The sequence below is a fragment of the Chaetodon trifascialis genome, chromosome 2 (genome assembly GCF_039877785.1).
Source record: "Chaetodon trifascialis isolate fChaTrf1 chromosome 2, fChaTrf1.hap1, whole genome shotgun sequence".
In the NCBI taxonomy this organism is placed as follows: Eukaryota; Metazoa; Chordata; class Actinopteri; order Chaetodontiformes; family Chaetodontidae; genus Chaetodon; species Chaetodon trifascialis.
Genome location: NC_092057.1, coordinates 5994491 through 6209661, shown reverse-complemented (window position 1 = coordinate 6209661; position 215171 = coordinate 5994491). Strand labels below are relative to the sequence as shown.

General features: G+C 43.8%; 4 protein-coding genes across 7 annotated transcripts; 2 read left to right on the top strand and 2 right to left on the bottom strand.

Moving 5' to 3' along the window:
- Positions 1–5276: 5276 nt before the first annotated feature.
- On the bottom strand, positions 5277–20893 carry rnf150a (ring finger protein 150a). Its single transcript, XM_070988201.1, has 7 exons — positions 20237–20893; positions 11288–11538; positions 10030–10101; positions 9763–9845; positions 9493–9589; positions 9165–9375; positions 5277–5527 (listed from the first exon to the last, which is right to left on the bottom strand). Exons 1-7 carry the CDS (start codon positions 20838–20840, stop codon positions 5412–5414), a joined length of 1434 nt encoding a protein of 477 aa, XP_070844302.1. The 5' UTR covers positions 20841–20893; the 3' UTR covers positions 5277–5411.
- Positions 20894–22245: 1352 nt separating this feature from the next.
- Positions 22246–29827, top strand: znf330 (zinc finger protein 330). Of its 2 annotated transcripts, none has more exons than XM_070990309.1 (9): positions 22246–22310; positions 22729–22920; positions 23113–23183; positions 24560–24636; positions 25380–25506; positions 25600–25704; positions 25860–25906; positions 27329–27446; positions 28146–29827. In XM_070990309.1, the coding sequence occupies exons 2-9, from the start codon at positions 22868–22870 to the stop codon at positions 28427–28429; spliced, it is 882 nt and encodes a 293-aa protein (XP_070846410.1). In that variant the 5' UTR covers positions 22246–22310; positions 22729–22867; the 3' UTR covers positions 28430–29827. The 2 variants fall into 2 exon arrangements, with proteins under 2 accessions (XP_070846410.1, XP_070846400.1); XM_070990299.1 differs by lacking the exon at positions 22246–22310 and adding an exon at positions 22996–23015 and having other exon boundaries at positions 22749–22905.
- Positions 29828–29969: 142 nt separating this feature from the next.
- Positions 29970–40834, top strand: LOC139349235 (interleukin-15-like). Its single transcript, XM_070989836.1, has 6 exons — positions 29970–30193; positions 37922–38004; positions 38355–38442; positions 38724–38768; positions 39702–39836; positions 40342–40834. Exons 1-6 carry the CDS (start codon positions 30125–30127, stop codon positions 40441–40443), a joined length of 522 nt encoding a protein of 173 aa, XP_070845937.1. The 5' UTR covers positions 29970–30124; the 3' UTR covers positions 40444–40834.
- A 2564-nt stretch (positions 40835–43398) lies between these two features.
- On the bottom strand, positions 43399–166425 carry inpp4b (inositol polyphosphate-4-phosphatase type II B). Of its 3 annotated transcripts, none has more exons than XM_070980405.1 (22): positions 165848–165960; positions 159492–159536; positions 148873–148991; positions 143000–143116; positions 122235–122314; positions 101167–101278; positions 96468–96537; positions 92408–92555; positions 86298–86428; positions 78836–78940; positions 74557–74665; positions 66519–66702; positions 61769–62104; positions 60816–60954; positions 56482–56654; positions 55734–55857; positions 55049–55175; positions 53065–53205; positions 51618–51715; positions 51220–51332; positions 49834–49988; positions 43399–43541 (listed from the first exon to the last, which is right to left on the bottom strand). In XM_070980405.1, the coding sequence occupies exons 1-22, from the start codon at positions 165930–165932 to the stop codon at positions 43409–43411; spliced, it is 2844 nt and encodes a 947-aa protein (XP_070836506.1). In that variant the 5' UTR covers positions 165933–165960; the 3' UTR covers positions 43399–43408. The 3 variants fall into 3 exon arrangements, with proteins under 3 accessions (XP_070836506.1, XP_070836499.1, XP_070836516.1); XM_070980398.1 differs by lacking the exon at positions 43399–43541 and adding an exon at positions 46733–46962 and having other exon boundaries at positions 165848–166425; XM_070980415.1 differs by lacking the exons at positions 43399–43541; positions 143000–143116; positions 148873–148991; positions 159492–159536; positions 165848–165960 and adding exons at positions 46733–46962; positions 125478–125906.
- Between the last annotated feature and the right edge of the window lie 48746 nt (positions 166426–215171).

The window sequence follows — 215171 nt, the reverse complement described above, 5'->3', positions numbered from 1 at the left end:
TTCTCAGTCAGGAAACACCTCTGATTCTTTCCATTAAAAAAAAAAAAAAGACCCTCAAAACCAATGAAGACGTTAAAATAAAGCCTGACGTGTGTCCACACAGAGCTCAAAGCACGTTGCAACACAACAGAAGAATCAGAAAAACCTGATTCAAATTTACTGTAAATCTCAATCAAAGATATTCCTGCATGGACATCACGATACAAGAAGAGGACACAGACGCCACTAACCAGACTTACAACTCTTTTATATCACAAAATAGCAATGCTGTTATTTCTGCTGGGTATAGTGTACAATATATTGATACCCCCCCCCCATACACAACAGTACAGATAAAAGATCACAACATTATACAACAAGCAACAGCTTAGTCGTGTGCCATGTTCAATACTGTAGCCCTCTTCCTCAAAAGCTTTACATTAAAAAAGACTTTCTGGAGTCGTTCAGCTCAGCCGCTCCCCATCACTGCAGGGATAAAGTGCAAGAGAGGAAAGTTTACACCAACTGAAGGAAACACATGTGACTAGAGCACAAAGTGAAACACATGAGAGGTTTGATTCACTATAAAACTGTTGGCTAGCACTTTAATTTACAGGTCCAGAATTTCAGAGTACATTTTAAAAACTTCCAAAAAATTTCCTTTGACTAAAAACATAATTTGGTTCTAATTTTAAGGAAACAGAGACAGTGTCAAGTTGGCACATTCAATTCATTCATTTAACATTTCGTAATTACTCTTTAGTAAGGACTGTAGATAACTACCATGTGTTATACTGTGATGCTTTTTACTGGATGTGCTGTTTTGTGCTTATTCAGTATGTTGTTTTAATCCGTTCTTAAGGTGCATCTTTAACAACTGACCACAAACTCTGGCTCATTTGTTGATTAATGAAGACAATCCCTGACAGATAAACAAATAAAATGACTAAAGCTTGATGGAAACTTGATGCAAATTAAAAATCAAAGCTGCAGTAGGTAACTTGTATAAAATTATTATTATTTTTTTTTTTTGTCATAAAACTGTCCCTATACCCAGACAGCAGTACGCGAAACATGCAATCTGTGAAAAAAAAACAAAAAACAGCTCCATTGATCCCACCTACTGCTTCTACTGTGATTGGCAAGAATCCACCGCGCCTGCGCCTGACTCAAAACAACCAATCAGAGCTAGAGGAGCGTCTGAGAGTGTCTGACATCTGTCAATCACTACTCACACGCTGCGAACCGCCCCCTCCTCCGCTCATGCTGCTAACTGCCGCTCAGGCGAACAGCTATTTGAGTGGCGTCAGGAGGCGGGTGGAAGCTAAGGCGGAGCAATAGCCAATCACAAAGGAGAAACTGCCCATAACGCCGCCGCCAACAACAGCATATATGGCTAAGACAACAAATAACCAGAAAGCTAATATGGTGATTGTTACAGTAACACTCAGCAGCGCGTACGGTATGTTAGCGACTGTGATGTAGCGGCTGGGCAGAGTTAGCTTGTTTCCAATGCTAAGGCTAACGTTACTGGTTGTCATGGCAGCCGCACACACTCCGCAGGGAGGAGGGGCTTGGAGGCAGGACATGAGTGCAGCAGAGAGGGAGGGGGAGTGACGTGAACTTGTATTGGTTCAAATTTTCAGGCTAAGTCTGCTCTCTTCTCCATCTTACCTACTGCAGCTTCAAGGACACATAAAATCAAGTGTTACCATCAGGACAGCAATCTTGTGTTACTTCATAAGGATTTTGAATGCCTTTACATGTAGTACACCAAAACTCCTCTAAACTCTATTCCTACCAAAGAGCTGCTGTTGAAACACTGTAAACAGACAAAACAGAGACGTCCTCACAGCATTGTCACATCATTTTTAGGTCGCTGTGTAGAAAAAAGGCCTTAATCCACCTTTAGACACACTCACTCCGTTGGGCAGTATCCAGCCAGAAAACAGGTGTGCTTTGCTTTATCTTGGTGCTACGTCGACCAAACAAACGGTCGGTTGGACACACAGTCGCTGTGAAGTTTGTGTGTAAATGTGAGCAGGAATCGGGATGACAGAGGACTCGTGAAGTCAAAGCGAGGGCCGGCAAGAACGAACAAGTCGGACGGGGAGAGCAGCAGACGATGGTGCTGTTTGGTGTTTCTGGGTTATTTATGTATTGTGCTGTCGTTGTTCCTGTGAGCTGATGAAACATAAAGAGGCTTAAAGGTCCAGATTAGGCTGGATGATACTTCATCATCTGTGTCTGTAACGTGCTGGCAGGAATCACAATCATCCTCCACCTTCATCTCCACAACACAAAGCTAGAGGTAAACCAGGCCACTACCTCCATATTCTCTAAAAGACAGTATATGAAAATGTACATTCATGAATGCTTCCACACATTTCAGTCATGTTGAAATTGTCTGTTACGTGTAAAAACAGTCAGTGTGTGCTAATAGTTGAATATAAAGTGAGGTAATGTGAAAACTGTGGAGCTTTTTCCCAGCTGCAGGCAGTATTTCACTATTAAACACTGCTGTCAGAACCAAAATATTCCAACTTCTTCAGCAACTTATCTGGAAAGTGTTGTGAGCGGACATGAAGCTGCTTCAGCCAAGAGCATACAGTCTCACAAGAGAAGAGAAAGACATGAAGCGTCCCCCCAAACACAAACACTTTCATGAAACCCCGAAACATTCGCCCCTGCACCTACATTCAAAGCTCCTTCAATGATTGACCCAAACAGGGGAGTGTGCACATGTGCGTGTTACATAACACAGTCCAAGTGGCTGCAGGTCAGAATGGAAACAATGACTGGAAGTGAAAAGGCCCAGTTAAATTCCACTGGCTCCATGGAGTCAGTCGGCGGGTCTGCACTTCATCAGTGTGCAAGTCTAAAGAATGTGCGAGTAAACAGATCCAAGCGAGCGTTGGATCCCGGCGCTCTCGCTCAGTGTGACGTTACTGAAAAGTGTTTCGGAGGATGAGTGACAGGACAACGGGGGAAAGTAGAGAATGAATTCTACTACGAACTGTAAGAGGTGAGGAGTGTGAGTTAACAGTCAGCACCACCACAGGAGTCGAAAAGCACGTCCGCACCACGCCGGCTAAATCTAAAAAACGCGTCTTTGTTTGGGCCCTGGTCTGCGCTGAGCTGCTGCTCTTCTCACCCAAGGACAGAGTTCTTCAAGTGCTTCCTGTTTGCTGAGTTACTCGCTGCTGTTCTTGGTGGCTGTGGTGGCGAGAAAAGTTTAAACTCAAACTCCAAAAAAAAGGCTGATCAAGATGACTCCACGTTTGCAATTTCTACATTCAATTCACTGTTGAAAGCTATTAAAAAACCTGAGTGGCAACCTTCTTTATTCTTGGGCTTTTAATTAAGATTAAGGTTAAACCACCAGATGATGTTGCTCCCTTGAACGTGCACTGTGTTTAAAATAAGAGAAATGGCTCCAACAGGTGCTTCACCTCAGCAGAGTAACCAGCAATTCATTTCTTAGCATGCGTTAGCTGTGATGCAGTTCTGCCGTTTGTGACCGAGGATGAAGAATAAGAAATGATTTTTGCGGGGATCTTTGCGAAAACGCAGCACGGTGGAGCAGCAGGTAGTGTGCGTGCCTCAGAGCAAGAAGGTCGCCGGTTCGATCCCCGGGTGGGGCGGGGCCTTTCTGTGTGAAGTTTGCATGTTCTTCTCGTGCATGTGTGGGTTCTCTCCAAGCACTCCGGCTTCCTCCCACAGACCAAAAACATGCTCATTACTGTAGCTTAATTGGTAACTCTAAATTGCCCTTAGGTGTGAGTGTGAGCGTGAATGATTGTGTGTCTATGTATATGTTGCCCTGCGATCGGCTGGCGACTGGTCCAGGGTGTACCCCACCTCTCGCCCAATGACAGCTGGGATAGGCTCCAGCCCCCCCGCAACCCCGAAAGGGATAGTCAGGCATAGCCAATGGATGGATGGATCTTTGCGAAACCCCTAACCCAGAACACACTGGGCCTGCATGCATGTCATTTTCTAAAATTAGCCGGCTCGATGTGGACACGGTCCAAACAAAACTTCTCAAGAATTTCCACAACTGTAAACATCTTCATCCTGTAAGCTTTCCTTCAGATTCCTCAAATGAAAACCACGACCATTTCAAATGCGTTGCATTTGTCGGGAAATCCATAGCTCCGTCTTTTCCTCCGCAGCAAACAGTTTAAACCATCCAAGTCCTCGTGTTGCTTCCACGCTTTGATATCATGAACAGATTCAGTCTGTTTGACAGCCACAGGAATCATGAGAAACAACTACATTGTTTAAAATGCCACTGATAATCTTGGCACAGAGACTTTTTGACATATTGGCTGGTTTGACAAGTGTAGGAAGTTTGTGAACGCTGCCAGCTGACAACTGCTGCTGCCAGCTGTGTTCAGCAGCGGCGTGAACACAGACACGAGCGCTTCCCTCCCAACAGACAGCAGGACGGACACCCAGCGTCACGCGTTGTGATAACCTGCGGCTCTGCGGCAGCCTCGCACGGCAGTGGATGACATCACTTCAAACTGCTTGGTGGCGAGCTTTGATTGTCAAACGTGAGGCCAGAAAAATCTGCGTTGTGTTTGCTTATTTCCTCTCGACGGCAGGAATATTCAGTTGGTAAGACAGAAGTGAAGGTGTCACAAAACAGTAACAGAAACAGATTTAAAATTCAGAAATTGCAGCAAAACATGTGCATAAATATTCCTCAAACGTCACATGACCACACAAGCTTAAAGACATACGCTTCAGGTCAAAGGGATAACAACATGTACCCACGTCTGAAGCTGAAAAACTGCTGGTGGGCGTTCACACCAGCTGTTAGGGACTGCTGATACAGGCTCTGTACGTGCTATATATCCATCACAACAGTAAAACTTTTGTTGGCAGTGATCTCGTACCAAGAAATCAATCAATCTGCACTTGTTTTTGGAAAAATTAAAGCTGCACGCTGGCATTAAGGAGGCCCTGCTGCTCCTCTGCTGATGTGTCCAGCAGCAGGTTTTTAGGTTGCCAGAGCGAGGAGAAACTAATTCAGCCTCCTCGGTGCCGTGAAGGGCTACAACACTGTGTGTGCATTTCAGATGCCGGAGTTTAAGGATGTGAAAAGACTACGTGGACAAAAACTGGGCCACCACAAGGAGAGAGCTGCGATTGGCTGTCTGGTCACCGCGGCAGTCAAACCAACAAAACGAGGAGACGTGACTGCTAGAAAACGAGCAGGCAACATGTCCGCAGGTGCAGGAGACACAGCTGGGTGTTTTTGTGCTGCTGTGTTTGTGTTGCTCATTCGCCCGTCTTCTGAGAAGTCACATCCTCCGGGGGGGGGTCGAAGATGCGGCAAACTTGTGGGGGCCCCCGGTCACTCAGTCCTGCTCTCGTCCTCTTTTTCGTGGTGATTCATGTTTTTTTTCTCAGTGTCAACTGGGTCAAGATTTGTCCACCTCGCATTCCGGCTCGGTGGACAGCTCGACCTCGGACATGCCCACCTCCACGGCCATGATGGAAGTGTCTGAATCACTGCTGAGCGGAGGGTGGTGTTCACCTGAGGGGAGGAAACAGGGAAGTAATTCATTATGACAGGTTACAGTTACGGCAGTGTCTCTGAACGGGGACAATGTTCCACAGTCAAGTCCTTTAAAGAAGGCGGAACAGCATCATCACCTTTAAGCTGATATGTGGCCGAAAGTGACGCCATGAGAGCAGGAGAGTGAACCAGAACGGTGAAGCTGTGGATGTCCTGTGTGCAGATTAGAGCTGCTTTAAAGAATACGTTAACTTTGATTCCGGTCTGTCTTGGTAAAACACTCACATACTCACTGAACTGTAGGTGACAAAATGCAGGCTGCAAATAAGCTAAAGCGAATCTGACACTAATTCAAGGCTTCTGCAGCCAAACCAAGTGCATATTTTTGAAAGTTATTTTTTTTTTAGTAGAAAATCACGAGAGGGAATTTTGACCTCCGGACTGTAACTCTGGAAAAAACCCACTTAATCTGGATAATTTAAGGCTTCAATATGCTTCAACCACGGTGTTTGTCTGGTGGTCTAACAGCGTCTGTGTCAGCTTTCACTGTTACTGTTTCTGAGACTCGTGTCTGCAACACCATGAAAATCTTGAGTAAAGACTGTCTCAAGGTGTGTTCTGTTAATTACATCTTCTTCTTCTTCTGCAGTGGTTCAATGGCATCTGACTAAAGAATTAGTCACCAGCTGTTTGTCCTGATGCGCTGCACTCCTAATATTCACTTGTGAATGGAAACCTGGATTAATTAGCATTTGGTTTTGCAGCATTTGGAAATTCATTTTCAGTTCGCTCAACATTTGGATGGCGGGCTTTTGAATGTGGCTGTTAAGCAAAGCAACATCATACGAACTGATTCGCTTTGATCATACTGACACCTTTAGACTTCTGCAGCCTCCTATTTGCTTCAGCTGAAGCTTTAAAGTCCTCTCCATCTCTTGGAAAAGGAATCTTCTCATGGGGGAGGAATTACTCCAAAGACCAATAACTCACTGTCAGTGCACATACAGGCATGTGAACAATGTGTTCAAAAAAAAAAAAACCCAGACAGCAACAAGCAAGTCCCACTTTCCTTCTACAAAATCAGCTCTTTTTCTGGGAGCCTGATTGCAGCACACACACAGCAAATGGCTGACTCTGGAAAGAATGATTGCTGCAATACCGTTGACGACAGCGCTCATTATTCAGGCTAAGGATGCCACACGATCTGCCCTCCATCACTGCCAAAGCGCAGCAGCCGAAATCCTGACAGATCGGCTTGTTCATCTCATGCTAACTGCCTGTCAGTGACATCGTCTCCGTTAGCTCAATAGCGCTGTGACATGCAACACATTGCTTCTAATTTAGATACTAATTAGCCTTGAGGAGAATATCTTGTGACAAGCAGATCTACTGCCTGTCGAGCACACAGACGTAAACACATCTCTTTTCACTTCTGAGTGCCCTGAAGAAAAGTCCCTTTGCTGGAGAGTACTACATCACAATGATGTATTTTTTTAATGTTCACTATTTAGCAGAACAAATATCAGCCTTATATTTTTGCCTCCATCACATAAACATCGAATCCATTCCTGTGGAAGCAGAACTGAGACAGGAAAGGGGGAGCGAGTGGGAATGACATGCAGCAAAGGGCTTCGAGCTCTGTGAGACTCTTGGGCCGTCTTGCTTGCACTGCTCTTTTCAGGTCCATCCACAGATTTCTGATGATGTTTAGGTTGTGGGACTGTGAGGACCATGGCAAAACCTTCAGCTTCTGCCTCTTGAGGTGGTCCATTGTGGATTTTGAGGTGTGTGTAGCATCACCATCAACCTGTCCAAACATAGCTTTGCTTATTGTGGTCAAAAAGTTCTGTTTTATCTTCATCAGGACTTCAGGCTTATTTTGCATACCTTTGCAAACACCTGACGCTGAATTTTGTGGTGAGGACGAAGGACAGGTTTCTTCTGATGGCTCTTACATGAAGCTCACATTTGTGCAGGTGTTGCTGCACAGCAGAACAGAGCACCACCACCGAGGGGGGGTTTGATTTGCCTTTCTATCAATCCTACAAGCAGCTCTTTCTGAAAGCTTTCCTGGTCTTGAAAACACTTTGCTACCTTCTTGTAGCCTTCTCATCAGTTATTTTAATTTTCAGAGTGGTGGGCAGCTGCTTGGAGGAGCTCATGGCTGCTGACTGTTGTGACAAGCTTTGAGGAGTCGCAGCATTTATAAAGCTCTTATGTTAGCATCACTTGGTCTTGGTCCTAATGATGACTGCCAACACGCCACAGCGCCATCAAGCTAATTTATGTCACAGACCTTTATAAAAGTTACGAGAGCTCAAATCTCTTGGGGTGCCCAAACTTTTGCATGGTACTTCCTTTGCTTTTTCCACGTGTAACAAACAAACCATATTACACTTATCTTGCTTAAAATATTGAAGAGAAAGTTTCATCTTCTCCAGTATAATATGAATAACATCCATTACTCCCCAAAAGTTCCACTATCTTGCTTTCATCAGGATTGTGTCTGACTTTGTTTCTGGTTTCTTCATATATACTTTTTAGGAATAATCAGTCACATCACTTCTAAACACAAACAACACCACATCCATCTTATCAAAGTTGTTTTTACAAATTACAGTGTTTAATCTTGGATGTGAGCGTGTGGACAGTGTTTGTGCCTGGAGTCAGTCTGACGTGCCGAGCAGCAGCACTTCAGCACACTTTAATCAGACGTCTTTGCTTTACGTTCCACTCTGTTCCTCCTGGTCTTCAAACACATTAAAAGTTTAATTATAAACCCCACGCTGATCATAACCAGACTTGAGTGCTCAAAAAATAGCAGGAACAACAATAAAACCATTTGAAGTGTACTTACATCAAGCCGGACTGACCAGAGGCAATTTGCAAAAATTTCCACTGTCATTAAACCCATGCACCATAACTGGCCTGTCGAATTTATTATTTCCTGTTTAATGGATTTACTGTTTTGGCATAAAAATGAGAGCTTTATCTTTTAAGCCCAACATCAGCTAAATGTTTCTTTCTCTTCTTCTTAGTTGTTCTTTAGTAATCTTACCTTTAGTAAACCTTTAGTAATCTTACTTAAATCTTCCAGTTATTTCCTCCATCCACTCGCAGCAGATGTGACTCAAAAGCTTTAAAGCTCCGGCTCCGTCCCTCTTCTTTGGAAATGCTCTGGCTTCAGATGCTAAATGGCTGAAGAAGCACGTGTATGAGCACGTGCATGGAGGGACGCTAGCGCTGATAGCTAGCAGATGTTCAACAGTCATCAGTCAAAGGAACAGGTGCTGAAATGTGCAACGAATTTTAACATAACAACTATTTTGGTTGTATGTGGGTTAGGTTGTCAGTTTCTGCACAGGGAACATTGTTCTTTCCCGCCCAGGAGGATCTGTGGCTGCTGGCCTGAATGAGACCGCAGAATAAACTAACTAAGGGTTATACGCTCTCTGGGGGATGGGAGACAGAAAGACAGAAAATCCTGTTTCATGTTTCTTTTGCAGGATGTTATATTGCCCCAAACTACTTTCAAGCAGAGCACACACGCTGCAGAGCAGGTGGTGTTAACTTTGGATAAAAAACTGAACTTCCCATCTTAGCTATACGTCAAACAGTTGGCTCATTAGCTCGGTGTTGTGAATGAGTGACTTACTGCTGGCGACGGTGTGGCTCTCCTCCCCTGCCTGAGGTTCTGTCTCTGCATTAGGATGGAGCTGCTGCAGGCCTATCACTCTTCCGGCTGGATCCAGAACCACCGAGCTCTCGTTAACGGTGATTTCGCTCGCCCCGCTGATGGGGTTGGTGGGTGGACCCCCGACAGACTCGTAGTCTGGAGGAATATCGTCTGTGCAGTCTGCGTTGAGCTGGAACACAAAAATTACTCTTAGAGGCACTCTGCTGCATGCTGTAGTCATTTAATGTTTTGCACTTCACAGTTTAGCCTAAGATTTTTTAATATGCACGGATGTAAAGGACCTTACTGGGATTCCCAAAGCTTTGAGGATGTTCATTTTACACATGGGGCACGTCCGGTGGTCTTGTAGCCACGGGTCTACACAGTGCTTATGGAAGACATGCCTGACAAAACAAGGAGGCAAGTAAAACATCTGAAAGATGAGAGCTGAAACACAGTGAAGTGTGTAGGCATCGGCAGCTACGGTGCATGTGCTGACTTTCTGCCTTCGTGTCAACAGACACACCGAACTTTGAAGTTCCAGTGTGTCCAGCAAAGATCAAACAAACAAACTTACCTGCATGGTAATATCCTGACAACGTCATTAGGCTTATAACCTTCGATGCAAACTGCACAGTTGTCAAAGTCTGACTCTGTCTCCTAAAACACAGAACACAGAAACAGTAAAGACACTAAATTTCCATTTAGGTACCAAATAAAATAAGTATAATTCAAATGTTTCCTGTCCGTAAACGCATGCATACTTTTGGACTCACTGTGTAACTAAACACGCTTTAAAGTTTATGTGAAATGTTCTTGTTGCAGCGCAGGAACCATCATTTACCTTGTCTCCTTTCTTAATGGTGCGTACTTGCAGCTTACTGATGGCCTTTTTGGCAGCATCTCCCAAACGTCTCTGCAGACATAAAAACTTTATTACTGACACCAGCAGGTTTTTAACAGTGGACACCCCCCCCCCCCCAAAAAAAAACAAACATCACTGACTCAGCAGCAGGTATCTCATTGGTCTGTTCGTGTACAGTAAATACACATGTTCAAACATCACGCTGTAGGCTTTGGATTCGACATCTACCGCGTGTTAGGCAAATAGATGAGAGTATAAAACACTGGGCTGTAGGTAGAAAACCAGTTAACTGACATGACGAGGATCTGGACAAACTGTAGACCAGTCACTTTTAACACAATGTGACTTTCAAAATAAGAGTTGTGACACAAAGCAACCAGCTCCAACTCTTGGAAGTCGTTACTGCATGGACGGTTGAAGCGTGTAAAGGGAGCTGGCTGCTGCGGTGGTGTGTGCAACAATGAGGCCAAATGTGTCTTAAACTGTTTTTTAGAGGCACTGATTTCCTGGAGACTAACAAACTGTCTCTTTAATGCCTATAAATCTTTTACTCAAGCAGCAGTTAATTGGACAAATGGATGGCTGCCTGGTGATTACAGGTAAATCAAGGGGAAATCTGTGAACGTGGAATCTCTTTCTGGTTGATTTTTGGACCGACAGGGATACGATCCTTTGATCTGTTTCAGAAACATGATTAAACAAGGTTTCTTGGCTGTTTCTTAGCATAAAGAAACACTGGAAGAACAGCTGGCGACAGAGCCACAGAACTGACTGCTAAGTGGTAATTATCAGACTTTAACTGTTGTACCTTAAAATTAAATTGAGAGCAGAATTGTTCAATATGGCTGAATTCTTTGTACAACTTAAATCAACATAATTGAAAGTGAGAACGCAAACAGTGGTTGTCACGGCACCGGCCCCTATCATAACAGGCGCGCTGAGGAGTTGCCATTACAGACGTCACATGAGCGTCAGAGGCGGCCATTCGTCATAAAGAGACGGCAATAGTAAGTATTTGCATTGTCGGCTCAAAGGGCCAAAAAGCTGAGCGGGTTGATGGTTCACTGGTTTGCCACGTCTCTGTTCGAACAGCTGTCTGCTCTCGGCAGATGGAAAAATGCAAGTGTCAATGTCACGAGCGAGGCCACGGCACCACGGCACCGTCAGTGTCTCTGTAAGGCACATAAACATCAGCTCAGAGTTCTGCTTTGGTTACACAAAGTGCACACAGTCATACCTGGTTGCGGTCTCGTGCATTAGCGTAGCGGAACCTCTGGATATAGTAGAAGACGAGCCAGGCGAGGGAGATGATCATGAGAACGATGAAGGAGATGGAGACAAACACTACCGACGTTCTGCTCACGTACTTCTGCAGGTTACGGGTTCCTATGGTGATGTGCAACGTGATGACGACGTGCTGCTCCAGCAAGGCCACGATCTCACGACCTTTAGGCTCTGGGATCATAATGGCCACGATGTCGCCTGTACCTACGCACACACAGGAAGTACCAGGTTAGACGCTTGTGAATCAAAGTCACCGCTGTCTCTGAAGACACCGGAGTCACTCAGCACGGCAGTTTGAGCAGTTTAAAGTCTACTAGTACACACATGTCTCACAAGGTGGATCATGAACGTTCCTTTAGACTTATTTTAGACATCTTCAAAGATGTTTTTCAGACAAAATCATTAAATCAAAATGAAATAGATGAAGAGAATATAGTATTTTTCTATGAGATAGCACTCAGTGAGCTAAAATTTACAGAAAATACAACATAATAATAATAATAATAATAATAATAATCATGATAAACTTTACTTGTATGGCACCTTTCATACAGGAATTGCAAAGTGCTTTACAAGAAAGAGCACCAAACACCAAAATGCTGTTCCTGCATACAGCTTTGGTTGCTTAATAATAACAGCAATGTGCAAATGCTCTGAAATCTTCTTTACACGGTAAGCAGCCGGACGTCCAGCCTCCAGCCCTGAGATGTAAAGAATTGTGCTTTAAAGCAGAGCAGCTGTTAAAACTCAGGTCCTGGGAGCTTAGACCAGACAGACCAACTAAAGCCTTGCTGTCTATGTAAGAGGCTTCCTGCGAGCAACCTTCTGTTGCTTTGCATGTCGTGCACGATGAAAGCTTTTGCACTGCAGAGTCATCGAGCGTCTTTTAACTCCTGCACCTCGAGGATGTCAAGGAGGAACGATGCGTTTATGGGACAGGACTTCTATGGGATTGCATGACAGAAAGCACTCCCATCAGGGGCTCCTAGCATTAGCATTAGCTAACACGGTGCTTCTTCTCACCCTCTGAACTGTTCAGTGTCCTGTGGTGACAGATAAGCTTTGCCTTCGGCCTCTACGGCTAACACTCTTAAGAAATGTTACTGTTGCTGCTGGCCTGATTTTGACCACTGAGAGCTTAAAAAATATAATTTTAGCTTTAATATCTTTTTACAAAGTGACATAATGTGATAAATCTGTTTATTTAATTAATCAATTAATTTCTATTTAATGTTTTTGTCTGAGCAAAGCATCACATTTCAGAAGCTGGAAGACTTGCATAATCGTTGCCTTATTAGATTTGATTTTAACAGTTAATAGATTATTGAAATAGCTAACAATTAATTTTCTGCTAATCAACTGATCAACTGGCTAATTATTTCAGCTCTGATGTAGACAAACATAAAAAAAAGTCCGGCTGATGCCGCTTGATATTCTCTATCAAGAAATGATGGTATCAGTAACAAATCTGGGGATAAATAACCAAAAACTGCAGTACATAGACGTGTTCAGGTAATTTCTAAATGGTTTCTGACATGTCATCATCAGATTTCTAACTCTCAGATATCATTATCAGTACTCGTCTCCCAAAATCCTGTTTCCTTCAGGCTCTGTTCCATTTTATCTGCAGATGTCTATAATGAACAAAGGACACTTACAGCTTCAACAACTCTGTAGTTTTTAGACACAATGAGGGAATAAAAAGGCTCTTCTGCTCAGCTGGCAGGTTGGTGCTTCCAGGAACGAGCATCAAAAGCCTGAAACTGTTACATCATTTTCCTTCTGCCGCCTGTTCGAGTCACACTGGCTCTCTGTGGTGCTTCTCTCCTTCTATCAGTCGCCATGAACAGAAGCTTTATTCAACCTGCCATCACCAGCCGCACCTCCTGTGCAGCCTGACAGATCCAAACACCAGAACAAACCCTCATGCACTGCACAGAGACCTGCACAGAGCTATTTTAGCATTACTTTCTAGGCTGAAGTAAGAAAATAGGATGTTTGTGTTTTTTCAGAGGAGCTAAAGGCTTTGAATACAACAGATATGCTACATGTTCAGGATGTGGCTGCAGAGCACTATTGCTGTCATGCTAACAAATCCATTTATGTAACAGGTTTGTTGCAGCTGCTGCATTTTATATGACCAGGACTGAGAAGTCAGACTGAAATCATATCTTTTGGACCATTTTGTTTTCATGCATATGCAAGAATTAGCATCATCCATGAGTTTCTTGGCTCAAAAGTGAAATTCTTGAAGAAATGGTTATAGCACAATACAGTTTACATATTTGGCTGCAGAATTCTTAACAATTAAACAAATGCTTCAAGTAACAATGTGTTATGTATATGGAGGAACTGGCTACAAAGCACTTTGTGTGCTCTGCTCTGCAGAAACAGCCAGATCCTTACCGACCTGCAGCCACACAGTAATCCAGCTGCGACTATCTCCACTGTTAACACAAAGGTTTATCCTTGTGTTTATGGTGGCTGCTCCCTCGAAATGAGTGCATGTATGTTTGAGCTTACGAAGCAAATCCTGCGACAAACAGTGACAGAGAAAACAAAGGCTTGTGTTTGGAGAGCAAACAGATGGCAACGCGCTGCAGAACAACGGCGTCTACACAGAATCTCAGCTCACGAGCTGCCGCACTTCACTGAACTGTGCACCTATGTCTTTCTCACTGGTGTAAAATATGTAAATAAGATGAGCATGAGGCTTTGAAATAGGTGGATTAAGAAGTATACAGCCCATATTGACATGATGTTAGGCTCAGGGTGGGAAGCTCAAATGCTCAAATGTATTCAACCATTGCTAAAATGACTATTAATCGTGTTACACAAACGTATTTAAGGCTGGAAGTAAAACAAACTGGATAAAATCAAGTTTGCACCAGTAGCTATCAGTTCATCAAATATACTGTTTGACCCAAAAATATGGGCTGATGTCCATCCAGATTTTCACTACCTGTTATCTTTTCAGCAGCTGATCAATCAGGAAGCGGTGAGATGATAACGACTTGTCTGATTCCTCACATTTATACAACCTGGAGCGCAGCAGTACATTATCCTCTTAACCACAGCGGAGGAACTTGGCCACCACGTGAAGATGCTCTTTTATCTGCCTTCCCTAATAACACAAGCTAATTCTAAAGACTTACTGACAAAATCAAAGTCTGAATCCTAGTTTTTATTAATTTAATTCAATACTGATCACAAAGGAATGGTTTAATCTGTGTTTTGAGCCTCAAACTTCTTCACACTTTGCTGTTTTATTGTTGCCTGGAGGTAAAGATAAGACGACCTCAGAGGAGTACCAGTCCCCCCGACAGCAGTGCTGGGGACTGTGGTGTGATCCCTGGTTGCTTTATGAAGACGTATGATGTGCTGAGATGTTTCAGCCTTTGGTAGATGACTGCGTCTGTTTTGTATTAAAATTACAAGTGCAAGTGAGGACAACTGAGGCTCACTGAGTTATTTCTCTGTTTGTCAACACAAGATAAACCACATTAACGCAAATGATTTCAGCCCGTTGACTCTAAAACACGCCTGTGTATTGCCAACTTTAGCTTCATAGCCTGCAGAAATAAGGAAAGGCATAACAAGTCATGTAAGATTTCCCTAAGCCTCGACTCTTATCTCCTTCCTCTGTTCACTGTGACGCAGTCAGAGCGGACAAAAATAGCTGCTGCTAAAACAGGAGGGCAATGTCTGAGACTGAGGCTGAACTGGTGAAGTGATGTGGAAGCAAAGAGGAATAAACGCTGAATGGGTTAATTGTTCTGTTCGTTTCATCAGCAGGCCTTTGGTTTGCTAACACTGAGGCACAGGCTACTTTAGAATGAACAGCCATGTGCTAACCCGAGCCGCGGCTTCATCATCTGAGGTCATACAAAAAGCTTTAGAGTCGCTGGTGAAAGGCCTAGCATTTTTGGAAATACGCTTATAAGCTTCCTTGAGAAGTTTGATTCCGCTCTTATAGCTGAAACCAACAGGTGGTTAGCTTAGCTTAGCATGACCTGGCCTGGTGATTCTGTGACAGCTTAAACATTAGCACGCTGCATCTTTGATTCACCCGTACAAGATCTGAAGCAGTTGCCAGGCAACCAGCAGAGACTCCAGGAAGTTACTGCTCTGATGAAACAGTCTGGACCGTCGGCAACCATAAAACAGCAAGAAGTTGTTTTCTAAATTTTGCACAGCTTGAAAACACAAAAAACAACAAGAGGTGCTTGTTGGGTTTTTTCACCTTTGACCACTGCCAGGTTCTCTGTTTGCCCTTGTTTCCAGTCTTTATGCTAAGCTATGCTAATCCACTGCTGGCCTCAGCTGCCTGTTTACCGTACAGATATGAGCGGTATCAGCATCAATCCTCTCTTCTACTGTAATTATCAGCAAGAAAACAAATAAGCACCTCTGGATGATTGAATACGCTCTATTATTCAAGCGGTAAAGTTTCCTGGAGCTTTCACAGGAAAAGGCTGCAGAGTTTAAAACAGTGATGTGAGATAATATCTGACCTGGCTTTATGGTCCAAGGTTGAACATGACTTTGACACAGCTCGGGCTTCAATAATGAAGCCAGGCCACGAGCGGTTTCTGGCTCTGGTGACTGTGGATGTTACAGCCCAGCTGTGTTGGCTCTGGACAGGAAAGCCCTCCGCTCTGTCTCTGGCAGCCTCAGTCAAACACATTCAGACCTGTTCCTTTGTCACTGTACTCTTCATCATCACACCTCTCCTGGCCGCCGTTTCTGCCTCTTACAGCGCCTCAGTTTATATTAACGTCATGGCTCAAAGCAGGGCAGTTCTTTGAAATAGGCTGCTGCCTTTTCTGCTTTCCTGCAGATAATGTGATGCACTGGAGCTGTTTGCTACTCCAAGAACAGAGGAGAAAAAGAGGATGTTCAGCGGTCAAACACTCAAGGAATAACAGCAAAACATGAGTGGAAAGTATTCAATCACAAGTGAGCGACCTGCTAAACAGCAAACATGCATTTGAAACTGCATCACCTGACTTCTTCTTCTTCTTGTAACGAGACACTGGGGGAGGCTGTAAACACAACACTCGCATACAGTATCATCATGTTGTGAGCCAAACGTGTTCGCAAACAGCTGCCTGTTTACACAGCTAGCAGACGCAGAGCAGCATTAGCATTCGTGTGAGGCTGTGTGTCTGGCCACCTGGTGAATTCACTCTATTTTTAGCTTCGCTTTGGTCTCCACCAACCCTTGAGACAAATATCTGGCACTTAAGCAGCTAAATCCTCCTTTCTGATCACTCTCTGACTTCCTGTCTGTCTGCTGCTACGTGTTTGTTTGGTGGAAACAGGTGTCTGCTGCAGGTGGAAAGAAGACCAGCGAGAGTGGCGACAGCAGACCAAATCAGAAAAACTGCTGCTCCTAAAAGAAAAACAATGAGCTGAAAGCTGAACTGGTGCAGCTTTGGTTATAAACTGCATGAAGAGAGTAAAGTTGTTGATGCTTATCAGCTTGTCCCGGTGGTGCTACCAGACAAGCTAGTGAATTTGAGTGAAAGCTTTCAGAGTTTAAATTACCAGCTTATCATGAGCTGTGACACTGCGCTACAAAGAGACCATTTGGTTAAAAGCATCTCACAATCAACTGGCCACCACGCCAGCAGGCGCTTTGTGTTTGAACATCTGTTTCTGTGCAGATCCTTCTGTCAAACAGCCGCCCGCACATTGTGCTGTTGTCCGGCACAGGTGCAGTCGTCTGGTCAGCCACACCTTTATGGAAACTATCACCAAGCTGAGAGCCCATTTCCAATGGAAATACGAGTCAAGTGGAAAACAAGGCTCTGCTCACAGCGACGGTGGAAGGCCTCAAAGTCAAGCTCCACTCTCACAAATAATAATCTAATGTGTTAAAAATGGCGTTCCTATAATAGAATTGAGGGCTGACATCAAGAGTTAAAGTCTAAAACTAAAAAAAATCATATTAACTGCTTAGCAAGCTTGGAAAAAAAAGGTTTTTTCCACCTCAAGGAGAGCTGCAGAGTTACTACTGAAGGGGATGAAAGGATAAACGTGCTGTATCTACACAACAACAAACAAACAACAAAATAAGAAGAAAAGAATCCAAAGTATAAGAGCACAGCGGCAAGACAAGACACCACTATACCGATCAGAACGAGCATCCGAGCCCCCGTGTCTGCAGGTGTGTGTGCTGATGAGCCAAAAACGGATTATCTAGCACTTCCAGGATCATTGAACCAACAGAAAAAATCCCAAAGAAGATCAATAAGGTGTCACAACATTCATAAAAGCACGAGGAGAGCTTGTGGAAAGAGGTTGTTTTTGACACAGCAGTAGTAATACACATGCTGAGTAAACCTGTGTTGTTAATGCGGTAATCCTTCATGAATACCTGATGCTTTACGATAGATAATGTCGTATTTGCATCTTTAGCGGACAGAGCTCAGTGCGTTACCGTCTTATCGCTGCTGTTCAATTCAATTAGTTTTAATGAGCCTCGTGACCACGTGAAAACACAGAGAGCTTCAAATTATGCTCTTAGGTTTGTTTTGTTGTGCTGCACTGACTTCTTCTGCACGGAGGCAGGTAGGAAATTTGCATGAAGGCAACAAAAACAAAGATGGAGGACAGTGAACGCAACACAGAGCGGCGTAATTCAGAGGAGGAGGAGGAGATGTGTTTAGGTATGAAAAGTCTGCCACAGACTGGTCCTCCCAACAGACTGAGACACCATTTCCACCTCCAGTATGTTGAGAGTCTGTGGATGAAGGGCATGAAGGTACTCTGAATGTACAAAAAAGTGTTATACCATAATGAGTACTGCTTGCATTACCTGATCTTCAGCCCTGAGTAGTGCCTGCAGGTTTTCCTTTCAGGCTGCATACAGACCAGACAACCTTTACCAACAAGGATGGAGACAAAACTAAAGGTCGCAGTCACACCTGAGGCAGCCTCAGGTGAGCATTTTCATCAACTCAGATCTGGTCTCATCTGTTCTGGAGCAGAAAACTGTTCAGGTAAGAAAATCAACCTAAAACAATAAAAGTGGGGGTGACAAAAACTGAATGTTGAAAAATGAGCATGCACACTGAAGAGGAATCTCCCCAGTGACGCCATGAGCCTCCCAGTTCAACTAAACTTCGTCTTCCTCTAAGGTACGTTTTAAATGTAATTTTGCAGAGTAAGCACATGAAAACGTCAGCATATTCTTTGTGAGCTGCAAAATTTCTGGTCAAACGTCATGAACAGGTAGCAAACATATGACTCCACCTGGAGCTCTTTAAATGTGACTCCTGAATGTGAGGCCTGGGTTTTCAGGACATTTTGACATGGATCGTGTCCAAGGGTGCGCTGGAAGTGTTGACTTTACAGTGTTCATTTACATTTTTCACCTCTTAAATGTATGCGGTGGTGGTGAGCGTTCAGTCCACAGGTGGGCTTTGATGTTCTTACGCTCTGTCTTCAGGAGCCACTCGGCTGCAGCCTGTGCTTGTCGGCAAAGTTTTAAATTGTATGTTTCCACGTTGATTACAGTGGTTCTTTTCTTAATTCATATTCATGTAGACAGCCGTGAAGGGCAGACTCTGGGCTTCACGAGGACTTCAGTCTGTAGTTACATGTTTGCCGTCTGTGAGCTTCTTGGCACGTTTCATGGTAAATGCTTTTTCAGGAATCTGCACAGTAAAGCAGCCAAACTAGACACACGCTTGTGCTGCAGCGAAGTGACGAATATCTGATATTCTTATTCATCAGCTCAACTGTCAGCATTTATGAATGTCCCGATTTACATCCAGCAAAAAAGACGAACTCATTTCATATTCTGTGCTGCTGTCTTTGGGCTCCATGTTTGTGGTTTTTCCTCTTCTTCACATGAAGTTTATTATCTCATGAGCCCATTTCCAAAAATGTTGGGACGATGTACAAAACATAATATAAAACAGCATGTGATAACTCGCTAGTCCTTGAAAGCAGCACAAAGACGATATGTCTGATGTTGGACCTCAGCAGCTTCACTGATTTTTGTAAATATCTGCTTATTGTGAATCTGATGCAGCAACATGTTTGAGTATGAAAGGGGCATCCTGGAAAGGCTCAGTCGCTCATAAAGGACGGAGCGAAGTTCACCACTTTGTGAACACATGAGTGGGTACAGGAGATTAACACATGGACTCGGGAGCACTGTTGTCATAAACACAGATTGTTTGCAGATGATTGTGTTCTGTTTTTATCTACGTTTCACGCAGCGTCTCAACTTTTTTTGCCGTTGGGATTGTTAGTGCATAAAGTTTATTTCTCCTGGAAGAGAAAATAAGCAGAGTGGAAGAAACCTGAGTGGAAAAGGGAAGTTGTGTGCAGTTTAAAGTCAGTGTTAGAGACTGCACCCTCTGGTAAAATGTTGGGTATTGATCCTCAGGACTGTTTTGGCACCAGCTGATGTGTGTCTGTGGCGCTGAATATCGAGCACTGTCGTGAACCAAAAGCTGGCATCAAATCAGATCTGTGCTCTGTCTGACTGTCTGCATTTAGACGGCTGAGGATTCGTTTGTGATTTGTGATTTGTGGTAACGCAGGAATCTGAAATTCAGGTATAAAAAACAGGTGTTACTATATCATCACATGGCCTTCAAAGGCTGCACCCACGCTTGAGATCAGACTTGTCATCAAACAGTGGATCAGCCCATCTGCTTGCAGAGCCAGAGCACTTTTTTACTTTATCGGGAAACAAATTGATTATTTAGCTGATTACAGGGATGCAGAAGAGCCCCGGGACCTCAGCAGGGGGGATGAAAACCATTAATCTCGGTCAGAGCAGATCAACACTTCAGAAGCAGCTCACTCTCAGGCCTCCGTCGGGCAGGCATCATGACAGGGAAACACTGTCTGAGGAGGACTCCTGCAGCTCGACACTTACCTGGATGGGGCATCGTTATAGTGTCGTTGGCACTGCCGGAGCCCACGTTGTATATGACCACCGCAGAGGCGTTGTGGTGCGCAGCGTTCCGGATTTTCTCTCGGTATGTACAATTCCCCGCAGCCACCAACGCCACCCAGGCGGTGCTGGGAGGGACGGGGGGGAACCTGACGTTCGGGTCGCACGCCTGTCTGTCCTGCAGGAGGGACGGCACCAGGACCAGACCTCTGGCTTCTTTCTTGGGCGAGTGCTCGCCATACCGACCGCACTCGGTTTTCTCCGTCCTGACCTCGGAAGTGACGGGGTCCAGGTAGGTGATGTTGACAAAAGCCGTGTACCACTCCTCTTTCTCTGCCACCGTGAAGTCCAGGCACAGCAAGTGGACGAAACAGAACGACAGCAGCCACGTCGAGAGCGCCAGACTGCGGCACGCTCGGATGAGGGACGCTGCCATTGTGAGTGTGCGGCCGGTTCGGGATGGATGACGCGCTCCGGGTCTCCTCCTCACTGGGAGGCTCGCAACGCGTCCCTCGGTCTTTTTACAGGAGGTGCGCGCTAAAACCTCCGCCTTGCACACGAGCCAGAGCCGGACAGCAACCCTCATGGACGGGGTGTCCTGAGAGTTTGTGAGCTCCGTGCAGGAGTGCGCCGCACACCACCGCCTGCAGGAGAGGACGACGCCGTGTGTTGTTGTTCACCGTGAGCTGTCTGCCGTCCTCGCTCTGGATTGGCTCAGCGCTCATGAGCACGTGACCCGGGCGTGGCCAAAGCTCCTCGGACGCTCCGTGGCATGTGGAGCCATAAATATCATAAATATGTAAACTATCACCCAAGAGAGATATTCATATGAACACGACAGCTTCGCAGTAAACAGCGTGCACTGTTATTGCTGTACATTTCAGGATGTGACACGTGAGGCAGACCAGTGGGAAAAGCTGGATTTGTTTACTGGATTTGTTTCTTCTAATTTTATTACTGGGTATATTTAGGCCACATCTACGGAGCCTGGACTGTGCCACTGGAGTAATTACAGACTTTTATAGCCTTACAAAAAAATGTGAATTTATATTGCGTGATATTCTATTCAATTACGTGCCTACCCTGACAGTTAACTTCTGTTTCCATGTGTTAAAAAAAAACAAAACAAAACAAAACAAAAAAAAAAAAAACAGTCTGCAGGACAAATTTGATGCAACATCCCATGAAATGGTTCATCTGCCTTCACAGACAGACACTGGAAAACCAGCAGAGGTTGGGATGAGCCCAGTGAACACCTGGTTCATTAGTAATCTGTTTTCAATGTCTATGAATAAATAACTATATAAGAGTAATTTTGGTTTATGGCACGTTTAATATACACAGTGATACAATAACCATCACTCAATAATCAGTGTTAACGTCTCGTGTATAATGTGCAGGTATTTAACTGGGAAAATGGATGGTCAACTTACCCACAACAGTCTAGAAAGTTAAATTCGCAGGTAGAATAAATTGGTTTATTAGTTAACTGAATTGTAAAGAATAGGGGAAAACATATTGAGCATAAATAAAAACTATTTTGTAGAGTTAATTCTCAGAAAGGTAGGAAACTCTTAGGTGGTCACAGTCTACTTAGATTAGTATGGTTTCACTAATGACTTTACTTAATGAACAAATTATTACTGCTTTTGTCAGTAATGAGCTGTTATTTCAATAAGGAGACTTTTTGTCGGGCTGTGAGCCCACATTCAATTAATCTGTAACAGGACCCTATTTATCCAGCACATTTACTGGTGAGATACAACTTGCTAGCCCAAAAGGTGTTTTACTAAGGTATTATTACCGATCTATAAACATTGGTAAATTAATTATCGACTATCAACCAGGTCATTAGTGATTAAACCTTACTGTGGTGTTGTGAACTACACATCCACACGTGAAATGTACAAAGTTTTGACTCTTTGCAGAAGTCTAGATGACAGCAAACGTTTGCGCTCATCTAAAACACAAGCAGGAACAAATGTTTCGGCAGTTTGTTTCAGCCGAACAGATTTGCAGACCGGACCAGAGGGAAGCTGGAGTGCTGATCATTTCGGTAAAATAATTTCAAATCACACTCGTATATTTAAATGACACTTAGATGTATTATTCAGTACCATTCATATAACTGCTGGGCGACCTAAATCTTCTAAACTAACGGCTTTAATTAAAGTTAATTTAATTCTTACCATGTGACTCTACATGTTAGCTTCAGAACTGACTGCAGGCTCAACAGCTAGCCAACATTAACAAAAACGTTATAAACTAGCTAACTGGTTATTTAGCGACTGGCTGGGGAGTTAGCCACATAGCACTACCCTACCGACTAAATTCCGCCTGTATTTATTGACAACAGAGGTTAAATAAAACAATTGAAGTCATTTGAAGTTGTCCTCGGCGGTCTTAGTTGCTCTCAGATAAACTAGCTAGCCCTCACTGAGCTCTAAAGCGTGTCTAAATGTTCGCGTTTGCAGGGAACCGCACGTCAAACCAGCCGTTAGCTCTGTGGACATCGGCCTGTCGAAGCAGAAATGCCCAAAAAGAAAACCGGTGCCCGGAAAAAGGCTGAGAGTCGTAAGGAGAGAGAGAAACAGAGTCGAGCCAACCGGGAACATGTCGAAGTGGCCAAACACCCCTGCAACTCTACCATGGTTTGTACTGCAGCTGCTTGAAGCCCTGATTTAAATATTATACCTTAAGTACTGTTACTTACAGATACTTCACTGTCTTCTGTTTTGTAGGAATGTGACAAATGTCAGAGGTGAGTGACTGCATCCCATCATATCTTTGTTCAGGTGTAGACTGTCACAGGCACAGACAGTTTAACACGTTTCTCTGTTTGTCGTGTCACCTGGTAGAAAACAGAAGAACAGAGCTTTCTGCTACTTCTGCAGCGTGGTCCAGAAGCTGCCGGTGTGCGCTCAGTGCGGTGAGTCGACCGCAGTGTCACGTTTAGTGCTGTGCGATATGGACAAAAATTTATATCCCGATATAGGTAATTTTATATCCCGATAAAGATTTATATCCCGATATAGTATTTTTACTTAAAATTATATATATACACACACATGAAATGAATGCCAATTCCTCTGATCTATTCTCCCTTTATTTCTAAAACACATATTTTATATACAAAGAGACAAGAAAATTAAAAAACAATAAAAAGTCTTTTTAGTGCCAGAGTCCCTCTTTTTGTTACTACTTTATATTTTGTTACTAGACAATTAAAAAACAATTAAAAATAAAATAAATAACACACAAATATCAAATGGACAAATACCATTCAAAAATATCTGGTAGCGCAATCAGTTTCATCACTTCGTGGTTTAACTTTAGTAGTTCATGCCGTGTCTTTAAGTGATAGAAAAGATTAGACGTGTTCGAGTCGCTAGTGACGACTTGTAGGCGGCATGTTTTGCAGATGACCGTTTTTTGGTCGGTGTCTGCCTTTTTAAATCCAAACCAGTGCCAAACAATGGAGTTCCTGTTCCCTCTTTTCGGCACCAATTCCTCTATGGGTTCTGTTGGTTCAGCGTCCACTGTGCTCTCCATCTCTGCTACGTTGTTTACGTCTATGCTCCCGCCGGCTCTCGCGCACATTGGCTGAAAATGTTAGCGGTGCCGTAACGGAGTTCTTGCAGGTGACGTAAACTGCTACCGCAAAGCAGTAGCGTTGCTACAGTTACATTCGCCGAGCTAACCACAGCCCACACGTTAAAATTACGATATAAACAATAGAGGATTATATCGTACGGTAGACATTTTTCTGTCGCACTACGACATATATCGTAATATCGCACAGCACTAGTCACGTTTGTCATTTAAATCATCCAGCAAAAAAAGTTCATCTGTCAAAATTCACCAACAGCTGCTCACTGTAGTTTTTAGCAGTCCTTACTCAAACTGGGGTGAAAGTGCATTTGTTGGGCAATATTTTATGCTGAGTGTTTACAGCAGTGAGTTGACATAAGTCATGTCAAAATGAAGTTCACCGAGTGCATCAGTGTGACTCAGTGATGCATTTTATGAACATGCATTTTATGGCCTGTGGCACTGAGTAATAAGATGCAGGTATATCAGCCTTTGGCTGCACAGACGTTACATGTCAGTAGGATCAGGTTGTTGTTGGTTTTTGGCTCTTCATGTAGTTTGATAACAGTAAGAAAAACGTAGGATGTCACCCGCCACTACATTTAGGAGTGTATAGAGAGATGCTATAATCACTTCAGGTTCTGTGCATTGTGGCATTAAAATGTTCTGTCACACTATATTAATCTGTGAAATGTTTAATGCTCATGTTGTCAGGCAAAACCAAGTGCATGAAGTCATCAGACTGTGTGATCAAACATCCTGGGATCCACAGCACTGGGATGGCCATGGTGGTAAGTTAGCAGTGCCTCTGAACTGATGCCATCACACGGCAAGAGTGAGGGTTTGTGCGAACCATCCGCACTTATCAGTCCTAACAGGGACACTTGGTTATTGCAGCAATGTATAATCCTGATTCCAAAAAGTTGGGACGCTGTCTGAAACATGAATTAAACAGAATGTGATCACTTGCTGATCCTTTTTGACACACACGCAATTAAAAACAGCACAAAGACAATATATCTAATGTCTGACCTCATCGGCTTCATTGATTTTTGTAAATATCTGCTTATTCTGAATGTAATGCAGCGACACGTTTTAAACAAGTTGGGACAGGAGCAGCTAAAGACTGCGAGAGTAATATGCACAAACGACGACACTGTTGAAGGTGTGAAATTTGTGCAAACAGTACTGGGTAATAATGAAGTTGTTCATCACAATAGTGGACTTTGATCAAGTGTTGCAATAGGGGCCTGATAGTTATGGTCATAGTGATGACCATCAGTGATGTCGAAGAAGATAGTGCTGTAATAGTGCACCAGACTAATGATATAAACAAAGTTCAAAGTACAAGTACCCACAATATTGTACCAGTGTAATGATAAGTGATGAATGACATCCCAGTGTTCAGTAATCAGTGAGTACCACTGAAATAAGCAGCAACGTGTGAGATTATTTTTGTTTCAGCTCAAGTTTAAGAAAAATGAATCATTGCAAAGTCTTTGATTTTTTAAATCATTTTCTTCTTGACCACAAGGGGGCGGTGTGTGACTTCTGTGAAGCTTGGGTGTGCCACAGCAGGAAATGTCTGAGCACACACGCCTGTGCGTGTCCTCTGACTGATGCAGACTGCATTGAGTGTGAACGCAGTGTGTGGGATCATGGTAAGACCCCCCCCCCCCCTTTGATTGAAACTGTTCCAGTCTCATCAGTGTCACAATAAAAATCACCACTGACTGCTTCAACTTCCTGAACAGGGGGGCGAATCTTCCGCTGCTCCTTTTGTCAGAACTTCTTGTGTGAGGACGATCAGTTTGAGCACCAGGCAAGCTGCCAGGTCCTTCAGGCAGAAACTTACAAATGTGAGTCACTCTCTTTTTCCTTTCATAATATCATTTTTGTGGTTGATGAAGAATGTAAAGAGTATTTTACCTTTGCCAGACAGTAACACCCAGAGGGGATGTGTGCAGAAGAGCAAACTGATTTTTGTTTTTTCTTTTTTCACGTTCCAATTCAGGTGTTTCCTGTAATCGACTGGGGCAGCACTCCTGCCTGCGCTGTAAGGTGAGGGGAACATCTGTCTTCTGCATCTGCATTTTCAGGGAAAACTACACCCATCGAATCTCACATCACAAACTGTTTCTGCAACAATGAAGAACAACCCACATCTCCGAACTGATAAGATCGAGTCAAATGAATCTCCCTCTCCTTTGATTTTGCAGGAAATGCTTCTGGCATGCAGGAAATGTGTAATTGAAGCCAAAGATTAAAAATAGAAAGTCTCCTACCAAACAGCAGCAAGAGAGCGCTCCAGTCAGATTAAACTGGACTCTCCGAATGAAGCCGCTGCGAGGAGATCATTTTTCATTTCGACCCCTCTTCCTTTGGGTCAGAGCAGTGTGCGCTTTGTTTGCATCAGACTACGTGATCTCTAAACCTCAGAGAGAAATTGATGATGTCACTGGTACCGAAAAAGGAAAAGTTAGCTCACCGCAGCTTTATCTGCAAAGTGCACAAGTGGTTGAAATGAGCAGGCAGCTTGTGATGATGTTCGCTGATAGCACCATTAATTACAGGGTGCTTTACCAAGAATGTGTACAACAAAAGGTAACTTAGAGAAGAGCACAATAAATAAAACAAAAGAGAAAAACCAGCAAGCAAACCACACACACACACACACACACACACACACACACACACACACACAGTAACACAGTAACACAGACTGGCAGACTGCCAGTTCAATATAAATAGAAGACATTCACACGTTCACAGCACAGAATAATGAGCTGTAAAATAAGAGTCCAATGCAGCACAAACAAGTCGTCCTCTGTAGATTTCATTAAATTCACATTTTGTTCATTCCGTCTTAAAACAACACTCACATGCCCGCATGTGTGTGTGACCGAAGACTTTATTGACTCAGTGGCTTCAGCTGAGCTTTAGCTTGCACAAAATGAAGGCTGTGGACTATTTTCCCTCGTCTTTTAATGTGAGCTCGGGTTGTATTGAGACAGCCTCGAACATTTCCTCTGAAGCCTGTGGATCATGGAGGTCACATCAGGGATCGTTTAAACCTACTGTGTATTGACTGAGCCCTGACACGTGTGCGGCTGCCGTGTCGTAATATCGGTGCAACAAGCTAACACTTAAAAAAAGTCTGTGAGTGATGAGAATAATTCAGCCTTTGTGAGAAAACAGACATGAACTGGAAGTAGGACTGGTCAGAAGAGCTTTATCGAAGTGCAGAGAGCTGGTAAATCCTGAACATGGCAGGCGAGAAGCTCCACTGGAGGCGAGAGAAGAGGAAGACGTGATGATGATGATGATGATGATGATGAATGAACTTGCTTGTCCAAACAAGCCTCAGCAGTCGTCGGATTTCAGTCTCACAGTTCGAGCCTGAGTTAAAACTACATGTCAAAATGATGTGAGTGAATGTTTCCACGTGATGGTTTTAACGCTTGTTCAACTGTGTCCTCTCAGGCCTGCTACTGCGACGACCACGCCAAGAGCAAGGTCTTCAAACAGGAGAAAGGAAAAGCTCCACCCTGCCCCAAGTGCGGCCACGAGACCCAGGAGACCAAAGACCTCAGCATGTCCAGTGAGTGTCACACAGAACCGTTACAACCGCTTTCCAGTAAATCTGCTGTTTGGAGGAAGTTGCAGCAGCTTCCCTGCTGAATCGTGACTTTAGAAAACGAAACTTAAAGAGCGTTTTCAAGAAATGGACTTTTATTTCCAATGAAAACGTGGATCAGAGTTGTTTGTCCGCTCTGAGATGACGTATGCTCAGAAAAGGTCTCTTATTGGCCTCCTGTTCTTCCTCATTTCACCTTTTATTCCACTCAGAATTTATTGTGATCTTGCCACATTTTTTCTGAACAAAAAAAAAAGATGCATCTGACCACTTAAACCACGTTTTATTGCTCCGGTGCGACAGTGTAACCAGAGTGTAATCTGAAATAACAGATCGATTGAGCTTGAAGGCTCTTCTCTGACCGTGGGAACAGTCATTTGAACTTGCATTAAGGCGTTATCACAGGCCGGACCTCTCTCACCTTCGCTGCTGTCATCTGACTCTTATCTCTCTGGACGTGTTGGCTATGGAGCGAGACACAGGATGTGAGGTCAGACGAGTCGAGCAGCTTTGTTTAGCTTAAAGCTGTCGGCATGCAGTCAGATGATCTTCTGCGTGAGCACTTCCTGTTTCGTGTTTTTAAAATGAACACACAGGTGCAAGTAATGCACATGCAGCGCACAGTGGGATTAAAACAAACACACGTCTGTCTGTTCTCTGCAGCTCGCACGTTGAAGTTCGGCCGCCAGGCTGGCGGCGACGACGACGACTACGATTACTCCGACGGCGCCTCGGGGTACGACTCCTACTGGAAGAACTTAGCGTCCGGAGGCAGAGACCAACAGGACGACTACGGAGAGGATGACGACGACGATGAGGAGGATGAGTATGAGGAGGAGGATGAGGAGGAGGACGAGGAGGAGGAGGACGAAGAGGAAGGAGAAGAAGGCGAAGAGGATAAGGCTGCTGATTCCGTGGCTGGTCTTAGACTGGACGGGACGGCCTAAGCGAGGACAGAGACTGGAGAGACCTGCACAGGCCGAGCCCCATAGATCCAACAGATCCTCAGCGGATCGTCTCATGTTACAAGTCAGCGATGATCAGGGTCACACAGAAGAAGAAGAAGAAGACTCAAGAACACGGTCGGTGTGACGAGGGCTGGATACTAGTGCCAATACGATGCCCACGTTTCTGTACTGGTACTTTTTCCAGTTCCTTATTCTGAGGAATTAAAATATGCAGCAATACAAGAACCAGAAGAATAAAAGAACGAGTTCAAACAGTAAAAAGGTTTGATTTTAATCTGATATTAAAGAAAAAGTCAACAGGATTCTGAATCTGTCCTGACATTTAATGCAGATTTTTATGACCTGACAGTTTTTGCTGTCATGGGGACGACCTGTTTTCAGCTTCCCGCCATGCGTTCAAGGCTGGGTTGATGCACCAGGAGGCCCCCGGGAACCAGAATTAGCTGCGAAGCCCCTTTGACTCCTTTGTTGTGGTGACAGTTTTATTTAGGGAATATGCACAGTGTACATTTTGACACAGGCAGGTAACTGAGCAGCTGCTCGCTCCTCAATATTCCTCCAACAGGAAATTCTAAAGATTCAATGAATGTGCCTCGATATAGAAACAGAAATCTCTTTAGGTTTCTGTTTTGATCACCAGTTTAAATTATTTCAGCTTTGTTTCAGTTTGGCTTTGAGACCAGGACCCTCAGGTACTGCAGCCACTGCGAAGAACAGCTGCAGGCAGGCAGGATAGCACGCTGGCTTAGATGATGCAAGTTGCAAGCAGGATGTTTTTTGAAATACTGCATTTGACAGCAGCTTGACAACAAAAATGGTAGAGTTGACCCAGTTAAGATGTAGTTTGGTCATCATTTTTTAAAAAAGTTGAGTCATTTTGTTATCAGCAGCAGGAAACAGGTTTACAGTCAGAGATTTGTGATTTTTCCAGAGATGCACCCTGAGACGCAAACCGCTTCCCTGCTTGTGTTTTTTGTGTTTACACACTTGTCCTCGTGGTATTTTGTTTTGTGATAATGTGGAGCATTATAAAAATCCTTGAGACCCTCCTGGTTTGAGTCCGCGTTGTGCTTGAGTAGTGGGCATCAGCACAGACGCTCTGGCCCACTGACTTCTGCAGCTCCTGGTCATTTGTCTGTGGTTGGTGATCCAGCCTGAAAACAAAGGTTATAATTATGATGTCTTTACTGTGTATTAAGTGTTAAACTGCAGCCATTCATCGGGTTTAGGTGCTTCAGTGCAGCACAAACACTGTCCAAACAGCCTGACATGTTTGCCCTGATCCTTGAAATCAGCTGCATTTGTTGAGACTTGTAGGAGCTAAACGTGCCAATAAATGCCAAAATGCTCTTTGACGGAGCATTTGGAAATGAAATGAGTTGTGTCCCATGTGCTTTGATGACTGACTGATAGCCCTGCTCACCGCTGCCCTGACACGTATTGGTTTGTAACAAAGTGACGAAGCGGAGGAGGCGTGCGCGCAACATGACGCCAGCAGGGCGTGTGACTGGCCGGGAGCGAGATCTGGACCGCGCGCCCGCTCCTGTGAGGTGTTATTAAAACTGGACTGACATCAATGAGACACGAGAGCTTTGGAGTAACAAGTGAAATGCAAAAATGTGAGCTTGGCCTGCTGCTCCGCCGGGAAGGAGAGCGACCGCTGCAGCTGCGCAGATGACAGACTTCATGACGGCGCCCCCGCTGATCCTCGTCCAGCCCACATGCCCCAGAGACCCGCGAACGGTAAGCTGAAGTCCCCTGTGTGTGTTTGGTGGAGGTGTAGGCAGCCTGAGGCTTGACGAAACCTCAAGTCGGAAGTTGTAGCAGGAGCACAAGTAGCGTTTTGACTTGATAAGTTGAAAAGGTGGAAAAATTGCCCCCGGCAGGACGTAAATAGTGCGTAATGACCGGAGGTGTGTCAACCCGGTGATCCACGTGCGTCCACGGGAGACATTTGGGCTGCGTGGGTGAACTTGCATCATTCTGGTTATTCGATTAAAAGCAAACACAACAAGTCATCGTTTAAGTTTCACTTTCAGTTTGTGCGGGGCGGACAAGAAGCTCCCGCAGCTCAAAGCTCCTGCGTTAACAAAAGAGTCACCGTCGACCACAAACAGCTGCTTCAAGGCGTGGAAGGACGCGCGAGGCATTTAACTGCTGTTCATTCACACGCGTCAAATCATGTGGAAACATTTGGGAAAGTGACGGAGAGTTATGATTGAAAATCTGAGGTGGAGTTCATATCCTGGAGTAAAAGCGGAGAAGAAATACTCCCTCAGCAGCGTTATCAGCAAAATGTACGGTGCACCATCAAAAGCAAAAGCATGCTGCTCGTGCAGAGTGTCACATCTTCTTAACACATTCTGTCTTTGGATAATTACCTGTAATTAGTTTACACACGACTGGTTAGTTTAGTAATGAACATTATTGGCTCCTGCTGTGTTTTGATTGTAAACGGTTTACCTGAAAAGTAAATAGGAAACAAAGCTGTAACGTGAATGTGGTGGAGTAGACTTTAAAGAAGCACAAAGTGAAAGAAGATCTTTTTAATTTTTCTTGATTTTGTTATTGGATCATTCTCACTGACGCTTCAAAGCAGCATTTTAAAGACTCCCTGTGTTTGAACTCATATAGAAAGTACTGCGCTTGGCATGATCATGTAAGTACAGTGTAGTTTTAACAAAAAATCTTCCTTTTCCATTTAAAGTTGTAAAATTACATCCCGTGCTTCACTGAAAAATCCAGAATATTGTTTATTTCAAAAGCTGAATTGGACGCAGGACGACGTGAAGCCTCCTCTCAGCTTGTTTGCACCGCAGGTTTCAGGTTTTAACATCACGCTGCCCAAAGCTGCGTGTTGGCCAACGATCGGCCTCCACGCTGGCTGTCACGCCACCACGTTCGCCTCCAAACAGTGAGGAGTCTGAGGGTCTGAGGGTCTGAGGCTTCTGGAGGAGTCAGCAGGTCACAGGTGGATTCAGGAGCTGGACCGTTCAGTGATCTTTGAAATCAGTTTTGAAATCCGAATCCAGTTCCGAATCTGGGTTTCAGAGACCAGTTTGCAGTGGATCTCTGACCTCCAGCCTCCCTCAAGGATCTCAGTCTTATCATTGTTTCACCGCAGGGAGTTTTGCATCATCCAGTCTGTAATGTCACTGGTACAGTTGACGAGGTCATTAGTGAGTAACAGCTCAGTAAACTGGTTTGTATCTGGATTACTGGGATTATCAGTGTTTATCGTTTTGAACAGTAGCTCACTGAATTCCTCTAAGAAGCCGTGTTTGAGTTCAGGGCGGCGATGCAGTGCAGTTAATGGTGCTGGAGATCCAGATGTAAAAACAACTGCATCATGTTTAAGATGAGATTTTGCTTTAAAAGATAAGAAATTCCTAAAGAGGTACCGAATCTTAAACCAGCCACTCCCACGCCTTTAATTCCTCTTGCATCTTGCGCAACGTATAAGGCTGAAACTCTTACATGGCGCTTCTGTCAGCTCTTTGTTAGCGGCCTCACTCAGCCAGCTCTCAGCGAGCACAAGAAAACATGTTTGTTGTTCCGTCTTTAACCTGCCAGCAGCTGATACGACAGAGCAGGTTCAGCGTGAAGCACAGTGTCTGAGCGAGCAGCGCGATGGCTGGCTGGTCCAGGTGAGACATCTGACTGGAGGAGTTGGTGCAGTGAAAGCTTTCCGGGGACGTAGTGTGAGTCCAGTGGTCATGGATAAAAGAGGTGAACCTGTGCCGTCAGACTCTGCAGGTTGTGTTTCACAGCTGCTCTCCTCAGCAGCTGGAGGTCCTGTCCAGTTTCTGCGTCTCCTGCCGCGTCAGTCCTCCTTTAAAACTCAATTTAAAACTTGCGTGTATCGACGTGGCCTGCCACAAACGTACTGCTCGATATCTCTTTATGTTTCAGACTCTCACTCACTGGCTGCATCGCTTACTGTCTTTCAGTGGTTTATGTAAAACACTTTGTAACATTGTCTTTGAGATATAAATATATAATATAAATATCTTTATCATTAATGTGCAGAATGCCACCTTGCAGAGTGGCCAGAGTAGTTTCCAGCCCTGATTCCAAAAAAGTGAGGCCGCTGTGTAAAACGTAAATATGAACAGAATGCAACTTTCTGAAGTGTTCCTGAGCACGAAGCATAAATAAAACCCGATCCAGTCATTAACAAACAACCTGTGTTTACTGACGAGGTCAACAAAGTGTCCATGCATTCACCTCCTCCATCCACTCATGTGTCCACAAAGTGGTGAACCTCTCTCCATCCTCGCTGTGAACGACTTTCATACCCAACCATGATCCTCTCACCTGTTACCACTGAGCCTGTTTACCTGTGGAATGATCCAAACAGGTGTTTTTGGAGCGTTCCACATCTTTCACAGTCTGTGAAACGTGTTGTTGCATCAGATTCACAATAAGCAGATATTTACAGAAATCAATGAAGCTGATGAGGAAGAACATGAAATATATTGTCTTTGTGCTGTTTTCCGTTGAGTTTATGTCAGAGAGGATTAAAAAATGGTCACATTTCTATGTTGGAATCTGCTTGTATTATTATAATGACTTCATTACTGGATTGTAAAAGTGAACTCACAACACAATTCATTATCATTAACTTAACATCAGCACTTTGAAGTAGCTTTCACAGTGGAGCAAATTCTAGTAAATTTATTGTATTAAACAGTAAATGTGTTTGTTCAGCAGATGGAGTTAAAAGTTACTCTGTAGATCCTGATTTTACACACAAAATGCATCATTATTGTCTAAAAAAGATGCATTGTTGCAGAATAAATTACGCAGCTGCACGTCGTTCAGGCCTCCTCCACTTCAAACACCATCCATCCATCCATTTTCTACACCCGACTATCCCTTTTTGGGGTTGTGGGGGGGCTGGAGCCTATCCCAGCTGTCAACGGGCGAGAGGTGGGGTACACCCTGGACCGGTCGCCAGTCGATTGCAGGGCAACACATACAGACAGACAACCTTTCATGCTCACACTCACACTTACGGGAAGAGCATGCAAACCTCACACAGGAAGGCCCCGCCCGACCCAGGGATCAAACCGGCGACCTTCTTGCTGTGAGGCATGCGCACTACCTGCTGCTCCGCCGTGGATGTTTGATCTTCACTGCGCAGACTTTGACATTGTAGAAGCCTGTTTTCACATTCGCCTGCTGGAGGAGGAAAGTTTCTCATGCACGTTAAATCTGAGGTGTGCACGTGTGCAGTAAGAGCGGGGTTTTAAAGGCAAGCTCAGTCCAGTATGCATCTTAGAGAGGCGGGAGGCCAGAGCAGAAGCACTGAGAGGACGTCTTCAGAGAAGGAGGACATCTCGTGTCCAGCAGTTAAACTTTTCAACAGTGTGTGGATATCGATGGATTCTGGATTTTTGTCTGCAGGGGATTTTTAAAAGGATCACAAGCAGCTGCATTTACACACGAACGCATCGTTAATCCACTTTTTCTCCATCAGTTTAGTGCAATGATCAAAACCTCAGAAGAGAAATCTGATGCTTGTCACTCAGTCCTCGTCACCTTTCAGCCCTCCGCCAAGTAGAAAGTTTGCAGAACTTTCATCTGACGAGCAGAAAGAGCAGGAGGCCGAGTGATCCAGAGGTGTGTGTGTGTGTGTGTGTGTGTGTGTGAAGGAGGGCGGGCGTCCATCTTTGCTACGGTGTCACGCTGGACGCTGTGACCTCTGATCAGGCTGCAGTGAAGCGCTTCAGGAAGCTGTAAACAAGCTTCACTTCCTGTTTAGTTTATTACATCAGTGACTGCAGGTTCAAACTCACGATGTGATGAAGAACCGTTCTGCTGACTTAAGCTGTTCTGGTGTTTTCTTTTCAGACATCAGTCTGTCATCATGTTGGCTGCATGTTGAGATTTAAGAATAAAACGCTCTTTAGAGTATTCTTTCAGTAGAAAATGAGTCAGCAGCTATTTTAAGCATCTAGTTTTTAAAACAAAAAAGGCACCAACAGACTGTTCCAGCTTCTCAAATGTGAATATTTCTGCTGTTTTTCATCTTCTGAGATAGTAAATAGACAGTTTTGGATAGACCTTTGAAGACATCATTGCTGCCTCTGCGAGCTTGTGAATCGGATTTGTAAAATAAAAGAAAGTAAATAATCAGTAATAAATCTGATGGGGGGCTGCACGGTGGGGCAGCAGGTAGTGGGCGTGCCTCACAGCAAGAAGGTCGCCGGTTCGATCCCCGGGTGGGGCGGGGCCCTTGTGTGAAGTTTGCATGTTCTTCCCGTGCATGCGTGGCTTCTCTCCGGGCACTCCGGCTTCCTCCCACAGACCAAAAACATGCTCATTAGGTTAATTGGTGACTCTAAATTGTCCATAGGTGTGAGTGTGAGTGTGAATGTGTGTTTGTCCTTGCATGTGGCCCTGCAATCGGCTGGCGACCGGCTCAGGGTGTACCCCGCCTCTCGCCCATTGTAGCTGGGATAGGCTCCAGCCCCCCGCAACCCCGAAAGGGATAGGCGGTATAGATAATGGATGGATGGAAATCTGATGGGGTTTCATGTCACTGTAGTAAAGGCAGTGCTTCATGTTACATTCAGTGAGTGCTGCGTCTCTTTAGGATGAGATGAGAGGCTGTACTGTCACTGCACAGAGAAGATCAAGTTTAGTTTACTGAAAAGCAGTGAAGTGCAGTGATGAGCGTGCTGTCTGTCTGTGGTGATATGTGGTAGATATGAACATGTTCATTTATTTATATGGTACGAAACGTGAAAAAACAAGCTGATTAACAGAGACAATTGTTTTAAAAGATCGTTTTAAGCCATTTATAAAGCCAAAATGTCAAATATTTGCTGGGTTCAGCATCTTAAAAGTGAGAATGTGCGACGCTTCATATTGTTTATTATCTTTGATCTTTGCTGAATTTGAATTTGAAGCTTTCAGCTTGGTAAAAAATCTGATGCCGGTTTTTTTTCCTTTGTATAGTTTTCTGATGTTTAAACTAAAAGATTAATCGAATAATTGAAAAAAAACCCCATAATAATCATATAATAAACAATGGAAATAACATTAATTGCAGCTCTGCATTTTCTAACATTCAACATTGACTGAACAGAACCCAACGGAAGGTGTTCTTTATTTTGCAAGCTGTCACCTGATTGAACAGGAGGGATACACCTGGCCAAACGTGTACCACACTGCTGTCAGCTGAACAGACACATCACCAGAACAGAAACACTATAAAACACAACTGCACAAAGGCACAATGATGTGAACAGTACACACCTTGATGTTATGCATCGTGCACACAAATGGCTGTCACTGCTGTCAATCAGGATTCTCAGAACAATCTCAAGACTGTTTCAACCTGCCGACATCGTGCTCGGCAGAGGCGGGGCCAGAGTGGTGGCCAGCCCCCTGTTTGAGTCTCAGAGTGATAGGTACTGTTAGTATCGCAAAGTGACCACAAAGAGACATAAAACTGCCACAAAGAGACGCAAAATAACCACAAAGAGACATAAAACTGCCACAGAGAGACGCAAAATGACCACAAAGAGACATAAAACTGCCACAAAGAGACGCAAAATGACCACAAAGAGACATAAAACTGCCACAAAAAGACGCAAAATGACCACAGAGACATAATACTGCCACAGAGACGCAAAATGACCACAGACATAAAATTGCCACAAAGAGACGCAAAGTGACCACAAAGAGACATAAAACTGCCACAAAAAGACGCAAAATGACCACAAAGAGACATAAAACTACCAAAAAAGACGCAAAATGACCACAGAGACATAAAACTGCCACAGAGAGACGTAAAATGACTACAAAGAGACATAATACTGCCACAGAGACGTAAAATGACCACAAAGAAACATTAAACTAACACAAAAAGACACAAAGTGACCACAAAGAGACATAAAACTGCCACAAAGAGACGCAAAATGACCACAAAGAGACATAAAACTACCAAAAAAGACGCAAAATGACCACAAAGAGACATAAAACTGCCACAAAAAGACGCAAAATGACCACAGAGACATAAAACTACCAAAAAAGACGCAAAATGACCACAAAGAGACATAAAACTGCCACAAAAAGACGCAAAATGACCACAAAGAGACATAAAACTACCACAAAGAAACGCAAAATGACCACAGAGACATAAAACTACCACAAAGAAACGCAAAATGACCAGACATAAAACTGCCACAAAAAGACGCAAAATGACCACAAAGAGACATAAAACTGCCACAGAGACGCAAAATTACCACAAAGAGACGCAAAATGACCACAAAGAGACATAAAACTGCCACAAAAAGACGCAAAATGACCACAAAGAGACATAAAACTACCAAAAAAGACGCAAAATGACCACAGACATAAAACTACCAAAAAAGATGCAAAATGACCACAAAGAGACATAAAACTACCAAAAAAGACGCAAAATGACCACAAAGAGACATAAAACTACCAAAAAAGACGCAAAATGACCACAAAGAGACATAAAACTACCAAAAAAGATGCAAAATGACCACAAAGAGACATAAAACTACCAAAAAAGATGCAATATGACCCAGTGTCCGGGTCAATGCATTTATTCTTATATCTGTCTGCGAGGAATGCAGAGGAGCAGCAACAGGTTCAGCAGTGCAACAGAAAAATGCTGAGTCATGCTCTCTAAAAACATCATACAGTTCATTTGTTCACAGAAGCAGGCTGGTCCTCGGGTTCGTCGTCCCTGTCGAGACTAAACTTTATGGACTGTAAGTTATCAGCAGATGCATATTTAGCTTTGCAGTGCAAAGTGAATTCCTTTGCTCTGAGTGAGTCCTCGATGAAGTCCAGATGGAAATTTGGCTCTTTAAAGGGTCAAACTGCAGGTTGGTGCCAGGACCGATCTGTGCGAGTAGGTCATAAACTAAGGAACAGGATTACGCTCTCCCCAGTTAGTACTGAGCATTCCTACGTTAATCCTCTGTGAATCTTTCAGGCTGGTTCCTCCACCCAGAGGCCCTGTGGAGGACAACCTGAGGGGGCGCGCATTCGTTTATCATGTTGACAAACCAGAGAAGTCGGTAAATGACGGAGAGCTCAGACAGAAGCTCCCAAGTGAAGCGAGATGGAGTCTAGATTTGTGGACGGCAGCAAATAGCAGCAAAAGCTCAATGTGACCAGAAGCAGGGACGGAGTGCAAAGGTTTGTCAGAGGAAAATCTGAGGCCTCGAGATGAGCAATCAACATCCAGATGATGAGGAGAAAAAAACACCTGGTGCAGGGTGATTGTCCAGGAGACAGCAGCAGCATCAGAAAGTCACATTTCTCTCACGCTGAAAAAAAGGATGGCGAATTTAAAATGAGCTGAAATATTGAATTAAGGTAAAACTGACCTCATTAACCAGCTCATCTTCTCTCAACATCTCGCTCAAGCTGGACAAAACAACCCGAGGGATGACGCTGATGCTTCCTTGTTTTTGTTTGCAGAACGGCGTCCAGCTCCAGTCGACCTGTAACCTGTGCCGAGAGAGCCTCAAAACTCAGGTCTGGCTTTGTTTCTTAGTTCTGAGGTAGGCATACGGTGTTTGTCTCAGTTGAATTGTGGTTATCAAATGGCAGAGGAAATGTTTCTATCAGCAGTGTAGCCGGAAAAAACAACACTTCAGATATTTTCTGTTATTCAGGAGAAAATATTCAAATATTAACAGTAAAGCTCGCCTAAAGTCATTTTCCTTCATCAAATAAAAAAGCTGAATGAATCATGGGAAAGCTTCCTCAGAGGCGGATCACTGTATCTGCATGTCACCTGAACACACCTGTGAACTCACCTGTCCTCCTCCACAGCCTCAGTGTGAAGAAGCCAGATCATGTGATCAGTGAACCGTACTGTTGTAACCGTCGTCTCTTCACTCTCTTAAAGCTTCGTGAGTACGTTTGCGTGTGCCGCGTCTGTTCCTGGAACAGCAGACGTGCAGACCTGCTTGGACGAGCTGAAAAGCGCCATTCAGGTGAGCGAAGGTACCCAATGAAACGACGTTTTGCATCTGTTTTCCTGCTTCTGCTGAAAGGATTCAGATTTGTAGAAAGCATCTTAATTCTTTACCTCCTGTAGTTTGACACATACAGTTAAACATTTGAAAACTGTATCTAGCTTTTCCTTTTTCTCTTCTGTCATTTTACTTGTGTGATTTTCTTTTGTACATTTTGTTTGCTGTAACTGCTGTGCCAGTGACCGATAAGATTAGTTTGTCTAATTTTATGGCTTTTCACTCCTCTTACCCCTTTTCAGAAATCTGACGCCATGCTGTATGCTCCGTCAGTCAATGACGTTGAAGTAAGTACATTTATTTTTTTGAAGATGAAAAGATCTGAGTCAAAAAAACTGAAAGGATAAAGTAAGCGATGTGCTGAATTTTTATGTGTTTTTATTTCTAATGTCCAGGTGTTTTAAACACTATAAAAACTCTCAGTTGGAGCCGCGAGACGTTCTGTCATTACAATGAACACGAGCTTTACTGAGTCAGTGTTGCATTAACAGTCCTGCTGTCGGTAATAAAAAGTGCATCAATGTGTATTAATCCGCAGCTGAAAATAGTCCCAAACAAAAGCACCATGTGCACCAAATGCAACGTGGCTTTGAGCTGAATGTCTCGACTAAATAATGGATTGCCATAAAATTTGAGACACAGGTTCATGTCCCCAACAGGATGAACCGTATTCACTCTGCTGATCCCGACTTTGTGTAAAATGTAATAAAACTTGTCACTGTGCGCCTGTTAGCATGCTAACATTAGCATTTAGCTCAAAGCACCACTGTGTCTAAGTGCGACCTCACCGGGCTGTAGACGCTTAATCTTGTTTTAAAATAACCATTAACAATATATTTGTGACCATTTTTCACCGTTTCCAGGAATAAATGGGCAAAGTATCACAGACAGGGCAAAGAAATCATGAAGAAACAGACTGAGGCATGATTCATTTATTCATTTCTGTCTTTTTGTTGCGTTTGTTGATAAGAAAACCAGAAAATGAAGACAAACTCATCTGTTTAGGCTGAAACACCACATTAGCCAACACATTCTTTAACACAAAGCACAATGCTTGTCTAGCTAGGAGAGAAGCGGTGTTGTTAAAAAGCTCGATCGGTTTGTGAGTGTGAAGTCGCTGCCTCGACGCGGCGACGAGACAAGAAACCTCATTAGCAGCTGCTCACGTCGTTAACCTGAACCTGCACGTGTCCACACTGAGGCTCCTCTCTCTCTCCTAGGAGAAGTGCAAAGTTATGTCGCTCAGATGTTACATGTTGGAGTTGATAATGGTCCTCGACGAAGAAGAGATTTTTGATAATAATGCAGATTGCCTCATGGATTTCAATGACGAGCTGCCTCCTGAAGCCAACTCTGTAAGTCCTGATTACAGCTCACGTTTTTAACCACGAGCCTGATTCCAAAAGAGCTGAGACGCTGCGTCAAACATGAACCTTACAGCACTACGATGATAGATTTAATGTTTCAACGCTCCAAAAACGCCTGTTTGGATCATTCTACAGGTTAACACGCTCATTGGTAACAGGTAAGAGGATCGTGATTGGGTATGAAAGGGGCATCCTGGTCATTCACAAACGAGGTTCACCACTTTGTGAACACATGATTGGATGGACACTTCAGTTTGTTTGCAGATGATTGCGTCTCAGCTGTTTTGGAGTCCGGTTGTTCTTTTCATTCTCGCGTAACCTCTGCTGAAGCCGATGTCAGTGTGTGTGAAACCGCTCGTGCTGCTTCTTCTTCTTCACGGCTCATCGTTGGTTGTCAGCGCTGACACGTTTTGCTTCGGTCGCTTTAGCTTTTCTATTTTCTTTACTGAATATGTGTAAAACTGTCTTTTCTTGTGTCTCTCTTGATTCTCAGGTTGGCTGCCCCCCATGTGAAGCATACTCCCTTAAAAATATCACAACATTCCTGGAAAGACTAGAAAGCCTTTTGCAAGAAATGACGTCGGCGAACACGTGATGTGGTGTGACTACTGTGAGCTGCCAGTGTGCATCTGTATATATTTATAAAGAACTGTGGGTTTTTATCTTGTAAATATCACACTGCAGCTACGTTGACCTGTGATACTGTAAACCTTGCCGTCCTGTATTTTATGAGATAGGCCGACGACACTAAATCTGATGTGTAGAACAGTTTAAACGTACAGGACGACAGCACTGCGCTCATTGTTTAACTGTACAAATGAAGTCCCTCCGTCACTGTGCCACAACCTGCATTTCACTGAAAGAAGTAGCATACAGTAGCAGCATGGACTGTACATACTGAATGTATATTATTAAGCTCACTGCTACACACTACTGAATGTTATACCTGTTATACTGTATATGCCCAATGAACTCCTGAAAATATCCAAACTGTACAGTCTTCACTTCTTTTATCTGGTGTTTTCGTAGCTTTCTCAGCTGTTTGTTAAAGGTGCTTTTTAGAGGTTTTTTCTTGTTAAACGGTTACGTTTAAATTCAGTGTTGGCTGTGTTAAAACAACACCGGCGGCGGTGAAATACGATGCAGAAAGGCCAGTTTGAGGAACAGATCTGTGAATCAGTGATCAGATTAAGAGACTCCAGGATTTGTTTTTTATTTTTGTTTTTTTTTTGCTGAAGTCTGAACGCCAGCGCTGCTTCACTCAAAAGAATAAGACAGCTTTGGCTTTTCACGCGAGGGCCGAGACTGAATACCTTGAAACCGCCCTCAGGACATGAATGGCTCCACGTGGTCCTGATACAAACAAACTGGGGACCCTTTCTGCAAAGTGTTGCTCCACAGCGCCCCTAGAGGTTGAACACACCAGAGGTTACCTCTAAATAAGCAGAACAAGCCGAGAATATGATGATCCGTCTGTGCGCTTCACTTGTTTTTACTGGTCTCGTCACCTCGACGCTCGAGAATTTAAATAAAAGTCTGTGTGTCGCCGGCTGCTGATACAGATGTTCTCGCCATCTTCACGCCGGTGTTCGTCTGTTCACGTGACCGGCTCTGACTCTCTCTCCTGCACTGCAGCATCGATGAAGATGACTCAGACGATGCTGACAACGATGGAGGTTGTGGACTTTTTTCTGACGGTAATTTAGGCGAAGACTTCTCAACATTCTATCATTTCATGAGGAACGTGGACACGATTGGCTGCGATGAGGCTCCTAATCCATCCATGACAATTAGAATCCATGACAGAAAATCAGCATCCAGGCTTTGAGCCTGTGTTGGCTTCAGGTCTGTCCATGGGCATCATGTGTTAACTGTAAGCTTAGTCAATGCATGGCGCTAGCCTGTGAGCTAACAGTCAATACTCGATGAAATAAAGAGAAATCTACAATACTTTATGGACACAACCAGCATAGATGAAACATTTGTGCCGATGGCCGGCGGAGGGATGGGTCAAAGCAGTCATCGGTCCAAAGGACCAGTCGAGGCCTTGATCCTGAGAGTCTGCTGAAAGGTAAACGTCATGTATGCCAACTTTAAACTGCACTCTGATAATCTTTAACACAAGCATCAAACCCTTGAGTGGAAAGTTCAAAACACTCCTGCAGCACATACACGCCAAACGTTCCTACTTCACTTTAAACAAACTAAGCTCTGCAGGACGCGGTGCGTTCAATGACTGCCTGGTTAATGGAGGATTCTTTGAACAGCCTGAGAGTACAGAACAACGGCAGCAGTGATCGGTTGTTTTTTCATGTTTTAATGCTGAACACATTTTAGTGCTTGAAGCAGCAAACTTCAGAGCCTCTTTTTAAGACTGCAGGCTGCATTTGAGGCCTTTGCTCGAACATGTTTTTAATGCAACACATGGAAGAAATCATGACTCATTTCACTGTAGTACTTTCGTTTACTGGTTCGATTAAACACCCTTGAAATTCAACATGAACGGCGTCTAAAACATTACAGAGCCATGAATACGCGTCTTAAACCATTCTTTTATTTAATTTCAAATAGCCAATTATATATGTGTAACACAACAAATACATTTCAAACATGCATAATAAAAGTCCAAGGTGTCAACCCTTAGAATATAAAGTCATTTCAGAATACAAAAATAAATAATGGAATTTGTTTTAATGGCACTCAGAAATGATGGTCCGATATTCTCGTCCTGTTTTAACTTCAGCTGTGCTTCCTGCTGGCCTGTACCTTCAGATATAAAAGTATTATGGAAAAGAATGATCAACAGGATTCAACACACGCTCTGAAATACTTACGAGAAGAGTTCAAATGAATGAAAACGTGTCTGCAACCAGACGGGGAACGAAATGTGACACCATAAAAATGTTCAGCTCAAACGTTCCTGAACGGCAGAAAGTCCTTTAAAGCAGGACACGCGTTCAGTTTTCAGCCCGTGGCGCTCCAAACATGGAAGGAGGCTACAAACAGCTCGTTTCCATGACACTGTGGAAAGCAGTACATTTCAGTGAGGCTCAGCTCAAAAGCTGAACGTTGACCTTTGACTTTCTGCTGGAGGGGAATTCTTCATGCAAACAGATGCAGGTTGAGCTGCTCGAGGTCTTAAAAAAAGTCATTCTCACACACACACACACACACACACACACACACACACACACACACACACACACACACACACACACACACACACACACCGTGGTTTGCATACACAGCTGTACTGTTTATCGCTGCTTAGGCCGTGAAAGAGACACAAGGCAGAAAAGGAAAGTGCTTTAACTTTACAGATAACAGAAATGGTCAAATCCAGCTCTGGATTCACTGAACACATCACCCCCCCCCCCCCCCCCCCCCCCCCCCCCACCCCCCCCACCCCCTCACACAGCAGAGCGACCAAAAACTAAACAGCAAAACATAACATCCAGCAAGTGTTTGTGGTTCCAAACATTTTACATTTTCATCTTTGTTTCATGTCTACTCGCCGGGTGAAACACGCCGGCGGCTGTCACAGATCGCGGCGTCCGTCCTCAGGAGTCCACTTTGCCGTACGTCCCCTCCGGCGGTCGGTAGCACTTGGGAAAAGCCATCAGCTGCAACATGTTGAAGGCATATTTCCTGCATCTAATATTCTTTTGAACGTTTTCAATCCGACATCCTTCTCTGGTGGTCAAATAAAGAGGGAGGAAAAGAAAGGAAACCAAAAAATGAACATGAATGACGTTTTAACGTGATGTTTGCAGTGCAGCCTGAAAAGCCTTAAAGAAACAAAACGTAGCAGAAAAAAGGCTTCCCACCACCAAACACACCACTTTAATAACATGACTTCACAAAATACTCATTTGGGTTTGACTGATTGACGTAATCGGTTGTTAAAATGCTAAATAATAATAAAACAAGATACAAACATGACACATTTAGATGGTCTGTAACAAAAGTCCTGCATTCAAAATGTTACTTCAGGAACAGTAAGTAGTAGTATTAGCATCAAAAGTGAAAGTAGTGTTCAAAGTATAAAGATCACATTACTGGATTAATCACTTAGTAAAGGTGAAGCTTATCTTAATTTCCTTCTCAGAGATCAATGAAGTTTGATCTCAGCCTGTAATAAAACATCAACTTTGCATAACTCGTCTGCAAAACAAGCAGCAACTAACGTTATCAGACGCATGTCGTGTTGGAAAAAATACAGTATCTGCCTCTGAAACGTGGAGTGGAAGTACGCGGCGGCGGAAAATAGAAACGGTCAAGTACAAATACCTCAAAACTGTACTTGAGTACCTCGAGTTTTCTGTGCTCCATGGCTAACGGATGACCAGCGTGCACTGTAACGTGTGCATTTGGAGGGTTTATCATCCTGCTGCTAACACGGTCAGCTGACAGCAACGAGCCACTCGAAATTAAAAATGATCCTACAACTAATTCTGACCTCGTTTTCCGTCTTAAACATCATGAAGTATGTTCAGTATTTGTCTCCTGTGAGTATTCCCTCCAGCGTGAGGTCAACAACTTCCTCTCATCTCATTTTAACGGTCATAAATCACATTTTCACGGCTCTCTTTAAAGCGATGGAGCGATCTCCGCCAACAGGCGAACGCATTTCCCATGTTTGGACTCCGAGGTCGGCTGGGACCAGACGTTTCCGGAGACAAACAGATAAACGTTTATTTATATCCTTCCGGCTCGTTCTGTGTGCTGCATTTTTCGAGGTCGAGTCGAGGTCCTCAGCTTCATCCTCGTTAATTTAACTGTCTGACCCCGGAGTCGCTCGGCGGTTACTGTCATCACGGCAAACACTAATTGCAGGTGGGAGCGCTCAGCTGATGTGTTAATTACACCTTCTCCCACTTCTCCCACTCCTCATCCTCCTTCAGCTGCTTCTTCAGACACAGTTAAGACAGTCATGGAGTTTCCTGTCAGCTTTTGGTTTTTCTTCACGGAGTCTTCAGTGTCTGCCTGCTCTGGTTGATGTGTGATTAGCTGGCTGTACACCTGTGCACCTGTACACCTGTGCACCTGTACACCTGTGCACCTGTACACCTGTGCACCTGTACACCTGTGCACCTGTACACCTGTGCACCTGTACACCTGTGCACCTGTACACCTGTGCACCTGTACTCCTGGCTGTACCGGCCGTGTCTCTCAGCCCGCTTCCCCCAAACGCTGAATAACTGGGAGGAAAGAAGCTGTTCAAATATAATAAGCTGCTGTATTTTAGCACTTTGCAGCAGATCGGCTCCTGATCCAAACTCTGAGGGAGTGAAGTCAGAACCAGACGACGGACAGGTGAGAATATATTTCTACATTTGATCTGACAAACTCTGCACAGATTCTGAACAGCCAAATGTAAAGGGAGTAAAATATTTCCTTTGGTCAGAGCGAGATAAGCATCTTTACAGGTTTCAGGATGAGAGCGTGAGCTGGTTTTACTGCACATGAGTACGAGGACGGGATTGTCAGCTGAAGAAGACATGTTCAACTGTGACACAACACGTGCTGCATTTATGGAAAAAAAGAAACCACATGTTTTTAATTATTAGCATGTTCAGCAGTTTTCAGTGGAGACTTCTGTTGTTGTGTTTGATTTGCTGTTTGGTTTGTTGTATTTGGAGTTCATTTCTTTGTACCACGCACGTGCTGTCAGGCGTTTCTCAGCTTGCTTGTGTAAAATTACGTCTTTTCAGCGTTTCTGAAAGGCTTCGTGTGTGTTCTCAAAGTGGCGAGTCTGCTCATTCGTGCTTGCAGCGTGTCGGCTCTCTCTGAGAAGAGCATCGTCACACGAAGGACGCAATGAAGAAATGAACATTAGTGCAGTTAATGAGCGGAGTCAGAGGCGGAAAAGAGGACGAAGAGAGAGCTGACGTCAGAAGCAGCAAAGGATTAGAGAGAAGAAATTAGTTCTGCAACAGCAACACGCAATACCAAACGAGCTTCACTCCTAAAATATGTTTGAAATCGACGTTTCATCCGCAAAGCCTGGTTTCACAGTTCCATCTGATCTTCACGGCTGCTTCGTGCCGGACGGACTCATTTGCAGAGAGTTGAGGATGACTCGTGACTACGCGAATTCAGATACAGGGAGTGGTCCACGAACGCGCCACGCCCATCACGGAGCGCTTGGCTGGATCTCCTGCTGAACTGACACATCTGGCATCATTCAATGTTTCCATTCCAACCAATCACATGAAAGTCAAACAGCAGTGATGAATCGATGCTATTAACGAGTCGTGTTTGTGTGTCCAAACTGAGCTTATTCCTTTCATCAGAGGCACTGCAGTTTATTTTGAGTCGCTCCCACAGACATCATCCCGCTGCTGTAAATACTCACCACAGCACCAGATGTGTATTACTCCGCAGCTGAAAGTAGTCCCCAACTAATGCACGATGATTGTTTGAGTAACGTCAGCGCCTGTTTTAAGAAGCTGCTGAGCCTTTTTTTTTTTAATTTTAGAAATGGCCTTTCTGTTTTTAGATATTTACATGTTTAGTAGGAATTGATGGATCTGGGGGCTGCGTGACAAAGACGGGGGGCAAGTCATTTGGTAATGATAGAAGTATTCATGCTGTTGACAATTAGAAAACCATAGATTGATGCCAGGTTTATATAAAGAGTCAGATTAAGCTTCATGGATATCATGTGTGCAGTTAGTGCAAACTTTTGTTTGTTATTGTCTGAAACGTTTCGGGTGTATCAGGAAAGACTGAACATTCAATTGCCAGTTCTTTAACTTAATACCATCTGACTGATATCAGTTTTCTCTAATCCTGTACTACTGCTCAGGGATTAACACCCTGTGGCTCACATTAAACCACTCGCGCTAATTAGCCTCGCATGAGAAAACCAGGTTAGAAAAGAATAACCAGCAAACACAGAAGAGAGGAGTGAGTAGAGATGGCATTGTCAGCAATTTATTGATATTTTGCAAGCAGAAAAACAAGACTTAAAATGAGCCACACAACCAGTAAGTGGGAGCTAACGAGCAGCAGGGCAATGGGGTAAAAGTGTCGTGACGCTGGTTTGTTCTCTGTCACGGCGCCAGCCTCAGGGTCCTCCCACTGCCCAATGTCTCCCTGGGTCGGCCGACTGCAGGGGCGCCGATCAGGGTGAAACAGAACGAAGAGACAGATCAAAACGCTGCCGTGTTAGTACAGTCTAGATGGCGCCTAAGTGGGACTTCAGGCACAGATTGAACACTCGAGAGCCGGTGCAGGCCGGCGCCAGAAGGCCCACTTAGACACAGAGCCATTAGCACAGACTTCGCCACCAACAAGCCAAAGACAAGAGCAGAAATGTGAGGTCAGGCTCACAAGAAGCTGAGATGGCGGCGGATGAGGAGAGGAGGCATGCGGTGTGATGCGACAAAGGTTTAGGTAGAAGGCGTTTTCATCACATCTGATCCAGCTGATTTGCATTCACTGAAGTCTCGAGCGTGAGAGTCACGCTGCAGCTGTTCAACAGGTTTGTTATGAAAGGTAACACTTGTTTTTCTGTTTGCTTTAATCCGCTGATTTCACTTCACCCACAGCAGGCTCAATGAGGGCAAACAGCTTCTTCCTCGCAGTTACAGAAGAAGAAACAGACAAACGCACGCCTGGAGGCTGTAGTTCATGATGGCTCGCCTGCCTGCCTGCCTGCCTACCTGCCGACATGAACAGTAACTAAATGGTACGCTCTAAATCTGCAGGTGCTGTTTCACGGACAGACCAGCAGGTGATGTAAACGACAGACTTCACAATATCAAACTTCGGATTTGAAATGCATTCGAGTCACTGACTGCAGATCGCTTTTGGGTGAAAAAATGTCGCCTCAGTGTGACAAAGAGTCTCATCTCACGTCTCCTCAGGCCTCTGTGCTTCTATTCAAAACAACAAATCAATTCACAGACAAATACGAGATTCAGATTCGTTTCACTGCGACCGGCACAGTCAGCTCAAACGCCCACTTTCAGCTGCTTAAACCAAAGCAAATAAGCGCCTTTCTTCAACATCACTGACTCAGCAGGGAGCAGGAAAGCAAAGACGGTTCACTGGAGGATGACGTCAGAGAGGCAGTCAACCACGCGTGAGGCCCGACAAACCCAACCGATAACGTCCTGATGTGATCAATGCTCGGATGTTTTTAAAGCACAATTCAACATGAAGAAAGATAAAGTGACGCTTTCTGTAAATGAAATCCAAAGTGGTTCCTATCAAAGCGTCTCTGCAGCTGATCAAACACACACGTCTCAGGAGAAAGGTAAAAACGTTTTCCTCCTTTCAGTCAGAAGTCCTCGATCATCCTCGACCAGCTCACTTCATCACTGAGTTCATGTTAAAATCTTCCTCTTCCTCATCAGACCCACGGCCTTCGTTTGGACAACTCAGACCTGCTTTTAAGAGTTTCATCTGACTTTCAGATGCTCGCTGTTCTCAGTGGGTGAAGACAAACGTCGTTTCATGTGACTTTCTCAGCTAAACTGCAGCGTCCTTTTATCCTTTGCTCAGCATCACTAACCTGCCTCCGACGTGCATTTCTAAAAACCACAGCACAGATTTTTACTCAGCCTGATCGCGAACACGACAAGAGAAAAGCGACATGGTGCCGCTGCGCCGCTGTCTCAATGCGCTGCGGCAGCTGTGTGGCATATGCCCAAATGTTCCAGACATCAGGAAGTGATAATAATAATAGTCTACGGCACATAAATTAAGAGGAACATTCAGCTGTAAATGTCTTATCAAATGAAGCCATGCAGACATGAAACATGAGCGGCTCAGGGTCCTCTGTTATTAAGAAGATCTGCAATATTCTACAGATTGATTATGCAGACTAATGTATGTGAGAGGATCTGATGAAGCTGTCACAGGATTTAGATATTGTTCAGGGTCCAGCTGCATTGCACCTGGATTGTTTTTAAAACAACGCGCTCTTTTTAGGAAATAATCACGACGACAGAAGAGACGAGGACGAGCTCGTATGTGGTGGACTGAAGGTGGTGCTGAAAGGCGGGTCAGTGGGTGGAGGGTTCATCTTTTCAGGATTATTTTATTTCATGGCTTTGTGTTTGAAGAAGCTGATCTTCATGAAGGTTTTTTGTGGTTTGCTTAGATATTATATGTATATATGAGGTATATCTTTACTGTAGATTATTACAGGTCACCCAGCTGACCCTGATCAGCTGCAGAATGTGGAGTGACTGAGCCATCCATCCACACAGCTGCCATCAGCCACAGCTGCCATCAGCTGGCCTCCACGGTCACTACCGCAGACATTTCAGGTGTGCGCCTCAGCAAAGATCAGAACTTATCAGATTCAGACAGATGCAGATGTAGATGCTCAAAACACAAACACAAAATGCAGCGGCGTGCCTGCAGCGCTGATGGGAACATGCATGGTTGCCTCTGAGCGTGTGAGGGACGGTGGTGATGGTGGAGGGGACGCGTGACGATGTTGACGATGGCACGTCCAAACGGTGACACGCCGGGAGGAGGACGTGCAGACAAAACGTACTCTGATGTGTGATGAACAGCAGCTGTGGCTCACGCTACATGTGCTGTGGGTGCAGGTTATTCATTTAACCAGATGTTTTTAATGACGTGTCTGTTTAGAGATTACAAGACGCCACTGAGAAATCTCCAGAAACGTCTGTCAAAGGGTCAGTTCGTCCACAGTTTTCTCAATGACTCCTGGCAGCATCTAGCTATGCTGATAGTTTTGGTTTGATGAGCTCAGACTGTGAGACGCAGAGGAGGTGAAAGGTATTCCTTTGTGTTGTGTTTGTTGGTTTCTCTCACAGTAAAGAGCATCCAGAGTAACCGGACGCTGTCCCTGGAAAGCTGCTACTTCCGTCTCTGAGCAAATAAAACCGAAGCTACCTGCACGGCTGCATTCTGCTGAATCTAAGCAGAAAACATGTCGGGCATCGGGTGGAACAATAACCTGCACCCAGAACTGACTTCTCTTCTGCCGGCGTCTTACCTGCGCATACAGTCCAGAGCACGGATGAAGAAATCCTTGCTGAGCTGGTGTTCATCACGTAGGAGGGCACACTGCTCTAATGTGACAGACATGGACGTCCGGTCTTTGGCACTTTTACAGCTGGTGAACCTGATGCCATTTAACCTCCGGCAGATCTGGAGGGAAGTGGAGAAACGCAGCGATTAGGTGCATCGTTAAAGCAAACTGTCACAGTTTCTCACACAAGTATTATTATCATTGGTTACAATGACCCATAACAGACTGACAACCACTTGATCGTACTTTCACAAAATATTCTGTCCTGACAGACTTGATATAACTGAGACTTTTTTGACTAACTAATCCAGAATTCATTACCATAGACAAGCAAACGTATGTTGTATAATAACGACCTATTTTCAAAGCAGTGAAGTCAGAACATCACTGAAACCCTAATCCGTTCAATACATCTGTTTATGACCAAAAACATGTAAAACTACTACTACGACGACCAAGCCTGATTACAAGAAAGTTGGGACGTCGTGTAAAACGTGAAGAAAAACTGAATGCTATTATTCACAATCTGTTTTTACAGGTTTACAAAGTCTTCCTGAGTCCATGTGTTCATCTCCTTCATCCAGTCATGTGTTCACAAAGAGGTGAACCTCTCTCCATCCTCGCTGTGAACCACTGAGCCTTTCACTCATGATCCTCTCACCTGTTACCAATGAGCCTGTTTACCTGTGGAACGATCCAAACAGGCGTTTTTGGAGCGTTCCACATCCTTTCCAGTCTGTGAAACGTGTCGCTGCATCAGATTCACAATAAGCAGATATTTACAGGAATCAGTGAAGGTGATGAGCTCAGACATTTGATATTGTCTTTGTGCTGTTTTCAGTTTAGTTTATGTCAAAAAGGATCAGCAAATGATCACATTCAGCTTTATTTACATCTTACACTGCGTCCCAGCTCCTCTGGACTTCGTGTTTACAGCTTAGTAACAAATGCTAACATGCTAATTTGCTAAGCTAAGACGATGAACTGAGTAAACGTTATTCCGGCTTGGCCTCGGCACAGCGGCCCCAGCTAGCACGGCGTGTCTTGTTTTAACAGATTCTCGAGTGACATCCGTGAGAACGTGTATAACAACTCACTGATGCTGAATATCAGGTAAAAGGTCAGCGTTTACACGGCGTCCTCTTCCAAAGTCAATCCATCATGCTCAGGCAGTTGCATTTTGTTCAGCTCAGTGCTCCCATTAAAGCCCATTAAATACCAATCTGTCAAAGATGTAACACTAGAGTACATCTGCGTGTTTACAGATCGCAGCGACACAAGAGAGGAAGTTCATTTATTCGGTTCAGAGAAAACAGAAGAGCAGAAAGTCACAGTAACAGCTCTGCTCACCGTTCCAGCAATCCACAGTATCTCCACATTCTTCCTCTTCTTTGTAACTACATTCTGGCCCAGGGTTTCAAGTAATTCCTTTATGTCAGTCTGCGTCTGAAAACACGGTAGACCTGTTCATAGAAAACACAGAACACACTGCCGGTAAGCGCCTCTGTTTCCTGTTCTGTTCTGCTAAAAAAGGACAGCTGAGCGCAGGCTGTCACTGCAGGCTGAATCCATAGTTCACACCTCTCACACATTGTTTTACAAGACTGAATTCCTCACTAACCGCTAAAGTGACAGTGAATACTCACTGCACGTAATACTGTAACTGCACACAGCAGCTGCTCTGCTGCAGCAGTAAACCTGCAGAGACTCGGTCTTTGGTAAAAGAAAGGAAAACGTCGTGCACTTACATTCTAGTGGCACCTTTTCACTTAATGATTTGTAATAGGCTTCTAACATCTCAAAGTTCTTCTGGTTTATTCTTTCTTGGAGGGAGATATCTCCAAACCTGAGAGGAGGACAGAGAGAGCAAAGGCAGTCATGGTGGAGCGTCACAAACACTGAAACAATCAGTCCAAGCCACAGTAACAAAGAGCTTTTTAAACCGTACTTTGACCACATTTGCCCTGTATACTATATACATACTGTATATGAGCAAAGGGGCAAAGTGGGAAAGTGTGTTTGTGCAGGGCGACTGAAGGCGGCACGCCGTATAAACATCTGCGTCCGATGATGGGCACGGCGTTCTTTTGATGGAAACGTGTTTATTTTTCTCTCAATCACGTCGGTTTCTATTTGTTTTGCCGAGATGCCGGATGGTAGATTCATTAAATGAACTGTTGCTGGTGAAATCGATCTTGGTTTTCACTCAGTATGTCACCAGCTGTTATGCATCCAGGAAACAATCATTGTGAGAATCATAAGAGAGTAAATATGAGCGGACATCTGACGCAAAAGTCTCACCCACTTCATTCAGCACGGGGCTACTCCTGTGCTATACCCTTATTTATGCTGTAAATAACCTTCATGTCAAGGCAGGTGATTCACAGGTGGCTGCATGGCCACATCAAGATAAGAGCAGACAGAAGAGTAACAGGCTGGGCAGCTGGCAAATACAACATCTTAAAGTGACCTTAAATACTTTTATGAAGATGAAAAAATCTATAGAACTGTATCAAACAGAAACAGCTGAAGTGGAAATAATCAACGTGCAAAGCAAAGTGCATTCCTAGAAACAACCACGTTGCACAGAGGCTGTTTCTAACCTGACGCACAGCAGGTGTCACACTGATCGTCCCACAAACACACTCGAGGCTCACACTCTTGGCCAAAGACTCGAGACTTGGACCTGCATGAAATGACTCGTGAAGATCTCCGGCCCGCACACGCTAAGCAATACTAAAACACAAAGTAATTGTACTCTGAGTAGTTTTCTGACAAAGTACTTCTATACTTGTACTTGAGCCATATTCTACAGGAATTGTACTGTACCTGTATTCTACCCACCACTGGATAAAACATGAAAATAGCAGCTTTGGTGGGACTAAACTAAACACCTTGAACCAATTAACGTACATGAAAGCAATACAGTTACATGTTAAACAATTTGTTGCCTATGAGGGAAAGCGAGTATGTCGTTAGCGTGCTGCACAGACGGATTATTTTAATTGAATTGAATTACATTTCTGGGTACAGATGCACTTTGTAAGACTGAGGAAGAAAGAATAAGCCACGCATGACTTCAGATCTTTGTGTGATACTGATCACTGCACGGCCACGCTGGCCTCGGCTGACGTGTCCTCACCTGGAGTGCAACAGACTGGGAAGTCTTCAGAGTGAACAGAGTGTCTGCGGTACCTTTCTGCTATAGTTTGCTGTTCATTGATGCCCACGTTAAACAGCACCGGGAATACTCGTAGAGGCTTGCCCTCCTTGATCTCCTCTGGCAGGGTCTGGAAAACCAGTCGTGGTAATGGCACTTCGACAATGAAGTGGTCTCTGAATGCAGGGAGAGAAAAAAAGACACTGACAGTAAGAGAGATAAAACGATCAGACAGCTACTCAATACGCTTTGCAGTTTTGGAATCTGATAAGTTTGGGAAGTTGTACAATTTGACACTGACGACAGGCCTGAGCAAGCCATAAAACAGAGACTGATGTGTGTGCACGCATGAGTGAAAGAGACTGTAAGTGTGTGAGACAGATTGCCTCACAGATTGACGTGGGGGGGGGGGGCTGGAGGAGAGTATCATCTTATCACGACTGGCATAAAGCACTCAGCAGCCAGCTCGAACGCTCCGGCTCCACCTGGCTGTGGAAACGTCTGACAAGTCAGCTACTGCTCTGCAGCAGGGAGGCGGAGGGGATTCATGACGGTGGCTCCAGCGCTCCACCCTGCTGCTGACATTACTTCAATCACAGGTGGACTAAAGTTCAATGAGCCTCAGAAGTCAGAGCTGCTTCCTCATTACCGGCTGCGCCGCGTGGCTCGGTACCACACAGCCATTTCTCCATTTTGCTGCTCACTCGGGGCTCGGCTTGGCTCAAACAGCGGACACCACGAAGCCCCTCAGCACCAAGCTTTGCTATAATTTTTAAGCCCAAACAAACACATCCACTGTTTGCTCCCCAAGAGCCCGATAAATCACGTACACCTACAATAATTATGGTCACAGGGCGGATAATAAATACTCTATAAGAAGACAATATGCAAATCTCTGCCCTGCGGTCTGGACTTGATTCACTGACTGTATGTGGAAACAAACAGCACAAAACAGAGCAGACAAACACTTCTGATTGGAGCAGATTAATCAGTGTCAGCTCCAGTGCTTTTACAGTGACCACTGAGCTCTGAGCTGTCCTTATCTTTGCTGATCATTACACACTATAAATAAATAAATAATGATTTATCACGCTGCTCATGAACTAAGAGAACTCAATCTCAGTTCACCATAATAAACGGCGTTTCTGTCCGTGTGAAGGTCCGGACGTGGAAGAGGAGGCGCCGAGCGTCGGCACGATGAACAGAGTCTTGTCAAAGAGGAGACCGCTGCTGCTCTGCTGTTATTCATTAATGTTTGACTAAAACCTTTGCACAGTAAAGCTCGGGTATACAGTACGGCACTGTGATGTCACGCAGTGTTACACACTCCTTAATGCATCACTACACTGATTAACACTCAGCCAGGTGAGATTTGAAGTTATTAATCAATAGAACCAACTGCGACAAACACATATTAGCCTTTATTTTACGGGTCCGGTCGTTTCTAAATAGTTTCTTGGGGTGTGTTTTGGACATAAAACAGTGACAATATTCTGACAAACTACACACAGTTGGCGGTCAGTGATTTGAGAGCTTAAGAACCAGCATGCATCATGTCTGCGACCGCAACGGATAATTGTCCAAATTGGGATCAATAAAAAAACAGTCTGTCATTATTTGAACTTTAATAACAACATCAGACCTTCACGGGGTAAAATTAAATAAAGTGACACAGTAGTAAAATAGTTGTGTTCACAAGTGGATTTTGACTAAAACAGGATTATCTGGCAGTCTAACAAATGAACACTGATGAACAATGATCAGTACCAAATAACGAGGTCCTCCTCCCTGAAACTGCAGTGACAGGCCCTTTCTGACACTACAGGACACCTGAAATACAGTCAATTTAAGTAGCTGCTTATTTTAATGCTCATCAGGAGACCTGCTGCCAGCCCACAGCTGGCGTGTATCTCACTGCTGCAGCAGGCTGTGCTGCTGAAAAGCCTTTTCCATGTGCCGTTATCAGAGAGACTACCTGAACACGCTGAAGCAAATAAAAAAGAAATGATGAGGTCTCACCGTCGGCCACACACTAAAGGCTGGAGGTCACTGAGGTCATCTGTCGTGGCCTCTGTGATCTGGAACACGACTCTCTGCAGGTCTGAGATTCCCACCTCCATGTCCTCCAGCATCCCGATCTCCTCACCTTCAACAGTTTGATAAAACAACATCAGCGGAGCTTTGATCCTCGCTGGTCACGCATCCCGTCAGTCACTGAAAACCAGGCGAGCGCGGCTCACATTTTAAAATGTCAGAGGGATGATGAAACATGGGAAACGAGGACGGTAAAAAAATGGAGGTTTTCTGACCGGTCTATTCTTCGAGAGCTGCATCGTGAGCTTCGATAAACCAGCTTGAATGAGAGCTTTGATCGTGGTGGTGCAGGTAACTAGAACAGGTGTGCTCTTATCTCACAAGGGCCTCACCCTTAATTCGGTCTACATTTAAACTACACCAGGAACATGTATAAAGCCTACAGAGATAAAGACGCCTGTAATAAAGGCATTAAGCCAAAAAACGAAACAAAACAGTGCACTGACTCATGCTACGTGTTGTGATTTGTTCCAGCCCCACAATCACTAATTACATGAGCCAGGTTCAGCTAAACCAAAGCACTAGACTAGATTTCTTCCTTTCTAGAAAGCAAATAAAAGCCAGCAGCTGTGTTTCCACTTCTGATTTCATTTTTTACAGATTTACTCACTGTAGGTGCTGAGGAGGCTCTCAAACTGGGCCACCAGGCCGACCAGGTGGAGCTGCCTCAGGAAGCCTTTGTCCTGCATTCCTGCGTACAGCCTCATGACAAACCCACAGGCTAAGGCTGCCAGCTGAAAAGAACAGGAGAAAACACACACACACACACACATTTGAACAGAATGTCTTGTATGTTGCCCTTGGCACAAACAGCTAATCACCCTCAAAAAGCATGTATATTAAACAGGAAAGCCAGACTATGCAGGTATGAAATGATTCAGCTTGATCGAACAGTGTTACACACACCGCACGTCTGAGCTGTGATTCTTCACTCATGAAGAATGCAAATACTGTCGGACAGCTGGCGTTTGTTTAGGTTTGTAGGTAAACTGCAGGATGTATGGAAGCTGTGGGAGTAAACATCCGCAGAAAAACGACGCTTCTAGAGGTATTTGGAGTTTTAGTACATGTGAGCATTCAGTGATGTGTTAAGTGCTGTTGGGAGAAGCTGGGTGCGCGTTTGGACTCTGGACCACAAACATGGATAAGAGTGCTTCACAGTTCAGCCGGCAAAACATGTCCCAGTGTTTCTTTGACATTTGCATTTACAAACAGGGCACATACAATCAAACATGGAGGTGCTTTCCACGCCTGTTGTAAATGTGTTAAAACAAGAACAAAGGAGAAAAACCTCCACCTCAGGTGAAGTAAGACAAGTGAACTGAGGAGCTGTTTGTCGCCTCAGTGTGGCCACCTACTGCCTGACTGAAGACCACGTCTCGCCTCTGTTGGAGGAGGAGGCCCTGTGGAATGCTGCATGCTGCCTCCTGCAGGAGCACGAAGGTCATGGCTCTCTTGGCCTTCTCCACCACCTCCATCACACACTCCTTTAGCCTGGTCACCGCAGGACGCAGCTGCTCCCTCCAGTCGCCTGCGCAGAAAGAAAGGAGGGCGGCGGCGTAGACACAGATGAAACGAGAGTTAGGATGGATTAAGATGTGACTCCACACTTGAGTTCTCAGCCAGACACAACACACTGCTTATCTGCGACGTGAAACCGGTTCAGCCATTCGTGCTTCCTGGAATACAGCGAGGAATTACAGGAAAGAAAATCTGAAAACGCAGATTTCATGCTGCTTAAAGGAAGCTGTGAAGAAACTCTCTTAAAAAAACAAACAAACAGATGCAGTGTACGGGCTGGTCATGACAGGCACACGGCCGCAGTGTTACTTAATGCTGGTACAGCAAAAAATGGCAAATGACTGTTAAAAGCACGATCCCACTTTTGACTTTTGACTCAGTAGCTGTACTCCTCTTACTTTAATATACTACATGTAATATACTGTGGTTCATGTATGTGCAGCAGTGCAAAGTGGAAAGGCCCTGTGTGAAGCACACATCAGAGGGTGTGGCGATTCTAATAAATAATAAGAATAAATCCACTCTGGAGCCGTCACATCGCTGCTCTCGATGCTCTGAAGCAGCTGTGCCAGCCAGTGAAGTATGACAACAATAACTCTGAGCTCCTCCAGGAAATCATAACGTTGTCTGGATAATGGCACGACGTGAACACACGGCACCACGAGTCTGCAGGCTCACACAGATGGCGTGGCTTTTTCAACAGTTAATTAGTGCGACGATGAAAGAAATAAATAACTTGCAAAAATAGTTTGCTGAAGCCGCAGCTATTACCATCCCGTCAATCTGGCGCTAATTCAGTTATGATTCTTCACCACGGCACATCCTAAATGATCACATCACACTACAATTAATGAGACGCCAGCATGATAACGTGTTTCAAGAGTGAAACAAACACCATGTTTGTTAAGAAAGCAGAAAGGAGGCGATGATGCGCAGAATTAATGAGCCTCTGTAATCTGACGTCTCCCACGTGAACACGCAAAACGTCTGGAGCGGTCAGTCTGAAGCGTGCGGAGGTGTGTCTGTCGTTTGGATGTGATGTAAAGGAGGCAAACACGGTGAACAGCTGTGTGTGACGGCACGGCACCCGTCGAGTCGGTCAGGATCAGCCGTCCATTTACAGGGAAACGCAGACGGAGTTCCTGCTATAACCACATTAATAAGTGATGACGATTTAAACGAGTCACCACAGAGATCAAGAGCGTTAACGTTACCTCCTCACAGACACCTCACACTGTACGGGTCATTCAAACGTTAACATACGGCCTCTCGACTTGTTCGCTGTGGCGTTATTCCTTTAGAAACAGGATGCCGGAGAGGAACACAACGTGGAAAACAGTCAGTCTAAAGTGAAAGTCAATGGCTGTGCTCCACTGGACAGTGAAGGTCTGCCAACTGTTCGACTGTGGCAAGACGAGAGAAACTCTTAATTCATTCCTTTTAACCAACAACTTCAGCTGCTCAGTTGTTCCACTTAGCTACTGATTTCGACTGTTTACACATTAACTTTAGCTTCTTATTCCAGCTTCTCTCAGCGCTCGCTAACTCCTTTTCACACAGTCGACCTCAACACGTGCTGCTGATGTGTTGCTCCTTACTCAGGTTGATGGGTAGCTTACAGCTCTTATAATTTGTGATCCTATTTGCATATTTTCTCATTTATAATCAAATCACAAGTAGTTGAGTTAGAGATTAACGGAGTTCATTAGTTGAGCTTTCCGTGTATGACCTGACACCTGCAGAGGTACTGCCTATTTTTGGGAATCAAAAGTACACACGATAGATATATAACAGTCATAGTACACTGATTTGATATTTATCTAACATTTATCATTATTTGCAGCCGTGTTTAGCTGCTCTATGCCACTGGAAAACAATGCTGCAAAGCGATGAAACAGATTCAATCAACACACTAACTGAGATACTTCATTTTATGACACAAAACCTGTCTGGAACCAGAATGTGGGGACTGGCACAGAGCGGCACACTGTGTGATTTCATGGTGTCTTTCATGCATCTCCTCCAATAAACACCCTTACGTCTCCTCACTCACCAACAGGGGGCAGTGTTGGCTAAGCAATGGCCAAAATGAGTTTTTCCATCATGCATTCTGTTCAGCTTCAACATATTGAAAAGTTCTTGAGGCGGAAGCAGACATCAGTGTGGAGATGCGCACACACACACACACACACACACACACACACACACACACACACACACACACACACACACACACACACACACACACACACACACACACACACACACACACAGAACGTATAGCGCATCAGCCTTGCCCTTGCCTTGTCAAAGAAATCATGTCTTATCTTGTTGTGCAAATACCACCTCTGCACAGAGAAGGAGGAAACAGAACTCCAGCTGTCATCGCTCCGCCGGCCCACCTGTCCAAACATCCAAACCCCCACAACACCTTGTCATCAAAAGCCCGGGCCTCACCGGTCTCCACGAGGAGATAACGCTTCTCTCATTATTCCGTCCGTGTTTGTGTTTAGACAAGCAGATGACCACTTGCTCTGAGCCTGTTCGCCGTCTTAATAAAGGTGCTCGGGGGGGTTGAGCTTATCTTTCAGGCTGAACTCCGGGCGGACGGCCTTGTTCTTACCTGCCAGCTCACTTGGACAGACAGACGCACACACACACACAAAATCATACAAATGCAACAACACTCAGCCACAGATGTCTGAGCGTGCATTTGCCTGTGACACACACGCACGCGCACGCACACGCACGCACACACACACACACACACACAGGCTCTCCTTGTCGCCTGGTCAGACTAATGCTGCTGCCCGTGTGCCAGTTGGCAGTCGCGGCAGGCTGAGCACTTGTCTGGACACAAGCTTGAGGCAGGGTTTCAGTGGGCGCAGGGGAGGACTGGGCAGCTTGCAGTCAACAGTAGATGGCTCTGCATATCAAATATTGCTTTCATCCACGTCTCTGGCAACAATTTAAGTTTTTCTTTTGCTAATGCTTAAACAACAGGGGGCCTCTAAGTTGGACCGGTCTCACCTCGCTGCCTTCAGCAGACGCACTGAAAAGCTGACTGTCTGTGTTACTTCCCCTCACAGTGATATTTTATTTGATTTTAACTATTTTCAAGCCTGATTCTGTGCAAAACGTAAATCAAATGTCAGTGGGACTCCACAGCAGTCGGTCAGAGCTGATGAAGCCTCACGGTTCAGAGCTCCAGCTGCCTCTTAATAGCGGATCCTCTGGGTCGAACCTCGATCGGTCCCGAGGTCAGAACTAAAAGGCGCAGAGAGGCAGACTTTGTTAATTACACCCAAAAACTGTGGAACAGCCTCCCTGAAGGTCCGAGGGCTCAACGAATGTTTAACACACATCTTTTTAACATCGATCTCTCCTGAAGGGTCTTTTCTTTTCACCTGATGGCTGTTTTGTCTTGTCCTTTGTCTTATCCTGTTGTTTACTTCAGCTTATTTACTTGTTTATATTGTTTAGTCACACATGTTATTATGATCTGAAAGTTTGATTGTGAATGACTGTGTTCTGCAGTTTGTTGAGAAATCTCAGATTAAGTCAAAATACCATCAGCGTACGCAGCCAATGACAATGCTTGGATGAGTTAAAGCAACATCATCACAGTGTCTGTTTGACTGTAGAGACACTACAACCTCTACAATGGAAAGACATGTTTTCAGCAGCAGTAATCAATCCTAAACTGCATTTATTTACTGTATTTATAGAAGAGTTTTGTATATTTGAGGCATATTGACAAATGAGAACATAATCCAAATGTATTATGTTCAATTCTGGATAACTGATTCATCATCAGCATCCGTTTGGCTTTGAGTCTGATGCTGAAGAGATCGACCACAACAAGAACAGCAAAAGAAAACTGAACCAGACAACAATGTTTATACTGAAATCAACATCACAAGGAATGTATGTGTGGACGTCCATTATAGTAAAATACAGCCTTGGTGTTGTTGGGCTACAATCAAAACAGGTGACTAATGTTTTGGGCTCAGCGGCCGGAGAGGATTGCACATTTAGAGCAGCCGACACGACAGAAGTGGACTAATAATATGACGGGCTTCACTGTGATGGTCAGTTACCTGCCAGTGTGTTTCCAGCACAAACACCCTCATTTAACAGAGACGATTACACTGAGAAAGCAGAGATTTACCGGGGTTGTGTGAGGTGATGACATCGGCGAGCTGCTGCTCAGGGACGGCCTCCTGCTTGCTGTTGTCTTCCTCCTGAAGCTTATCCACCATGGCGATCACACAGTTGAGACATTTGGCCACGTTGGCCCACAGCCTGTCCTGAAAGAGCCGAATAGACAATCAGCAGTCAGATCGGCGTCCCTGATGAGATCTCTGTCTCTCTTTCTCTGTTTGAGACAATGAAAAAAAAAAAAAGGGGAAACCAAAATGTGTCCCAGAGACTGAAAGAGAAACTGTGGAAGCGGATAAAGCCATAACAGAAAACATGCCCTTCTGTCTGAAGAACAAAGCAAAAAGGTGTTTCCCTTCACAGCCCAAACTGGCTTCATGTCCAAAAGGTCAAAAGGAAACTGCTGTCTGGATATTCTGAGATAACTCTCAAAGAATCTGGACTGTTTCCAGCTTTCTCGCTCTTTTCCTGAGCTCCAGCTGTTAGCGCACAAACAGATCCTCTCACGTTCGTGTGCATCGGTCCAGGTGTGCGTGCGGCACATGCTGGCGTATACTTCTGTCTTTGCTGCTTCAACAGTGTGGTTTGAGGAATATGCTGAGAGTTAATTAGGCACTGGTGAGCAGGAATCATGATAAATTCCTGCTGTCGGCGTGCAGACGCAAACAAACCAACAGTCAAACACACTTCAGTGAGGAGAAGCAGGATGCTCAGATTGGGTGCAAACGGCAGAGTCAGTCTGTCATGATGAAGTGTTTCAACTCCTTAGAGAAAACCTCTCGTTAGAAAGAAAGAGTAACGCTCGGGATGCATCTAATTTTGCAAGAAACTGAAATTATTTGCCATAAAAATAGTTTATCTGTAATACGGTGATTGTTAATCTCCCTCTGTGTGCGCTGCGCTGAGGTCCAGCAGTGAAAATGTTTCTCACATTGTGCTTTGGAAGATTTCTTAACGGCTCACCCATTCCTCCTCGTCGTACTCCTTATGGTGCGGTATGGAGTCCTGGTGCTTCGGCGGCAAAGGCCCGGCCTCTCCTCTGGTCGTGGTTTGTGATCCCTCCACATTGTTGCACATCGCTGAGCCCTCAGTGACCGACGAGGCTGGACTGTGGCCTGGGAGCCCCTGGACCGGGCTCTGGTTCTGCTCACTGGCCTGATGGACGTGGCCTTGATGTTGGCCTCCCGGCGCCGGCGTCTGCTTCTGGCTCTTGGAGACGTACCCGGGCTGTGCGGCGTGCAGCGCCAGCAGCGCGCTCTTGACCAATTCATCCTTAAGTGTGTGAACAAATTGTTCTGTCTGTAGCAAAGACAGAAAGAGAGATTGGAAAAAGAAAGATACTGAAAGTTATTGTGGGATGGCAAAACAAATGAAAATTTAAGCACCGAGAAAGCAAAAGAGACAGAGTAAGTGAGAGAGATGGAGACTGGCGGGGTGAGTGGGTGGAAGAAAATAGTGGTGGAAGTGAGCTTGGAAGCGGGTAACTATTTACAGAGGAAGTGAAAAGAAACAAGGAAAATGAACACTCTCCTTCACATAAAGTAGCTGCTCTCCATTACCGCCGTACAGCCGGTGAGCAACAAAAACAGCAACAAACAACAAACAATTCAATTACTCCTCCTCCAGCCTGCTCCTCCGAGGAGCGCACACGGCTTTGATCTCAAATTCACCAGCTACTGTAAGTTGATGATGATCCCGGTGCCAAGGAGCCCCTCGCTCGCTGCCGCCACTGCGTGAAAAATGATAAGGGCCCTCAAGAGTAATTGAGTTAGCACTGCAATAAGCAATTTTATTACCACAGCAAAATGCAGTCCGAGAAAACACAAGCCCCCCATGAGAAGAAACCTGCGAGGTCATTATGTACATATATTTGTCGTGCAAACACCCCCCTCCTGCTCCTGCCTCCCGGATGTGGGCTGAATAGTGAGCTTGTTGAGACGCCTTAGTCAGCAAAGGAGCAGATAACTGCAGAAGAACCCCAGGCCAGTCCTGTCCCGCTGGAGACGCTCTGTGTGGACGTCATGAGGAGGTGATTCTGGGCTGTTTTTTTGGCTTGTGACCCCTTAAAGCGAAGCGCTGTCGACCATGACCTGTTTTAACGGGCTGCATGTGTGTCAGCGGCTGCATAAAGGAGAGATTTTCACTTCTCTAATGATCCATTTCTCATTGCAAACATCCACGACAAGGTGAGAAAAAAGCATAAATAGAGGATAAGAAACCTGGATGTGTGTCGCAGAATTTTCCATCGCTCATATAATCATATCTTGACACCTATGAGGGGAGTCACAATCAATAGCATTAGCATTAGCATTAGCATTTATTCCTCTGTGGGTCCGTTTCTGCTCTTTCTTCCTGCTTCTACCTGCTCTACTGGAGGATCACCAGTTCTTACCTTCACATGGATCTGTGCTTAGAGATGCTTCATATCCATGAGGTCTATGGTCACACGCTTCACTGATCTCTCCTGATTAAACTGCAGCTCCAAACGCTGCCATGTCCCTCCCGTTATTTTCACAAATATGACTCATTATAGCTTTTATTGAAGAAACTGCTGACTTGCTTTAAGAGCTTTCGCAGAGTTGCTCTTCTTTCAGTCATTAAGGAAACCACACTGTTCCATCTGAGCCTGCTCCTGATTTAAAAAAAATAAAATTAAGTGTTTTGTCCACATGAAATAGCCCATTTGACAAATGTATGAGAAGAGGAAGCAAATTATGACGACTGGAAACACCACTGATGTAATTCATAATATCCATTTTAATTGCCTTTCGTGGATCCAAATGAGTTCCATTCCTTTAAGTCGATGGTGTGAGAGCTGAAGTCTATGGATAAGACTTCATGCGCCTGAGAATGAGCATTTCTGCTGGATACCTTTCTGTGACGCACACTGTGACTGTGCACACAGTAAACATCATTTTAAAGGATGGAAATGTCCAAATGGCTGAAAAATGAGCTTGCTTGGATCAGAAACCAAAAATACTTAACAGGAATGGGGAATTCAAAATGGAAATTCATATTCAAATTGAACTCTGCTTATCTGACCTCAATGTTAATTTGCAATCTATGAGAACATGTATTATTCATTATCTTTGCTGAGATGAGCGAACAAAGACACACTGTATTTAAAACAATCTGGACCGATCTGTGTTTGCACTTCTCACCCGCAGGGTCACGGACCTCCTGTGTTTGACTATGGTCTGTCACCTACGGACTATGGAGATTGCTTAAGTTAGAAATGCAGCATGTCACTCAGGATCGTTCAGTCGGATTCCTAAATGCTGAGCCAGAAGCAGAGCTCGTATCCTCTCCGAGCAGGACCTACAGCTCGGAGCAGAAAACATTTTAATGACACGCCATACCGCAGGATCCATATAGACTCAAAGTGAAATATCAGAGGTGCACTCCTCTGGGCAAAGCAGAAAAGCACAGCACTTTCATTTTCTTACCCAGGCTAGACCAAAGCAACTCTGCTCCTCCACGTGCAAAATCTATTCCTCCGTGTGGTGTAGCTCATCCACACCTACCTGTTTTAGAGATCTGAGACGCTTAAAATCCCTCTGGAGAAATTCTGGTGCTCGTCTTTATTCAGTATATCTGCTGATATGATCTTGACTGAGCAGAAGTGCAAGTCAGGAAAGGCCTCTGCGGACCGCAATTGCGAAAAAATAAGCCACGTTTGATCTAAGAAGAAGAAAACTGTAGGAATCTATTCACCCGGAATCGTTTCACCCTGAAGGATGAGCGGGTTCGAGTTAAAAATGGAGCTTTTTCTCTCAATGTAACTTCACTAGAGAGTTGAGGGGGGCTGAATGGCCGGAGCTGGTCAGATTCCAGCAGCGCCTGCGTGTGAGGACACTTAGCCACTATAGCATGTATGACCTCTACACACCGTGTCATTTAACATAATCATGCACAGACGATCGAACCCACAGCTCCTCTCAGGTAACCGCTACAGCGGAGACGCATCACTTGTCCGAGGACACGGCTGGAGGGACGGGGGATGCAGTGCCGCTGCCTTTTCACTGTGATTATCACCAGAGTGAAATTATTATTATCATCATCAACAGAATCACCGCCTTCCACAGAAAAGCAACAGTGCATCTTTTATGTCCAGCACCATCAGAGTGAGGCCAGGAAACGTATTCAGGAGCGAAATATTGCATTAGGCCTCAGGTCAGGTGGTCTGAACTGAGGAGGGAAAGAGTCAGAGGCAGTGAGCACCTGATGAAACGGCTCTTACATTCCCTTCATTTTCTCTGCAGGTGTCTTATCTTTGCCAGGTCCTCTGAAGGAGTGACTCACCGTCTTTACTGAAGAGTGTTCACACACTGCAGAGACACACTGCAACCTTTATTTATATGTCTGTCAGGAGGATATCAAACATCCCTCTGACAGTAAGTGTGAGTATGGAGGGTTTTTCTCAGGTGTGCATGTGTGTCTTTTCTCCATTTTTGTCCTGCTTTACATGTTTTTCTTGAGATTTTCCTTATCTGAATCAGGCGCCCACAGAGGGTGCTGTGGGCTGCAGCTAATGATCATTTTCATCATCGATTCATTTTCCAAGTCCTTTGATTTTGTCTACAGGATGGTGAAAAACACCCAGCCAGAGATGATGTATTCAAAAAGCTATATAAAACTGACTAGTCCTGATTTACGTGTGCACAGGTGTGTACATGCGTGAACAGGTGAGCGCCAATCTGTTTGCGAACACATCGATATTTGTGTGACTATAAAAAGGCAGATTTCTGTGGTAGACGCCCAGATGTGGAGGAGGAAACATAAAACATGCGCAGTGATTCATGTTTGGTGGTTTTGGGACTTGAAGAGAGTGCGGCCACTCCAGCGTCAGCTTTTTAACACACAGAAACACGTAGTTTCACACTTCTGCTGGCCTCGAGCGCACACACACGAACACACAAACGCAGCTTGAGATTTTAATCAGAGAGCAGCCCTGCTCACGCTGACCAGGCCAGGGGTTTACTTGGCCAATGTGTGCGTGTCTAATCAAGGATGAGAGGAAGTGGTGACAGAGCGAATGTACCAATTAAGCAGGCTGATTGGGCTCTATTCCACTGTGGCAAAAACAATCTCTCCCACAACAGATTGCAATCTGACAGCACCAGATGTAATTCATTAATTATCCTGATAAAAACGCCTCAACTCCATAAACCTCCATGCTGCTATTCACTTTTGTTAGTTTGGCGTTTTTATGATGAGTTATGGATTTTTCCTGAGGTTGGCTGTTTAGTGTGTTCATGCGTGTGCGCAACTGTGCCGCAACAACTGCCGGATTTAAAGTTTTAAGGATATTTTGATTGTTTATCAGTTTTGCAGTTATGTGTGCGATGAATCCAGCAGGGCAACATCACCTGGACTGGTAAACATTTAAGAGTGTTGCAGTCATTTCAGGCCAATACTGCATCCACCTGAACAGTCCTCAGATTGCAACTCAAGGTTATATGCTTTGAGGCAGAACTCCTGACAAAATAATGAAGCTGTTTTTACAGGTGTTTGGCTTTAAATGAACTTATCGCCACAGTTAAAGATTAATCTGAAGGGCTTCTCGGGCTGGGCTATTACCCGACAATGTTTGGTGATACGTCCAAGAATAAAGGAGGCGGTCTGAGTATTGCAGCAGTTTGAGGTCAAGCAGGACAAAAGGGATTGTTTGGATGGAAGTGAGGGTGGGTGGGGGGTTTGGGGGCTGCCTCACCTTGTCAGAAAGGTTCTTGAGTGCATCCCTCAGTCCAGGGGAGGAGTGCTCCTGGGCGGCCTGGAGGAGCTGGTCCGCTAAGCTTGTGATGAGGGGCTGGAGGAGGCTCATGGTGCTGAGTACCTCCTGAGCTTTGGCTGTGTGCTCTGGAGAGTAGTAGATACATTGGTAGGCAGTGCTGAAGCTGTGGTGGAGGAAAAGAAAACCACATCAGTTCAGATTTGACGGATCTCACTACAGTTGCAGGGTCAAAAACACAGTTTGGAGATTACGCGTGAAAGTGGCCACAATCTGATCCAAAGAACTCGTTGTTGTAACGAGATGAAGCCGTAGTGGACTGAGGCTCATCCCCTGTTTGTTTAGATCAGAGCTGCTGGTTCTCTCAGTGTCTACTCGCCGCTGCGTCTGCCAAAACTAGCAGAGGAGGAAGAGACAGTGTTTGATATCAAACAAGCTCCAAGATACACTGCAGAATGCGCTCGCTTCAACCGGTGGCAAAAATCAACGCCGACTCACAAAATCCAGACAGAACACAACAGATCAAGAGCAGATCTGTCATTTTCCTGCACGGCCAGATTGACGTGAATGTTGATGCTTTTCTAGACGTGCAGAAATGTTCTGTTTGACGACGCATGCATCTCTAATGAGCATTTTAAAACAGCATCACTGATACTGAATACATCAAAGGTATTAGAAAATGGCTTCTCTCAGTGCCTTTGGTCATTGTGGAACATGTAATTCACCACACTTATCTTCTTTGTGCACTAAACTGTAGCAGATCTGAACTCCACCTCTGACTATGAACGCCCCGCTGTGAATAACAGGCACAACCTTTCCTAACTGCTAGCAATTGCGCCTAATTGTATTTACCTTGCATCACAGGTATAAATCGGTCCCTGACATCAGAGATGGAATGTAACACAGCGCGGCTCTGAATCGTGACGAAGGGCACTGAAGAAACGAGCATAACCCGAGTCGTTACGCAGAAACAGCAGAAAAACTCCACGACTCTTTTCTCATTTGATCCAATGTGTTCCAGAGTCGCTGATCATCACTTTATGATGTCAAACACAGATTCACTGAGTCGAGGTCGAGTAATGACAGACAGACAAGTAACCATCGCGGCCATAAACATTACATTACGGCGCACTCGTTTTCTGAGCTCATTTCATTATGTGTTACATCTTCTGCTGCCTTGAAAACGTACAGCGGCAACACTATCCAGGTACTCAGCCTGAACTGTCAAAACGGACCTGCAGTCCAATGTCAACCCATTTTCCCTTTATGAATAATTAATCCCCTCCTCATTTCTAGGGAGCTATTTAATCTCAGACAAAAACACCTTTTGTCAGTTCTAGATTCAGGGCAAATCGCTCCAATCAAACATTCTCCTCGGGTAAAGTTCCAGTGACTTTCAATGAGTTTCCGCTGACTTCCTGCCATCAGACGTAGCGTGGAGCGAGGCAGTCATTTGCAACCCTCCCAGCTAGTTTAGAGTCAGCTCTGCAAGCCTCTATGTAGGCCAGACCCCAGAGCCAGATCCTAAGGCATAATTGACATAAGAGAGGGAGAGAGAGGGGAAGGGAGGGGCACATACAAAGGGCTGGCTTAATACAGTATTCGCTGCAGTGCTCCTGATTTTTTGCAGCGAGGCGAAGACGGCGCTTCTTCAGAAGCCGCCCTGTGTGGAGCAGCACTACCTGATGTATCAATAAGCGTGAAAATCTCAGGGCCTTAAGAAATTAGGCGTGCTGTAGCAGGTACTAGCCATTAACTACGTCTTTGACTGGCTAACTTTAAAATCTTGGCCTTGTCATTACAGCTAATGAGTCCCCTGGAGAACAACCACCCACAAGCTCAAAGCTAATCAAAGGAATCACTAAGTGAGAGAGAGACACAGGGCAAACAGTGCAAAACCCTCAACCGCACAGAACAGCAACGTTTCTCTGCTGCGAACTCCCGTAATGTCCACTTCCACAAGCATACCTTCAAATGCTCAGCTTTCAGCCACGGAGAAGACCATAATTGAATAATCTACTGCAACAAAGTAAAGTCTGTAAAAGCCTTTCATCCCCTGCGAGCTTACATTCGTCTTATTACATTATGCAGAACTAAAGAGAAAAAATCCTGCAGGACTGCAACAATACAGATACTCCAGAAAAGAGGCAGAGGAGAAAGTTGTTGGAAGAGGACAATTGCTTCAGCGACTGCGATTCAATAACAGCCATGTTGACTCATAAGTACAAATCCAATCCCATTAGGGAGCCTATGCAGGCAATAATGAATGTTGGGACCTGCCACCTGATGCTAGAGGACAGAATTGATCCCCTCTAAGGCTGGCTAAGGCAAGGAACTTTAATTGCCTTATCAGCATTGCTGTCAGTCCAAACGGGTCTACCAAGACAGCAAACCACACGAAGGTAAAACAGCATAAATCTGAGAATGGAAACTTGATGAGAGGCCAAAGGGGATGGAGCACATGAGGATCCGATTGCCATTAGCCTTGCGTATGTCTACCATCCCTGATGTAATTTGGGAGTTTTGTGTGCCAAGTTTTTAAAACACAGAGGTGGATGAAAAAATACACAATATAATCTGACAAAACAGCCAAAAAGAAGTACCTGTGTGGAGCTTATGCTTATCCTTTGCTGAGAACGTGTCAGAGAGGTGGCGACTGAACCTTCGGGTAATGTCTGAAGCCAAACTCTGTGGTGTCACTGGGGTGCACCATATATTAATAAATAAATACAAGAACAGAACATCCACCCACCTGTCTCGTCTTACGTTGGCGAGACTTAGCCTCAAGCTGACTCACAGCACACCTGAGCTCATAAAAGGCTTCCTTCTTCCCAAACCCCAAATTAAAGGAGCTCCCAGAGAGGAACTCGTTGTTTACTGTTTGTTTGTTTGATGGTAGACTCACCTCACGCCAAAATGTGGATGAATTTCTTTTAAGTTAAGCGTTTTGTTCTCACCCAGGTGCCATCTGATCAGACCATTATGAGAGCTTGATATCAGTGACATTTTTTTTTGCTGTATATTATCAGTAATGATCCCAAAGAAAGTGGAAAATCCTTTGAGGAGAATAAAGTGTACTTAGAAAATAAGTTTACAGAGTTTGAGCCAATTCCTTAAACAGCACTGGAAACAGCGCTGGGAGACTTTCCACCAGGCGTTGTTCTGATTGTGTTCAACCACTGTACACCAAGTATGAATATTTAGTGATATTTATGATGTGCGTGTGACTCATTTGTCCAGCAACCATGCAGACATTTAGGTCTACATGCAATTCATGAATATTTACGTGTATGTCCACAGAACTAATGGACACATTAGATTCCCATACATGAAGAATAGTGTCAGCTACTTTTCTTGCTTTTTTTCCAACCACACGCACAAATTAAGGACTAACACATCCTTCTAAAAGCTTGCCTTTTGAGCATTTTAATTATAGTGATGCACAAGTTCAATTTCAATGAATTTCAATAAAACTCAGATTTTTTGCAAGTTAAAAAATCCCATCATGTGTGCAAAAACACAGCATGAGTAGCTTCTTCTGCGTATTTTACTTAACTTATCTCAAACTGGAAATACGACAGATGAGAGAGCTTCGGTTGTGCATATTCCATTACGCAGTAATATAGTAATTATATATTTGAGGATTATCTCAATAGTTACTCAGAGTCAACAGCGCAGCAGATGGTGCACCCACACTGTGATATTTTTGTCACTTGTAGATCTCTCTGAAATCCCTCAAACCGCCTTTATTGATGTTTCACATGTCTACCTGCAGACAAATCTAATTACACAGAAATATACATACAGTACACTCCAAACTCTAGGAGGCAGAACGTGAAGGCCTTCGCTTTTAGCTGACTGACCTCCTGTAAAGCTGTGTGAAGGGTTCAGCTTTGCTTTTTATCTGATCTCTTGAATTTCAGCTGTCAGATCTGCACAGCAGGGCTCTGCACAGCGGTGCATATGAGCTACCTGAATGCAACCATTTCCCATCCCAAATGAAACAACGGAGGCGTCTGATCGTTTCATATGTTTTATATGTATTTATCAATCTGTCTGTGCTCTGAGGCAGACGCAGGCTGGACATACAACTCTTCTCCTGTGAGAGAATATTAGTTTCCTCGTTGGTGAAGCTCCACCAGACTCCATTACATGATGTCCGTACGTCATTGCAGGGAGGGAACTGCTGTCAGACCCCAACACACTCAGTAATAATGTATGATAATGGATTCTTCTTAATCCCACCTAATTTCCATGTGCACCCTGGGTACACCACGCGCCTGCAGCCATGAAAATACCGAAGTTGTGCTGCCACTCCCTATGCACAACATGCACAGTGCCCTTTGACTCATGAAATTATCATCTCTCATCTTTGTATAATTCAAGTGTCACACAAACAAACAGCACCGGTTCTCCAGGAAAAAGACCCCCGTCCACGTGCTCACACGTTTTTGGCTTGACATTTCATCAGGTAAACTCGAGCCTGCTAACAGATCATGAGAACCAGCAGCCTTGTCCAGGACGAACCCCCTGCTTGCTTGTCCTAAAAGATCAATAGGAATTGGTTATAACAGTAATGAGTGGGAGAAAACCGCTGGGCCCCGCAGCCTAATTAAACCAGCATCTCCAGCACATGGCTAATTAATAGTGGAGAGGAAATTAATGAAGAGCTTGTGGCCTGCTGCTGACAGCCAGCAGGAGTAAAATGCAGCTACGTCAGCAGAGAGCCCTGCAGCACTCCAGGTGACTGCCAAAGCCTCCTTCGTCATTCAGTCAGCACGCTGTAATCACGTTCTTACACCAGGCCACGGCCACACGGCCACAGTCAAATGCTGTCTGCTATAAATACACTCTGGAAGATCTGATCTCACACAGATTCTTTTAACCGCCGAACTCCATCTGCTGTCGAATCCCTCACTGGGCACTGATCTCGCATCAGTTCTCAGAATAACAGCCAACGTTTTCCTCAGTGATTCAGACGAGCTAGAAACCCTGATCTGAGACCAGATAAGCCTCAAGGCTACTGCCAGCATCTCTCTCCATCACAAACAGAACCTGGAGCAGGCTGACTCCAGAACAGGCGAAGAACTAACAAGCTGCTGTCCATCAGTATGGAGTCCCAGCCGCAGCCAATGTCCTGTCTCTGAACACGAGCGCAGCGATCCTGGGAGGAAGTTATTTTGTTGGACAACATGCTGCTAGTCACATTAAATCTGAACATCGGCCCCAAGAGACTCTATTAAGTGTGTGCGATGTAGCTTCAACCACTCTCTGTGTCCCAGAAATGTGTCATCCGGCAGTTCTGCTTGGCCAGGAGGCCTGGCGAGATGACAGCGCTTCCTTCCTCTGCGTGACGGTGGTCCACTGCACGGCTTCTGCACCAACTCTTGACAGATGACCTTCTGAACGGGCTCCGTCTAACATTCTGCTGAAAAACTGTACACAACTCAAACCCAAGACCTACTGTTCATCTCCTGCCCCCCCCCAACACACACACAGACACATACACACCATCAGTCCAGGTAGGACAAAAATGGCAACACTCAGTTCAGCAAAACCTGTGTCCAAATAAAGTGGGTTGCATCACTATGCAGATGAGCTGAATAATTCAGAAGAGGCTGTTAATGAAAGATTAGACCACCTCAGCAAATCCACAGCTCTGTCTACTGGGTTCAATTAAAAATGGATAAAAATCCAGTGACTTTTAAAACAGCCATTTAAGTAGGACTGCATGCATTAATGAAAGATAAATGCTCTTGCCCTGTGTGTACATGTGCAGGGTTTCTGGAGGAATACTAAGTGTAGCTATTGATTAAACTCCTTCCTGGCCCATCCTGAGAGACAAACTGCATTGCATACTCCAGTCATTGCCAAGTTTGGCAAATGCAGGTTTTTAATGGGTCTGGAAAGAACCCTCCCCCCTCCCTCTTTTTCAAGTGTCCAGGGAACAAAGACAAATAGCTCTTTTATTGCCCTCCTGGTAACACCTCTGTGCTCAGGTTTTCCTTTTTTTACCCTTCCTCAATCCTTTTCCATCTTCTCTTTGATGAATTAATATCACAATGAATAGCCAAGTCTCACATCTCGCCGATTGTTCCCTTTTTAATCAAATGTGATTACAAAAGGCTGCTTCTGAAAGGCGAGGAGACACACCGGGAGAAGCATAATGGCCGAGTGTCAGCGCGCACACGCGCACTCCCATTCGTCTTTGCTCTGCTCAGATAGGCTGGCTTTCCGTGCAATTAAGAGACTCTTGACTGGACGTGTGTGCTTCACATTCACAGAGAACAACAAAAAAAACATCAGTGTTTCTTTCTAGGCTTAATATTTGGTCAGATGTTCGGTGCATGAATAATAAAAGCATATTAAGTCATGAAATAATAACTGTTTCTCATTTAAAGCGAGCGTGCGCCTTCATTAAAATGGCCAGCGCAAACACTGCAAAATCCAAGAGAAACAGACTTTATTCCCATTTCTGACACTGACTGACAAATGACTGCATTCCAGGTCAAACATGGATAAGGCTCAGTGCGGGCCGCAGTCAGTTAGTCAGGCGGAAAATTGGAAAATTTAAGCTACAGTGAGTCATTAGCTAAGTCAAATATGAAACAAAAAGCTCCGTCTCCCTGGAGAATTCTTTCTCAGGTCTAATCTCATTCAAAGGAAATGATTTCACTTCAGCGGATTCTCCAAAATATGCTAACCTTATCAGAGTTCATGCTAGCAGATAAAACTGACCATCTTCAGCAAAGTCGCTTGCGCACTTTAGCGGAAAGAAGCCCTTTCTTTATTTTTTTTTATCAGCGAAGACCCCCAACTATTTTCCCATCAACTTATCCATTTCATACCCACACCTCACCCCTCTCCATCTTGCCTCTCTCCCCCTCTTTCTTGAGCTGCAAACTCTGTAACTAATTGGATCTGGCATGGTCTGTAATGACTTTGCACTCTATGGGGAGCTTTGGGAAAAATCACCCTTCATTTCTTCTGGCATCACTCAAGTGACCACATACTGAACTCCAGCGACATACACCTCCACCGTGCATCCAAAGGGCAAAGACAGCAAAATTTACAGAATAGTGCTGATCTCAGGTTTGAGGAACTTGTATGGATAAGTTGCCCCCGTGCACTTTCAGGCAGTGCATGTGCATGGACATTTATCTTTGTGTCCGTGTGCGTAAAATACAATCACAGCAGCGTGGTCTCATCTTATTCGGTCAGCCATGAGTGTCTGTGCAGCTGGCGGTTTAGGTCAGCGAAGGAAACACACAAATCGAGATTTTTCTCATCGAGCAACGGGTTCACATCCACAGACTGAACTCACTCCGACATCAAACTCTATCTGAGAGGCTCCCATAGTGTCAAAAAAAACAAAACTGATCTGAGCAAAGCCAGAATATTACTCAGTTTTCACCATAAGAACTCACTCCTTGTGAAACATTACAGCAGTAATGATGATTGATTATTGCAGTAGTGCGGACTCATCTGGCAGTCACTGATTAAGGATTGATGTACATGTCACACTTTTTGTAGAAACAATTTTGATGAAAAATTTCCTCGTTCTTTACAAAAAACTTGGTTTTGACTTCAGGTGCATGTTAAGAGCGCGCTCCAGCCAGCAGCTGGGAAGTTAGAGCAAACTGTGTGGTTCTTCAGTGACGAGCTAACGTACAACTTCAGGAGAGAGGAAAAACGCTTGCCAGGGAAAAGAAGCAGTGCAGAGGAACTTCTGACTCCACAAACCTTTTCCATCATGCCTGTTGCCTCCAGTCAAATTGGGCTGTCAGCGGCAGCAGAGCTCCAGTCTAGATGCAGCATTGCTTGGCTGTTAAGTAACTGTATGGGGCTTGGAAAATCCAGTCCACAGGCCAGGGACAAATTTGTTTGTCACTATCAATTATGCCCGAGTTAAATTCTTTTGTCAATACAAGCCTGTTTCCACCGCAGCATGTGTCCTGTATTAAATCAGCCATGCTCCCTCCAAACCCCACGGAGTGCCTGCAAGGTCTTTTTCTCATACCTCTTTTTCTCTGCTTCATATCTGCTGAGGAGACGCTGCAGACCACCGCACTTGAAGCCCTGGAAGTGGGCTGCAGGGGCACCGACAGTGACAATGTCATAGAAAGCATCTGTGAAGAGAGGAGACAGATTTGATTGGATTTAAAACCATGAGATGTATAATACAGCACCTGACAAACACCGGCACTGAAAGACCTCAAGGCAAGAAAAAGGAGAAAGAAAAGTGTGTTTTTCCAATTTGAAAAATTCTTTTGCTTAATTTTGAGTTAGAATTTTGCAAAACATCCTCTACAGGGATACCTCCAATAAGCTTCATATCATCAGTTAACGGTACCTGACATGAGGATTAATTCAGTATTTATGAATTTGCCAAGCGGCTGGGCTTCAGTTCACATTAAAGTCTCAAAGTTGCACAGTGAGGTTCGTGCAAGGTGTTACCTTTTGTAACCTGCGCACAGTATTTTTAAGCCCAGACTATATTTATGCACACAAAAGAAGCACGACATTTCTCTGGACTCTGCCAGTAAATTTGCTTTTAGGCATACATATTTCAGGTTGATTTACATTGCGTCCACGCCGCTCCGTTACTCGTCCTCTCTCTCCAGCTATCTTCGGGTCTTAATGTAGCTTCGGTCCCGTGTTGAACCGGAAGGACGGCCAATGTCACAGCGCTTCATTCCAATTTGCACACCGTCGTCAAAAGTAAATAAACACTTCACAGACGGCTGGGCGGGCGCAGGGGTGCTTACAACAGGCCTCGTTTTGAATGAGTAATGGACGAGGCTGACAATTAAATGAGAGAAAAAAACAGGGAGGAGGACGAGGGGGTGGGCCGGGTTTACGGGGGTGAATATTTTGGTGTGGTTGAGTTCCAGGTCAGTTAATGAACACCCCCGGGAAAGCGTGTGCGCGGCTCTGACCATGGGAAAACACTGGCTGAAAAACAGTTGAAAATAGAAATTAATGACACAACACAGCTCCGAGTGGTGCCACAGAGACGTGAGTGACGGTGTGGCCAATAGCCTCACGTCCCCTAATAACACAACAGACCAGCAGCGGTTTGATGTGGGGGATTCGCTGCTACCCACCGCTTCCTTCATTAATTATCCCTGTGCCTGGCCACGAGGCTCCCTGTCCACCACACGTTTGGCCCATGGACTTTTCAGATGTCCAAGCTCCCTTAATTAGTTTTCCCACAACAGAAATACACTGAAATACAATGGCGGGTTTCAGAACATCAAGCACAATAACCCATTCATGCTTGATTTGCCTGCTCTCCCTCTCCCCGTCCTTTTCTCAATAAATCAACAACAGAACAAACTGTTGAAGTACTGAGAGGACAGTCGCTGCCTCAAACAGGAAATTTGCTGTGGCAGTCAGGATTGGTTATAATTCATACTTAACCCATTCTCCAATCCTGCTCAACAACGACAAAACATCCTTTTACTTGACCAAAATGAGTCTGAACAATGCTCTCTGTTCAGCTTCGCCAAGCTGAGCTTTTCAGGATAGAAACATTTTGCAGTTGTCATGTTGCAGACATAAAACATTCCCAGCAAAACAAATGAATACAGTGCCGAGCTCAAAGTGTTTTTCCCCCAATTTCCTCTTCTTGCCGGATGATAAATAGACAAAATGAAAATGAATGGTTTAGCGACGTCGAGTGGATCGCGTACACAAGCTCAGTGAAATGCTTCACTTCAGCAAATCAAAAGGAACAATAGAGCAATTGACAACAGTTTGAAAATGAGACTCGGGACCATTAAGGAGCAGGTTCCAGTGCTTCCTGAGCCTGACTGATTGCAATCATTTACTCAATGCGTTTTCCCTTTTAAATGGAAGAAAATGTACAATGTGACAGTAACTCACCATCAAACGAGGATGAAGAATGTAATGTTCCTTTGTGTTGTTTCAGAGAGGAGCTGATTCAAACCGTGTGGTCGTTTGTTGAACTGTGCTCCACCAAACAGAGAGGTGTGTCTGTCATTTAGCCTTCGCTCAAACAAATGTTTTTTTAGTATGTCGTGTTTGCAATCGAGAGACAATTGAGGCATCATCCTTTTGTCTGCACTCGAGACGTCATGTGCCTGCATGGAGAGGACGGGATCGGGGGAACAGAGCGCTGCAGGAAAGAGTTACAGAACCCGCAAACGGGGGAGCACTGCTGCACTTCCTGTTCTGTTTTGAAGCTTTCATGAGAACACAGAGGTTGTCGGGGACGTCAGACATCACCACGCTGAACGTGGAATTCATCCACTCGTTCGACCGCCTCTACATCCTTGTATGTTTATACTCACGCCCTTGCAAACGATCCTCACTCACACTTCGCAGCTTGCAGATTTAGCATTTTATTGCAAAGTGTGTTCAGTTTAATGCAGTATGAAGCTTAACGGTGGTGCTGCTGAAGTCAACTGTGCTGTGGTTGATTTACAACGATGGTTTTTTTATTCTGATTTCATTCACGCTTCAGAAGAGTTTATTTTCTGCAATAATCCAAAATCCAAAGGAAAAACTCAATGCTAATGGACAATGCTAACCTGCGAACACATGTCACTCCTGCACCACTCTACACTCTGATCTTCAGGCTGCGCTGCGTCGCTTCATGAGGAAGAGTTGGTGTTGACCTCGACACTTTCTGTAAAGCTCAAAAACACCTTGAATCCAACAGATAAACTGCTAAAACTCTGAGTGCATTCAAGGCAATGAGTGCATTTCATCTGTGCATGTGTGTGTTTAATCTTATTGATATTGATATTTAAAAAAATCTGAATGTCTCTCTGCCGCAGCGCTGCCTTTAAACACCACGCGCCATTAATTTAGATTACCCAGATTTCTTAATTAACATCGTGAAGCCAATGGGAGGCGAGTGTGTCCTGCAGGACAGTGTAAGTCCAGGTCCTGCTGCAGCATACGCAGCGGAGTGTACACACATAAACACATTAGCTGAAGCCTCACCGCCTGGAACTGAGTCAAGGTGTGAATTTGGCTCAGGGAGGGTAATTATCACAGTGTCCATCAATCAATTGACAAACTCCTCTAAGGCTCGTTTTATCTTGATTTCCCCCCTTTTTCTGCCTCGACAGTGCACGACCATTGCAGGGCTGTATGATGACTTGATTTCACTTATTTTATCTGTCTTCCCTGATGTCTTCACTCAGAGAACCACGGTTTATGTCGAGGTTCGTCTCTCTTCAACCTTCCATCAATCATTGAGTGTATGGCTGAAATGGAGCCCACTCACACGCAGTGAGGCAGCAGTTAGTCGCCTTAATATACTGAGACAGTTCCAGGCCAGAAACAGGCTTTGCCAGCTCGAGAGCAGCGGCGGAGACAGCCAGTCTCTCTCTCCGGAGAAACGCAAAGGGCTTAATTAGTGTTTTGTCTATCTTTTTCTGGCCAAGTTAATTCTCACCTTTCAGCCTGGGCAATGACCTAGAACCACCCTGTCTGAGCCCTCTGAGTATCGCGGACAGATGGAGAAGTCAGGCACAGAGAGACAACAGAGGGCGACATCCACAGCAGCTTATGGCGTCATATGAAACCACTCTTCTACCATAGCTGCTTCTTCTGCTCAGGAGTTTCAGCTCAAGCAGTTGTCGAACTTTACGTTACTTTGAGCAGGTTCGGTTTAAAGTGGCTTTAGTCAATATTTTTATATTAACAATGTGTGAAGTGACAACAGAGAACAATGAGATGTGAAAGGAGCCGCTCATCGTGATGCACCATCGCCTGAATCTGCAGCTTCCCTCAGCTTTACGGTGTTCATGGAGTTTCACTGTAACCTTCAGCTGTCTGACCCACAACTTTATAGTTTCTGTTTCACTCTCTCTGCTCTCATATTGTTGTTTTCAGCCGCAGCAGGCAGCTGTTTTCAGAGACAAAGCTCCACTGTGCAACGCCAGACGAACACAGTTAGCAACTAGCTGGTGAACATAGTGGAGCATTTAGGAGCTGAAGAGCCGAACACCTCCCTCAGGAGCTGGCGGAGACCAAAAACAGAGCAGAAAGTATTTCATATGGTATTTCATTTATCGTTGTTACCATTGGTCTGACATCTGGTCACATGGTCTGAAACACTGAATGACAGTGACTGATAAAGCTGCTCAGTACCTGCTGGAAGCAACTTTTTCACCACATCAACTGAAAAGCTGCTGATATGTCAATGCTGTGTACTTGTGTCCACCGCCCTCAAGTGGTCACGATAAATCACTTACTGCAGGTTGAAGTATTAGGCGTAATGACAGGCCAAGCAAAGGTTTAAATACCTGTCTCTGTCATACCTGTCTTCCTGGGGCACGTCACCCTCATCCTCTGGGTGTGCAAGTTAATTGGGATGAACTCCAGAGATTTCTGGGCTTTGCAGCAGCTTGGCTTGAACGAGCGACCTGAAAAAAGCACAAGTACATGTCACATAGTCATTTGACATAATGGAGGTTTCAAAGATAAAACCGTCCCTATGAAAGGCTTCACCATCTGATAGTTATGCTAAGAGCTTTCCAACATGGCTGCTTTATATGGCCTTTCACTTTATTACCTTGTTTATGTGCTTATGAAGAGACGGACAGAGAAACAGATGAGCCAACGTTCAACAATAAACTGGATTGCTGCTTAAACGTTCTCTTTGATTTTTCAATGAAAAGTAAAACCTTATGCAACTGAATGACTTGATATATTTAACTGACACGAGGGAATACATGGCATACAAATTAAAATCCATTTAAATTGGAGGTTGCAAAACAGCAGAATCGAAGCTTCAATTCAATAAAACCCAATTTTCCCAAAGAAACCTTAATGTTAACATAAAAGGTCACAAATTACACAAACACCATCAAAACATGAAGATGCACTTTATCCTCTGTTTGGCTGAGTTATGATTAAACTTATGTGAAACCTCCAAAAACGATTCAACACACATCCACATATATCAGACGGAGAATACATCAATTAGAGATTTTTTTACGATCATCTGGTTAAGACATCCTCTAAAGTGCAGTGTGATCCTTTAAGAACAGATTTTATGCCCTTTGCTCATAACGTCCAATTAAAACTTTGTGCCAAACGATTCTTTGTTCGTGGCTTAAAGTTAAGCTCGACGTCACAATCTGACACCCCACGCTGGCTGCTCAAACCTCACATATGTAAATAGGGATGATGAGCCTCTTTGAGACGAGGCTAAGCTTTCAAGAACAATCACGCAACAATCAAAACAGAGGCAATTTGGAAGTGTTGTGATGTTTGCCAGCAGAGCTCAAGTCACTAAAAATGAAGCTATTTGGAACAGGTGCAGAGGACCACACACAGGAAGAGAAATGCTCATATCACAATGTTTCAGAATCTAGTTTGGCATCACAACTTTGAACTGAATCCTCTTTTATGACACGTGACTTTGAAATTTCTATCTGAGGCGTCGAGCGCGCGTTACGAACCAGTAAAAAGTGCTCCAGTGCACGCTGCCTGTTCTCCAGCTGCAGAGGTCACAGAGGACGCTGACAGAACGACCACGTCGGTGTAATTCATCCATCCAAACTGTCACTAGTGTTGCTTTTGTCAACGAAAATTATGACGAAATATCATCGTCAACGAACCTTTATCACGTGACGAAAACGAGACGAGATGCAACGTAAATGCTAGTCATGTGACGATAACTATAATTAAATATACAATGCAATATTGTTGACGAATAAAAACGAGACTAAATGTGGTTTACGACATAAAGACTCTCCTAAAATGTCTCAAAAAATTCATTTCCGTTGATTAAAACGAGACGAAATGTAATAATGTTATTTCGTCTCGTTTAGTCGCCTTGTTATTTTTATTTTGCAGTATTTCTGTTTCCTGTGTCTCAGTGCAGGGGCTCCCCACTCACGGCATTACTTAGAGGATGCAGCTGCAGCAGGTTAGCGTTAACGACAGACAGCTGACACAGAGAACGGGACCGATGGCCGGCCAGTCGGGGTTCGTCTTTGGGAGAAAAAGAAAAAACGACATTTGGACACACTTTCTATACTACTAGGTACTTACACTATGTTGACTGGGTTAAATAGAACTGCATTACTAAAAAGAGACTAAAACACAATTTTCATTGACTAAAATGTCATCAGTTTTTGTCTGACTTGAGGAAAATAGTCACGGATAATTCTGACTAAAATAAGACTAAAATGCTCAGACTTTTAGTCGACGGAAACTTGACTAGACTAAAAAGAGTATAAACGTGACTAAAACTAATAAAAACTAAATGACAACTTGACACAAAGATTAGACTAAGACTAAAATTAAAACAGGCCGACAAAAACAACACTGTCACCTTACAATTACTGCAAATAAATGTCACGGAAGTGAAGTAAATGAACAAATACGTGTGTGTGAGGAACTGCCTTCGTCCATTTTCATTAGAGGAGATCTATTTTTAGAACTGACTGTTGTATTTGGCCTATGGAGATATCTGAGTGACTCGTGAAGCATGCACAAGACTTTTGCATTCTTTGGTGTTTTCATAATGTTTAATGACCTCAGTGTTTCATTCTGATCTGTTTACAGCATCGCAGTCGAGGTCTGCAAGCCTTTCTTTGTTCTTCACAGTATCTCTTGTGATGTCTTGTGGCTGTGCTGTGATCACAGAGGTCGTTTGACACACATCACTGTTACCGTCAGTGTGACCTTGAACTTATCTGTTGATAAAGTTCAAATATTTCGTTGGTAATAGTCTTCTGTCATCTGTCTTAAAATAACATCCACCCAGTTTTTCTCTTTTTGCCTCAGACATGCATCTGCTGATGTGGGAAACACATGATAACATTACTTTGAGCCATGATCCAAGAATATCAACATACATGAATAGATATTTATTATATGCAGAATGCACGGCTGTAATTTTTGGTGACCACATTTTGGTTCTATATATCTTAAAGTGAGTAATGAAATTGTGGCATGTGAACATCTGAGAGCAAAATTAACAAAGCGGTTCATTAAATACTCAAATTTCTCAAAGACACGAACTGATCTGCAATTTCTTGTCAGCAATGATTCGTTTCTGATCCACAGCAACAACTAAAAGGCCAAAGATTCCAAATATTGTGATTGGCAATGTTGTAATGATTAACGTATCTAACGTGGCCCAGAATGGTCACGAGTGTGTTCCTCGTACTGTGGCTCATAACGCATGCTGACTGCAGCATAAAGACAAAAAAGACGGAGCAACTTCGCAGGTCTTTGATTTGACATGTGCCATAACTCTGCCTTGTGTTGAGAGGAGCTAAACTGAGCTGTACACACTCTTTTCAGCCTGTTCTTTAATTAGCCGCCAGGCAACAGACCCGTGTGCTCCAATCAAAGCCTCAACACTACAGAAGGTTTATTTTCGTGTTGAATGTAGGTGAGGAAACCTGTTACCTGCCACAGGTTTTCAACACCATTTGGCGGGTTGGCCAAACATAAAAACAAATCCTCTGCAGCTCCACGGCTGTGCTTAATGCCGAACCCGCTGGCCTACTCGAGCTGAAATGTGTTACCTCAGGAACGGATAACACTTCTGACAGTGATGTGGCTTATTATTTTCAAGCTCTGAAAATCAAATCACGTCTTCTTCCCGAGGTGCTAACAGATTTGCTGCTACTTATCAAGGTGTAAATGTAAACAGATGCCGTTTCTAACCACTGAATATACAATCTGTGTGTCTGGAGGTTCAGTCGACGGTGCGGTCCAGGAGCCGAGTGCTTGATAAACCAGACCCAGACGCTGACTGTGGCCTCAAACTCAATGAAAACTGCTGTGCACATTAAATCTGACCCTGAATGCACTCAGCATTAGGAACCAGACAAACAGTTGGATTGACCTTTGTGCTATTAGCACATCTGATTTCCACAAGCCGAGACCTGCACACTGTGAGCGGGTCCACAGGCAAAGGATCTGATCATTTGCTCAGCAAGACGAAGAGTCTACAAGCAAGAGCATGCTGTGAGGCCGGACTCAGACACAGTGCTGCTGAGCTACATGCTAACATGCTCACAGTGATAGTGCTAACATGTTAATGTTTGGCAGGTGATATTTACCAGGTTCACCATCTTAGCTGAGCATGTTAGCCTGCTAACGTTTGCTAATCACCACTAAACAAAGCACAGCTGAGACGGAGGGGAATGCATCAGTTTTGGTAAACGGGCAAATTGAGATTCTGACGACGATTCAGACAAATGAGGATCACCAAGAAAAGTGTCAGTGTCCTTGTGAGGCTAAGAGTAAAGGTCAGTATGCTTCATCCTCTGGGGACCACGAATGTCTGTCCAAAATCATAAATTTCATCCTAAAATTATGGAGCTATTTCAGTCGACAGACCAGCATTGCCATCCATATCGCCACACCACCAGTGTGGCTAATAAAACTTTTGACCTTTGTGCTGCGTTTACAAAGGTCAGACAGAATCAAACTGGTCTCGTCAGCGTACGACAACACGTTTCTGTGCTGGGAGGAGCTGTTTTCAAAAGGCTAACATGGAAGTCGATGGCGAGGCTGTCATCCCATCTCAGCGGGCTCTCACCGTTGGCTATAGAGCTCTGGGGACGAGGCTAATCGAGCTGGTGACCGTTGTAGGTTAGATGAATTAGTCATATCAGATCCCCATCTGTTTGCCCAGGTGGGCTGGCCATGTGACAGAAAGGCTGGATGCCAGCAGTGCAGACCAACATCTGCCCCACTACCTCTTCTTTTAATTTTTCCTGTCATTTCTTTGCTCTTAGCCGCTTCCTTTTTTTTTGTAGTCCTTTGAATCCTTCAGAAGATGAGAAACCAATATCCTATGCCTTTAGAAATTTCTGCCTGGGTGCCCAAGGGCAAGCTCAGAAGAAAAAACAAGATCACAAACTACAGCAGCCCGCAGCAGAACAACAGCGGCTCGTAAGTGAGGTCTGTCGGAACAATGCGGATTCGTTTAAGCACGTTAAGGGTTTCATCTTCATGGTCCTGTGGCGCTCAGAGCACAGCGGGCTTTTTTAATCAATCCACACTCACATGTGTTGTAGGCACAGAGGAGGACCGGACACATGCTGCGTGCTCAGCCAATTGGAGAGAGCAAAGTGAGTCATGTCTGACAGTACAATGTTGTTTTTTTTAAAACTTTTATCCATTTTATGTCCTTTAACATTTTGGCCACTGTGTTTCAGGGATTTTATTTACTAATACCATGTTTAATGTTAACTGCAGCAACATCTGTGCACACCACTGAAAATCTTTACCTGGAGGCGACAGACTGCAGAGTCTACTGTTCTAAAACAGATATTAAAGAGAGAAAGGAAGATATGAGCCTTAATCTACAATACGTAGCTCTGGGCCTTAAGCTGCAGTTATCACATGAGTGGAGTTTAAGAGCGACTGACAGTTTCGTGCAGAGAAGTGCCAGCAGTACTGGAGGTCCAACAAACACCACGCTAACAGGATTATGTCTGTGCCTTTAATTCGCCTGCTGGTAAACAAAGAAAGCAGGGATGATTCATTTATGAATGGAATACAGTTATTAGAGCATCTGAAGTGTTTGCTGAGGTCAGCTCATCATTAAAAATGGATAAAATGGAATCAGTGAGGGTGCTGAACCTGAACACGGAGACTCTGCCTCAATTTCCCAGCAGACTGCTTCCCTTCTTCCTCTTCTTATTCTATTACCTGCAGTCTCTCCAGATTTTTGTTTTCATTTTGGTTCTTGCAAAGCAAACCTGAATAATAGAAAAAGAGGGAAAATCCTTCATCTGACCTGTGAAATGCACGCAGGCCGCCGATTCTTCTTTTGTGAAAAAAAATCCCTCTGACTCAGGATTGACCTTAAACTATATGAGTATTAGAGTCAGCCTCTAATTAATATGGTATAAATGCACAAATAATCCTATTTAAGGGCAGAAATCCTCAGAGCCATGTGAAACCTGCAAAGCCAACTATTTTGAAAACATAATTAAAAATGGAAGAAATACTAAATCTGAAGAGACCAGAAGACCCAGCCTCAAAAAAATGCTAGAAATTGTGCCTATGAGCTTAAAGACGTCCTGACGACATGCAGTTTGTTTGGTTTGAGCTAATTATCTTCACCTAGTCTCCCCTGTCTTCGCTCAGCTGCTCGTCTTCACACCCAAACCACCTCCATGTTTTATTTTCAAATTATATTACTTATCAATAATTCATTTGCAGCAGCTTGCCCACCCAACTTGTTTAGCAGTCCATCATCTGTTAAATGAACACAGGGCTGGATTAGATGGGTGAGTTGGGCAGGGGCTCCTCCATGTATTGCAGCATCTGGACCACACAAGGGACTTGTCAGGAACCGTTATGACCAAGACCACATTATCCCATATTCCCCTCGCCCTCAGAGCTCAGGCAGGCGGCGCCAAGGCTTCGCCGCCATCATCTCTTATCAGCTGGGCAAAGAAAAAGCAGCAGAGTCAAATATTACATTACGGGGATGAGAGCAAATCAGTAATCAGTGGCCGTAATTTTCACGTTCACAGCAAGCTAAAATATGCACAAGAGGAGATTATGAAGAGGGAAAGAAACAAATCCGAAGTGATCGATCAGTCCAAGTCTGTTTTGTTGTTCTTGTTAAGATTTTCATTAGTAATAATTTAGTGAGTTTGGATGAGGACAGAGGCAGGTGATTATGGAACGCCTAACATCTGTTGTTTTGAATAAAAAGGCCTCTGTGTCTGCTTGTGCATGTACAAGCACAACAGCTACTGCACAGTACAGCATGCATGCAGTGTGTACTGACTGCGTGTAGTACGCCTTGTCATCCTGCTTTGGAGTAATGAAGCTAAACACAACATATGCATCACCTGCATATTTCTTAACACGCTCTGAGCAGCCCGTCATCAGTGGCTTTCTTCGGCTTAATCACATGTCCAACGTTTCCTCGTTCAGCGTCAGAGGAAAATGAGAAACAGCCTCATTACTTTGTGTGTTCACATTAGAGCCGAGCAGATTGATTGTTTTATGTAAAACATCTGCAAAAAAAATGTGCAAAAAATATCTGCACACCCAGAACGCGAGTGTTTGGAAATGAGATGCGAGACTTGTTTACACACGGAGATTTTGGTTCACCTCGAAGGTTTGCTTTAACAAAACACAGGCGAGCACGTGAGCACACGCATTTCAGCTGCCCCTGATCAAACCTGTGTTGCTATGGAAACTACTCGGCAGAAAGTACATAAACGAAACGACCTCTAGCTGAGCTTACCTTTGACTCACATCACCCAGAATCCATCCCTCAACTTACAGCTGCCTTCTCCTAACAGGCGAGGGGCTGCCACAGCGTTCGGAGCTGTGATCAGACTCAACACGTGACGGCAGCAGGTCACAGGCTCACCTCACTCATTCATCACGACCAGGACTTCTCTGTGTTTAGGAATTACAGTCAGGCTACTTTCATCAACACTGATTCTGCTTCTGAAAGGGGAAAGACTCGGCTGCTTCATAAGGTATGCGGCTCCACCTGCAAACCTAAAGCACGCTTCTATTTCTACTTTTTCACAATGCAACGGCGTGTTGACTTTCAGTCCTCTGGCGAGATTTCTGAACTTCCAAGGACAGCCCGGGATGAAAAGAGAACAAAATGATTTTCATACACTGGACCAGAAAACCCGGACAATCATATCCATGAAACCAAGGACACTCCAGACATCCTGGAGCTTTTCCTAAGCAGGTGTGTTTGTATGAGTTTGAGTAAAACACCTTTGCACATGAATGTGAAGTTTAGCAGCGGGTGAGTCGTACCGGTGATCTTGTCCAGTTCAGCCAAAGTCTCCTGGTAGGAGCTGATGATTCCTCCGTATCGTGCCATCACCTCTTTTCTTAAGTTGTCCCAGTGAGGAGACAGCTCCCCCAGCTCCCTCAGGTCCTGCATCCTGCAGATAAACACAGACCTGTGAGGACCATTGTGGTTTTAATGGATATCAAACAGATCATCGATCTTGGCTTGCTTTCGGTTTCTGCGTTGCTTCCGTTTAAAACGTAGATATTAAACATAAAACATGTAATTGAAGGGAGAAAAACTGTTATTGTAATGCTGCATCCGGTGTCGGGTCATATCCATGCTTCCCAAATTCAAATCATCTCAATTTTCTAGTTCGGGTTTTAAAAAATGATTAACAGTCCTGCTAAAAAACAGGCTTAAACATACTGAACCAGGCACACAGAAACGTCCCGAAGCCCCCTGTGCTGAGCCAGATAAACACATTTCTGGACCTCGGGCATGTAGCTGGTGCCCACTTATCCACTCTGCCCTATCAAATTCCTCCCCTGCTCCCACCGTTCTTCTACCATTACTTATAAAATAGTCTTTACTGGTGTCACTGGGGCGATCGGTTCCCTCTCTTTCATCATCTGTGCCTGCAGCCTGGGGCCAGAATCATCTGCGCTCTTTCTTCGGGAAATAATGGTGGCCGTGCACGAGTGTGTGCAGTGTGTATCTGCGCTTGTGTGTGTGGTTGGGGGGCTGATTTCCTACTAGGAAGTACAGCCTCTTTCATTGGCTGATCATTTGCATGTGAAAGGCGACATCAGATGGACAGATATCATTCAGAAACCAGCCCTCCAGCATCCACTGAGGAGTAAATTGCAGTGATATTATAGAAATTAGAGATTGAGGGGGTTCATTGAAGTATTCAGGATAACAAATAAACGGTCATATGCATTTCTTTCATGATAACAAGGCTAATTTTCTGTGATTACACCTCATACATTTTGTATACTGTATATCTTCAAATGAAAGGCTGCATGTTGGTTCGACTTATTGTTAAGACCAGGCATAATTGCTTGAATGCATAATTTAGTAGTTACTTCTTTGTTGTAGTTCAACTACTACAGCAAAGCACTAGGCGCTGGAAGCCTCTCCAGAATATTTCCTGGTTTCCTCCAGGTAAGTAAGTTATTTTTAGATTACTTTGAAGTATATCAATACACAGCAGCGATAGAAACGGTGCCAGAGAGAAAGAGTGAGTCAAGGTCACGTGTGATCAAACCAGCAATATTTTAGTGGGGTAGGTTCAGCCAAATTACACACACACACAACACAAAAACATATATTCTCGTGCACCTCTAGTGGTAGTTGTGTGCCAGTTGTGTGCCAACCGCCAACAGAAGATGAAGTGGTGAGCGGAGCCGCTGGTGAAGCCCAGAAACGTGCGATATCAACCTGTCTGTGCATCCCAGAGTGACGATGTAGTTAGCACTCATCGAGACCACACCTCTCACAGTTAAGTCCAGAGATGGGCTTCAGCCATGGCTTCAACTCGGTCAGTGGGCACGCTAATGGCTGTCCTTTTCAAATGACGTTAAATCTAGCTTGATTCCATAATGAGCTACACAGAATCCTGATAAGATAAAATCACACAAACTTTGGCATATACCCGGCGTTTCAATACGCATGCTAAAAACAGGTGACATGATTTCATACCTCGGAAAACACTGTTTAAGACTTTTAAAAGACACTAAATTGACTGATCAGCTTTTAATGCTTTTCAAGAGCCCTGTTGGTGTTTCTTTGTGGGGGATCAGGGCTGTACTCCAAACAATGATGCTGTGCATATTCTAAAGTTGTGTCATGATCTAGTTCAAGAGGTGGCTGACTGATATACAGCTATGTTTGAGTGTATGTTGTCTGATAAATTCTAGGAGCCAAAACAGGTTTTCCATTACACAGAAGGGAAATCAAATCAAAATCTGGGCAAATCAAACCAAAACTACCTGCATGGGTCTGATAGAACTGCAGGTATCTGAGAGGACACCATCAGCTCACTGCGTATACGTACAGCAAACATATGCAAAGGACATGAGAAGATTTAGGGTCTTTTTTTGTCATTTCTGCTTTATTTTAGCCGGTGAGAGAGACAGTGAAGGCAGGAGAGAGGAGCTGACGTGCAGCAAAGGGCCCGGGCTGGAATGAAGCCCAGGCCGCTGCGGCACAGACTCAGCCCTGATGCTACACGCTCTACCAGAGGAGATACCAGGGCGCCACAGAGATGCAGTTTTCCAGCTCAGCTAAAAACAACTGAACGGGCTGTAAAACAAATGGCAGATCACATATGGGACATTTTCCTCATCTCTAGCTTCTTTTTAGTTCAAAACAAAGATGCAGCTGGAAACAACCTCAAGGCAGAGAGGCGCCGCATGCTGGGCAACTCTGCCAACGCGCTCTGCAGGTGGTTGTAAGTAACTTATGCTTATGGCATAGGAAGATAGACAGAAGGCTTCCTCACACAGAGAGCATATTCCAAATTACCATGGGCAAAGGAAACGTGCCGTGGAATGGGCAGCAGCACAGGCAGGCATGTGATTTTGGGTTATTCGAAAGAAGCATTATTTTCACTTTTGGCATATAAATAGTGCTTGAAACCATTCTTAATTATAAAGGGATTTATACAGAGAGCAATATATGAATATGCATGTTTAATCAAAAGGTATGTGCAACAGTCCTGGAGATGAGCAGCTATGCAAATGAGAGTGGAACAAAACTCCTATTTTTCAACCAAAAATAGAAAAATCTATTTCTCCCTGGTGTCAATCAAACACATTGTTCCCAGCATGCCCACTGCGCTTGAAGGGGCCTCCAGTACCATAAATGGGCCATTTCAACCAATCAAGGGGCGATGTTCTCAAATTATTTGGTATATATAGCAAATGTTAGATGGAACGAGATTGTTCCAATAATTTCTATGAGATTGCAACCATTCAAAATAATCTATATCCTCTGAGTATATATCTCAGCCGCCGCTCTTGGTGTAACACAGTGTCAAACTGCACTATTGTCTCCTGAGACATCTGTTATTTTGTGTCGGGAAGTCTGGAGTGGAGGTCAGGACGGACGATTCCGGTGTAAATAATAGATAATGGATAAAATAATAGAGAAACATATCTGCTTCCTGAAGGAGGGTGATAAGGCAGTGGGATGGTGGATGGAAAGATAGAGTATCACCTCCTTAATCAGAGTGCTATTGTCTGAAAAGAGTAAAGGTGTGATTGAGGAAAGGCGTGATAAGAGCAATGCTGGGCTGATTGACTATATGCAGGTTAAAAAAAGGGTCAATAGGGTCTTTTAGTGTTACATTGACTATATGCAGGTTAAAAAAAGGGTCAATAGGGTCTTTTAGTGTTACATTTAAGAGCAGACATCTGAAAAAAAGTGACCCAATAAACAGTTTATACGTAAAGTTTCTAAAGTATTTAAATGACCTAACTTGTTTCATGCATGGATACTTTACTGTACGCTCAGATTGGGCAACTTCACTGGTTTAATTTAATAAAAAACAGTTCTTGCGAGAGTAACTTTGGAATAATGCAGTAGCAGAAGAGAGGGAGTGATTATTACGAAGAATTAAAAGAATTATTTGATGTAAAGATACAGTGAGTCTTTCACTTTGACTAAAACACGACGCGGATATTAGAAAATGAAACGATGGACAAAAATCAAGCAGAACCGTGTGTTGAAACTGACTTGGACAGATGGTCGGGGTAACAGCATACATTTCCCGAAGAGCAAAGAGCTGTCATGCGGGCACCTTTATTTCATGGTGCGTTATAGTGCCTGTTCAATTTAATCTCAGAGGGCTTTGTGTGCAGGGTCAATAAAAACTGCGTGAGAGGACTGAAAAGCACACCCTCCTTTCACAACACATGCAGCTCGTTCAGGAAAAACTGCTCCATCCAGCAAGCGCGGTCGTTAATTGTGGTCGTTAATTTACAGCACAATTGGAAACAGTGAAGCCGCATGTCAAAATTTCACCTATAGAATCTTGATACGCAATCACAGCACTTGTTTATTAACAGGAAAAGAAGAGGGACATTAATGAGAAACCAGACAGCTCTTAATGAACGGGGTTTAATCGACACCCACACACTGGCACTTTACTGCACATGCGTTAATTATCTTTACACACACACACACGGAGTCACAGCATTTCACTGGAGAACGAAGACAAATCAGCCACCTCCGTGTTCGCAGAGTGAGGTTATAACAAACAGAAGGAAGAAACATCTCAGATTATCATGGAGAGGTGAAGAAGACAAAGTCACCCACCATCCAGCGACGTGCACAACTTTGCAGCAGCAGCTGAAAATGACTAAAAGCATGGAGCCAGCACCAGCGTGAGGCTGGCTGGCAGAATGGGCTAAATGGAGAGGCACCATGGAGAAAGACAACATTTAAAGAGGATTACAGGAGAGGTGCTTAAGCGACCAAGCCGGAGATAGGGGACACATGCCTGTTAATAAACAAACACTGTGTATGGTAGTCACGGTTTGGAGCCTGCTGTGTGCTCATGAGCTGTATTACACAGATAAGACATTTAATAAATATTATATAATTGTCTTCTAAATTTAGGGCTGGTTTCAATGATCAGTTTGCAGAGCAGCTCATCTATTTAAACAGAAGGTATGCTTAGAGATGCTGAGAGATGACAAGTGGAGAACACAGCGAGGGGCTGCGAACGGATTCCACAACTGTTTGACAAAGTTTGCCCAGTCAATACCGGCTGTGTGATTGTTTCTATGTGCGTGTGCGCGGTGAAGGTGGGCGCTGCGCTTGCGTGTGTGTTTTAGCATGTGAATGTGTCCTTGAGCTCTGTGTGATCCTTTAGGTGCACACCGTGATTACAAATCAAACTCTCCTCCCACCACCAAGTTCATCAAAATCTCTGATTGTGCCTGCACTGAAGTGAGCATAAAGAAATCCTCTTAAGGTGTGTGTGTGTGTGTGTGTGTGTGTGTGTGTGTGTGTGTGTGTGTGTGTGTGTGTGTGTGTGTGCATGTATGGATGCATTTGAATGTTATGTATGAGAAGGGGTTGCCAGGGACAACAGGCCAGCTGAGTAATGATGTGCCTTGACAAACACTGGTCGAGCCCGAGGGAAGGGACTCTTTGATCTAATTATGGGTGCACACTCTGGTGAAACATCACCTCCTTCTGACCTTGTCTCAGCCCATCCTCATTCTCACGCAGCATTAACTGGACTGCCCTTTAATTGCAGTTATATTCTTGACTTCCATGAGGTTCTGATGCAGTTTTAACAGAGTATTTGGTAAAGTTAGAATCCACGACAGGAAAACGATCGGTTTTAAACACTGGAGGGAGTCGTGGAGATGGAGGCTCCTCAGCGAGGTAACGAACCTCGATGTGACCTGCCGTCGTGTCGACAGCTGCTTCACTGCGTGCAGCGTTTAGTCAGAGCGTAGCTGCTCATGGCATGATGGAAAAAGGCCAGTTATTGACTTCTTTATTAAAACATGAGTCGGCTGGGCTGCACCAACATATCCATCGGTTGCTCTTGTGTTGTATTTCTGACAAAACAGCTGCACAAGGAGCTTTTGAATTCAGGCACCTGTAGCATTAACCTGCACTCGCTGTTACTGAAAGCGACCACAGGTGGCGCCAAATGAACTTAGGGCTTAAATTAATTATACATACTGTATAATGTAAGTTTAAAGCTTTTGTCTGATTCAGCACTCGTGGCAGGATGCTCCAGGAGCCTTCGCACAATGCTTCATGGGAGAAGGTGTGTGAGCGAGTGTTTGAAAGAGACAACGTTTGTCGTTTTCGGGACACGCGAGCATAGGAGCCTCTTCTGAAGTGTTAAACCGATATAAATAATTCACTCTTCTCCAAATGTAGGTGGAACTTTTAAATAATCATTTACATCGGTGAATGGAGTCGGGAAAGTAAGTCTAGAAACGCCACACACCTACTGTATGCATGATGAGGTAACACCGGGTTGGACTTTTACTTTGAACTTGTGCTTGCTCTCCATTGGCTGGTTAGTTGGTGCCTGCACAAACAGGAAGCGAGCTGTCTGATGCAACGCGAAAGCTGGCAGGCTTTCAAAGTGCCTTACCTGCTCATGTCCTCCTGGATGTACAGCGAGAGCAGCTGTTTGGGGATGCTAAAGGACAACGTGCACTCCTCCATTTGCTCCCGCACAAGCATCCACTTGCTGTCCAGCGTCTGAAATCTGTACACCTTGCATACTGGGTTCTTGAACACTGGGGGAGGGAGGAGAGAAAGGTGTATGTGAGCATCAGGAAATACATCACGTCCTCATCAAAGATAATTCAAACGTTCAAACAGAGGATCTAAACCAACTTTGACAGCTGGCAACGACAAGGACGCCACAGACAGAAACTCTTCAGAAGTCACATGAGGTATGAAGCACAAATTAAATTCTATAATCAATAACTGTGTCTGGCATAGATAAGGCCTTTCTCATCTTCCCAGGCCTTCTCTCTCTCTCTTTCGACTTCAGTGGCGGCAGAGCAGACTAGAATACAGGCTGAAATACAGAGACTTTACTCTGTTAATCTTTGCCTTATTATTTCCTCCATTTACATTTTAATTGCTTGTTTATTGTACAACAGTGGGGTACAGGCAGTTGAATCATTCTGAAACTTCGCTTGCTAACCTTGTCGTCCAATTCTCCCATTAAAACCTACTCAGATGACGCCCCGTCTTCTTCGTTTTTGCAGAGAGTGGCTAATAGCAGCAATCGAAGACTGGAAAGGGAAAAACAGCTCTAATGCTCTTATCTGCATGCTGGCAGCGGAGGGCAAGAAAGCTGTGAGCCTTGAACAGTGTTTACCACCCCTTTTGGTTTGCAGAGCCGCAGTCATAAAGGAAGTCACTCTGCGAGTTGCAGCTGAAGCACCCGGGGTGAAACGTTGACAGTCTCGCTCCAGGCAGTCAAACATGCATGGCACCAGTAAAGTGTTTCTGCTTGAATTCAACAGTGGGAGCCACACTTCTGCTCCTCCTGACAGCACACACAACGCTGTCACTAGCAAACCCTTCACACGGCGCTGGACCCCGATCTGGACCCAGATTGTCCTTTTTTCAAAGTCATCTGTCCAAGTGCTCAAGTCATTGATCCTGGTGGTGCTACACGTTTTTAAGTTCAGCGACGGCCTTCAGTGCACTACAGAGGAGACTAATGTGAGACCCAATGTCATGAGACGTGCTGGCTGGCTGGTTTTAACAGCTTTGATTTGAAATCCACACTAAAAATGTGCCAACAAAGCAAATGTGAAGTCTTTAATTGATTTGCAATATTGGAATCTATTTCTCGACCATCAGCAAACATTACTGTACTGTATGTTTTCCGGCCTCAGTAATTTTAGTACATGCATCAGGAGCTGTTGGGAAAGTTCACTTTCTGCGTGAACTAGTTCAAAGTTCACAAATTTTAAAATGAACTAGTTCAGTTCATAGTTCATAATTCAAAATTTTGAACTAAGTTCACTGTTCCAAAAATGAACTATTTCATAGTTCGTTTTTTCCATATGTTGCTGCGAGCTATTATTTTTCAAAATTATTGCCACAGCCCATATAGAACCACAGACAGCAATAATTTTACCAGTTTTAACACTGTAACGATGCGTCAGATTTCATCTTCACATCCAATTTTGAATCCTTATCCAGCCAGGGTTTACATTAGCATTGAGGGGACAGCATTTCCCCATTGTTGATTTAACGCTTTGTTGCTGTCCATTCAGTCCACACTAGTAACGGCTGCAGCTTTCACCCCATGTGACTGAAGTGCGGATTTTCTTTTTGAAAGCCGGTGGGCAAAGTTTGTATAGAGATGTAAGATTTTTCCCATCCTCACTGACCTAAAACTTGTTTAAAACATCATGATGCCTCCTTGCTGCTTTGTCACCTTTGATGATGCATGCAGCGATGCGACACTGGTGGCTGGGGTTGCCAGATTGGGTTTTTTCCCCCTACATATTAAGGCCTGTTTACGGTGTGTTTTAGCCGGGTTTTCGCCTGGAAGGCTCTATAGAAATCTGGCACCCTATTGAATGAAATTAAACTGAGAGAGCGTGCTGTTCACAGACAGCAGAATGAACGAGTTCACAGCAACGTTCATCAGGCAGTAATACAGTACGTTCAGTTCATGTTCTCCCAAAATATGAACGAGTTCATGAACTATCGTTCAGCTTCCCTGTACCAACATGGCAGCTGGTTCCTGGGAATTATGGGAATTGGTGTTGGGTGTATGGAGCCGATGCAGCTGGGGACATGATTTTGAAGCACATGATAGACTACAGCTTGGTAGTTGTGGAAGAATAACAATGTGCCATGGATTAATCTCAAAAGCGGCTCTGGCGACATCCATGCTGACATGTTTACTGTAAAACGGCGTTTCAAAATAAGAACGATCTCCATCCAGATGCATCGACCGATGTTTTCATAGCATGAGCGATATATTGTATTTGTCTCACTGTGCAGCCCTGAACTCTTCATTTCTGATAAATTCTTTCATATTTGCTTCTTCAGCAGGAATGAATGGGCCACAGATAGGGTAAGGAAATTGGAAACTGAGAGATAAACTTAACAAAAACTAAAAGAAAATGAACGTATAATGCCAGACTGAGCAGGTTAGAAAAGAAACACGGCCTGGTTTGACTTTCTATCCCTGAACATCTAAAGACACTTCTGAGTCTGTTTAGCACAAATATTTATTTACTAACAAAAACATATTCAGCATCAAAACAAGGTATTCTACTAAATAGGCTAATTTTATCTTAATTTGTTGCATCATAATATGCAAAAATACTGTGAGCATACGCTCTAAACGCAGCTACATATCGACAATACAGATCCTCTGAGGGACAATAACTGGAAGCCAAAGAGGCTACAGAGAGGCTTATTATTATTCTTCTACGATGCTGAAGTTGATGTTGAAATTAATGATGATTTAGGTTAAGCCTGGCCCTGGAATGACCCCAGAAAGGATTAATAATTGCGCCTAAATGAAATGGGATATTCAGACATTGTTGGCATGGGGATTAGAGAAAGTGAAATGGATGACAAAAATAAATGGGGAGCAAGGGACACATGGAGAGAAGGGGATGAAGGCACAACCTTAATCGGAAGAGCGACAGTTGCTGACTTCCACAGCCGCCAGAGAAGCAGATTAACCCCTGAACTCCCCCCTGCCGCCGTGCTAATCTGACCACCAATCAGAAGCCTCTGTTTCCCTTCCCGACACCTCTTAAGAAAATGACTTCCCGAGACGTGCTGTGTGTGGGCTCCCCGCTCTCTGCATGCTCATTTTGAAAGGTAATAAAAGTGGAGGGCTAAATTGCATTAGTCAATCTGGCGGGGTCTGCAGGGAGGGTATTGTTTTGACGCGCTGCAGATGTGCACCTGCAGACGTGGCTGCAGTTCACCAGCTAATCACAGCAGAAACAGTGAGCGACAATGACACCATGACAACAGGCGTGGGGCTGCTGGGGAGTTTAGGGAGGTGGTGGGAATCGGGATAAAAGGGGAAATGGATCTGTGGAACAAATGAAGGCATGGGATGAAAAAAGGAAACCAGTTTCCACAAGTCTCCTCTGAACAAGAGCTGTGAAGTTTCAACACAGCGGGAGTCGTGACCTTCTCAAGTCTCTCTCCCTCTATGATTCTCTCTGTCTCTACCAGCCAGAGAGCTAAGCTTTCTGTGTCGCCACTAAATTAGTCTCACGCAGCTAGCATGGCATCTTTTGCTCGTCTTCAGTTTGTTCACAAAGAACCCAGAGGCTTTACCTCATTGTCAGATACCTCCCACTACTCTTTGTCACTGTCTACAAACACCAAGACTCCTTCTGAATGAAAGCAGGGAAAATATTAATGCTTTAATGCCCAAGAGATGCCTCAAAACTTGTTCATGGAAAGTATTTTCAAGGGCAGTTCAAGGTCAGTTAGATATAAATCAACATTAAGGGACTGTTGGATAGAGGATGATGTCACAGGATGTTAGCTGGCATATTTCTGCACAGAGTCTAGATTGATTATTGCAAGCTGTCCTTTGAGACCATTACGAGCTGAGCTTTTGCCATTTTTATCCTGTAAAAACAACTTCTTATTGCAAGGAGGTAAAGAAAAAAAAGCAGGAAAAGTGTGAAACATACCCGGGCCGGTCAGCAGGTTATTTTCTCTGTCAGTGCAGGAATGGGACGCAGACTCACACACCACGGGACACTGCAAAGGAAAAGGACAGCAGGGGAGAGAAAGTATCACTCGGCATCAAAACGCTCTTTATGAGGGAACAACAGTGACAATGAAGTATTGTTCTGAGGAGCAGGCGGGTATTGATCCTGACTGTTACTCATAAGGTACACTGGAGATGACCACAGCCACAAGCAGGTGAAGCCAATATGTCATCTCACAGCTTCGTGCTCAGCTCAGGTAAGAAAATCTGAGGCCTGAATAAGTTAGCTACGCCAGTCAGAGCTCTCTTCTCTCTCTCTTCTTCTTCTGTTAAATCCAGCCAGTTTGAAATTAAAACATGACACAATAAAAGTGTTTATATCAGTTTGATTTGTGTTTGCATTTCTACAATAATACCATTAAATTTCAAAGAAGCACAGAGTTGTGGTGACAGACAGAAAAAGTAGCTGCTGCATTTACTGTACAAACATTCAAACACTAAAACATCTAAAGACCGCGCCCGCATGGAACCACGCAGAGCAAACAGCCGCTGCTGCACTGCTCTCTTTTCAGTTTAAGTCTTCAAGCATGTTTCTCTTCTGCCTTCACTGCAATCAGCGATGCCACAGCAGGTGACGACTGAAGGAAAACACCTGCTGTGACTTCACTGACTGAGATGGTAATTTATTACCTCCACTGCCATTTCAGCCTTTACCCGCTCACCGTATTGTGGTTGCCTTCTCTGGTGGTAAATTTCAAATGACTGTGCATTAACTTAGAGTCCAGAAACAACACGTTCATCAAAGAGACAGTGCAGTGTGCATGCACAGAATGACCACAGGTTACTGAAACAAATCAGAAAACCGTAGCTGACACACATGAGGAACCACACAATTCTATTATTTCAATTACAACGTGTTATTGTTTCATGTAGTGATTTCCTCACATCAGTGAAGCAGGGAGAGGAACTCTGTGGCTTTGTGGTTTCAGGCAGAGGTAGATAAAAGCAACCTCTCACCTCTGGCCAGGAGTCCTTCAAGTGCAGCTAGTTAGCAAATTAAGCTCACGTTGGCTCCATGAGTTTGAATATAAAGTCTCTGGTTGACTTACTCATGTTGCCAGTTGACTTATCCTTAAGGGACGATCTTGTAGAAGCGTGTAGACATGTACTAGTTGATTGTAAACTTCCAGAAATACAAAAAGATTAAAGTTGGTGACTCATGTGTTCATTGACTGTGGAGGTGAAGCTAGGCAGTACGCTGATTAGCTTATCGAACACTTGAAGACACTTGATATTTGAAGATACAGAAACTCTGCATATATACATTCTATACAATGGAGTACAGTGTATAGTGACTCCAAACAAAAAGCGGAGTGACTGAGAGGCTAAGTGAGGGAACACTGCACTGCTGACTCGCTACACAAACGACAAAGCCATTTCCGCATTTTCCAAGTGTGTTCGTATTTGTTACTAACGCCGAACAAACAGTCAAAGCAAGGCAAAGCAAGGCCAGGGGTTTCAATACTTAGTTTGCAGTTAGATTAAGCGGTCAACAAAAAATACACTCTCCCCACTCACCCCCTCTCCATACAGCCGCCGCAGTGAACAGGTGAATATATGTCCAATCATTCAATAATTCAATCACTGCTCCTTAAACACGCCCCCGTGACATGCATGAAAGGTGTCAAGCTGACAGCTGATGCCAACACAAACATAAAACATCAACATCTCAGCATATAGCACCTACACAGTGTTTTCGGTATTGCACATTGCATAAAAATGTATGTAATAGTCCATAAAATATTATTGCTAATGGAAAAAATTTAAAAATTGTACAGTTAATGGAGAAATAGCACATGGGGTTAGACTTGCACATGGTTCAAGTACAGTGTTTTTCGCTACTGCACACACAGAAAATATGTACATGCATAGACTTGATTCAAGGAGACAGGAATGTAACATTGAAGAAGAAATGTAATATTGCATGAGATGTAATGGCATGATGATGAAAACATAGAATCACACAGTGCAAAACAGAGCAGAGCAGAAGCACTTAGTAGTTAATTCAGTTTGGATAAAAGCGTCAGCTAAATAAATGTAATGTAGCCTGTTTGTAATGTAGCCTGCTGCTAACAATTACAGCTTCTGTTAGACAAACCAAACACACAATTTAATCCCTCCCTGACTCTTTGGTTCTTGTGTTTTGTCAAGGAAAAAAAGAACAAGTCTTTGTGGATTTACTACATTATTTTGATGTTCTCTGTTTTAATGTAGCATATTGTTGCTTAAGCTGATGCAGCAGATGGTTTCTTGCATAGAGCCATCTGGGAAAACAGAGAAGTCATCCATAGAAACTGTTGGAAAAGGGCAGGCGCTCTCAAAAGATCCTTGGCAGGTGATTGGATGAATCATCTGTGTATCGCCGTCTATCACAGGCTAACTATAACCAATCAGGTGAATGACCGTATGATGTGGTAGGACTTTTGTTGAGGCCAGCTGGGAGAAAAGTGAAAACATGTTTTCAGTGGCGTTGTTGGCAGTTCGGATATAACTGATGCGATAGCAGCATCCATGCTAACCTCTTTGAGGAGCCGCCATTGTTGATTTTGAGCAATCAGTCTCTCCTCTCACTATCGTCACACCTAAACCCTGCCTCAGCTGCCAGCAGTTCCTCACAGGGTGCTGATTGGTCCAAAATAACAGTCTGGCTGCAAACACATAACTTGAAGGCAAGATGGATTCTCGGCTCATGTAACGTTGTGATCTGGCGAATCCAGCTGCCTCACAAGGTGGATTGTTATTGCCATTAAGTACAAAGCCATCACGTTAATAAAGTTAAGTATACCCCTACGTCTGCACACTCTGATAAAACCCAAATATGTGCATGTCACAATGATGCCTCTGCTAGGCCTCTGATACTTAAAACCATTAATGCCTCTTGATGCATTAATTCTGGGGCTCCTCATCAAAGCGATACTGACAACTAACAATCTTTTTTGCTCGCTTTATGTCAGCTCTGCCCTGTCTGATGAACCATTTAACACAGCTAGACAGCCAAACCTGTCCCCTGAAACGGACTTTAATGACTGCTAGGAACAATCCATCACCTCTGCTGGCTTAGAAACTGATCCTGAATAAAACAGACACCGAACTAACACCTATGCTCACGCAAACTCCAAAATAAAAAGTGTCAGCTGAACAGAACAACTGGCATCTGGAAATTTCAGCAAGCGTGAAAGTAAGGTCTGTGATAATGAAAAGTATTAACAATGAGCCAAGAGCCACAGCTGTGAGAGGAGGCCCATTGTAATCGTAGGCAGCGGACAGCATGTGTTCGATGGCGCTTTGATGACTGAAATATGTAAAGAGACCAGATCAAAGGTGACTGGAGTCTCTTTCTTGTTTCAGCTCAGTGTTCTTCTCAGGGTCAGCCAGATATTCATAAGCAGCAGCCATCCAAGCAATGACGGGGAATGATCAAACAAGTGCCTCAGACGCTCCCACAGACACACAAAACACACACACACAAACAGCACATTCAGGCAGGAAGACGAGCACACGACTCAGGTAAATCGAACAAGAACTTCCCCACGAGTGAGTCTTGAGTCTCAAGTGAGCCCTCCCTAATGTTTGTCATATCCCTTCCCTCTTTCCTCCCCTCATCTTCTACAACAGAAACAACGCACACAAGGGGAAGTGTGACAACACATACACACACACACACACGAAGGGCAACACATTCATCAAGGCGACATGGGCAGATTGTCAGTGACACTCTGGAGCCTAGCAGGGAACCTCCCTGCACCAGCAACAGGGGTGGGCAGAAGCGAAAGCCAGTCAGCCATGTAGAAGCCCTTGGTCAATTATATAAGACAGTGATTCACGCACGCACGCACGCACGCACGCACGCACGCACGCACGCACGCACGCACGCAGCCCATCAAAACCAGGCGAGGACTGCGAGTCTCCTTGCTGCCTCTCAGAGCTGTGCTGTGCTGTGGTGACAAAATCAGGATGTTCCCTTTTACAGATGAAAAACTTCATTAAAGCTCCTTCTTTACTTTTTAATACCTGACTCTGCCAAAAAAGCACACGTTCACTCGACAGGTGTTCAACAAACCTGGCTCCGTTAGGAATGCACCGAGAATTAAGTGAAATCGGAGTACGTACAACTTCATTTCTGGCGTGGTGGCACCCCATTCGAATGACACAATCTTCAGTTGACTGTCAGGCTGAAGGAGAACAGTCTTTCTTCCTCTTTCACTCCCCTGATTACGTGAGTCACTTCAGAGCCGAGTTAAGCGCTATGCATTGTATGAGATTAGAGGGGAGCAGGGGGCGGTGGCGGGAATGCAACATCAAGAAATATCTTCCCCTCGGTCAGACGAGAGAAGGTTGCAGGACCGGCTGCACAATCCCAAGTCAAGTGTATGTATGTCAGAATGCTAATGTGGTCAGCCTGTGTTTAATCTTTTCTATATATGAGAGAGAGACAGCACAAATGTACTCACAGACTCAGACATTACACGCACACACATCCTCTAAATCCCCATTAGGGTTTACTGAAGTTTATTTAATCTCATTGGAGGACTTGAGCAGTGCCAGTCTAATCCTAGCATTAGCGCTAGGCATCTGGAGCATGGAGACTCCTGTTCTGTCTCTTCACCCTGCTGTTTTACCTTATGTGATGGTATTTCGGTGGCGATGTGGTCCACGTCGACCTCCTCCATCTCCCCCATCTTCAGACGACTCACCACCACTGTTCCTGCTGCGCACACACCATCAGATGACCTACAGGGAGACAGCAAGAGAGCGACACAGCGTTAGCCTCCTCATTTAATCTGCTGAGTAAAAAGTGTTCTGTTAAAAAGTGTTCTGTTAAATGATCTTCTCCGCTCCCTACTACCTCTCCACGGACCTAAAAAATATTCATCTCCATGTTGGGGCCCCTCAACACTCCAAATCTAATAAGCTTATTTCCAGCCTTGAACAGGTTGTGAAATTATGAAGCTGTTTGACTAAAAAGTGGAATCAGGACAGAGACGCTTGGACTGCGGCGATTTCTTTTCCTGACAGATTTTGCAGCAGAGGATGACGGCAGAATAAAGCTGAGCCCGCTCCAGAGGGAAGCTGGTGGAGGTGAAGGAAGAAACATTTCATATAACTGTTCAAATGGCTGTTTAATAACCCAGGCTATGTGCCCTGACAGACACAAAATTGATACTAGAGTTTTCATATGAGGGAGCCCGGCCAATCACTTTCCCAATCATGGCGCCATGATTAAGGAGCTGATAGAAAATCCATAGTATTGGCAGCAAGACAGACGCTCTCAAATGAAGAAAAATGGTCCCTGGGCATCGTGCGAGCAAGATGATCACCTTAACAGACCCATCCCTAATGTGCTCAGTTCCACTCCAGCTGGAGAAAATATTGGATATTGTATGCCAGCCAATGGTCTGGGGGAGACGGGGAGGAAGGAGGGCACACCCCTGACTGAGGACGAGAAAGCGTAAGGATGGTGATGGAAGCGGAAAGGATGCTTTCGAGGCCAATCCATCTCGGTCGGACACAAGGGAGACAATCTAAACGCACCCGAGGGAAAAGCTGGGAAGGAGTGTGAGGGACTACAGGAGAGGAGGATCGTGAGGATGGAGGGACAAACGTCTGTGGTGGGACACTGGGACCGTCGGTTAGCGCTTAATGTCTCGCAGCAGTCCCCAAATAACATTGGTTGGTTTATAAATCTAATCGTTGTCCCTTGCCAGACACCTGTCTCAGTGTTTACTCCTGTGCTCATCTTTCTGCCCCCCCCCCCGCCATTCCTCAGCATCTCCCCGTCCACCAGAGGACTGACGCGGTAAAAGAAAGTCACCCTGACTTTGAACAAACAGTACGCATTGACAGTGGCCCACACATAATCGAGGAAATGGAGATTAACATGCGTCACGTTCAGTGATAGTCCTCCACAGGCAGAGCTTCGGGGTTACTCTGGCCCTCTACTCTTCAGATTGCTCTGCCTCAATCCACTAATGAAACTCTCCATTTAAACAGACAGAGGGGACTTTGTTAGAATTGCTTTAAGATAATTGGTTCATGCCTTTGAGACATATATTGTGATTTTTTTTTTTTTGTGGCCAAACGTACCGTGAACTCAGCACCTGTTCAGATACGATCTTTATACGTTATTGTCTGCGAGCACATGAACTCTTCTGCTGCTCATTACAGTGATTTGATTTTCTTCCATTACTGATTCACTGTACAAATTCAGCTGAAATCAAGCAGAGAAGAGGGCAGAGACATCAGCCTCCTGACAGAACGTCTGGTCTGCGGTGACACAAAGTTTTCATTTTCTGTTTTCAAAGCACAGCATTTTAGCATGCACGCTAACTGACCTCGAATTAACTTTGAAGCTTCTGATGAGAGCTGTGGATGAAAATGAAGCCTGTCTCCCTCCCACACCTCCTCCTCCCCCCTCTTTCCGTCTGTTACAGCTGGCATAGAAACAAATCTACAGATTGTTCTTTGCCTGCGAGCCCATCTTTTTTTCAAATCTAATTGGCCCGGCGTCTCGTTTATGACAACACTTAATCAGACGGCTTTGTTTAAAGTGACAAAAATAATGTGCTCAAAATCTCCGCCATGAATTTAGGACATTTCAAAAAATAATTAGTTATCAGGAAAGTGCCTCACAGTTAACAGTTATTTCCTTTTGAAAGCCTCTCTCGCAATTCACAAACATATTCCAACCTAGGAACGTGCAGCGTGATTTGACAGTCTAACAGGCTCGTGATGTATGAGCCATGTGCGTAAGCGTACGCGGCAGCATGCAGGAGTCCATAAAGTATCTGTGTTCAGAGTCAAATCTGACATTTATTTTGTCAGGAATAATTACATTCTCGCATCACAGAAAAATGTACAGAGAAGTCACAGTATATCATCCACTGGGGATCCAAAGTTAAGTGTTAACGGTTGGTTGGAACTTCCTACAGAAGTTCGATGAATTAGCAGTCTTTGCACTGCAGGCGCTGCGGGTATTACGCTTACTTAGTTGTGAACCTACTGTATGTGAAGCCAATTATATTCTTAGGCTGAAAATACTCGAGCTACAAAACTTAATTTGCCCAATAAAAACCGAGTGCGCTGTCTGTTCAGCACATGACAGAGGACAAATTAAATGAAGTGACACTCACCGCCTCGTGAGGGTTTGTCTCTGCAAAGATGACTTCAACAGTCTTTATAACGCTCTGTCACATCGCACTTTCTGGTCCAAAGAAATCTGACAACTCTCACAATGAGGGCGAGTGTGTTCAGCTACATGAGAAACGTATCCACAAAGACGACGTCTGCCAAGCTTGGCCCGAGCCGGTACAGATGATGGTGACTTCTGGAGCTTTAAGACAAACGAGTCATACCTAAAACCACCACACTTTCCCAGTTTGAGTGGTCTGAGTGAAACTTTCCAGCCCTGTGGTTGAGCTGGATACACGTATGTGTGTGTTGCTATGCAGCAGAAGCATGAGCACCATTGTTTGTTTGCGGTTTTCCAGTGTATCACAATTACCATTATCAGTATTTTGCTGTATTATTATAAACACTATCATTAGCGTTGTTATTATATGTTTGTTTGGTGGTTACACGGCAGCTACAGATGATGAAGATTACTATTTGTGATGTTTTGTTGGGTGCAACGAGCAGTTGTACTGTGGCGTATTAGACTTGCAGAGCAACACAATACATTTGAAGAAATAGTCGGTAATACTGAAAGACAGACAGCTATAAGAGTAAAAGTGGCCGAGCGAATGTCCTCTTTCTGCTGCCATGCGAAGCAAAAGAAGGAAAAAAATTGCAGAGTGAGACTAAAGGGAAGGACAATTGTAGTAAAATTTTCAAAGGTCTAAATTTAACAGCCCGTGGGTGGGGAAAGTTCATCAAAAAACTTCAAAGCAGTAACACTTCTGTGGCCGTCAGGCGCTTCTCTCTGCAAGAAGCCTCGCAGAGGAAAACACCTGACAGCCACAGAAACGAAGCGTCAACACCACCGGCTTTTCCCCGCGCGGGGGCTTTTGCCTCGGCTGTGGGACACTTAAAATACACAGCACAGCAAGGAAAAACTATTTTGCTTTTTGCTCTGGATTTCGTCCACGGGAGGTTTGGTTTAGGGGCCTCCAGGACACCTTGAAACGTACGCAGATGTGGAATGGGAGTGGTCAGAAGAAATTAATTGCCAGGATCCTACACAGGCAACAAGGATGCTTCAGCCCTGAAGTGCAGCAGTGGAAGTGTAGATGGGATTCTTGACCTATATAAAGCTGGACGGGTGGGCTAAATATAGCAATGGCTAGTTTTCACTGAGGACAGATGTTAGGACACAGGACTGGAATAATGGAGAATGCCAGTTTAAGAAGTGATACTGAGAGTCCTGATTTTTATTGGGGATGAATGACTTTACCATGAGACACAGCAGTAACTGCACATTCTGTGACTAGAGGACTGACTCAACCAGTAAGACTACACTGAAAGCATTGTTCACAGAGCTGGTCAGAATCAGCAGGAGACATTAAACTGGGCACACGCTATTCAGCTTTTCTGGACAACCTGAAGTGTATTCCCAAAGAAACAACTGCCCTGGTTTCCTCTGGATGAAATAGAGTTCTTTGAAAAATACATATTCAGTCTGAATTGAAAAGGAAAGTTTTGTAAAAATTTGTTTGGCACTGACATGAAGTCGATTTTAGAGGCAGTGGCACGCTCTGGACTCTCTAATGCTTGAAAGGTCAAGCAAGGCTGCAATTTTCAATCAAAACAAGCTGATTTATCCAGAACACACCAGTGGGATCAATCTCCACAACATGCAAATTTATGCAATGTAAAAAACCCTGTTTGTCTGCTGCAATACATCTGTAATACGCAGAATAGGAGCTGTGTCAGGGCAAGATGCACACTCGCACAAGATTTGTGAGTTTTAACGCATCCTATTTGTTCCAGTTCCATCACACGCTGTATTCTTGCATGACGAGAACTGTCTTCACACTACATTTACTTTTATGTTAGTGCTTAGCCAGTGTCAGAAACAGTCTGGGATAAGCTGCTTTCACAGAAGAACCAAGGTGGAAAAACCATCCAGAAAGGATGCTATCTGTTTAAGACTTGCATCGATCCAGGCTGGGACTGAGAGCTAGCTGCTTGATGATTGTTGTGTGCATTGTCTACACAGAACGTCAGATGGTGGGGATGTTGAGAAAGCTGTTGATGCAGCAAAAGACCACCCAGACTTCAAAGAGAAAATCCCCTGGGCTTCATTAGCATACAGGCTACCATGGCAAACAGAAGATCTTCACTGTTTCTGGACAGTAATATGGAGAAGAGTAAATGTTTGAGTATTGTAGCGTAAGCATGAGGAAATGTAACGTACATTTCCAAAAGGCTAATGGTTCTTAGTGCAAATGTAATGTTTGCAGTACATTACAGCTGTGAGCAGGAGCTTCTGCGCGTCAAGCTGTGGTGATGCAATGCAGCGGCATGAGGACGTACTGAAAACAACTGTCTGCAGAAAAATCTTAAACTTTTAACATTTAAAAAAATAATTCAATATATCAACAATGTCCTGCACAGCCTATTATTGCCATCGGCTACAGGAAAAAGGAAAACTAAGAAGACGGTCTCAAAAGACGTCAGCACCGCAGAGCAAAGGTGTCAGGATGTGGCCGAGGTGAGAACAGGTCAAGAAACTTGTTCCTTCCGCAGGCTGTTGTGTTTACCACAGGCCTACAGAGACCAATGAAACCTCAGAACACAAGCTTTATTACACGAGGAGCACGGCTACATAGTGTCACAGCAGGTCAGGGTGTTCGCGGGCTGGCTGAGAGACCAGCGGCTGCGCTGTGTCTGCAATGCCGACGCTAACCGGACTGCAAAAGTTCAACAGAACTTCATCCCAAAAATGTAATGTTCACCACTGAGATCCACAGTCCTGAAGTCTCCCTGAAGCATCTGACTGGGTTTAGTAGCTTACACTGATACCTGGATTCTTGCATGTACTTTACTATTATCTTTTAGAATATTCATATCATCAGCATTTAATATTGTGATTTTATCCATATTTATCAAACAATAACGTTCAGTTCTGATGAATGAACAGAGGGTATTATATATTTCTGTCACAGGTGTGCAGGTCAAAATATTCACACGCTCACTGGGACTCACACACCGAGGCCGGTGGTATGTGTCAGTACAAAATTGAGAGCACACACTGCAGGGGCATTATTAAGAAATAATAAATGACTACATTCATATAGTGCTTCATCATCAAAGTCAAAGAGCTTCAGTGAAGGGGGAAACTCGCATAAACCACCACCACTGGCAGCCATTTTGTGCCAGAACACTCACCACACATCAGCTGGAGGTGAAGAGGGATGGAAACACTGAGCCAATCAGAGGGCGATGATGAGGTGACCAGATGGAAAGAGCCTGGACATCGAGGAGCCCCCTCCTCTTTGCAATAAGGGCATAATAACCGCAGTGAGTCAGGAGCTCGGTTTATTGTTTCATCCAAAGCATGGCCTCTCCTACAGCACAGTGTGGCCATCACTGCTCCGGGGCACTGGGACCTTTGTTTGGACCAGAGGGTAGACTGCCCCCTACTGGCCCACAAGCACCACTTCCTGCAGCAACTTCCACAGGTCTCCACAGGTACTCACCAAGCCCACGCCTGCTGAGCTTCAGCCGTTCAGCAGAAAGAGCACGAACTGACCATTAGCACTGTGAAGAGCCTTCAGATTACAGTACGGGACAGCTGATAGTGCCAAATTTCAGGTCAGATACATGTACAGTATCCTGTTTCTGCTGGGTTTACTCAGAGCTACATACAGGAGCTCTCATCACCACTGCAGCACAAGTCAGCGTAAAGCTTTTCCTTTCTATTTTTTGCATATTTGCATAAAGTACAGTGTCAGAGTCGAGATGAGTGATTGAAAGGCGTTGGTGGTCTGAGCATTCAGCTGTCTGCATACATTTCTGACGATGAGGACAGATGGCACACATCAAGTGCGAAGCCACTGTAAAGCTAAGCGCAGATCGATGACAATTGAATGAGTATGGGTAGAGATGACATTTGAGTGGGAGAGGGCAGGTAGCGCGGCGATGAAGAGCGAAGCGTACGCCCGGATGATGACCTCCTTCACCACTCACTCGATGAACACTGCATGATCAGTCTTTAAGTGTTAGAGGGGCAAACTAAGCCAGAAAGCCGCATTACAAAACATGAGAAAACCCTAAAAGCCGTTCGCGCACATGCATCAGATTCTGAAAAACTGGAGAGTAAATCACGTAGTCTGTTTCAAGTGTAATGACTCAGAAACAGAGAGAGAGAGAGTAGATGCCCCCACAGAGAGCCACTAAGGCTTCATAATTATTTTTCTACAAAGTGTAAAAGAGCTGACAAAACACTGCGCCGCCTTTCATCTCCGTCAAACAGATGGTTTTTGTCCTGTAATTGCTCTTGAAAACGAAGCCAAGCAGCAGCATCTAGACCGCCGCGGATTCCAACAGGCATGCGCTCGCTGGAGGACGGGAGCGAAGCCTTTTTATGAACTGTGTGTTCATTTTGTGTCTCAGTTAAAGTTAGCAAAGCAGCGCTAACGCTCGAAGGAATATTTACACGTTTGGGAAATACCTTTGTTCACTTTCTTGCTGAGAGTCAGAAGATTGATCCATCAGTCAAACACGAGGACGGAGCAAGGAAACGTTATCTTAGCTTAGCATAAAGACTGGAAACAGGGAGAAATCGCTGGGCTGGCTCAGTCCAAAGGCAACAAAATTTGCATACCAGCACCTCTAAAGCTCATTAATTAGAATGTTAGATCTTGTTTGTTTAATCTGTACAAAGAACAATGTGTAAAAACAACAAGATGTAGTTTAACGGGGGGTTTTGTGCTGGACTGTATCTTGGCTGGGCGTAGTGACGTCCTGTAGTCATGTTATTGTTATGTGACTTATCTGCATGGCTGCAATGGGGTTGTGTCAGGGGGATCTGTGTCAGGGTCCTGGCAGGCCGAACATAACTAAGCCGAGAGGAGTCGCAGGTTCAAGTGCCAGCCTCAGGGGACGAAGCACTAACAAGCCTTCATCTGTGTCCCCATACATCTTTCATTGGGGGATTGATGGGATGCTGCATGCAGACACTATGTCCATGCATGAGTTGTTAGAGCCTACAGGAGAGTGTGTGTGTGAGAGCTACAGCACAGCAGATGAGAAGGGAGAGCTGCTGCTGAAGTGCTGGTGATTGCAGTGTAATGGAGCTCACACCCGCAGAGCAGGACTGATGGCTGTACAAAGGTTGATGGTGACGGTTCCATGGAAATCTTAGCTCTACAAGTCTGGTTTGGATCTCAGAGCAGCTAATCAGTGTAAATTTTTACCAAGTATCTTAAAGTGCACATATTACCTTTGGCAATTTCTTAAAATTAAAATAATATTTAAATTTCTCAGACAAAACAACTAAAGGTACACTTAAGTGTCTTATTTTTAACTTAAAACCATATCACATGATGGATCATCGTCATTCTTAGTCATTAAAAGCTCGAGAAAAAGTGAGTAAGTGGACCTTGAGTTGGAACTGTTATGAAAACTGCTCTTTCCCAGGTCAAGAATTAATTTTTCTCTTCCTTAATATTTCTGTTTTGTCTCTCTCTCTGATCATATATGTTACAATTATTATATTATTGGTCAATTATAGTTAGGATTTGGATATCACAAGTGATCACAGCAAGGGGGACAGAGTATGCTGACTATGTGTATTTCTGTTTTGTTATACCTGTTTTGTCACCATCACCAGTGTCATGTTTTGCCACAACATCAATTTTAAACTACCATCATCACCGTGATCAATGTACTGTGGCTCCAATAACATGCAGGTAGAGAGCTACGCATGTAGTCACAGAACTGGAGTTACGCTATAAACGCCGATTCTGGTAACACAAAGACGTGGAAAGTAACATTATAAGCAATGTGCGCCAATTTCCCTGCTGTTAGCTGCAAACCAAACACAGAAATCTTCTACTCCCACCATCCAAGGAAGTGAAGACACATGGGATTAATTTCATGGAAATGTCACAACAACAACAATAACTGGGAAACTCTTAGGTTTCACTGATCATTGTACTTCTGAATGCTTTGAGAGCTGATATAAAGCAGGATTTGCTTCAAAACTGAAGCTCAAAGATGGATCAGTACCAAATCCAAACACCAAATCTTTGCCTTTTGTCATGTCGCTTTACTGTTTATGTTGCTGGTTAGCCTGCTGAATTGTCCGTTAGCATGTTCCACTGCAAATGTGGCTAACGGCATCTATTGTAGACCCACACGTAAGAAAAAGTCTCATTGAAGACAATCAAGTAACCAGAGTGAGCTTGCATGTGGGTAGCTTTATTTTCACTTTTGTGCCGTCTTGCGAAGTCAGAGCTAACGCTATCGCCACACTTCAAACCGCCAGTTCAGCTGGTTTTGTTGGCCTGTGGCCTGCGGCTGAGATGCCTAATCCTACCCCTTATCTAAGAATGAATCACATTACATTTACTACAATATGGGGCCAGTTGCTCCCTCCAAAACACACGTAGGCCAATACGTCATTTTCATTCCTACTTGGAACCAATAAACACATCTGTTTATTTAAGCCTTTTTTCTTTCTTAAGATGTTCCCTTTCATTCACTGCAGAATCAGCATCCCTTTTGTTTTTCTGATACCCTGATTTAGTATTGTCACTGTATTAAAAAAACAAACAAAATACCATAATAGAAATTTTATGACATATCTCCCACCACTAGTGCAGGCACAGATGCTAATTCATGTTCTCGTGGGGTTTGTGGAGTTGCTTTGTGACACCACTCTAATTGTGTTTACCCACTTGCTCAGTGTACTGTCCACTGCAGAAACACAGTTATTTGATATGTGCTCTTTGCGGACTACCAAGAACAAAGGGTCTGTATGTTGGTATGAATTAGTCTGAATGTGTGTTTTTTGTTCAGTAGTGTGGTCTGTTCCTTACTCAGATATAAATGATACACAGCGATCTTTCCACAGAAAGAATTTTCCATGTTTAGAAAGAGAGAAAGAATTTTAAAGCGGGATAGCTGCAGGACTGTACAGTAGAACAACATGTTTCACTACACAGAATCTCACAATGAAGCTCTACTGTAACCTTCAAAAATCACAAACCACACAAGTCTTCAATGGATGTGCCAAGGACTGGTTAATAGCCACTTCAGAATGGAGGATCAGCTGCTTATTAGACTATGTCTGTTTGTGTGTGGGTGTCTGAGTGCATACAACTGCCTGAAAAAATGTTTGTGTGCTGAAAAGCTCACAGCTAGATCCTATTTGTTTACAGGTGGCAAACACACTTGCTCAGAAAATGCAAGCATCTCATAACAATACAAATGCTGGAAAAGTCTGCTGTGCTGAGATTCAACAAAATACTGACCAGCAGGTAGGGATCGCAAATAAAACATTAAATACACGAAGCACTACCGTGTGGACGTGCAGATCCTTGTCACTAGCGGGCAAGAAAATGTGAAGTTTGCTGTGAGGGTGGTGGTAGATGTTTCCAGTGGCCAGCCCTCAGACTCAGCCTTTGTTAGTCCTGCATGTGTTCAGAGTCGACTACAGAAGCTAAGTTATGAGCTGAATGCTAACATTAGCATGCTAACCACAAACCTGTTTCCAAAGATGTTGGGATGCTGGGTAAAACATAGTGCAAAGACAATAAATTTAATGCTTTTCCTCATCAGCTTCACTGATTTTTAGAAATATCTGCTTATTCTGAACCTGATGCAGCAACACATTTCACAGACTGGGAAAGATGTGGAACGCTCCAAAAACACCTGTTTGGAACATTCCACAGGTAAACAGGCTCATTGGTAACAGGTGAGAGGATCATGATTGGGTATGAAAATGAGTGGATTAAGGATATTACTACATGGGCTGAGGAACACTTCAGAAAACGACAGAAAAATGACTACTCTGATTTTGTCCAAACATTTTTGGAATAAGGGTTGTACCAATCTGCTGCTGAAAAAGGGGAAATTTTACTAAATGTTGTTGGGGTACTAGATTAGAAGTGAGGGGATAACCAGCCTAATTACCATTAAAATGACCAAATGCTGAGATTTTTTACTCTGGACCCATGTGACCATATTACTGTCGATAAAATATGCTTTTTCTCTTTTATTTTAGTTGGCGAAATGGTCACTGGCCCTGCAGGATGCTCAACATGTAGCTACAGTAAATGGCTTTTTATTAGAGTATAAAGTGATGTGGAGAAATGCTATAAAAACTCTCTTTACAGTCACATACAAACATAACAGATAGAGAAGTGAAACCAAATCTGTGCAGTGGGCAGGTTTCATAACAGCCAGCTGAGTCTGAGACTCCCGAACTGAGTCAAAGTCACTTTAAAAAACATGATGAGAAAGGCCAGCCATAACTCTGCTATCAAAACTCACCTTTCAGATCAGGTCATGGCAGGCAGCACACAGCTCTGTTCTCCCTCTCAGTGAATGAAAGGGCTTTACGAGCTGTGCTGATGCAGGTCATTGGTATAGACAAGGCAAGTAGTTAACATTCTGCACAGGCTCCCTCTCAGGCTGCTAAAAAGACACCAGGATCCGGTTCTGCTAAGTTATGCGTCTTCCTGAGAGATATCACTTCAGACTAACGGAGCAGTATAGGAACGTGAACTTTATGCAAATAGTGGAGTATATGTATACTGTAATAATAAGGGAACCTCTGTGCTTCTTCCTTTGCTGGACATGAAAAGAGAAGTGCAAAGAAGGCAAAACTTTAGGCAGGAAATATCTTTTTCTCAACCGTTCAGTAGTTATCTCTCTCCCTCCTTCTCTAAGGTAAAAAAAAAAAGAAGTCTAGGTGCATAAAAACAGTAAGACACGATTCCAGGGAGCAGCGTTTTATTACTAGACTAAGGCAACATTATTTGACCTTGACCTACACTAAAATGAAGGTAGTCTCATTCTGGACTCAGACACAGACACAGCCATCATTACTAAAACATGAAGGCAAGTTAATGGAGGATTTGGCCACACACGGACGCAAACGTCTGAAACACCAAATTCATTTTGCTCACACACGCTGACCGACCAGACCTCAGTGACCATTCACGTAAATGAGGGTGAACAAAATAATAGAAACGCTCCCGAGCAGCATATCCCTGCACTGCAGCCTAACTCACAGTTTACTCTGAACAGTGTCAACATTATGAGTCAGCATGAGCTCGTTGTTATGCTAATGGAGGATTCTTGTCACAGTGAATATGCAGCATGCATGATTGGACAAACACGAGTCCAAAAGATGCGAGTTATTCTTGTTTGCTGAGATGCTCCAAACAGCAATGAGCTGGTGACTCCTGAGATTTCCCAAAGTTAGTGGAATCAGACGCCAAAACAAATACAACAACAAAGCACGGGCTGTGTCTGCGTTGAAAAAAATGGGATTTATTTGTTTGAAATGTTCAATAATTTATAATTTACTTAAAAAAAAACAAAAAACATCTCATTAAAATCTAACTCTTGCACACATATGGTGCGACCACTCGGGTGAGCATGATAAAAAATACACTGGTCTCATGTTCATGTGAGCTCGTCCTCTGCTAAGCACGGCTGTTACCTTACGCTCGTACTTCTTATCTTCGTGCTTTGTTAAAGTGTTCTTATTGCTGGTATTCAACCCCAAAATGAGGGACGTAAAAAATGAAAGGATCTGCAGCTCTAAACTTCGAGGATGAGATAAATTGAAAGCTACCAGAGAGCTTGTGTGCATGTACAAGCATGCTGCACAAACAGCTGCAGGTCAGTGTCTGTGTTTCTGTTTCGACCTTGTTTAACTGATGTAATATATGCAATCTTTATACTAACGCAAATCTACAGTGTTCTACATACCCCCCAATTAATTAGTTTGAGAGGGAAACGAAGCAGCACATTACTGTACAACGCACCCTGCAACAGATACAAACATTTGAATATTTAAAGCCATTATGAGCTGACGAATGGACACTGCATTGCATTATTGAGGATGATATTAAACAGCGAGGCAGACAGGATATTATATATGACCTCACCTTCTGCGGTGCACATACTGGAGCTGGAGCAAAAGGAAAGATTGCATTGCTCTCTCTCTCCCTTACACTGCCCCAGCAGGGTGCTTGAATGATGGAACAGCACAATTTAATCTCAGAGCAAAAATAGAGGATGGCATAAAAAAAACAAACATAAACCTGTGAGACATGATTTTATACACCTACTCTCTTCCCCTCTTCCTCTCTCCATTTTGTCCTCATTATCATCCTCTCATCACTTAGTGAGCTGTGCCCCTAGCATGCCTCAGCACCACGTCGGACCAGATTTATTAAATCTCTCTCTCCCATCTTTGGCTCCAAACACATCTCATTTTCCCATCTCTTCCACCTAAGTTTATGTGTTGTGTTGCACAGAGCGGTGCTACAGGAGGGACCTGACGAATGATTAATCCAGACTAATAGATCTTACCATGGGACTATTACCTTATTTAATGTGGATGGTGGGGTAACAACTCAATCCTATGCTTGGGGTTATCCCTGATTTTTCTTGAGATTGGAATCACTCATGGCAGGTAAATAAAGCAGCTTGTCAAGGAAATATTTCCTTTTTCACCCCGTTTTGTTGCCATTTGATGCCACGGTGCAGCATCGGCCGAGTTAGTTATTTTCATATTCTGCCCATGAGCCCTAAAGCCTGGGGGATCTCACAGATTATGCAGAAGAACTGTGCGGAAAAGAAGCATTTTTAGTATTGAAGGAGAAAAAAATGAGGAGGCCATATGTGCATTTATTTCAGCCCAACTGAACTGAACTGCGTTTCCTCCCTCTTTTACATACATATGTGGCGTGTGGCTGCGTGTGTTAGCATTACCATACTGTATGTGGGCCATTCTGTATGTGATGTGTGTGCAGGGTTACCCTTCAGCGCTCACTTGCACGCACACGCACACACACACACACACACACACACACACACACACACACACACACACACACACACACACACACACACACACACACACACACACACACACACACACACACACACACACACACACACACACACCTCTACTTTTGGGGAAATTGCATAGACTTGCATGCATTTCCTGGAGACCTACCTGAACCCTAACCTTAACCTAAGCCTGACCTAAACCAGTGACCCCAAACATCAGTTGTTTTCCAACTGGAGACACGGCTTTTGTCCCCAGTTGCACCAGCTGTACCCAATTAACTGGTCTTTAGTCTGATATGTGTCCCTGAAAGTAGGCACGCACACACTTGCTTCCAATAGTTCCCACAATGGGCATCCTTCAGATAAAACATTTCCACCAGTTCTACACTCAGATGCTGTGGCCTCAAGCGGCCTTTAGTATCCCCGACTGCAGGAGCTTCAGTGCACATGTTCTTCTATTCACTGCTACAACAGCACACATAAAAACATTTATCATACTCCATTTTTCATTTTCCTTTTTTCCAGTCTAGATAGTCTTCTGGTACAAACTGAGCAGTCAAATGACTATAGTCACAGTAAAAAATGGCGACATATGTGTGACCATCACAAGGGAGGGAAGAAGAATCACCTCGCAGAGTAGCGTAATTAGTGAGACTGCTTTAGATTTGGCACACATGCCCACATACACACAGAAGGTGTTATTTAAATACTGCATGTTTGTACCGTGCCATTTAGACTGGAGAGCATTAGTTTAGAATTCCCCTCAGACATGAAGGACTCAACCAAATACAATCAAAATGCTGTTTTTGTGACTGAGCGGGACGACGTGCCAACTCTTACCCCCTCACTCTGAACTGGTTCACCATGTGGGGACAAACTCTTCATGCCTATAATGACTGTGTGAAAAGATTAACGTCACCACGACATGATTTATACAAGTACACCCAAACCCATACACAGACAGAGCCACAGGCACGTACTATGTTTTTTCACTGTAACTGGATCAGATAGTTCATCTTTAGGCTTTTAGTCAGGCTCTGATAAAATCAGTCACAGGGGACACAGTGTAAGGGAGAGCTGGCTGTCTGTGGATAAGTGCGGGAATTGGGACAGGCCGATAGTGAAGGGATCTGGGGTGGCAAAATGGTGTTATCATGATAGCAGGCTAAACTGCTACTGGTGGGACAGTAAAGAGAGGCTCTATCCAATGGGAATGGATGAATAAGCCATGAAGCCAGGCAGCAGAGGCACTGGTCTGAGATAATGTAGCCTCGCCATGGTAAATCTCTGATGCACACACATGTGCACGCAGACGTGCACTCACACTGACACAGGCATACAAATTCATATCAGAATCAAATCTCAAACTGTGCTGTAGAACTGGGTCATAGAGTGCCTCTCCTACTGAGTGTATAAAGTTTTTGTGATAACAAGAAGAGCAAAAGGGAACTACAGTGCGAGAGGCTGAGAGGGCAAGAGAACAGGAAGCTTTCAGCAGGGCTGAAATAGCAAAATGAAAACTGGAGAGTGTGTCACTGCTCTGGCACACACATGCGTATGCTATATATTCTTGATGCGCACTCACATGCTCTGCTGTATACAAGATTGTGTTCTTACATTTAAACGTTTTCACATTACTCCTTGTCGTATTTAGATAACACAATGTTTTTCTGTGGTGGGGTGAAGGAGACTCACCCCCCATTTTGGAGATGATAATTTTCCCTCCCATGTGTATACATAACATGCATTATTAAGAAACCTCTGCAGTGCTGACATCCTTCTAGCTCCTGTAGCATACTGGTTGTGTTGCTTGTCCTGGGTCCCCATTTAAATCATGCTAGATTTAGAAAGTGTGTGCCTGTAGAGAAAGCCGAACTCCATCCTGGAGGGAGAAACAGGTACAACCCATCTCAAGGTATTCAGTAAAAAAAAAAAAAAAAAAAAAAAGAGTCTGCAGAGCTTGTGAAGTTGAAGGATAAAAACTGATCCAAATGGATTTATTGGTTGGGTTTAAAATAAACTGCAAAAAAATAAAGAAGAAATGATATTTTATGAATAAACCAAAGAAGAGCAAACCATTTACATCCCTCGCATCGTTATTAATGGCTACAATGCTTACATGCAAACCCTGAGACTGTTAGCATGATGCTACAGATTATGCACTCTATGCATCTATGTTTGCAACCAGGAGACAGTTAAGAACCCAATTATGATGGCGGTTATTGCATTGTAAAGAAACACTTCTGACTCAGTATGTCTATGTGATGCATCACTCAGTAAGGGTACGGGGGCATTTCTGAGGTACAGTTGCTCCTTCAGTCTGTATGAGTAATGGCCACAAGGGAATCGGGCAAGGAGTCCAAGTCCATATAACACACAAGCAGAGAGAGATTTACGACAAGCTCTGCGCAGGTACCAGGGCAAAGGCAGCATGGAGGTCACCGCTCGCAGTCCTGTGTGACAGCATATTTGGTGTGGAGGAAGGTGATTGCACCGCTGGTTAAAAGCGCACTTGTCATTAAATTAACACTGGGTAAAAATGGTTCTGTCTAATGTGAAAAGGAAACGCTTGTAGTGAGAACTCACAGATAACGTCAGCTCCTCTCAGCTCTTCAGAGGGTTTTAGCATCTTTCAGCTCATGTTTTTAGTGGAAAGGTTCTGACGCATCCGCCGTACAAGCACCTGCTCAGCACCTAACTGCAGACAGACAAGGTGAGCGACCAGCTGGTGAATACAATAGAGCACTTTGCAGCTAAAAAGCCAGATATTGCCCTAAGCTGTTGGTGGAGGCCAAGTGAGCAGAAAGCAGAAGACTGAGGAAGCTGCTAGCTAACATTGTTCACTTGGTTCAATATTGTGTTTACAGCTTGTTCTGCAGCCTGGAAGCAGCCAAAAATAGTTAATACTGCAATGTGTTTTTTTAATTTGGCTAACATGCTGCACCACTGAGACACACACACACACACACACACACACACACACACACACACACACACACACACACACACACACACACACACACACACACACACACACACACACACACACACACACACACACACACACACACACACACACACACACACAGCACTGTAGCAGTGTTGCACTATTAAAATGCTCTTGGCTTTCACTCTATATTCTTACATATCATGACTGCACACGATTAACCAATCATGGCCATAACTGTGCTATGATGTCTGTGATTGCTGCTGAAAATGCACAAGCAGACTCAGAAACAGACACACACATTCTCAAACACTGGACAAAATGCAGCTCTAATGTTAAAACCATGTTACAGTAAACACACTGTGTATCGAGGCCGTGTCTGAGTCGTCAGATGGAGAACACTGAAGACGTGCTGCTCCCATACAAGCATATCTTAAAAAACATTGTCCAGCAGTCGGTGATCAGAGCTAGCTTGTCTGCCCTCACTGGCCTGGCTTGACTTCTAGCTCATCCTTGCTCTCCTCATAGTGTTTAGCCAGAGCAGCTCTCGATGGCATCGTGCACTTGGCCACGAGGTGTCGGAGCAGCTCTCTGAGTCCCTCTCCCTCAACCACAATGATTGGCAGCATATCGGTCTCAGTCCTTCATCACACCACCTGGGCGATGACCTCGGCTAGCAGCGACACACCCTTTGGCTGCGGGCCTTCCTCGCATCCTGCTAGACTGAAGAGTAGCATCACACGGTTTCTATTTGACTCAGTTGCCTCCCCATCTGTTCCCACACCGAGCTTCGTTTAGCGTGCTTCATTTTTTACCTCATGGGCTTTTCACAGTGCACTTAGCCCCAAGCTAAGCGAGCTGTTAGCCCCAGGCTAAGCGAAGCCGTTAGCAGAATGTATGTGTGTGTGTGTGTGTGTGTATGCAAACTAACCAACATGCATAACCAGCGAAAGATATTCTCGATAGTTAACCAAATAATGGAAAGCCGTTGACATCACTAATACTGTACACGGCTGCATGCTGCAGATGTGTATCTAAAACCTGACACGGTGACCTTTGCTGCGACGTAATTTCCTTTAGGAAGACTTCAGTAATGAGTTTTTAACTTCCGACCAGGCTTTCAATCTAAATCAGCACACAGGCACTAGTAATACGTTGGCTCTGTTCAGCTTCCTGCTTTCAGCTTTGTTTAAATTCCTTCCCTTCTTTACTAACAAATTCAGAAAGACTGCAGCCTTTAAATAAGACATTCTACATGTAGTTTTTGTCAGGTAAACCTGAGCTGACTCCGTGAGCCGATCAAACAAATCATCAATAATTCTCTTTACAGCAGATGCCTGCTCTTTGATTAATAAAGGTCCAGACTTCAAAGAAACAACTCAATTCTCCAACTAGCCTTTTTCTGTGGCTGCGAGTTTGTGTTTCACGGAGGCGTGTGTGCTGCCTCTGTTTGTATGCTGGGGAGTGCGGACACCTTTTTGGTCATGCCAGAGCTGCTGGAAGGTAAGGTTTTCTCATCATCACCACTTCAATGGTTTCTGGTGCCTACAAAAGAGACGGATGCGCACAAAGGCAGAGTCCATGTATCCACCACTCCCACTCATTCAACACGACACTGTCAGGAACCTTCAAAAAGTGACCCAAATCAAACCAGTCGTGCCTTATAGGAAACAAAAACAATGCGTGACAAACATCCAAACCAGCCACACATGAAAGCGAGCGTGAGACCTGAAAGAGGAGCTGAAATGCAAAGAGAATTCATGGGAATAAAGAAGGAGCTTTGAGGTGGACAGCCCCGAAGCAGAGTGAACTTTACCGAAAGGCCAAAGTAAAAGGACACACACACGGGCGCTGGTCAAACACAGTACCAATTTCCTGTCTACATATGCTCAGCACCAATGTAAATCTGGAGCTTATGAAGAGAAGTCGGCCAAAGTCATATTGGTTTTGAGATTCACTGAAGGGAGGCAATCCTTTCCCTCTGCTGACCTAAGTCAACTCAAATTAACTGACTTTCTGCAACAACCAACTGAGGGGGGATTAGAGCATTGTATTAAACTGAAGCATCTGTTCCTTAACGGGCAGAACGAGCTGCACTCCTGTCCATGTCAGTGCTGCGGCGTTCGAGCTGCTTGGCCGGCAGAACTAATTTCAGCTGTGAATCACAGGCTCATCCACAGGTCAAACAGCCCAGAATGAATCATATTTGCTCATGAAAAGCTGCTCATCTTTGAAATGTTTTCTCACTGGATGAACCGACGAGCAAACGGCATATCGAGTCAAGACAGTCTGCTCTGCGTGTCTGCATGTGTTACCCATGCATCGCCGGCTAACACCACACCAGCCACAGCTCTTCAGGCCACTCTGACTTTGTGCGTCTGTTTGTGGAGACAAGGTTTTAAATATGGTTCCTGTGATTATTTCGCCAAATAGAGGTTCCTCCTCCTCTTTCTCTAAACTGTCATGCTTTATCCGTAAACAGGATCGGATCAATGTACTACTAAGTGACGTACTTTTGTTTTTTAGTGTACTTCAAAACCTCCATACAGTAGTGAGTCCAGGCCTTTTTGGATTATGGCACCTCAAAACGAAGGATTCAACTGATGATATGTTTTTCCTTGATTTATTAAAATGATCTAAAGGCTTGAGGAGGTAAAATAAAAAGCAAAGACGAGAGCAAAGCTTGATTTGTGTTGCAGATATCAGCTTTTTTTTCTGCTTTCCTACCTTGTTAATAATTTTTTAACCTTTCAATCTGCCTTGAGACCCCTTTCAGGAGTCCTGACCCCCACAGTGGGAATCACTGGTCTGATGAATGTTGCTGCACATGTAGCATTTAGAATGAGCCGGCGGAGAGAGCTCCAGTAAAAGTGATAAAGACAGTATATCTAACAGCAACGGCTGAAGAAAACTGTTGACATTTCAGAGCACCGTTTTTTTAATCCCAGTTATTAAAAAGCCTTGTGGCAGCATTGCAAGTATCATGGGAGGACTTCATGTTATCCTCAGGAAAGAAATACACGAGCAAACAACAAAGGGAACCAGAAACACAACAGTGCACAGACTACAAGGGAGGAAAATGACAAGACCAACATCTGCATCAAAGCGTGCACACACGTGCGTGCACACACACACAAATGTGCAAACACAGGGGGCTGGGGGGTGTCTCTATTCTGCATCTCATATCGTCAATCGTGCAAGATACAATTATACCCGGTGACCTGGCACACCTACAGGAGATGAAAAGCATAACAGAAGAGAAGAGACAAAAGTAATGTAAAAAAAAAGAGAGAGAGAGAGAGAGAGAGAGAGAGAGAGAGACTGCCAAAGGGGCATATTTTCAGACACAACGAGGAGGGAAATTCAGTTTGATAATGCAAACAGGACAGACGGACAGACGGACGGACAGACAGACAGACAGACAGACAGACAGACAGACAGACAGACAGACAGACAGACAGACAGACGCTTTCATCCTAACAGTTTACAGATGCTGGAGAAGCTTTCTGACTGAGGTTTCTACTACTACTACTGACCAATGCAAGACCGGACACACCTGTCGGAGCGGTGTGACCCATCTGACCTTCACGTCTGTCCATGTCGCCTCTACGGTTCCTCGGTCGAGATCGCTGCGTGTCCCTTTGTCTTGAATGTAAGACATGCTTCATGAATCAGCTAACAGTGCTGACCAGAGAGCAGCAGTAACAGTGGTTAGCAACAGGAAGCAGTTAGCTACAGCAACAGCTTAAAGAGCTGATAGAAAAGTAGCGTTTCACTGTCTTCTCCAGTTGTTTTATTTTCAGGCATTGATAAATGAGTATGAGTCGAGCCTGTGAACGTTCTGTGCAGGTGTGAAGTTGATGATCACCTGATCCGAGTGCCACGAAGGACCTCACATTGCTGCCTAAACCGACGCTATCGGCTGAATTTACAATGAAACCCGTGCAAAGAAGTGACAGATCTCAGGCCAGAGCTGCTTCCTCTTTCTCTGAAGAGGCTCAAAGCTCTGAAGCAACGATCAAACACTCATGAATACGCTTGTGTGTGAAATAGCTAAAACAATCATGTTGAGCGCATCGTGAGACGGACATCACTCACGTTCAGGAGCACAGCTTATCTGTTGTATAAATAACCAATCACCTCTGTGGCAAAAATACTGATTATACCCTCACAGTCCCTCTTTAAGAAGGCAGTATTCCAAGTTATGCATCAACTTTATTATTTTTTTCCTCCGTCGGCTGCTTGATGTTATCCAGTAAGTAAAAGCAGAGGGCAGATTCATGCTCTTGACCTTTACACTGCGTACTTACATGCAGACCAAACATTTAAAAGATGTTCTTCTTTGATTCATTACTCTATGATGTTCAGTCTTTGTATCATAATGTCCTTGAAACACAAAATATTTCGGTCCCGCCTTTCAAACAACACACATATTCCTTTTCATTGCATCTGTCTAAGCAGAAAAGACACTTATCCCCATTTACCACAAAAAACAAAACACAGATCAGAGTACTGTATTCCCACACGCTAACGCTACGTCCCTGAAACAAACAACCCCGACAGCTACTGCGACCCTCCTGAAGCTGCTGTTGCAACATCTGTGGGAAGGTTTCTTTTTTCAGCTCATTTCAGTTTGATGTTTAAGTTGGTCTGTCAGTTCTTGTGTGAGGAGGAATAATCTTTGGACTCCAAAGTCAGAATTTTATTTAGCCTGGAGGGACAACGGAGAGCAACGAACAGAGTGTGACAGAAACATGCTCTTACCTGAGACTCAAGGTCAGACGTTCATCTTTAGCCCTCAGCAGATCACCGACTGAAAATGTGGCACAACCCAGGAAGCTGCTCTGTAGACAGAGACGAAAAGACATGGCTGGTTAACGGCGGGCCGAGTATGAAGTGTTGAAATATAAAGCAATAACAAGAGGCCGCTGGATGGAACTGCAGAGGTGCTGCGAACATGATAATGTGTCACATGTTACTTTGAGCCCTGTGATCTAATAAAGCAAAAACGTCTGATGTCAAAGCAAGGGGACGCTGTCTCTGTTCACCCTCTGTCTCCTCTTCCTCACTGCTCTGACAACATGTGTTTGCTGCAGGCATGATGTGAACAGGGGGTGTCAGCGCACGAGAACTGGGTCACGGAGAGTGAGGTAGGGGACGAGCCCATCAATAACGAAGCGAGATGAACCACATTCGTAGAAAACACACACACACGGGCACGCCAAGACGCAGGCACATCCACGTGCTGACTCTGCCGAGGACACTGAGCAGGTAATTAACAACAGGTACAGGAGGTGATTCCACAGGTTTCATCAGACCGGAGAAGAAAGATCTTAATTAAAGTACGTGCAGCCTGTTCGTACTCCTCTGCTAGATAGTATATGACTTCTGGCCCTTTCATCTACCAAACGTAAGTATTTTTTCATTTATTTCTAGGCTTTTATAATCGAACAGTGAAGTGACAACAGGAAACAAGGCGATCTGCGACTAGACCGAGGCTTTTACTTCAGATGGATGTCAAAGGCTGCGTCGGCCTCCGAAGATGAAAACAGGATTGCGTCAGTCTTTGTAATTAATGCAAATGAGCCCCAGGTATTGTGAGCAAACAGCAGTTTCCACGTACTCAATAGAGTTTTACTCTCAACCTCAAGAGAACAGAGCGCAAACAAAGTCAGCCTGTGAAAATGGGACGCGCTGATCCAATACAGCTGATCGGCATCAGCCCTAATGCTCGCCTTATCAGGCAGGTGGCTATCAGTCATGACGAGGGATGCGATCACTTTCATTACTCATTTAGCATTTTCTTAATTAATCAAAGCTTCATCTATAAAATGTCCCTTACACTTTATGAAATTCAATGTCTATTAGCTATCAGTTACATCCATTCAGGGCAGCCGACTTTTTTAGTATCACAGCAGTCCCTGACCTCGTGTTAACTCACATAAAATGACTGCGATCCGTTCCACATTCGACAGCACACAGATATCATCAGATCGGCATCGTCAGATATCCTGAGTTGTGAAGTCGGATTGGTGCGTCTCTGCTGTGAAACACCTCAAAGAGCACCACAGAGGACATGTGACAGAGTCGTAAAGCTTGGGGTCATGTGGCAAATGTGTTTTAAGAGGGCATGACTGATGAGAGGCAGCACCCTGAAACCCAGTAAATGAATTCCCCGTCGTAAAGTCAACATGAACCACTGAGTTTTACATTCATCAGATTATTTCCTGGCAGAAAATATTCTGTTCTTCTATTGTTTGGCTCTCTGGCTACACCGTTTCTTCTAACCTTGGTTCCTCCCTCTTTCTACTCTGCACTGCTCTTTCTTCTCTTTTTTTGGTCTCGTTCTGCAGTCTCCTGTATCAGATTAAAAAAAAAAGGCCATCCTGTCTACTGACCTTTTCTCTCAATCATTTCCTCCCCGAGCATTTTCCTGCTGCCCCATCCCCACATTCTTATGTGAAAAACACAGCCCCAAACACACTCTCCTGCCCGGCCCACCCACAAGGAGGCAAACAGAGCGAGAGAGAGAGGAAGAGGCCAAAGCATGGGGCCGTCAACAGCGCTGGGAAAAAAAAACACATCACATGAAACACAGAGAAAGGTTTAAGAAGCAGAAAGACACACAGCCCCGAGCATCATCTTCAGTTACAACTTTATGCATCACAGTGACACGTCCTTATGAATTAAACAGAGCCAGGACCCCCAGCAGGTACCGCTTCATATTCACTACGTCATACTCTTCAGCCCTGACGTATCATTGCCCTGATAACCCAGAGCACGAGGCACAGAAGGCCATTACACGGCGCCGAGGAACATTATATCCCTGTGTAGCCATTACTCGCAAGCCGGTACAGAACGTCTGGTAAATGGTCTTAGAAATCCATTCCTTAGCATCTTTTTATGGCCCCTCACGATGAAGGCTTTAAAAGTAATGAAGCTCTGGAGACCGTCTTCTTCCGCAAGATCAAAGAGGCTGTACCATAGAAAATGAGAGAAAGATGGGGGCTAGAGGAGGAGCGGAGTGAGAAAAGAAGACAAATGATGCTCTTCCAGGATCATGGAGGATTGATTATGATGGTCTCGCTCCGCTCCCCTCTCACATGCTCCGGCTCTCTCTTTTTTCTATCCATCTTCTCTCCTGCTCTTGCTCCTCCCTTTGACTGGTCCTATTGGCCGGTCGCGAGCAACACGAGAAACTTTTGATCTACGATCTCCTTCACGAGCTTTCAAAAGAAGTGACAGCTAGACGTTTTACACGAGCTCGGAGATAAACGCGCATTTCTGACCAAACTCTCGAAAACACACACACACGCACGCACGCACGCTCGGAAGATCAATCATAGACAAAAAATGAAAGGCGCTTGTGCAGGAGCAGGCGGAGCCGACACGGTGTGCGTCTGCAGGCGATCCCGAGCAGCCGTCTGTGGACCTCTGAAGGCCACACCGTCTGCCCATCACTTGGCAGAGGTAAACGGTCCAACTCAAGCTGTAGATCTATTGATTTTCTCCACGCCTGGAGTGACAGAGTGACACGCACACATAGACACGCACCAACTCTCTCAATCATTCCCTCTGACACACGCGCACAGACTGCAGAGAATGCGTGGAGGAGAGGGCGTTCATTCATATGCTACACCAACAAATGACATTTTATAGAAATGGCAGCAGTGACAGCTTTGGCACTGGCTGAATAATCAGCATCTGGCAAACATTTATGAATATGAACAGATTGATACTATGGAGGTCAGCAGCGTCTACATGAATACGCTGCTCCTTCACTACAAACAGAGCTTCACAAATTGGCCTAATTAAGTCATTAGAGATGTCATGACATGCCATTTATACTAACATGCATATGTGTGCACTCGGGCACGAAACATGGACACAGTAAGTTAAAACTGACACAGTGTGAGATCGCACACACAACACGGATACAGTATGTAACCGCACACACGCACGCACACACACACACACACACATACACACACAAGGAAGTCCACTTACAGTTCTGTTGCACACAATCCTTGCAGCAGCGAGCGAGTAAGCCAGTAAGACAGTGAAAGAAGAGCCAGAGAAATGAGGAGAGGCCGACAGAAAGAGAGAGAGACTGAAATAAAGAGGAGAGAGACAGAAAAAGAGACGTTATGTCTTCTTTCTTCCTCTTAATGAGCTCCAGGACGGTCTTCCTACATATCGCTCTCCAGCCCTCAGTTAGAGTAACTCCGTGTATGCGATATATTCGCGCTTTAGAGAACAGCCAATACTCTCACTGATACATACATTGTAAACACGCAAACACATGAAACACACACACATATAGACACACACACACACATACACACACGCACTGCAGCCTCCGCTGAGACTGAGAACTGGCTAGAGTGAGCTACCGGCGCTACCGCTGCTGCTGCTGTGGCTGGCTTGACAGTAAGCGAGACCAGTGGGGGGGGGGGGGGGGGGGGGCGAGAGAGGAGGAGGAGGGAGCCACAAGAGGGGAGGGAGTCGACAAATACGAGCAGCCGAGGAGGAACGGGGGAAGAAGGAGGAGGAGTGTGGAACACAGAAGAGGAAGAGACAGAGAGGAAGGAAGGCAAACAATTAATGGGTCAAGAACCAAGACAGCAACACAGAAAAGGGCGAGAGACATGTAGAAGACTATGGGGGGAGAGAGAGAGAGATAGAGAGAGACAGACAGACAGAGTTGTGTGTCACACCTCGGTTGCAGCCTGTGACTCAGATGGCCAACAGGAAAAGAAAACACTTGTTATGGCTACTTGAATTTACATGAACGTCGACCACACGGTGCAAGGTTTGTGTGTAGGAGTGAGTGTTTGCACACAGGAGGGCTGAACGAGAAGCTTGTTGTATACATTTTAACACACTCAGATATTTACCACCACATGCACAGAGAGAGAGAGGAAACCCTCCCACCGCATCAATCCATTTTGAGACTTGAAGACAATGATGACAAACCCACACAACAACAGCAGCAGCAGCAGCGGCACTGAGCTCAGGTTTGAACTATCTGGGCTTGAACCTTGGATTAAGCAGGGTTTAATTTTCCCATGCTGACACAGGGGGATGAGCAATTCTGGCAGAACAAAGGACACACTCCACACCGGCCCTTATCACCCCGAGCAGGTACACAAGCTAACACAATGAGGCGTGCACGGATGCGCGCACCCACTCAGACATCTAACATTTGTAAGCACACACAGAGCGTGACGTTCGAGCACGCTGAGCTCTGGGGGTCACGGCGGTGAGTCGTCAGCCTGTCTTGATATGACGGTGGGGACTGGAAATAGGGAGCATCTGTGGAAACACTGGATTTAAAGTGTCCTCGCTGTCTTCATCACCATGCGGTTTGATGACCTGGGTGTCGAGTCCAACGCGTGAAGTCAAACCTGCCAAAGATTTCCTCAGATGCTCCTCGGTCTGCTCGCAAACTGCTTCTCTGACTATGCAACAGTATTTATGGGTCCTTGCACGCTGCTGCCAAATCCATTTGTACATTTTTTTTGATCGTTGATGTGTTTTGTGGCCTTTCTTGTGTGCACTCCCACTCTTAAAATCTGCGTACAATAGAATTGTGTTGGAATCTTACAGGAACAGAAATGTCCAATAACAACATGCATGGAAAATCCGACTTCAAAGCTCGTTCAAAATACGAATCAAGCACATTGAAAACAGGCTTTTTTTTCCCCTGTATCTTCTAATGCCCCGCTTTGAAGTTCAAAATGTTTGACATATTTTAGTGCATTCAAACTGAGTTCTTGAAAAGCTCACTGAGGCAGGCAGGGATTGGACTTAGATCCAACAAGGGGAGCACAGGCTACAAACCCCAGTGAAAATGTCTGAGGCTCCTGGCTGCAAGGGGGAAAAGCTTACATACTTTTTAATTCCTGCTTTTTAGCATTTTTCAGCCGGCTGAACGCTATCGCCACTGCACATGCACACACACACATTATCCATGGCCTTGTACGAATCTGGAGGCAATGGATGAGTTAGCCCTCATAAAGATCATTGAACAAATGCCACTGACAGCTGACGCACAGGCAGCAGCGAGGCATCTCAGACGACCAGTCACTTCCAGACTCAGACGAGCGCAGGCACAAACAGGCGGCCGTGTTTTCGGCGGGTGAGCCGAGGCCCTCATGTAAGGCTGCCTCCCCTCCGCATTGTCCTCTCATTCTTCCCTGACTTATTCTTTTCATGGTTCTCTACCTTGACCTCATTCCCCTGCTTCTGATGTGTTATACAGAAAAAATGAAAAGTCCAGAGACAGACAGAGATGCAGACAGACCTCAGCTCACCCCTTTTCGCCCTCCCCTGCCTATTTCTTCATTGCATTTCCAACAATCGAGCAGCACTGACTTTGTCTCTCACCTGTGCAAAGACGAAGAGTTTTACTGAATATCAGACAGTTTCTGTTTCTGGAAATTAGGTTTGAAAAACTGGAGATGGCGTTATATAAGAGCGTTGCATTATGGGGTGCTTCTAGCTTGAATGCTGCTCGGCTAGCATGTTTCTTCAAGTCTATTTATAGCGAGGCTTTTAGAGTTAGTCAGCCCAGTTTTTAGGAAGCCCCTCACTTTAATGGAAGTCTTTCATGTTTACCAGAGAAAAAGGTTTCAAGAATGGGAATGATCTCCTTGGATTTCCAGTATCTGTGGGAAAACATCCCAGCTGGACTGGTCTGAAGATGTTTCATTCCTCCAAAACAGGTGCTGGAAACAATCAGGCTTGTCTCATATTCGGCCGGTACGGCAGGTGCCGCCTCTGAGTTTCGATTTAGTGGTCTGCTGGATCTAATCAGTTCCTGCGGGACTTTAACTGTACGGTCTGACCCATGTGGGGGAAGCAGAGCAGGCTCCAAACGCTGTTTACTTCTTATTACTCACGCTGGTGCTGAGGTGGTGTGTGTACGCTCCGAGCAATGCGACGCACACTCTGAATGTAATAATACTGATTTGCACTGTGATACATGACTCTTTGATGTGTCCTTCTAGTGTTGTTTTTTTGCCGTTGCATGCCTTATTAATCGTTTGTACTGTTTTTGTGTCTGCTTTATTAATAACTTTTAAAATGTCTGAAAAGCGGCAAACGCGTCTCGTGTAAAACAAAAGGTGTGACTCCTTGTGCAAACATGAAACCGAAACAGGAGAGACGAATGCCTCCCGGGTCTGGTTCTGATAAAAAGAAAGCTAAACTTTAATCTTTTTCGACTCCAGTGAGATTACTGAGTGTAAAATCTTGGAAGTGGGCTCTTAATTGGCATAGCTTTTCATGACTTAACTTCTGTGCTCACATAATTCAGTGATAATTCTTATCTCACTTTGGAGTCTGACAAGTGTAAATTAGCATGAGAACACATGGAGGGTTTGAGAAAATCCATATCTAAACTAAATTAAAGAGTTGGACTACGAGGAACAACAACAAAGGATACATTACTTCACATTACGATTAAGAACTGAATCAATATTTTAATATTTGAGTGATGCTGAAACTGGAGCTACATTGGTGCAGTTTTGTCAATACTTAATGCATTCGCTAGTTTAATTAGCCAGCTGTTGGAAGAATACAGCTCGCTGTGCTGAAACATGGGCTACACTGACAAACAAACTCAATCATTATCCCTGCCTATTATGCCATCTTTGATAGTGTTGCAATGAATATAAAGTCTCCATATTTTGGGGGGCTTGGAGATTTTCCACTGAATGAATTTACCAGTCTCTCTTGAGTGCTATTTTTTGCCATTGAATATCTGCAGTATGCCAGAGCAGGATATTTTCTGAGACTGTGAAATTTGCTTTTCAATCAGATAATGTCACAATTCTTGTGTGCCGCCACAGACAATTCAACAAAATGACACATAATCCAAACACAGAAGGAGGTAAAAGAAAGTAGAGATGCAGCTTTCTGTCAGCGCTGCGAGTGGCTGTCATTGGTGGCTGACTATGTTTAGTACACTGAAAAGACATGCTCTGCAATGCGAAATCTCCTGCTTCACAAAAACATTTAAAGAAACACACTTTCTGTGCTAAAACTACAGGAGCCAAGAAGATGTTTCTGCACCTGACTCAGAGGCTTGATGAGCACTTTTTCCAGCTGAAAGGTAAATACTCACTGAAAGCTGAATCCTGAGATGCCGGGAAAAGTCCTTTAAGATTCCTTCTCCTGCAGTTACTGTAAGTACAGACTAAAGAGCCGTGGATGATAAACGCTGCAGCGGAGCAGACAAGTTAATATCCCTCTCTCTCACAAAACGCTAAGGTTTTCAAACATCTGTGATTCTCTGCCGCGGAGGGAAGACCAGAGAGGGAAAAGAGTGTTCACTCCTGCTCTCACGTACATTCCTCCAGCTTGTCAATGCTTGCCCCCGAACCAGAGGCCCTTCCTACCACTCTTCCTGACTTCATCACGTTTCAGCTGCGTCCTGCTGGGGCCTGGCTGACTATCAGGCCGCCCAGGTTTTCTGACAGAAACCTCCAACACCGGGCGCCGAGAACATTAAGGATGTGCTTGAGTAAGATGAAGACAATCTGATTCTGCTTCCATCTCACGGACAAAGCTGCAGGTGGGAGAGAAAGGAAGCTCAAGTTGTGGCACCTGCAGCCTGCCCTTGGTACACTGGAAGCACACTACTGATGCCTTCCCCCCACACACTCACTTCTTTGGTCCATAAACTTTAATGGCTAACCCCACTGCAGACTAGGTGATAAAAATCAAGGCTCCCTCACTCACAGTCTGTAAACATGACTTGGTATCAGGTCCAAAGACTGTACAGCCCCATTCAAAGTCCCCCTACTGACTTGAGGACCATATTTAAATTACCACAAGGCAAACTTGAGGCTTTTTGGACAGAGTTGCAGTTGAACAGACCGTTTCCCTTTCTGTCTGCAGACAAAACCGATGTACGTGATTACATAACTTAGAAAGTGTTAGTATTTATTATCAGAACTTCTTAAGAATGACTATCAGCTCGACCTGAAGGAGGCTGTGGTTAGCAGCTTCCCCTTCTCTGACTCTGCGGTCCAAACTGAGATCCACAAATGCAGCGATGGAGAGAGGCTGCATGCAGAGCGGAGAAAGGATGCACTTTATCATTTTATCACCCACAAAGCATGTTGCTAAGCCTAACATCCTGTTTGTCACATCAGCGCTGGTACCTCGGTCGTTGCATTAGCATGAGGCTTCTGGTGTCTGACATCAGGAGAGCGTTTCCCAAGCAAACAATGGCTGAATGGAGGCTGCACAGCAGAGTTACAGCGCAGGGCTCTGTGCAGTCATTTCCTTACATACCCATGGATAGATAACAGGGAATGTGCAGGTTGCAATTCCCTGTCCTTATGTAACAGCAAGAAGCTGCTAGCTTGCCCCCAGGCCTGTAAGGCTACAGGCTATGGCTGAGTCGCTCTCTCTGCCTCACTTTCTTTCTTTCTCTTTCTCACACACAAACACAAGCACACGCACAGTAATAGTATTATAATATGCTAGCTCATGCCTGAAGTGGTTGATAGCTCTCTTCTTCAGAGAGTAGGGCTATAGGGGCTGTGAAAGTAAACAGCTCGGATCAAACCAACTCTCAGCTCCCTTTGAAGAGTGCGAGACAATTACGGAGATCAATGGTGCAGCCCAGAGGTGGTTAACAGCCTAGACAGGCAGACAGACAGGGATTGATGCCCCGTAATATCTCGAGAGTCTGCTCCCCAGCGACTTCCCTGAACAGTCAGCTGCATCCTCGCTGAACATACGTGTCGGAGCACAGAGAGCCCTGGCCTGAGGATACGTTCGGCGTACCTGAGAGCGTTCGTCCTCAGTTTGCGCCATTCAAACACCTTTGTGTGGATTTCGCTGCTTTACATGTCAAGTTCAACAGTGTGTGTGGGCAGACCGATCGTCTGCAGTATTCCTCCAACAGCCTTGCAGTGATGTAGCACAGATCACTATCGTCACTACAGATAAATTCTAAAAGCATAAACTTTAATCAGAAAAAATCAGTCTTACATGATCTCTGCACTCACGTGTGCATGCTTTTTATGTTTAAACTCTTCAAGCCATCTTTGACATAATTTATCATTAATACTGTAGATAAAATCAATAACTGCCCAGTATCAGGTGTCAGAGTGTGTGTCACTCGTGGCGTGAGAGGTGAGCTGCAAATTGTAGCATAAAAGCTGTGGCAGCACACAGGCTGTAACTGCGTGGGAGTTTCAGAACAAGCTCTCCTGCCCTTCTTTTTCTGTGGGATAATAACGCCAAGTCTGTATAGAAGCTGCAATTTCAGACGGCTCACACCACCTTAACTTAGTAAACAACAAGATGCAGGAAATAGTGGGAGAAGTGCAACAGCCGCTAGCTATTTATGTTCCTCGGCACACCACAGACATATTAGTTGCCTAAATGACATTTTTGCCAGTTGATGTGGAACAACACCAACAACAGAGCCGTTTGAACTAAATATACTGCTTATGTGAAAGTAGAATGTATCCTTGGTGGCTGTGAGACAGCAGATGAATAGATTAAGAAAGTGTTTTTTTGGTTGTTGTTGTTCTTCAGAAGGAAAAAAAAAGATCAAAACAAATATATTTGTATTTCCTGGGGAGGAAAAATTGCCTCTTTGAGATGTTTAAAGGCTTCGGGAAACAATGTTGGCTGATTTTTGATTATCATGTAATTCCATCTGCGCTAACAGAACAAAACAACAAAGCCGCGACAAGAGCCCCTCTGCCCCACACTCATTTACTGCTCAGTCCTCCTGAGTGAGCAGAGGAGGGGCAACGCAACGTGCCGTTATCTTCGGAAACAAACTCAGAAGGCAGAGATGTACTCTAGCGCTGGCACACGACGGCGTAGAGTTACTGTCCTAAAATGCTGGATTCCATCTATCTCAACTGAGCGACTGCAGGGTTTTAATTGCATCCACCCGGAGCGGCTACACTGTACGCCGACACCCACACAGACCATAACGAACGCTGCAGGCCCACAGGCCTCCACACGTGCAGACACACTGTACCCTGGCCTGGCCGGCAAGCTCATCAGCGGCTCAGTTAGTCATGGAAAATAGCTGCCTTTCACACACACTCACACGCACGCACACACACACACACACAGCCCACAAGCATCAGCACTTTCCACCAGTGCCTCTCAAAGGAAACCATTACACTGCAGAAACGCACGGGAAGCCAGGCAGAAAGGGGATTTTCTCAAGCACTTTTTTTCTCGCCCTCTCTCTCTCAAAAAAGAGAAAAAAGCTAACTTACACTAAGCTACTTTTGCCAGAGGAAAAAAAAAAAAAGATTACAGTCAGCCAAGCGTCTAATTCACCTGTGACCCAGTAATTCATTTGGCTGATAATCTGCTATTGCAGGTGACACTAACAATCACTGATACGATGGGTAGAGTGGGGAGGGGGGGCTACGAGAAGTATGGCTTGGCCTGATTGGTGGAGGAGATATTTGATTAAATTTTCACATGAATAATGCATCATGAAATGGATGCAGACAAATCCTACCTTGAAGAGATTGGAGGGGGATTATACAGGGGAGGGTTTGGGAAAGGTTATGACAAAGAGGCTTCCTGGAAAGGTGCACCTCAGCATCAAGTGGTTACCTGCCGCTCACTCCATTCATATGCATGCAGACAGGTGGCGCTGTGCTTTGCTTTGCATGCACGGTAACACGTGGTAGTTTAGTGCATATGTCCATGACCTTTACTACGAGACGGCCTTGACAAAAACCAGAAGACAGCAGATTCTTCTTCCTCTTTTTTTAGTTTAGTCAGTTTCATCCTGAGGTACAGCTGACTGTCATCCTACTGAAAGTAAAAACCAAATTACATGAATATAGAGGATATAAATGCAGTTACGTACCCAGTTTGACATTTTGGTAAATATGATTATTCACCTCCTTGCAGAGAGTTACTGATACCACCCTCATGTCTGTACTGCAAACATGAAGCTGGAGCCTGCAGCTCGTTAGCTTCATCCAGCTTAAATAAAACACCGTTTTTTAACACTGGGGTTTTTCTACTGGTGGATACAGGTGGTCCAGGTAGATTTTGTGACCTTGGAGGGAGCCTGGCTGGTGGTTTTCCCCAGTTTCCAGGTTTTATATCAAGCTAAGCTCAGCGGCCGCTGGTTCCAGCTTCATAATGAACAGACCAGTATGGGAGAGCTGAGCCATTCAATTGATTTGTCTTTTCCTACACTCTATAATCAATGAACGTGAGTGCATATACTCAGTATCATCTCAATGTCATCTGAATATACAGTATTTTCTCTACAGAGTTATGAAACGCACCCTGTCTCACCAATGAAAACACACTTAAATCACTGGCACTGACCTCTCCAGTGAGGCTTCCTTGTAATACTTGTGTACAAACAGACTGTTTACTGGCGTACTTCACTCGTGTACACTTGTGGCTTTGCCCTGGAAAGAAAGGGCGTCTCCTTGTGGCAGCAGCTCCAGACATCTGCTCAGCAGTTCTTAGAAGCAATTAGCTTCTCCGCTTGGATTTAGTTGGTTGCTTTTAATGAGCGTGCACTATTCCAACAACTGTTTTCACGAATGACTGCATACACCCTCACAACAAAACCTGGAGTGCACTTAATTTCCAACAATTGTAAATATTCATTGGCAAAATGAGTCACTTTATTGAAGTGCATGTCAACAGAGCGCGGTGAACAGTGTGGGGAAATAAAGCAATTATCTGGTGCCTTCCCACATACAGTAAACAGGAGTTTGAAGTATTGTCAGCCAATGAAAATGATATCATTACTGTGAAAGCACTTCAAAGGCTGACGCTTCGGAGGAGCCTGAAATGTTTCTGAGCACATCGCTCCGGCGTGACATGTGATGCTCCTAGCAGCCTGTCCGCCAGGCTTTTCGGATGCCATGTGAGACATATGTAGTGTTAACCTGCCATGACGAAGCGAGCGCTCAGCTGTCAATAAAAATGCTTTAGAGTGTTTAAACTTCCTATTCTCGGGGTCGGGGACCGTTTATTTCCCCCCAATTGTCATCCGTCTGGCTCCAACACTTTTACAAGTGCGCTAAACTTAACAGGATTTTCTTTTTAATAAGGAAAGGCAGACAGAGCACTCCTTCCAGAGCTTTGAGGGCAATCTTGCCCCATCTGTATGGAACTTCATGTTGGAGAAGCACTTTAATTCATTACTACGTCAAACGTATGGGTCTTATGAAAGGCAAATCCCACTCAGGTTTTGGAGGCTTGCCATAAAGTATATATTCTGAATCCATAATATTAAAAGCTGCCACACTTTCTTTAATGATGAGCTTGTTTCGCAGGCTGCTTCCACAAACAAGATGTACTTCAGCCCTCTAATACTGCTTATTATCCACACATTTTCCATGCAACTGGCCTCTGCAACAGTACTTTCCAGCTGCTCAAGCACTTAAAGCTAAAGCCTCATCCAGAGGTGTTTTATTCCTGCCAAAGTGAACGTTTCACCAATTATCACACGAGGCAAAACAGGTTCCTCTCCTTTCGCGCCCGATGTTTTATCCTCTCACTTCTGCCTGTAATGGGGCATGAAACGCTGAGGCCATTGGCGACAGTAATAGGAGCAGCGTTAAAAAACAAAATCAGAGACTCAGTAATGAAGTGAATAATTAGCCAGGCTGTCAAAGCACAGAAATATCAAGTCAGTAAAATGAGCTGAAATCAAGGAGAATTTATGAAGAGGATTTCCGAAGACGCTCTGCGATGCCTGATGGCCACAGGGCAGATAAAAGAGAGGCAATTCCCGGATTTAGAGAGGCAACTGAAGGTTCACAGACGTGTAATTGTGCAATCCATCAAATGCAATCTTTGTTGCCTGCCTGCGTGGAATGTGAAATTAAATGCACATAAATGAGGATAATTTATGGCCAAATGGGATGTGGAGAATGTGCGAGTGGCCAAAGAGGAGCTTCTGTGTTCAGTATATCACATCGTCATCAGTGAGACGGCAGCACTTTCCCTGGTGGAGGAAAGGTGTTACTACGCATCATAGCTGTTAGCTGAAAGCCAAGAGTTTCACACGCACGCACGCACGCACGCACGCACGCACGCACGCACGCACGCACGCACGCACGCACGCACGCACGCACGCACGCACACACACACACACACACACACACACGCGATGCTGGTAACTGCCCCTCAGGTTCCCGCTCGCTCCCAGCCGTGTGGCTTACTTGCCGTCGTCATGATTGACGAATGTCAAACCTGTCACCATCCATGGAGCTCACTCCTCTTCGCCGTGATTGGCAGAAGTCACATCTCTGTGCTAACTTTTCACAAATGAATTCACGACCACCTGATTGACTTAAAGGTCAGAGAGTTCAACCAATTCGCTGGTGAAAGTGGAAGTCGTTCATTTGCACAGACTAACATCTTTAACCTGTCTGACTCATTTCTAGGACGACTGCGTAACACTTACATGTCTCAGCCTGGCAGCCATGCATTGTCTTCACTATATTGTTGGTCTAAGGAAGGCAGCTGGATTAATTCCTAAACCCAGCAGGCTAAATCTGTGGGAAAGATTAAAGAGCAACGCTTATCCCCCCTCATCTTCACCACTGTGGTGCTCCCAGGCAGGACCCTTAACCCCAGCTGCAGCAGTGGAGCCTCTCAGGGGTCAACAGATCAGGCTATCAGACTCACGAAGAGGCTGTGGCTCAGGAGGTAGAGTGGGTCAGCCATTAATCGCAGCTTTGGTGATTCGATCCCCTTCAGCAAGACAGTCCCGATGATCGTCTGTGAATGGGTGAACCAGAGGCAAATTGAAAAGCACTTCGTCCATTAAGGGAGTAAAGCGCTATTTAAGAGCAGCCTGCACCGTTCAGCACCATGTGCTGGGCAGCGTACAGGTGAGGAAGAAAAAATGTTGAAGATACTTCCAAGTAAGACGTCAAGCATTAATGTTACTAATCTAAACAACAAAGCTGATGATATTATCAGACAGGAGGCTTGAATTTAACTGCAATTTGCAGAAAAATGTCCTCAAAACAGACCTAGTTTAATAAAGTGGGACACACTGTTATGCATTGATTGTCTTTGTGACAATTTAATATACTGTGTTGATATAACACTAATTGGACAAGAAAGTATGCATTCATTATAGCAGTAGATCTAATGCTAACAGGACCATTAAACTATCTTACATTTTCTGCCTGGCAAGACTCCCAGCGGGCGAGAGAGAGAGGGGGAGAGGACACCGGTTTGACTAATTTTAGTATTGCTGCCTTGAACAGCAGTATTTTTCAGCCCTTGTGACATTGGCTGACATTGGCACAATGATGGTGAAGGAAGCAGAGTGGCCATCAGACAAGAGACAGTCCTTATCTGAGGACTGTTACTCTCGTAGGTTATCACTGCTCAGCTGTCCACCCAATCACTACCGAGACCTTTCCTGGATATCTCTGAGATTGGTTCTTGTAAAGGTGTGTTTCTGTGTTTCTGTGTGTGTGTGTGTGTGTGTGTGTGTATGTGCGTCCTCTAGCCCTCACTGTCTGCTCTGTCTCCGTCTGCTTCCATCTCTCCCCCCCCTCTTTCTGGCAATAAACTTGTGCACTTACAGAAAATTCCCACCACATTGACACTCATCCAGCTAAAAGCAAGTGGCTGCGCCAAAAATATGTCAAGTCACCGCCTTTTACACATCATGATTATTGACAGGGCAGGATTAACTGAGGCTGGGATTCTCCATACTTCAGCAGTTCATAATTGGAGCGACAATTCGCAATGGAGCAGTGGCTGCTCACACTGCCTCCTGAGATGTGGCTAATATCTGCCAGTCAAACAGGTCTCAAATCAGGTAGAATAAGCAGAAGAAGAGAATGTGCAACGATCACAGCAACGCCACATTGTACACGGTGCGGAGCGACTGGAAGCTAACACAACTGGATAGTGTCAAATCAGATTATATCTGTAAAAGAGTTATTTTAGCGTTTAAAGATAAGTGCAGTTCGAACATTTGAATTTTAATCAAGCAGAAAGACCGTGGGCTGGCTTCTGCCACGGTACTGTCACTGTTTTGCCAGTGAATACTTTATCTAAACACATGCTGTAGCTTGGCAGTCTTCTGTGCATCACGGTTTGCCTGATGCGAGCGACAAAGAACACACACAGATTCAGAAGTGTGACATAGAGCAACATCTCCATCAAAGAGTGTCATTTAGCTGCAGCTGCTGACGTTCAGTATTAGCTGAGAGTCAAAGCTAGTGATGCTTTTTTTCATGACACGTTCTTCACAACGAGCAAAAAAAGATATCTTTGCTGGTAAATATTTGAGTTTTAAATTCAGAAAAATATTTCTGCCTTTATTAAGGTAAAGCTAGCAGGTAGCAGACAGCTGACTCTGCTTTGGGTAAATGTGGTGGTTATTCAGATCGGGCTGTCAGAGCTTCCCCTTTGCATCATTTGGACTCTGTGTACTCGTTCACTGATGATAAAATGCTTCCAGGGTACAAACAACTGGAGTTAGGCCACGCTCCTCTTCTTCTTTCTGACCTAAAGTCACTACAGTAACGACACAGGGAGACAGAACAAACGGACTAGAAGCAGACACACAGACGACATTCATTATTTTTTGTTTCAAAATCAGATTCGAACTGATATGAAAAGTTCAAGCAGTGAACCCACTGAAAAAAATCCAGCCATACCTCATCCTACCTGTGCTTTGGGACTCCTCTCACACAACCTCCATCCAATTTTCTCAGCATATGTGTGTGTATGTGTGTGTGTGGCAAACAGGCGAGCAGTTTGAGATGGAACTTTGATCAGCTTTTTCTCCATTCCCCTCTGACTCAAAGGTGTCTTGCTGTATCCCTTAATGCAGATGGTGTGTGTGCGTGCGTGTGTGTTTATGGCAGCCAGAGGAAGAAATGGCCATTATAGCAACACAGTAAAAACCCCTCTGCTTGTGTTTTATTTGATTGAATACATTTTATGGCGGCTTTATGGAAATGACCGGACATGCACCATTTTCCCGTTTTACTCAGATGAGGTCTTTTGTTTGTCACACTACGGTGCACATCACAGAAACCAATCAAAATTCCTCACCGTGGCCGGTAATGGGAATGCAAACTGAAAACTGCATTACACGTTCATTCCAGATTGCAGAGAGGAAAGGCAGGATAAATGAGGCTGTGATTAGAGAGAAGAGCTCTTCCAGAGGCAGCTGTCCTATCCCTTTATACCACAAGAACACTCAGTAATAGGTTTGCGCTGACAGCAAACCACAGGTCTGTCATTAGCAGGGTGTCTTCGAGCCTCTTCACAGAGGTAAGTGAGCACAAACCTGATGCACCCAACACATACAAATAATGTTATTTGCCTCTCTCACATGCCTTTAACTCAAGGCCTCTATTTATCTCTCCGCTCTCAGACGAGCCTCGCTATGATTTCTGATGAACTTTGAGAATAATGGCTGCTAAGATTTAATCCAAGAGCCCTAAATGGTTCGTCTGACCGCATCTTCCACTCCAACCTCCAACGCAGGTAAAAGCAGCTTCATACTCCATTCTCTGAAATGTAATTAAGACTGTGTGCTTTCTACCTCGACTGCCAGATAAGATTTGCTCTCGTTCCTCATTGAAACAATGTTTGAGACAAAATGCAGCAAATTAGTTACACTTTGAATCATCTTAGTTTCAGTCATTATGCTCAAAGATCTGAGTGAGCCTGTGATGAAATAGTTTTAAATGAAGTGATCTCTGTGAAGTCTACCTCTTCTGAGTGCACACTTCTTGATTCAGTGATCAGAATGCGAGCTGAAAGGGAATTTATTGCCCCTGGGAGCCATTCAAAGTGCAGTTGCAGGTAAGACATCAGTGACAAAGTAAGGCTAGCCTGTCAGCCTTTGACAACCAGGGCTTGAGGGGGGGATCACATGCACCTGAGATATCTAACCCTGTCGTGCTCCTCTCACACCTCCACTCCCTCACTTATCGTTCTCTCAGCCCTGTGCGTGTTCTCAAATATTCATGACCATGCAGCCAGTGTCATCTTAGAATATCTAAATGGGAAGCCCAAGGCAGAGGGAAATCATCCTACTATGAAATTCTCTGGTCCTCTGCGAATGTTAAGGCAGTCATCTATAAACCTCGCTCCATCAGTTCCCTCCCCCTCGCTGTTACAATTTCTTCCCTTCTTATTTCCACTCCAAAACTCTTATGGTGAACAGATGACATGGCAATTCACACAAAATGGCAAATATGCTGGGCTTTTTTTAATATATATTGAACAGTTACTGTGTTTGCTATCTGCTGTCTGTTGCAGTGAATCAGCTCATGACAACATCTGCTACCGGAGCTGAGAGTGACATGTAAAACTTTTGACAGCTGATTTGTAAAACACATACGCACACATGCAAATAGCAAATTGCCCCCATGCTCTCACTGTCTGAAAAAAGGCAACATTAAATGACTGAGCCTTGGTTGAGTGATTCCCGATCTGCCACTTAAGCGGCTGGAGGCTGGCGCATTGTGCCAGCTCATGTTCAGGGTCATGCCTGTGTCACTTAAAGACTCTCTAATGAGACCCAGACAAGCACGCTGTGCCCAGCCGAGCGGGGCCAAAAAAATCTAAAAGTCAACCATAGCATGAAAGCGCTGGTGCCTGGGTGAGGGGGAAAAAAAAAAAAAAAAAGAGGAAATCTTCAAGTATTGCAACTATATGAGACAGAGGGGGAGAGAGGAGTTCGTGAAATGACGACACAAAGTCTTCATCTTCTTGAACTTGTGATGCAGCTCATCATTCAAAACTTCTCCCTTTGAAGGCAGGTGTGTGGAGAAAAATGTACTTAAAGGACTTAAAGGACCACTGTGTAGAATTCAGTGCCACCTAGTGGTGAGAATCCAGACTGCAACCAGCTGAAAGCCCCTCACCTCGGCCTCCCCAAAGGCGCCCTCTCTTGAGCCAGCGTGTGCTTTGTAACTTCTGGGCTACAGTAGAAACATGGTGGTGCAGCACAATGGTTGTTATTTTCAGGTGATTATTTACACACTAATTAAAATACAGCTCTGATTAGTATACTCCATTTCTGCCAACAGATCCCACCAAACCCGACACAGCGGACCTGTGAGCTGAAAAAGAAAAGCTTTAGTGAGACGCTGTGTTACATATCAGTGATGTTCTTGACAGACTGACAGGAGCTACTGAGAGATGCCACTCACAGAGACAGACACTGGGCAGCAAGAGAGACATTCAAAATCCAAATTCTCAAGGAGTTCATAAAATATTTTATCCAGTGTCTGTAAATGACAGCACTGTTAGAAAGCACCTACCCAGGAAGTCAGTTTATCAATACAGCTGTTCTTAAAAACTTGAATTTTGGTGGTAAATATTTTACTGGGCCTCAGTAAAGCATCTTTGCATCCAGGCATCAGCTTGCTTGGCCAAATGTTCAGTTTAGTAAAGCCTCTGGTGGCAGAGCACCATGCAGCACAACAAATACTCCCAGGAAGGAGGCGGGCAATGAACGGAGAGTTCATACGGCGCTGAGCTCGCAGGGGAGCTGTTCGACATTAATATTCAGCGCACACCTTAGAATAAAGCATTGTGTTCTAATTTCAAACAAATTTCACCTGGGATCATGTTCCAAGGCTGAATTCAAAGAGGGGAATGACTGTGCAGCAATGCTACTCCACAAAAATTCAAGTGATGGTACAGTTGAAGGAAACTGATCTCCACATTTCATACTTTAACATCTAATTTCTGCACAGTACAGGAGGAGTTGTTCTGAGGCAGGACTGTACGCTCCTTTAAAGTGGATACATCTGAGCTTAGGTTTCAAAGAAAGTGAATTATCTTGGTCCTGTAATTTGCTGAAATTGGTTGCAAGCACAACAGCTAACTTGGGCAATATGCTCAGCTTTGGCGAACAAAGGTATCCTGGTACGGCGCAGGACAATGAACGGAAGAGGAGCTGGAGCAGGATGAATACACCACGAACTTCTCTGAGGAGGATACTGTCGCCGGGAGTCCCATTGCACATATACGCATTTTCCCAGACACTAAGATGCGGCACACCAAATATGCATGCGAGACCAGATGATGACCCTGCTTCAGCTGAATTATGTGTCAGGACACAGAAACTCATGTGCACACAAAGCAATGCAATGACAGACCTTGAGCGGGTTTGCAATAACTGCAGTAAACAAGCTACAGGACAATAAAATGTGCTTGCATTTATCGCGGTCTGTTGCTTATATGTAATTACACTGAGTAACTCAGATGGGCGTGTTTATGGCATACTGTGCAGCAAAAGCAGAACTGACAGCTCCTCGTAATAACCCCGCTGACAGGAACGAAAATATTATTTCAATCATCCAGAGGGAACGTGTTTGGAGTTTCTTCAAGAAAAAGTGTCCAGAGATGTTTGATGGAGCTCAGGATGCACCCCGAGGATGATTCCTGATGATGTCACAACACCTGTCTCCATGTTTTAGTCAAGCTTGGTGTGACATCTGAACATTAAAGCCATGCATGAAGACAGCCACAGTGTCTGACCTGTGCACTGCTGCAGCCTCTCGAAGGAGGCCCTCCATTAATTATCATAATCACATCACTTGCACTTTGATGTGCACGCACATGTGCAGAATATGAAAGATGGATATCAAACACAAAACTCAACATACGTTAAAAGGCTTAATAGTTTTTGAAGAGCAGATACGGCTGCTGGTGCTTGGGTTTGCGATAACAAACTGTCTCAGCAGGTGGAGAGATAGCACACAGTTTCAAGCTAGAAACAAGCAAACAATTGCACAACCCACCCACCTTTGTGAAAGAGCGTTTGTTTCAAGCTGCAAATCTGATCAACAGTCGGACTGTTAAGTGCACAAAAACTGACTCATGCCAAAGAAAACCGTGTCTGTGCCGCCGCCCCCTTTGTGTCAGATACTAACCACTGTTTACTGGAGTCTTACTCACAATCATAAGCATCTCTAACAAAGTTATGCCAAATTATGACTTTGGCACCCAGGGTTGTGGAGTGCTTAATTAAGAACATGCATACACCCACACCAAAGAGGCTGTTATGAAGTCTGTTTAACATGTCTGCATCAGAGGGCCCGGCCCATTCAGGATTCTGTGGAGGGACGAGCTGACGAGCTGCTGGCTTTCCCAGGGGATCAACGCCAAGGGAGGGGCTGCCAGCTGAGGTGCCCGTCGAGGGCTGCACGCACTTTCCCTTCAAAGCTCAAGGCAAAGGTCTCGGTCTAAGAGCGACTAAAACGAATGATTACAAAGACTGTGCCATAATTCACCGCCTGCTGTAAATCAGCACACAACTCTTCTCACCTTCCAATCTGCAGGATAAATTTAAACATAATGAGATTCTGCTGCAGATTTCTCGCAGCTTTTCATGTTCATCCCCTGTAAAGTTTAAAGCTCAGTGCTGCACCACCAACGCTTGAAAGACGACTGCTTCACGACCGGATCTGAACCCTCTCTCATCATTATCACACACGCCTGATTTTCAACATGCAGCAAACACACAGAAACAACTGTTTACTCACTGATTCCTGGCTCTTGTCCTTTGCATCATACACAGTCAGCTTGACTAGCGTCTCCGGGCTAGCGGGGTACTCTGAAGGGAAGGTCACCCCCGTCAGAAACAGCGGGTCTTTGTTCGCCTGTCAGAGAGAGGGACGACACAAAAACGGGGTGAGATACTGGATGTGTGTTTGTTTGTGTGTGTGTGTGTGTGTGTGTGTGTGTGTGTGTGTGCGTGTGCAACTGTGTGTATCCTCATGCACATTTGGACTGCAACACACATGTTCATAAAAAAAGCAGGAAGCCAAAGGGAGAAAAGAAAGAGGGAGGCTTGGGTGGGTAAATGAGCCAACAGCTGGTCTCAGTCTGTCCTCCTCCTCCTCCTCACACCGGCGTTTCTCCCCACTCCTCTCGCCTCGCCTGCTGCCTCTGCTGGGCACAAAGGAGGAACAGATAGAGCTCTCCCTGGTGGGTCTACCTGGAGCTCTGGCATAGCTACAGTCTCCCAACTGAGACAGCAGACCAGGAGCAACAAATGTTGACAGGTAAGACGGCACAGTGGCAGGGTGGCAATGGGATTAAAACCAGTGCCCACAGCAGCCAGTGCTGAGTCCTCAAACGTCCCAGAGGGCTGAACTGCATCCCCTAATATTCACTCACAGCTTCCTGAAATCACAATACCCAGTCATCGTTTTTAACTCCCAACACTTTTGAACTGCAGGGCCTGCAGAGACCTCACTTTCATCACACTGTAAAAAATGTCCACCTCCACAAGTGTGTTAGTGGTATTTACTTCAGATTTCTAACTCTCCCTCTGTAATCCCCGAGGAGTGAAGACCTGCATGCCATTTGTTTCACCTGCTGGGAGGACTTTTCTTCAAAAACAGAGCATTGTGAATGAGGCAGGTTTCTCTGTCAGCATCTAAAACACATCCTTAGTTACAAGAACATTTTGAAAAAGGGATATTTTTTGACATTATCAATGTTATACATCTGGATCTATCAATGTTCTTGACACAGGATATTCTTGTTTTAAAAAACTTAAATTTATTCAATTCTATTTTTTAAGAGAGCCAAGTGGAACCGCATGAACTGAAGACTTGAAAAGACCTGTTCTGATGTTACGATTCGTGATGTTCTGGTATTCAGGGTATAAATGAGTTTTACTGCACCAGAAACTGAAGAGATTTCCTGAGAAGATCGTCGAGCCATTTGGTGTTGCATATTTGAACCAATTCAAAGCACTTAGTGTTTAGACTGGGGACTTCCTCTTCCTCTGCTCCGCGCTGATGGGCGTCTGCAGAACGCAACCCTCCGGGACCGTGTGGGGACAGGCTGGGGGTGGTAATGAGGCTGACACAGACAGGCTGGCAGACATGTATGAAAATACAGTCACACCCTTCAGTTAAAGAAACATGAGGACAGAAAGCAAGGCCGGTCTGCGCGGCTCAAATCAATAATATTATCATGAAAATATGAAGTGAAATACCCTTCCTGGTGTGGTTCACTGCATCAAACACAAAACTTGGGCAACAAACTAATTCCATCAAAATGTCAATAAAGGTCAACACTGACCTGTTACACAGACCTTAAACATTAGGAGAGTAGCTATATGCACACAGCATGAAGGCAACTGGAAAGCAGCGTACAGTAGATGAAAAGTGTAATGCCTCCAAACCACAAACTAATGGAAACAGATGCTTCAGTCCCAGCTGAGCTTAGTTGGGTCAAACAGATTAAAAATGGATACCTCACTCTCTACTTCTCTATTTAAATGAATTTGCGGTTGAGAGTCAGCGTGCAGGCATTAGTCTTTTCATCGATCACAGACCTTAAACGTAACATGCCTGCACAACAGCTGATTAGTGCCTCAGAGGGCCTGAACACATTAGTCTGTCTTTCAGAGACAAAACAGACGTTGAATGAATAGTGAATCAGCGGCTCAGCTCAGGTGAGACCAACACACTGACAAGCCTCAAGTCCTTCGCGACAATAAAGGGTGCTGGAGGACTGGGAGCAAAGCATGAGGTGTGCTAAAAACAGCAGTGTACTTAACACACATGCACACACATAGAAATATGTGTTCCAATGCACACACACACAATTGGAGGGAACACGCAGACCCACCTCCTCACCGCACCACTAACCCCACTGATCCTTCAGAAATCTTCCATGCGCTGACGGAGGGGAAATAAAACAAGTCTATGGCTTCTTGTTTCAGCCTCTGCAGACATGGTAAAGCCAGCCCTGATGCCTGCTGCCATTTTGTGGCCCGGCCGTGAAGCTTCGTGGTTTGTGTACACCAACATCCCAAACACACAGCCCGATTCAGCACAGCGGGTACAGACAGAGAGGAACCAGTGCGCCGCTTTGAGCTCGGTGCAAATCTGGATATGTATCAGTACTGTACACTGACAAAAACAGACAGAGCCATTATACTCCAGGCTGCGCAGGTACACACACACACACACACACACACACACACACACACACACATAACCCCCCACACCTCCCTCACTGGCACACTGAATAGGCCTCATTCAGACTTACCAGCATGCTTGGCAGCCTCAACTGCAGCTGAATCTTCTTAGTGCTACTGATGGGCTGAGATGAGCTGAAGTGGTAAGCCTGTCTCCATTTACACAGAGAAGTAAGCCAGCCTGTCATACAAGTGGTCAACATATGCTGTGGGAGACAGCTGCCCCTCTCCCGTCTTTTTGTCCGTTTGGGTGGCAAATCTCAGTGGAATGGCCAATTAAGCCATTAGAGGGTGTGTGTGTGATTGGGTTTGGGGGGGGGGGGGGGGGGGGGGGGGGGGGGGGGGGGGGCACATGTATTCTGGCTTGAGTCTCTCTACACTGGAGGTTTCTCCCCCCACCCATGACCGCTCATAATTACAGACACACAGAGACTAGACGTTCTGGACTTGTTCCAGGCGGGGGGTTCTCCGCTCGACTAGCATGACATCAAAGGCCGTCTTATCCTTTGGCTTTATGTGACGTCAAATCCCCTCGAGCACCACCACTCTCGGACCCTCTGCCCACTGTTTGAGGGACGGGACTTTCCTATGAGATAGCAGACAGCGTTTTGTGCTTCTTTCTATTTCACTTGAAAGAGATTTGGAGGGCTTTAGATTTTCTACTTAAGTTGTCACTGGTCCTTTCTGTTTTACCAACAGTAGATTAAGATACTGTGTCCACACTGAGACATGCACTCGCTCTGTGGAGATAACAGGGGTCTGTGGAAATATGGCACCGCATCCCACAGCCACACCACACAATGCACAAATAACATCAAGTATACACAATGTTAACTGAGCTTTTTGATGAATTAGTGGACAAAAAAATGTACATACGTTACAGTTTTTAATTAATATTAAGTAAAACAAGAACTGCACCAATCAGTGTTGCCAGATGCCAAACAGCCCAATGAGAGCCTTTATAAAAAGATAAAACTTTATTGATCCCACGCCGGAGAAATTTAGTTGTTACAGACAGCAAGAATAAAAAGGAGAAAGAGGTAGAAGAGAAGAAACGGACAATAAAAAGAGTACAAACACATACAATAAATAAACTATGAACTAGCCCATTTTCTTACTTCTGTATGTTAGCATTCAATGTAAAAAGATAATAATATTTTGCAAAGAAAAGCTCTGATGAGCTGCTCTGACGTGCTTTTAATGGTCATCAGTTATCAGTCGTTGCATGTGGAAGATACTGAGCTCAGTGTCCCATCAGAGGAGGAGGGGATTCACTGAATTAGGCTAAAGGGGAAACTGACCAAATCGAGCAAGATGCAGCCCAAATTATCAAGAGCCACCCAAACAAGTTTTATCCACCAAATTAGGCAACAGCAGCATCTACAGACTTTGGCTCAGGATGAATCTTTTTTACCTTCTTTTCTATTTTAAATAAACAAACCAAAACTTCAGCACCAAGCAAATGTTTTTCCAAGTATCTGCTCCTTTGTTTTTGTTTACTCTGTTCACCACAGTCTGTCAAGCCATCATCTATTCTTCCTCAGCAGTAACTGGCAAACTCATTCTGCTGTGTTGGAAACTGTCGACTGACACATATATCAAACACACAAACACTGTTTCATGTTGGGTACAGTAGCAGCTAGTAATTTAAGATACACACAGAGGCAGTCTGCACTTGAAAGACATATATGAGCTTAACACTGCTGCTACCTTCATTTGGCATATTCTGTAAAACTTTGACTCTTTTAATAAATAACACCTGGAGAGGTAATTTCTTTAAAACTAAGAAGCAGATCCAACATGATTAAACGCTGTCCTGCTCTTTTTATCAGTCCCCTGTCTCGTGATTCATGGTCAAGACCCCAGAGGGCTACAGTACGGAGCAGCTGGCATGTTCCGTCATTTATCTTCTAAATTAAACCCTTATATCATATACAGAGGATTCCTGATAAAACGGCCATCGCATGAGCACGACTCATGCTGAAGCTCTCGTGCAGCAAGACTGCAATCAGCGTCGAGCGAAGCCGGCGGCAGCTGTTGAGAGTCGGCATCCCGGGAATGTGACAAATAGGAGAAACACAAGTGGCAGTCGGCTGTCTTCAGATTCACACACACACACACACACACACACACACACACACACACACACACACACACACACACACACACACACACACACACACACACACACACACACACACACACACACACACACACACACACACACACACACACACACACACACACACACACACACACACGTCCTTGTGGCCACACAGGTTAATGAACATCTGCTGTTGTGCATGCTGGACGGCAGTGTATGAGTGGAAAACCCTGCCGGTTCCCACTGCCCTGACAAGTAACCTCTGTCCCCCTGAACAACACACTGACACTTCATTCAAAGAGGATTTTAAAGTCCCACTTAACTCTCCCAACGCTGTTCTCTCATTTCTGTGTGAAGTCTGAAACATACTGCTGCATGTAACAGTGTGGATCATCTCTTTTATTTCACTATCAGACTAATAAAGTGAATATACGACAGAGAAAAGTCCTCAAACTATCTTCGACACCTCTCTTTTAAAACAGGCTTGTAAAATCACGCAGATGGAGCACGTACCCTGTTTTTGGGAAGTCGAAAGCAGTCCATACCCTCAGCTCCAAATCCTCAACATTACAGCCGTGAAATCTAACCTCCGACGGCACTCCGAGTGTCTGCAGAGCCGGCTGAGCCAGCATACAGTATCCTACCACATCCTGTGTTTCCACACACACATGCTCAAACACACACGCGCTGCTGTTCTCCTGACAGGACTGAGGGGAAAAGCAGCTGAAACAGCCTCTGAAAGAGATGGCTATGCTAATTTAGCTTTACTGGATTAGCGGCAAAATAATGTGTGTCAGAAAACTTTGCCCTCGTGAGCAAAGAAAAAAAATGTGTGTGTGTGTGTGTGTACATACATGTGTGTAAGTGGGCGTTTCGTCACGGGACCGGGGGGCAGCTGCTGCCGCCCAAACAGCACTTGTGTGCCTGTTGCCTTAGCACTGTCACACTGGAGGTATTAAAGAAGCTTTTAAAGAGTTCAAAGAGCACAGAAACACTGTGACTGTGTGAGACCCCCACCCAATTAAACCCAACCACACATACTGTACATACTGAGAGATGAGACTGATTGAGAGTCACACGCCAGCTCTTTAAAGACTGTCACAGGAAAGGTTAACAGGAAGGTTAACGCTCATTGTCTGTTCCAGTTCAGTGAGTCCGCTGGGAGGAAAAAAGGTTGAGAAGAAGGAGGGCAGACAGAGATGGAGAGAACGCCGACCAAGACCAAGTGACCCAGAGACAGCAGAACAACACACATCAAAGGTCAGAGAGGGAACAGGGAACGTGTGTGTCTGTAAATGTGTGTGTGTTCTTACCTCCACCATCTCTGTGCAGGCATGAGAGACGAGCTGCTGCTTGTGGGGATCTATGACAGCCACCTGCACCAAAGCATTGGGCTTCCTGTCTCTGCCTGAGGCCACCAGATCATTACAGGCTGCAGGGGGGGAGGTGATGGAGGGAGGAGAGGATGGAGGGAACGGGGGACGAGAAGAGAATGAGAATCAAGATGAGAGGGGGAGATAATCATCAGGGACAGACACATAAGTGACACGACACTGAGTCACAAACGACCACAAACAAGAGAAACACGCTAAAGAAAAGTGCTAAGCTAAAGTTTTTATAAGTATCTCCTGTCAGATTAGATGTCACAAGTCAAAACACTGAAGACCTGCATCATCACAAAGGAGTTAACCCCGCTGTTCTCACCTCAAAACACACGAAAAGTTTGAGCTAGCCCTCTTCCACGGACAGGAAGACTTTGCATCCCACAATTCCTTTATAGGAAACTGACGCTTCCTGGTTACAGATGGAAATTCCCCCAAACAAGATGACAGTCGCGAACGCCGTCGCAGCTGAACCGATGCATCTTTCCTCCTTTATCTCGTCGGTCAGGTCAGACAGTAGTAAAGATGCACTTTGGACTGCAAAAAAAAAACCAGCTTGATTTCTGAACCTTTCAGAAAGTGGATGCGCGGCCTTGTGCTGGAAAAATGCTCATTTCTGCAGTTAAGTTTAAGTTCAGATCTGCTCGAAATGGAAGGCCTGTAAGGACATTAAACTCCAACATGCGGCTCTGAATGTACGTACTGATGAACATTTGTACACACTCTGGTACAATAATGACAAATTTGTGTTGCGCACCCTCCTTGGATCTCGTCCAAGAGCTGTATTTTATCTACCAGCACAATTCTGGCATGTAAACAGCAATTGATCCACTCGCAATGCCTGGTCAGTTTCACACATTACTCTGCAAAAACACGCCTAGATAATATCGCTCGGCGGGTGAGATTCCATTAAAAAAACAGCGAGGGCAGATGATTGCTTCTTTGTGCGCAGCTTCATCTTCATGGACTTGATTTTAATGTTTAAGCAACTGAACGGCAACTGGAGATGAAAGCGCTTCTTGTGGGAGGTATTTTGAAATGACTGAAGAGCAGGAAATAAAGCCGGTGAAAGGAGTGACGGTTCAGCGGCGGCGTGGATCTTTCTTTTCTCAGGTTTCGCGGTAATTTATCTGACTTTAGGTAAAGAAGTGGGGGAAAACTCCACGGTGAAGGGTTTTTTTGCAGCGTGCAGCTGTGGAAACTGGTCATTTCAAATTATATCTTCATTGCATGATGCACCATGATGCGCAGGGACGCCTACAGTGTTCAGCAGAAGGTTTACTCCAAACCCACAGATATTCAGCGACTGTCAAACTAAGACAGAACCAGACATTTCCCTGCCACGCCGGAATGCTGATTGTGCTGTCAAGGTGACTGTCCTCGGCTTTTTTTTTTGTTTTTTTTTAAGAACAGCAACACAAACAAAGCAGGGGTTTAATGAGCATTTGTCACACACTCACCTACAAGAAAGCACACGAATACAAGAGGGAGCCTCCAGCACACAAAACCCAAAGCTTTGCTCTCATCTGTGACTTTACTATTACTTTTCAAACCTGTTTTACGTGAAGTTGAACACAATGCAATCAAAGACAGCAGAGATATGTGGTTCAAGGTTGACTGACGCGGTAGAACATATTGAAAAGCGTTCAGTTGAATTATGTTGGCAGGGTCACAGAAGCAGCGTTTCTGAAGAAGAAAACCTTCTCAGCTGAAGTTAGCGCAGACAATATTATGAAATGTAGTAACCTAATTTCTGAGTGATCATCTGCTGTTTGAGAGTCACAATATTCTGTATAAACAGCAGCTTTTATGGCATTTTACATTGGATTACCATAGCAACAGCACTATGCTTTTTTCCACTGCATTGACAGTGAAGTCATCAGTGAAGCAAAATCAACCGCCACACACCCTCACACACGCTCACACACACCTTTCCTTTTAGCTCTGACACATGAGTCCCAATATGACACAAGACCTGAATCTCTGAGGAAAAGTTTCTCACTTCGTCTGTTTTCTGTTGCATCAGGATAGTTTTCCACCGCTGAGCATGGATCAGCGACGCGTCTCACTGGGACTGACCGCTGATTAAGCCCAGGCCTCTCTACCTGCTGCTGCTACGCCTGTCAGGCTTTCCATTCTAGGTCAGCGTGTCGGCAGTTTACAGTGATTTAACGCTCAGAATCCCTCTATCTTCTTCAACACAGAGTCCTTGATTTCAGACAGAGGTAGAAAAAAGTCATTTCTAGCTGGCGACCATAGATTTTACTCACAGAAGCGACGGCATAACAGCTATTTAAAATTAGCTCTTGAGTTGGCTGATTTCTACAAGAAAGAGAAGGATGTAAAAGGCAGAGCAAACATCTCATTGATGCTGACTTCCACTGGTTTTAACTTCTCACCTCCCTGTAGTTTTGTACTCTGAGGTGTGGCCATACACCATCACATCATTGTTGGGTGTAGTAACAGGTGCAACCACACTCATCCAGTCCAATCAGAGATGCTGGAAAAGACCCTCAACAGTATTCTGCTAAGCTATTGATGCACTGCACACCTAACCGCCATGTAGTTATTTAACTACTGTGCATGATTTTATAGTAAGGACCAATAATATTTACTTTCCCAGTGAAACTTTAAAGAAATCCTAACAGCAGGAGCATGTGCACAGCTGCTGTTTGCAGGACTATGGGTTGCATTTAGCATTGAGATGAGTCTAATGAGGAGCTGACCTCAGAGGTTGAAGGACAGCGACATAAAGCAGGAATTCAGTTGCTTTGCTTTGTAATATTTTTCCCAGAAGGAGAAATCAACATTTTATTTAATCTGTGAGGTCATTTAAGAAATAGGTCTTGTATGTCTTTAGACATATTCAATGTCAAATGTCACACAGATGAAGAGCTGGGTCGCCTGTGAGAAGCAGCTCTGATGGTTCCTGAATGACCATAGATTCAGTGAGCTGAGATACTGGCTTTGAAGCTGAACAAACACCATACATACATAAACACAGAGGTCAAGAGGTCACCAGCGGATATAAAACTGGCCTTGGAGTGAATAAGTATGTTCAACTGATTTCTTTGTCAAAGGGCCAGATGTACATCGGTCAGGGTCTATGTTAGATATGGAAAAATCCTTTCTATTACAATTCTGAAACGGACCTTTGAATGCAAGAGATTCAGTCACAACAGAGGCCAATTCCTCCGAAGCGTGCCTCATCATGAGCATTCAAAATACAACGTCTCACTTTCTAATATTAGACTGAAAAGTGCAGCAGCTCTGTCTTTGCATTCTTGAGCTGAGTTTTGTCTGAGAATTGGTAAAAGAGTCTGGGAGTGGGAGTGGGGGGGCACAGAGCGAGTCATGAAGGGAATAACTTGGTCTAAATGGACTTCAGTGCACGGAGCCATTACAAGGCAAACTTTGAAGCAAGTATTACTGATGCTGTTCTGCTGCTTTTAGAAAAAGCTGCTGGAAGAAAAGCATTTGTTAACCAGACTAAATATTAAATACTGCATGGTTATATACTGACTGTCTGTACTGGTGGTTTAGAGAGCAGAATTCAAACCACTGTAGCGTAAAGATTCAGATTCATTACATCTGACATCTGTGGTGGATCAGGGCTTTCTCTAACAACACTGAAATCCACTGGAGAATCTTAATAGCGGCCATCTAATCTGTCTGAAGTTACCTTGGATCTCTGGGCTTTAATGTCGTGTGTTGTAAGATTTAAAACCACTCGGAGTCATCAGAACTGAGATTAAGATGTTGATCCACATCTCCATGTTCCCCCAAAAAACGAGGGGAGGTAACGACAGACGACCAATGAGACAGGGATGAGGGGGATGTGATCTGTGTGTGGCTAAACGCATACATATAATTTACTGCATGTTTAACAACTGGGTGAGATTTGCTGCAATAAACCCACTGATGACCAGTGGATTTATTTAGTCGACCTGAGGATTATCACGTCCTGTCGGCGCCTGCAGGCATGTTTGAGGTTCATATGCATGACTGAGCAATGAGACCAATGCTCTTTGCGAGGAGTGCAGAAATGTGGGAGAGACGCTGTATGTTTTTCTTTATTTCACACTCACACTGCATGCTTTCTGCACGATGAATGAATGAATGCTACGCGTACATCGTAACCACTGAAGTCTTGACTCTTTTTTGACCATTCAGAAATCCAATACTGCATCCAAAAAACAGGAGAAAGGCAGCATCACTTTGAACATTCTGCTCTGAACACAAAGCAAGAGGAAAAAGAAGAGCGCTGGCCCTCAGGTGGCTGTGAAGATATGGACAACATTCACTTTCATTCCAGATAACCACAACATGTAAAACACCCCTCCAATAATATCACAACAATCTCTCTGCAGCTCGTAATGAAGCTTTTGACAGCAGCCATGTGGGGAAGTGGCCCTTGAAACTGCTGAAAGTGAAAAATTTCTCAAATGCCAGAATAACCATTAAATCATCCATGAGCCAGATCACTGATCATTCTGGGGACCCCCCTTCAAATTTAGTCGGACTCTAAAATAAATCAGGGTGACTAAATGAAATCAGGCTTCATCCACACAGCGTCTGCACTGTTTGAACAGCTGACTTGGGGACAAACGAAGACAGTAAACATGATTAGGAGCGGTAACGCGGCTCCATTCAGAGCCTGGGATTCTCTGAGCAGCTGCTGTAGAATATCTCGCAGCACAGCAGAGCTCATGCATGTATTACCTCTTAGGGGGCTATTCTGACTCCACATTCCCTTTTTCTCGTCAACATCTTGGCGCTGCTGTTTTGCGCTCACATTAAAGGAGGTCTAACATTTGCTTGTGCGGGAGGAAGGTTGAAGCGGAGGAGTTTACGTGCGGGCAAACAACAAAAAGTCATGCAAAAATATGTTGATACTCATACAAACAGCATCTGTGCGCCTGTGATATGCAGTCTGCTGCATCAGTGCCGGAGGTGCAAAAGGAGTTCATGTGTTTACAGACCGGCATCGACACACATGCAAACATATGCATGCACAGTATGACACACATGCACATGCATCAATACACAGAGAGCACAAAGGTTTCCAGAGAGCTTGATCTTCTTCATCACATCATTACCTCTCCAATTTGTTGCACACTTGCTCACCAGCACTCACATACACACACACGTGCCCTGAGATGGGATGGTGCAGATAAGCTGCCGACTGTCCCCATCAGTCACCTCAGGGGACGTATATTTGACCGGCCTGAGGGATCTTCCCAACGCCGTCGCACAGTTAACCACAGCCAGACTGGTGATTGAAATGGGACTGGGTGCCCAACCATGCATCACCAGACTGGCTCTCTTACAGCGATATGACACTTCAACTGACCCTCCAGGGTCAGAGCTATTATGATGCTGGGTGGGGGTGGCAGGAAAGGGAAGTAAAGAGGGCGACAGAGGGAAAGGACATGGGAGTCCCTTAGCGAGACATTTAGAGTTTGAGGAAGGAAGCCTGAGTGAGAGGGAGATAATGAGGGAGTGACATGAAGGAGGAAAGAGGAGCACGGCCTATTAAAGAGAGAGAGGCTCAAATAATGGATTGAAGAGCAGGAAAGAGAGCGCAGATTTGAAGTGCCTTAAAGAACACCATATTTGTAGATTTTGTGCTCATTTATTAGTGAATTACCTGCCTTAGCTCGGGTGAAAATTAATTCAATAATGACGTGACTTGCAATTTTAGTCGAGCCACTAAACTACCAAAGTACACGGAGACAGTTTCTGTATTACCATAACAATTGAGCAATTGGAGTAATAATTTTTGCCCATCCTTGGAGGCTTCAATTACTCTGCTGTATTTATTTTGTGTGATTGGAATATGCTGAGCTCTTTCAAGATGAATTTGCTGAAAATGAGTTTCAATGCACTGGACCCCTGAGACCCTACAATGAATCTAAATTGCGTTTAATGGTGAGGGGATCCCTGGGAGTTGCCACAGGAGACAGGAATATATGCTCATCTCCAGAAGACGCTTCGCTCATCACGATAATTATTTCAATGCTTCAATTAATTTGACATCATTATTTGCATGTGCTGCCATTTTGCGCACCTGTTTGCCAGTGGGTCTGGGGAAAGCTGTGGGAAAATTAGGGCTGTCGTGTTGTGATAAATATGTACGTCACCTGCTGCACAGAGTGACAAGCATCCGATGTTAAATCCATTAAAGACTTTCATATAATGCCTGTGATCTGCCGTTCTGTAGGTGGAGGGAGCTTCAAGTACGACTGAATGGTGTAAAATTCAAAGAGCATATGTAAAGCTGCCTTTCACAGCACATTTGCACCTGTTACATCTGGATATTCACGCAAAAAAATACAATTTACAGGGAAATGAATATGAATTTGAATATTGACAATACATTTTAAAGCTTCTGTCTTGTAACACTCCTGCTCAAACACTGTTGACGAGTATTATAAATTCCCTTTGGAAAGAAATCTTTTTAAAACTCCACTGTCGCTGTTGTAAAGAGCCAAGAACATTACTTGTAAAAGAACAAAAGACTGTCGTGGAAAGAAAAAGGCAGCTTTTGCTTTCAGTGTGGCACGGCACAGAATTGACCTGATACTCCACGTGTCACGGCCATCATCTGCACTGACACTCTGATAAAAGAATGAAAAAAGCTAAAACGGAGAGATAAGTGCGTGGAACATTCAAAATTACAATGTGGCTCAGTTAAGCTCTCCTCTGCGCAGGCATCACGGCATGAACGAGCACACGCTGACACAACGCTGCATGACATTCACGTTAAAATGGTGAGGGAGGCAGGGAGAGACTCACCTCCTCAAAGACAGACCTGTGCTCCCCTGAAGGCCCTGAACGTTCGTCAGGTGGAACGGTGGCTGAAAGTCGCAGCAAATAATTAACCATTCAATGTATTAATACGTCTTCTCATCCAGCGGTTGATGTAAGAGATCCAAGTCTCCTGCTGGCTGGCAGATTTAAATCGGTTGGTATTTTAAGTGACACAAACATTTGAATTTTTCCGGCGAGCTTGTTTATTTGTATTTTGTATTTTGGGCAGAGGAGATTCTTCACATCAGGTTTTCTGACACACAGTGTCAAAACAGAGGCAAACACAAACACACACACATCTCCTCATTATTTTTGATTTGAAAAATAAGTCCAAAGCTGCAGTGGTGACAATCCAGCCAGTGATGAGCCTGATGAACAGCTAACAGCTGTGTTTACTGTATCTGTGCACCAGGAAGGAGAAAATGTTTTCTCAGTCTGTGTTTATAGTTTAAGTGAGATGAGAGGCTTCAGTTTTCAGCCGATCACTGGTCACATTATTCACTTTAATCCATGATAATGATAATGTGGCGTTACACTCTGCTGACAGTCGGAATAAGTGCACGTGTTTTTGAGTGTTTGCCTTGAACCCAGAATAATCTGAATCAGAGCAGCAGAAGTAGAGACATCCTGACTGTTCATCTGCAGTTTGGGTCTTGTTCCAGAAGTGTTGGAACCTACATTTCCCAGACTTGAATATCACCTTTCCTAAGACCTTTGTTGTCTCCTAAATGGTCACTTCCTCCAACTCCACACCTGAAGTCTGTCACACAGGCTTTCAGCTGAATATTTCAAACCTCGAGACCAAATTAAGATTACTCTGATGACATCTTCCTTGACATTTTTTCGCTCACACGGAGCCATTAAACAGCTGTTTAAACAAGCTTAGTGCTAATCCTGATGACGGGTAGAATTGGTGGAATGCCCCTTTAATTATTACCATCTAAGCGAAGCCTCATTCCCTTAAAGACCATGTTTGTCTACAGTGATATAATTAAATGTTAATTAGCTGCAAAGTTAATTGCAGAAGTTGGGGGCCACTGCTTTGCACACAGACAAACACACACACGATTAACGATCATACTCAGCATCAGCGTTTTCACCTCTGTGGAATGTGGGGCAGCCAGAGCTTTAAGAGAAGCTAAAAAAAGGAAGCACGTCACACCTCTCCTCAAACCACTGCAGCGGCTTTCAGCACACACAGTTTACTTTAAAGATCGGTTGCTTATCTCCGAGGAACTTGAAGGCACATTGAAGACACAGTACGTCCTCAGAATGCTTCAAAGCTACACGGAGCGCTCCAGCCAGCTGGCAGCGGTCTGCACCGAGGGTCAACTCAAAGCCTGAGGAAGCTGCCTTCAGCGTGCGTGCTCCTCGCTGCTGAAGTGACCTTCCTGAAGACTTGACTCTGACTGTCATTTCTCTCAAAAGCATCGTAGAAAAAAATCTGTTTCCTTTCAATGATTATTATTGTGCCTTAGCCACGGAGCAGTTTGTGTGCTGCGCTGTCAGACTGAGGCTCAAATTCCTTCCTGTCTGCTTGTTGTAAATCTGGAAATGATTCTTTATCTTCTCTGTGCCTTTATAATTTCCATTTGAAGCGCACTGAGCTTTCCATTGTGTGTGAAATGTACTGCGTGATTTAAGTCTGGCTTTCTCTGGATCTACTGTTGCCTCTGGGAGGAAGCCTGCAGCTGCTGAGCCCTCACAGAGGCGAAGACCATGTCATTGACAGGAGGATGAGTGCTCGGTTACTATTCTTATTAATGAGTATGCTACCCTTTCATTTTTCCTTGAAAAGAATCCATTACACAGTACAACATATTTGAACATATCAAGTACTTAAAGTGTAACCTCCTTCCAGAATTTCCTTTATCAAGATCAATAAATGTTGGATATAAAACATGCACATATCCATTTTATCCTTTTAAAAATACATAAATTAAACACTCTCTTTGAAGGTTTGACAGACCTGAGAAAGCTTTGACAGATGTACTGTACATCGAGCACACATTCAACCAGGGCAGCGGTTACAGGGACACGGCAGCTCTCTGTGCCAGCTGTCAGCTCTATTTTCTACCATGACAGAGAATTTACATTCAGACAGTCTTTCTGCTCAAGTGCAAACCCTAAAGCCACAGCATCATCTGAGTATGAATTCAAGCAGAATGAACGTTTAGAAACCAATGCAAGCATTACAAAGGCTTTATTTGATTACTGCAGAGTATACTGGTTTGCCTGATGGGATCTGGGAAAACCAGTCACATGTTGAAATTTTACCTTTTGTTGATTTTAAAGAATTTTGAGAAAAACGGGTTTAGAAAAACAGGTTTAAAAACAAGGACTGTAAATCAGAACACGACCAGCTACCTCAAACCCTCTCCGTCTCTGAGGCTTCGACATCTCTCTCCTTGCACAAAAGTGCGCATTAATATGACTTCGTCTTCATGTTATGTGGTTTACTATGATTAGGGTGACCAGATGTCCGGCTTCATGCAGGACAGTCACGCATTTCCATTACTTTTCACACACCCTGCAAATTGTTACATTGTTGCGACATTGTCAATAACAATTTACGGGACGTGTGAAAAGTAATGGAAATGCGTGACTGTCCTGTATGAAGCGGGACATCTGGTCACCCCAACTATTATAGATAAACCGTCTTCATAGGCTATGTAGACTAACAAGTTAGGGGCAGATTTCCTGCGCTGATCGTTTTGTCATTTGTAGGAGATAATGACAAACAGCGTGCCTAATTTAAATAACGTTTTTAACGTATTAAACGAGCAAAATATAATGAGATATTTTCAGGAATGATAGACAAGCTGTTGTAAAATAATAATTCAATGAAAACCCAATTTCACCAATATTTTGCCTTTCAACTATTTTCTCGTTTTCCTGGAAAAGTGCCAGCGCGACATCTGAAGGGTTTTCCTAGATTCCATCACATATGCTCACATGCAGCCTGTTGTGTGAGTGTGTGCATGTTTTCAGGATAATGACTGTCATGTTGAGCCCGACATAATCTCTATATGAGTGAACTCTGATCACATGTTGTTACGGCTCGCTGTATTGACTTCAACATGCAGTTTAAACTGAGTGCTGCAGGCCAGGAGGTCCTCATACATGCTTATTGTGAACAGCGGGAAGCCTCTGTCGCCTCAAAAGAGAGAAACAAGGGAGCCAAGACGCCAGTTTTTGATGCCATCAATCTCGCTGTGGAAGACCATGGGAATAATTTCTCTGTTTTGGCTTTTCCCGTTAGGAGACTTGACCTGAGCCACAATGAATTGTCTAGAAATAGAATTCCAACATCTCAGCGGCATAAAAAATGGATGAGGCCATCTCGACGAAAAGTTCAGAAGGACCCTCTCTCCATTCTGTCTCATGTTTTCTCTGCGCAGTTCTTGTGTTGTCCCTTCTAGCCGCACTTGGGGTATGTGCATGTGTCAGAATCGAGAAAAGATTAAGGATGTTTTCAGATATGCCACTAATTCTGACTGACTTCTGCATTAGTGTAACTGTCAGCGAGTGGCTGTGCGTTGGTGTGTGTTTACAAGGGTTACGTTTGGATTTATTTCAGGCCATAAACCTTGGCTGTGTTTCTGGGCCATGAAAGACAGATTTGACATTGCTGAGAGTGTGCGAGTCCATATGTCCATCATCTAACGCGCTCATGAGAATACCAGGAAAGTGTGGGATAGTCCACATTCGAATCAGAGAGTAAACGCAGGACTTACCAAGGCTGAACTCCACCTGGGGCAGCTTGGGTGTAAGAATAACACCTGAGAGACAGAAAGAAAGACAGACAGACAGACAGGGTGGAGCGGAGATAACAGTAGAGGGAGTGGGAAATAAAGATAAGGAAGAGGAAATCATTAGGACAATGCAGGAAACAAAGAAACAACACATTGAAAGTGAATCAGACGCAGTTTGATGGAGGTTTAGGACACGTGAGGCTCCAAGTAATGATTGATTATCGATTAACCTGTAAATTACTGTGATGAATCAGTTAATCATTTAGTCAACTGAATGTCAGAGATGAGTGAAAAATGCTGAGATGTCACTTTAAATTGACTTGTGTACAGGATGAGCTGTCCAAACCCTAAAGACATTTTATGTACAGTGTTAAAAAACAAAGAAAGCAACAACACTTTGCTAGCAGCAGTAAATAATTAGGATGCTTTCCCTCCTCAAATGACTATTTATCACAACGGTTGATGATTATTTTCCTCACAATTGACTGTCTGATTAATGAAGAAATGTTTCAGCCCTAATGAAGCCTTCCTCTATTGTACAGAAAGTGATTAAAGATAACTAAACAGCCCGGAGGACAGGGAGTATGAAGTCGACTTAATTCTAATCCATTTTCACCAATAATGCACCACGGCACAGACACAAACTATTTTAATTATATTAAGAAATCTTCAGAGAGTATCCGTGCAGGGTGAGAGCATGTCAGACTACCAAAATGCCTCAGTAGTAGAAGTTACTGTTCGTTTAAATTATGCAAACACGCTGAAGTCTGTGTGAGTGTCAGGACGATCGAGACGAGTCTCGAGGTGTCCGTCCGTCCTTGAGGGCTAACGCCTGGTGATGAGTAGAGGACTGACTGCTTCTATCATCTGTCACCAGTGCTGTCTCTCGTTTATCACTCTCCCAGTCCGACACGCAACCATTCCAATGCAAACAGATGAAACACCTGCATGATGGTGAGACACGTGGAGGGGCTCTAAACCACTAAACGCCGTTTTCCTCTTCCCGGGGTGCTTGGACACAATTGGCCCCTACAAGGCTCATCAACCCCTCTAATGGGCCATGGATACTCGATGCCTGCTGATGTATGGGAGGCACACGACTTTAGGTAATAGTCATTTTACATAATGAGGATCCTTCACAAAGGCTGGAAATGATTTACTTGTGTTTCATAATTACTTCAGTCACCAACTTTTAAGTCAAGTCAAGTCCATTTATTTGTGAAGCCGTTGGTCACAAAGCGTGTTTTCAAGGTCTTCACACAGAATGCGTTTGCTTAGATCTGCCCAAACAACAATCACACAACAGTATGATGCAATACTCAGGTAACAAACACTGGAGAGACGTAAAATCCATCCTGCCTCTGCTAACACCACCCGTACCTCTGCACAGAACAGGCCTGGCTGAAAACACAGGGAGAGCAAACACTGAGGAAACCTGGAGGTGAGGCAGGTAAAGCTGTCAATCACCTGAACAATTAACAGTTATTAAACAGTTGTTTTCCTGGGATTTTGTATCCGTAGGAGCTTCCTACTGTACCACAGGTATGCCGATAGACATGACCCAGAAATACATGCTTGTGACTGACAATCTCTGTGGGCAATGTCACAGCATCAAGAGAATTTCAAAGGTGTCGCAGATTAACTGTATGTCTTGGTGCGCTTTCTTCCACCCACTCCACCATGTCAAGATAAGTTGTTAACATGCGTGAAACTGTGGAAGTATAAGTAAACAACAAACAGAAATCCATCCATATACAACAGGTCTTATGCAGCACAGAACACTGCCTACGTGGCATCCAGCATAGTGTATTTCTTATCATCACTCCTAAACATTTGAGACGCTATCATATGTTTTTGCTTTATAAGTGTTAAATTATTTCCAAAAACGCTGAGTTTAGTCTTGGTAAATTCAGGCGTGGTCAAACCAGCCCTTCAGAAGTTTCAATTCTCTTTGGAGCGCTCATTTACATTCATGCAAAACAAACAATGTTACAGCGATTGCTAATGAACAACAAGCATAAATCACAGAGATCATTAGCATTACCCGCTGCCTCTGGAGTCACTTGCCTACTGAGGCTAAGAAAACCCAAAGCACGCCAACTCGCAGTGCTCATACAAATTCACAAATTTGTGAATAAAACATCAATTTGCCGGCGTTTTCTCAAGTTTCAGTGAATTTGGCTGCATCAGCTGCACAACTTCTCGGGACATTTGAACGAACAGGCTTATGCAAACTTAGGGCAACACCTGTCATGCGCGCATCTAATTAATCAAGTGCACACACAGCAAGTTGACGCACGCACACACGGTTTCACGAACAGGCCAATTATGCGTGTAAATAAATTTTCTATCTTATCTGTTTTTCACGTTATTCTCATCATCATCCCATTTCTCGAGGGTCATGTCTCCTCATGCTGTCACCACTCAGGCCTCCTTGTGAGTGCTGATGAAACTTTAATAAGCCTGGATGACATGTTGTGTGGTGGCAACAGAAAGCCCTTTAGCTATGTGGGCTGAGACAGTGCCAGCTGCTGGGTCTTGTCTTGGGTGCTATCATAAGGGACTGTCACTTGAACAGCCCAGTTACTGTGGAGGACTCCATCTGTGCGAGACACAAACTTATCTCCAGTGATAAAAAGCAGTGCGAAATATCTGTCTTAGCAGAAATAATTGAATGCAGATAAGAAGTAAAGCTTAGTCCAGGTCTGATACGGGTTGGGGTTACTGATCATGAGACACAAACACACGGCAACTGGATACGCTTGGCAGTGAAGCAGGAGGACGACCGGAGTTTAAAGATGTCTGAATTTCAGAGCACAGCTTGTGTGTGTGTCAAGTATTTATAGAAGGATCGTGCCAGATGCTTTGATTGTACGACAGGTAACACAGATTATGTTGCATCTCTGAGAGCGAATACTGACTACATGACATTTAGGAGGGTCGCTCTGGAAACTGTTGTTCACATGCTCGCACTGACTCAGTATCCACAGTTATTAAAATCATGAACAAATTATGCGCACGCAACCTGAGGACAGAACACCTGTTATGTACACTGTGAGATCGTTCCTGTCTTGGAGCACTGAGCACACTGCATGGCATTAACCCCTCAGTGAGAATCAGGCTGACCAAAACAAATAAACAAAGCCTAATTACAACAATTAGCCATTACATGGGCAGAGGTCAACCGCCTGCACTGTCCACCTCAATCACGTCTCCTTTAGCACACACAGCTCACAGGTGACACAGCGCCATTGTGGGGATAAGTATGTGGAGAAAAGTGGAACAGGTGTGGTATTTAAAATCGATATCCGCTGGCATTATGAATATGGTAATGAGCTCAGCAAGGCGGCAGGCAGGCAGGCAGGCAGGCAGGCAGGCAGGCAGGCAGGCAGGCAGGCAGGCAGGCAGGCGGCACATGCAGATGTAACTCCCAGAGGGGCCCAAAGCAAATGAGGTGTGCCCGCCCGCTATACTGCAGTTTCATCTGGCTCTAGAAATAACAGCACAGCCCCACCGTACCTCCAATCTATCACCCCCCGTCTGCGGGTGGTATCAGCGGGGAAAAAGGCACGCTGAAGGGAGAGACGAGGGTAATTTATTAGGATGTGAGCAGACCAGGTGATTCCTCTGGAATGACAAAGTTAATTAATGTACAGGGGCTTAAATTGTCCATCTTGCAGATGATCATTTAACCCTCTTCCCCACTCATTGGCCTGCTTCTTCACCCACTGCACAGTGATAACCACTCACTAGCTTCTAGCAGATACTCTGAAAGGAGGGATGGAAGCAGGAGATGTGGGGGAGTGCGCGCACAGATTTCACATGGGATTGCTGCTTATTCCTGACTCCACAAAAAATAATTGTGGGAAAAGCTCCAGAATACTGCCTGTCGCTGCTCCGGTCCCCGTCATGTGCTACTGGCTCAACTAAGAAAATCAGGCAATTTCCAAAAAGAGCTCTGATAAACCCCTCGCAGTGAGGACAGCACACACTCTTAATCACTCCATCTTATCCTCTTCATGAATAGATATTACATATAAGAGCCAGCGCCTAAGAACAAATGCTGTTTATATTTTGAATATTATCTACTTTGGATTTTGACGTGATATTTATAATTCACTTACGTGTCTAGCTCACCGTGGGGTTTCATATTTCAGGGATATAGCTGGCCATCTCCCATGACACCATTCTACCCCGACCACAAACACCACCATCTCCACTCATCCTCACTTCATATGCACACACATGTGCGCACGCTAATTGCCAGCGTTCTTTCTTCAACTCCTTTTGTACGATCTTGCCCTCCTCCGTTCTTCTCTCGTCTGTAGTTTGAATTGCCTAAACAACACCTGCGCCTCCTTTCTGATGATTCAGTCATTGCCCAGACTAACACACCTCTAACTCGATTGATGTTTGCACAAACAGGCATCCCATTAGGACAAGTGTTTCTGAATGGGAGAGTGAGTTATTGTCACATTACTGCCCTGAGAGATTGAGAGGGGACAGATGGTTTTGTTGCCAGCGTTTAATGAAGTGTTGTGAATCAGTTGGGTGTGTTGAGGAGTTCTTGACTGTCGCCTCGATGGGACATGATGATGTCAAACACTGTGTGATGAAAACGCAATTAATTATGCTGCGGCTTCCATTGAAAACTCACGCGCCCATATGCAAATTCTTTAACAAACAGTTAATAGTTAAACGAATATCACCTCTTGTGGTGGAGAGTTTGTAAAATGCCAATTCAGTCCCACCTTAATAAGCACTGAGCAGCAGCCTGTTTGGTCCCACTTTTCTCTCCTGTCAAGGAGGAGGAGATAAACTATTTCACCTTGCGACTGATAATGCGGGGTTGTCAACCTGTCTTTCGTGCCAAACATGGTAATTATGTGCTTTGCTCTTCCCTTTTGTCTCCCAGGATGCTCAGGGGAAAGAAAACAGAGGTACAGTGAGGCGTTTGTCATTACGGTTACACTCCCACACCTGTCAGATGTCATCTCCAAGCTGTGACAGTGTGATAGTAACGCATATCTAGGGTTCGTAATCAGGTCATAACTGGAGTATGGGCATGTGTGTGCGTGCTGACGTCTGTGCACGTGTGGGTTTATGTGACTGTTGTGTACACATTTTGTTATTTGCTCATGTGTGTGTTTGCATGTGTGTGACTGTGCACGTAAGCCAGTTCAGCGGGTGTCTGTGTGGTTCAAGGCAAAGGAGACAAGGCATCATGAATTGTGTTTTCGTTCCTCTTTGTACGGCTCCATCTACTTATCCCCACGGGGAGGACGATGGTGTTGAGCTTGCATGCCAATGCAAATGCTTAGCAGCGCTGCACGCAGTGTCCTTTTGGTGAGCAAAGGTATTAAACTTGGAGAGCAGGCTTTGTGGCATCACTGATACGGCTAATCTCTTTAGCATTCTGCTGCCGTGATGGGCACTGAGACATCTAGTTTGCCTCTGCCAGTGCTCATTAGTGACAACACATTCAGGCTACATGGAATATGACTGCAGCAGGAACGAAAAGCACACATGCATGCACATTCTCATGCACACATGAGCGCACACATGAGCGCACACAGACATGTCAACAAAGAGTGATTTTCAAACTTCTCCCTGTGGAGCCACTAAATCCAACTAAATGCGCACAAAAGTAGGAAAGGCAGACTTTTCTGACATGATTGACACAATTTGAGAGACTGATTTTAATTCAACCACACTGCAAGAACTGCAGACAGGTCACCAAGTTTTAAAACTAATTCCCTGCAGTATGCATAACAACATGCAATCTATATGTGTGTGGAGATGCTGACACGACTATTAAGGCATCAACATGATATTGCTCCAAAAAGCAGCTGAAAAATCTTAGAACTTCAGCATCAATGAGGAGTGAGCTCATTTCACTTTAAAACATTATAAATAATTTTACAAGCAAATAAAACTGCACCAAATTCAGTCACTTGATTATTGATCGTTGTGTATTTAAAACTGTCCCCCTCTCTCACTGGCACCTCCACCCTTTGCTCTCTCTCACACACACACACACGCACACGCACACACACACACACACACACACACACACACACACACACACACACACACACTTTCTCTCTTTTTCTCTGTGTTTTCAAGAGCGAGAGAGATCCAGTGCAAACAAAAATAGAGGGAAAACATGGAAAAAACAGACATCATGGGGACGAATGCTGACAGAGACAGCAGCATGCTGTACATCAATTCTAATAGCAGACAAGGTGTGACAGAGTTTAACTGTAAAAGGAAGGACAGAGCAGAGGAGACAGATGCAGAGACAGACAGACAGACGGACAACAGTGCAGGTAGCTCACCAGCAGCAGTCAGTCCTTCAGGGTTGGCGCTCAGCTCCTTCATGTCAACCATGCAGTGTCCCAGGTGTTGGGTGCCGTCCTCCATCTGTCCAGCTTGCCCCTCACTTCTCCCTCCTCCACCTCCTCTCCTACCTCCTCCACGAAAGACCACAGTCCAGTCCAGTTCTACGGCTCACGCGCAGCCTGCCAAGCAGAAAAGCTGTCACAAAGATAGCAATCCGCTCGCCTCGCTTCCTTGCCGCCTCACAGCGCGCTCTCTGGCAGCATTAAAGATGCCTTTTGGAAACTAATACGGAAGAGAGGGACAGGCGAGGGACCTGGAGCAGCGGCAGGAGGGAGGGAGGGAGGGAGGGAGGGAGCGAGAGCAGCAGAGGGGAAGGGAAGGGAGGAGTGATGAGGGAGTGGGACTCAGAATGAAAGAGAAAGCAGGACAGAATTGATGTTATGTGCGATACACAGCTCTATCCATCAATCTTGGGCTGTCAGTGGGGCACCTAGACCAGACTGCAAAGCACACACAGTCTGAAAGACACAACTCTGCCCCCCTCTCCTCCCGTTTCTCCTCTCACTGCGCAGCCAATGCTGCATCCAGACATGGCAGCAGGGGTCCCTCTGATTTCTGACATCCGTCCCCCTCTCACCGCTCCACCACCCCTTCCCTTTTCCTTCTCTAGAAGCTAAACAATTAACAAGCATCTGACTGCTGAGCCCCATACGGTGGAAACCAGCATCTTGCAGCGTGTGATTTCGGTTTGTACATATGGTAGAGGACAAGAAGACGGGGAGAGGGGGTGTGAGAGGACTCATAGCGCAGTGAGTGTTTCAGTGTGGCGTAATGCGATTGCGGAGTATAACCCGACATGGCACCTTCACTACAGGGTTAAATCAACAGGTTAACCAGAGAAAGTGACAGGAGAGCAGATGTCTCTTGTGAGGCAAAATGTATCTGCATCACAGAGTATATCTGGGCTGCACATCTGCAGACACTCAGCAACAAAGGATTCTTTTTAATCAGCAGTAATTTGTAATGAAGAGTTCCACTGGCAGAAAGATGCAGCTCTCTTCCGCCGTGTCTTTATTTGTTCCCCTCGCCGCCTCTCCACCCACTCATACTGTGAAGGTTATTGTTAGTTATTTGGCCACCAAGGCCATGATGCTACAGTAAGACCATATCTGAAATCAATGTTAATTTATACTCTGCTGAATGGAGAGGGTGTTGTGGGCCGAGCTGAAGTTCAATAAAGACACAGAGATGGCAGCAGCCTCAAAATCCTAAAGGAGCTAAACACTTACGAAATGAGGTACTGACACATATGTCACCACACTAATGTAAAGAATGAAATATCAGAGGATAAACATCTAAACACGGGGAAGAAACTGTGGCTAAAAGGTCGTTACTATCTTTTATGCTTCATCTGTAATGGTTATTCTGGTCTTCAGGTGGTCGCTCCACCTTTCCCCTGCTTCAGATGAGCAACAGAGAAATCAAACTACCAGCATGAGCCATGCGAGGTGTTATTTTGTCTTGATGCTCAGGGGACAGAGGTGGTGCAGTCCAGCTTTGTCACACAGAACCAGGATTTAACTGTTTCTTCTGCAGCTCTAGAAAAGGTCATCGATGTGTTTGTGTCCTCCAGACTCGATCACTGCATGCACTGTACTCTGGTATCAGCGTATCATTCAAAGACTCCACTATTTCCTGTGCATTTTACAGTTGTTCTTAGGATTTAACTGCTGTATCTGAACGTCTTGAATGGTCTTGACCCGTTAACTCCCTGTTAGCCTGAGATCCTCAGACAGGGCCCGACCAATGATTCAAAATGCCACCTGGTCACTCAAAGAGAGCGGATCTCTGCTGTCTGAGCAGCAGACCTTTCTCTTTTATTAAAGGGCTTTTTCTGAACTGATGGCATTTGTTGTAAATATTCAAATTATTTCAACTTGTTTCATATTTTATGTTTGTTTATTTACTTTTCTTGTGTGTATTTTATTCTAAAGCACTTTGTGACTTTATTTTGAAAAGTGTTATATAAATAAAGTTATTAATAATTTCAATGGGAGTTGGAAGATACACAAAATATTTGATACATTGTAGGAAACTGAATATTCATACTATTAGTTCAGCTACTTTTTTTTCCAGTCATTTTCTATCTTTCAGGCAGCCCCTGATGTCCATTTATTGAAATATCATTGAAAACTGTCCCCTAGGTAACCGTAAAGTAAAAAACACAAACACTTTAGACAATAAAACAGCGTAAAGTGAACCAACTTAAATCTGGCAACCCAAATGTGGTTTTATGTAACACAATTTGCATGCATTAAAAATGATTATTACTTATTGCATTAAATAAAATGTTTTGAAACTATACATGAAAGAAACCTCTGGCTAATTAGCAATAACTCTTTTGTCGTTACTGTGAATTAGTACCCGACCTGCCTGTTAATATCATTCATGCAGGCTGTCAGAGACCGTGTGTGCCATGACTTGATTGATTTAATATCACACCTAAACATGACTTTTTCCTCACCTGTTTACAAATACAACACTATAACACTTCATATTTCTTTCTGGTTGGACTTCAAGATATTTTTTAGACACCTGAACAATTTAATCAGCCTTTAAGAACCAGTCCTGGTCGAACCCTCGGTGCAGGCCACATGGGCTAAAGAGCCGCGCTGGGCTCATGTGCTTTCCTGAGGCGGCTGCTCGGGATTGGGCTTGATGCCAAAAACATAAATGAAGATAAATTGGTCCCTACAGGAGCAATAAGACAGAAGATGAATCCACTCTGCACGAGGAGGTTTCTTCTTCACCTTCTACTACTCTCTCCATCCTTATCCCTTCATCCCTCTATTGCCACATTCTCCTTGTTTTCACCCTTTACTCTCTAAAACCATCCAGATGAATGCTGTCTTGTGCTTTAATGAAAATGTGGTGGCACACACGTCCACAAAAAAAACAACTGCGTGCGTGTGCTCACACAAACACGCGAACGCGACGCGGCAGAGAGACAAACAGGTCTGCGGAGTGAACCATTACCATTCTAATACGTTTCTTTTAAAGGCGACATGTGTTGTCTTATTAAAGCCTGACTGATAGAGGGGGCTGGAAAAAATCAATAGACAATGCACTAGAGATGGAGAATAGTACAAGTACACTGAGGAGAGGAGAGGAAAATAAACATGCCCTTTTTAGCTATTCGGCCACAAAGCCTGGAGAACAGATCCTCGCATTTACTCATTCCAATAGCACTTGAGGCCCATTAGAATTTGTGATACACTCCTTCACAGTATTAACTGAGGAGAACCAATAGCTTGATTCACAGTGGACTCTGGGGCGCATGCTGCCTCCTCCAGGGTTACACAGCGGTAGTGCAGTAAAAGCCTCGGTGAGGGACATCCCGTCCTCATGGTGTGAATATACACAAAATGAGCAGGACAGACGGCTGCTCAGGGGACTCTCTGGCCTCAACTAAACCATGCTTCCAATCTCTGCTTTAAACGATATATGTGCTGATTTACATGTGCAACAATAACAAAGATTTGCAGTTTGCTTTGTGGCACTTTGAACGTTTCCTGTGCATTAATGTTTTATCTGTCATCAGGGTGCACAGCGCCCTCACGTCAGGAGGGACTGAATAGCCGTGGATGCGGGGAGGGGCTGAGAGAATGTACCAGGTCCAGAATTTCATGCTGCTCTGCTGACCATAAGAACGACAACATCAAAGTATTCGCTTACCAGACAGCTACCCCTGCTGGGTGCCCTCAGATTCTGACATGCTATGACAGCACAAGCACAGACAATCAAGGTTTGATGAGGCTGAAAGATGAAAAATATGATGTTCTGTAAAGATTTTCGTTTTAATGTAGAAGTTTGTAGTTAATCCATGAGGTTAAAGCAGCAGGGTCAAACAAACACCATGCACAGTACAATCGTGCTTCTCCCGCAGGCAGCAGATGTCACACACATCCAGCTGCTTATTGAACATACAGTGTGTTTGGTGACCACGTTACTCATGGATCACATCATGTTGAATCAAAGCGGACATGAACAGCACCACACTGTAATTACTGCTAATGAAACACTAACCTGGAAGACTGAACAACACTCTGGGTACAGGTTAAAATTTAAAATAGATCAGATCAATGGAAAATAAGTTAGGTCGGCATTTCTTTCATCTTTATAGTGACATGTTGTGCATCTGACAGGTTTTTGGTTGGCGTAGCTGTTCCTGCTGTCCATGCAGTCCTTTCCTGTAAAACACACCCACAGTAAACTGAAAGGCTGTTCTTGAACCACTCGCATGGTTTTGGTCTCTTTTGACGTTTTATCCCCAGCAGTGAGAATCACTGCGAGTGCTCATGGCATTGAGTAACAGAAGCTTGAACAGGCTGGAGGAGAAGGTTTTTTATCTCTGCCTGAATTTGATTTTTCGCTAATAGATGCCTACAGATGACTGTGTTTGGGTCTTATTAGCTGGAAAACACGATGGGACCACAGCAAGAAGTCTTATTCTCATCCAAGTTCAACAAAAATTGATGATAATCCCACAGAAAATTAATATTTTACATGTTTTTTTTTTCCATTGGCTGTATGAAGCACCAGTTGTCTGCATAATCAGTTGCAAATGGCTGGATCTTGACATGAAAGAAGAGAACAAGGCACTTCCTTTCAGTGCGGACTCTCATTGGCTAATGTTTACTTGCTGTTGTGACTGTACCTGTAAATACTGTTCATCGTAAATGCTGGATAATAAAATATTAAACAGTACAGCTTCAACAGTACAAATAAGCCATTTTCCTGTGAAAGTCCCTCCTTGTGCTTCCATGGATGGTGGTGTTTTTTTTTTTTTTAAATGTACATATAGGAATGCACATATTCTATTGAAAGAGACTTGAAAACATGTGAACCTGCACTTGTACTGTATGGATACAACATACAGTATACAGTATATACGTATATATAATGCAGCATTTCTGTCCATAGATTATCTGTATTCAGCTGTGTCATTTGGTCTAATGGGACCAACAATCAGTGTCAAGGTCCACATGAATCCTCTTCACATTAAAAATGAACTGACTCCCCCTGCCCCCCCCCCCCTTTCCCTTTCAGAGAATGTGGAGAGATGAGGCTATTGATTTCTCATCATGTGTTGTCATGTCAGGTTACAACATCCTCTTTTTCCTGCACCGCGGCTGCCATCCCAGTTGTTGACTTCCAGATTCTAAAAAAGGATTCATTCAGTTGATGTGCGCTGTTCTTACTTGAAGGAGGGGGATCTGACGGGTTGAAATCTAGAAATCTGGCATCCTTTGCATCAACTCACTGACCGAACCCAACCTGATATTTCAGGATTCTGCAAAAAATGCAATAACACTTTCAGGTACTAAAAGTCTGCTTTCCTGCTTTGACATAAAAATACTACAAGAAGGAAAACTGGAAGGCTGTTACTTAAAGAGTATTATAAAAGCTACCGGTCACAATGATTGTTTGTCCGGTCCATAATGGCTGGAAAGGAGCCCCCTTCTATCACAACTAGTTTTGGAGACTAAATCCACAGGCCTTGGTGCTCTCTTATGCAAAAAAGGTTATTAAATTTGAGCTGAAACTACAACTCTGATGCCATAAAGGTTGTGAGGCTGTGTAAAACGAGAATAAAAACAGAATAGTAACAGTGCCTTTCTTGTCTGACGATCATTCAAATGCTTTTACGGTCTGCATTCACCTTTACACGCACGCACGCACGCACGCACGCACGCACACACACTCTCATGGGATGGCTAGCACACCTGCTCACGACAAGCTTAACCATTCCCAGTTCAGTATCTTGTCCAAGCATATTTCAACACGCAGACTGCCGAGGGCTGGGATCAAGCCACCGACCCTCTGATAAGGAGACGACCACTGTGCCTCCACAGCCACCTCAGAATGCTATCATTTGCAAATGTTTGTCAATATCTCTGAGCTCATGTGTTCATCTCCTTCATCCAATCATGTGTTCACAAGATGAACCTCGCTCCATCCTCTATGATCGACTGAGCCTTTCCAGGATGCCTCTTTCATAGCCAATCATGATCCTCTCACCTGTTACCAATGAGCCTGTTTACCTGTGGAATGATCCAAACAGGTGTTTCTGGAGTGTTCCACATCTTTCCCAGTCTGTGAAATGTGTTACTGCATCAGATTCACAATAAGCAGATATTTACAAAAATCAATGAAGCTGATCAGGTCAAACACTAGACATACTGTCTTTTCAATTGAGCAGATGCCAAAAAGAATTAGCAAATCCATTTCACATTGCGGATTAGCAAATTATCACAGTCTGTTTTATTCAGTATGTTTTACACAGTCTCAACAGTTTTGGATTTTGGGTTGGAACGTGTGGTTTTAGCTCAGGGTTAGCTAAACCAAATGGAAATCTGCCAAGGTTGCAGTCTCTGGAGTACGAAATCCCTTCTTTGTGCTTCCTCACAGTTTTCTTGCTGAGTGGCAACAAAGAGAACAGAAAGTGTGGCTTTTGTGCTGAACAGACTGTAAAATACCTACTTGATTTGATTGGCACAAACTGCTCTGAGCTCCATATTATTTTCAGCAGAACTTGGCAATACACTTTTACACTAAACATGTAGTGTAAGACATACTTTTCAGTCCTTGCAGTAACAGAAAAAGGGTTTAGAAGAAACACTTATTGGTCACTTTGCCTTCTCACATTGTGACTGAAGTCTCTCCATTATACGCTTGGATGTGCCTTAATGAACAGAGACACATTCTCTTTATTAAATATGTTTTTCTTAAAAAAGTCAAGAACTTTTCCACACAACTGTCTGTCATACACCATCCTCATCGATATTTCTTTTTTCATTTTAGGGATTTTACAGCCTTCTCATCCGTCCACGTGCATCTGTTTGAGTTTTAGTTTGCTGATATTTTTCATCCCTCCAGTGAAGCAGCAGCTTCCGTGGACATTTAAGTTACATGCTTCATGTGTGTCATGATTTACGGTTTGATTCTCACCAGCCACTGCAGCATCATGTTCCAGCTGCAAGGCCGCCACCGGAGCTGATTACAGCCATTCTAGACATGGCTTGATTCCACCACATGTGCCGCAGCACATTTCAGAAGAGTCCCAAAGTGACTCTCCACTCTGCTCCGCTTAAAATACATGCTAATCTATTTTCAACGAAAGCCTCTTCCAGTTGTACAGAGCGGACCGAGCTGGGCAGACTCGGGATAATAAGAACAGACATGTAATATATATACACATGCAAAAACAGCTGAACTTGCGGCCAAGAAGCTAACAGCTGCTATGGAAAGGATCACAGAGTGGCTTGACCAGTCATGTCTTAGCCTTAACATAAGGAAAACAAAAGGTATGTTCCTCTCTAAGACCAACCGCTCTTCCAGTGGCAGCATTTTCATAAAAGCAGAGAAGAGTGAAATTGTGAGGGAGTTTAAATATCTTGGCTTAATCATCGATTCAAATCTAAATTTTAGGTCACGTGAAAAAAATGACCAAAACCATCAGGTACAATTTAATGAATTTCAGACATATTAGAGGCTGTCTTTTAGTGGATGCTGCAAAGACGTTCATGCACGCTATGATCCTTTCTCACTTGTTGTACTGTATCACTTGTTGGGGACAAGCTGGAGAAACAACCGTCAAACCATTGGAATCTCTGTATAAACAAACCTTAAAAACCCTGGACAGGAAATCTATGCAGTTTCATCACTACAGGATTTTGCAGAAGCATCACTTTCTTAGCTTTGACAATGTTAAACTTTTTGCTAATTTGTGTCTTCTGTTCAAGATTTTAAATGGTCTGGCTCCTCCCCCATTGCGTCAATTTGTTAATCTAAGTCTCAGCAGTCTATAAAATCCACTAGAATATCATCAACAAGAGGCTGTTCTGTGCCCTTTCGCCGCTCTGCTCTCGGTCTGTCAGCTTTCTCTGTAAAAGCTGTAACTCAGTGGAACGCTCTCCCCCGATAGCATTAGGAACTGTGATTCTATCGGAAGCTTTAAGAACAAACTCAGAAATCTACTGAAAGACACTCAACTCTGTAATCACTGATTTTGTTGTGTATGTGAGTGTATCTCTGAGTGGGTGCGTGATAGTGTTAGTGTATATATGAGTGGGTGGCTTAACTGTACAGTTCTGTGTCATTGTCTTATTGCCATTTTTCTGTGATGTCTGTTTACTGTCTTATTGCTATTTCTCTGTGATGTTTTTTTAACAAATGTCTGACTTGTGACCTGCCAAGGGACTGCAGATGTAAATTAGCTCTGAGCTAACTCTGGTACAATGCATCAAATGGGAACATTTATGTTTTTTATTGTACATGGTCCCTTTACAAATAAACTTACTAATAATAATAATAACTACGGAGCTTGTTTACATGTGGCGAAAGCACAAAAATCAGTAAGACAACAGAACGATGCCAGCGAATCGCTGAGCTTCTGTAACCCTCCGGCACGGTATGAAGCTGGACAGAGGACACAACCAATGCGCAGCGTCGCAGTCGTCACCTCATCGAGCTGCGCCTGGTGGAGTCATCGTGTTCATCATTTCAGTCTGCTTCCTGTGCGCTCTGCTTTATTTCGCTTCAAACTGGTCTTTTTCTGTGCAAACTGAACGTGTGAATCAGAAAACAGGTGAATGGAAGCAAAATCGCTGCCTCGTCAGTGACACTGTGCTGCATATAAGCAACTTGCTTTTGTTTAGTTTGTGCGTGGGAGGAAATAAAGTGGGAAAACGTATTCAGTAGCCTCACAAAAGCAACTCAATGCTGTATTCACGACTGGCCATCAACTGTCACAATTCAGAGTCCAGACTGTCACTGTGGAGCTTGCTCACTGACTTGACCTGAGCTAGGCTAACTGTTAATCGCCAGGTGTGCACTGATTACAAATTTACTTCACTTAATGTGCTCTTATGGCCAAGGTGCTGCAGGCAAGGCTGTGGAGACCCTTTTTCCTTTGGTTGGTTACAACAGTCTTTCTGACAAAGAGGACAGAGAAGGACTCTGCGGCTCTGATGCAGTGGAAACGAAATGGCTTTGGGCACTCAATCTCCCAGACAGGACCAGCAATGTTGAAGGTACAGGATGGATATGGATTAGCTGCTTCTACTACCAGAGACACACATGCCGCTAACATAAGGCTGACTCTCTAGACATTCCTTTATGAGGATTGTTCCTCTATAAGAAACATTTTGTCCATCAGGAAAGGTCAACACTGATCTAACCTCCAGCTGTTACACAACTTTCTGCAGAGCTCAGTGCTCTGGGGCTTGAATTGCCTTCATTCTATCTTCTTTTCACTTGTAAGACAAAAAAAAACAGTAATCCTCAAACAACAAACAACTGTGAGGTATGTTGTTTATTGAAAAACAGCAAAATAAGGTGGGCCTAAATCACTTGTGCATGGGCTCTTTAAGACAACACTATTAGTGATGGACTGAGACATCAGCATTGAAGAAAGGAGCAATATTACTTTTAAATATGATGACTTTAGAGCTGGGCCAGGCCTAAACTGAACACAAACCACATGTCATCACCACATATCAGTGCTTTTTCAGTGTTTCTTTCTCCACAGGTCGATCTAAGAAGTGATCCGCAGAGCCGTCTCAAGATCACATGTACCTTTCACAGCCCTCAGGAGAAAGCGTGAATTCCAGAATATCAAACCACGACTGTGGAGGTCACTATATGTCATGAAGACTTCTGTGGTTGGAAAGCCCACACTGTACAGTCACACTATCAGAGCCTCCAAAGCAAACAGCGTACCAGTGCTTTAAATGGGAAAACAAATACAGCCTTGCTCTCAGTCCCCTGAGGCTGTAACACTCTCTATAAAACACACTGGTTGACTGGAGGAAAAGTCAAGACACAGCTTTGCTATTCTCAACACTGGTGGGGTAAAACTGTAATGTTTGACCAGCGGCGCCTGAGGGTGGCGACGTAGAAAAGACTGCATCATCCAAAAGGAATTATTCTGTGTACACTGGCAATTTTAGGACATTTGTCACTACTTAGTGTGAGCTGTGTGAACCACACATTGCATAAATGTGACCCGCCACGAGAAAACCAGCAACAAGTCGGCCCTGCGCAAGTTGAGTAAACAACGAAAAGTTGATTTTTTTTTTAAATTAGTGATTTTTGTTTTTTTGCAGAATATGTGAGTTGAAATTATGAAGAGGCCACTCCATGTTTCAATTGGGGGCCTTAAAACTGTAAACTTTGCATTTGAATTTGGGCTGTTTTAGCAGAAATTCACGGTCCTAGTTGGGGGTGTGGCAGCGCACCCACAGAGGAAGCGCCGCAGGCGGTGCGAGAGGCGGCGGAGGCGGGGAAAGCGCGGGGGTATCTGGGCTAGGCTAGCGGCAAATCCACACAAGCCAGCTATACCATCTATCTTACTTGCCAATGTACACTCCTTGGTCAACAAACTGGACTATATACACCTTCTGAGATCGACCCAGCAGACCGTGACAGAGTGCTGTGTTTTCGTTTTTATAGACACATGGCTCAATAACAGCATACCGGACTCCGGCATCCAGCTGGACCAGATAACATGCTACCGAGCAGACAGAGCCCTCATTGAGGGAGGTAAGACCCGCAGCGCTGGTGATTTGTAGACACTCTTCATCCCTCGTGGAGTTTATGATCATCAAGTGCTGGCCTCTGTTAATGTCCCGTACATATAGCAGCACTGACAATAAAGTTGACTTGACTTGACTTCAGAATCCCTCGGCCTTGCAGCGGAGGAGCTGGAGCGTAAGATATCAATGTGCTGATCAGCCACAGGAGCTCATTCAGCAGCAGACTGATCCATCCCACTGCACCACAGAGTGACAGAATTTATTTTATTTTACTTAATATTAGAAATAAGTATCTACATTTGCTCCTTCTAACTCTTAAGTATATTACCTTTCTTGTTTTTCATTTTTATTCAGGGGCTTTTTGTAACAAAAGAAATTCCATTTCCATTTGATAACCGTTGTTCAAACTACTACAATGGTTTGAACAATGGTTGGGGGGTTGGACTTATGTAAATGAGATGCAATGAGCAGCACTGTTACCTGGCTCCCCTGGCAGGTGAGAATCTTTCAGGCTGGATTTCTCAAAAAAAATAGTTTGAGAAGTGCCTACATTGAAATGGCCACATCTTCCTCAAATATCTTCAGATTTCCATGTGTTAGACATTGTTGGAAAGCTTAGAAACTACACTTTCAGAATCTGGAAATAACTCAAATTGCCCCCTGGGAAACTTGTTGCTGGTTTTCTCATGGCTGGTCACAAATATTAACAACTGGACGTTAGCCTCAAACAGCTGCTGACAACTTGCTACCCTGCAAATTAAAGTTTAAATGTAAGCATACTTCATGTTCATATGGTAATATTTATCAAGTCAACTGTTAATATTTAGCATGTAATCTTTAAACATATGTAATCTGAAAATCACTCGTTTTACTGTTGACAATCTGTGTCTGTATCAAATTTCATGTCAACTCCTCCAACAGTTGAGATATTCCATGCTGGACTATGACGTACTGACAGGCTGGAGGACAGACCAATGGACCACCTGACCAGCATGCCAAAAATGTAGTCTTCCTCTTCAAAGCTGTTACACATATCGTAAAGAAAACACCAAAACAGCTGATGTGCTACTTAAATACAACTTTCCATGCAGTCTGGACGACCTCAATGTGCAGATTGAGAAACTTTTACATAACTGTCTTTCCCTACTTACAACACTAATAAATCTACATCTTGGGTTCAAGTAGCAAGGGAATCAAGGGGATTAAATCTTGAGAGTAACGCCATCATCAAATCTCCCACCGGACCACTGCAACATAAATCATATGTTATACAGCATATACACTGTCACCTGGTAATGTGCACTGTATTAAGTCAGCCACAAACCATAAATCTCTCACCTGCTCCCTGAAACCTCCTGCCTCCTCTCATTCTACACGCCACCGGCTCACGTGTCAGTCGGCTCAAAGGAGCTGCTGTATGTTTAAACAGACAAACCTCAGGTTTCGGCTTCTTTCAAACGGCCTCTTGGAGAATTCCTCAATAGCCGCATCAGGCTACAAAGCCAAGAAGATTAGAGGATTGCTCCATCAACAAGACATTTTGATGCAGACAAATTCTAACATCCTTCAGATAAGAGATTAAAAAAAAAGCTTCAGTCTTTTGTCACTGTGTGTCAAAGCAACACGCAGCACTGCAACACGCAGGAGCTTTGTGAGAAGGGATCAGCAGAGGGATGAGTTTTATTTGGAAAGGTCAGGCCACCTGCAGGACGGGGAGGGAGGCGAGGATAAGGGGAGGAGTAAATATGCTCTAGCTAGAAACGAGGGTTGATTCCAATTCATAGCTGTCAGTCCACATCTCAGACACAGTGGTGATGCTTTAATGCGAGAGCCTCATACCAGACCAGCAGGAGGTCTTCCAAACAAACAAAAATACGCACAAAACAATGCGAGCATCCTGTCAATGCCGTCTATTTTCACTGCATTCCCTCAGAAATAATAATAATAAGTAGGAGAAAAAAGACCTGGATTTAAATGCAGGGAACCAATTCAAGTTCATGAATCTGCCAATTCTTGGCTCGTGCCAGCCGGGTGCTGAGGGTCGGGCAGGGAGACAGCTGAGAGGAGTAGCCCTCTGATCCTGCTCTCTGTCAGCTGTGTGTGCCTGCTGTCAGAGAATGACAGCAGGCACACACAGCTCCATGTGCCTCCACTGTTTGTCTGGCCAATTCTTAGGGTAGGGCATGTCGCTCACTGCAGCTGGCTCACAGAAGCATTACACAATACAATCCAGATTAGTTAAGCCACTGATGGGTAATTACAGACTGGCAGCCTGAAGGTTTGTCCCTGCATGAGGATAAAACCGCTCACACATTGTGCTGCTGTCCCTAACTGTACGAATGGGCTGAATTGTGAATACTAATGGTAGTGATGGCAGATGGGTTTGCTGATGCTGGCCCGTGTTTTGCATCCACTTGATCTCAGTGGTGAAAGAGCACCAACATGCAGACAAACAAACCCAGATGCATCTCTCTGTCTTCCAAGCTGAGACGTTTGTCAGTAGAGAACCAGCACGATTATAAAACACAAAACTATTTGAGGAGTCATTTATTAATCTGGCCACACATTCTCGGTTTTGACATGTATCTGACATGTTCACCTCACCCATTTCGCTTAAAAAAAAAAAAAAAAAAAAAGGTGGTGACAGACAGCAGAATGTCTTAGTCATACACTGTGGGGTGCAATAATTAAACTTTAGGACCCTCTGCTAACACTGTCCAGATATGTGTCTGCGCTGCTCCTTTCATTCAATTTGTGCTTAAAATTTGCGTGTAATTAGGATCTGATTTGCTGAGGCTGCAGCTAATTGTACTATCAGTGACTATGACAGCTTTGTGTCTAAATCAATAGCAGCAGGAAAAGAAGCCAAACTGAGCCGTTATGCAGAAACCGATCATGAAATTGAATAACACTATTTCAAAACATTTGCTACGGCTGTAAGTCTAATTGAAAAAATAATTCATGGGTGTCTAACTTATTAAATCAAGATTATTTGTAAAACCAATTCTGTGAGTCGTTAATCAAACTTCCGAGGAAACGAAAAAATATGCAATTATTAAAAGACGCACAATAAACGATTGCTTCTAAAATATTCATAAACGGCACGGCCATTTAAAATGTCAAAGCAATGCAGTCATCATTCACTTCATCCCAAAATTACAACTTTCTGCTTCTTCTACAGTTTTACTAGATTGTCAGTTAAGGCACCATTTTTTCCTTACAGTTACAGAGGACAAGTTAAATTGGTGCCACTGTCCTCTGTTACTGGTAGTCACATGGAGAAGTTAATCTAGCAGAGTGGGAACGCTAATCCTCATCCGCTGAAGTAACTCGGTTGGTACAGGACTGACAGATCTGCTGGATCAGGTTCTCTATATGCTCCATGTAAATGAAATATTCCAAATGTGATCAAAGCCAGGATAAGACTCCAGATCTAGAGCGCATGTACTTATTGTAAATGTAATTCCACAATCGCTGCTGAGCCCTGTAACGAGTTTCCCTGCAATCCTCCGTGTTGCTGAAGTCTCTGGCTGGAGCCACTGACGAGTGGTCCTCTCCTCTTCTATATGAAAACCATCCTCCCAGCATGCAAGACTTTCTATGGATTCCAGCAGGAGGGAGAGATGAGAAGATCAGAAGAGGTCTGGGCTGCTGTGACTCTGCTGGAGACCTGTGATATTGCTCAGATATTCAGGCTGGCACTCAGCCATTCCGCTTCCTCACACTAAGGTGTCACAAGTAACAGGAAACTTTCAAAACTAATGTATAAACATATACATTAGTGCTTTTTAAGAAGGTATCCCACAGCCTTGCACAGGCACTCAAAAGTCCAGTCAGATTCAGTGGGAAACTTTTTCTCTGCCAGGCTCTGCTTTCTAATGGAGAGAAACTTCATCCTCCACAGGCAGCTTTTTATGGGTCAGCAGAGAATGAAATGAACGAGGGAATCTTCTCGTGAGATTCCAAAGGCTGAGCAGGAAATGAGTTTGGTTGACTCCCTAAGATTTGCATATTAGCATGAATTGCTTTAATCACCATTAAACTCTTCATGCCATTTAGGACTGGCTAATGCAGACATGTAGTGCTTCATCACCATCTCTTTATAACACCCCCAGCACTTGTGAGCACAGACAAGGTGCGCTGGTCAAACCTTGGTGGTTTCTCGCTCACACTGAGGGTTCATGTGTGTCCTCTGTGTCGGCTCAGCTCGCTCCTTATGGGGCAACGTGCTCAACGTAACATACATCATCTTTAAACTGCCTCTACATGGCTTCACATAACTCTTAATTAAGTCTGAGTGTGAGGCAGAGCTCTGATGCTGGACCCTGTAAATGAGGCACTCAGGGTATATGAACATCCATGGTGGGATAGTCAAACAGGTACCAACACTGGTGCTTGTTATTCTTCAGGGGGGACACAGCATTAATTCTAGATACAAGGAAATGTAATAAATCATACACATATGCGCTGCATGAGGGTGGGTTCTCAGCTGAATTTTGGCGGTGGACAAAGATGCTGCAAGTACAGCAATTAGTTGGCTCAGAAGTACAGACTAGCACATTGTTGTTTCATTAAACGAGAATAAAATGAAGCTCTTATAAAGCTGTTAAACATTTACATCTCTTCATGCAAAATTGGATTTAAAGTACAACTGTAATATAAGAAGATGACAAGATTGTTGAGGAGCTCAAACACAATGAAGTTAAATTATTCATCATATACCTGGTCCCTGAACATGACACTGACATCTCTGTAATGGGCATTGACTTTGAAACCCTAAAAGGAGGCCAACCAGTAATGAATGAATCAGAGTAAGAGAATAATAATATTTCATGAACATGGCCTGGCGTGATGTTTCCTTTGTGATGAAGAGGATATTTAACGTTTCTGTCTCTGATGCTGCTTTGTGCAGCCACACGTCTCATCCAAGCGCCCTGCTGAGTATGAACTGTAGTAATTATGACTAAGTTACTTAACCACTGTCAGATAAGTAAGAACATGAAACTGCTTCCATTATGACGCGTCCTATTCAGACATAATGACATGCAGCGACTCGTGTGGTCCTGATAGTAAACAGAGACGGGCTGCCCTCTTTAAAGTCCCTCTCTCAGCCTTAAAAACAGGGCTGGACCTTTGTCACAAGTGAATGGAAAATTCATCATTTCTAAAACATTTTGCAAACATTCATGCAAACATCCATCCAGGACGGACTTTTTGACTGAGGCAGGAACACAGAGAGCTGCTGACAGAGCCGTCGCATGGACTGTGAGAACTGTGCAACCGCACAGGGCCTCGCGTTACTAGGGGGCCTTTCCCTAACTGTGAGATTGCGCTCAGGATCCTATTGACTTTTCCAGTAACGGTGGCATCGGGCGAGTGAACAGAAATCCCATGGGACAATTATTTCCAACATGTGTCAACCCAAAGAAATTGAAAAACTATGAAAACCCTGAACACTTAGATTAAAAATGCCAGTAACTGTTCTTTTGCACAAGGGTTTGTTTGTTTAATGGTTAGTACTGTAAGAGTGAAGCCATTGTCCTGATGTGGAGGCACTGCTAATCCCATTTAACGATGACACTGGGATCTATTTAACATTTATTACGTTATGATATTCACAATAGGACACACGACGACTCAGTGATGTGTGTGAAAGTGCTGAGGACACTTTGTCTGATCCATGAATGATGTGTATGCATTTTACCTTGACTTCATGGAATTCGTTAAGAAACGACAGAAATGAGTGACGGTTGTCAGTCAGTGAGACTATTCCATTTGATTAATATTACATTCATTTCTATTTCCACTCAACCTGAATTTGAATTAAATGAGTGATGGCTCGTCGAACTCTGAAGAACTTGGCTTCATTAAGGCTTTTCCTTTTTGTCTACAGTGGAACAATTACTTCTGCAGTGATCTGCTGTTAAATTTTAGTAAATTCCAGCCAAGGTGAGCGTTTTTGGGAGGTCCAGGTCATGCTTGAGAAGAGGATCAGATTCCCAGTAGTGGAGCCTCATCTTGGTTTAGTGGTCCTTGGAGTAATGTTACAGCATTAGTTTTAGTTTTAATCATTGCTTTTCACATCATTTTCATCCCTGGTGTTTATGCATTTTATTCTTTTGCCTTTAATTTACTGATTTTTAAGCTTTTTATTGTTTCACTGTTGTTACTTTTAGTCTTGCCATATTTCATTACTAAGAGTGTTGTTTCAGTTTTGTTATGTGGGGTACTTTGGGCAACATGTTAACAATGGAAGGTGCTATTTAAATAAAGCTGCGTTGACACTAATGACTGCTCATAACTGGATGGGATGCCTGCACTCAGTACCGAAACTCAACTGTAATACTCGATTTGTCTACAAACACAAAAGCACTTCCTGCCATCTTCTTCCTGCCACCATTTTGCTGCTCTTTTGTGAAGTGAGCAACATTTAGCCCATTGTTAGACCAGCGTGCTGAGATGCACGGTGAACATCTCTCCCCTCCATTGCCAGCTCCAGCTCTGAACCTTTGGCTCTCCCTGATAAAATATTTAAGATCTGCCATGATTAAAGTGCATCCTCCTCACCTTGGCAGCAAAATCCATTAACCCCAGGAGAATCAATTCCATTGATTTCAATGATAGAGGCTGGAAATGTGCATGTGGAGGGATGAGCACGAGGTGAAGGTAGCGGGTGCGGGGAGGTGAAAGGCACAGTGCAGCGGTGTGGAGGTGGGAGATGGCGGGAGGAAAAACTTTTTACTCATTGCTCACACAGTCAAGCTCCAGCATGAAAAATGCATGACACATCAGTCAGAACACAATTATTTGCATGGCTCAAAGGATTGAAGCAATGCGTGCAAGCCTCCTTGACACAAGCACTCAGGATGCTCCAGCAGTACAATACAGCTGAACACAGCACAGCTTCGTACAAAAGGAGAAAAGTCAGGCAAGGGTGGGGTAGAAAGAAAGGACACACACGTTTGAACAAACTCAGGGAGAGGGCACGTGCGGGTGTGTGTCGAATCATCTGTGTCACTGTCATCTTCGCCATCATCACAATCATCACATTAATGTAGAACACAGCCCGCATCACTTCCACACAGTGCAGCAGAAAATTGTGATTGTGAGTATCCTCTGGCACTCCAGTTCACCTGCAGAGCGCATCATTTCCATCGCAGCCAATAATCTTTCTTTTAATGTACTTGTTAACATGCAGGGAAGCATTTCAATCTGTGGTGAGTGGGGATAATTACACTGGTGGAGTCAGCGAGTGTTTTCAGCAATGACAGTTCTGTGTACTGTGAACATTATTAGCGATAAAACAGTCTGGGTGTGCTGCTAAATTGCCATGTCCCTACTCAGACGCAGGGGGTCAAAACTTTTGAAATATGCTTTAATCCAGAGCTGTCAAGCCAAATAATGAAAGCCAAGTCCATATGGACTTTCACTGCTCCTTTTTAATTAGCCCAGAAGAAGCAGAGGGCAGATCATCAAGATGAGTTTGGTTTTACAGACACCTGACTCAGACACAGTTATGAGACTCAGCCATTCCACAGCATGAACACTGAATCCATTTAACATCGTGTACCCATCTCTAGCGCCATTAACACAAAGTCCCAAAATTAATATTGCAGCTGTGCAGCACATGACCAAGTAGCAATACCTGAGAGCAGGGGCACATGCAGAGAGGAATTAAATCAGGTCTGAAACATGCGACTTACAGTTTCAATCAGACATTTCTTCACAATCTGTTTCCAACTCCCCTTGTGCTACAGTCCTACAGCAGTCTTTGCTAAGTCCACTGTTAGCCTGAGGACACTGTGGAGACTTGTGTGCTGCGTCCACGTCACATGATATCACCATGCTTTCCTTTCCACCTGCCAGCGATGACCTTCAACTGGAGGGTGAGTCTGTGAGATTTATGGAAATCCTTCTCTGTGCATTCAACTGGTGGGAGCTTCTAGAGCGGCGACAAGGATAAGACCCCTCACCGGCCTCCCACCAGCCTTCTGACATACAGATGTTCACCTGTGTTTTTCATTTTAAAATCCCTTTTTTAGATCTGTTTCAGCAGTCAGTCTGAACACTGATACATGTCCTGTTTCTTTATGAAAACACTCAGAAAACCCCAGAGCTACCAAAGAAATACCCTCAGTGTCCACTTTATTAGGTACATCTGTTAAAAAAAAAAAAAAACGTTCTGCCATAGAGTCTAATTTTCTGATGCCTATAATGATCAGTTTTTGATGACTGTCATTGAGGTGTTTATGAAATTACATGCACAGTATAACGCCATCTTTAACTATGCCCTTGATAATATCTGGCGGTGTTGATCTGCCAAATATTGCAAGTGGGTCTGTTAATAGTACCTTGCTTTTCTGTACAACCCTGAACAGTGTTGAGTGATTCATTATTTGCCCTGACCTTACTACTCAAAGTTAAATAGAGTTGAGAGCCTTGTCAAACAGGGACCTCATGATAAAGCAGAGAATCATCAAGGCTTGTAAGTCCACGTCAGTTTATGATTGCCACCTTCTCATTCAACGTTTTTCTTCATCTTTGTTATCTTCTACATTATAGAATAACAGCTAAAAACTGTAAACAAGGTAAAATACATCTTATATTTCAAATTCTTTTTGCTTCGATGACAGCTTTGCACACTCCTGGAATTCATTTGAGGCAGTCAGCTGCAATGCTTTTCAACTGTCAGTGCCTCGACAAAAGTGGATTAGTGGAATTTCTTGTCTGCTTAATGTGTCTGAGACCATCACTTGTGTTGTGCTGAGTTAATGTTGCTATACAGTAAGTGACTCTATTCAACCACTGCAATTATCTATATTATGGAAAGAACTGCTCAACAAAATCAGAGAAACGACAGGTTATCATTAAGAGATGACAGAAAAGTTCAAGAAGTCTGAATGTATCTTCATACATAAATCTGGGTCTCATAAATCTGAATGTATGTCCCACCCCACAGGCCCACCACCCGCAGGGACAGGCACTGGGGCTGGGGGCTTTGCAAAGGCATCAGGAAAAGGCAGTGACCTTGGGATTTTTTTCTTGGGATTTTTCAGTTTATGTGGGAAAACTGTCAAAGCAAAATGAAAAGAACCTGAAATCTAAAACATATTTCGCTTTATTGCCATTTTTTTGGCGTTCTACATAAATCCATGTGCTATTTCACAGTTTTAATGTCTGCAGTATAAATCTACAGTGAACAAAATAACAGAATAAGCCACTGCATGAGAAGGCATGTCCAGACTTTTGATTGGCACTGTATCAAGATAACAGCTGTTGACCATGTTACGTTTCACGCACCTTTATTTCCAACAAGCTCGTGATGGAAATCCTGAAGGTCCGGGTTCAGAACTATTAGGCTGACGAGCTTAATTACAGACATGATTTAAATCAAGTTTAACTGGAGGAAAGGAGCTCCACAGACTGATGGGAAGAGAAAAATGTTACAAATATAGTCACAGGTGCTATTTTTGTATTCTGACTTAATTACAATGTACCAATCAAATCAGTCAGCAGTGTTGTGACATCACTGAATCCTCAGAATAAAAAGGCTTTTCCTTAAAAAGACACTGGACATTTGAAAATCCTGTGAAAACTGACTAATACTGGCTAATACAAGAGGGCAACTGAGTTCTTTTAACTGACAGTTAATCTAAATACAAATAAATTGAATTGAATTGAATTAAAATATAAAAACAAATAACTGATCAGAAGCTGATCTGAGTCCACAGTGTCTAGTGATGACTTTAATTTGTTTACTTTTCTTAACACTTAAACAAATTCTCTGATCTACAAAGATATAAAATGGATGGAAGCAGCAGCACCTTCCATCTTTAAAGCAGCGACTAGCAAATGTCTTTATTCAATAAATGACTGTATGTTATTATCTTTTTATTCTCCTACCAGTTTCAGTCCTGGTCACACAAGTATGTTAAAGAATGAAAAGCTTTGTCTGATGCTCATTTGATCACACCTCGTCCGTTCGTCTGACAACAGGCTTAAAGCACATCACACAGCTGGAGTTTGATGCAGCCTGTGAAGCGCTGAGCAGAACGAGCTTCTCCTTCAACTGCAACATCAAAAAGCAACTTACTGCTCTGACTTTTTTAAAGAATTACCACGTCAGATAGATATTACTTCAGACACACATTGGTACGACGTCTTTCTCTCCTGATACTACTTCCACCTGACACCCGCATAGCCTCCTGAGACCCGGCCTATTCATTTGTGTCCTCTGTAGTGAACATTTGGTTTTGGTCTATATCTTTTGACTCATTTGAGCTACCCAACTAAGTCCTGATGTGCTCAGTAGAGGACATCCTGGCCTTTCCAATGATATCTCATGTGTTTGGGTGGGATGAGGGGAACTTTGTTTTCATGCTGAGTCAAAATGGAGACTGCAGCAAAACGCAAATGCCAGGAAAAGAGAAAAAGTAAGTCAAATATTGTTTCGTTGTTTTTTTTTAACTATGGTAATCATATATTCGCTTGTTTATGAACATGCCAGGAATCATAAGATGGAGTCAGAGTTCAGTTAAACATTTTGTTAGGAAAAATAATAGCAAAGTTATGAATGTTTAATGAAATTCAAAACTTTAAAAATCAATTTTGTTCTGTAGTTCAACAAAAGATAGAGGCCAAACGTTCAGTTTCATTTGAAAAATGGACTGTTTGTTATGGTATCGTTGTGTTATGGTGAAATCGTTCTGTTAGTCCACTACAGTGGACATGCTGTAAAATGTAAAATAAAAATATTTTTACAAAATTCTAAATTGTGAGTTGCTGTGTTAGCTCCAAAGAGGCAGGAAATCACAAAAAATTAATTAATGAATTAATTTAAATTAAATTGAAAGATACTTTTTCCCCTTGGTTCTCAGGAGAATATAATATACTGTACATTACTACACAGAAGCATAGAGGGACACAGAGTCATCAGCATTTCAGAACAAAGTCTTTCTCCATGACTGAGCAACAGTGAGGCCACAGTAGGGGTTTTTATCCAAGCTACAACCCCTCTTGTCAATTTGTTGTGTCTAATGAAGGACAGCTACAGGGTTTCCTCAGCTAACCAGAGAATGAGGTCGTCCTTCCATGAAGAAGCTTAACTGAGGCTTACCAGACCTCAATCTCAGCCTCAACAGGAGAACTCTTGTGAAACGCAGCGCAGCAAAAGACAAAGGTTGATTAAGGTCGTCTCTCTTGTCCACGCTTTCTCTCTAAATTTATTATCTCATAATGGTCTGAAAGTGAATGTGTGTACAGTGTTTTCTGTGCTTCTTATGAAAAGCAAGTCTGTGGCTTGTTATTTTAGCAACAACATATCAAAGTGCACCAAAGAGGAAGGCTCATATTGCATCTAAAATGCCACTTGTTCATCCTCACAGGGAGCATTAACTGGTTTAGTAAATGCAGAAATCTGACGATTACATTTTGTTATTCTCTGTGTATCACTGGAAAGTTCAGCCTCATGGCGGGGCCTTTAATATCAACAGTAGCTTTCTTTCAAGTAGTCTGTTTTTTATACTTTATCTGGAAAAGGATGCTGTAAATCACTATTTTCAGCCTGATGAGCATCAACTTCACATGAGCAAGTGTGCGTATGTGAAATCCGATCATCAGTATTAATGTTGTCCCTTAAAAGTGCGACCTGTTCAACATTTGTGAGCAAGTTTCATTCACAAAAACCTTACCAAGGTAGAAGCAGTATCAGTATTTGTGTTAGAGGTCACTTATTAATGTACTGCTTGATTGGTTAATAAAACAATATTCACAGTCCTGTGACAGGCGCACAGAGGAGATGGTTTCAGATACGCACCAAGATGGCAGCCTCATTGTTCAGTGCACGCTCAGGTTTCAGCTTTCACTTTTGTTGTCCTGGTTTTAGCTGTATGTCTATTTCTATGTGGGAAACGAGTGTAAGTGAATGAAATGAAAGTTCCTCGTCTGTAAACACGTACTTGGCTGATAAAGCTTATTCTGATTCCGATGAAGTTAGATGCTACAGTACGTCTTTCCAAAAAGCAAAGCAGTTCATTCCCTCATGAACAATATGAAAGGCGATCAAGGCGACTTGATAATGACGGAGATATTAGGTGTGAGAATACTACAGCCTCCATCAGGTGATGTAAGACTGTCAGGACGTTACTGGACAAAGACATCTGTTAAGGAGGCAGCTGATTGTGGAGACAAAGGGTTTTCCTCAGAATGACTAAACTGTGCAAGTAGCTGTGATAAAATAGAACACCCCCTGCCAACCAAAAAATCATAAAATGTTGAAAATTGTGAAATTGGTAAATGGCAGAAATTCTCTTAAATTGCTTGTATGTGTCACTTAAGAACAAAACTGTTCCTCAAAGTGGTTTTTGCATGAGTCCCTGATGTATCACATTATTCTGAGCTGAATGTATTTTCTCTCTCACAGAACATCCACAGCAGCGACAAACATATTTCTGCTGTAGCTCTATTGTAGATAAAATCAAGTCATTCACAACACGCTTCACCGTGAAGACAGAAACTAATCTGTTAAAGTGCAGTACAGGCACACTTATAAGCAAGTGGTGTGGCATCCACACATCAAGGGTATCAAAATCGATTAGCACATTAGGACATGATAAACTCCAGTCAAGTATACAGAGTGCCAATTAAGCTGCCTACACTTCCTAATTAAGGCTATAATTAGTTAAGCAACTTTGTTGTACACAACCTATTTCAGTCATCTGGTAAGTAAGTAAGTAAATGAAGCGGTCTGAAAAACACACACAACCCTAACTTCTTTAGTGAGTATTGACAGTTTATTCAATGTGAGACATCTCTGGGTTTAGTGATCATTTTAAGGTAAACAAGTACTTAACTGGGCTGAAAGTGCTTTGAGTGTGCTGGTGTTTGTGTGCTCTCTAATCGAGACAGGTCGTGGAATTGATGCTACTTTTACTAATTTTGCCTGCACAGTAAAGAGACACACATCCACGGTGAACTGAATGAGTACGTAACTGTAGTTATGATGTAATCTATCATCCTTGTTTGCATCACCAGAAAGGACTTCTCTTTAACTGCTTGGATCCAGTAACCGTTTTTTGATGGCCCCATGAAGTCCATTATGAAGTGAAATGTGTCTGAACTTTCCAAATCAGATTTTCTCTTGTTCTTTAAATACTGTAGCACACTGATTGCGTGTGATGAACTGTTCTGATAAAGCCCCGACTGTCTGGTGAGGTATGCTGTCCTCCTACAGTATTGCATAACTTAGAAAAGGTTTATTTCTAGTGCTGTCAATCGATTAAAATATTTAATTCCGATTAATCTCATGAATGCCATAGTTAACTTGCGATTAATCGCAAATTAATCGCACATTTTTATCTATCGTAAATGTCCCTTGAATTATCATTTTAATACTGTTATCAACATGGAAAAGTGGATAGGCTTGCTTTGTGCAAATGTTTTTTTATTGAAAACAACGTGTAGTGTTATTTCACACTAACATTCTTACTTTGAGCAGTCATTCACATTTGAAGTAAAATCTCTGCCTATGTAGTTAGACCATGGCTTAAACTTTCCTTTCTTAAGTTTCCTTTCAACATAATAGCATCCATATGCCTACGTTGAAAGCCATCCATTGGCGCCTGGTTTTGACAAGGAGCCGGTGGAGAATCTGCATTCACCGTGTGTTTGTCCATCAGGTGGTATTTCAGACTGGATGTGCCACGGTGATAATTCTGTTCACACCAACAATACACACAGATAATTTTGGTCTTGTCAGTCGATCCATCTGGCAACTTTTTGAAACTAAACTTTCCATTCAGAATCTTGTTCGCATCCAATTCGGTGTTTCGCGCTTGACATCCACACAAACTGGTAGCCTACTCTTTTACAGCTAGCGAGCAGGCAAGACCAAACACGTGCGTGGGGTGTGCCTATTGTTTTATTTCCGGTTTACAATCGGATCCTGTAGTTTTTCTAACGTTACTAGCAGTGGCCACAGCTTATAAAAACCTACAAGTTCACTAGGTCACAAAGAGCATTAATCTCGCGATAAAAAAAATGACGCCGTTTTGATATGCGCGTATCGTGCTGTATTGCGTTAATAACGCGATACTATTTAATTCTATACCTTGCTTGCCAGTCAGGTAAAGGAGGCAGTGTCCAACAGTACTTTACTAACTCCCTTTATTAACTTAACAGCCGTGACAATTAAGCAAATATTAAGTAAAGTGACAAGAGTAAGTTGTCCAAGACAAGTCAACATGCACCATAAATAACATACAGTCCTTAAGTCACACTTAGAACTGCACTCTGCATTCTTACATCAGGGCTACAGCTCAGCAGTGTACTTAAAAAAAACCTCACAGAAATCCATCACCAACAAGGCCTTTACCCCTTAATTGTCTGCTAAGCAACAACAATGAGGAACCAAAGCCTTTGAAGATAAAGAGAAGCCATTAAGCTTACACTGCTGCACCAATCATTATCAGGCAAATCCCAGCGACAAGGCTCATCACAGGGGGAAAATAAAGAGTAGATAAGGCGGGAGCTAATGATGATTTTTCTCCCAGCATCCAGAATGAAAAGCAACAAATGGGCGATAAAAAGCCCAAAGAGGTGTCACAGAAAGACTTGAGGGAGCTGACAGAGGCTAATCACCAGGGTTAAAAGCTTTCTGAAAAGACAAGAGTGAGACAGCCCCATCACTTTTATGACTTGTTCAGAAAGCTGCTACGTGGATTATATTTTTCTCATGGTCAAATCTGCGAGGGGAAATATCCGGTATCTTCTGCTTCATGGTTCGAAACTGAACGAAGGGAACATTTTGAAATAACAAGAGGTGAAGAGAGGTGATGCAAATGAATAAAATATACCTCTTGCACTCATTTTTACGAACCATAACAACTTAATAAGTAGACAGCAGTAGTCTCAGCACTCTCAGGCAGTTCAAATAAGGGCAGCTTCACAAAGGGTTTGTCTCATTTCAATCTAATGACATAACTCTTATAACCTTGATTTAATTAGCCACATTGATTTATGAGGCTGTCGGCCTCCACCACAACAGAGGTATATCTGTGATATACAATACAGTTCTAATTTATCAGGCCTACTCAGGGTCTTTTTAATGGCTTTTCCCTGCCTATTGTCTTTGTTTGTGTTAAATTCAATCTTCTGCCTCAAAGTGAATTCAATATAAAGCTTTGGGACTCCCTACAAAAGGGCAACATGCACAAGACGTGATTACGCTCTAACAAAGGATCTATCTTCAAAGAGTTAAGATGCAATCAGACAAGTCAAAAGACTCAACTCAACATTTGCAAATAAGCTTTAATGCTAGTTAAAGTGAAGCTACTGCAACATGTGAGAAAAAAATGGCATCTGTATATGTAGCATGTTTTGAGGCTCAACTGTGGCATAAATGGCATAATATTTAATATGCTAAAAAACTTGCCGCCATATTGACGACATACGGTTAAGCACAGCAACAACAAGCGTGGTTGAAGGCAAAACTACCATTGCTACCAGCTTAGTTCCAAAAATGCAGCGTGCGGCGTTTGGTTACAGATGATCAGAGGGACAACACACCACGGTAATATGTAACAACAAAAGGGGGAAATACAACAAAGTTATTTCACCACCTCAAGCACAAGCATCCGGTTGAGAGTAAAGCGAGCCAAAAATCCTGTGAGGAGAGCTCAACAGCTACTGTTAGCACAAAACCAGCATATCATTGGCCGATCTTTGGTGTGTTGCACTCTGTATTTGTCATATTGTCAAGAATCTTTGCATTGCAGAAAACCCCTGAAATATCGTTTTATTATTTTCGGGTCACAACACTCACCCCTTACTGTAACAGACAGTGAGCATGTGCACGTATGTACTTCCTGTTTGTGTTCATAAAGTTATTGTCTGGCTTTAAAACAATCTGTTTATCTATTGGAGAACAGCGATGTTACTTCCTCACATTGTCAGTCTTGTTAGAGGTGTGGAGAGAGGATCTGGCCCTGCTGCGCTGAGCTTATTCTGCCGAGGCTTTGATCAGGACGTTCACACAGGCGACTGTACCACCTAACAGGGGAAGTGCTGCAGCGCTCGCACAGCGGGTGGGGGCTGGTGCAGGGACTTTCCACGGCAAGAAAACTCCACAACTCAAGAAAAATAGCACTACCTTATGTCTTCTTATTCTCCATGAGCTTCTAACTGTTATTCTCATTTCATACAAGAGCTGAACAGAGCTGCATAGAGTCCAATCAGAATCAGAACTTAAAGGGGTTTTTAATCAAAGTTTTCATATTAACAAAAAAAACATATGACCACTCGTATGTGAAAGGGGTTGCTTGGAGTGATGGCCCACAGATAATCATCATCAGACTGCCGTTCCCTGAAGCTTTACGGTCTTTTGATTTTCCGCCCCACAACTTGCTTCCTGTTTTGATTCACTCTCAACAAGCATCGTTTTCTGTCTATACTGTACCTGCCAGCACCAAACAGCAGACAAAGTTAGTGAGTCACTGAAATATGCAGCAGTGGAGCTTTTAGCAGATAAAGAGCGAGGTATTTCCCTCATGAGTTGGTGGAAATCAAAAACAGTATTAGACCTGCGTTCATGAAGTGGCCAGTCAGATGACTCCAAGCGCATGCTAATGCTGCTCCATATCTGCTGGACGCGTAAATACATTATTTCTTGCAAGTAAGTTCACCCTGACAACTTAAAGGGTGATAATACGTCAATGTGTTCATGATTTTTTGCCCCTAGGAGGTCTGCAAATTCATAAGTGACAAACCTGAGCTTCTTGAAGCTGAATTTGATGTCTTAAAAGTAAGAAATGTACCTTATCACAACCAATACTCACAAAAACAAGGCTTTGTGTAATAGAGCAAAATTGCAATCTAGCATATTTGGGCACAATGAGATCAGCATGCCAAGTGTAGTTAAAGGTATCTTTATGCAGAGGCTCAGTAGCTTTGACATCACTGAGTTACGCCGTTGAATTAATAAAATCATGACGACTAACGAACAAGATGACGGCATAGAGGAACAACATTACACCTGCTCTCTCACTCGCTGCTCTCGCCAACAAACCTGATCAATTCTCTGATGTCCTTTAACAGCGTTTAACAAACACTACAGTTGAAACGGTGGCGTCACAGCAGACAGCCTTTATTGAATAATAATGTGTGGTGCTGTTGTTTCGGTGTTGTTAACCTTCATGGCTTCAGATAATGGGAGCAGTGGGTTGTGCGACTGTGGGAAAGCTGTCTCCTATTGCTCTTGCTGCTTCACTGCATGCTGTACCTCAAACTGCACCAGCTACCTCCATAATTGATGAAGCACTTGGGGGGGGGGGGGGCTGCTCTTGAAGATATTTCCAAGTTCGTTTCAAATATTATTTTTGCTGTAGACATGTCCTCCTACATGAAAGTCAATATATACATGATCGATGGCGGTTTGTGTGTCCTGGCCCTGAACAAAGACGACTCTGAATAAGGTTCTTTTTGGAGGTTAACTTCACGCCGTGTCAACAAAAGCAACAGTTAAGTGAGCTAAGACAACACAAAGACACCAACGTTAACATGGGCCAACAGTCACGTAACATCCATACAGGCGGCTGTTAACATTTCTCTGCTGTTGTGCAAAGGTACCAAGCAGCTTTAATGTGAAGCCTCTAGATCCTCAGTTTCCCCCAATGAATCTTGCTGTAACTGACTCTGCATCTCACCTCATATCTGGAGGCAATGGTAGTGTGTGCCTTTGCAAATGCATGTAGATGATATCTGCATGACTACTGAGTCTATACAACAAATGCTGTGGGCTGCAGTCTGTTTTGGAGCTGTCCTATTATTATTACTTGCCAACCTAGCAAAAGGGAAGACTAGATGAAAGTGGATGGGGGAGGGAATAGCTGCCTGGAGGCATCAAATCATTTTAAAGGAACCAAGTGGAAACCAAGTGGCTCTGTAACAATTATAACTACTGGGAAACATGGATGACATGCCGTAGTGCTTCACAATACTTAAAACCTTGAGTTTCAGGGAGCTGTTAATGTTAAGGGTGAGTCACAGCAGCGGGGTGAACTGCAACTAAGCTTAGAAAAATGGATTCTCTAAGAAACCAATTTATTGTTACAACAAACCGGGGCACTACAGCACATGGACACAGGCCCTGCATGTTGCAGCTATTCTGGTCCTGTTCCACATCGTTTCCCCGGGACTGCACCAGCTGAAGCAACATTTACAACTCAACTGTCGCAGGGGATGGAGCCTGAAAACTTCTGGAACATATCAAGCAAAAATGACAAAGCAGATAATCTATCCATCCATCCATTTACTTATCCATCCAACTGATGTCATCACAGATAGTTTCACACTCATGATGCCACATAATCTCAATTTATTACACTGGCATATGAAAAGGATGGGGTTGACATTTTTCTTATTGTCAACAAAACCCCTAAAAAGAGCAGAAAAAATAAACTGATCCTGCTTGTACTGCCTGTGTGGCCAAAGCCTGGTCTACTGCAGCTTATTCTTCTGTGCCAGTCCTTCATTGTTGCCCTGTAACTATTAAAAACACATCTGTGAGCCACACCATTGCACTGAGCGACACATTCCTTCATTACGATGAACATGGGCAACGCAGTTTGAGTCAATCCCACATACACCGTCCTGCTGCTGTAACACTCTGCAGCATGAGCCTCGTCTTTTCATCTGATTCACTGAAAAACAAGAAACTTCAGAACAATGCAAGCCTTGTTCTTTAAAGGTCTTCAGAACAGCCGAGCAGCAAACTTAGTTTAGAGTGTAGCTACAAGAACAGATTATTGGGATAAAAAACAGCTTTTCTGGGTCTGCATCTTACTGCACCACACAAATCAATTTGCTTTGTCTTTCATTTTTGATCAAAGTATTTTTCCTCTTTGCTCTTCACCCTCGGGCACGCTATCAATAAACATTGAGATCTATGCTCGATCTGACTCGGAAAAGTCGGTAACTGCCCCACGACTGCAGACACCTAGAGGTGCCGCAATCACCAGATCCTTCATGCTTCCTGATGGCAAATGTTTGCTGAAGGACAACAAGAACATCTGACCATGTTTCAAGCAAAACGCTGATGTTTTAATGACATCTTTAATCTTTACTTTTCTGTAAATGTTGATTAGAACTGGAGCAAACTTCCCATTCCTGTCAGAAGAGACGCTCAAAACCTACAACCCTGATTTCCAAAATGCTGTGTAAAATATAAACAAACCAGAATGTGATCAGTGATAATTATGTTTTTATTTACATTTTGGAAAGTGTCCTGACTTTTTTTGGAATAGTGATTGTACAGCAGGGATATCAACCTCCAAAGTAAGGCTCCCCAAATGGCTGCTATTAAATAAATGATTTGAAGATTTTACTCGTCACCTATAAAGCAGTTACTTGTATTGATCCAAGCTCATATGTCCATGGACTTAGCAGCAAACAAAAACAAGTTCTACACAAAAACATGGGGGGGTCAGACCCCCACAGCTCTATCATGTTTCATCTTTTTCTGAGGCCTGGGAAGGAACTGACCCACACATGTGGCTAGAGAAATCTTCACCAACAGCATGTTTTATTTGGAATTTACACCAGACAAAAGACCATAAAGAAATCCACCGGTGGACTGAAAGACAACCTGGCTCGGCCATGGCCACTGGGCAGCTAGCAGCAAGCTTCCAGCAGGTCAACACCTGCACTGAACACACTTTAACTCCAATAATAATGAACTCCCATGAGGAAGCTTCTCCTAAAGGCAATCTAATTTTTTTTTTGGTTTTGTTTTGTTTTGTTTTTTTAAATGTGCCTTAAAAAGATGGTACATTGGATGCTTTCTCTTCCTGTTTGGACCCCTGACAAGCAGGTGATATGAAGGGAGCTCAGGCAACAAACATGTAATTGACTTAAGGTGTATATAACCAATGCATGAATCAGACCTCAGTGTACTGTTAACTGAATGAAGTGGTTATTTCATGACCAATGTGAACGACAATTGTATGCATACTTTCCTGTTGTTAGCAGGTTAGCCTGCTGTGCTAACATCACTCAGCCACAGAGGCCTGGGCTCCTCAAGTCGGACTGCGGATGCATTGTGCTGGCAGGATGAAATAAATAATAGAACTGCAGAAGCTGGACTGTGTTTGCCCAGAGTGCTCCATAACAGGCCTATTTTTATAAACCTGCTCTTTATTTACTTTTATTTAGCTTATGTACTAATTTAGTTATATACCATTCAGTATATAATTAACTATAACAGCACTACTATACTATTATTTTTGCACAAGTTTAATATTGCCACCTCAAAGGTTTTATATTATATACAGTTGCTTTATTGTTGCTTTTTCTGTAACTGCTCTTTGATGGTTGTCCCTGATGGTTTTACTGTTGCTCCATTTACTTGTTAAGTACTAACTGGCTATACAACACTTTGTAGAATATTTTTGGAAACTGCAATAAAAGCTACATTTATTTTCATTAGATGTAAGAAGCATGCAATGCATCATTATATGAGCATCAGTGTCAACCAAAGACTTCACTGAATACAACTGCAGGCTGGTTGCATTATACAGGCTAGCTGCGTCTCCATTTTGTCGGCGGATTGTGCAACAATAGTTTTCACATCAGCAGGACATTTGCTGAACTGTGAAGCACAAGCCTCAATCTGCATTCCTTTGTTACAACTTTCTTGCTTTCAAAGCTTTGAAAACTCACAATCCAGGTTCTTTCTAGACTAAAAAGTGTACACAGAATGAGCCACATCTAGGGCTGGGCGATACGGCTGAAAACTCTTTTGCGATATAAGTGTTTTATATCGGTCGATATCGATAATTATTGATATTTTTTATGACCTATTTAAAATAAGGACCGGGAGAAAAATACATTCAATTGAAACATTTTTATTTTAAATTGAACCTTCCTCTGATTATAATCCCCTCAGCTATCAAGTCAGAAAGGAAAGGAAATGTCAACACAAGCATGAAAACACTCAAACAATAAATGTAAAAAAAGTGTAAAGATGTAAACAGAGAGAAACCTGGGAACTTTTTTCCTGCAGGTTTAGTGCAGAAAATTCACAAGCTGATTCACCTTCTGCTGAATAAAATGTTTTCAGATATGTGCAGTGTTTTGGAAACATAGCAGAAACTGAGGTAGACTTGACTGAACTATAAAACCAGCCTAGACACATGAACAACTTTAGTCACTCTTCTTACTCTAAATATACATGAACTATTCAATTATATTTTTATTGCAAGTGTGTTTAAGAAAAAAAAAAGCATGTGTAAGAGATGTTTATAACCTGGTTTCTCCTCAGTGATCAGTGAAGCATGTCTTTAGCTATATGATATGTCGCTGCCTCCGTTATGTCTTCGTGCCTTTTAGATGATTTGTCATCAGGCAATGAAGCAGATACCTCTGCATGGTGGTCTGCTGCTTGTGCGGTGGTGCTGCGATTGGCGGACGTTGGCGAATACGGCTGTGCTCCAAAGAGTGAGAGTGGCTAAGGTGGTTAAATAAGTTTGTGGTGTTACCGGTCTTGGTGGGGACGACAGTCTTGCATAAGTTACAGACCACATTGGTCTGACTACGGTCCGACTTAAAAAATCCAAAAAACTCCATACCGGCGAGCTGACTTTCCCTGTTCTATCGATGATTTCTTCGCTCGCTGCAGCGCTCACTCTCTATTTCTCATCTCACTCCTCACGGAGCATCAAACACGAGACAACGAAATGGCGCAACCGAACTTGATAATGTTACATGATTGGCGTGTTAGCATGTCTCTCTCACTGATTAGCGATTACTCCCTACGTTGCTCGGCTACCTGAGAGCGAGTGCCTTTGTTCATGCAACCAACCTCGCTTCACAACTTCAGGTTTTTTCCAACTAAGAAAAAAAATTATCGAATGTTTTATCGAACGCATTTTTTATTGATATTGATGATGCGTCTATCGCGAGACATATTGCTAACGTTTTTATCGCCCAGGCCTAGCCACATCACTGGTGTTCTGGGTTTGCGCTCATCACAAAATGTTTTTAACGTGAAATATTTAACATCGACCCTCACTGAAATATCAAATCTAGTGGTATGACCAATTTTACAGATAAGGTGATTTTTGCATCTCACACTGACTGCTGTCTGTTTGGTGGGGGGGCTGCAGCACCAATTGTCCACTATGTCAGCACTGAGTTTCTTAGACAAACACCTTTTCTCCTGACAAACTGGATTCTTTTTACACACAGAGAAGACGAACAGTGGACGAAACAAACATCTGCTTGGAGTTCCGTGTTGTCGTGTTAAACCACTCGACTGAAGGGTGCGTTATGCACACATCCTCCAAAAGCGTTCTGTGCTAATTGCTGCAGAGGCAGAGCAGACGGTACCTTGTGTGTGTGTTAGTGACTTTTCCACATGTGCTCCTTTAACAGAGGGAGGTACTATGGTGTGTTTTCTTCACTCACTTTGAGAAAATGAGGAGTTGGAAACAGCTCTGTTCCTGCAGGCTTTGTTCATTTATCCTTACATCACTCTGTTCAAAATACAAACTAGTTTCTACTACTACTGTTACTTGCAGTTGAAAAGAAGTAATCAAACTTGTCTGCCGGGCTGGGAAAACAATGACAATAGCAGCCTCTGACTACTTTACTGCTCATACTGGCTCTTTAATAAATGACTTGTCTGATCGTTTTATTGCTGTCAAAATAGCAGAATAATGATTATGAGACAGCCTGATGTTCTGTTCTGCTTTATGGAAGTACGTCACCTGCATTAGCATGACAATAGCCACATTTTCGGTGCATACAAACCAAATAATTCCAATGTATTTACTGTAATTAAATGCAGTATCAATCAAAAGTTTGAACGCACTTTATCATTTTCATTATTTTTTAAATTTTCAACATTGTAGAGTAACATCAAAACAACGAAATAACACCTGGAAACACGTGTGGAAAACAGTGAAACAGCCACCTTTTGTTGTGATGACATCTTTGCACATTTTTAGCTTATCTTAACCAGCTTCATGAGGTAGTCACCTCAAACGGTTACAACTGTCTTCTCAAAAGCTAATTCATAAAATGTATTGCACCCTTAATGTGTGTCAGACCATCAAATGCATTTTGCAGACTGTATTGCTGGCATACAGTAAATAGTCCTTTTTAACTACTGTTGTAATCCATATTATATCAAGAGCTGCTCAGCTATGGACAGACTTTAAGACCTGTAGGTCAGTCAAACCAGGACATTTCAAGCACTTTGAATGTTTCTTCTTGTGCAGTCACGAAAAGCATCAAACATAATGACTGAACTGGCTCTCATGAAAGGAAGACCATGAGTTACATGTGCTGCTGAGGATAAGTTCATTAAAGTGACCAGATGCAGAAATCACCAATTACCAGCACGTCAGATTAGAGCCCATGTAAATGCCACTAGGAGCTGGAGGAGCAGACACGTGAGCATCAGCTGTTCAGGGAAGACTGTGTGAATCAGCTCTTCACGGTCAACAACATGTTTTGCTTAACACGCTCTATGTTATTTCATTGTTTTTATCTGCAATGTAGAGAATAGAGAAAATACAGAAAAACCACTCAGTGAGAAGGTGTGTCCAAACTTTTCATTGGTAGTGTACGTTTCCAAACAAATCCTACAGTTTCATGAAACTCCCTGACAGACCGACCAGTTGATTTGGAAGTTACACTTGGTTGCTACACTTAAAAAAGTTTACTATACAGTGCTGGTGATCTGAATTTAAATTAAGGAAGCAAATGTGTTAAGTGAGGAGGGACTGAACTCCAGTTGAAAGCTTTAAGGCATTGGCTTAGGGTTCATTAAGAATGGCTGGCTCTTCAAAAACAACCGTTAAAATCAGCATGTAATTATCAGGCAAGTGAGACGAATTCCTAATCTGAGAAGCTGCAGGGCTAGGCCTATGGTTAAAACTGCACCGCAGTCCACATGTACAGTGTGGCTCACTGCAATGTGCTCTGGAAGTGTGCTCATATCCAGTTGTCTTTTTTAGTGTAGTTCGTAATGTGACTGAAGTAGCTGTCATCAGGTGCTGGTGCTGATGTGAACACTTAAATGTTAAAACTTTGACATAAATCGATCTAAAAAAAAAACAAAAAAACAAAAAAAAAAAAACTGAGTTATTGCCAAAGCTGGTAACTTCACTCTTTTTGCTGGCTGTCACCATAGTGCAAACTAAGCACCAATATATACCATGCAGACAATACACTATACAACATTTCAATCCACACCAGCACGTTGAAATTAAAAGAGCTGGCTCCCTGCCAAGCCGACAGGCACAGTCAAGTGAAGGATGCGTTTGTCAAAGCAGAGATCTACAGTCAGTCCATGTTCACTCACATGTCAAATACTCTATGTTTAAAGCTCAAACTGGCATCCTCTCTCCACCTCCCAATCCTCACGCTCACTGCATTATTCATAAGACTTCCATAGACGACTACATAGGAGAGAGGTCTCCAGCTCTCCCTGTTTTGTTGTGCAGCCAACAGCAGCAGTTGTCTCTTCTCCTTGTATTGCATAATGCTAATTGTTTGGATTTGTATTCAAATGGAGTAGAGGCGCAAGGTCATACAAAATATCACACAACAGCCTGACCTGATCTGCATACATCACATATTGAAACCGTGGCAATCATCGGCAATCACTACGGCATTTGTTTTCAGGAAGGGGCTGGGGCTGCCAGTTCAGCACGCCGTGGCCATGATTCAGGCTGATACCTGGACTCACTGCTAACAAGCAGCACTGAATTCTTATAGGCTGAAGGTGAAAGGAAACCAGCTACCGCCCACAGAATGACACTACAGACCATCAAAGGATTTAACGCTTTAACCACTTTTGTCAAGTTTTAAAAGAAAATAAAGTCTTCATAATGCAAGCAAAATAACTGTGGTAATCATAATGTCTAACTGTAACAGCCGTCATTTACTGTGCTGTGTTGTTATCAGCTAAGTTTTATCCCACATCTCTCTGCTCATTTAAATTAATTTCATTTTAATTTATCTCCATATATCCTCATGTTGGCATTCTAAGCGACATGTCAACAATGAACCGACCAGGTCCGCCATGTGCCTGCTGTGTGCCGCAGATCTCCTACTCACCGAGCTCAAGCTCAACTTTTACAATTTTTCTATTAAATTACGTATTTCATCTAATTACAATACAAAAATCATGGATGGCAAGTTTGTTGATTTATAATCATAAAGCAGCAAGTAATTCCAGCTGGGTTTAATTACTCACAAAGTTTTCGCTTTCAGCCTGTGCACGTTGAGCAAAGACGTTAATGTTTCCTTCTCCAAAACGGTCACAATCAATTTCAGACTAGCGTTTGAGACCGAAAAACATTTTCATTTACGTTGGTTAATATCATCCGTCAGAGGGCGGTAATTACTGGCTTTAATTAACCCAAACTATCTGTGCTTAACGTCAGTGAAAATGCTTTCAGCACAACACATACATCAGTCTCAGATCAAAACCACTAAATCAAACAAACAACAAAAACACACTGATGGATTTCCTATGACTTTGAATTTATCATGCTGTGACACATGCCATCGCACGGCATGTACAGAGAGTGTTGACAGAATGTTGCTGTGGGAATTTCAGTTGTCTTAACTATAACTTGAATTACTTAAGCTACTTAAGTATGAGGCTGCTTTTCTTTGACATGCATTTTCTCACCTAACATCAGCACTAGGATCAGCTACTTTCTCCTAATAACATGGATGGCAGGAAAGGCAAGAGACTGCACGACCTTGGAGCACAACAATCTGAAACATTTCAACACACCAACTCTCAAGATTGATGTAACGCATATGACAACTTCTGAAAGTCGACACTGAAACTCTATGCAGGCGTGGCCATGCAGAACACTGCTGTCACACCGAAACAGGCTAATTAAGTAGCCTACTTACCAACGACAGAAGCACAAAAATGAACAAATTGGGGAAATGCAATCAAGTCAACAAGATCCGCCTCTGAAATCTCCGAACTTCACATCCAGGTTTTCAAACCAGCTTCTTAGCCGCAGCTTTTCTGGACTCCTGGTGCCTCTCAACTGATTCTGAGTTCACTCAAACCACTCATGTTTAAAGACGACTAATGTTAAGACAGAAACATTGAAGATTAAAGGGAGAACAGTGAGCTGGGGAAGATGTGTCAGCATCTACTTTCTCTCTCCCTCATTTAGTAAACCCATCTCAGACTCGGTGGTTGTGGATTAAATGGAGATGCTATCAGGGCTCGGGGCAAGTCAATATTGCACTTGCATGTGTGTGAGGCTGATAGGGGCCATAAAAGGATAGCCAGAGGTCCCAAAAGAAACCCAGCTTTGAGCAGCACCGTTACAGTAGGCCACTGGATGAAGGGCAACCAGGATGTAGCCGGCATTTTCGGGAATCAAGAGCACAAAACAAATCTGATCATCTCAAAGAGAGATGGCAGTGCTAGCTGTAGAGAAAGGGTTCTAATAAGAAGCATAATTTCATCAAAAACGCACAAAGCCACGTTTGATTTGCACAATATCAGGACTGGTGCGCAGAAGCCGTTCTATGACTGAATGTCATGTGTTCAGGAACTCTAGATCTTCCATCATGAGCACAAACAATGATAAAACCTATAGAATAAACACTGTATGGGTTTGATGATAAAACCCAGTTAACTGCAGGAGCCATTAGTTTCCCACTTAACTGTTTTTAAAAGCCTTGTTAAATATTATAAATACACATTTGCAGAAGCACAAAAACTCAGGCACTGTGCCGTCGACTGTTTATTGGCTATAACAGATAGGCAGGGGGCTGCTGAAATATTCCTCCTCGTCTTTGAAGAAGATTGATTCCAGTGCGGGGCAGACATTTTTATTCCTCTTACACAGGTGGCTGTTGCTTCCAGTGCAAAGCACATTAGGATGGAAATATGTCTGGCAGCTTTGTGCCATGAAGAGGGATCTCACCTGCTGCATCAAACGGGAATCAAAGCTCGATCAATAACTCAAAAAAGGTGATTGTGGTAAAAAGGTGTGAACCAATTTAATGAAGACAATACGTTTGCAGTATTAAGAGTTTTAATGAAAAAAGGGACCATTAACTCCAGCAGCCCCCCCCCGCCTCGCTGAGCATTGATTTAGTATCACAGCAGACACATTGCGCTGAGTAATTTCACTCAAGGATTTAGTGCACGTTACACTGTAGCTCAAATAAATGTTATTTAATCAATTGGGAGGTACAGTATATATCTTGAGGTCCTCACACATATGTGGCCTTTAATCATGTTTCAATTAGCTTTGTTCGTCTGTGTTTTCTTTCAGTAGGAATACAGCATTTCTGCGTGAAGCTGCTCAAGATTCAGACTGTTTTTCTGAGAACTTGTCTATCAAAGTTATAGTTTGGCTTCTCCACATCAAGCCATATGCTCTATTAGTCCATGTTAAAGTGTGTGTATGTGTAGGACGTGGCTAAAATTTAACAGCTAATGTTGCATCATAGGACAGACTAAGCATGGAGAGGAAAGTGAGTGGTCTCTGAACGAGTGAACGGGGAAAAGACTGTCTTCACTAAAGCCAGCGTCCTCCCTGCAGGACGGATGATGATTGATGGCCAACCCGGGATCCCAACCTGACAATCAATCAATCAACAGTCAACCTGAAAATGCAGCCGTACTTAAAAGGACTAGCTGCAGAAGACGTGGGAGAGCGGGGTCGTGGGGAAGCGCCGTGCGTACAGTGCTGCCGAAGCTCGCCCTGTTTGTGACCTTCCCTGCAGATTTGTTCAATACAGCCAGTCTGATATTGCCCCACCATGGCCTTCTGTGCTCCACATGAAAACCTACACTGTCTCTCTGGGAGGGAGAATCCTTAGTGACGAGTTATTAGGCTTATTGAAACACAGCATCCTGGGACACAGTCGCCAAAAGCATTTGCATTATTTCTCATCACGCCACAGCAGGAAGACAACATCGTCTCTGACTGCGGCATATCGCTGCTGCCACAAAGTGAGCAGATTCCCTATGAGGAACACTGCCTGCTGGCACCAATCTTGCTTGTTATTATCCCTCTCCAACTTGAAGATAGACAGGACCAGCTGCAACCAAGTCACCTGACCATGCATCAATTTCACCGCTTTTCATTTTCCTCGGACAGGAAATGTGCAGCCCAGCAGCAAACGTGAAGCATCTCCATCTTAAAACAGACACAAGATTGCCTCTGTACAGCCTGTGTGCATCTGCAGCCTGCCACCCTCTCTGCTTGTCCTTTTCAAGCCAAGTTTGAAGACGGCACATTTTGCCTCCTACTGTCTCAAAAAGACTGACATCTGTAAACTTCTGAACATTGTAATCAGACTGGAATCACATAAGAACTACAAAGGACATTTAGACAGTTGAGCTGTTACGATGGAATGACTTAATGAAATAAGAACTGTGACTTGGTCTTGTTTTCACATCACAGTAAGAGCTTTAAAATCACAGAATATGAAGAAACCTTTTAAGCAACATGAGTCATTAGGCTGATTTAAACATGTTAAAAAAAGGCAGACATGTTTTTATAATGATTGTAGTTTGGATTTTGTGTTTGATGTTGAACCATATTAGTGTAAAAACACTGAAGTGTGCAGGATGCTAACTTATCTAACACTGCACTGAAGTGAGAACACATCCCACACTCAAAACGCATCTGCAGTTGAGACGCTGCATTCAGCACTTCATGCCCTCCTGACATTTGCACTACTGTACGATGAAACACAATACTTCTCTTTATTGGAGGCACCATGAGCGAGCTATCCTGTCACATTACAGTGATGTCACCTCTGCCAGGAAACTCTTCAAATATTTACTTCCATCCTAAGACATGTTTCAGCAGTTCTTGCTCCTCTTTTAAAGTTAACAATGTAAATTCGATTAGTCAAATCCCCAGCGGGCCAAATTAACATTGCCAGCTATTGAAATTATAAAACTGTAAGTGCTTTTCCCAAATAAACTTCTTGTATAAGGCACATCAACAAAATAAGAAAAAGAAATTAATCATTGAAAAGGACTTTGAGAATCAATGCTAGAAAAGATTTTATCACTGACAGCCTCTTTATACTACAACAATGTCGGGGTCTGAAGATTAAAAAAAGGGCCGATGACTGTTAGCTCGCTGGCTTGTTCCACAGACTGGAAGGATAACTGGGAAAGTGAAAGAGCCCACCAATGCAAAACGCAGCATGTGTAAGAAAAAACACTGCCAGCGCTACAAACATGTAGAAAAAAAGACACAAAGCCAAAGACTTGCAGGTCTTGTGGTCACTACACTGCCCAAAAAACCCTGACATGCAGTTTTATTTTTGAGGTGGTCTGATCTGGACCCACAGTAGAGAAAGGACTAGACAATATGGTTATGCTCAGCTTCTTTTAAAAAGCTACTGGGCTGCTGGAGGCCAGATTACACAGAGTTTAGTCTTCAATGGGGGTTAAAGGGCTGACAGAGGCCAGGGATATTTTATCCCATGAGTTAACAGTCATAGACTCATGAAAATAAAATAAAAACACCACCGGCTGTATGCAGAACTTAACCACTCAGCCTGGAGACCTGAGCAGAGAGGACGGCAGAAGAATCAGGCTGAATGTGTGGAAGGTGTTCAGACTAACCAGCAGCCTCAATCTTTAAGAAACGAAGTTGAATTTCCCTACGCAGCTGCAAAGGTTGCAGCACCTATCCTAAAAAAGTACTGCTGAGGGCAAAGATTACATTTAAGAGAAGACTGAACGGGGAATAAAAGAGGAGCAAGGACTAACAATAATGGAACAAACCATAAAACAAATCTTGGAGCTCAGACAGGCCACAAGGCAGATTTATATTCTTGCAGACAGACAGATGCTGCAACCTGGAGGAATCAAAAAACATGACATAAATCATATTCTTCACGATCGTTGTCCATGACCTGCTGATGATCTGAGGACTGGACATTACCGAAATGACAGATTGCAGCACAGCACCAGATAGCTTAACGCCTCAGTAAAGGTAAAGGTGTTGCACAAAAATCTGAAATGAGAGCAGAATGACAGAGAGAAATATAAAGAGCGGGATAGAACAGCCGGCTGGTTCACAGAATGAAGGAAGAGGGATGATTTGTGGGAAAGGGTGACACGAAAATGAGGAGTGCCAACGGCGTGGGAAAGCAGAAATAGCAGAACGTTGAAAATTTATGAGCCTGGAAATTTATGAATGAATTTGAGAGCGCAAAGAGATTCACCATAAATGGGAAGTGTAAAAGAAAAAACAACCCTCTTAAAAGGTTCACATAATTCAGCCTGTAACAGGAGGCTGGAAGGTGTAAATGAACAGTAACATGACAAGTTTGCATGCTTGGGGGTCAAGTAATCAAAGTCCATGCTGCTAATGTGTGAACAGCTGGCAGAGATCACAACACACACACATACAGACACACAGATACACATGCATTCAAGAGTGATTTATGAGGGGCTAAAGAACAATTGAAAATGAGGCAGTGAACCATGTACGACAGGTCTGTGGGGATGAGTCTGTGGCTGCTCCGGAAGGCACTGTGTAGCTACCATAACTCTGAGTGATGGAGAGTATGGCCAGAGGGACAGAGCGTGTGTGTGCGTGAGTGAATGTGTGTGTGTACAACGTTCGTCTATGAAGGCTAGCTGTGAATGTGCAGCAAGAATCAGCGTTGGAGCGCGTGTCTCTGGGTGGATTGTAAACGCTTAAAGTCAGCATATACATGATTTTACCATTTCAGTTTAAAAAAAGTGACAGCTCAGTGCCGCGAGTTGTAGCATTGACTGGCTGTGTAAGAACGACAAGCTCCTCAGGACATAAAAGCAGTTCTTCAGAGTTTAAACCTTGCAGGGTTTAATTATTTCCAAGCTAACAATATATCAGCTGCTATTAATCATTAGCATACCTTTAATCAGAGGGGAACTACTGAAATCAACTGCTATTGTGTTTTACAAGGAAAGAAAACATTTCTTGCTTTCTATGACAAGCCTGGAGACCACAGATGTACGGTAACCCTAGATGGTCCAGATTATTACTATTCGAACACAAGAGGGAGAAGAACAACATTAATTTATTCATGAGCAAAAGCACAGTCCTTTGTTCACATATAGAGATCTATGTTCAGGTATGACTGGCTGGGCGATGATGGTGGATGGAGCCTGACTGTGTTGAGGAGTGTCAGACTCCCCTCTGTCAGAGACAGATAACATCTAGACTCCACAGAGAGTAAGCCTGTTTTATGCTTCTTTAACCTGCATGTGAGAGCCTGAAGTCACATCCAGCATCCATGGCAGTGCTGCTGTTGTCCACAGGTTGTGTCTTATACGTCCTGCTGTCCCACCAGCCGAGCAGCAAAGGTGGCTTACTGTTTCAGAATAAATCCACAGACGCAGCTACAGAAGAGCATCACCTGAAGCTAGCAGTGTTTTACTGTCAAAGACGCTTCAGCACACAGATGTTTGCCAACATGCATGTTCTCCATCTACTCATTATGTCTTCACGCAGCAACAGATAGTCACCTCCTGGCCCCAATCCCAACCAAAGAACACATAATGCTATACATAACATAAATGGCACACTGCGCAAAGCAAGAGTGAGTAGGTGTGGGCAAAAATATCAATATGGCAATATATCGCGATACTTTGTCTTCCGATTCAAAGACACGATAACACGCCGACATATTAGCTCAGCTCATGTTGTTCATGCAAATATGTTGTAACTTGCATGTACTTGCTTGTATAGTTCCAATAAAATGGCATGGATAATTTGAATTACATTGTTTTGACTCAGTTTGTCCCATGAATTATCACTATCATCTGATGTACATAGAACTTGGATTTTAAGATGCATAATGCCTTTTACATTTTTCAGTGAACTATTTAGAATATCGCAATGTATCGCAAAATTTGGATAACGCAATATCATATCATATCGTGACTCAAGTATCGTGATGCATATCGTATTGAGAGGTCCTTGGCAATACCCACCCCTAAGAGTGAGTGATGCAAACAGGCTAGCTGACCAGGCACATATCGGTCAAACTGTCCTTCCCTTTCAAGACAGCATGCTAAGTTTTTGATCAGGTGAACAGTCCCGAGTTGATCCACCACAAAAGCTTCTCCCCAGTGGACATGAACACGCTTATGCCCAGGGTGCAGAATCACTATGAGTGAATATATGGCGCCTTAGATTAAATTAGTTTGGGAGAGAACACTTAGGTTTACAATGTTACTGCGGTCCTGGGAGATCCATTGTCCCACGTAAGGAATGGTTCAGCGATATTAGGTGAACAGCCTAACAGAACCTGAATAGTGGACCACTGGGACACTTTGGCAGCCAGTCCCTGACATCTATAAAAGATGTGGCTTGCCTCCACAGTTTTTCCCTGCACATTGCAGTGCATACTGATGACTCTGTGCTGGGTGGCAATCACTCACACCACTGCCACATGTGTAAACAGCTACAATGAAAAATATAATAAGTTATTTTTCCTGTTTGAAGTATTTATATGAAATCACACTGATTAAGCAACGTTCACAAAGGGTGTAAAACCTGAGGATTTGTTCACGTCACAAAGATAAGTGTTATGGGAGAAGTTATTTTATATTGGACTGCAGCCACACTTCCTATGAGCAGACATGATTCAAAGTGTTACTGAAGCCACATGAGGTGATGAGCTTTATATTCTGATTGTTGGCCTAAAGTTCATTTTGAACAAAGCTGCCTTTCTTTACTCCTATCCTCTATCATTTTTGTATTTACATTCATGAATACTTCAAAGGTGAAAATTGAGAAGTGAAAGTTATTCTTCTTGTGCTCTCATCAGTCAGGAGTCAGGCTTTTTTCCTTCTTTCCATTTGAAGATGGGGAGCACTTCAGGGATACACCATGCACTTAAAAGGCCCCAGCATGTGTCATACTTTCTGTTTCTTTATTTACCTATGTGTGTTTGTGTTGTTACTAACATGCAAATCACGTTTTCTTCCTCTTTTTTCATGAACAAATGGAAATCTGAGGACTCTTGGAGTCTCTAGGATTTGGATTATAGGTTGCCACAGTAACCCAGGCTTGATGAAGAGGGGTCAGCACACTATGCACCTGTGGGACAAGAAGCACTTTGCCTGTTGGATCAGTAAGTGCTTTGTATGTTATGGGAGGATTTGCCCTCCCCTGTGGACATATTTATGTCAACTACACAGTATTCCCCTTATTTCTGCACTGTATTGTACCAAAACCTCTTAAGAGGCATGAACTGGGCCAACCATTGTTGTTCCCCTCACCTCCTTGTAGGGAAGTGCTGTTATATTTATAATCTTTCCTTCCACTCAGTATAGAAATTACAACATATTATGCTGTGGAGCAGAAAATAATTATCTCTCTAGGTTTCACTACCTTTGACTCCCAAGGGGTCATGAAAATGGGATCTACAATACAAATTCCAAGGCTTTTGGTACAGTCCTCGACCCTGCCTTTGGTAAACATATAGAACAAGTGAAAAACAATGCATCTGTGCAACATCACTGCAGTCCAACTGAACCTGGTCTCAACCCACAGAGACACACACAGGATGGTGAAGAATTTCTCTGTCTGGAGGTCTGTCTGGTTTAACCACATGTGGTTCTTTATCATCACATCCTCGGGCATTATCCTGATCTAGCTGTGATGTAGGATGATGCAAAGTGTGCCATGGACCTAATCCCATGATTTTCCACTGGGTCTGGGGCTTACAAAATCATATTGGGGTACTCTAAACTGATCCGGCTGATCTAATGGAGCAGTGACCGGACTATGAGCCATTATAATACCCATTCAATCTGTCGAGCATTTGAGTGAATGCAATGAACAGAACTAGAAACAGCTTAGATATTAAGATATCACTATTAGAGTATAACAGACCAGGTCCAGGATAGTTATTACTTTTAATTCAATTTTCAATTCAATTCAATTCAATTTTATTTGTATAGCGCCAAATCACAACAGAAGTTGTCTCAGGACACTTTCCATATAGAGCTGGTACAGACCAAGCTCTTTTATCTACAAAGAAACCAACAATTCCCCCATGAGCAAGCACTTGGCGACAGTGGCGAGGAAAAACTTCCTTTTAACAGGCAGAAACCTCGAGCAGAACCAGACTCTGGGTGGGCGGCCATCTGCCTCGACCGGTTGGGTGAGAGAGGAAGAGCAAGAGAGGGAGAGTGAGACTGATTTTACAGATTTTAGATATTAATGTACTTGATTTCACATTAATTACTCACACAGGGAATAAATCAAATGAAAAACCTTAGTATTGCTATTTTTAATGACATCTATTTCTTCTTGTATGGGGCAACTAGCATATTCCTGTCTAGCAGAGACAGCCAAGTGTGCAGTCTGCAGAAAAAAAACAGCAGCTGCATGCATGCTACATAAGCTCACTATACACATTTATTAATGCTAAAAAAAAAAAAAATAGCTGCCTATCGAACATATGAGTCAGCCCAATTTCTTGCAACCATTCCTATAATGAGACCAATTTCCTCTAACATCAGGAGGACAGAGGGTAACTTGAGAGGAGGTGGATCATCAGTTTTCTGAATGTCCTCCCACATAATGTGGTTTATACGCAAGCATCCCACTTGAGTTAAAGCAAACAAAAGACACAAATAGCTGGCTAGCTGGAGCCATAATTCTCTGTAATTAGTAAGGCGTGTTATAGGCTTTTCTAACAGAGTTTCTGTAACCATAAACATCCTGAACTGTGTAATGAATTACAGGTAGATACTTCACAAATTAGCTTTTGAAGCCATTACAGCCACACTTCAAGCCCCACGAAAAATCTAATTTTTAGCTTCATTTAGCTCTTTCTAGTGGATATCAATAGTCTGCTTTTAAAGGCCTGACATTATTGGCATAGAAAATAGAAAAGAGACAGTAAATTTCCAAATAGCAATGCCTATTCTCTTTCTACTGCAGCCTGTGCTTAAAAAAAAGAAAGATGAAACATGCCGGGTTGGGGATTCCACTGACTATAATCAATCAATAGCAGTGGAAACACAGTGTCTGGAGAGGAAGACTCATTTCGGAGTAGGACATGTGGGATTACAAGAGCAACAGTCATCAAATTTCACAATCCTCTTATTCATTATTGTTTTTCAGAGGACAGATGGGCTATGAATCCAAGACAATCGTAGAGCGCACTCAGAAAAATAAGACAGGGGTGCAAAGGCGCTTGTGTTTCCTTCAGATCATGCTTCCTAATGGAGAACGAGTCTATTGAGGCGTGGGGGAGTTCCGAGGAGCTCGTATGACTGCAGCCCCATGGAGAGCATTCAGAGCCGGTGTGGCCATTGGGAATGTCAAAGGAAGCTGATCACAATTAGGATTTAGAGCATTTCATGTGTCATGGTAGTGATTAAAAGGCCAAGTGACAATAAATCATTTTCACCCTACCATGCTGATCTCAAAGATAAAGTCTGAGTTGAAACGCAAACTGAGGAAAAAAGCTAGCAAAGGTGTGTTGGCATCTTGTCCTCTTTCAACTCTTCACATCCTGAAGCCGCCCTGTTAAACCTGCTGAGCACCCAAGCAGAAAATGGAGAAGAGCTCTCTCTAGAGAGCGACGGTCAGCACTGTTCACCACCGTGCCGCAGCAGATGATGACAAGTCTGTAATTAGGTGTGAGACTTTTCAGCTGTGGTACCATCCATCTGTCCATTAATCTTCACACTTATTCAGTTCAGAATTGGACAAGATCAAGATATATCTAATTGTGAAAAATTCTAGGGATGCAACTAATGAGGATTTTCATTATCAGCCGAATTGCTGATTTTTTTTTTCAATTCAAGAATTAATAATCAAAATGAAAAAGAAAATACCCACTGCCATTAACAGAGTTTAAGGCAATGTCTTCAAATTGCCTGTTTTATATGACCAAGGGTCTAAAACCCAGAGATATTGAATTTATTTAAAAGCAGCCAATCTTGAAATGTAAGAAAGTAGGCCAGTGATTTTTTCTTGAGAAATTAGTTCAGCCAATCAATTTAAAAAATGCTGTTGAATAATTTCCTGTCAATTGACTCTTTAATTACTATACTGTGTCTTGCATGCTGATAAGTAACAACACAACATAAAACATTTCATTCCACTGCAATAAGGTTGAGTGAGATGAAGTGTCAGTCTGTTACAAAGCGTTGTGAATACTGCAGGCACAAAAGCATTTTTGAATCTTTCGGTTCTAGAGCTTTGAATTGCAAGAAAGGTGGAAGCCGCTGACGATGGCAGTTCAACGAGTGGGCACAGACTTTGAGAACAGGCTGAGCGCTTCGTAGGAACGTGTCAAGACGTGTAAAGTGAAGGTAAGCTAAGCACAGGCTCCCAATAAGCTCACTGGCCATTCAGACACTCTGGTTTAGAGCATTTCTGCTTTTGATGGACAGGTTTCCAATCCTTGAAGAAGAGGAAAAAAACATCTGCTTGCCTCTTTTTTCCCTACAGCTACCTCCAGAAGCTCCATGGCCAGCCCAATAAAGTCCCCAGTACTGTGCACCTCCCAATGGGCGTCCTCACCAGGTGCCTCCCCACCTCACCTGTTTTGTCTAGATGCACAGAAGAAGCACTTCAAATGAGTTTTAGATCCAAGTTCAGGATCAATGAGCTGCATCACAGAGTGAGTTCCACCACCCAGGGGACACTGTGAAGCCATCCTTACACGTACCGCTACATTTACATTGACAACAGTCAATCATCTCTGTTCTAACATTCAGGCACACACGACCAATCCATGACCCCTTCTGAAGGCAGTGCTGACTTAAAGTGAGCTAACAAAGCCTTCTGTGTCAAACTTCCACATGATCATCCAGAGATTCGCACAGCATATTACATTGGATGCACACAATCTCGTCTGAGAGCACTTCCCTGCTAACATCAGAAGAAATGATTGTACTTATATGAAATCTAGCATTACTCTTTAGAGGGAACAAACAAATATGCTGCATCATAAAAAAGAGACCATGTTTTAAAGGGTAATGCAACTATTTCTGACTTCACTTAGCAACTGAAATTGTAACTAAATTGACAAGATGCAGGGTCTCATTCAGGGTAACAGTAATTGATCACACTGTATATTTACATTATGGTAATTAACTAGAGCAGCTTATCACAGTGTTGGAAAAAAACAACTTGAAGTTGAAAGTAATATGTGGAATTTTCAGAAAATCCTTGTTATTCATGATATCAGTGGCTGTTGAGTAAACCGCAGTCAGCATGCTGTTGTTGCTTTATCTGTACTCTATTGCTGCGAGCAAGTATCATCCTGAGCATCGGCCTCTGACAATAACATTAAATGCTGGAAAATACATTATGGTCATATTTAATTTAATAATTTGACATGTGACACTAACTAGCTTGGCGTTTACAAATTACTTCATCGAAAAACAGTGCCAGATCCAGACAGCATTGCTAAGTTACAGCTAGCTGTTTAAGCTTAACTTAGCCTAGTTAACAGTTAGCCTTGCATCACAACTGGCTCACATGCTTTGCAGTAATGCTACGAGGTGAACTGTATTTCCGAGAGGATGTGGATCTCTGCGTGGGTGTGTGCATATCTAAGTTAAAGCAGTGTTAAGAAGTCAGTTGTGTTCATGCACAAATGAAATGGATTGATAAAGGGACAAGGAAGAGACTGCCACAGGACAAGGAAGAAACTGCCACAGCAGAACCTGCAATGCTCTTGATCTTGCTCTTTTGACCCTTCTTATCAATGTAACAAAGAAGGTCAGAGGGGGAAAATGAGGTGGGAAACACAAAGGAAAAAGCCATAAAAACGATCTTGGAAGTAAAACTATGTTTCCACCTGAGGGGAAACAATGAGTTTGTTTTCAATCAGGAGAAAGCGCCACATTGTCCAAGACTTCCTTTCCTTATGCCTCTCCATTCCTCTTGGTCAAACACACACACAGGAGGACTAGTCTGTTTCTGGAGGGCAAGAAATCCTATTACTTTTGAAACCACCGCAGTGGCACCAAATGATAGTCCAGCTGGGTGCTTGATTGCTCTGACAACTGGCACTGATACAGAGGCAGTTAGTCATTCTACTGTATGTGCTGTTGAAACTTCTCTTTTGGGGAAGGAGAACATGCCTCTGCACCACCTCACGCAGTTTCTATCATACATTCATGGCTTCTTCCAAAGGACTGATATTGAAAATCCGCTGTGCCCGTAGCAGGAGCTGGGAAAATATCAAGCAGCAGCATTTGCAAACAGCACATTTGTTTTAATTAAATTTCTCTGACGGATCACGGTATATAAGATAAGAAGAGTAGGATAATTACTTGTGAAGAAATGCTGAGGTTATCTGTAGCTACCTTTTATAATGGATGAAAACTCCAGCTGCTCTCACTTTATAGACGAATCACAGGAGGACTGCACACATCTATGTCTTTTGCAGTTTTTTCTACATTACCAACGTTTCCTACCACTGAGATCTATTTGTCTCCTTCCACTTTTCCATTCTGCCTCCCTCTCTTTCTCCTTGTTTCATTCTTTGTTTTCCCCTGTACCCTTCCTGTCAGAAAAACACTGTGCAGGTCCAGCTCAGCCAGACTCAGTCTGAAGGCCAGAGGACTGTGTGCTCCCCTTGACAAAGTGCATCTGCCCACTTCATAATGACTCCTCGACCACAGGGAGACTCAAGGGGAGAAAAGATGAGGAGGGAATAGGAAGTGGAG

Coding starts and splice junctions, on each gene's coding strand:
- rnf150a (XM_070988201.1), bottom strand. CDS start 20,840: ATGAGGGTTGCTGTCCGGCTCTGGCTCGTGTGCAAGGCGGAGGTTTTA. Junction 9,846..10,029: donor CCATTAAGAAAGGAGACAAG/GTAAATGATGGT, acceptor TCTGTGTTTTAG/GAGACAGAGTCAGACTTTGA. Junction 9,376..9,492: donor TCAAAGCTTTGGGAATCCCA/GTAAGGTCCTTT, acceptor TTTGTGTTCCAG/CTCAACGCAGACTGCACAGA.
- LOC139349235 (XM_070989836.1), top strand. CDS start 30,125: ATGACAGACTTCATGACGGCGCCCCCGCTGATCCTCGTCCAGCCCACA. Junction 30,194..37,921: donor GCCCCAGAGACCCGCGAACG/GTAAGCTGAAGT, acceptor TTTTGTTTGCAG/AACGGCGTCCAGCTCCAGTC. Junction 38,005..38,354: donor CTTTGTTTCTTAGTTCTGAG/GTAGGCATACGG, acceptor ACTCTCTTAAAG/CTTCGTGAGTACGTTTGCGT.
- inpp4b (XM_070980398.1), bottom strand. CDS start 165,932: ATGGAGGACGGCACCCAACACCTGGGACACTGCATGGTTGACATGAAG. Junction 62,105..66,518: donor TCAAGAACCTTTCTGACAAG/GTGAGGCAGCCC, acceptor TCTTTGCTACAG/ACAGAACAATTTGTTCACAC. Junction 51,716..53,064: donor CAGCAAACTATAGCAGAAAG/GTACCGCAGACA, acceptor TCCTCCTCTCAG/GTTTGGAGATATCTCCCTCC.
- znf330 (XM_070990299.1), top strand. CDS start 22,786: ATGCCCAAAAAGAAAACCGGTGCCCGGAAAAAGGCTGAGAGTCGTAAG. Junction 23,016..23,112: donor GAATGTGACAAATGTCAGAG/GTGAGTGACTGC, acceptor GTCACCTGGTAG/AAAACAGAAGAACAGAGCTT. Junction 23,184..24,559: donor GCCGGTGTGCGCTCAGTGCG/GTGAGTCGACCG, acceptor TCATGTTGTCAG/GCAAAACCAAGTGCATGAAG.